General features: G+C 38.1%; 2 protein-coding genes across 16 annotated transcripts; both read left to right on the top strand.

Annotated features, from left to right (window-relative positions):
- Window positions 1-82,246: 82,246 nt before the first annotated feature.
- On the top strand, window positions 82,247-216,329 carry TRPC4 (transient receptor potential cation channel subfamily C member 4). The gene is made up of 11 exons (XM_059493776.1): window positions 82,247-82,427; window positions 131,269-131,673; window positions 151,791-152,309; window positions 180,819-181,155; window positions 192,909-193,048; window positions 200,682-200,995; window positions 202,708-202,903; window positions 204,542-204,736; window positions 212,806-212,847; window positions 214,614-214,703; window positions 214,993-216,329. The coding sequence occupies exons 2-11, from the start codon at window positions 131,296-131,298 to the stop codon at window positions 215,707-215,709; spliced, it is 2,928 nt and encodes a 975-aa protein (XP_059349759.1). The 5' UTR covers window positions 82,247-82,427; window positions 131,269-131,295; the 3' UTR covers window positions 215,710-216,329.
- Window positions 216,330-234,929: 18,600 nt separating this feature from the next.
- Window positions 234,930-265,769, top strand: POSTN (periostin). 15 transcript variants are annotated; one of them, XM_059493636.1, is made up of 24 exons: window positions 234,930-235,138; window positions 236,617-236,715; window positions 240,452-240,516; window positions 241,731-241,888; window positions 242,500-242,664; window positions 243,480-243,626; window positions 244,507-244,648; window positions 245,233-245,445; window positions 245,597-245,731; window positions 247,113-247,261; window positions 247,735-247,871; window positions 248,657-248,787; window positions 250,180-250,310; window positions 250,478-250,580; window positions 250,958-251,025; window positions 251,615-251,660; window positions 253,737-253,784; window positions 256,899-256,994; window positions 257,570-257,659; window positions 259,215-259,292; window positions 259,690-259,770; window positions 261,866-261,952; window positions 263,993-264,034; window positions 264,538-265,769. In XM_059493636.1, the coding sequence occupies exons 1-24, from the start codon at window positions 235,017-235,019 to the stop codon at window positions 264,576-264,578; spliced, it is 2,574 nt and encodes an 857-aa protein (XP_059349619.1). In that variant the 5' UTR covers window positions 234,930-235,016; the 3' UTR covers window positions 264,579-265,769. The 15 variants fall into 15 exon arrangements, with proteins under 15 accessions (XP_059349619.1, XP_059349622.1, XP_059349620.1 ...); XM_059493639.1 differs by lacking the exon at window positions 261,866-261,952 and adding an exon at window positions 262,269-262,288 and having other exon boundaries at window positions 264,538-264,567; XM_059493637.1 differs by lacking the exon at window positions 253,737-253,784.
- The last annotated feature ends 22,589 nt before the right edge of the window (window positions 265,770-288,358 follow it).

The following is a 288,358-nucleotide window of genomic DNA, read 5'->3' as shown; positions in this document are numbered from 1 at the left end:
AGGCTTATAATTACCAAGGTCTTGTTTCTTGCCCTTTGAAGATTCTAATAACATTTGCTAGTTTCCAGTCATCTGGAACCACGGCATATTCCCAAGACCATTGATAGATAACTGAGAGGTCCCAACAGCATCAGCCAGATCCTTCAGTATACTGGGATGAAATGTCATCATTTCCAAATTAAACCATTAAATGTTAGAAAACTATTCTAGTTGTGCTACCTAATCTGGCCTTGCTGAGGAAACTGGACAATTCTACTCTTATTCCAACCTCAAATGTTTATTCTATTAACTGTAGAATTATAAAGCTGCAGGGAATATAAGTACTACAGGTAATGCCATCCAACCCATCAGGATATACCTAAATAATTTCTGACAGAAATCCATCTAAAACAAAGTGATCTAGACTCTCCAACCTCATCAGAAAATCTAAACTTGTTCTGTGATATCTTTAGTACATCTTTTCCTTTGTATCACCCGCATATTTCTGGTAAAAGTTAAAACCTAAATATAAGTAATGCTTCACAGTCCTCCAACATTTTTTTAAGTAGGCAGCTATCATTAATGCAGTCCTTGTAGGCACTAAAGAGCATCTGAGCCTCTAAAGAGATGCTGAGCCTCTCTTAAAATAAGTCCATCCTATGTTCAAAATTGACACAAATTTCACTACCAAACTGCAATAACCAAATAAGTAGTTTTCATTTATAAGTAGTAACATTTTACTGCATATTTCTACAAGCCATCTCTAGTGAAGTAGTGGAATATTGAAAGAGATCCGTTGTACACATGGTGAGTATTTAAAACCAAACTTAGCAGAAATGGAATAATTTAAATATGCTCCAGTGTTAAGTAATGTTCATTATTGTAACACCAACTTTTTGGCATGTGCACTGACAGAAAAGTTCTTTTTTCTGAGAAGAACTTAGGACCCTTTGTCTCAATTTATTCTGTTTCCATTCAGATTACCTGATGAATCTTGATGATAACTCCAGCATCTAATTTGTATGAAGAATCATCCTTCAAAACATTAGGCTATGTAAAAATTTCAGAAAGTCTTTCCTTATGCCTATGGAAACAAAACACTCTATCCCAAGCATGTGGAAAACATTTCTATCATTCCTTTTCTATTCTGGCTTCTGCATTATGGTAGACCATTAAACAAGGATTTATGTGGGTTTTTCACACCAACTTTTAGAACTGTGAAGTTAAAGAAAGTCTTCCCTACCCTAGGAGTTGCCAGTGCCTAGCACAGGATGCTCAGTGAAGGGGTTGCTCACCCACTTTCAGTGAGGTATTGACAATTCATGCAAATGTTACCTGCAATTACTGCTTAGATCTGTGATTGAGTGTCCTGACTAGTGTCTTCACTAAAGTCTTGACTTTTGACTAGTGAAAGTTAAAAAACCAGTTTTTTCCTCCAAATGGAGTTCAAAACCCAAATACCCTTTCAAACCTTGATCTAAAATTGAAATAATTATTCTATGACTATTTGTTAATTGATGGGCAAGTTATTATGACAGATATTGTTTCCTATTGGTCAGATCATTAGCAGATATCCTAAAAAATTTGTTCTGAAAATCCTCTTAGAAATGTGGTGACCTTATATTTTTTTCTCCTCCTTCTATCCCAAAAGAGGTAGGAATATTGTATTTATACAAAAAATTGTGTACAAGGTCTATTTGTGATTCCTTTTGTAAAGAAATTTAATATTTCTCTCTCACTGCACCATTCCAACTATGTAAATAACCAGTCTACTGAATAGAGCATTTTGCACTACAAATAAAAATAAGCTTTCTTTCTTAAGAGATAACATGACAGTATCACTACAATTTCAGTACTGTTCTATACCAAAATGAATGTCTTTATTTTAAAGCAATATGGACACAATATAGTAAAAATAGATTTTCAGTAATATATATTAGCAATTTTTGGACTGTAAGGCATCACTAGATGATCTTCTGAGCTCCAGCTTCTTCAAAAAAATCTTTTTAATTACAAACTTTACATATAAGTGATGGTGCACTTCCGGTGAGAAAGATCCCCTAAATCACTGTTTTTATTTTTGGGATGTATAGTTATGATTACACTTTTGTGATTTAAAATTTTTGAAAAGGAAATTTCTTTCAAGTGGATGAAGTGATTTTTTTTTTTTATTTCTTTCCCAAAAGGAAGATGTTAAAATGAAAATTAGTCGTGATTTTGGTATGTTCAGTGTTAACCAGCTTGTCCTGTCAATGATAATAATCATTGATATATTCATTTGATGAGAGTTGTTTTCTTAATCCCTTCTCAGAGCTTTTCAAATGAGAACGCATGTACAAGAAAGTTACGTTTTTAAGGTCATGGTGCAAAACTACCCCAGTAGTGCCCCCATTGTTTTGTTCCCTTGCAAAATTGTAAAACATTCACTATATATACATATATATATATATATATATATATATATATATATATATATATATATATATATATATGCATGCATTGTAAAAAGTGTGTGAATTTACCTGGCAGATCTAGGGAGGGAAAACAAACCCTTGGCTTTGATGGAATTTTAATGTTCCCATTCCTCTTTTGGGCATGCCTGGTGCACATTAGAAACCACTTCTATGCAGCCCTTGAGATCAGAAAAGCTACAAAATGGGAAATCTCCAAAAGGTGACAAATAAGGAGCCGTTGAAATGGGCCAAAATCTCACACTTGATCCAGAAGACAACATCTGTCCATGCTATTTTGAGCCCTCCAATCCATTATTTTCCTGGAGAAATTATGACTAAGTATTTGCCAGATCCAGCTTCTAATTAACTTCCCAGCACTGTTGGCTTAGCACAGCCTTCACCTGTGGGATGTTATGAATTGAGTAGCCTGGATTTCATTTACGTCAACATTTGGCCTGACTCATTGTATCTGAAGAACTGAAGGAAGAGAATAAATGGGTACATTTTCAAATGCAAATTTACTCAGCACTCAGCTGCCCTCATGCTTTTAAAACACTTTGCCTAAAAATTCATTTAGTCATGGCATAAAAGCCCTTGCCCTGTTTTTGCTTTCCTTACTTTGGAAACTGCCCCTGCTGACACCTGTTTAGAGGTGTGTGGCATGAAATCTTTTATTACAATATGTCCTTAGCTGTTTCAGGAGCTATAAGGCATGAGCAACAGAAAATTATTTCCTACTGGAACTGCAATAGTACAAAATGAAACAAATCTACCTAAAATGTCCATTTATCATTCAGATAAATGGACTTTATATAGAAAACTTCCAATGGCATACTAAAAAAGATACAACTCAATCTCCTAGGTTATTTTTTCTGCTTCTTTTCTAAAATTATGCTTTCAAGACACCTTTCTTCATCTTTTTCATTAGAAAATTTAATAAGTTTTAGGGATATAATAAATAAATATTAAAAGGCATTTCAGTACAGAGTCTCATAAATTAAATAGAAATTTTTGCCATGAAATATGTCTCACCTTGTGGGGTACACACCTGAACCCAGTAGACTCAAGGTCCAAGGTTGGTTAAGGACCTCTTGAGAGGAGAAGAGGAAAAATGCGCAATCTGACCATATAACCCCAATTTGTAAATTAACCATTGTGCTTGCAGAGAGGTTTCAGTGATTAGAGGAATAAAGCAACAAAACTGTGGAAAGCACTGTGGTGCTGCTAGTGCAAGGTGATTGTGTATTAGAAGGGAGGGAGATCCTGAGGGTTGGCTATGCTCCAGTGCATAATATAATCTGATTTGCAAATTTCCACCATTTACTGATCATTATATTGCCTAAATAAGTTAATTTAACAGATAAATTGAATAGGTGTCCTAAGAACCTATGCTGCTGAATGATGGGAAATATGATCCTCAGGGAGAAGATGACTACAACATCTTGAGTTTTGTAAGCAAAGCTGTTTTTCTTCATTTGCTCCCTATCAGCCTTGTCCAACATTTACATTGTAAAATGTTCTGAATTGATGCATTTAATTCTGCACACACAGGGTAACAAGTATATTGGCCATAACAGCCCCAGGCAGTGCCACAGGCTAGGGGAAGAGGTGCTGGAAAGCTGCCCAGCAGAAAAGGACTCGGAGCCATGGGTCAACAGCAGCTGAACATGAGCCCACAGTGTGTCCAGGTGGCCAAGAAGACCAATGGCATCCTGGCCTGTGTCAGGAATTGTGTGGCCAGCAGGAGCAGGGCAGGGATTGTGCCCCTGCACTGAGCACTGGTGAAGCCACACCTCAAATCCTGCATTCAGGTTTGGGGCCCTCAGTACAAGAAGGACATTGAGGCAGTGGAGCATGTCCAGAGGAGGGCAACACAGATGAAGGGTCTTGAGCAGAGATCTTATGAGGAGTGGCTGGAGAAAAGGAATTGCAGAGGAGACCATATTGCTTTCTTCTGGAAAGGTTGTAGCCTTTCAGTGGGCGTTTGTTTCTTCTCCCAAGTATCAAGTAATAGGACAGAAACAGCCTACAGGGATGGTTCAGACTTTATCAGGAAAAGTTTCTTCATGGAGAGGGTTATCAAGCATTGGAAAAGGCTTCCCAGGGAAGTGGTAGAGTCACCATCCCTGAAGGTATTTAAGAGATGTGTAGATGTGGCACTGAGGGACACGGTTTAGTGGTGGACTAGTCAATGCTAGGTTAACAGCTGACTTTGATGATCCAGAAGGTCTTTTGCAACCTAAATTTTTTTGTGAGTCTAAGTATATGGAGATCCTTGCCTAACTTTTTTTTAGAACTATCTCAACGTCTAAGGATATGCCTGCTTATCCTGTCTTACAAAAATGGGGAGATCTAGGAGTCTGTGCAAAACAGGATTTTGTAATCTAGGGTAAACAGCTAAATTAAAATTCTCCTCTCATATATTTTTCTACATACCTTGTCTGTAAATTCCTTGAGGTGAATAGGATAATCCTGGTGTAAAAAGAGGAAAAGAGTACTTCTTTAGCTCTTGTAAAGAGCCCTTTTAGAAAATACTTTAAAAGTGTAGAGCTAATTGAGCTTTGAATGCTTAAATATTTTTATTGTGGAACAAATAGAGTCTTTGAAAAAGGCTTTTTAACTTTTGGTCTGTAATATTCAAAATGACGCTGTGGGAACTAGTTCTTTAAAAACCCCCAAAACAAAACAAAGGAAACTGAACTCTTCTTCTCCCCCAGAACCTTAGGGGTTCAAATTAAGTCAATCAAAATCAGGACCTTTTGTGGGCTGAGGGTAAATGCTGTTTTCCTCTGCAATCTCTGACCTCAAATAGGCCCTTTTCTTTTTAATCACATGCTTTACATGCTGTGAAGAATAAAATGCATTTAATTCTTTGACTCAGCCTTCCTTTATGCCTACGTGAAAGAGCTGCTGAAAACTGCAGGCGAAGTTATATAGAAAAGAATAAAGCAAAAAGTGGTTTCATGCACAGTCCCCTATTCCTAGGGTCCTTGTAAGTGTACACACAGCATGTGAGACTCTCCACAGTGATAAAATTGAAGGGTTTGAAAGAAATAAAGTTCTGGAATAATGAGGAGGGAAAAGAACCGCATTTTACTTGCTTAGGGTGGAAGGATAATTTTGCATGACTGTAGGGCTGCCTCTTCAGTGTCCATTACATCAGAATGGTTCACTTTGAAGGGACCTACAGCAATCATCTAGTCCAACTGCATAGTCTTTACACCAGAGCATTTGCATCATTTCCCTCTGACATTTGGGAAACTGGAACTCTTTTTTTGTGACATTTGGCAAAGCAGATTGCAGTGTATATGCCATCACTATTTAGGTTTTTCTCAGGGAACTTCTCTCCTGGCTCCTTTCTGTGTGTCTACCTGTGGCTAAATCTAAATTTTTCAGGGTTTTGGAAGAAAAACAATGACTTGTAGCCTCTGCTACTCTTCAGAACAAGATTGATTGGTTATATCTATAGTGGTAAAAGAAATATGCTCAGGAATCTGCAGCAAAGCACTTCATACAGACTTGATGAAATATTTTTGTCTCCAAAACAGGGTGTGTACATGAAGATAGACTACTGAGAACGGTGCTTGATGTATGGTAAGCTACTGGACTAGGAAATGCATTAAAGCCATTTCAAAGGCCATTTAAATAATTCTAATGTATAGACTAGTATTTCTAGCGCCCAGGAAAGTTCCTAGACACTGTTTAATTTACAAATAGAGGTGCAACCACAGAAGACCTGTGGATTACCTAACTGTGATAACCACCTATCTGCAACCTGTACCTTCCTCTTTTATCCTCAACTTTTTAAACATCAATCTTCGTCTTCTTGTTCTTCTACAAATGCTCAATGCTTTGACTCCTCTACTCCCTAATACTAATATTTTTTTCCCTGCAGTACTCTTTGTATAATTCAGTTTTTTCACTTTCTTGTCAGTCCATTCTTTTCAGACATATGCAACTGTTACTGTACTCCCACATATGTATGATGCTTTTCCTCACTTCTATCATATTTTTCCTCAGCCTACAAAGAAGAGGTGGTTCTTCTATTCTCACACTTTCAATACTTGTCTTTGACATTGCTGGCCATTTCTTTATCTCAGTGCTCAGCCTTTGAGGTGCATAATTGAGAAAATGAATGTGTTATAGAATTACTCAAGCTGCCTGCATCACAGAAAAAAAAAGGCTTCACAAGGAATGGAGAAAAATCTGATGGAAAACATCTTTCTGAAACAATGAAACAAGTCTCTTATGGAACACTATCACCTTTCTTCACTAAGGTAATGCCAGACATTTCTACAGCTCTGTAGAGTTCTGCCCACCACTCCAGGTAACGTGATTGTGGCTCTTTTCATGATGACAAAATTATCTCCCCAGTCTATTTTTCCTTCATTTTTACATTAAGATATCCACAGAACCATGAAATTATTTTGGGTTGTAAGGGAGCTTTAAGGATCACCTAGCCCAACGCCCTGCCATGGATACAGACATCTTCACTGGACCGGGTCGCACCAAAGCCCCACCCAATCTTACTTTTAACATTTTTAACACTTTTAACACTTTCAGACATGAGGCATGCACAGCATCTCCAGGCAACCTGTTTCTCTGCTGCACTATACTCACTGTAAAAATTTCTTCCTTGTGTTCAGTCTAAACCTGGCCTCTTCCACTTTAAAACCATTGCCCTTTGTCCTATCAATTGCAGGTCTGCTAAAAAGTTTGTTCCTACCTTTCTTACAGGCCCCCTTTGGGTACTGGAAGGCTGCAATGTGGTATCCCTGGAGGCTTCCAGGCTTAAAAACCCCAACTCTCCCAACTTTTCCTCATAGGAGAGGGTTTCAGCCTTCTGGATACTTTTGTGTCCCTCCTCTGGTCCCCCTCCAACAGGCCTTTCCCATGTCTCTCATGCACTGGGAAACCCATATGGGGATGTGTTGGAATTCTGGATGCTGAGAATTTTAGACTTTCTGTGCTGACAGACTCTAAGTCCCAGGAGAACACTGCATTCATACATACTCAGGTCACCAGAGCAGAGCAGAGGGGCAGAATCCCTTCCCCTGACCTGCTGCCCACTTTGGATGCCCAAGATATGATTGACCTCCTAGGCTCAAGCTCACATGGACACCTTTGTCCTCAGGTGGAACCTAATGGGACAGAACTGAACTTTGCACACAGAGGCATGTAATAAGCAGAGAGTAGGAGACACAGAACACCAGAGAGAGGAGATTTTCCAATGCCAATACCAATCAAGATTTCATCTGAGGGGGAACATTTTGTGATGTTTCAAGAATAATAAAGGTAGATCACAATCTGGCTTGTTAAACTAAAAATGAATGTGTGGCTTTTTTTTTTTTCACTCCCCTCTATGTGTTAATAATAATTCAATCTCCTCTGATTTATTGATTTATTTATTTTTCAATATAGCTAGTCTTTCTGTCAAGAAAAATAATGTAAAATTAAATTTAAAAGGTTTATTGTAATTATTGATTGAAGAACCAAATGATGGATTAATAAAACTCAGTGACTACATATTTTTTGCTTGCATTATTCTTGCTTTTTGTTTTTAATGTAGGATGAACCTGGGCTTCCTATAACTGAAACACATGAAAAATTTATAAGGTATGGAATACTTTAAAGGAAAAATAAAGGCAAATCAAATAGATGTTCATAATTTCATGATCCTTAAAAAAACCAAACAAGTATTACATATATATATATATATATATATATATATATATACACATATATATATGAAATCTGTACTACCTTAGCAAAATTATTTCAATTATTTATATTACAAGAGGAATTACTGGCCTTCCTACTGCCAATGCACCCAAATCTGGTCTTACATGATTGTCTTCTAGTATGAAATACTTTTCACTTAAGACACATGTCAAGGTGCGTGATAAGGCAAGTGAACAGTTGACAAATGACTTGGAAATATTTGTCATTTAGAAAAATAAATGTTTACATGAATAATTTTTAGTAAAAGCAATATATAATAACTTAATGATTAGCAACCCAGTAACCAAACATGATTATTTCACTTTATGATACACTCAGCCAACAAGACCTAAAGAGCAAGACCATTCCTACCTCTGGATAGAGTTACATGTTCAGACTGCCAAGCCATAATGTCAGTTTTCATTCAAAACTCATTTCACTTAGTTATAGGCATTACAGTAGAGAGAAAAGTAGGAAACTGGGCATATTCAGCAAAAGATCTTCAACTCTATTGTAGACATCTTGTTGAAGCAGTCTATCATACTCCAGTGTCAGGAAATCCCAGATGACCTTTGTCTAGATGCTTAACCAAACTGCCCAAAGCTAAATCCCACAAAAAGCTTAGTGAGCAAATAAGAATGGTGACACTATACAAGAAGATTCTTATTTATATGTAAGTAATTTAAAGTATGTATCTTTAATCAGCAGAAATGGAGGCATTCAAAACAGAGCCCTGACAATATCCTGAACTTTTATTTTACTTATTGTCTTTATTTTTTTATGTTTATCCATTCATCTATTCATTTATTTTAACTTAACAAAACCTAGAAAAATCTGCATGTTGATTCTCTTCTTGTTTATTCCTGATAACTTCCTGATTTTGATGTGATTTTGTGAACATTTACTTTAGTCTAAAAAGAGACTGCAAAATCTAAATGGCTCCTTGTATGAGCCATTAACTAGACATAAACACAAAATTCTATCTGATCATTACCAATTCTCAGGTAGTCCTCAGTCAATGACAACAAAGGAAACTGTTCCAAATTGTTTTCATATTACTCCCCAAGTCATACTCATTTCTACTAACAGCTGGCATGTTTTGTTTCAGGAGAAATAACGGACTCTGAACCACAGAGAAACTTGGGGTCGTCTGAGGTGCAGAATGTAGTAAGTTAGACAAAACCTCCTACCAGGCTGATTCCAGTCCCATATTGACAGCAGATGTCAGTATTCCTTAAGGACTATGTGTATAAGAAAGGAAAAAGTGTCTTGAGACTTTGAATGGGATTCTGGGTACTTGTGAACACTCCAAGTAATCTAAATTTGTGAGCAACAGATTTTGTTGTTTTCATCACCTTATTTTTAAAATGTCTTGAAGAAGGTGTTTGCCACTGAACCAAAAGAATTAGCAATTTAACTTGGTGGTCTCAATTCTGAGTGGTGCTGAACTCAAACCTCTAGTTGGGGCTGGAGGAAGAAGTTACTCTCATGCCTAAGCAGCATGAACACTCCCATCACAGAACAGTCAGTGGGGACACGGTCTTGAGGTATGGAGGAAATACCTAGGTCCTGATTTAAAAGTCAACCTGCTAATCTCAGAGTGAAATGAAAAATACTTTGTAAATTTTCAGAGTTGAATTTTTTAAATAGAGAATAAAAGTTGAATATAAAATTTTCAGATAATGTACTATTATTAAGTAACTTGCAAATGTATGTATGTAAGAAGAGATCTTTTCATCCAGATCATTTAATCCTTACACCATTTACTCAAACATACTGTTGAGCTATTTGGGACTACTCAGAAGAGTAGTTGCATATAAATCACTAAAATTCAGCATAAGGATTACAGAATCTTTCCTCATGTCATATAGCCTTGAGTGACAGGTTGGAAAAAGATCTCTCCTATACTAACCAAGGAGCTTGCACAATCCTTGAACTTATCAAAAGAAGACAAAGTTATATTAGATCAGCTTTGAAAGTGCCTAGCAGCTGTTAATGCTTTCTAACAGTAGGGAGTCAAGGATGACAAAACCTCTTGTGATATGTTCAAAGAACAGTTGCAGCATGAATGTCAGAAACACTGTGCACTTTTGCAAAATGTTGTTGTGTAATTAGCAGGGAAGCTGTAGTCAGAAGCAATGAAGACACGGTTACCACCTTGGAGGTCCGTGGCAGAGTGGGTGTCTACCTGCTGCCTATGGTGGGGACCCCACACTGGAACTTGTGGATGCCTGAAGGGGGCTGTGACCCCATGGGAAACTCTCTCTGGAGCAGGTTTGCCTGCAGGACTTGTGACTCCATGGGGAATCCAAGCTGGAGCAGTTCACAATAAACTGCAACCCATGGGAAGGACTCAAACTGCAGCAGTTCGTGGAGGAATGTTTCCCATGGAAAGGACCAGACCCTAGAGCAGGGGAATAGTGTGGAGAGTCTGCCTCTGGGGAGCAAGGAGGTGCAAAGACAGTATGTGATGAACTGACTGCAGTGCCCATTCCCTGTTCTGCTGAGCCATTGATGGGGAGGAGATAGAGAATTCAGGAGCAAAGTTAAGCCAAGGAAGAAAGGAAGGATGCTGGTTTGGTTTTATTTTTTTTTTTTTACGATTTAATGTTATTTCTTATTACCCTACTCTGATCTGATTGGCAAAAAATGAAACTTATTTCCCTGAGTCAATTTTGTTTTTCCTGTGAGTAATCTGTGAGTGATCTCTCCTTGCCCTTATCTTGACCCATGAGATTTCTTTTGTAATTTCTCTCTTCTGTGCAGATAAGGAGTAGTGATTCTGTGAATTTGGTGGGCACCTGCCGTCCACCACAGTCAACCCACCACATCAGATAAAAAAAGCATCCTAAAATCTTCTCTCCAAAATAATTACTTTGAAAGATAAAATGTAATATACTGGTGTGGTATGCAACAGAAGGGGAGAAATGATCACAGGTCTCATTTTACTGTGTTTCAAAGCTAAACATCTAAACATCTATTGGCTGAAATTCTAAAACTTGAGTTATTGTGTGTAAATGTGCAAAAGAATTCCAAAAAATTCAAACAAACAAAAATTGAGCAGAAATAGAAAAGAGTAATATGAGAGCACTGTTCAGTAAGCTCTGAAATTCAGGCTATCAAGGGCACTCAGCTGTGACACCCTAGCTTGGTGGCTATATCCTACCCTTAATACATAGACATGGTAAAAAATTATGTATTTTCTAATCCTAAAATAAAACCAATCTCTAAGTTTAGCCCTGATGAAACTCCACTGGCTGGTTCTCCTTATTAGCTACAAAGTTCACCATGTGAGTTCAGGTGATAGGAATATTAAGGATACACAAAATTAGATTTATTTTTTAAATGCAGCAAATTTTTTCCCCATGCCTGCAGTTACCTCACCTCCATGAGCTACACTCAGTTCTGCTTACAAACTGTGGCTAAGATCCTGCTTCTTTTGTCTGGAAGTAGGATTAAATGTCACAATATTTAAGGGCAGTTCTCTAGGCGCTTTTAAAGCAAGTGTTAGATAGGGGAATGGTTTTATAAACAACCCTGTTAGATGTTTATAGGATCAGAATGATTACCTCTACTATCACACTGAAAATGCACCCTCAGAGAGATTTTTCTTTATCCTATTTATACTTAGGTAAGCCCTCTGCAGGAGTTTCAAACAAACTTTAAAGTACTATGAGTCTGCACAGGGCAAAGAGGTGTTATAGCCCATACAATCTGCAGTGAAAGAATAAGCTTTTACATAATCTCTCTGAAATTTGGTATAGGTTAGGCACCATCCCACAAACCCCAGTTTCTGTTTGTATGGAGTGAAAATAAACAGTTTTCAGAGAGCAAAGAATTCTGAATAATTTGGGGTAGTAGAGAGTTTTTGATCAAGCAGCCCAACTCTAATTGTTAAATGCAAATAGACACCATGCCGTAGAGAATGTTGTCTTGCTGTTGAGCTATTCTCATTATGTTTCATGAAAAAAAAATAAAATACATAAAATTGTGGGACTTGTCCTAACTCAATAAGATTTCAGATTCCATGACAACAACATTAAAGGATATGCATAACAATTAAATGCTTAAACTACTTTAATGCAGCTTTTCAGTTCAGCAGCTCTCAATACTTGAACACTACATTAGAGGGAATGGGAAACCTGTACAAAATTTCAAATTCAGCAAGAACAAAGAACTGTCAATATCTGGAATTTGTTTCACTTGTTTTTACTGTTAATCTAACCTTGTTAATAGATTGATATTTACTTCTTCTCAGGTAGAGAGCAATAAGATCCCTCCTGCGCCTTCTTTTCTCCAGGCAAAACATTCCCCGCTCACTCAGCCACCCCTCACTGGGCTTGTGCTCTAGACCCTTCACCAGTTCCACTGCCCTCCTCTGGACATGCTCCAGCACCTCAGTGTCCTTCTCATAGTGAGGGGCACAAAACTGAACACAGGATTCAACATGTGGCCTCATCAGTGCCAAGTATGGGGACAATCCTGCCCTGGTCCTGCTGGCCACAGTGCTGATACAGGCCAGGATGGCATTGGCCCTCTTGGCCACCTGGACGCACTGCTGACTTATGTTCAGCTGCTGTTGAAGAGCACCCCCAGCTCCTTTTCCACTGGGCAGATTTCCAACCCCTCTGCCCCCAGCCTGTCGCCCTGCCTGGGGTTGTTGTGACCCAAGTGTGGGACCTGGCACTGGGCCTTGTTGTACCTCATACCATTGGCCTTAGCTCAGTGATGCAGATCTGTCAAGATCTCTTGCTAGAGCCTGCCTTCCAGTAGAACAATCTCCCAACCAATTTGGTGTCCTCTACAAAATAACTGAGGGTGAATTCCATCCCCCCATACAAATTATCAATAAAGTTGTTAAATTGAGCTGGCCCAATACTGAGCTCTGGGGTCGCCAGCTTCCAACTGGATGTGACTGCACTCACCACCACCCTCTGGGCCTGGCCTTCAGATTGGTTTTTTCCCAGTGAAGAGTGCACCTGCCCAAGCCACAGGCTGCCAGCTTCTCCAGGAGAGTGCTGTGTGAGATGATGTCAAAACCTTTACTGATGTCTAGGTAGACAACATCCACAGCCTGTCCCTCGTACACTAAGTGGATCATCCTGTCACAGAAAAAAATCAGATTGATCTGCCAAGACTTGCCTTTAACTCCTGTGCTGACTGGGCATGATCCCCTGGTTGTCCTGCACATGCCATGTGATGGCACTCAGGGTGATCTGCTCCATGACCTTTCCCTGGTACTGGGGTCAGGCTGACAGGCCTGCATTTCTCCCAGTCATCCTTCTGACCCTTTTTGTAGATGGGTGTTACATTTGCCAATTTCCTGTCAACTGGAGACATCCAATCAAAGCTAGATCAAAACATATTTGTTAATTGTCATTAATTTAAGTGATGATGATGATGATGATGATGATGATATATCTGAAAAAAGGGTGCTTGGGACATTCAAACACAGAGGAAAGGACAAAGAGACAATATAAGCTTCACCTAAGGACATTACAGGTACACATATTTAATAGAATATTTCATCTGTGTACACCCAAAAATTGCATACAAGTTCTTTGTTTTCTTAACCATTTTGACATAGTTTTCATATTCAGGGCAAACTGAAATCATGACACAAATGGGGTATAGTGAAAATACTATAAGAAATAGTTGTAGAGTATTGGCTTCTGTAACTTCACAGCTAGGTTCCTTTAATTAACTCCAGATATGAAAAGCTTTTCAACATTACAGTTTCACAAAATTATGAGATAGTTCTTGAGCATTCAAGGAAGATAAATTTAATTTCACACAATTTGCTAAGCTGAACATTTCTTTGTTTGTACACCTGACAAAAATATATATGCATCTTCCAGATGGATGTTCCAGGTTTGCAACTGCTGGTATTTGCTCTTCTGAGAGATACTGTCTGGACGAGAAACTAAAATTTCTCTGATACATATAAGTGTTGTGCCAATACTTCAAGACATAAGAGTGAAAGTGGTCTAGAAATACTTGTTTCGACAATATTTTCACTTATGCTTTTGTAAAAATACTTCAAAAGCAAGCGCACACAACTGACTATATTAAATATGCATGAAAACACATAAAAGTAACTACCATTACAGCTAAGGCCTGCCTACTGACTAGTTTACTTTTCTCTCTGTTCTGCCACCATCAATTTTTTTGGTGAGTGATTATTGCTATTTGCTACAGCACTGGAACATTTTATCACAGAAAGGGCTAAGACCCAGACTGTCTAAAGCAATAAGTACATAACTCATGCTGAGCTCTGACAGATCTAAGTGCTACCAAGGATTCAGGCCTGAGAAATTTTTCAGCATCTCTGAAAAATTTCCTTGTACAGCATGTATTTTCTTAATGGATCTGCTGAAGTATAAAAAAAGAAAAGTTAGATGGAAACCATTAAGGTGAACAAATTTCTCTTTATTTTAGCATATAGAACCAGAACAAAAGGAAACACGAAGTGTATATGAGTAAATTAACTCAGTATTTCCAAAATGCACTGTATCAAACCTGCTGATTAAGCAAATTGATTATGCATTTTCCTAGGATTTTATCATCATTCCTAGTGAATATATACTTCAGCAGAGGAAAATCAATATTTTGTCAGGGGGACTGTCAAATCCAAACATTCAGAAAAAGGTATTGATTACATGTTATGAAAATACTGACTGTTCTCTGAAGAAAACCATTCTGCTAGGAAGGCAATGCATATTTCTTTGGGCAGATTCCATCCGTTAACGTTTTCTATGTGGAATTTTACACACCGCTTTTCTTCTTGGGGCTAACCTTATACCAGCAAAAAAAGATTCTTAGACATCTAAGGTGGAGTGCAAAAACATTTCCATTTAAAGCCTGATCACACTGCAGGAGAAATTACATAAAAATGTATTAATTTTGAGTCAATACCAGCTATTAGCCACACAGAAATCAATATATCAAAATTAATGAGTCTTTGTACCATACCTGTCTTCCCTGATGTCATCATTTTTTGAAACAAGTGAAGTATTTCCCAGTACTTTGTTTTCCCATGTTCTGTGTTTCTTTGGTTATACCACATGCTGACTTTCATGAAGTACAGAAAGACCCAAGTCTATAAATCTGAGCACATCTTTATGAAGAAAGCTCATTAACAGCATTACAGAATCATAACAACTGTAAAAAGCATTTGCACTATTTTCCCCAGTTCTTCCTTCAAAGCTCTCAATCCTTCTTTCCACACGCTCACAAGTCTCCACTTACTGAGACAACGCAGAGAAAGGCTCACTGTGAGAGAGATCCTTATTTAACTGACCAAAAACCTTTTTCTTAAGGTTTCTATGAGGAATCTTCTCTTTTGAAAATTCTCATACCTCTGAGTTCCATATTATTATATCCAAGTATGCTGTTAATTGCGTGAGGGTTCTTAACAAAATCAATAAATGGAGAATCTGGAAGGAACAAACATCACTCAATAACAAAACAAAACCCATAAAAAACCAGCAAAATTATTCAGGAAGATATTTTGGAAATGTTATCAGTTAGCATTTTCCGGGTGGCCCCTGGGCATACCATAAGCCCCAAAAAATCAGTTTCTGTAAGAAAAATTCTATGGTAATTCTCAAGAAGATTTTAGCAAAAGACTTCTTCTCTGTAATGTCCACTCTATCACATAATAATTGTGTGTGTATTCAATTAGTGAAATTATTAGGGAGTGCTCAGCAGTGTGAGGCAGCTTCAGAAACCAGTTACTTTACCTTAAAATAAAATTTGCATTGAAAATAAAACAGGAAGTTTGACGTAAGTAATTTGTTCTCTTTTTATAAAGAGTTCCCTACTCCAGCATATCTTGAAGATGGTGATCATATTTTAAAGCTGCCCTTCAATAAATTGCTCTTTCCTTGAATCTCCATCAGTGCTTGCCCACCCCAGTTCCTGTTTTAAGTCACCATTTCACAGACATAAGAAAATGAAAAAAATCCTCCTTCTCTGCCCACCTGCTTCTACCAGAAGCTGTGAATGCCACCCACATTCCCTATTTCATGCTATAATTAGAACAAATATTTTAAATACAAATATTCTCTCCTTCTCCTCCTGAAGTCTTTGTTGCTCTCCTGTCACTCTCCTGTCATTCTTCTGCTTCACCTAGAAAGACTTTGATTACTGAAAATCAAGTTTTCTGCTTTTTTTATCTAGGGCTTTGATTTAGTCAGCACGAGAGATATTAAACTTCTTTGTTAGACATTCTTTCTTGCGGGTCTCTGCAGGGCCTATATTAAATTAATACAAAGCTTCCTGAAGATCCTTCGGCTCATTCTGAGCTTCACCTTCTCACTCTGTATTTGTACCTTTGTGAGCCCTGAAAAGCAGATATCCATATTATATCCAATTATTCCCTGTGAAGAAGACAATAGATACTGGGATGCATTTAAGTCTTACTGAAACATCCCTTCTTTATTGTCCCAGAAAGATCTCCATTCTGGAGCTGGTCCACGGATTGTTCATCATGTTTTTGCTGCTTTTAGATGGTACAGCAATGCTCTGGACACAGTAGAGGCTATCACTGAAGGCTGTTCCCTGTAGAGCCCTCCTCTGCTGGCAGACCCACACCAGCATTATTAGCCTAGGGTCAGAGCTACAGCTTCTCATGGGCATGCTCTTTGTTCTGCCCACCCTGTGCAGCAGAACCCAGTACTTCACGACAGGGACAGACTAAAGATGGCAGTAGCCTCTCTGGAGACAACCTGAAATAAGCTAAAATGCAGCAACAGAGCTACAAGAAATGAGCAGAGGGATAAGTTCAGATTTTTCCTGTCAGTCATCTGTTTGCTTGAAAACAAATTGCAATCCAACAGCAACATACCGTGCATCCACTGAGATGCTTGCTATGTCTTCCCACCCCCACTATGATGACTTTTCTACAGACTACACAAGTCCCACAAATCTGCCAGACTGTGAGCTAGCAATAAGATATTTTAGGACAGCTGGAACTGTTATTGTTAGGTGTGGTTTAGGCAAGAAAGGCTGCTTTTTATTCCCTTTATGCCTATAAATGGTTACAATCTTTTGTTTAATGTTTCTGAGACTTTCACACAGTTGAAATAGAATTATTGGGTATTCTGAGTTGGAAGAGACCCGCACCCGCACAGATCATTGAAGTACAACTCCTGGCCCTGCACAGGACAGCCCCAAAAATAACACCATGAGCTGAAGAGCACTCTTGAAAAATATCTCCAAAAAATCTCGAAAAATATACTCTGTCAGGCTTGATGAGGTATCTACTTCCCTGGGTAGCTTGTTCCAGTACCTGAACACACTTGTTAAGACCCACCCTCGCTAGCTTGCTTAAAGCTGCCTTTGCTGTCTCACTTATAACCTTCAGCATCAGCAACTATTAAGGAAAGAAGCATGTATTCCTCAGCCATTAAATATAGAAGACAAGTAAAACCTTCTGTGTTTTCATTAGTAAATTTGCAGGTGACACTAAGCTGGGAGTGTGTGTCGATCTTTTGGAGGGTAGGAGGGCTCTGCAGAGAGACCTGGAACTGTTGGTTGGATGGGCAGAGTCCTATAAGATGATGTTTAATAAATTCAAGTGCCAAGTCCTGCATTTTGGCCACAATAACCCTCTGCAACGTTATAGGCTGGGGATAGTGTGGCTGGACAGTGCCCAGGCAGAAAGAGACCTGGTGGTAGTGGCTGACAGCTGGATGAACATGAGCCAGCAGTGTACCCTGGGGGCCAAGAAGGCCAATGCCATCCTGGCCAGTATCAGGAATGGTGTGGCCAGCAGGACCAGGGAGGTCATTCTCCCACTGTACTCGGCACTGGTAAGGCCACAGCTCGAGTGCTGTGTCCAGTTCTGGCCCCTCAGTTTGGGAAGGACCTTGAGACACTGGAGCATGTCCAGAGGAGAGCAGTGAGGCTGGTGAGGGGCTTGGAACACAAGCCCTGTGAGGAATGACTGAGGGAGCTGGGTGGCTCAGCCTGGAGAAAAGGAGACTCAGAGATGACCTTATCACTCTCTACAACTCCCTGAAAGGTGGCTGTAGCCAGGAGGGGTTGGTCTCTTTCACCAGGCAGCAACTAACAGAACCAGAGGACACAGGCTTAAGCTGCACCAAGAGAAATATAGGAAATGTAGGAAAAAGTTTTTTATGGAAAGAACGATAAAATTTTGGAATTATCAGCCCAGGGAGATGGTGGAATCCCAGGATGTGTTTAAAAAAAGACTGGATGTGGCACTCAGTGCCATGGTTTAGTTGAGGTGTTAGGACATGGGTTGGACTCAATGATCTTGAAGATCTCTTCCAACCTAGTGATTCTGTGAAAAACCTACTACCATAATAGTGAAGACCAAGCAACCCAGCTGATAGGAAAGGGAAGCAGCAATTTTGAGAGTGGCTGGTTGCTGCCAGGGAGGCTCATCTGGATCTGCACAGAAGGGCAGAGGCCGATGGCTGTTCCCTGCCTGATTAAGAATGTGCCTGCCCAGCTTGAGTTTGATGAAGCATGTCAGGAGGCTGCTAAATGTGCCACAGCATGTCCCTTATTTATATGTATAGGGTCTGCATTCAGTATTGAGAATTTTAGGATAGCCAATGTTAAGAATAGATAAATAGATAAAAATACCTTGAGTGTCCATGTGTAGCAAAGGTATTCAGTGATACCTGACCCATAGTAAATCAAATAAATTTTCCACTGCTGCAGCAGACAGATACAGAAAAAGAAAATACGCACTAGGTTTCCTGATGCCTTCTATTTTGCTTTCAGTGATAAGTTCAGAGAAAAATTTGTCTCTAAAAGCATGTCCTGCTAGTGGGGTGTTCTTTACGCAAGAAAACCTCAAGAAGGCTGTTCAGAAGCACAGAACTAAATGCAATATTGTAATTCTGTTTGTGTAGCAGTGAACTGCCCAAAATTCCCAAGCAGGGCATTTGAGTAGGAGTACAGGAATAGTGATCAATCTTAAATTGAAGTGCCATAGTTACCTCAGTTCTTCAGTAAATCTCTGTTTATTTTACTGTTACTATCTGGAATAAAATCACGTTGCAAAGCTGCTAACCAGCATATAACATTGTAATAGAGGGAGTAGAAAATTTCAACAAAGTCATCATTAACAGTTTGAGGTTTCCGAGGAAACCTTGTCACAATAGGAAAGAAAGCTTGTTCAACAAGCTCCAGCTGATACATAAAGAAACAGCAGAATCATTAACTTAATGTCCAGGAAGATGAAATGGTCAGTGATCAGAATCAGTTTTGTAACATTTACATTCCAAAGGTGCGTGACTGGTCATGTCTGCCAGTTGTTCCTTGTGGTGGTACTCGGTTTCACCCAAAACCTTGTGAATTAAAACAAAGTACAGCACTGCAATAAATTTTTTTTATATTCAAAATATGGTTATATTTTGACTGCTGAGTGCATCTGTCTGGATGCCTATCTTAACAATAGGCTATGTCTAAAGGATTTTATTCTTTATTCATACTTATCTCCATAATGACATTTTCACATTTTGGAACATTAACATATATTTTAAAATTGCACTCTGTGGGCTTAGGCATTATCACATACCTCATCCAAAATTAGTCTAAGGCTGTACAAATAGTTTTTGCACTGCTGCAAAATAGCCCAAAAAGAGATAAATAGCTGACTCTACATGGTAATCAAGGATGTTCTGGACTAAAGGGATGTTTTAAGAGATCATAACTCTACTGCAGTTGAAGTAAAAGAAGTCTTTCCCTTTAGTTTCTCTTTACCACTCATGTGCCACAGAAATTATGTCACTAATTTCCAGTTTTAAAGTTCGGCTGAATGACAGGACATTCAAAGACCTACTCATTAGTTCTCCTGGTGATTTAAATAATCCTGACACATCAGAGTGCATATAAAATATGTTCTTTGGCTCATAGAACCCTGAAGACAAATAGCTATACAATTTCCTTATGCTGCCTTCATATTAGTTTTCAAAAAGACAAAACATTAAAATAAATAATGCTAGAGATATTTAAGCAGGAAACAGTATAGTTAGTAAATGCATTTGTTTTTCACCTTAGTGCATTCTTATGAGACACTGAAAGGATTTTAAAAACTTTGCTTTGAATAGGTGTCCCAATATAGCTGTCTGATAAAACCAGGATTTTGACAGGACCCCAAAATGCATCAACCCCCACAGATGCTTATAGAAGCCATTATTAATATTGTTCAACTGTTCAGATCAACAAAAATGGAGACAAAAAAGGTGTAAGTCAAGAGACAGCACATGCACTTACAAGAAATTGTTTTGAGAGCAAATTATTAAGTGGGTCTAATGAGGACCATGAATTTTTTTGGGACTGTGGTGCCCATCTTGTTCAGGCAGCTGTACTGTTTGACTGAACTAGGACCTCACTTGTGACAGATACGTGCTGTCATCTCTGGTTAGCAATGTGGCTCAGCAGCTGCATGGCTTAGGCACCTGTTCAAACATTGGAAGTATTCCTGGAGGTTTGAGCAAGCTTTAGTGATTAGGAAGAGGGTAGCAGTAGTCTGGGACAGAAACCCATTATTAAGGGGCAAATGGAAAATCTAGAATGGTTATCAAAGAAGTCTTTGTGTACTTCTGAAGAAATTAGTTTTCTTATCTATGTCCAGATAATTCATGGGAACAGATCCAAGTTCATAAAAAACATTGGTAAGACCTCCCATTAAACTCTTGTGATTTCTAAAAAATCCCAGTAAGAATGATCTCATCTCTTTTGGAATTTTGTATTGGTTTACATAGTTTTCTGATCTTTCTTTGTTTTTAAGCTAATATTGTATTTCTAATATAAATTATAATTTGAGCATTTTGTGTTTATATATAGATATATAAACATATAGGTTATATATATAATCCATTTTCTTTCATTTATAAATGAAAATCTGCCCCTTAAGCCACTAAGCTTCTGTACAAATACAAAAAACTACTTCCAGAAAACTCCTTTGTATCCTTAGTCATCAAGCTTTCTTCCATTATTCTTTCTTCTAGGGTGTCTCATCACTTGACATTTCAGACAGTATTGCTGCCCTAAGTCAAATACAAACATACAAATAATAAGAAGGATAGATTTTCCATTTTATGTTTTACTTGAGAAATAAATTATAAAATTTCATCTGTTAGATGAAGCAATGTGTGTATTTTAGATTTAAATTAAATTCCAATACCTCTGAAACAGTTTACAATTCAGATGGAGTCTTTTGGCTAAATACCCACATGTGGTAGGCTAGTTGGCTTGGTACATTTATTCCTGATTCTGTGTACCATACAACAATCCAGGGGTTAATCTGCCTTGTCAAGGAGCTGGACATACCTTTTTCTTTATGTGATAGATGGAATATACCCTAGCAACCTGCACTGTGGGTAAATTTATAGCCAGTGGCAGCAACAGCAGCCCTGTACTGTATCTTCCTTGACCTTACAAGCGTGGTGAGTGCAGGTTGGTTTGTGACTAAACAGTTTGTGATGTTGGTAGTGAAGGTCAACCTCTGCTTGTCAGAGAAACTTCACTGATTAAAGCACTATCCTTCATTAATTGCTTGACTCCTCCTGAGCTTTCTGGCAGCACACAACTCATGCAAGCAGCTTCCCCTAGGCCACCGTGTCCATTGGACCTGCAGGGGAAGATGCTGCATTTGCAGGCATGCAAATCTCTTGGGACCACAGATGGCTGTGACAGTGTGGCACTCCTTTGGCCAGACACACACTGCCATCCCTGCACCTTCTCTGTCAGTCTTAGCAAAGAAAAGTTCAGATCCATATAGATGTTTAGAAAAAAATAAGATTTCAATAAGCACAACATTTTGCAGCCTGGGCTGCACAGGCAAACTGCGGAAATTCACTCACGTATTGGAATTGGTCTGTCCCTTTTTTTTTTCCTTTCTAAGCATTATCCTTGCTGCCAAGGAAACCTGGTGCAGGAAAAGCAGTTTGGATAGCCTACACGTCTCCTGTTGCTAAGGAAACGCCTGATAATGTCTGTAGACCTCTGTGCAGAGCTCCTAAGTGCAGGTGTGCACTTGGAGGGCTGAGATCCACTTGGGCGAAGTGACTGTGGAGAAATCAGAATTGCTGTTTTTCATTTAGTTTGATATCATGAAGGTCCTAAGCATTTAGTGTCTGAGATTGATTTTGCAAAATCGTAGCACTGAGAGTAATCTCCTGCATTCTGTTAGCCCTGCTGCCTGCCTGTGCTCATGATCATTTGTGCGCAAAGCAAATAGCCAAGTAACTCCTGTACCTGCCATATCCAATTCCCTCACTCTCATGGTGCGCTCAGGTATTCTGAAGAAATACATATGAAGGAGTCATAAAGTTTGGAAATGCAAATGGTGACTCTTCAAAAGGTTTTTGCACATCTGCCTAGCTAGTATACAAAAGCTTCCTAAGAACAGTGAAAATTATATGTATTGTTAAACCACATGCTGGAAGGATATTAGAATAATTCTCAAGAGTCCCAGTGATATTTCAAATGCAGCTATTTTCAGCTGAGTTTATATATGCAAAATCACATAACTAATCTGATGGCATTTCCAGTCTCCCACAAGGACTGACACTTATCTGTTCATTATTTGACCTTCTTGGTCTTCTCATCAGATATGCATGGGTGCCTTTGTAAGGCCCCAGAAAACACACTAAATGAGACTCTTAAAAAGGGCTTGGGGTTGTTCATGTACTCTGAGTGAGATGCAAGGCAGAATTATTGACAAGATATTCTAAAGAGGTCAAAACAACAAGAAACTTTACTGGAAACTTCAAAAAATCGTACAACTTTGGCAAAAGTTTAAAACACATAAAATATTTCTCAAAGCATTAACTTTGCCTATTCAAATTAGCCTCCAAGGCTGTCCAATTTTAAGAAGGTCAAAACTTCTAGATGAGCGAATTAGAAGAGGAAAGAGAAAGAGAGAAAGACAGGAAAGAGACAGAAAAGAACAAGTCTTGTTCCAGCAGTGTTCAGTTGATAGAAATTCCAAGCTGAGGTAGGGTTAAGACATGCTCACTACATGTCCTGGGTTAAATACCTTTTGGCTTTCCGAGCCTTTCCCAGGTAGGACTTCAAGACATCTGGCCATTCTAGGGCTAGAATGGGATTCCAGAGGTGTAGAGCATTGCCTTCAGTATCCCAGGGTCTGATGGCCATGGCAGGGCTGGGATACCCCAAAGGCAAGGCCCCACCTGCCCCTTTCCCTCCGCCCCCACACACACACACCTGAAATGTTAAGAGACAGCAATCCACCCAGTCCCTGTTAGGATTCAGATATTTTACTATACTTGCATTTCTCTTACTCATCTCAGCTTACACTCCAAAGAAATTGTTCGCCTTGTAACTTAGTCAATGTTCTCATACCAAGAGAGTAAGTATTCAAAACTAATTGCTCAAATGAATTATTTATCAGAAATAAATTGAACAAGGAAGTCAAGCAATAATTTCCTGTGTGATATACTCAAAATATTATAGGTCAATCCAGTGTGTTTAGTAGACATATTGAGTGTAATAGGAATACAGATCCTTAAGCCATTCCCTTACATTATTTGCAATATATGAACACTGGCTGTATATATAGTGTCTTAGCCCCTCTCTCTGCCTCAGTCTTTGAGACCCTCAGTACAAATTCTCACAGGTACACAGGACACTGTGCTCTACGTCTTGTGGGTCTGGCCAAATAAAAAGCAGATGCATCAATTATTGACTCATATGGAGAGTTTTATGAGCTATGGGATGATATTGACAGGAAAATAGGAAGCAGTTGCAGGAAGTGAACTGAAAGACCAACTTTTACCTTTCTTATTATAAATGTAGTTAAGGTTGCAATAGTAGAATGTTGTTATTCTTTAGTACTTTTCCAGATAGCAAATTTCCATTTCCAATATTGCATCATGAATGATGAAAATAATTAATTTCATCTATATGTTTAACATCTCTCTGCCTGCCCAGTAAAAGTCTTGAGTTTCCATGACCTGCACACATGAACTAACCACAGGGCAGGATCTCACTCAATTTTCTGTTGTACCACCCTAAACTATAAACACACACTTACCACAGAGGCCAGGAAGACTCCTGGGAAAGCTGTTGTCGTCTCTACCTTCAAAAATCACTCGCTGACTCACTCTGAGTCTGATGCGGGAGACTTTTATTCAGTTAGTCTTTGATTTCTAATTAGTCAGCACTGTGAAATCATAGCAGTGCCACTCTTTCTAACCCCTGGTGACCTGAGAGGTCCCAAAAATGCAGTTTCCCACAGTTGTGAATTCATAAGTTTGGAATCTGGCTGGAATTTATAAACAATGAAAATTAAATACTCTTTTTGCTATGGTACAATGATTTCTAAGACATGGATAAATTTCCCTCTGTTTCTTTAATGGTTTATCCCAACATTTCTTATTTTCATGAATTAACAGAAATGGTGATTCTACTCATCTGCAAAAAATGATTTTTAGTTTTCACGCACACATCCAAAATAAAACTTCATTTCCAATATAAAACTAGGAGGTGTTGCTTCAACAGCTGGAGAGAAAAACAAAATATAACTCAGGAAAATTAAACCAGGTCTTTCAGAACTCCTCTGGTTAAATGTAAATTATAGTTATCTAAAATTATGATTAGTTATGCACAGTTTATGTTAGAACATGATTGGCAAGCAGTAAAAACAGGTCCTGTAATGGCAATGGGGAAGTGCTTTTCTCTGACAAAGCCAAACTAGCATTCTGAATGGGAAAGAACAAGATGTTACAGTGATTGAAATGGAAACAAAAATGAGAAAAATATTCGACTAGCTCATGGTTATTTTCTTCACATGATTTTCAATTCATTTAATATTTGAATTTTCAGGGACTTAAAAAGTATTTGCATTGAAGCACTGGTAAATGTGAAGCTGCTTTTATACAAAACTCAGTTTACTCATCTTGAAAAATGTCCTGAAAGTGTAGATGAAACACACATTAACAGAGTGAAAGCTCCTAAGAGAAGCACATATCTCAGAACCCAGTGATCAAGGATCCCTCTCTTAACAAAGAATAATCTTGTCACACAAATATGAGGTTATTTACATTTTCTTCAGTAAACATGTCCCACTGATACAGAAATAGTGCATATCCAGAAGATCAAATGTTTGCAGTTTACGGAATCTCAGAACGGATGAGGTTGGAAGGAGACTCTGGAGGTCACCTGGTCCAAATCACCTGCTCTAACAGGGGCTACTCAGCACAGGACCATGTCTAGATGGTTTCTAAATATCTCCAAGGGGGATATTCCAAAACATCTCTGGGTTAGCTGTGTCAGCATTTGATCAACCTCACAATAAAAAAGTAACAGACAGAGCTCTCTTACTTAAGTACGTTTTATAATAACTTCATGCAACAAGCAGGCTGGGGTCCATCTGAAGAGAAGCAGCTTGCAGAGAAAGACCTGGGGATACTTGCAGAAGCTTGAATCAAAATAGTTTTGTCTTTTTTTTCCTGCAAGGGCTTATTTTCACTGCAAACCAACAGAAAACCTAAGCGAGGCATATTTCAATCAGATTTTTTTCATTCTCAATTACTTTTTCATTTGGAAACCCTTAAATGTGTACAAAATCTGTGGGAAATGTTAGTTTAAATTTTTGATTCATTTTTATTTAGTTTTTATGTTGACAAGCTGTTGACAATATTGATAAGCTGTTTTATATCGGCTGTTGACAACTTTTGTCCACTCTTATGAAGCAGAGGGAAGTATGACTCTTGTGCTGAAACTGTAAGGATTGCAGCAGTCAGAGCAGGCAGTAGAAAAAACCAACTGGGAATTAGGTGATAAGAATGAAAAAGCTAAGAATACCAGCTTTGGTTATGTTTAGAAAAGTGCAGACATATCTTCCTGTCAAGCTTCCTGAAAGGTGTATCAGTGTTTGCACATGTAAGGTATAAGGTTTCTTACATCTCTTCAGGGACAATAATGATAAGAGGTACAGACTAAAAGAAAATACATTGTCTTGACTTTTATCTCCATTTATGTCTATTTCTTTAAACTTTTTGCTTTGAAATTTCATCCACTATGAGTGAGAGTTAGTCCTACAGTTAGTTCTACTTGTGAAATTTGCCTTATGTCAGCACTTCTGTTTGAGAACACATTTCAAAACTGCACCCAGCTGGTTTTACTTGGAGGATTTGACTTCCCTCCCACTGGCATATAACTACCAATTCAGATACAATGACTATGCAGCTACCCTATTTTCTGTACCACTATAAGTTGTCCTTAAGTAGCAATCCAAGCACCCTTGACAGAGGTCACAGTTTAGACACCTATTTTCAAGGGATCACAGTGCTGGGAAACTTCCTCTCTTTTTAGAAACCCTCAGCATTTCCTAAGTGCACTCCGTCTTTGCAAATGCACAGCTCTGAACAGTGAGGTGATGACAACCAAATTATGGCAATGTCTCCTGGAGAGGAGGATGTGATCAAAACTTATTTATTTCACTAACTCATGATTGTCTCTCTGTACTGGACTTTGCCTAGCTGCCAGACACCCATCCAGTAACTATATCCCTCTCCCTGCTCAATAGGATAGAGAGGAGAAAATAGGATAAAAAATCGGTTGAGATAAAGACAGAGAGATCACTTATTAATTATCATCATGGGCAAAACAGATTCAACTTGGGGGAGATTAATTTAATTTATTGCCAATTAAAACCAGTGTAGGATAATAAAATGCAAATACAAAACTCAAAATCTTCCACCTAATCCCCACTTTTTCCCAGGCTCAAATTCACTCCTTTGTTCCTTAACTCTTCTGCACACTGCAGACTGGCACAGTGGGATGTGGAAGGGGAGTTGTTGTCTCAGCATTTCCTCTCTGCTATTTTTTATTTCTTATATTTTTCCCCAACTGAAGTGTGAGATTCTTCCCACTTTACACAGTCCTTCACATATTGCTTTAGTGTATGTTCCCCATGGGTCACAGATCATGACAGAAAACCTGTTTCTTTGTGGGCTCCTCTCTATGTTCATGCATGCCCTCTTCATGGGGTGCACCATTTTTCAGAGCATATCCACCTGCTACAGCATGGAGTCCTCCATGGACTGGAGCGTGGAGATTAACTCCTCTAAAGGCTGTGGGATAATCTCTGCTCTGGGGCCTGAAGCACCTTGTCCTTGTCCTTGTCCTTGTCCTTCTCCTTGTCCTTCTCCTTGTCCTTCTCCTTCTCTGACCTTGGTACTTGCAGGGTTCTTTCTCTCATATTTTTCTCACTCCTCTCTAACAGCTGCTGTGCAGGGTTTTTACCCTTTCTGAAATATGCTCTTGCAGCAGTGCCACCAGCTGCACTGATGGGCTCAGCCGTGTCCTGTGGTGGCTCTGATGGAGTGGGCTGGCACTGGCTGTGACCGATGGGGCCCTGGTCTATTCTCACAGGGGCCACCCCTGCAGTACCCCAGCTAACAAAACCTTGCCACACAAGGCAAATTCCCCATGACAGCCTCTCTGCTATTACAGAGAGGTTCACTCTTCATGTCACCTCACTTAAGCCCTCCCTTCTCACCCCATTGTCACGTACATGGGAATGCACACAGAGTCAAAAAAATCCTACTGGAAGCTTCTGGACCACAGTGAAGCATATCTAGCACACATAGTAATTTTATTAATACCTTTGTGAAATTCTTTTAGATGGTTACATATAATTTCAGAAACTTGTCCAGCATCTTTTCATGAACTTCTTGCATCATCCATATTTTTGAAGTGTTCTCAGTTTCAGCGATGAAAAATTATAAACTTGATATGAGAATCTTGGCTGACAGAGGAGAATCAAAACCCATGCCTGTCACAATGTGAGAATTCTGCCTGTTTATCATCCACAGTTTGGATAAGGAGGCAGGTGATGGAAGATTGGCAAGTGACATTAAGTTATGAAATAAATAAAAAAACTTCAATTTGAAAGAGCCAGAACCAGAAGGAAGAGTTTGTTTTTTCCCTTACATATTATTTGTGGGACTCTAAGAGTAGCAGAGTGAAAACCCCAATGTTATTCTTGAAACAGAAAAGTCATGATGAATCCAGCTGCAGGGAAGGCTTTGATCTAGTTCACACCTTAGTGCATATGAGGAATTTTAACTCTAAGTTACAAACCTGCCAGAGCTCCAGCTCTGTTAGTTGCAGTGGCTATAAAGCTAGCTTTCTCCGTGATGCAGATTCTGTGATTATAATTTTCACATTCATCTTTATTCCAGAAAGCAGGTCAAGGCTATCCAAATTACCATAGTGATTCAAATTACAATCTAATCAAAGTCTATCTAAATTACAATAATGAGAAATATATTTCAACCAAGAATGATAGAAAATGTTCCCAAGAATATCAGTCTTATGGCAACAGGCTAGAGAAAAAAGGGAGTTTCTGTTGGTGTCCCATTGTGGAAGAGTTGTGCAAGCTCTGAATCAGAGTTCATGCAGAAAGGTTGCAAGGAAAACATCTGTGTCCCCAGTTCGTACTACTACTTCCCAAAAGACTCCTAGGATGTAACATAATTTTTTTGCAAGTTTTATAGTTTTTTAAAAATATTTGCATTGCAATATCAGTAATCTGTTAGGTAGGATAATCCATGAGATAAAAAGAAACAGAAGCATTGTTACAAAATAGGTGCTGTCTGGCATTTTGCCCTTTCTAAAATACAGTTTTCCAGAGACACCACCAGCTTGGCTGACAGGTTCAGCTGTGTCCTGAAGTGGGTCTTTTTAGGAGACATCTGCTCTTGGCCAAATTCATCAAGTGATGGATAACAAGAATGGAAATAGAAGATGGCCATATCAAGCTTCATTTCTTTTTAAACTTTTCTTCTTTCTAAAAACTTCCTGAATGCATTTGTGCGTTTAGGATTGTGAAAACTAAAAATGAAAGAGTTGCTTTAGGTACTTAAAATTCCAGCTTGTAGAACCTCAGTACTTTTTAAAGCCAAATGATAAAAGTAGGTTGACAAAATCCTAATTATTTTTCTTGTCTAGTTATGAATAAAACAAGATTTCAGATAATGACCTCACTCAAAATGTAAGATTTAGTTGAGTGGCTTTGTTTTGAAGTCTTTGTTTAAATTAATTTCTGAAACTTGTTTTTCTTATTTTAGTGTCAGATCATCTTTACACAAATCTTAGTAAGAAACTTTCCATGAAGAATAAACTAGTCAGAGAAATGACAAGCACATGCTTATACAGTCTGTCAGCATTTATGTTTGAAGTGAATAGATACAAGCAGTAAATATCACCTGTAAAATCATAGTTACAGAACTAAATAATGTTCTTAATTGGTGCAACTAGATCCTGAAAATATGTTTTTACAGGTTTTCCTTTCTATTTCTAATGCTAGATATCTGCCAAAATATGCCATGCTGAAAAATCAGCCTCCTCAATTTTCATCTGAAAATTCCAGTATTAGCCACAGTAATATTACTACTGAAATAGAAGTTTATGTAAAACATCTGTATTTATCTTTGTTTAGATTTTCTTCATCATCATCATCATCCCAATATAATTTCTCTAAATAGATTAAGAGAAAAAGCCTTTAGCAGTTTCTGCACTCACAGTGAGTAAAATGCTTTTGAAAATACAGCACAGTCAGTTGTAACACTGCTTTTCCTTTGGGGCTCTATTCTCACATTCCTGTTCTCCTCATTTTACATATATGGCATGACCTCATAAAGATTTTCACAGTTTCCTGATGTACTTTTTCATCATCTAAGACACTCTTTATAGTCTGGTTGAAACAATCCACATTTTGCAGCTTTTTTTGATGTGGTGAAGTTACCACATCATGTTAGAGGGAAATCAAGGCAGACGATGGCTGTTGGGAGGTCCTCTGCTCAGGAGAACAAGAAAAGGGATCAGGAACAAGTGACAGCAGGAGCTGATGAAATGGCAGCTGATGCTGTTAGGAGACACACAGAGTAGAAAGGAAGGATTATGGACATGATGTGGAGCATGGAAAAATATGCAGGTTTTACTTCAGGTAGTATAATATGAAAGGGTTTTGCATTACTGGGTTCACACCTTTGTGAGAAAAAGAAGATTTTCTTAATTGTTGCTGCTGCTTATGGAATAGGAAGACATCACCTCCCCTTTGCTTATCTCAGTACTTAAGGAGCTTGCTGGGCCAGAAGCACTGAACTATTTCTGTCCTATCTCGAGTGCTGTGATGTGAATGTTTCTGTAAGATAAGTCATCTGCAGCTATCAGTGGCAATACACTGCAGACAGCAAGCAGCCAAGACAAGACAGCAGCACCCAGTTAGCACAAATCCCTCCCACATCCTTGCTCAGTGCAAATGCAACCATGACATTTGTGCCACACCACTCCTGAAGCCCTGGATTACTACAGATGCCAAGGCAGCACTTAACTCTTAGGTGATTCACAAGTGGAGACCATGCCATCAGATATAAAGGATATGTGTACACAACAAATCAAACATAGTCAAAACAGATTCCAGTACTAAAAAATAGCAGTTAACTGCCTCTTAGAACTTGCTCCTCATCTGCTTAACTCTTGGCTATTTCCAGGTATTGTCTGAGAAACCTGAGAGAGCTTCATAGGAATGGGTCTTTGCTTCAATGCAGAACTCCAGTAATTTAGCTGGAATTCTGCATGACAATAAGGTACCAGCACTGCAGGTGCAGTGGGAGTGCTGGGACCAAGCTGAGAGTAAAAGTGAGAGATGAAAAGAGATTATAGAGAACTATTGCCAATGAGGATGTTTTTTTTTAATAAAGGCCCCACTAAAAGTACCTGTGAAAAAATGGTTCACGCAGGACTTTTTGTGTGGCCAAAATTCCAGTCAATATCTGTAACTTTGGTAATTTTTTTTTTTTTAAGGAAATACCAAGTCCAAAATCACATACAGGCTTTTAACTTGATCATAGGAAAATACTTTTTGGGCTTTTAAAGTTTTTTATTGCTCTGCAATAGACATGCACTATTGCAGAGAACTTGTCTTGAACTTTAATAAATTAGGAAGTAGAGGTTACATTTTATTAATGTACTCTGTTTTCCAATCATCTCTTCAATTAAACACTAATCTATGGGATGAAAAAAACGGTCTGGAGAAATAACAAATCTACTTTCAAATGTAGTTATAGTGCAAGCTTTCAGATTTTGCTGAAGAAAAAATACTTCCAATGTTAAATTATGGTGCTGATAAATTTAGTCATTTACAAGAGTGACTAAAAAAAAAAATCCAGGATACAGGTACACCTTAGGAAAGAAAAAGATTTTTCAAAGAGGACACTAGAGTTTAAATTACATTTTGAGCCTACACGCTGAGCTACATTTTGAAGTGATCATTAATTAAGGCTGATCAGAAGCTGATGGAATTAACTTCTTCCATTTAAATAAATTAGATTTAGTAAAAAAAGATCTCTTTCTACAGTCAAAACCCCCAAAATGGCTCAAGAAAGAGAAACATAAATATTCAATAGTAAAGATCAACACTGTGGTTACCGTTGGATCTAGAAATTCTGGTTTTTTAAGGTATAAATTCAAGTTTTTATTATTAGCAACGAGATAACTTGCATACAACAACATAACTATTATGCTGCTTGCAGCTGAAAGTGACTCCTGAGAACTTAAAGGAAAAATGTATACATATGATGCAGACCAGATGCTGTAGAAGGCAGTATCTCAAAAAAAGCCATAAAGGCAATAAAAGCCCAAGAGGATTGGAACAAAAGGCCTGCAAAGAAAATTACACAAGGCTAGGTACCCAAAAAAGGCCTAAAAAAAGAGCACTTTGGAAGTACTTTACTTTCTTCATGGACTGGTAAAGGTATTTCAGCACCTGTTGCCTGCTGGCTGTCCACTGCTAACAATTAATTAAATTTATATGAAATCATTTAGGTTTTTGAAGACCTCAGTTTCTTAAAAATGCAACCAAAAATTAAAACACCATTTCAACACTGACAAATACAGACAATCCACAAACACTCCACCCCCAATCCCTTCACTACAGCTGCAAATAAAATTCCTAACAATGATTTTGCCCTCTGGTATTGTTCAGTCCATGTTTTGCCCATTACCTTTCCCAATTATTATTCTTATAATCAATTCCAAAGAGTTCCCTATTGTGCAACACAAAGAACTGTGGTGGGTTGACCCTGGGAAGGGTTCATCAAGCTGCTCTGTCACTCCCCTTCCATCAAAAGGATGCAGGGGAAAAGAAGACCCAAAAACTCATGGGTCAAGATAGGGAAAGGGAGGTCACTCCGTAATTAACACCATGGGCAAAACAGACTCAGCTTGAAGAAATCAATTCAGTTGATTGCCAATCAAAAAAAACGGGATAATGAGAAACAAGAATAATTGTAAAATATCTTCCCTCCTCCTCTTGCTTTGTCCCAGTTCAACTTCATTCCCAATTCTTCTACCTTCTTCATGTGAGAAGCGCAGGGGGAGAGAGAACGGGGGTTGTGGTCAGTTTGTAACACTTCATGTCCCCTCTTCTTCTTCCCCTCATTTCATGGGAGACAATCCTATAAACTCATCCAGTGTGAGTCCTTCCCACAGGATGCCGTTCTTCATGAACTGCTCCAGCATGGGTCCCTTCCACAGGGTGCAATCCTTCAGGAACAGCTGCTCCAGCATGGACTCCCCCTCTCCACTGGTCAATAGGTCCTACCAGGTGTCTTCTCTAGTGCAAACTCTGACAAGCTGCAGTTTCCTAAAGGACAGATCTACATGCACTGGTAGGAGATCTTTTCCATGGACTGCAGAGGCGCAGCTGCCTCACCGTGGTTGTCACCACAGTCTGCAGGGGAGTCTCTGCACTGGTGCCTCCTTCTCCTTTGGTGGAGTTCTTTTATTCACGTTTTCTATCTCCTCTCTTCCAGAATTATTCATCCTTTCTTTAAATATGTTATCACATGCAAGGTTCTGCCAACACCGCTGACGGACTCGGCCTTGGCCAGCTGTGGGTCTGTCTTGGAGCCTCTGGTGCCTTCTCTCAGGAGCCACCCCTGCAGCACCTCCCACCAAAACCTTGCCACGTAGGTGCAACTCAGTCACAGCAGTGCTTGCTGCACATCTAAGGACAAGGCAAATCAAGGTAAGGAATAGCTTTAAAATATGCAACTTGTCTGGGGACCATTAGTAAGTTTACATATGAATTTAGAAAAAGGAGTCTCTTAGGAGTCCAAAAGTGAGGCTCTTTCCTCAAGTCCAATGCAAAGCACTTAATGCAGCTAGTTTTAAACAGAACATCATACATTTATTGTTGTCTGTTCAGTTTGTCTATGACACAGAGTTGAACTTGGTGACTCAGAACTTACTGTGAAATTTCTGTGCTTTTATATCTGCTGATGGCAATGGGCTAATGATAAAATCTGAGTTAAAAGCGTTATCAGCAGTATGCTTTCACTAGAAAACAAAAGGAGAGGATTTCATTCATATTCATCTTTCTAAAGAAGAAAGCTCTGCTTTGCACAGCTATACCAACATTTTAAAAATAAATTAAATATCTACCTACTGAAGACAAGATATTTCTAAAGATTTCTTCTTAATAGGCATTTTAATTAAATTTCAGCACCCACATCATATCAGTGCTCACAAGGGAGCCTGATGTTCAAAAGAAACAGGTTGCTGTCCATCATCCAGTCATCTTCACTGTTTAAATATGTGTGGAAACTCAAATGGTTCTTAACAAAAAGAATATGAAATTTCCAAATATATATTTGCATGTAGTACTGGAGAGGAAGAAATTTCTTCCATGATGCATTTGAGGTGTGAGGATGCTGTCTATTCCTTTTTCACTAATCCATCATTGATTATGTTGAAATTTATTTTTAATTATAAGTTTTCCTTTTGGATCATGAGCCATGCTCATGTCTTTCTCTAATTTTCTAAGGATGATCACATTCTCCAGAAGAGTATAAGTTTATGGTGTGCCCCTCTCCCATGACTCTGGCCTACTATTATTTTCAACATGAAAATTGCCTTGCTTTTCCTCAGAATAAAAATACACTGCATAAACTCAAATAATTTGGACACAAAGAAAATTACCAGGGTCCAAAGGACCTTCTCTGATGAAATATTTAATCTTACTACTTTTGATAGAAGCTAATTTTGCTGAAAATGTGAGTGAGTATAATTAGAAGACTTTGGAATAAAAAACATTTCAAACAGAAATGCTCATTTAAAAAAAAAAGGAAAAGAAATGAAAAGTGAGATGATGCACTGAACATTAAATATCATAGCATCATAGAATCGTCTAGTTGGAAAAACCTTTAAAAACCCCAAGTCCATCTGTTGATCCAGCACTTTCAAGTGACTATTCATTGAGCAAAACATTTGATTTTGTTTTTCTGTCTTCTTTTTTTTTTTTTTTCTAAAAAAGATAACTGGTATTTTATTTGCTTCATCAAATCCATCTTTAGGAAGTCCTGACATGATGAAGTGGGCCTTCAGTGCTAAACTCCTGATCTACAGAATTTCATTGCAAAGAACTTACAATTCTAAGGGCAGTTGAGAGAAAGAGGGAATTCTGTCTTATTCTAATTCATATTTACACTGTCTTGATTATATCCTAAAAAAAATAAATCTGGATTTAAAAAATATTGTCGATAACTATGGCATTAATTGTATGGTTATACACTTAGTCAAGGTAAAATAACGTAGCCTTCAGTTCACAGCATATGAGAATGTGACAAACTTTTCATTAAAAAAAGTTCATCTCAGACTGTTTATTCACTGGTCAGAAAAATCTATAAATAAATTGTTGTTCCATGCAACAAATCTGCACCTTGTGCTATCTTGTGTTTGAGGTATAGTTTATGTAGGCTGGAGCAAAAAATTACAATTAAAACTTTTATCCGTCTTGCAGAATATGTATTCCCACTTTGTAAAATCTTTTTTTTGCACAAAAGCTCACAAGGCTCATAAATCAGACCCTTTGAAACTGAGGATATGGAGTTAAGAAGCATTCAAGTTTAGAGTGTATTTAAGAGAGCTTGTAGCAACAAAGACAGACAAAGGACAGCAAAATAGACATAAGGCAGTCACTAGGCCCACATGCAATCTGGGAACTGGGACCATTTTCAGTCACTTATATCCTTGCTCTTCCTTGCTGGCACAACCACAGAGCAAAGCCGTGGGCACAAAGCCCCAAGCCCAGCACCAGCTTGGAGACAAATGGTCCCCAGGCTTGTACAACACTTATAAATAAATGCTACAGCTCTAGATAAGGAAGAATGAAGTAGAAGTCTGGTATAATGCTGATGTTTACCATGCAGGGGTCTGTCTTGGAAGTAATGTACTCACGTTGGCAGTAGAGAGAAGTCAGTCCTAGCAGGGCGTTATTAACCTCTTCCTCAAGCTGACATTTGAAATGGACCAGGTGAATCACCTCTAAGGAATGCCCATTTTTATCAAGTATGGGATATTGATGAGAGAATTGTCCCATGTGTAGATCTCTGCAACTAAAATACGAGAAATTAATCACAGTTATTACACATTATTGTATGTCATACTCACAGTATTATATAGGAATGATAAGTATTCTCTGAAGCCTAACAATCCAAGTTGGCATCTTACATATAACTATTAATATAAGACCTGTATTATATTAATAATATATTAATTAAACTATATATTATATTCATTACTATATATAATATAATCTATTATATTATATATGATATATGGTGTTGGTATGTTATAATAATATTATTATATTAATATATTATTTATACAATATAATATATACCTACTAATATATCTGCATCTCTATATACTTGATATAGAGATGAATACATCTCTATATCATCAGCACATCAGATACATAGAAGACTACCTCCTTAGTTTAACTTGCTGGAAAATACATTTAAGGGAGTCACTAGTTATCCAAAATTAGAGGCAAAGAACTTAGGTTATCTAATGAAAGAAGTAGGTCAACATGTTCCTTAAATTAAAAGGAGAAAATAAACCATAATGAGACCAGCCAAGTAGAATAAACCTGATTTTCCTTACAGTTTCCTAAATTATGGAAATTAAGGAGAGACCAGAGAATCACTGAAAAATTACAGCTCGCTCCAAGAGATATCAATTGTTGTCATTTCTCACATACGAGCATAACACTGTCTCCTTTTTGGGCTGCAAATTAAGGAAATTAATCTAGAAATATGAATTTTGAAAACATTAAAATAGTGGGATGAATAACTCTGTTTCTCCAGCTAAGAAAAGGAAAGTCTTCACAAAAGGCTCTTCATTACTTTTATCAGTCCAATTCTGCTTGCCTTTCTGATGGCAACAGAAGGTCACTTTCATGGCTTTCAAAGATTCACCAGTAATGACCCAGAACCAAACTAAGCATCACACCATTAGCAGTCATTCAACAGACAATGAGCAGGTGGAAGATGATTTAATGGTTCAGACTCAGGTCCTATAAAATGATCCTTAATTTCCTTGGAAGTGCCTGAAAATGGCCTGTAGAAGTGTTTGGAAAGAGATTAGGGAGGATAGAAACTTGCAAGATACCACCTTACTCACACATGAAGAGACTTTTGTAAAGGCGTTCCAAGAGTTGGGGAAGGTGGGCAGCCAAGTTTAGACCTAGAGTCGAAACAGAGGCTCAGAAATACGATGTACAGTTCCAGAATAAGACTAACTTTATTCTCCATCTGACTGAATCAACTTTAATAAATTTGCATTGAAATATTCTCAAGCATATTTAATTTACTCCTGTGGACATAGCTTTTGACTATCTGGGTGAGTCCCTCAATTCTCTTCATTCAGAAGTACTTCCTGTACCTCATTTTTTTTGGATGTCATTGTCTTACTCAGACACTGCAGAGATGTTGCCCCATATATAAGCCTTTACATAAAGGCAAACCTGGACATATACTTTGGATTAATATAGTGATCACTGAAATAAATTTATAAATTATTTCATAACCTATACATTATTATGTTAATAACTTGGAAAAAAATGTAGAAGTGGACAATTTAGAGTAATGCTGTCCTAACTTGTAAAATGTGAAACATCATATTGCATGTTTTCTTCAGAAAGGATTTTTCTGGATGAAAAGGGCCTGGAGAAATAATACTTTCTGTTACTCTGAACTCACTGCTTAAAAAAAGAAAGAGTAAAAATCTGATCTGAGGGGTAAAAGAGAGGACTTGTAATTTGCATACTCTTAGTCACTTGTTTCACATGAGCAATGACCTCTCTATATGATTTTCTTTACTATATGTCTCAGCTGTTGAAAAGCATCATTTCCTGCAGTACATTTCAAAGCCAACTATCTGTGTTGACTCCCTGTCTTCCTTCTGTGCTGATTATGGATTCTCAGGTACCCACCTTTTCAAGACAATTAGATTTTTCTCTTTTAAATCAGAATGTAATCCCTAAAAGATTTAAAACAAACAAACAAAAACTTTTCAGAAGATTTGCAGAAGAATAACAATTTACTATAGTAATAATAAAAAGGGTCATCAGGTAAAAGTAGCTGCTGTGTTCTGCAGTTTTGATGGTGTTATTGTAGAAGAAAAACCTGAGGTGTAATATTTATTCTGTATGCAATGCTTTTTTTGGGAAAGTATATTTCAAATTTATACATTGGAGAAAACAGCTTTTGCATGCTAGGCTTGACCAACACACCTCGACAGTGGAGGAATGTTCAGAGATGAGGCAAAAACCCCAATAAGCTCAGATAAAAAAGCACCATAAAGAAAGCTGAGCTTATCTCAACACCAGGGGAAATGAAGGGCAATGTTTTTAGATAAGACAGCTGCACTGTTGAATCATCAGGTTCCCTGAAATAATTAACAGACAATTATGTCTTCCTGAGCTACCCAGACCAGTGTGCCAGGGCTGGGAGGACAAACACATGCCTCAGCCCAACATAAAGTACAAAATCTGGTCACCTACTAGAACAGAATTGGAAGGCAGCTCATTCTGGCTTTAATCCATGCATGGATCCTTTCCTAGGGGCTGGGGATGCTCAGCATCCTGACAGTGAGCACACAGGGACCGGTAATGAGGAACAGGGCTGTTCTGTGATTCAACCAGTACACAATGCTGTATCATTCTTCTCTTATGCTTTCAGTACATTGCTGCAACACTCTGTTATATCAAAATCACAAGTACACCAAATGAGTAGATTTGATAATAAACACTGAAGCCTCCTCCTGGTCAGAGACTACTGAACCCTGACAGGGATAAATGTGGAAATGCTCCTCTCAAGGTACAATTAACATAGAAGTTCTATCTGCTGTTGAAGTGGGTCAAATGAAATTTCAAATAAAAGGGTCAAAATTGAAAACTTCAAGAAAGGAAGGGGTAAAAAATATACAGTACAGGCCTGGTTCCCAACCTAAATTTTAAGCCACAAAAAAGATCAAGCCTCTCCCTGAACTCTAGGAACATTCCCATGCTCCAATCTTTCATTGCTTAGCTGTAAACTGGCAATCAGGAGTGACTCCTGAACAGAGAGTCACTCCTAGAAATGTAGACTAATAATATGATCCTATTAAAATATCCCATGGCAAATTTGTCAATAATGCTATTATAGAGAGAAAAAAAGGATGAAAAACAATAAAACAAAAACAAAAACAAACAAAAACCAAAATAAAAATAACTAAAAATAGAAAAACAGATAGGGACTCAATTCATACTCACTTCTGCAAATCAATGTGATAACATGTACCCCAATAAAAAAAAAAGTTTGTTTTCAAAGTATAAAGAACATGCTTACAAGGACACTTTAGAGTGAATTGTTGGAGCAAATCGGTTACTGGGCAATTAGTTTCTAAGTTTCTTCACCTTCTTAGCTGTATATATTTTCTACATAGATTAAGGGTTTTTTTCTCTTAGGGGTGTCAGGTCTGGTTTTACAGTGATTTTTAATTAAGAACTTGTTAGTCACCATTTTCAATCACTTCCCTTTGTAAATGTGCAAAGCAAAAGCAAAAATGAACTTGAAGTTCTTTCATTCACAGTCTTGTACCCCAAAGCTGGTGTATGAAGCCAACTGAATTTATTGCATGTAGCACATCTCTTCCCACATTTCAGTGAGTGAGCAAGCCACAGTAGAAACAAGGTGACTCATTAGTGAAGGCAGCAAACTGAAGCACATTTTGATCAGATGAAATTAATGAGAGAGAAACCCATAAAATAAACCCAGAAGTAAAACTGTTCCAAACAGATAAAACACTAGATTTTCTGATTTTTGGTCATCATGACATATGTCTCAAAGTGAATACATAAAGCAGAAGACAACAGTTTACATTCCACACTACAGTATGTGGGGTGGGATTCAGGCACACAAATACGTGTCTACTGTCATTTAGGCACTGTAGGGAGAGCCTGGCAACTTCCACCTGAAACTGGAGAAAGTTGTAAGCTGCCTGTAAATTCCTGTCATTTTCAAGGTATCTTAAATCAAAGAGGACATCCAAACCAGCACCAAACGCCTACAAGACAAGTCAGGTTAGTCCTAACCTTCTTTGCTAAAGTACCTATGTTGGTGTGTTTCCCTGCCTGTACATGCACACAAATATGCAGCAAAGTGCCAGCTGAGTCCAGAACAAGGCTCTCTTTAGACTGCTGCACCACTCACACCTTCTGTAAGTCTGGACTTCTCCCATGGCAATTAATACACAAATGCTTTTTTAAAGTTGCATAGTAAACACTTTAGGGCAAGAATATTCTCTTTTTATACTTCATAGATGACCCGATGTTCTAAAGGGGCTGACAGGTTCTTCCAGAGAAGTGTCAAGCACCATCTGTTTTCACAGACAAGTTCCTAGTCACCACTTCCCTGTTGTTGAAATATTGTCAATCATTTGCTGAGGTCTAAGATTTTTAATAGCGCTGGAGTATTTAAAGATCTGCAATTTCTTCTCTGCCAGAAAGATTTTTTTTTCTTTTTTTCTTTCTTTTTTAAACAGATAACATTTCAGTAAGGAAAAAATTCACTCCTCATTACTGGACATGTCTCATTACTGCACATAACTCCTTACTCAACAAAGATCACATTCGGAATGTGTGAATGCAATGAATGTGTGCATCAAGTGGGAAGCATAAAGGGGCACTCGGCTCCTTGCCACAGGTGCTGCATTGTGTTGATAGCAGCAGGGAGATGGCAATGACTAATCAAGGATGTCAGCTCCCTTCTCCTCTCTGCTGGGAGTGAATTGGGCTCAGTCTCGCTGTTTTCCTCTGTCTCAGAGTGCTAGACAGTGTGCTTGGTATGATGAGAGAGAGGGATTTAAAAAACAAGGGAACTTTCTTTTGGGAAGCAGGACTGCACTTTCATAGAATAAGGAGAAAGAGAGTCAAGACTCTGCTTTTGGAGTATGAGGGCCTTTTCCTGAGGGGCAATCTCTGAATAAGCACATGCAGACTTATATGTAAACTAATATGTTCAGTTAAGAATTTCAAATGCATACTACCTTCCTTTTAATAAAAACCTTGACACACAGTCATACAATCAAATAAGCATACAATGATTATAAATATATATTGATTTTGTTTAGGAGGAATGATTTGTTCTTCTTAGAGAGAAGCACTGTACAATAATCGGCATTTCTCTAAGGGTTGCTTTCTATAAAAAGCTAATTAAAAAACCTTCATGTGGAATGAAGGTAACATTTTAACAGACACTGGTACTTTATTTCAGTACACTACTGCTTCAACAGAAAAGAACTGTGTAATGATTATATTTTTTTACAGGTTGTGAGGAATGTTGAAAAATTTGTTTTGTACTGCAGTTTTCCCTGCATCAACCATGTTGCATGGAGTCTATTTCAACTGTCTTTAGCCAGATAAGTGTTATTCACCCAGTTTAACCTAATTTCCTTGGATAGCTTGGAGCCAGATGGCCACCCACAAAAGACAGCTGAGCCAGCCTCAACTGTTCAGCATCTGTGGGATGAAATCTCTGGTCACACCTTGTGAGTAATAAACAAGGCATGAATGGCTGTTTTAGAAGATATGTTTAAATTTTATGTAGCTGAAGTTATGCTATGAGAGCCCCAGTCTGTGTCTCAATGTGACTCAGTTCTTTGCAGCACTCCAACTTCATAATTTCATTCATGTTTGTATTGGGTTTGCCTGACAAGATTTTGGTAGTGTGGGTTTTCACATGGGTGGCTTCAGAGAGAAGCTACCAGAAACTTCCTTCATACCCACAGAGAGAGTGGCAGAGGTGTCCAACACAGACTTGGAGACAATGGTGTTTACTTACTTAAGTGGAGATTGCAGAAAAGGGGTAATGATGCCCTCACAGTGTTGCTCAAACAGAGTACCTAAAAATAGACCAATTTGACCAGCATCAGTAAATACGGGAATGGCTGACACTTTGTTAATGAACAAATAGGAAAATGATTAATGCTTCAGGAAAACCCGTTAGATTTTTTCCAAGTAGTTTGCTCTGTTAATGATCCCAGTTTGGTTAATGAAGGTAATGGATGGTGGTGTAACAAACCATCACTTCTGTAATGATCATGACTAAGTATTGCTTGACATTTTGATTAAGAACTAAAATGATATGGTATGATATGAGACACCAAGATTGTATTAAAAATAGACATGGCATATTTCAAAACGAATGGAAATCAGCCAGTGCATTTCATAGAGACTACAAGGATCCACAGGAGTTGATTCTTAGCTTTATGAAACATAAAGCTCTTTCATAAGATTTATGAAACATTAGCTCTTCTGAACAACTTAGAATAAAGCCAAACAAAGCAAACTGATCAAGTATGCTGATGGCAGATATTTTTGAAAAATAGTAAATAAAAAGGAAAGGATAAGTTCCCAATAAAAAAATTGGATAGCTTCATCTGATGAGTGGAAGCAGACAACAAGCTTCTTTATTCCATCAGTGGCAGTATAATATCTGGAAAATAGGTGTCATTGAGAAAACAGTAGAACTTCTGCCTGTTGGCAATGGGGAGAACCATTGTCCCTTGAGAGGGTTCTGGAGAGATGCAGGGGCAACAGCTGAACCTCTTGCAGGATATCTGTAAGACCAATATACAGTACCAAGTAGGATTTTTGTGACTACACTTCCTTTGTACTGACAGGGCTATGACTGTCACCATATCCACATATACTGGTCACAATTTATGAGGTCTGTTTGACAATCTGGAAACTGAGAAACCAAAAGTCATGCCTTGTAATGGCACTCTGGAAGATGAAGCTATTTAGAATATAAAAAACTCTAGAGTAAGTGTGAAACTCTAGAAGAAGTGATAAAGACTTCCCTTAAGTACCTATACAGAGAGTAAAACATGGATAATGGGTACTTCAATCCAGTTGCCAAAGTTATAACTACATCCAACCCATACTGAAAATTAGAACGTGAACATTTTTAAAAGTGAAAGTCATCTAAAAATCTTGTGAAATGTTCCAGATGATATTATACACAGCCAGTGTTTCATTCTAGAAACTCTTAATTGAGCTTTTTAAGCAGCAGTGAATCAATAAAGTTGGACAATGGATGCAGGCACATTTATTCTCGAAAATATTTAAAAATCTTCTTACCATCCAACATTCAGACACTTACCCAAGGTCATATAGAACCTGTGAAGAGGAATCAGAAAATATCTTGTGATCTGCAGTATTCTCAATATACTCTTCCTTCTCACCATTTGGAGATCATTCTAATTCAGTGGTGTCTCTATTCCAAAACTTATGTATTTTGAAAATAAGCAACAGAAATACAAATGCAATTGCTAAAGGGTTGTAGAAGTTATTATTGAAAATTAATTCGCTACACCTAACTTCAAAACCTTTAGTTTGCATGCTTTATGGTTCCAATTTTTATTATAGACCTGCTAAGACATCCTGCCATGCAGACTATCCTATTTTACCAAGTACCTAAATTTTGTTGTGCAAACATTTCCCTGCCATAGCAACAGCCAACACCTCAGTCTCCAAAATGGTCCATGAATCCAGGCCCAGAGCTGCACTCTCTGTCTTTTACATACATCTTTTTTTAGCTGCATTCTTGGCACTATGTCTTTATTTTAAATATAAGGGATTGTCATTCCTTGAAGGACAGCATGCCTTCATGTATTATATTTGACTTGGACTCGCACCCAGGCATATGACAAACATAAAATAAAATTGCATGTAGAACTTAGAGTTTGAGATTTGGGCTAAACAGGAGGGTACTCAAGGTCCTTGTGGCATACCATGACATGCCCTATCAAACACATGGGCTTGGACAGATGGCTGGCACCACAGGAAACTGAGACAAGTGTGCAAAGACAATAAAATAAATGTAAATTGAGCTTTAATGCTTTGTTTCCGCAAATCCACCTACACTTCAGATGTTCAAAAAATAAGGCCTCATACACCCTAATTATCTATTTGCCCAGATACAATCATTCATTTCACAGGATCTTTTTGGTACTTTTTTAACCTCAGCTTTACTATTTTCATTTTTTTTTTAAATGAGCCATTTTTCCTAACTGAGCTTGAATGAAAACTTGAAAGAAAACTTAAGTAACCTGTTTTAGATGTTGAGAGTTTTTTGCTAACTTCCTAACAAGTAGTAGTTAAGAAAGAAAAGGCAGTGGTAAAAGAGAAGAGTGGGACAGAAACCTGTTTTTCAGGCATATATAAAATGCTCATCTGGTGTAGGTGGTAAAGGTGTAGGTGGCTGAAATCTGTTAGTTATGCAGTAACCCAGCAAGAAAAGGTTACTCAGGGTCTTTCTTCATGTGGTGCAAACATAATTGCTCAGCACTTTAAAACATTACCTCAAAGCATCCCAAATATTTGTGAGTGTGGGTGTTTCCTTCCCCATGAAAGTGGGTTCAAATCAGAAACATTCATCCACAGGCTTCCTGACAAAGGAGCTGGAGACATGAGAATCCATGTGTTAGCCAGACTGCCAAACAAATCAGGCTCATTAGGATGGGTCATATACAAAAAAAAAAAAAGTCCTTATTTTTTGCTATTCCAGACCCAATCGACTGAGCAATTTTTTATTGTGGTCAGGAGGGCTTTCATAATTTAGGGCATGTTTTTTGGAATTTCAATCTAGCACAACATAATCAAAGCCTACTGGCCTCATTTATTTTATCTTCAATCTAAGCCATTACATTGCAAAGCATTACAGAGATATAAAACTCTTTGGGATCTGGGGGCATTGTTTGAAGTGCAGGAGACTGATTATGAGCATCCCAGAGCAGAGTTCACGTCAGTCCATGTTGCTTGTCAGTGATGTTTCCTCTTAAGTTCTTAAGTGTATTAGTCAAAACAATGCTTTCAAATGTTCCAAAAATACTCAGTTCAACCAGGGGCTGAGACTTTGCATCCAGAGCCACCACCTTTGACATTCCATGAGCTGTGTTACCCAAAGAGTGAGCCAGCCCTGCATTTGCCCAAGAGCACCTCTTTATAACCACATCTCTGGGAGCACAGCATGCTATGTCAACTAGTAGCTATTTTGTCCTGTCACAGACATTTCTGTCTTGGCAAGAAGCACTGGGGAAGGAGATTGAATATTTCTATCATGGAAGATGGTTTTTTTGGGAGGTGATGGGTTTGGTATTGTCTTATTTTGCCAGATAAGAAATAGGATAACAGAAGTATCGTACAGTGTGTGTGCTTTTGCATCCACTCCTAAGGCACAGCTACTTGCAGGGCCCACATCCACAGTACGCTTTTAACAGCTGAGAGCAGCAGCACTGAAAGAATTAGGGAAAAAAGAAAGTTATTTTCTCTGGGAAACCAAGTTTGAAGCAGTTCCAGGATCCCTTGCACTTGGAGGCTCTGATGTTAGATGGGGCTGGGGCTTAGCCCCTCACTCAGATATGTTTTTTTCATGCCTCAGTATTTTCAGGCTGTCAGTCCTGGAATAATCTGTAGCTATGCCAGTGTCAAAACCCTGTCATTCTGTCAGACTATTATAGGTTTAGGAACATACTGACTCCACAGTTTTAAAGCAATTAATTTTCATTTCCAAAGCAAACATGCCAAATGGCTTCACACAGACTAGAAACACTGAAAACACAAAGTTTTTTGTAGGTAAGTTCATTAAGGATCCAGATAAAAATACTTCCAACCTGACATGGTAGAAAGTAAACATTTCAGGCTCAAAAGACTAGAATTTTCTGTCAAAACAGATTTATTCTTTTTTTTTCCTACTGTCTTGTCGGGAGTTTAGTTCAAGTATGGCTTAAAGAAAAAGGTTATGAAGTTATGCAATTGAGAGAAAAGTAAAAGGTAGTTGTGAAGTAGTTTTAAAAGCAGTTTTTAGCTTGATTACTATAAACAATTAGACTCAGGTATCATTGTATAAACAATAAAGTTTTCAGGTAGTTTTCTCATAACAAGTGTAACACTTTCTCTGGGAAAAGATGGCACTCTGAGAATAGATGTAGAATTTTTGAGAACTTTTCATATTACAGTGAGAACACTAGTTTTGTTTTGTGTGAACAATTATTGGTATTGTAAAACAAAAAGAGTAGTTAGAGTTTTTTTTTGTTAGCTTATTGTAAACTTAGATTTTAGAATATGCATGAAGTTAATTAACACTGTTATTTAAAGTGACTGATCAATCAATAAATCGGAGTTCGATGCATTAAAAGATAGTTGTTCTCCCCTCACTTCAACACTGTCTCTAACATTTTAAGTCATAAACATGGAATAAATTCGCAACTCTTTGTCAGCTAGGAGCATTTCTGCAGGGCAATCAGTTTCCTGGGATATCTGTTTCAGTGGACAACATATAACTTGTAAGTAGATATTTAGAATAAAATTTGAATAGCTGAGGCCATAAAGTTCTAGCAGTTTTTAAAATTCTTGTATTTTTGTCAGTTGCATCTGTTTCCCTTGAAATGTTGTGGGGGTTTTCTTGGTTTTGTTTTTGTTTTTTTTTCTGCTATGTCTGAGAAGTCTATGACATGCAGCCAACAGTATTTGTGGTTTAAATGTCTTCCTCAGGGTAACACATTATCCAAACTGGAATAATATGGAAGTCTATCACAGCAAAAGGATCACTAATAAGTATTCAACATCTGAACAACAGGGTTTATGCAAGATTTGTTACAGAACCAGACTTCAAAGCAGCCTCCCTGTGTGCCAAATCTCCTAATGAAAACAATTTTTCATGTTACTGTATACTGTACAAGATCTAAAGCCCTGAATGCACTTCCAGAAGATTAGAAGACAGTCAGCCATATCACGTGCTGTGTACAAAAATAGCAGTGCAAAATGATGAGCCCCTAACTCATAAGATACATGTGAATAGTTCTGACACAGCAGCAAGGATGACTTACTCTGGGTTTGTAACCTGACCTGTCTGCCACCCCAGTGAAGACAGAGGAATTGTTACTGAAACTTTTCGTCTGACATGGAATTTTACAGGATATTTTTAAAGCAAAGCAGCATTGATTTTGAAACTACACCCTTCAAACTGTGGCATTTGCAGAGACATTTCACAAGAGTCAACGGGCATAGTTAAGGCAGCAAGAGGACCTGAGAAGCAAAGCTGTCCAGCTGCCCCACCGCACTTCCACACTGGCATATTTAGATTCCATATTCTCATTGGATCTCTTCCCAATCTTTATGTTGTTACAGACCAGGTTTTAATTCCCAGATTATCTTAACAACTACAGCACACAGAGCAGATTTTTATTCCCAGATTATTTTAACCGTACTCTGAAAGTGCCATTTGCCTCTGTACAATCAACTGCTGCAAAGTAATGCAATCAAAACCTGGATTTTCTTTGTATTTTAAGCTGACAAAGGCTGTGCCTGGCAATGGTATCCTATCCACAGACTTACATTCCCCTGCGTCTCAGTGACCATTTTTATGTCAGCCCTTGAGATTTTTTATTTGGTCTGGAAATGGTATATCCAGCAGAGATTTATTAGCTATCATTTTTAACTAGCCCACCTGACACTCTGCCTAAATGATTAACTCAATTCCTTGTGAAAATATAAGTTTAGGAAGTGAACTCAGAAAAATGGAATCTCTAGATTTTTTAGGAGTCAAAAGTTTATACATTCATATCTTGGAACAGCCTCAAATTATCAAAGTAACCTTAAGCTGCTTTATTATTGAATATTGTTCTCATGTACAAAATAAGTCACTTCTTGAAAAAAAAAAAGGAATTTTTTTGTACTTGAGGGTGTAAAAGACATTTCCAAGGGGACAATAGATGTTACAAATTCAAACACTTGGACAAAAATGTCTAACAGGTATTTTGGATGATGGTGACCTCTTCCCTAAAACCTAGGCTCAACATCTGAAAGTTTTTCTTTTCCTGATTACTTTTTACATGCATTAGTACACTGATCTTATCACTGACTTTCACAAAAACAGGTCATGTTGACTGGAATATCAGGAAAAATGAAGATAAGTAATATAGAAAATACATTATTCTGATGTTTGCGTTGCCAGACTGGTACTCACTTGGGACTTCAATTATTTTTTAATTATTGCTAAACAGAAAGTGTAATTTTCTGGGTCTTGATATTGTATGCCCTTTAAGAAACATTGATTTCTAATTAAAATACCAGTTAACAAAAGAGTTTATAAATTCTGATTGTTTAAAACTGAGTCTAGGAGGACTTCCAAGTTTGAACTCTGCTGTTCCTCTTGCATTAGGTGACAGTTTAATTCTGCTTCAACATTTTTCAAGCCAATGAAGAGTGACCCTCTGGACAGGGTAATATTGCAGAGTGATGATCAAATTTGGAGGCAGGTTCTCAAGACTTTTCTTCATACTGGAACAGCTGGAGATGCAGCCCAAGGAGGCAAACCCTATGTATTCTGTCCATCAGTAGATATACACCAGCTGGCCATAATTTCAGTATCACTCAAGAAAACAGTGCTTTTTCCAGTGAAAAAATAAGAAACCTCAAACTTACACATCCAAATGCGATTTAAGATCTTTTCCATTGCATTTTCTAGCTGCATGTAAGTAATTTTCTAAAATAATATTCCATTTTGAAATATGAATTTGAAACTCTCTGACTATAAAAATTAAAAATTTATTCTTGCTAAAAATTTTACAAAATAAAACATATTTATGGATTAAATGACATTCGAATTTGAAGTTTGTTGCTAGATAATGTTCAAACCCTTTCCCCAAATTTTATGTTGTTTTAGTAAAGAGCATTATCTAGATTACAATGGAAAATATACTGGCATTAGAATTTCTCCACTGCCAGAAAACTTAAATAGAGAGAAAAGGAGAGGATTTTAAATTTCTGAAAATATTTTGTGCAGAGCTCTCCTGTAGTCTCTAGAAACAGCCTGGGTTGTAACTTCTAAGATATCTGTTTTAAATTGAAGAGAGTAAAACTTTGAAAAGCAACAAGTTTGAGAATGTTTAGGAATCATGGAAGCATTTATAATGGAATTTCAAATAAAATTATTTTTTAAATTGCATACCTGTGGAGTCAATAATCTCTTTAGGCTGCAATACAGTATTTTTGGTTTTGCTCAGATGGTTCTGGAAATCTATTTAACTAAAAAACCCTCAGAAACACAATACAATACAAACAAGGAAAGCAGAAGAAATGAGAATGTCAGAAACAAAATAACTATGATATTTCTACGTGTCTTGAAAAATAAAAACACCTCTTGAATGAACAATGCTACTACTTTCAAGGTGATAATTTCCTGGGGGCTAGATCAGTATAATTTAAATTTAAGAATGAAATGGGAGAGAACTGTATTTCTGGCTCATGGGAAATTATCAGTTGGCTTTATTTTTACCTTCTTTACACTAGAACAAGACCAAAGAAATCATTATGCCTTGTGAAACAAAATTCTGATGGAAAAAAGAAAAAAAAAAGTTGCCACTTATTGCTGATTGCGTTCCCTGCCCCCCCCCCCCTTTAAATTTTCCCACTTCAGATTAATTTTTTAAAAAACACTCTGCCAGCCTGAATCTTTCATACAGCTCAGCTCCCACCATCCAGAGATTCAGGGTGAATGCTGCCTTCTGCAAATTGCTCTAAGAAAAGGAAAATCTTTTGGTAAAAAGGATAGAAAGAAGGCAGAGAAAAGAAGATCAAAAGGGAAGGACAGTCAATAAATAGAAATTTCCAGCAACTCTTTCCAGAAGATTACACACTCTCTATTTTTGTTACTACACCTGGTGGAACAAGCCAAAGTTGTTCACCCATCTCACCCACTCTGGATATTTATGTGCTTGCTGTGCTCTGGTTTTTATTCTTTGAAATACAAGTGCTTCATGACAAAAATCAGGCTCACAAGCTTGTTGGTAGCACACAGCTCATTGTGTCCTCTGTGCACAATAACTGGGTCTGTAAAATCTTCCAGAAAAAGAGGCTTTTTGCTCTTTCATCTCTCAGCACTTCATGATGCCTTTTTTGCATCCTCTGTCTACTTCAAGGTATAAAGGCACACAAAACTGAGAGCCTTTGAGATCTCTGCCTATTCTTTAATCTCCAAGGAGTACTTTCTGCTGAATTCCATGGTGTGGAAACATCAACATTTCAGTCCAAGGCAGCCTGCTGTTTCTGTGCCATCTTCCCCTCACATGATCCACCCCAGTCCTCAGCTCCATGCTCTTCCAACACAATCATTGCCTGACCTGTGGCCCCAGTGAAGGAGAAGGCAGAAGTTGCTGCCTATAATTCTGATTTCTGAGGACAGTCCCCTCCTCCCCATCCCCTTCCTTCAACAGAAGAAACATCTGGGGATAGTGAAGTTGTGGGGACCTACTGCTACTGTCTCTTGCCACCACAGCCAGCACTGCCTCAGGGTTGTTCTTTCCAAGGCGGGTATTTGACAGTGAAGTTGCAACTCGGCAGTAGTGTTGCAACTCCTCCAGTAGTGATTATCTATCTGGGGTTTTCCCAGGAATTTTATCCTGCACTATAGAGAAATATAAGCCCAATATCAGAGCAGAGGACTTGAGAAGTGGAGATGAAGGATGTGTCAGGGGGTTATGGGAATGGGATGGTAGGAGATGGGGCCGTGGAGGCACTGGAGGCCTCATGGCTATAAACACCCTCAAGTGGTCACTTACAGAAACATAGGACTGGATTTCAAGTGAAGGGGGCTACACAGAGAACAAAGTAGTCACTAATAAACTCAGGTGAGACAGAGCTGCACACCAGGCAAGAAAGATCATGGTGTAAAAGTGTATTACCAAGCACACAAAAATGATCCTGTATGGATCCTAGAGTGAGGAAGAAGAAACTGTCAACATGGGCATCCCATTCTTCCCATCAAGGACTGTAGATGCTGAAAATTTCCTGCAACATCCTCACTGCCAACACTAGGATGAGACCAGCAAGTTTATGACACTGAGGAGCAGAGGAAGAGTGAGCAGAAAATCAGGAAAAGGCATAGAAAATAAGAAGTATCTTCACAATGATTTTAACTGAATTATTATAATTACTGGGCTCTTTCTGCATAAGATGTAATATTTTCCTATCTCCAAAAATTACTCTTGGATTAGCAACGATTCTTGAATTAGACTGTAATGAAATGTAATAATTTTTAAAATATTAACAATTAACTTTTAACTTAAGGTGTATTTCCTCTTCTCAAAAAAAAAAAAAAAAAAAAAAAGAAGCATAATTCTGGGTCCATATCACAATAAAGTGATAAAGTGACAAAGTGACAAAAGTCGCATCACAAAATATGCTGTCTTGGAAGGGAACCAGACATCCCAAGAGTCACACCATGTGCCTGAGGACATTGTCCAATGTTCCTTAAGTTCTGTCAGGCTTGGTGCTGTGACTACTTCCCTGGGGAGCCTGTTCCAGCATGTGGGTCTGCAAGATATCAAGATATGAGCAGTGGATTCAGCTCATTCCTGGATTTACATGCCTACCTGGATGGAGTGTAATTTCTTTTCATGGAGAAGAGTTTCAGAACCTATATTTTGAGGTTTTTTACTCTTAAAATGTCCAGGGTTTAAAGTTAACAGCAAGGTTATAACTTAAAATGCTGGTGTTTCTTGAGTACGTGTAGACTCAAATAAAAAGGTTAACTATATTAAAAGAATTAGATTTACAGGCTAAAATCCATTACCCACTAGAGTCATCATCTACTATAGCCATAGCAATTTTTAATGTCAGAAAAAAATGGAATTTCTTGTGTAAAAGTGATCATACTGCCCTAAGGAGCAAACAGTAGTAAACCAAGGAAAAAAACCTAATTTTTTTTCCTTGGTCACTATCAAAGGAGAAACAAAAATGGTAAATAATGTTAATGTGAGTCTGCAAGGGACATAGCACATCAGTGGATGTCAAAAGCGGTGTGCAGCATTTATTCTATTGATCTATGAGATAAGACACCACCAGAAATTAAGGACAACTGGTCCAGTTGCAAGTTAGTTACATTTGCTGATTCTCTGAGTCTTTGTGTTTTCAGTCTGGATTGCTGCAGGACCATTACTTTAGATGCCTTTTTGACACTGAAAATTCATGCTGCTGAAGTGATCAAGCGATCCTCACTATGCTCCCTCTTTTAAGGTGTTCTTCACAAGACTAATTTTCTTACCTCCATTCCTTTTTGGCTATTCTGCCTCTGATTAAATCTAAATCTTACAAGTGTAAAGGACAGACACATTTCCAATGAGAAAAAACAAGCCCAGTCTCAGAAGATATGATTTTCACGCCAGATTCAAACCCATACTCACACTCAGTTCTACGAGTTCCGTACTCATAAGCTCCTGTGAGTAATTGCAACTCTTCTCACAGAAAGGTAAAAACTAAATCAAGTCCTTGATTTTTAAGTAAATCTTACTTCAATAAAAGTAGGGGGAAGTTTAGGCATTTTGGGAACCTATTTGTCAGAATACATGTGAGGACATGTAAGCAAAGGCAATAATCTGTTCTGTTTCCTGTGTTGTTCCTTGAGCTGGAGGAGGAAAAGCTTTCAGAAAGCAAACATGAGGGGCTGCCCACTGGAAGATTGGTGCTGGAGGGAAAGCACCATCTTTTTTTCGCTGAGGAGAATGCTACAACTGGTATTTGTCAAAGTAAAATTCAACCTTTGGGCCTTTAAAATAAAAATTTAAAGAAGTTCATTCCATTTTGCTTAAACAGCTAATCTGTTTTTTCAGGTCTACCACTGATCATACTGTTTTCCCCACAGGATCACAGTTTGGCTAAGCTGATTAATGGCCATTAGCATACATGACTATTTCAAGGCCTATGATGGCTCTAACTTGGCATATTTTATAGGATATGGTCATCTTCCTTTCATTGCCTCATACCTCATCTTCACTAGACCTCTCCAGGAGCCAAATAAATTCACCATAATGTGAAAATGGATTTCTTTTTACTCTGAAAAGGATTTGTTTTCCTAAATATAATGGATTAGCTTTGCTAGAAATCTATTCTGTTGTCTAGATGAATTTTTTTGGAAGGAGATGAAAATCAAAGATTTAATGCATTTGAGCTGCTGCAGCCATCAGGAAGGATGGGTTTTTATGGTGAAAATGGATAACCCTTTTTTCCCCTTTTTCAGGATTAATACTATATAGAAAAGGGGCACTGTGAGGTGAAACAGAGCCAGTATCATATTGATAGAAATGTTTTTGCCTTTGATAAATATGGTAGGAAATCATGTAGCATTATCAACATTACCCTGTGAATGAAATTCACAGTACACCTTGCCTAACTTCAGACTTTGTAAATTGTAGAAAGCTGTGACAGGCACAAAGGCTTTCTGATTACAGTACATCTGTTCCAAAGAGGAGACAATATTTCATTAATTTTAGGAGTTTGGAATGGGCTTATTTTGGTTGGTTCTTTTTTTTGGCTTGGTTTCATGTTTTTTCTTTTTTTGTTGTCATTTGTTTTGTTTTGTTATGATTTTGTTTTTTCATTTACAACTCAAAGATGGGACTTTGCGCCAAAAAAATTTGTTTGTTTTTCTAACTGCATCAGTTAGTGTAATAAAAAAAAATTTCTTGTGTGAAAGATTTGGTAGATATAAATACTGAAGGTTACTGATACATGCATCAAAACTAAACTTATGCAACTCAATAAATGATCAATACATTGGCTGAGCTAAGCTGATATAGTACTTTTTACCATTTCTTACCTCTAATTTTATATATTTGGTGCTACATGGCATACAAAAAAGATAATTAATAACTGAATATGATATTATCATTTTACAGAAAATAATTGTTCCCATATTACTCATTTTCAGATATGAAGACAATCTGCCATATGTCTAAACTAGCATCTTTGATTTTACACTGTTTAAGAATAAACTGTATTCTGAATCAGTCTTTTTTAATCCTTCATGTATAATTGAAGATCAAAAAATCTGATAAATAATCTTCTGATGTTAAATTTATTCACAATGATAAATAAATGTTCTGCTTCTTCGTCTGTTCTGCCAGGAAGTGAGAAAATAAATCTGATCTAACCATGAATAATTTGAAGTATTTGCATGTTTGGAAAACTATTAAACTTGGAGAAATTGATTAATTTGCACAGTGAAAAGGAAATATTTATATTCCTTTTAGAAGCATGGATCATTTTTATTCCAGAACCTAGTTTGCCATTAGAATTAGCACTAAAATTTATTGTAAAGACTCATTTTGGGAGAAAAAGTATTTAGAAATTTACTGTATTGTGAAATGTGAGAAGTCATCAAGTTTTAACTAAACTTAAATATAACTGTGGCACTGAAATCAGATTGCATGATATTATGGATGCATGAAAGTGAGTTTGAGGGGTTAATATTTACATTTGGAAACAAAATAGTTACATGATGTAATTACAGTGTTAAAATACTGACTTCCTTCAAATGTCTATAAAGGAGAAGAAAGCACATGTGTTCAGAAGGTTTTTTAAACATTATTATGTCTAGTGTTGTCTAATTTAATTAAGGGCTTCATTCTGGTAACCTTCCTAAAGTTAATCACTTTATTAGAAGGGACTCTTCCAAGACCGAAACTTTCAGCCTGGCTGAAAGCATTAGTTTACATTTTGCAGAGCATTATGATCTAATTTTGTATTTGTCTGTATTGGTCTTAAACATTAAAACAATGCATTTTTCCATCCATATATTTGTTTTTGACACTTTGTACCCTATACTATATTTTACTCATCATTTCAATGCCTTGTATTAACATTTAAAATTAGAGTAGTGTATCTCTATGAAAAGAAAATTAAGTGCAAATGGAAATACAGATAAATCCAGCTAGAAGTTGAGTTCAAGCAAGCAAGAGATTGCAGATACTGGAGGTTTTTAAATCATGGCTGTGTAATAGAAGTGAGAACCTTTCCTAATTTGGATGTGCATGCTCTGATAACATCTCACATCTCAGTCTCCAAGTCAGAGACATCCCATTATTTACTGTACTCAGAGACCACAATTCCAGGGTGTGTTGCCTCATCCACCAGTCACTAAGTACAAGAGCAATCTATGTGACTAGCAGGAGATGCTCAATTTCCTTGTGGCAGAACTTAACGTTCTAACATAAAACCAGCTTTCAAGACAAATTCAGCATTGGATCTGGACAACACCAACTTCCCACAGACAGGAAAGCATATGAATCAATGAAATTCAGATTTAAGACTACTAAATTGAATTCAGAGCTATCATGCTATATACCTTAGTTCATAGTGCAGAATAGCATTATAGTAATAGTATATTGCACTGTGAGAACACAGCACACTGCCTGAAGAATAGATCTAGACAAATCTATAAATTTCTTTAAAGATCTGAAAAAACAGTCTAAAGAATGAAGAAAAGACTAGAAGTGTTTTGCCCACATCACAGCTTGTCTCTTACAAGCACCATTCCAGCCTACACAACAGCTGTTGAGCTTTTGCCCTTCTGAGATCTAAGTAAAACATTTCTCCTCATTTGTAGGAGAGTGGCTGCCCTTCTTTACCAGATGGTGGCAGAAAGAAGTGGAGATGCACAGAGACAGAGAGAGGAAGGCCCAAATTCGCCCCATTCCTGTTAACTATTAGTGGTAGTTGTACCTAGTATTGCACGCTTTTCATCCTCCAAGTGCTTCTTTCAACAGATTTTCTTCATTAAATCAACTTTCTTAGGAAGTTTACCAGACGATGAAATGAGACATCACTTTACTCTCAACACTGCACTCTCAGCCCCCTCCTCTGAGAGGAACTTCTCTCAAAGGCTTCTCCTTGAATCAGGTGGGCACCAACACTTGGGATTGCATCAGTTGTGCTGGGGAAGTGCATCACTGAATTTTCCTTGCCCTTCCTTCCCCATCTGCCAACAGATAGGCAGGCAACCAGGAAACTGAACTAAACTTAATGGGATATGGTTGGTTACCTTTTAAACTGGATTGACACTGAAAAAGATGAGCCTGTACGTCATGGAAAAATTATGACAGACTGTGTGACCTAACTTAATCTCTGTTTATGTTCAAGTGCATCTATGGGGAGCAGGTATCGGATTCATGGCAATGCCCATGGCAGGAAGAAATGATGTGGAGGACTCTATGATATCAGAGGGCTAATTAATTACTTTATTATACTATATTATTCCATACAATATTACACTACATCTAAACTGAATCAGCACAAGCACTCAACTCAACTGAGCAGAATCTTGTGACTGTCTGCTGACCGACAGTCTGCACACGGGCTTGGCCCTGATAGGCCAAGGAAGCAAAACACCAAAACTTTGGGTAAACAATCTCCATGTTGCATTCTACTTTTGCACAAGCACAGGCACAGCAAATGAGATAAGAACCGTTTTGATCATTCTCCACTCTGCTTTTCTCACTGCTTCTCAGGTTCAGAGAATGTGAATCCCACAAGTATGCTCTTACATGACATTTCCTTACAACATTTCCCTCCAACCTGTTTTGCTAGGACTTTCAGCTTTACTGACTGGCTAGGTCCAATGTGAGCCCTGTCAGTAAGATACTGCCCTGACTAAATCTTTGTTGTCCAAGGTTGCCAGGAAAAATTAGCTGAGACTGAGACAGTGTCAGCTGGTATGGGATGCCATCAAAGCAGGGAGCAGGCTGACTCCTGCCCTGGTAAGGTGGCCTATAGACAATGTGCAAACCCACACCCCAGCCCTGACTGCTTTAAGATGAACACACACACTGGAATTTCTTTAAGTGTTTCCTGTTCTAAGATTTCTGGTGATAAAACAGTGATTGAACAAAAGCTGTATCCATCAGGTTTGAGGTGACAGTTTAAAGATGGAAGGAAGTGTCGGAAGGAAGTGTCGGAAGGAAGTGTTGGAAGGAAGTGTTGGAAGGAAGTGTCGGAAGGAAGTGTCGGAAGGAAGTGTCGGAAGGAAGTGTCGGAAGGAAGTGTCGGAAGGAAGGAAGGAAGGAAGGAAGGAAGGAAGGAAGGAAGGAAGGAAGGAAGGAAGGAAGGAAGGAAGGAAGGAAGGAAGGAAGGAAGGAAGGAAGGAAGGAAGGAAGTGTCGGAAGGAAGGAAGTGTCGGAAGGAAGTGTCGGAAGGAAGTGTCGGAAGGAAGTGTCGGAAGGAAGGAAGGAAGGAAGGAAGGAAGGAAGGAAGGAAGGAAGGAAGGAAGGAAGGAAGGAAGGAAGGAAGGAAGGAAGGAAGGAAGGAAGGAAGGAAGGAAGGAAGGAAGGAAGGAAGGAAGTGTCGGAAGGAAGGAAGGAAGGAAGGAAGGAAGGAAGGAAGGAAGGAAGGAAGGAAGGAAGGAAGGAAGGAAGGAAGGAAGGAAGGAAGGAAGGAAGGAAGGAAGGAAGGAAGGAAGGAAGGAAGGAAGTGTCGGAAGGAAGGAAGGAAGTGTCGGAAGGAAGGAAGGAAGTGTCGGAAGGAAGTGTCGGAAGGAAGTGTCGGAAGGAAGTGTCGGAAGGAAGGAAGGAAGGAAGTGTCGGAAGGAAGTGTCGGAAGGAAGTGTCGGAAGGAAGGAAGGAAGTGTCGGAAGGAAGGAAGGAAGTGTCGGAAGGAAGGAAGGAAGGAAGGAAGGAAGGAAGGAAGGAAGGAAGGAAGGAAGGAAGGAAGGAAGGAAGGAAGGAAGGAAGGAAGGAAGGAAGGAAGGAAGGAAGGAAGGAAGGAAGGAAGGAAGGAAGGAAGGAAAGAAAACCATGCCCTGAACACCAATGAATCTCAGGGTAAAGACAAATATTTGGGATGCAGAATTCCACAACCACAGAGATTTGAGCACTTAGGACTCAGTTCATATCTACTTCTTTGTGGAAAACTTGGAGATAATTTTTTTTTTTTTTAATCTGGATGAGAAATGGGAATGTTTTTGAAGTCTTGAAAATTTTAATGGGCTGAGAAATACAACCGTCTGTGTTCAACAATTTGCCCAGCACACGGTCATTGGCATATGAGTATTGCCTTAGAAGATATCTTCCTGAAACCTTTTAAAGCCATTCCTTTAATTTTAAAGTTGTAAAACCCCTTGGTTTTATCTCCCAATTCAGATGTAAACAGTGCTTTTTAAATCAGAACCAGGCCAATTTGAAACATTTTGTTCTCATAGTCAGGATGGACTAAATTTAAAAGTGCTAGTGAGCCAACACCTGCTACAAATAAAAGAGAGGCTCAACTTCATGCTCCAAATTTATTTTTCACTGCATATGGGAGATGTGATAAACCTCCAATAGGCTGCTTGGCAGTTTTAAGGGGAAAACACAGATAAGCAACAATATTAGGAGAACACAGCATCATGATATGGAAAGAGTTATTCTTTCAATGGATTATTGCTGAAGGTCAATCTACATTTGCAAGCATTTTGAGAAGGAATTTCTTTCTACACAGCCTGATTAAACTGTAGACATAAAGAGCATAAATCTGCTTCAGAAGAAACTGAAAGTAGAGAAAGAAAAATCAAGAGGCTATAGCAATATGTTTGATTTAGAGATGTAGCTGATGAGATCAGACTTTTATTTGTACTTCTCAGAAACAGCAAGGGATAACGAATCATTACATTTTGTCTTCTGACGATGAAATGTACATTTACTTCTACTGTACATCCAGAATAAGATTTTAAAGCATTGTGTATGCTTTCCTGTTTTTCTCCTTGCATGAGTGAATATCTCCCTAAGAGGACTGACTCCTTGTGTCAGTGACAGGCAAAAAACCATATTTTGCATTAGATATAATTTGAAATGTCACTGTTAAATAAGTGATTTTTCCATACTCAATTATTTAAACTTTTCGGTATTTTTGGGTTTTATTGTTACATATTGTTGTATACAGGACTCCTACAGTGTGTCACAGTCCAAAAAAAAGACAGTCTGAATAACAAATCCAGCTGCATGCAATCACACTGCTTTATTATCTTTCCTAGATCCCTTCCCAAAATCTTCTCTGCCAATATGTCTGCCAAAATGAGGAAAAATAGTTAACAGGTTTTCTATAATGACTTTCATCATGCTGATGAGTTAATATTTATTCATTCTTTTATTCTCCAATACATTTGATCGATCTACCTGTGTTCAGGAAACCGTACTCCAGTCAACTTTAATACAGGCATGATGGCACAGACATCAGTGAAATCTCTGGAAGCATAGAAAAAGTCCTGGATACATGCCTACACTGCTAGTGTATGCTGAAATCAATAGTGAACATCATTATTGTTATTGTTTTGAGCACTAGTTCTATTGAGGTGGACATTGTTATGACAAAATGAAGCATAATTGTGTGTTTTGCTCCAATGTGAATATAATCTCTGAGTTATTCTTCAAGAGAGAGGCAATCAATTCCTTAGGCATCAGCAGAGAATCTAGTTTCGACCTCCGGGAATCACAATACTACTACGAGCATCACTGCTACTACTAAGAAGTACATGAAGATGTATTCTTGTAATCAAGAAAGGTAACAATGCAAATCCACCCCAAGGGCAGCAGGGTAGTGCTGTCAGACTGGAGGGAAATTATCAATAGAGCTTTTCATTCTGTTATAGTCTCCTGACAGCAGTTTCAGAAACCCCTGGAGTTGTCTCTGACAGAGAGGTTTCTGGATGGCATCTGTTAAAGCAGTATTGGAAATAAAATGCATTATTTGTTTTATTGCTATTCTAACAATGGCCTTGACAACATGCAAATTACACAGTTTGCAGACCTAAAAAAGCAAAGCAGATATAGATGTATCTGTCCTTTTTCTGTTTTCTTGTTGCTTATACTTTGCAGACATGTAGTTAATGATCCTGCGCCACCAATTTTAAATTATAAGGCTCCCTCTTTGTTGGGAGCTGTTCTTCATCATTATCACTCTCTTTTGTGGAGGTCAACAAATAAAACAGATATTTGGTTTATAACTGAAGTGCGGAAGTGATACTTAATGCACTAGAAACTTAGAGTATTCCCCATCAAATAGGGAAAGCCAGACAATGACACTCCTATTTCACATTCTAAGTCCAAGAGGGACTTTTTATCTTGGCTGTTGCTTTCCACCAATCATTTTCCACCAACAATTTTGCTATGGCCTGTTTTTTATAAGGTTTCTAAAATCAGGCTTAGACAAAGCTCCTCAGTTAGAGTATATTAACAGATCCCTTCTAATGGAATTTTACCGTGTTTTCAACTCAATTTAATCAGACACATTTTAGGTTCATATTTCACAGTGTTATTATAAATAGGCAAACATACTGGTTTCATAGGGTCATAAAAAAGCTCTCAGCATTGGCTCTTTGGCTGTAATTTTGGTTTATGGGAGTTGTTGCACAGTTTGAAAAGTTAAATATTATACTTTTCCTCCTGAATTCTAAATCTCATGGCTATCAATATGAAGAACTAATTCAAATGGAGAAATCACCTCTCAGCTACCTACAGAAATGTCTGCTTTGACATTCTACTTTGTAATGCTTGGATTTCATCTTAGATGGCAATGACATGCTATCTAAAAAATATTCTCATGCCTTCTAAAATGTATAATTAGAGCTGGATTACCATAGCTGCTATGTATTTGGGCTTCATCCACTGTATGGATAAAACATTCAAAAGTAGAAATTTTGTTTCAGCCGATATTGATGACAGCTGTTGTTCCCCCTCAGAACAACCGTTTATGTTTAATTGGAAAATCAAGTGATGAAAATACTTAAAAATTTGAAAACAGACTCTTTAATACAGAAAGAGTGTGACAGCTTTTACCTCAGCCTGATAGTAGAAGCAGTTCAAATGCTTTCTGTTATTGCCATCCTCCATATGACAGATTCCCTGGCTAGAATAGGTTTTTCTGTAATGCACTATTGCCTCCTGCTCCCGGGACTTCTATCTTTAGTGAATCATTGAAGGCTGAGTCTGCCTGGGGAACGCAACCAGAAGGAGAAAGTAGTGATAGCAGGAAATCACACTGTATCTTCTAGGACAGAAGCATTTCTAAATGGAAATATACATTTTCAGTGAGTTTATATGAGGTTCCTATATGAAGAATTCCAAATTTTTTTAATTGAAACTTTTCATGGAAGCGTGTCTGGTTTTAAGAAAAATAAACTTAATCAAATGTCAGTTTCCACTAGGAACATGGAGGGCTTGGTTGTTCAGGTTTGTTTTTCAACTACAAAATGTAGATGTAGAATTCAAGAAGAAAATATGACAGAATTGATTTGAAATTTGCTGAACTATGCAGAGTGCTTTTGCAGAGGCAGAACAAGTGTAAACCAATTTTTTTACACTTACCTGAATCCCCTTTCCATGGCAACTTATTTCCAGTACATTCTGCATCCTCAGCTGTGCTTCCACAAATCCTACAGGGCATGAAATCCCTTTAGCTCATTCACTATTTTAAGAGAGATAGGACCTTGCAGGTTTATATGGTCATAACTTTCAAGTAATTGGAATTTAAAAAAGCACCCAAGACTTATTTCAAAAGACCTGCAAGAGATGTTTCATATCCATATCAATGCTTTCTACTTTCCAAATAAAAAGCCAAAAAACAAACCAACCCTCCCAAAAAAACCCAAAAAACCACAAATAAGCCCCAACAAAAAAAATTACAAAATGGACTTTGAATCAATTTAATTTAAGGGAGGTATTTTTAAACTCAAACAGTATGATTTTCATTGGTTTTTTTCCATTGTTTTACTTTTTCATTGCTTTATATATTTAAGGAAACAATTAGGAACAAATTACCACACTGTTTTGTCATTAATTTGAAAATATCAGATCTCTAGTTTTAAGCCAATATTATGCAATTCACACTCATTCAAGTGATGAGTTCACAAAAAGTAATATTCTCCTGCTTTGCTAACTGCAGCTCTTACCACTGTTGCGTATTCCTCTGACTGTTAGAACACTGATTTTTCTATTAGTTAGTGGAATAAAAGCATTTTTACAGGATAGTGCAAAAGCAAGTAGTGTAGTCCTGAATCTACTTCAAGAAGATTTGTGTCAGTAAAAAAGTCTGTTAGCCTCTATGGTCTTTGTATCAGACTCTGCAGAAAGTATGGTATTGTAGATTTTTCTAGCACAAAAGTAATAGAAAAAAAAAAAGCTTATTTTAATAAAACTCTTGTACTCAACACCTTTGCAAATACATTATTTTTATTTCAGGATAGGATGGTAGTTGATTGTATCTGAATTTGAGGGGGTTAAAATACTTGTGACCATCAACACCTGGAACAGAATGAACCAAAACCTTCTCTAAAGGGTTGGACAAGACACTTCATGCAGAAGCTGAAAAAATGGATCAGGCTTTTGCTGGTTTAGATCTGACTCTGAGGAAATGATTAAGAATATGAAGACAGACAGCAATTCACATGAAAGAAGTTCCAGCAGAACTGTTTGCAATTGTAAACAAGGAGAAAGAAACCCCTAAACAGCAATTTTCCAAAAGTTCATGAAAATGTTGAGAGCTGAGATGGTGTTCCAAAGGACAAAATGGTTCAGGTGAGCAAGCAGATTTTGGAGGGAAGAATCATGTCAAAGGGGGGAGTTTCCTTGAACTCTTTATATTTGACATTTGATCAATCTATTGGTGCCAGGGAAGTCAAGACCCTTAACACCCAACCAGAGCCGTGTTGTGGGGACCCCACTGAACAGCCCAGTGAATCCCAGAGTGGCTTAATTAAATCTCTTCAGGGTCACACACCAGCAGCATCCCCACCCTTTGTTGATGTATTACCAGTTTTGTCAAGTTTGGTGTCAGTCTATTGAGAGAGTCCTAAGGCTGCACAGAAAAACCTGTTGTGAGAGAATCAAGGAAAAATGAAGTACCTAATGAAAAATACAAAGAATCCTATACAATTAAAAGGTGAACAAAATACATAAGACAGGCATAGGTCTCTTGGTAAGGAAGACAAACAAGAGACAGAAAGAGAAAAGAACAATAGGTAAGAAAGCAAGATACCTGAACAAAGCATGGATGGGTTGTAATTTTGTGTGACTTGGAAAAACAACCAGAAGACGTGAATATGTCTTTGAAGAGAAAATGATGATGGGTTATTCCATCTGTTGTGTTCCTTATGGTCAGGATAAGCTGTACCAACTTACTTCTCAGTAAATCTGATTTAGAATAAATATTATTAAAATTAGTAAAAAATCTTTCTGATTTGAGGCTAGCTAAAGCACTTAAGCAAACTGCATCACAAATTCAAATAAAACTGTGTTTTCAAGAACTAATTAAGCAAATATTTTGAAGGGCATCATCATAGTATATACTTAATTCTCTCTTAAATCTACGATGAATTGCATTGCCTCTTGCCGAGCTTCCTAGTCCTCCGTTTTTATTGCAATATATGTATTGAGCTTCAACATTGAACTTTTTCCCAGCTACAAAACAATGACCTAAATGTCAAATTACTTATGTGGATTCATGCTAATGTAATCAGCTAGATAACTGGCGTAGCTCCTGATAAGACATAACATGGGCAGGAAAAATAATTTCATTTTGACTTTGGGTTTGATACTAATCAAATGCAAAATATATACACTTCTCAGTGTTATTTATTCCATCTGCCTCCTAGTAGGTAAACATTCATCTTGGAGATCTGAGGAATATTTGTATTCCTTATTCACAGTATTCAGAATGAAATGAGAACCACACCTAATTTCATCATAAGAAATAAAATAACGATTTCAATGATTTAGGATTTGTTCTTTCGCTAGTCTTTTCCTCCCCTGCTGTTTTTGTCAACAGCAGAGGGGAACACCAGAGCATGGAAGAATCTGAAACTTCAACCTTTCACAGACCAAACAAAATCAAGACTGAATGACAGAGAAGTGCTGAGTGATTGTTTTGGATTTTTTAAATAATGACTCTTAGGAAAGAATTAGATTTCTAAGCCACTATTGCTGATATTGAGATATACTTTTATCACCAATTCAAATATACATTCCTGTCATTTGACTGCAAATTTAGAAACAGAATATTTAAACTTACCTACCACAGTCACCAAGATGAAGTCATAATAATTATTACCAGCCTGGTAAGAACTTCTCTCTCAGTAAGTGACAGAATATAACAAGGTGTGCTTTGTTGATCTCTGTTAAAGTGCATTGACTTGCCAATAGTTACTGAGAGACTTCAGGAGGTTTTTTTTTTCTTTTCTGTGTATAAGTTGAAATAGCAGTTTTAATAAGTTATTGAAACTCTTTTGTTCCTTTTCTCTGTGCTCATGCTGGGTGCTAACCATAACCTTCCAACGCAATTTAAATAATCCACAAAGTATGACACCTGCTGCTACCAGGGGAGGATATGTCAGGGAGGCGTTGTGGTTTCCACTGGAAACCTTACAAAGCTCTCTAGTTTTATATGGGAACATAAAATATTACCCTATGTTTTCCTTTGAGTGTAAAGAGCTTTATGAAGCAAAAACTCCCATAGTGAGCCTGAGGAGCAAAAGAAAAAAACTACATGAAGTTTAGGAAGCCATTTGATGCTTGTCATACAACTCTGGTAATGAGTATTGAAGTTTTCAAGACTTTGGATGTGAACCAGTTTCTGCCAGTTCACGTGTATTTTCCATTGGTATCATTAGTGTTGGAAAGAGGAGTGTGGAATTCCAGTTATTCCAGTATTTTAACACTGTATGTGTGGTCTGTCTTTTTTCACTTGGTCCTACTTTTCCTTCAGAAACTCAGATGAGCAAATTTGGAGAGGATTTTTGTCGCAAGTAAACTTAATTCATTGGCTTCTGTGTCTTCTGTCTCTAGCAAAGAACCCATTTTGTGAAAATTTGAATACCCTAATTTCTAACCATCATACGAATTCTCTTTTTCTTTGGGAAAGTGTAATACTAGTGCAATTTAGGAAAACTTTCAGATGGGGTGAATTAAGCCGCCTTTGCCTTCACCATTCTCTTGGATGAGGAGCACCATCAGTGGATCCTGGATCATTACAAATTTGTTTTGATGACCCATAATTACCTCAACAAGAAGAGGTTTAGGTTTTTCTACCGTGGCTGTGCAATCTATTTCATCTTGCAACAGGCAAGATGAACACAGCTCATAGAATACTCTATGAGCTCCACAGCTCACAGGATACTTTGGAATATCAGAGATAGGAAAAGGACCCTCACATCACGCAAATGTGAAGATAAATTCCTGCTGGTTTACGGAGTGAAAGCACCAATGTTTGAAAAACAAGCAGATGTAGGGCTCACTGTTGTAAAAACTCCCATCAGTGGAACTGTTCATAGCGGTGGGATGACAGACCTAATTGGATAATTGCACTCTTCATACCACAAATATCTTTGAGGTTCAGTTGAGTGAGATTCTTCTCGCCTTACTCAGTCGCATATTACTGTTATGTTCTGTTTAATGACTGTTTAGCTCCTGTTTTAATACAGACATTACTATTTTATTGGTAAGAAATGTTTTTTTTTCTCAGTGAATTTTTGTACAGAAGCAAGAATTTCATTAACATGTGAAAGCAGTATATATCTTATGAAAGATAAAACAGAGTATTTTGTTGCTTTGTTTTGCTTCCCTCCCCTCACCTTTGTAAATGAAGGATTTCTTATTCTTCAACTAATATTGTTATATTTAGTTCTGGAATTTTTTCACCAAATATAAAATAAAAGTAATTTCAAAAAAAAATCAACAGTGTTCAGTAATGTCTCTACTTTAAATAAACAGAGTGGTGATAAGCAAATGCTTCCAAATGGAACGATGGAAATCATGCTTAATAAATGAATGCATTCCTCAATTCATTATTTTAGTTTTTTTTTTTAGAGTAAAGGGGCAGAAGGCCAAAAAAACAGCTGCAGTCATAGACGTGTTAAGAAAATCTTTCATTTTTTTTCTTCAAAGAGAAATTAGCTTCTGCAGAGATCCTTGCCCATGGCAATAGCAAAACACGTAGACCCAATATTTTGAAAGATACAATGCATTTCCAGAAATCTTTAGCAAAACAGCCATGGAGATTCTTTGAATATGATCTTCATCAGCAGTCTTCAGGGATATAGTTCATTGCAGCACCCTGCCTGTACCAGAATGAAAAGCACCATGCTTCACCAGTCAGCAGACTAGAAACAGAGTTAACAGACTGGTGTAACTCATGCTTGGGTCAATGACAAAAGTGCATTCATTAAGAAACAACCTGATCCACAAAGGGCAGGCCAGTGCCACGAGGGCAGGCAGTGCCATGTGCCTGGTGTTGCACAAGGGACTGGGGAGAACACTGAACTCTGGGCATGAGTTACCTAGAGAGAAACCATGCTCACTGTGATGTCCCCTTCAGGTTTGGCTGATTGCCTTCAAAAATTTCATTCTAAATATGTATTGAGATGCTACTTCACACAGGCTTAAGTTTATGGATGATGACCCTTTGTATGTAAAAAGCTTTGAACAAGAGGATTCCTTTCTATTTCTTAAAAAACACCACTCAGATCTTACCTCAGCCCCTGCAGCTAAGACATGGAGGCAAAGGCCTCTTGTTACTGCTGTCAGTGCTCAAAATTTTCATCACTAAAAAATTTAGAAAAGCTGATTGTTAGAAGGAAATTGAACTCAACTCTGCAATTCTACAAAACTAGGAATTATTGCACATCAAAAAATGATTAGAAAATAAAAGAAATATTATTCCTGAGAGCAGCTCAGCTATAAAATTTAGAGTCTTTCTCTCAGTGCTGCTTACCATTTCATCCTCGAGCGAGCTGCCTGCCTGTGCATCTGAGAACTTGTTTCTATTTCATTAGAAATACCTTTCATCATTTAAGAAATATCTTTAAAATTTTCATCATTTAAGAAATACCTTTAAAATTTTCATTACTATGGTATGTAGTTCTGTTTAATAAAACATTGACCAGAAACTCTACAGTTTTTATCCAGTCTTGGTTTTGCAAGATATCACCAGTTCCTTCTTTTCTTTTTCTCTTTCTCAGTATGTTATTTACTGTAGTTTTCACTTTTCCCCTGAAACAGCCTTGGGGCTGATATTGTCTGCCAGACAGCCCTGTTGTGTTCTATACAATTTGCCTGGGGCTAGATGATGATCACTTATTCTTTCCAAGCTTCTGTCATAATGTTTTTTCTTTGTGCTGAGCTAAATAAATTATTAAGAGTGACTGGATTATGCTCTCTACCACATTTGAGTGAAAGGCCTCAGTTCCCTCTGCATAATACTATTAAATAATAGTATTTGTAGTTAGGAGATATTGCCTCAGCCTTCTCACTGTCCTCAGCAAGGCTCTAATTTAACCCAGTTGCTGACATGCTGACTGCTGCAACAGCTTTCCCAGTTCATTTATCCTCCTGTCTTTCATTGTATTTTTAAATTGGCATTACTCCACAAATGTACAGCTGATGAGACCAGAGACCAGACTCTGAAGGAGTGCACAGGGCTCCTGTGGTGGCTCTAGGACTCTCTTACAAGAGCTATAATGAATATGATAGGCAGCTTTATAAATAAATAAATTAATATATAAATTATTTAACACAATTATGTGTAAATACTTACAATCGCCACTTATAATGTACAAACATGACACACAAAGTCTGACCTGAATTACTTTAATCTTTAAATAATTAAAAAATAAATCAAAGATTATGGATGCATAAAATTTGAATATTAATCTACACAAAGTAGGATATAAAAAACCAGTTAATCATAGACCAAAATGTGCTTTAAAATGTTAGTAATTACTTTCATGTGGATAAAGATTACTTATGCAAAAATAGATCTATACGAATATCTTGCAGGGGATATTGTTGACTCCAACATTAAATAAATGAAGTTTACTGTTGGCTCTCTAAAGCCTTATAAAATCTATTTTCAGGAAAATGAGGCGTTTCCATGACTTTTTTTTTGAGCATATTTGTCAAGTGACTTAGTAGAATTTTGCCTTCAGGAAAAGAAAAAATCTATTAAGAAATAAACAACCAGTATATTTGTTCTGAATTTCAATAAATGAGCACTAAAATATACTCTGAATCAAGAAATTTCAGCACTAATCAAGTCCAAAAAAGAACAAGAGCAAATGATTGTAAAAAAATGAACATCAGTAAATATACACTGTAGAGCACATAAACATTGTTATTATAGCCAAACTATGCTCATTCACACCAAGAAAATTCATTTATTCATCTCATATTGCTGTAATAGATCAACATATAAATAGCTTTCTTACAATAGGCACTTCCCTGTGAAGAATACAGAATTAAATGTGCAAGTGAGAGGGTCAATAAACACTCACTGGCATTTGGTGTTGCTTGTTTCATATCTAACTAGAAGGGTCTGGAAAAAAGCCATAAACTGTGTGAACACTTGATGTTCAGTGTTCAAGCTCATTCCCTTACTTTCTTAATTTAGTATATTTTGCACCATGGTTATATGGCTTTAAAAACAATAGGAGGAAAAGACATAGCAGCTTTTACATAGCAGCTGTGAAGCTCTGGCTATTTCTGCACAGTCAAAAATTTTAGCCCTTTATTGCACTCCTGGGTCTCTCTCCACATATTTGACATATAACATTAGAGCTCTTTTATGTTGCAGTTTATTTTCTGCATGTTCCTCCCACAGCAAAACTCAGCATGGCAGGGCAGGCGTGGTGACACCTGTCCTGGCCCTCTCACCCCTCACTGCCACTGTCCCAGCATGGTCTGGGAGATTGCTCTGCAAACACCCACCCACGACTGCATGGCACAGCCCTGGGTATTCATTTTACACCTCTGGTTCTCACCATTAAAAATAGTACTGAGGCACAGTCCTCTGAACGTTTTTGATGCTTTGTATGGAAGATGGAGGGGGAGGATGACAAATAAGAAAAAAAAATCCAAAATCTCAGAACTAAAGCAAACCCCAAACAAGTAAAAAACACAATTACCATAGTTTAGGTTTGCCAGTATATGCACAGATTCTGTGATTGTGCCCTCTCTTTTAAAATGCAGATGCACTCTGTGTGTCTTTATTGACATGAGATGAAACCTTTCCAAACTCCATTGTAAAGACAAGGCTATTTGTGAGCAAGACCCTTACAAGTAGTTTGATGTCACCCATGTGCTCAAGCAGATTGGGTACTAGTCTGGGAAACACATTTTTTAGTGTCTGGGTCATTCTAAATCATGGGTTGGAGGTTCCCTAATGAAGATTAATGAGAAAAAGATAGAAAGTAGAAAAAAAAAAGAAGCATATCCATTTACTGCTTTTAACTGGAGTATTTCATATGAGACACCAAGACATTAGAGACAAGGCTGCAACTGAAACACTGTCTCATTATTATGTTGAGTCATTAATCACAGAAAGGAAGACTATCTGTTTTTTCTTCAGCTTCTGTCATTTTCCAAGATGGATCTCTATTTCATTAGCCACATGATTTTACAGGCAATAGACAGAAAATTGCCAATCATGTCCTGCTATCACAGAAGATTTATTTCTCATATGAATCTGGCAAGGTGCAGCAGATGGCAACTGAGGCCATTTCTTGCCAAGAAATAAAAAAAATTAAAAATCCATGGGCAATATAGAGTTAACTTCCTATGGGAAGCAATTCTGTATTCAGCTAACTTCCTCCAAACCTTCATGTGAGCTTCAGTAGCTTTGAAAAACATTTCTGAAAATATAACTGAAGAAATACTTCAAAGCAACATGTCAAACAAAGCAAAATTAATGAGAATTTTTGGAGCATACCTAGGAAGGTCAGCTGAGTTTGACTTCCAGAATTACTGGTTCTGCTTCTGCTGAAAAATTTCTTCATTTAAACAGCTTTTACATTTCTAGTACAATCCAGATAAATTGTGAGAGAGGATATGACTGCAAAGAAAAAAAATGAATAATTCCTTTTAAAAATTAATTCTCCATATAATGTTTAAATCGAGAATTAAAAATCCAGGGAAGTTCAGGCATGTCACATCATTTAGTGCTCCTAACAGGGTTATTAATAAAACATTTTGGGCTTCTAAAATAGTTCCTTTCTAGCATCTTTTGGTGGAAAAACAACTACAGTATGGCATACACTGCCCACAGTGCATGAGAGGGTTTTTTTTTAGAATTAGGAGAGGGAAATAGAGGGAAATTTGGATGAGTTCTATACATAGAAGATATTTTCTCTGCTAGGAAATAGGAGGGTGTAGCTAGGATGGTGGTCTGTGTGGGAGCCCCACGCTGAGCCGAGAGCTGTCTGGGAATGCTGGAGAGGGACCCAAGCAGCAGATCCCTGTGCCCATGCCTGCCCTGAGGCCCCCAAAGGGACAGGGACCTGCTGCCAGCTAGGCTGGGGGCTGTGGATGGAGAAACCTACCCTGCTGAGCTGGCACAGCCTCCGTGGGTATGTGCTGCCATACAGGAATCCTAAGGGATCCAGAAATTATTTCAGACCTATTCAGCTGTTTGACTGTCACTTCCTGGTGCTTGGATGATGACTGGCAATGTTTTAGCAAGGGGGCAGAGCTACAACTATCTCTGCCATTAAGCTGATGTAAAGTCTGTCTGAACATGAGATAAAAAGGAGGCAAAGGAGAAATCTCTTGAATATCTCAGGCTGCCTGCGTATCAACACAAGAGACATTTGTTACCCAAACCCCACCCTTATGAAGATACAAGCAATACTTGAACTGACTTATGTTAATGGAAGTGTATAGCTTGGTCAGATAACAATGAAGAGTATTTATCTGATGCCTTGTGAAGGCTGACCTAGAACAGAGGCTAGACAGACTTAAAGAATAAAGTAATAAAGTAGATATTTATTAGAAGGCCTCAATGGATACACTGTGTGCAGCACAAGAGCCCAGCCAGGGCCACACCCAAGATGGACACAAAATAGTCATAAAATGGACAATTAGTCACGAGGTCTCTTACATTTATAAGTTCTGGTCTATTAGCATATTGGTGTTAATTGTCCAGTTACAGCTTTAGGTTATGAAGTCCCATCCTTCTTGTTTTTATCTCTTCATTCTGCCATTGTTTATGCTCTTGGGCCTAAAATTTGGATCATTTGTTCTTGGTCCCCAGCTAGAGAAGGAATTGTTTTGTCTACCTACTCTGTGAAGACTGCCTATCCCCTAATATGAAGCTCAGAAGTACACATCAAAGAGGTACAGAATCTGAAAAATATAAAAGCTAAAACCTGAGGTATCGTTTCTCTCGGAGCTGTCACACACCTCCTGGCTCCAGCAGCCCTTACTCATGGCTGAAAAACAATAATGAAGCCAGTGATGTTTGCCACATCAGAATAATAATTAAGGACACTTTCTCATCATCAGTGTGGTCTTGTTTCCTGTCTATACCACAAATCAAAATCAGTGCTACCTGGCACCGGTGCTGTCCTGTCATGGGGCAGAGAAAGCGGGAAGAACAAGTGGGAGACGTATATGGCTGTGCTCCATGAAAAGCATTGCTACACCATTCCCCTCCCGTAGGATTTCTTCAGTAATCTAACCATATATTCTTTACTAAATCTGTCTATTTAAAGATAATGGTGTTGTGTTTTCCCTTTTACTCTATGCAAATTATTTCTTTATTAAGACTAATCATGCAGCAGGCTACGTTTTAAAGATTTACTTCCTCTGAACTAAATACATTAATTTCATGAGCCATCAGACCTTGGTATATTTTCCAGATAGAAACAAGACGTTAGAGCATCATTATAATTATATTTTAAAAATTACTTTCAAATTTAACATTTTAGATTGTTGATATTGCCTGTTTTGGCAACCATTGTTTAGGAGACAAAGCATGAAAAATGTACTTTATTCATGTGTGAAGTAAGAAAGCATAGGAGTGACAGATGAAATGGTCCTTAAATTATAAAGGGATTTGACATTAAAATTAAATGATGACAAATACAAATATTTTAGCAGAGAGAAAGGTCTCTGTAGACATAGAATTATTACATGGAAGAAAATGGTCTAACAGGCACAGAATCTCAGTGATTAGAAAATCTGATTTTTTTCAAGCAATCTCATTAGTTTTAAAAAACTATTCATAAATTTTAACATGTATAATAAACCTAAAAATTCTGTAAAATCTTGACAGCCACTTGCACAAATAATACAATTATACAGAGAAGTATTTCCACCCACAAAATTATCTAAGAGAGTGGGGAGAAAAAAGATTTCTAGCAAGTCACTAAATACTACATTTTGTATTTAGGCAAAGTCATTGGGTAGCAGTGGTGAAAAGTGCATAATCTCAGTGAAAATGCCAGCATTAGATTGTATTTTAAAATGAATATGTTGTCAACCAAACTCCTGAAAGCAATTATTGGTAAAGCTTTTGGATTTTCATATTCTTATTTTCCCATGTCTGTAAGTTCTTTTCCATTAAGTCCTACTGAGCAAAATTATTGTTAGATTTTATGAGTCAATATTGTCAAGAGTTGTGCTTGTTTACACAAATACACACTATTCTATTGCACAAATGATCCTAATATCACTAAATTCACTTATTTATTACCATTTTTTACACCAGAAACATGTATAACTTCAGTCGCATTGCTAATGACTTTTAAGCTCTACTTTATATTATCTGACCAGCTGTTCCAAATATTCTCTCCTCCAGAGAAACATCATGAGTAAAGTTGAATGACTATTAGAAATATATCCTCATTATCTGTCTTCTGATAAATAAAATGTTTCATCCTTCTCTGTGTTTATCTGCATGATCATTCCCCTTACCATAGTCATAGTCATACATTTTCAGAGATTTGGTGAATTTAGGAGAATGCAATGGAGTATTTGCAAAATCTAAATACTCAAGAGTGATCTGGAACTAACTGGAGCTAGTGCACAGAAACATTATGGAACTTATCTTGAACAAACAATTAATTTCAAAGAAATTAAATACCTATTTCAATATTTTTCAAAGAAATGAAATAGTTATTTCAATATTTTTCTCTCTCCCTCTGATGTCTGAGCACCAGTGATTGTAACCCTTAGAAAATGAAAGAAATTAGCTTATCGAGCAAACTTGAATTCAAGGATGCAGCTGAGATGATATAACTCAGTTTGTTTCATACACTCATGGACACAATGTTTGTAAATTCCTCCTTCCAAATTGCAATATTGCTTACTTATCCTTTCCCTGGAGGCCATGGCCAGTTGTGTCTCTGTGGGCTATGAGGATGAGCTTCTCTGCAGATGTTTACAGAGGGCAAAGTGCCGTGTTCAGTCTTGGTAGTGATTGAGGAGAAAATGGCTTTCCTACAGGGAGATGAGTCCCATCTGTGAGCAGCCTTTGCCTCAGCACTTTGTCTGCATCAGCTGCAGTGTGCCAATGTGTAAACACTGTAGTGTTTAACACCTGCTGATGTGGATCTCACTGGAGTTCTTAGAACCTGCACAGAAGGCACCCATTAAAGCAGGATCTAAGCAGCAAGTGCTGAATTATCCTGCGGCACAGAGGTTTTGGGGTCTGACTGTAATAGATCTCTACTTTCTTGATCCCGCATAGTGGTCCCACCACAGCGCTGATGGAAAGGAAATTCATCCTGTGTAGATCAATCACCCTGCCCACAGCAAGGGCAGCAGTGACCAGAGGCAGGGCACAGACAGAGCAAAGCTGTTTCCTCTCCCTCCCATGGAGCCAGTCATTAAGAGATAAGAGGCTAAAGCTTTCTCTCTCCCTGTTTTTACACACAAAATACGTACCTGCATAAAATGCCCAGAGAGATGACATGCACCACTACCATAAAATAAATCAAACAGCTTTATGGCTATATTATTGTGAGTGCAGTGCCAGAAAAAGATACTGAACCTACCTAAAGTCTTGACCAGTTTCCTTCGATAAAAAGTTCATACACACACACACACACAAATAGGATGTATGTTTTGTAAGAAGATTGCAGCTGACTGTTATTCATTGACTTAGAATTTACCCTGGAATTCTATAAAGCGTGTCAGAAAATAAATAAAAGAAAGGGAAGGGTAAATTTAATTCTTTGTGTGAGCCTCCCTCAAGCCTCACTGAAGCCTAAGAGGCTGGGCACCTTGCAGGTCTGTGCCATGACTGCAAATTGTCTCCACAGCACCATCCAGTGGCTTTTTCTTGGCTGGAAAACACCACAGAAAACCAGCGCCCCAAAACTCCACACCTCAGGGCTGAACGGTACGGCAACACAGCCATACCCTCAGCGTGCTTGCTCTTCCCTCTGCCCTGACCAGCTTCTGCCACTTCTCCTCAGCTAATAACTATGGACACAACACACTGGAATAACGGGGGAATAGAATGGTATCTGCTTATTTTAGGATAAATAGAGGCTCGGTCTCTCAGAATTAATCATTAAGCATGATAATGTTCTGGAAATCTATGCAACAAATTATGTTGCATTTCTGTCACACATAATCAAAAGTGAAGTAAGTTTCTGTCATAGTTTAACATCACTTAGAGTGATGCATTAAGCACTTTAAAATTCAGGAAGCCAATTTCATACTGTGCTGTCATCACACAGACAAAAGAAAAAAAAATCAGAAAGCTACCAGAGCCCTCTAAAATGGTAACAATAAAAACATGAGTCAATTCTCTTTATTTTTGCCTAGCTATATAAAAACAAAGAAGGTATGGCAACAGAAATTGTTGTCAACTGTTAAAGGAAAGCAACTTCAATCTTGAAACATCCTTTGATATCTTCTTGATACCCTTTGCCTCTCTCAATGTCATCAACACACCATAACAGATATACATAGCCATTATTCTTATTAGTGAGTCTCAATATGCATAGCAAGTCTTATTACAAGCAATCTTTTATATATATAAATAATCCACTTCCAACACTTTACATTAATGAAAACAGTTTTTAAAAAAGAGATCAACTATTTTTATCCAAAATGCAGAATCAGTGCAGCCTCCATTCTAAGCAAACCTCTTATGGTCACTGTTGTTCCTACTTACAGGGTCTTTAATGGTTTTACAGGCATTTATGATTTCTTCCTGGATCCTGAGTGCACAGTCATATTGGAGTGATAAAGAAAGAGGGTTGCCATATCATAAGGAAGAAAACTGAGTCTCAGGAACAGCACAAAAGAAGTATTTACAAGGCAGGAAGAGAAGTGATGACTCAAGCCTGACTATCTGCCATCCCCTACTTGCTCTAGAGCCTGTCTGCAAAATGAGTGAATTTTAAATGCTCTCAGGTTCTACACACTTTCAACACAACCCACCACCAAGCTGAACTGTTGTCATTCTGCCTTTTTATGAGCCAGATCATTAATATACTGTAAAAGCCACACAATTTAAAAAACTTCTCCCTTTCTGAGATGTTAAAAGCATTACTGATGTATTTGTCTGGTGGAGAGAGAAGACTAATTATGTTTTTTTGAAAGCTTGGGTAATTTGTGATTTGAATTTAAAACAGAGTTCCAAGTAGAGGTTAAGGAAAAAAATGTGTATGCTTTATCACAATGCTAGTTGGAAGAAAATATGGAAGCAATAAAACTACCAAAAAAGCACCTTCAGGATGGGTTTCCTGGTGTCTTTATAGGCTCTGTGAAGCTCCTGGACAGTGGAATATCCCTCCTGCTCTTTGGGTGGGTGCAGACCTACTGTTAGGCTGGGGTTACGCCTACTTAGACTTTTGGGGAACCCTAAGAAATCTAAATGATTGTCTATGAAAGGCAGTTGAATTCCTCATTTGAGGTCCATTGTTTTAAACCACAATGGACACAAGCCAAATTCCTGCACTGGAATGCACTGGTACCCTCCTGGCTTTTACAGAACTCTGTCCAAAGGGAAGAAATCACCCTTTTCAATGTCGAGGCCAGGACAGAATCTGTATTTGGTCTCTTAAGCTACATATGCTTCCGAAGTTGAATCATGCTGTTCAAATGGCATCTGAGAGTGCAAACAGATTGGCTGCATGTCTCTCTTAACAGCATGAAAACTCAGTTTCCCAAAATACCATTGATAAAAAGGGGTGCACTAAGTTTTGGAGAAAAAATATCTCATTTCAGACACTTAGAGAATCCTTAAGCAGGAAAAACCCCCACTCTTAGAAAAAGGTTCATATGTTTCAAGATATGGATTCCACAACTTTCTACAACTAGGAGATGTGAAATCTCCCAGTATTTAACACTTTTTATAGTTAGGAACATCCTACTTATTTGTAGTTTAGGTATTCCTTGCTAAAATGAAAAATTGATTACTACTTCTGCTTCTGATGAATATGTTAGCTGTCTCTTTAGTACTTCTCTTTTCCCAACTATAAACTATATGACATAACTTAAAGGTATCTTTTCTTAGGCAGAACAAGACCAGCTGAAATATTCCTGAAAGATCACATTACTCCATTATCCATGATGCTGACCTCTAGGCTCCCTGCAGGAGGTTCTTTTTTACACCTCTGTCAAACATGAGGTTTGAAGTTGATGCAAACTTCTGCTCGCCTAGAGCAAAACAAGTTTCTCACATGTTACACTCCTGGTAATACATTCTGAATGTCTACTAGCTTTCTTGCCAATACTGCTTCCATTAAAATCATCAGACTTTTCCTACCAGTCATCTAAGTGTGTCACCACCTTCTTTTTTTGAAGTGCTGTTCTCTGCTGTTCTCTATCCTGTTATTTCAAATTCAATTTTACCAGATTTAGAGGCCTTCATCTTGTCTTTCTCAGCTGTTTCACACCATTAAGAGAAAATAAAATCTAGGTATAAACTCTACCACTTAAAGATGTAAAACAACAGCTCCAAGAAATGTCTCCTTCTTGTGTGTGTTTGAGATGTTCAATATTCTCCACATTGATTTGAGGTAGACCAATCTTTTGAAACCTTGTTTTTGGTTCCCTTAGAGATGTTTGATGCATCTGCCTTCTCTTTAACAAATCATAAACACATTCTTGGTAATGCAATGTTGCCTTCCCCTTTTCCCAGCCTTTCTTTCTTGAACAGCTTGTACTGCTCTCTATCAACACTCCAATCCTTTGATTTATCCTACAAAGTCTCTGTCTTGCTGATTTAGTTATAGCTTTGTTTGTGTAGCAAGACATTTCGTTCTTTCTGTTTATTCCACATACTTAAAGATACCTAAAATCCCTGGCTAGCTTCCCTGGAACCCTGCCTCTTGTTTTGTTTTCTCTTGATTCAAATATGCCACTTGTTTCCAAGATTTCAGGTCCTTTACCAGGATACCACCCCCATAAAAGCAGGTAAAGGTTTCAGCTCTTTCAGAAAAATGAGAAGGAGATCATTCCTTAGGTTTACTTTCTACTCTTTTTCAACAAACTTTGCTGTCTTAAGGCTTTTGCTGTGTTATTCTAAGGATGAAGATTCAAACATCTGTGTGTCTATCATGCCAGTGTTGTTTATATGTGAGATTTGATCTCCTATTAGAGCCTAAAGGGATGTAGTGTGGATTCAGGTGGCTGTGTATAGGTGTCCAAAACCTGTAAAATTTCACAGAATATTTGGTCTAACATACAGAAACATACAGAAAACCTATAAGGCAATTTCCTTGGCAAGGCAATTCAAGGCAGGTCAAAAACTATCTGTTCACCTTTTGCAAGCATCTTGGACAGTCTTAGGAACCTCAAACAGCACAAGGCACCTCTGCTTTGGGGTTTGTCCTGTTCAGTAGAATGCTTAGACACGATGGAGCTCAACCAGAAGTCAAAATGCACATTCAAAGCTGAACTTTTCTCTACAATCCCATCATTGTGTTGAATAAATTTCCATTGGCTCTACAGGGAGCTTAGGACACTTAGAAATTCAAATGTGTACACCTAAATTTAGATGTCTCTAGTCTGGAGCCACATCCCACTCCAGCACAGGGTTTGATTCATTAGACCTTTCCTTCCTAAAACCCTGACACTGAAAGACTGTGCCAGAAAAACCCCAAAATGTAACAGCCGAGAATTCTGACAGAAACTAAGAGCTTACTGGGAAGCACAGATATGAAAATAATCATAGAGGACAAAAATTAAATTACTTTGAAAAACACCAAAAACTTCAGTAATGTTGTTCTACTATTCATTAAAAAATTGCAAAAGAAAGCAGTGAACCTTATTGCACCAAGTTCCACTCTCTGATGTAAGAAAAACAAGCTTAAATCATTCAAAAACTCTGGTTAGAAGAAAGGAGAAAGAGCTTGTAGCATGTCAGTAAAAATAACAGATGTGAATTCTGTGAAACTGACAAATGTAGGCAGATAAAAGAAGTTTAATTGCTTGCTTTCCACCAAAAATATGAATTGTTGAGATTTAAGTAGTAATAAAAAGGGAATCTACATAGAATTCTGCATATTTCCAATGTAAACTGCAATAATAAAATTAAATAGCAATTTAAGTGTCAATAAACCTAAGCCACTTTCTTCCCTGTATTAAAATACAAACCCCAAATATCTTCTTACCTGAATAACTCAAAAGTCTTGAGAATAAGTCAGACAAGAACTTGCTTGTCATGACCCGAAATTAAGGTTGAGAAAATATCAAACATTAATATTACATATTTTTTCTAGTCGTTCACTTGTGTTTGCTTCCATTTTTTAATTTTTTCCTTTTAATGAAAACAAACAAACAGAAACAAAACTCCACCCCAAAACAACAAGCCAACCAAAGACAAACACAAAAGAAATATACTTCAAGATTCTAGTCTAGCACAGAAAAACAAACTGAGTGAAAGAGTCCTACAGCTGTCAGTACTTGCTTGTTTAAAAGAAAGTGTTACTATTTACTCACATCCCTGAATCAATCATTTTCTCTTCTTCCTTTGCTCGCATGTCTCTCTCTTCAGTCACAACCCTTTTGCCCCACTAAACCTCCACAAGAATGATATCTCTGCCAATAAATGTTTCATAGAAAATGAAAGATTTTGACTGGGATTCCCCACCTTCTCTCACAGAATCCACAATCTTCTATCAGTCAATAAACAGAATATCTCTTTCTCAAGTCTCAGAAACTTGAGTTTTGTTCAATGGTATTTAAGTACATAGGCAATACACTGAGTTATGTGGAAGAAAAGACTTAATAGCATGGAATGCTTGGTGTGGGTTGGCAAGAACCATTTGCTGCTTGCAGAGTTCTGTCTGGGAGAACTGCAGGGTCTGTAATAATAGAATTAATGAAATTAACTTGTTACAGACTTCATGAATTAGATTAATACAGAGAAAAAAATTATAAGCCTTATTCTTAGTGTAGTCTCCAAAACAAACATAGAAAAAAATATAAACTGAAACAAGAGATACTTTTGTACTGCACGATTTTACATCATTTCTAACGAGCAATAAATTGGTAGAAGCATATTTAAAATTAAATGAGAATAATAAGTCTGAGAAAAATCCTTCTCCATTATTCCAATTTAATAAAAAATACAAATAATTGTTAATAAATTGAATACAATTATTTTGAATAATTAGTACAATTATTTGAATAATTAGTATAAGATTCTTTATTTCGCATATAATCTCCATCTTGGAGAAAATTTCATAATCTCTTAAATGTCCATGCTTGTAAGAAAAGCTTTTATTAGCACATAAAGAAAAGGAGCTGAGACATAAAAAAACCTTTTACCTGGTACCAAATGAGCAAATATGGTTAAAATTTCTGCATTGCTTTTTCCTTTCTTCTTTAAAGATAATGAGCCAAGTCAGCTTACCTGATTTTGGTAAACTTATACTGAATCACAGCTGCTGCTGTTGCTCTTACCTGTACTCACTGATATTAGAAATTGAAATCAATTATTATTTCCAAAATCCTCCAACTCTATCTTATTTTTCAAGCTGTCTTTAATCTTCTGTTTTTCTGTTAATGAAATAAAACCAAGAGATATGTCCTACTGATTTTTGCACAAACTGCAGAGAGAAGGGTAAATCCCAATCTGATTGGTTTTTTGGATATATAAAATTTGGCTGAATTGAAAATTATCAGCACCTGGGCATGTGTTAGTTGATGTTCTAAGGAGGATGTAACATGGGAGGTAGAAATGGAGAAGGTCCTAAGGGGAACTTATTTTGGCATGACACTATGAGCCAAATCATGCTTAAAGGAAGGCCAAATAATGCTTTTTATCACCCCTAAAACCTCAATACATGACACGGGTTTCACAGAATGTTTAATTTTCCCCCTTTACTTCTCTCTTGTGGCCACAGTAGTTACTGCTGAGCAACATTTGGCAGCTAGCTACATGTTGGGAATAAAACGTACTAGCATACACTCAAAATGTTGCAAGGATCTTGACTCTACTGTCCTGAAACAGAGGTAAAATTCTGTTTACTTAATTCTCATCTGAGGAATGCCACAGAGATTTCATCTGAACATTAGTTTAATAAGAAATTATAAGCTTGGGAAGACCCACGGGAGACTGCTAATGGGTTATGATACGTAAAATGCCAGAAAACGTAAAACACATTGATAGTGCCATGTTGCACTCACCCCTGCAGAGTAGAAATGTCACAATATGCATAAAAGGCACAGGAAATACTGTTAATTATGGAGGGTTTTGCTTGTGAAAAATTAAATATTACACTCCAAAAAGAAGTTGGCGTCTCATGATCTAATAAAGAAATTTATGGGGGAAAAAGCACTCTGCTCTGGGAAATGTCTCTGAAAGTAAACTGTGATTACACTTCCTATCTGTAGCAACACAGAGCAACACCAGTGCTGTTGGTAGCCTGCACGAGAGGTACAAATGTTCCAATAACATTTTGATGTGCTCACATTTCCAATTCCAATGAAATATGATGGAGCAGCCATTGCAGGCTCTCTGGTCCTCACGTGTGCCTCTATTTACCCAGCCCTCTCTCCTTGCCTTTGTGTGGATATGCATGTATGGGTCTACACAAACATTTGCATACATCCATGTATGCTTACTAGAATGACTGGCTCAGCTTTCCAAGCAGCTGCTTTTGGTATTTGATCTGTATTTGAGCTGACACGAGTTGATCTCACGTGTTCCACTGGTGTGTCTTAGATAGAGACCCGCAGAGACCTGTACTGCCTGTACTGCACACTGCCCGGTGGGATGAGGCTGCTTTCTGAGCAGGTCCCCAAAGGCACTATGCTTCTGCTGAAATCCCAGCAGTGCCTAACTTGGGGCACGTCTAAAATATATGTGCCAGTGGTTCACACAGCAGTCCAACACAGAGACTTGATGCTGCAAATGTGGAAGTCCCAGAGCAGAATCCATCTGGCATTTTCACTGCACAGCTTAATGCAGATTAATTGCATCACCTCTGCTACCCGTGGAGGTCTGGTGGTCTGGTGCTCGTTCTCACAGTGCGTGCTGTGGCTGGCATTTCCTTCACACTTGCTGTGGTGACATTTTCAGGCTTGCCTGCTTTGGCAAGCGCTTCACTCCTCGGTGTTCTCCAGGGAGGCAGGTGAAATCCAGCTCCCGTCCCGGCAGTGCAGGAAGCCAAGGGGCTCCTGGCGGCTGGGCTGCCTGCGCTGCACTGCACGCCCCGCTGAGACTCAGCCCTGCCCGGTGCTGCCCTGGGCTTATTTCACCCCGCTTCTGTCTCGGAGCCCCCAGGTGGAAGCTATTCATCCAAAGAGACAGGCAAAGCGCGAACCCGGTGGCATGCTGCCCGGCGGGAGCCAGCCTCCCGGGGGGCAGGAGTGAGCCAGAGTGGAAGGATGTTCGCCCGGGCACGGCACACTCTGCACATGGTGGCAGGCGGCCCCTGCGCGCATCGTGTCCAGACCCCAACGCGGGGCTGAGTCCTGACAGACCGCAAATAACAATAACTATTGTTGTTGTTTTGTATTATTATATTATCCCAAAACAAACAAACAAACAAACATGTCCAAAGACATGGATGTTCTGTTATGCATCTCTGTCTCTGCACGTTGTATCTTTTCCCTACTATTTCTAAGCTCACGCATTTAAGTTCAGTCACAAATTTTTATGGAAAGGAAAAGTCAAGCGAGGAGCTGGGGGTTGAGCAGCCTCATTCCCTCTGCTCCTCTATTACCAGTCTTGGCCGCGGCTCGGTCCCGTTAACGTCCAGGCCGGGCTGACCCAGGGGCACCCGGCGAGGTGGGGCGGCGCAGGGCAGGGACCACCGGCGGGAGGCTGCGCCGAGTGGCGGAACCAGGGCAGAGCCTTTGCTGCGCCTCGGGAAGGAGCGTCGGGCGAGCTACCTGGAGCGAACCTCTTAACCTCGGCTTCGGGCTCGGAGCGCGCCGGGCTCGGCCCCCGCGGAGGCGGACTCACAGAGCCCCGCCGCGGCTGCATGGAGCGGCTCAGGGCTTTCCCGGATGCGGAGCGATGTAACAGCGAACTTTCCGCGGAGTCGAGGCTGCTCCTTGCTGCGTCCGCCTCCGAGCGGTCCCGAGCGGTGCGCGTTCTCGGCTGGCCGGCGAGCCCCGCTCCAGCGCCCGGCGGACGCCTTCTCGCTCCTCCCCGTGCCCGGGCCGGCCTCCGGTGAGCCCGCGGAGCGCCCGGGGCGGCCTCGGCGTGCGCGGAGCCCCGCGGAGCCGGCGCGGTGCGCGGCGCGGCCGCAGGGGGGCGCGGGCACGGCGCGGGCAGAGCGCGGCGGGGGCGGCGGCCGGGCGGGCGGGCAGGCGGGCGGGGGGCGGCGGGACAGCGCCCGCCGAGGCGCAGCCTGCGGCCGGCTCGGGAGACGGCGCAGCGGCGAGGACGGAGCGACCCGGTGCGTGCCCGTCCGCGCTCCTTCCGCCGGTATCGGGGTGCCTTTCCCCCCTCCCCGCGCCGCGCAGCCCGCGCTCCGGAGGGGACCGCCGCGCCGGGAGGAGCTCTTACTTTCCGCAGCCGGCATGAGGCTTCCCGGGGGAATAAGGAGACGCCGCGCTAAGCAACCGGGGAAGAACCTGCCTCTCATCTGTTGCAGCGGAACCCGGCGGCAGGCGCGGTCCCCCCGGCCGGAGGTGATGGGCACCCGCTGACTCGTGGCGTGCGTCCGAGAGTGCCTGCATGTCTGGCAAATATGGAGAAAATAAAGTAAAAAATGTGGATAGTGCCTGAGACGGACGGCAGCCAGTGAAACAAAACAAACACGTTCTGAAGGGATTTAATTTGCAAACGGGATTGAAAAAGGTACAACTTCCATGGGAAAATGTGACCTGTTGGAACTGCTGTTGGAAGATGCCGGCTGTCAACGCAAGCACCTAAACCAAGTAAGTTCTCATCAACTTTGACCTGTCCTCTTTCTGAGCCTTTGATTACCTTTTTGACCCTCTGCAAAAAGAAGTGCCTATGAGTATCTAAGGTAACTTTTTGCGCCGACGCAAGAAGCCTAAAGCAAGATCGTGCACGCCCTTGGCCCTTGGTGATTGTCCAGAGGAGTATTAGGATCTCTTCTTCCTCTTGTATGTAATAAAGGTATTTTTCCCTGGCAGCCGCTGCCGTGGGGAGCGGCATCCTTCGGTCGCTGGGTGACACCTGCAGCACCGCGGAGCGCCAAGGGGCCGGAGGCAGCGGGCGGGGGCCGCTCCGCGGGGCAGGAGGAGGCTCCGCATCCGCACCGCGCTCCGCACCCGCCCCACGCTCCCCCCCGGCTGCTGCCGGCGCTGAGAGCAGCACCGGGCGGGAGTTCGCATGTCGCGCACACGGGTGGGTGCGGGAGCCGCGCCGCGGAGCGCCCCCGGTCCCAACGGCGGTGGCGGCCCAGCTGCGGTCCCCGTGGCGGCTCTGCCCGAGGGCAGCTCGCTCGCCGCCGCCGCGGTCCCCAGGAGCCCTCCAGGGAAAGCGGGGGTCCTGCCAGCCCCCAGGAGGGACCCGGAGGACGGCGAGGTGCAGGCGGCAGGAGCTGAGCAGGGTGAAGTGGGACATGGGGCGGCTCCTGGAGCAGAGGAAGGGACTGGTGGGTTCATCCCCTTGTGGGGTTTATACGGCAAGGGCCTGGCGCCTGAGGTGATGGGAGAGAAGCTGTGGTCCTCTTGGGAAGAAGCAGCTGATGCTCTGGAGGTTTAAATGCCGACAGAAATTCAGCACTCTACCGAGACACGCAGCTATAGTTGTGGCTACAGTTGTCAAAACCTACAGACTTGTTAATCTAATATTTCTCTGTTTTTACCAGAAAGTGTCATTTATGCACTTTTGTTTTACTGGACTTAGTTGCGTGACTTCCTGTTAGCATGGCAACGGAATTTTAGATTTCTCTACGCATGACTTGTGAGATGGCTCTTCCAACATTATAACACCTTTCAGGTGGAAGTAAATAAAAACACCTTCTCTGATGTGTTTTTGTTATAGAGCATGAGTGCTCCACAAAAGCAAAAAAAAAAAGAAAAAACCATAGGTAACCGAGATGCATGTTGGTTTCTTCTGAGAAATAGGTAGTTCTAGAGAAACAGTGCACGTTGAGATTTTCTTTGGAATGCAGAATAGACAGAGTGGGACATAGTTTAAGTTCTACACAACTAAATATAAGTATCACAGTACCTTTAAGTCCACTTTGCTTGAAATTTCAAATTTGATTGTATTGCAGTGACATGGAACATTTCAGTGTTTATGTTGCTTGCTTCAAAGCCCACACCTGGATAGCTTAGGAAGGCTTTCTATGCAAGCATACTGAATTTTCCATAAATTAACCTGATTCACTTAAGCAATAGTTTTGTGTACAGTTAGGGAACCCAGGCACCAGTAAGAACCCCACACCAGTAAGAGTGCTTTTGACCTGTTTTAGAATAGCAAAAATTCTGGAAGACCTGAATTTACTCCCCCTTTTTATACAAGACTCAGAAATAAGCTTTATCCTTCAATATCAAAATAGCTGAAGCCAAACATGGTTTTCCTTTGGTGTTGCCTTCTACACTGAAAGGACTTGGTCTTGTTTGCAGGAGGATGGCATTCTTTACTGTGGGGTTTTTATCTCTTTTTGCCTCTGTTATTCTGACTTAGGAACAGATGAGACTCTATTTGGAAACAGGAAAATAAAAATATGTCTGTCTTTTAAATTTAACTTCAGCCACTTACTCTGACTCTATGTATAGCAGTCATTGCTCTTAAAATAGCTCCAGAAAAAAATTCCATTTCTTCTTATCTCATGCTATTTAGAGGCAAATACTGCTAGCTGAAATTTAAGTGAAATTGAGGTCACTACAGACCTGGTATAATTTTGATTATCTTTTTGAGATAGCTTTGCTTATCTACTGAAAATGTTGGGTCCTAACCAATGCGGTTCTACTCTTGGTGACAGTGGGCGTGCAATTTTTCAGTGTGGAGAGACCACCAAGTATATATTGAAGGACACATGTAGAAAAAACAGTTAAGGGATTAGCTTCACCTTTTTGTGTATGTGTGTTTGTTGCCTGACTTAAATGACAAGGAAAAATGTGCATGACTGCTCCTCCAAAGACCTGAGACCTGTCTCCATATCAGTACACTGTTTAATCTGTCAGCTTTTTCTGGGATTTGATTCACTGGAGTAAGATGGCAAAACCAACAAGGAAAATCCTATGTGGCATCTGTGCTTGCCTCTGGTGGTGCTGGTAGTCAGTGTTAAAAGGGACTGAATTAATTTTGAAAATGATGACTAAGTCCCCTTAACTTACCTTACGGAAAGGCAGAATAGAAGCAGGAAGAAAAGACTGTTATAACCTGTTTAAAGAAAAAGCAGGTAAAAATAGATGGAGCATTGTTCTATTCAGACATTTAATGGCTTTATGAGTGTCAGATTTATCATTACTTTTTCTATTCAGTTTTAAGTTGTGTTGGGTTATGTTCTCGTTACTTTATCAAATATAATGTTCTTAATTACTGAAGGAAGGTTGAAGGTAAAACTTTGTGTGTAAATCAGTCTTCCATCACCATGTTTTGTGAAGAAACAAAATTCCAGAAACCATTTGGTTTAGAAGTCCTGAATCACTGAGAAGGATGAGCTTTATTACACTGACACTAGTTTAAGTAGTGTAGCATAGTGTCAGTGTAACACCAGCAACAATGGTGCCAGGATCCTCATGTCCACTCTGATTTGTTGCTGGAAAAAAAATTCTCCTGACTAAATACATATTAATGAATATCATTTTTTTAAGCGAATGCAGGGGAAGGCTGAGCAAATTAAATCTTTCTGTAATAGATGTGCATGCAGAAGTCCTTCAAAGGGGAATTACCTTTCAGTCAAATAGAATTTAAGAGTGTCAAAAGAGGAGCAACTAAAAATAAGACAATTTCTTTGCACAGTGAAGTTTTCAAAGGAATTAAAAGGGTTTTAGTGTGCCACAGAGACTAAAGTAACAAATAAATGACTTCACTATTATATCATGTTCTTCTTGGAGCTGTGGGCTATTTTGGTTTCATTTGAGGTTTTTCTTCTCACTTCAAATGTCTGTTTTGGTTTAACGGACATATTGACTGATGTGAGACAAAAACTAAGGAGAACCTTGGATAAAAGTTCCTTTTTTTTTACAGCTAAGATATTTTTCACTAAATATGGGCTGAAGTGATACAGGAGAACTTCCTTGAATTTGAGTGAATTGTACGTTTGTCTAAGATTATGAACCAGCCAATCTAATCTCTGAAGTCCATGACAGTTTCTGCAATTTCTTGGTCACTGAGTATGTGCTTGATATATTAATTTCAAAAGCTTCTGACATACTTGTGTCAGATGAACCATTGGAATGTTGTATTATCTGGTATATTTTGCAGTGGGTAGAAAGGGGAACAGTAAATGGAGAAAGACTTTTTACTGGGCTTTTCAGGGGAAGAGGTTATGGGATTCTTCTAGAGATGCTTTCCACAAATCATTGGAAACTTCTGAGGATCAATCAGCCTTTCCTCAGGAGGCAAAGGCCTCCATTCCACCACTGCTGCATGGACAGCCCCTGATCATGTGGTGGTGCCCTTAAGCTCTTCCAGTCCTAGCTCAGCATACGCTGGTTTTCTGTTATAAGCAAGATCTTTGCATTTGGTTTTGTTTTTTTGGAGCGGTTCTGATACCAGTGTTAAGGACCACAAGTACGTCCTTCCTTGGCCCAGTGAATCAGAAAGCTTATGGTACCCACATTCATACCCAAGACCCTAGTGGCAAGGGAAGTCCTGGGCTCCTCATGTCCTTAACACTGGTATCAGAAGGTGCCAGCCAGTCTGGCAAAGCACGGATCAGTTGGTTGAGAGCTGGCACCTAGGGAGATCTTGTAGCATGCAGGCTAACCTGTTGTGGCTACATTTGATAACCCCAAACTGACATGGAATACCTGTTTGCCAGCTGTCAGGGTGAACCTGGAGTGTCTCTCTCCCTTTCCTGGAAAGAGAAGGGCTGAAGCAGAGAGTAAACCATCCTCTGTATTTTGTCATCTCTTTTATAACAGAACAAGCGTCCTCCACAGGTGACTGTCTCTCTTTGTTAACCATGCAGCAAACGCCAAGACAAGGAACCTTCCTTCTAAAGATAGACTTGCTGAATCCCAACTGGTGCAGAGCAGGCTGTGATAGTGCTTCATAAAGGTTGAAAAAGCACAGAGGTCAGTAGATACAGGATAAATGGTTGCTATAATCAGACTAAAATGCGCATTTTTAAAAAACCCCAAAACCATGCATACACATGCACGTGCTCCAAGCTGCTTTACTAACTTATAAAATCTGTAAATAGCATGAACTCAAATCTTCTGGAAGTTTGCCAGCTGCCACCTCTGCAATCCAGTTTCCTTTCACAGAATTTTTCAAAACGTAGAGTCTTATGCAAACTCTCTATAATAACTACTTAAATTATAACTACTTAATAACTAAAATTTTTGACACTTTTCAGCTCTAGTGTCTCGTTGTCATGTCTGTCATAGAGCAGCAGCTGCTGCCAAAGAACCCAGAAGCTCTCTCAGTGGTGGTTAAGTAGTGGGGGTGATTGTTGACCCAGGTCGTAAAGCATGAATGGGGCATTAATGCAGCTCTGTATCCAGCCCAAAATGCGTGGTGAGAAGTTGGCCTGGCCTGAGAGCCTCACTCCTCCTTACATCTCACATCTCCTAGGGAGATGGAGGCATTCTGCCTGCAAGGACCTTCCTGCAGTTGACTCTCAATGAGATTAACTGAGAATTCAAATTCTTCTTCTAACCATCATTCTTCTTCTTCTAACCATCATTTAATTAAAGTACCCACTCACATCAGGGTACTAGGTTAGCAGTTCTAGTAGAATCAATGCTGTTCTATGTTTGTTAAATTAATGGATAAACTTTCACCAGTGATCCTTCTGTAGTGCCCTGAAGAATATCAAAGATTTGAAGATGAAATCTGTACTATTCCCTAGCACACAGATGCTTTTTACCTGATTAGCAGTTTGATGTCAAGCCAGTGAGTACTAGACTAAGAAGATAGAGTACCAAATTTACATTCAGTGAAAATGATATTTTCTTCTATATTTTTTTCCTCTAGAAATTCATATACTTTAAATTTATCTTTGCCAATAAGTATTGTGTTCTATGCATTGATTTGCTATTCTCATTTCCATTATAAAAAGTAAACCAGACCAATTTACTTCCTTTAAATAAGGGAATGAACAATATGATTATAGCAGAAGATGGAGGGTCATATTGTGTCTGATTTGAGGTTACCCATAGTGCATTTCTATATACTAATTTCAATCAAAAATATTTTAATAGCAAATTTTGAAAAGCTCTAAAAAGGGATTTTAGCAGTGAAGGCCTGTGAGTTTTTTTTCACCTGGCTCCCACAAATTTGACTGTAGTTGTGAACACCATCCACCTACATTGTTTGTATAGTCACTGGAGAGACAGAAGCCTCCCATAAGCAACTCATCCATCCAATTTATACCTGAGTGGAAAGAAATACGGTATTTATTGTTGCTGATTGTTGTTTGATTTCACACAGGTGAAGTAAGGCAAGATGAACCTTACCCTAGTGGTGTCAAAAACCCAAACAAACAAGCAAACAGTTTCAGAGGAGACATTAAATAGACACTGGTTTTCTTCTAAAGCATCTTAAGATCCTGTTGACTTTCCTGATATTGATGCTGACATAATAACAATAACAGATGTTTGCAACAAAATTTAAACATCCTGTTGTCTGTTGTCAAAAATTTTAGGAGTTTGTGGATGGGTTGAGTAGCTGAAATACAGCTTCTAGTTTTGCCAAGGGAAATGGGAGTGTCAGCTGGACTCTTGCAAAGGAGGAACACACAGTTCTGGGTGCTCACATCCTGCCTCCTCCAAGAGCAAGGTGACTTTTCCAGAGAGAACACATTGTATCTGTGGAGCAAGGGAAAGCAAGCACAGATTCTTTCTTCAGATGTTCTCAGCATTGCCAGCACCACAGTTTACCTTAGTCCACTGAATACAGAAATTATCTCTCAGTGATGAAATAGTTTTAACTGATGTTCATGTGGAAATGCTCATTATTATTAAACACTTCAAAAGCAATCCTTCTGCTGCACTTCAGCACTGATTACTGAATAGATCCTGCCTGTCTTCCACTGAAAAATAGGTGAAATATTTCATTTGTGTTTTGTTTATATTGACAACTTTTTTTTTTTTTTTTTAGGTTGGGAGAGGTACTGGCCATTCCTTTCTGATGATAATGATTTAAAGTTATGAGAGCTGCAGTCAGTCCCTTGGATTTGTTTATTCTGGCACAGTGAATTTGTTTTTCAAATGTGGTGTGTTCTGTAGTGCATTTATACCTGCAACACCACATAAGCTTTCCCTATAGTGGCTTTAACTAGCTAGCAGATACCCTGCAGCTGGAATTTTGGCCATGAATAAAACCAAATCCATGTTGCCTATGGAACAGTTGTCTAATTTGCCTTAAGCCTCTTAGCTACAAATCTGTCATTCCAAAGGCTGTAACTAACTGTTTGTCTTTGAATTTTTGTAGACACCGTAGCATCAGACCTCTGAGTCTGTATAGCCTTTAGAAAGAACTTGGTAACTTCACAGGGTGATTCATATGACATATCTTGAAGGAAATTAATTGCCCTCTGCAGGGAGTGCATTTCTTCCCATTTGTAATGAAGGAAAATTGGGATGACAAACCAGCCTTGGATGTCAGTGTTTTGGATTCCTGGCTTAGTGAATATGTGTCTCGGCTTTATTTTTTGCATGTTTTAAATTGGAGTACTTTATTGTGTCACATAATGATTAATCAAGTTTCCTAAGTCTAATATGAAGAATGTGTTGCACTAATTTTTTTAATCTGTTAAGGAACCTGGTACCTATGACACAGAGATCACATATTTCAACTTGATGATGTAGGCAGGTATTTGCACTAACTCCTAGTCTGTAACTACTCTTGTATTTTCTCACAGAAGGCATCATGCTTCCTACAGAGCAATTACAAAATAATATTTTGGTCTGTCCACTTACATAAAAATATTTTATTCATGGTTGTTTAACTTAGTGATAATAAATTTGAGCATATTTGTTTATGCACTGAGGCCAGTTTTACCAAATACTGATGTGATTTGAGATGATTACATTTATTTTGCTGCAGTGTCTTTATGTAGCACTAAACTTCCACATAACTCTTTCTGTTTTTCTTTTTTTTTTTGTATTAAAAATTTACTTTTTTTTTCAAAATACTTAAACCAAGCAGATTGAACAGGGGTTTGAAAGTCCCTTCTTTTCAGTATGATTTGCCCACAGAGGAGGGAAGCAGGGGATGCTCGGTGAGCTGGGTTGTATTTTGGTTCTTGGCCACTAGTCCATCCTCAGAGCTGCACTGACTGAACTAGCTTGACTGCACAAGCTGGATTTTATAAGGATGGGTTAGGATCAAAGAAGGATTTCTCATTCATCCCCACTGTGCGCTCATTTCCTAGAAACCACCCTCCTTTTGCTACTGCTTGTGCTGGCTTTAGGTCAAGTGGGGACTTTTTTCCATCTGAAGAATTCCTTTGGATTAAGTGCAGACAGGATTTAGCTTCAGAGGTTTTTATAGTTTAAAAGATTCTCCAGTGCCTAGGATCTGGATTTATGTCATCTATCTGTTCTGTCTTTTATTTTGTTAAAGAGGCATACTCTCACAGCAGGGTATTTCCTTGCTTAGCACCCTTAGTGGGGGGTTTCACCAGTGTTGCCTTAATTGATGTGCTCCTGTGCATTCATCCGTGTCTCTTATTAACTTCAGATTTCCAACTCACTTGCTCCGTACATTAAGTCCCAAAGCTGTAGGTGAGCTCTGGTTGAGACTGAAGAGGAATTAATTTGGCTATAATGGCACCAAGGTCTGCGGGAAAGAAGCAATCATCTGTTCCTGAGCAGAGGTTTGGGCCAGCAGTACCTGTGTGTGGGTCCGTCGGTCTGTCTGATGAGATATGTTCAAGGAACTCTTATTTTGGTTAGTCCTCAGAGCCTTTGAAGTTCTTCAGGGCACTGCTATTAACTCCCAAGAAGCAAGTAATTTAGGACATGGTGTCTTGCACTACCCAAACTCCACATGTCAGGATCCTTATTTTCAGAAAGAATCATTGCTGATTAGTGATTCTTCTCAGTGACAATCTACAACCAGGCTTTTGCTGAAACCAAGGTTTGCTGAATTTGGCACATTGCAAGGGCAAGAGTGGGACTTTGAGGAGGATAGAAATAAGTTGACGTTTCAAAACAAAAGGTAAGTGTTGCCATTTCAGAGCAATGGGAAATAAAGGACAATGAAGACCACGACTCTTGAGAGACATTAGCACACTCAAGTAGGTCAGCTCATGCTCATCTTCCCCATGATACTCCTGGTGACAGTTAGATAATAGACACCTTTAAGGGCTTGATTTTCTTTTGGAAACATGATGGGTTGGTTGACGTGTGTACTGGGGAAACATGTCACTTTACCCATCTTACTCCATTAGAGTTTTCTTACTGAATTGCCTACTTACTGTTATTTTAACACTCTTTACTTAAACCCATTGCTGAAAAACAAAGCCTACAGTAAAAATTAGCTAATCCAATCCGCCACCCATGATAGCAAAGTTTTATGGCCAGAGCATGATGGATTTAATTTTAAAAAATAAGATGCTTCCTTCTGATTTAACCTTAATTTAAGAAAGTATTCAAGTGGTGTTCTACTGAAAGCAGCTTCAGAAGGTGCTTCCTGTTAAGCATTGGCTTCATTCCTCTTCTCAGTATGGGACATTTTCACATTTTCCTTAATCCAGATTTAAGAGTACAATTTGAAAGTTCAGGTGAACATTTTATATACGACAACAAAGAAAAATATCAATGAAGCACTAACTAACATCTCTTTAGCGATTTCTCAGGTGTTAGAAATACATCAAATATGTTTGTACTTTGCGTGTTTGCTTTCTCCCTTGGAAGTATGACTTTGGTTTGGATGTTCAGCTCATTGTTCAAAATATCTCCCATTCCTTTGCCATAACTCCCTGAGAAAACTCCTTTTATGACATACTTTTGTTTTACAAGTAGCTGTCATTTAAGAAGGTCATTTTGTAGCCAAAGATGCCATGTTCAAAAACTCTCTCAGCCACTTTTGCATATTGTAAATGTTCCTAAAATCCCAAAAGATTTGTGCTTTTTCATTTATTTTTGCACTTATTTGTTGGACATAGCAACTATGTGTGCTCTTTGGTCTTAGGGAAATACTAAGATCACAAGTGAATTTAGGATGGTGGTAATGGTCAAAGTAATTTGAAATTGCACCACTAGTATGTGAAATTTTACAAAATACAAAATAAAACAATTGTGCCTTCTCATCAATCCTACATATGTAAAGATGATGTAATTTTAGAAAATTTGTCCCCTTAATTTCAAGAGAATTGTAGTGCTCTGGCATCTTCTTGTTTCTTCTCAATAATTTAGGAGTTTATGAAAAATACATTGTGTTTACTTTTCCACTCTAATGCAGTCAGTGCAATTACAAGTTGTGGAGAATCTAATCCAAAATCTTTTCATTGTTGAGTATTTTAGAAAAATATGTAGTCCTTAAACATTAATCTGTTTGTAATTGTTGCCATGGTTGCAGCCAGCATCTGTCCTGTGTAATATCAAATTTTCTCCATTCTGTGTCTAAATACCTTTTTCTGTTGCAGTTTAGAGACTCATATATATGGAATATTGATGGAGAGGGCAGTGAATCTTTGTTTTAAATATACTTCTGTACTTGACAAGGTCTAAAATCTCACTGTGTCTGATTATAAGAATTCCTGAATCTTTCCGTTGCTGGGAAATTGACTTTAAGAGTGAAAATCAACTAGGAAATGACACGTACAGTTTTTAAACCAAACTTCTTTTTTAATCTTTTGTAAAACATTCAGGAGCCATTCTGAACAGGATTTTATAGAATTGCCAAAAACCTATTTCTGTTTCAAGGCTAGAGCACATAAAATGAAAAAATATCAGTCTTGGATGTCTCTACAATAAGCAGAACTGTAGTGTGCAATTATATATTCATTATATTCAAGCTGTTATTCATACCTCCAGTGAATCCCATAGATTTCACTGAACATAAGGTAACACGGGTTTAACATTTTATCTACTTATGTCAACTGTGAAACCAGACTTTGTATTGTGATGGATTGTATTGTGATGGATGATTTCCAAGATTATGGATGCTCCAATTGTATTCTCTGCCAAAATATTCACATTTATGGATCTTTACAGTTTTGTATGTATATGCATATAGAGTTTTATACACACACATAAGAGAAGAACACATGTATATTTACATGTAGAGAAAATATTTATGTGCGCTGTGTAACTGACACACATGAAAAGTTAATATTTGCTTTGGTGACTGGAAGAGAAGAGCTACCCAGAGTTCAGGAATACAGCCTGATACAGCCTAATATAGCCTATTAAAGTGTCTGTGTTGAGAGGACACACAGAGTTATATCAGTATCTCGTTGCCTGGGAGTATTTATCTCTCTACACTTGTTCATAAGATTTAAAAACTGAGTCCAGCTCTTGGCCAAGTATGGCTTCTTTGCCACCCCAAACAGAGATGAGCTCTTAACTTAATGGCAGCCTACCAGGACATGGAAAGTTCAGAGGCAGTTACTTTTCTTGGGAATTTAGAGACTCCTAGGAAGTGGAGGCTTCTTAAAAGCCAGTGACTTCTGTCGGTGGAGATGACAGCTCTGACACTATGCAAACTTAGACACAGCTCCTATAAAGGAATTTTTTTCTCAAGTCTGGTAGCAAATACAGCTCAACTAGGACTAATCTATTATCTTTCATTTTGTTTATTATCGAGAAGGAATTTTTTTGGTACACTTTTATGAACAAGTTATAACTCATGCAATTAAAAGCACAGCAGTCTATTAATCAGATTAATGAAAGTCTAACAATAACATTTTAAACTGATCCTTATGTGAACTGCGCATGGCAGGGAAAGCATCTGAAATGAGGCAGAATACACTTGTGCTACATGGTTTCTAGACCTCCTTGGAAACCTGCTTTTGAGTGTGAAGACCAAAGTGTGCATAATATTAAAAAAAAAACCAAAACGTAGCCCAGAGAAGCTGTGTATGCCCAATCTTTGATATCCCTTCCAACCCAAATCTTTTTATGATTCTGTGAGGTGATCCCTCAGGATCCTGCTGGATGTTTCACAAGGAGTCAGTACAGTGGCAGAAGGCTGTGTTTTGTGATCTCCTCATCTGAGTGCAAGAACCATTGTGCGGATAGAGGAGGAGGATACCATCACAGTGAAAAAGGAGGTTTCAGGGTAAGCAGTGGATATCTTTTAACCCAAGGTAGAAAACGGCATCCTGGCCTGACAATTTTAGTTGCCCTGGGACATTCACCTGTATACAGTCCTTGTTGATTGATTCAGGAAAACAGTAACTTGAAATCCCTGAGGAACCTCTTTTGTTGATAAAACCAGGAAACACATAACCAAGATTCCATCTTTTTGTCTTAAACCTCTTGATCATCTCTGCACTCGCCTGTCTACAAAACACTGAGTAAGTTGTGCTCTTTTTTTGCCTGGACCTATGAAGCAGCTGCACAGGGTGGCTGAGTGTAAAAGTACTGGAGAGATCAAAGCCAGCCAATCTGTTAGACTTCTCTAGGTAACCATGTTTGAGTTAGTCACTAACTGGTCCAAAGAAATTACTTTTCGTTTCTAGGTCTCATGCATTTAAAAGAATATTTTAAAGTTTTCAGAACTGTCACACAGAAAAGTTAAATTTCTTCTGAGTCATTGATTATTGTTATCTGTCATCTGCAGATAATTTATCCAGTTCCTTTCAGTGCTAGCTGCTAACTTATGGAGTAGAACTGGAAAATTCCTTGATCAAACAAGGGTAAGTGCTAAGTACTACCAAGACAAAATTAATGAAATGTAAGGATTTGACTTGGACTGCCAGGTCAGAAATGAAGATGGCCAAAAGCTGCACACAAAATAGATTTCCAAGCTTAAGTGAAGCCAGTAGCAGCTGCTCTGAAGAGCATATAAAGTCCACACTGATGTTTGCTAAGGTCCATGAAGCAGCTCATGTCTTCATTGCTTGGGTGTTGGATTTTCACAGATAAGTTTTCATAGTTCTTGCCTTTAGCAGCCTGGTGCTTATCTCTTTGTTATTTTATAATCATATATTCAATTTTACTGATCATAATTATTTTCTGTGTTGTACAAAACCCCCTAAACTGTACCAGGTCTGTCCTAGTGGTGGATGATAGACAAACCTGAGGGAATTGGGGTTTCTTCTCCAGATGTCTAAGCCTCGAATGCCAGTACAAATAAACTGAATAATCTTCTTCAGGTAAATAACTTTATTCAAGTATACAAGAGACAGTAACAACCTCTGAAAGCCATTTATTAAGCAAAATATCCCAATTCATCATACCTTATTATCTCTGGACTACTGACAGTGGATCTGTTCCTAATTAGTGGGCTGAAGCTTCAAAAATTGTAGCAACTGAAACCCTCATCTTTCCCATTTTCCTCTCTCACCTTATGGGGTTTCAGTAGTGGTCCAAACCATGACTGCAATTTTGCTGTAATGCTAAAACCAAGGAGAGAACATATCCGTAATATCTATTTCAAGATAGATATGATTTTTTAATTTTAAAAATATTAGAAAAAGGAAAGATGTTGCGACAGGATTAAAGATATAAACTGGATTAGAGATGTAATCAGAAAGCGATAGTAATTAACACCTGTTTGAAAGAAGGTTTAACAGCTGTTTAATTACAAAAAATTAAGAAACTGTTCAAGTAAAACACACAGAGTAGGAGGAAGCATGCCAGGGAATAGAAGAGTACTGGAAAGATTTCTAAGAGGTTTTTTGAGTAGATAAAACTATGGTTTGCTGATGGAGAAAGGGATCACTACAAATAGAAGATTTTAGATTGAATAGTACAGTAAAGCTCTATCACAGTGATTCAAAAAGGTACAAAAATCACTTTATCTGTCATTTCCTAGTGCCAGTTAGTGAAAGAGGTACTAGTAATTTGAGAAACAGCAGTTTTTAGGCTATACAGTAAGTATAGCTATTGCACCTGTAGTGTAGCAGTACTGTTGTACTTATACACGTGTTAACTCTTCATTGCCTTCTGACCTATAGTATCAGGTACATTTAAACAGAAATCCTATAGTAATTAACTTATTTATAATTTCCTCAACCCCAGCCTACCTAGCTAAGTCAAAGTTTGCTTTGCCACTGACTTCAGCTGTGTTATTACTTAAACTACTGAACAGTTGTAATGCCTTTGATATTTTAGCAACAGTCAAGATTGAGGGACACTGTGAGCGGTGGGACAAACTGCCTAGCTAGGCTGTTGGCAGTAGAGGATGGAACATTTTACCATATACCATTTTGGAGACTTCACTAGAAAGAAATCAAAAGGGACATGATAACGTGCTTAAAATTTCCTGGGAAAGCACAGAGAAAACAAAGTATGATAATATCACTGGAGCCTTAAATAACACTATCTGAGTGACACCAGAAGTCAGCTATGTAGTATTGTGGATGTAATTGCTGAACTGTAGCAGCCCTGGCAGCTTTTGAGAATCAAATGACTCATGTATTTGGGTGGTATAAGATTCTTAAGGGTATTTAATTTTCTCTAGCTGTTGAATAAGAAGCGACACAGACCAAGAGCTACACGGTGTCTTGGCAGTCAAGTAGGAGAGACTCCAAACAAAGGAAGAGTTGGAACAGATCCCTGAAAATGAATATACTGTACTGGAACAAATACATGGAACTAGGCAATGAAAACAATCTTCTTTTTTTTTTTCTCCAAATAAAATCAATTGAAAGTGAAACACTACCATTTGAAGTGTCAAGTGATCTTGATAATTTGTGTATTTTTCTGTAAAAATTGTGTTGGTACTTCTTCTTGAAAAAGTGTTGATTTCCTGAGTATCAGATATGTAAATCCCATTACTTGTGCGAAGTAGCACAATGAACTTGTAAACTGTAGTGGATTACAATCTGGAGGATAATAACTTAAATGAAGAAAATAAGCTGTGTTGATGTTTTAGGAAATTTTTTCAACTCATTTGAATACAGCCACAGTCTTACTGCCTGCATCTGGATTTTTTAAAGCCCTGTAGCATGTGTTTAACAGTGGCAAAAAAGTGTATCTATAGACAGAAGTACAGCAACAGAGTACCTTCACTTGCTGTAGGACTCAGCAGGGCCTTTCTTTGCCAAAAAACAGTTTCTCTGTGTTTTTTGATCCTCTGTGGGTTTCTGTTTCACCAAGTCATGCAATCTTCTATGTAGCCCACAGAATATTTTAGCATCTTCACAATCTTTCAGCAATGAATTCCTCAAGTAGTTGCTTGAAGTCTCATCAGCTCTTACTTTTACTTGAACCTGACTCTTATTGCCTGTTTGATTGCTTCTGGATTTCATACCTGAAAAGCCAATGAACAAATAATCCATGTCTGTCCTTTTCTTGACACCAATAATAACACAGACCTGCATTACATCTTCCATCTGTTCTCCTTTCACAGAGTGAAGATTTGCACCTTATTTAGTCATTCTGCTTCTGGAAGGTCTTCTGGAGATTTAATCATTCTGCTGCTCTTGTCTGAAGGTTTTCCAGTACTACTGGCTCCTTTTTTTGAGATAAGGAGCCTAGAAGTGCACGTTCAATCCTGTATGCCACCCTGAAACTACAGACACACATTTGCATTAGTATGAGTGAAGCAAATTCTGTTTGACAGGAAATGGGCATGGTGATTAGAGAAAATTCATCTCAGCTTTTGGGAACCATGACTCCAAAGTGTTTGTCTTGTCCCTTTTTATAAAATAAGAGTTACAGAGTACTCTTTCTTTTCCTGAAGCCAACTTGGCAGAGGTAGCTGAGGCATGTAACTGGTTATAACTCATTTATGCATAGACAAGAAAGGAAGATTTATAAAATGTCTTGTGTTTTGTTTATGTCAGTCTATTTCAATGCTGGGAGCATAACTTCTGTTCTGCTAATTGAAATGAAGATCAAACAGTGCTGCAAAACCTGAATCATTACCTTGTAGAAATGCTGCTAATCAATCCTTTAGTTCCTGTACATGTGTTAAAATTCTGCTTATTACTCACTGTAGCATATGGATCTAATGGAAATTGTGGAAGAACTTTTGTTATTCACTTGGATTTTCACAGCCTCTGCCCAGCTGAACTTGTTGTTCTGAGTTTGTTAAAAATGTATCTCAGGCTGTGGAACTGTAGAATTTAAGAGAATAGGAATTTACTGAGTCACATAATACTGAAAATAAGAGTTGGGAGACTACTCACTGAGCCATGCAGAATCCACTGTTCTTTTCTGTCTTTCTCACTCTAATTACACATATCACAAAGTAAAAATCCCTCTTTTTCTTCAGACTTGAAGTTTATAATTTAAGTGTACATGTTTCTCTTCAAGACATCCACAGAAAATAAATCAAGAGATTCTTTAGCAAAAGGTTAACTATTCAGTTGTATTTCCAGTTTGTCTGTTGGGAAAAGGAGTCATCATTTAATTTCATTTTTCTAACATCTACCTGAAAATTTACTATTTATAATTATGTATTTATAATCAGGTTCCCCTGAGCTGGCAGTGACAGAAACATAACCCAGCCATGACTTGTACAGTTCTCATTTTCACCAGAGTAATATTTGAAAGCTCATGCCAAAGGGTGATGTAAATTCCTTAGCACTGAACGGTGTTATCTTTGTTATTGTATATGAGCAGCCAAAGTGGAGGCAAGCCTGAGTAGGCAGAAAGCCCATGGTCAATACATTTCCAGACTTTGAGGAACTATTAAATTTGAAGGTGTTTCACTGTACTATAGTGGATTTTTAATTACAAACAATACAAAAATAAGTTGATTCTGTCGTGCTTCTCTGTGACAGAGCATTAGAGATGATAATCTTGTAGTTCAGAATTGCCACAAAGTCTGTATCTCATGTCACTGTATAATCTGAACTGAGCACCACTTTGTGTTTCTCATTTTGTCTTGTTGCTGGGTTCTTTGCTCAGCAACTGCACTGAAAAGCTAATTCTGCTCTTGATATGTTTTTATATGGGATTGAAATGTTCACTTGATTCCAGCAGTGCTCAGCATCCTGATGTTACTGACACAGATCACACCCTCTGACAACTTTTCAAACCCTTGGGATGTCACACATTTGCATTACTCTTTCAGACAGAGAAGGACTCAGCCTGCATTGGCTCACTTGTGTCCTTACCCAGGCTGCAGTCCTTCATGTGCTACCCCAGCACGGGTCCTTTCCATGGGGTACAGTCCTACAGGAAAGGGCTGCTCCAGTGTGGGTCCCTCACAGGGTCACAAGTCCTGCCTGGAAACCTGCTCCAGTGTGGGCTCACCTCTTCATGGGACCACTCGTCCTGCCAGGAGCCTGCTCCAGTGCAGGCTTCCCCCAGGGTCACTGCCTCCTTTGTTCACATCCACCCACCGCCATGTGGGTCTTCTCCATGGACTGCAGGTGGGTCTCTTGCACCCTGATGGACCTCCCAGGGCTGTGGAGCAGCACAGCTGCTTCACCATGGTCTGCACCACTGGCTGCAGGGGCATCTCGGATCCAGCACCTGGAGCACCTTCTCCCACTCCTCTTCACTGACCTTGGTGTCTGCAGGGCCGTGCTTCTCACTCCTCTGTCCAGCTGCTGTGGTCATTCTTCCCCTTCCTAAATATATTCTCTCAGAGGTGCGGCCACTGTCACTGATGGGCTTGGCCCTGGACAGGAGTGGGTCCATTTGGGACTGGCTGGCCCTGGCTCTGTTGGGCATGGGGGAAGCTTCTCACAGCTTCTCACAGAAGCAACCCCAGAGGTTTCCCCTCACCCCCATGAATCTTGTCATGCAAACCCACTACAGCCCAAGGCTTAGCTCCCCTAAAATGATTATGCTACTTCAAAACCTGCATTTCTTACATTGCATCCTAATGTCTCTCCAATTAAAAGGTCTCAGTTCTGATTAATCAGTCTCTTCCTGTTCTTCTTGATGCCATTGTACCCACCTGCTGTGGTCCAAAGCAAATGTTGTTTACCCTGAAGAATCACATTTTCTAATGGCATAGTTATTATTAATAAAAGCACATTATAACAGAGGGATCAGTCAGTGATTAGTTACGTCTTACCTAGTTTTATGAACATGAATAAAGAAATATGCATTCAAAATTTTTAGTTATTCATTGGCGTAAAATTAAAAGTAAGCATTTTTTCATTTTGAGGCTGCTTGGGATGAGAAAATATTTACACATATATTTTGGATTATCATCATTATTATATAAGTTATTAGCTTGTGCATTAGAATCAAGAGTGAGTCATAAAGAAACAGGGAAAAAGAGAATTCCTATCAGCCAGACTAAACAGACCTCTCTGCTTCATTAGTACTGCTAGAAGTGTATCTAATGAAGGAACAAAGCACAGAGGCAGACATTGGAAATATATTCCCAAGCAAGGCATCTAGATATTGCAATTGCCAAGTATGGTCTGTTTGTAGTCATCATAAATGTCAATGCTATGACTGGAAGAGAAGAGGGAAGAAGAGGGCAGGGAAACCAGCAGGACTCAAACAGTGGCAGACCTCTATGCACTTGCATGGTGTACATAATAACTGCTGCCTTGGAAAAACTTCACATACTTTATAAAAGGACATAAAAACTGCAGATTAATATGGTAGGACTGCACATTTCATGTAGCTGGCAGTACCATGAAAAAATACCAAAAGGAAGAGTCATAACCCATGCTGAGTTAATGGTGGGACTCAATGATCTCATCTTCCATGAGTCTGTAATCTGGATTTTTTGTAGTGCTTTTGGTATGTGCTCAGAAAAGTTAAGAACTGAAAGACCATATATATAAAAAATACTGCCAGGAGTTACTTCCAAAGCAGAGACTGTAGCAGACTTACAGCAGTGAACTGTATAGTAAGCACTGTAGTATGTGGGTGGTGCTACTTCTGCCATTTATAGGCAATAAATACTATTCACTTTTGGTTAAGAAAGAATACTTAAAATTGCAAAATGGTTGTCATAGTGTAACCAAGAAGCCAACTTTTAGAAATTGTACTACATGGCTTGTTGTATATAGCTAAAGAATCTAATATTAGACAATTACTTTTTATGGGCAAAATTTCTAGATCTTTTAGCCCAAGGCATATTTAAATATGTGGGAAAAGGTTGCTTGCAATGAGAAAAAGTTTAAAAATTTACACAGCTTTATTTGAAAATAATCACATCTGTGCTGTTCAGACAGGTGATACTAAGTACCAGAACACACCTCCTAATTTTGCCTTAAAAAAAGGAATTATTTTTTAATTGAAATTATTTTCCTAAGGGAAGTGCTGGGTTATGAAATTGAAACCATCCAAGTAGTCTGGGAGAAGACATTAATTTTGTGTAGAGCTTCATTTCATTAACTATTGTTACAGAAGGCCAGCATTTTTCTTGCATGGAGTTACCTCCCAATATCTGTTTATCACTGCGTGTTTTCGCTTGAGATCCAAAATTGTTTCAAACATTTCATAAGAGCATCTGGTCTGTAATTTTGAAAATCTCTGTGGGTTTTTTGTTTAATTCATATAATGATAAAATCTCAGAATTTTTTGGTTTGGAAGGAACCCTAAAGATCATCTTGTTCCAACCCCACTGCCATGGGGCAGAACACTTTCCTATTAGTCCAGGTTGATCTAAGCCTGACCTTTAAGACGTCCAGGGTGGGGCATCCACAGCTTCTCTGAGCAACCTGTTCCAGTGCCTCAACCTCATTGTGAAGAATTTCTTCCTAATACCCAATCTAAACCTATGCTCCTGTAGTTTAAAGTCATTACTTCTTGTCCTGTGGCTTTCTGCCCATGTGAAAAATCACTCTCCAGCTTTTTTCTGAGCTCTCTTTAAGTACTGGAAGAGTGCAAAAAGGTCAATCCTAAGCCTCCTCTTCTCCAGGCTGAACAATCCCAACTCTCTCAGCCTGTCTTCATAGAAGAGAGCTCCACCCCTCTGATCACCTTGGTAGCCCTGCTCTGGACCTGCTCTAGCAGATCCTTGCCTTTCCTTTGCTGGGGACCCCAGAGCTGGATGCAGCACTCAGTGTAGGGTTTCAGGAGTGCAGAGTAAAGGTGCAAAAGTACCTCCCTCATCCTGCTGGTCACCCCTCTCTTGATAAATCCAGGATTATCCCAACATAGTTGAGCCATGTGTAAATACCATACAATGTATGCAGTGTTTAAAAGCAAAATACTGCCTTCTAAAGTGGGCACAGTGAGTGGTGTCATATTACCACAAACATTCATAGCTGAACAGAAGCTTCAAATTTCAATAAATAACAGTAGATATGATTTGTAGAGCTCACTTTTTTTTTTTTTTTTTTTTTTTTAGTAGGTAGCCCAAATATTTTTGATCCAGACCAGTATGTTTGTGTGCATTTTGGATGTATATAAGAGTAGGTCCAATGGCTTCATCCTAAAAGCTTTCTAATATGTGAAAGTTGACTTCCATTTGAGTTTTGAATCAGGTCAGTCTGCAGCTTCTTCATAAAGTTCAGCAAGGGCAATATTGGCATATTTTCCACCAGCTGGAATGAGAGCATCATCTCTTCTGTATGCAGCTCTTGTCCCAGGTAAAATCAGTTTCACAATCCTAATTCTGTGAGTCACTGGGCAACGTGACTCACCCAGTATCACCCAATGGTATCTGAGCTCCAGCGCGATGCTTTGCTCACCAGGTAACTGAACAGAAGTACAGCTATTCTGAAATCTTTTGTTCCCCTTCCTAAGAGTCTCTCCCAAGCATGTTATATAAGCATGTTCTCACCAGCACAGGAACAACTGTGGCTGTATATCAGTGTGAGTATCGTTCTGTGATGTGGAGTTGCTTGCAGGAGTTCTCTCATTCAGTTTCACAGTATCTGTGGCTTTTTGGCCCTTTGAATGGAGGTGAAGAGGTTATGAGCCATTCCTCTGGAAATAAAACATATTTTTCATTCCTAAACAGGTGCTTGGGAGTTAGTTTATGTATGCAGTGATCTCAAAGTCTCCTCTACTTTTAATAGTTCAGGATGAATGTCTCAAGGAGGAGGAAAAAAATAATGTTGTAATGCGATCTGTAAGTTCAACAATTCCACAAATTTTTATTTTTTTTGGAGAGGCCAAAGTTAGATTCACTGACTACGCTTTTATTTGCTTTTAATTGCACTCACTGCTTGCATTTCATATGAAATTAGCTTTTATTTATATTGGAAATTGCTTTTATATGGTGGCTTACAAAAATAAGCCACACATGCACAGGAAGTAATTCTCCACTGAATACTTTATACACTTAGCATTCAAGGATCTGAAAATGTAGTACATTTCTTGACATCTTATACATAATTTTGTACCTAAATTCTGGAATGTATTATTCAGTCTAACTGAGATCCTTGTGTAGGGCAGGGTGTGATGGTAGAAGTGAAACAGGAAGTTTTTAAGTGGATGTAGCCAACAAAATGTCCTGAAATAGTGGTCTCCTTGGGGGTTTTCTTCATGTAAAATGGTACAACTCTAGGCAAGACGGTAAGCCTTCCATAAGCCAAATACTTTCAATCTTTTATATGTCCTGTGCATTCACAACTTCACTTAGTAGGGCAAAACCTAGAGAGTACTGTTAAACCCCATTAAACCTCACTGAGATTTAAGTAAGTGCTGGAGTGCTTGCTGAATCAAAGACAGTCTTCTAGGTCTGTCTGTAGGACTGGTTTTGTGAAAATCCGTTTACTATTTATAGTCATATTGATGTCCCTTCTCTAAATTTAATTTATCACAGTTTCCATTTTAGACAAAAAAATCCTGGCCCTACTTATAGCAGCCACGTGCAAGCAAATGAAGAGATGGCAGAGAAGAACAAAGTAAGAGTGTTCATTTTCTGCGGTGTCCCCAGCAATGCTTCAGTTCCACTGTCCCTTGGCATTTCTCCCCAAAGTCTCATGAACACTGCCCCACAAGATTGCACTGAGGTAACTCACTCGGGCCAGAGGTCTCCTGCTTGTGTGTGAATCTCAGAAAGACAGCTGGAATCTGTGTGCCATTCTTACCTCAAGGATGCAGGCAATAGAAGGCTCTGGCTCTTTGTGCCATGCTCCTGTTCAAAACCTGTCCTTCACTTTGACAGACATAGTTTAGATAAAATAGGAAACACACAAACACTCTGGCGAACATTAGGCTTACTGGCCTGAAAAAGGATGTAGTTTTCTTTTTTCCCTTTTTGGGAGAAGTGGAGGAAGGAATGTTTCCCTGCTGGGAAGGGATTTCCTTTTGTTGCTTTCTCCAGCCAGTGCTTTTAGCAGCTGAGGGAATCATGCTTTGTAGGACAGTCTCCTAGGGTGCCATTTGGCTTTTATGGATGAAACTCTAGTTAGGGTAGGATCAAATGCTGTTGGCATAGCTGCATAATTACTTTTTGAGGAGTCCTAGGGAGGTCCATGGTTGAAGAGCTTTTCATGACTTGTTCAGTCTCTCACTGTTTCCCTGAATTGTGATCCAGATATCTGAAACCCTGCTCCTTCACTACAGATCATTTGCAGAATTTGTCTCTGGACAGTGCTGTGGCTGTTTGCTAAATTGTTGTGGGCACTGTGGTCATGGAAACTTGAAGAGATCCAAGCCTGACTGACTAGGATGAGTAAAAGCTTTTAGCATCTGAGTTGGTAGTTGGTAGTCTTCCATGTTCCTTTATCAGGAAAACAAAATGTGCTGCTCCATCATGCAAGGTGTTCCAGACTGAAATTGTCTCCCAAGCACATCTGCTCCACTCTGCAGCACACACAGCCATGAGAACCATTTTACCCTGTCCACCACAGTTGGTGTCTCCTCTCTGAGCCAACCAGGAATGGTTCCCAAGTTCATTCTGACACATCAGCACAGACATAATGAAAATTCATAAAATCATATTCCATCTAAAATCCCAGAGAGATGGATATTTATTCTAAGCACAGGTCTTAAATATGCAATTTTAAATTCTTCCATAACTGGTAAGTCTGGAGAATTCTGTTTTTATGTTCTCTTTCTAAAGCTGCTTTGGCACGGTCTGGACTACATAACCTTGTTTAGTGGTAGCTGTAGAATTGCTGCCTCTTGTAAGATGATGATGTGTTTCGCAAATTTCATCTAGTGTGGCTGGTGCAGTCTTGTAATAAAATATAATTTGATCTTTAAAGTTGGAGAAGCAGATCTTCCCAGGTAATAGTTACTTTCCTCTGTTGTTGCTGCTAGTATTAAATTGTTTTTCCTGTCACTGCATGCCCAAGTGTATCTGTAGATCTTAAATGCAACCAAATACAGCAAATAGCCTCATCAATATCTTGTAGGCTTTGAGGGTGAAGGGAGCCAAAAGGGCCATGATTCTTTGTGGAGATGTGATTTGGGAGATTCCACAGGGGTGAGGGAGGAAGAGCAGGACAGGGCCCTTTCATGGTGTAACAAGAAGCATGGGGTCTCAGAGCTGTTGATGGGCAGCTCTTGACAGATTTCCTTGTCCTCCCCTTCTCCACATAGCAAATCCATGGGCGATTCTTCGTCTGAATGATGACCAACGCTTTCAGTCAAGCAAAAGCTAATATTCCCTTTCACACTTGCACTAAGACAGGCAGCATAGACAGGACTTCAGTCCCACTTCCTGAACCATCAGCTGCCTTGGTGCCACAGTGCAAGTCAATAAAAATTCAGCCCCAGACTTCATCTGTAAAAGAGAGATAATCACTGAGTCAGGGAACAATTTCAGGTGAGGTTTGCTGTCAGTGATCTGCCTCTCTGGGGAGGGTGTGATGTCCCACTGGCTCTGCTGTAGCTGTGACAACAGTGCCATACACTTGGAGACAGACCTGAAATTAAGCATGTTTGTTGTTTCTATTTACAGCTGTTTTCTAAGATTTCTCACAGGAGCTGTGAAGTCCAGAATTGTACTTGCTAGAAAACAAAGTACTATAATTCTTTCATTATTTATCATGCTTTCATGAATAGTAACAGCAGACTGTAGAACCTTGCTGAATTTATATCTTGCAATGACTGTGCTTTGAAGTCATCGCTGTCACATTACTTCAGTGTGTATATGAGTGTCACTGCCATATATCACAAACTGGAAAGTAATTTCCTGTCAATCAAGAGATTAGGAATGAAATTAAAATGAGTGCTACAGGTTTTCCCTTTGAAGCATCTAGCTTTTTCTAATGTCACTTATTAGAGCAAAGTGTTTCCAATAAGTATTGTGCAATTAAAAATATTAGAATCATACCTTTATTTGAGCTGCAATATTGGAGCAAATTAGGAAAAAAATAAGGAAAATGTTGCAAGTTTTTTCAATATTTCTTGATTTGCTCTTCTCTCTTTGCTCTGTGTTTAATCATTGATATGTAATATAAAACTGTGTCATTCCTAATTAACTTTTACCTTTAGATAAGGTTTGACTTACCTTTAGATAAGGTAACATTCTTCGCAATAACTGTGAGAAGAACCTTCTGTCTTTTGCTGGCATGTTCTGTGAAAATACTTTTGAATTTACTGAGATTGTGTATTATTCCTGCTTTCATTTAGCTGATTTGCAATTCCCATCATCCTGCTGCCTCAGCTATACTTCAGGCAGTGAAAACCAAAGTACAACTGAGGTAAATTTTTACCAGGCAAACCAAAACCACACAACCAAATGAAAAGTAGTCTTCACACTCAGATGTCAGCAAAAACTGTGTGAAAACCTTGTTCTCAATTCAATATGCTTGGCAATTTGTGCTCTGCCTTCCTGCTGGTGGGGAATGTTTGGAGGCATTTGCACAATGCCCTTAATAACATAGTTTAACATTTGGTCAGCCCTGGAGTGTTCAGATAGTTGGACTAAATGATTGTTGGAGATCTCTTTCAACTGAAATACTCCTGTTCTGTTCTATTCTGTTCTGTTCTGTTCTACTCTTGACCTGTCCCAGTGGTTGTCTCTTTCCCTAAAAGATAAGGACACACAAAGATAGAGAAAATAATACATAAATCTTAGGGCTTACTACAGGTAAGTACTTACCTCAGTACACATATTTTTTTACCCACCTCTGTAGACAAGAAACAGGACACCAAGGAAAATCAGAACCTCATTTGTATTGTAGAGGTCAAGATACCCAAGGAAGACAAGTCATATAATGACTTGCATATATAGAGATATTGAGTGAGCAGAAATGCAGTTGAACACAAGCCATGTCTGGCCAAACCTGGACAGTATGGTCCCCAGTTCAGTCTTTGTTTCTATGTCTGGAGCCCAGGATGTGGGAGGAGGTTGCAAATGGTTTCACTCCAGCCTCTCAGCTTGTGTGAGTGGAACAGTCCAGCACTGGCTAAATTCTCTCAAAGCATGAGGGCATCCTCTGGCCTCAGTGGGTTGGAGGCTCTCCCTTCCCTTAAGAGGGTGCAGCATCACCTGTGAAAGCATTTTGCAATGAGCAGCACAGGATGGTTGGCAGACACTCACAGGCAGCAAAGGATGGTGGCAGACCTGCACAGTTAGGGCATAGCAAGAATCTGTAAACTCTTAAATAAGGGCTGAACAAACATTTCTTGTGCTATGGAGACCATTTAGTGATGCTGCTGTGGTGTCTTTTTACACAGATACCCAGTGTATCTGGGTTCTTGCTAATTCTGTCCTCTGTGTGAGGGTCTTTACATGAGTGAAACAGCTACTGAGGAAATGAATCAGTGTTGCATGATTTGGCTCTTGGTTTACTTCAGGCTTCAGTTAAACATGGGCATGTGGTATGTTAAAAAAAAAAATCTGGTTCCATTAAGGTGCAATGAACCTAGCCTGAGGGTGCTTTATGCAGATCATCTTAATCTTTTATAGCTGCCATTTGCATATTTCATATAAAGAACCCTGAATCTCCACGTGGCATTTCTCTGACTCTATCAAAAAAATATGAAGTTCTTCCTCGCAAGAGCTAGTGTGGAAATATGTGAGGGACAGGAATTTCTTTTAATGTAATTTGGTATCTATGGGAATTAATTACTAGGTCAGTGCTTTTAATGAAATCACATACACTGTATTTGTAACTTTCTTTTTTTGGCACCACTTTGTTTAATAGTCTTTATCTAGTGGGAGATGATTAGTACATTCATTAGCTGTTTGAATTGTTCCTGTGATGACAGATTTTTAATGTAGTTTGAGTTATGAGTTATTGACATAAAACATGTTAAGTATGGAAGTCTGCAAAGAAGAGATGGGCCAAGTAATACTCAGACTAACCAGCTATTTTGAATATTACTTATTTCAGGCTGGCTTTCTGGGCAGCTGGAGCAAAGTTGCCACTTCTGGCACAGTCTTTCCATATTATTAAATTTTCTTGCAAAATTACTTTGTGATAAATAATAGAAAAGATAAACAGAGTAGTGAGAGTCAAACTGAATGCAAATTGCTCTAAATTTGCATGAGATTTCAAAGAAACTAAATACCCAGGGCTCTGTGCCTCTGAGTAGAAGGTTTTCTGTACTGAGAGGAGGACACAAAGAAAGTACCCAGGCAGCAGTCTGTTCACATTAGCTTTATTTTCTTGAACATTTCCTTGGGTTGTTTCTGTGCTGGGTAAGATAGCAGAGATTAGCTAGTACAGTTTATCTGTTATACACTCCCTCATCTCTTAGAGAGGTTAAATTAAATAGCTCCTGCATCTCTGTCTGCAGCAATATTCTGTGCCTGGAGCCACACCAAGGTGGAACAAGTAGCTACATTGGGAAATGTAAGAACAAATTATCTAGTGAAACTTTAACTTTGAAATAATATGAAGAATTATAGAATCACAGAATATTCTGAGTTGGAAATGTCCCACTAGGATCATCAAATTCCGGATTCTGGCCCTGCACAGGACCATCCCCAAGAGTCCTGTGCCCTCATACACCCAAGAGCACTGTCCAAATGCTTCTTAACTCTGTCAGGCTGGTGCTGTGACCGCTTCCCTAGGCAGGCTGTTCCAGTGCCCAGCCACCCTCTGGGTGAAAAACCTTTTTCTAATATCCAACCTAAACCTCTCCTGACACATCTTCAGGCCAATCCCTTGAGTTCTGTCACCACAGAGAAGAAATCAGTGCCTGCCCCTCCTCTTCCCCTCATGAGGAAGCTGTAACTGCAGTGAGGTCTCTCCTCAATCTCCTCCAGGCTGAACAGACCAAGTGAGCTCAGCCACTCCTCATTCAGCTTCCCCTCAAGGGCCTTCACCATCTTCAAAGCCCAAGAAGGAAAAAGAGAGAAAAAAAATACCAAGAAAGAAGTTTATTTTTGTTGGCAGATTTGACAACACTGTGTCTCAGCTATAGTCTCTGCAAGCTGGAATTCTATTGATAATCACCCTTTATTTCCACAATTTCTTTTCAAGCTCAGCTGGATCCTGCTCCACACCATGAGAAGCTACATATTCATATCACAAGCTGGAGGTCATGTTTGAGTCAATAACAGCAAATAAATCCAGCAGCAAACATAGGTCTGACAAAAATACAGAGGAGAGAAGAAGATGTGTGTCCAAGCACTGTTCACATGACATCTAAATATACTACCTAGGCACTGGTAGGATCTCTGGGGAGGAGCTGCCCAGGCATGTGCTGGCATTCCCACCACCCAACATGAGGACAATAGGTGCTTCCTGACATTAATGAAGGACTGAATCCACTCTTAGCCTACCAACACAACTTCAGTGTCTTCATTCAGAAAGGCTACCGAGAGTGCTATTTATTTTAGATCATAATTGCTGATTTTCTCTTCTTTCATACAAAGGAAATCAGCAAAGCAGAGATTATTGCTTCAACTTTAATTAGATATTTCCACACGGTCGAGCTTTCAGGTTATTGTTTTCCCAGTAACTTGACCAACCTCTGCTGCTCTTCTGTTGAAGTAGAAGTGATACATAAGTACTGGAGCATTTGGAGATGATGTACAATGTGCAGTCAGTCAGTAAATACCACTGATTCATTAAAAAAGCCTCACAACAATCTCAACTAAAGGCAAGAGGTAAAGAATTTTGCCATCGTCCAGAGAGGGAAGAAAACATTTAATTAGAAGCCTTCAGTCATTCCACACATTCCACATTCTTGCTTAGCCTTGGAGAGATGTCTTTCAAATATTTTCCTCAAATACTTAGGTCATTTAGCTGGATGAGAGAAGTCATACTCATCAGTAAATACAGCATACTTTTAAAAGTGGTTTTGGCAACAGACAAGTGCTTTTGTTGGTATAGATTACATCATTGTGGGGGGATACTGGAATTATTTTGGAAGGTCCCCTGATGCATGAGACTTAGCCCACATCACATTCTTTATGAAGCATATTTTGTCCAGGGTGCAATATTCTGGAGGAAATTGGTGATGGTTCTGGTGCTTTCCTCCTAAACCACTATATTCTGCCTTCCTGGTAGTAAAGGTTTTCTTTCTCCATGCTTTCTCCAGCCTGCAGTGGATTGCATCCTTTTTCTGCTAGTTTTCTGCAGCTAGTTTTCCTGGGTGCTGGCATCTGAGCTTCTCAAGCTATTGTAGTGGATCACATGATTCCCCTTTCTGGAGGTCTGGATCACTCTCTGACCCCTTGCAGTCCTGAATTAGTGACATCTTTCCACATGAGCACATTTCCTTTGTCTCCGTCTGGTCTCATCCTTATTGTAGATCAATGATCTCAATCCACTACTGGCTATCTTGTAATTTAAACTAGCTGTTCAATAGAATTTCATCATAAAATCAATAGTGGTGTTGTCCTGCTTTAATAGAGTTAGATGCTTCTCACAATGAATTGGCTGTCTGTGGAAGAGCTTTCTGTGCTTAAAACCAAACAGGAAATATGCAGTGGACTAAGTACTAAGCAGCTGTTTTCACAGTTTATTGTCAAGGATACATGGCACGTGGTTGACCATGATCTTTTTTTGGATCCCCAAGGAAGAAGCTGTGATATATTAGAGGTGTTGAGGTTCTGTTACATGCTGCAAGGTTAGCTGTTTCTAAACATTTATTTTTGTAGTTTCCTATGTGTTCTTACTGTCTCTTTAAGGCAGTGGTGTGGGAATGAAATGTTTAGTGCTGAAGGATCAGATCCAAAAATAGAAAAGAAATAGTTCTGAACATAAGCAACAATCTGAAGTACAAAGCCTAATGATAAATATAATTGTTAAAAATAGGAAATGGTGGTAGAAGTACTAGTGAAGTATTTGTTTCTAGTAACAACTTCTTTCTTCTGTCTCTAGTAAGATAAGTGTCCTGGACAAACTGTATGAAATTATGTGAAATAAAGGTTGTAAATTAGAGTTTCCCTCTACCAGGTTTTGAAAGCTGTAGTGCACACTCGAATGAAGCAGAAAGTCTGGAGAATTTTGCTTTCTGGGTGCTCTCATGGCCAAATAATTAGCAAAAATAAGAGCAAAATTTGCAGAACCTGACATCTGGAATTTGTCCTTTCTAAGCCAGGCCAGCTGAAAGCCCTATTAATAAAAGTATGGGGCTTTAAAATCTAATTAATGATTTAAAAGTTCTGTGGTGGTGGAAAGTGTCTCTTCCTAAATAATGTTTAAGAATACTTGTGATGATGTTTCATCCCCTGTGCCCTCTTTCTGGAGAGGTCTTATGTGGGGCAGACGTTGATGTTTCAGTTTTCAAGGCAAAGGGTTGTGGAATGTTTTGAGTCTTGATTTAGGCCCCGGAACAAACCCTGTGGCTGCTTGGGAAGAATATTCTAAGCTGAGAAGCAAAACATTCCACGGTCCTTAACCAACTCAAAACACCGACATCTGACCCTCAGAGTGGCATGAATGAAAGATTTAAAATCCAAGAATTGTACCCTTTTAGTTCTGAGTTCTCCAACGTGCCTGACATTGTCATATGGTGATGCTGTAATTTTGAGTTACATGTTGTACCAAGGACATTATGTTCACCTAACAAGAAAGGGAAAAATAAGTTTCCAGAGTCATAACGTAAATGGCTACAGGGTTTTCAGTCAAAGTTGTTAATATAAATTCATTTTATAATAAATGAAGACAAAAAGAAAGTTTTCTTGAAGAAACTATATTACAGTCTCACAAAACTGATAAAATGTGTCAAACTTCAGAGTAACTACTTTAAAAGATGAAGTAAACAAAGACCTATTTTATTTAAGTTTTAAGTTACAAATAATTTATCAAATGTAAAAACTGGTTATGCCACACTTTTTATTTTACAAATATAATTGTTGAATTTGTTATAAAGGTTAATATTAATTCCATTGTGCAAGACAACTCTACATCTATAAATATGTGTACCACAGATCTACATTTCCATCTATCCAAACACCATTTAATACATGATTAAACTGTCTCCTGCTGCCTTTCATAACTCATGTGCCCCACATGGAAATAATTTGTAGGCTAAATCCATTTTCTGGATGACATACTAAAAGTCTTTCTAATTCATTTACACACGTTTAAATCCAAACAAATCAGCGTCAGCCTCCCTTGTAGCCCACAAGGTCTCTGGGAGGCATTAATCTTATCCTAAAGAAAGTATCTAAGATGTACGTATGAGAAATCTGTAGCAGCCAGCTTCTCTACACTAACTGTAAAGGAGGACTCCCCTTAGTTAATCAACTAAATTTAACTAAGACTACTGTGGACAACTAAATTTAGACAACTAAACTTAGGTGGGAGGAATTCCTCCACAACAGTTTACATGCCAGTTAGAAATGATGATCTCACTGTCGTGGGCAAGGATGAAGCTGACTGTTTGTCTTGGTGCAAGTGAAGACATAGTATCAGGACATGGGAAGCTTTCACAATTGTCCAATTTTATGTCTGTCTTGAAAAGCTACTGCCCTTGGTCACTTTAATATGTTTCTCATGCATTTCACTTTCAAACTTACTGATACTCATTGCTTACTTACTGATACTGTCATCTTTTCATGGTTAGATTTTTTTTTCTTTGCCTGTAGCTCTCTTTGCTTTTCCTTACATTTTCTGTTACATTCCAAAGGATCTTGTACAACAGCCACTATGGTTGCTTTGTGGTTCAGGTGTTATCTTCTAGATATTCCAACAAAATAAATTATATAAGTGAGGAGGTATGTTTTATTTGTTGGCTAGACCATGGTGGATGTTGTAATTCAGAACATCTTATTTCAGCAACTTTTTTTATTATTTATGAGCTTGGGGTGGAGGAGTTGGAACTATTTACCAGTTGACTGACAAAAGCTTAGAACTTTGCACTTGGCAACAGATTTGTTCAAGATAGAGAGTGATGGTGTTAAGGGTATGGTAATTATTTGCAGTACATTTACTTATTGCAACTTGACAGCCTTTTCCCTTTAACTTCATATTGAAAGTGTGATGAAATAGTCCTTGAAGCTTGATTATTCTGCAAAAGTCCAACTATTTTAAAAAGTCATAATAGGATTCACTTTGAAGGTTGTTTAAGCAGCAGGAAATATCTCAGACCCCTTTATCTGACATCTTTGTCTCTATTCTCCACCTGCATGTTGTAAAATATGCAAGTAGAACATCCAAGTGCTATGAATGTATTTTCAGAGGAAACATCCATGATGAAGATGGTTTTAGTCCAAATGATCCTTGCAATTTAGCATATTGCCATGTCTGCTGAAGCAAGGATTTGAGAACAAAGCTCTCTCTCATGTGAGGAGCTTTTTTTAGATTTCTTTTAGTAATAATCAGAAATAGTCTGAAAATACAATGTAGCTCTATTTAGGCGTTTTTGGGTGGTGTGTGGAGAACATTGTCTTAAGAAAAAGAATATACAAAACATTTTTATTCACACTCAGCATAGTGGTAACAGTTAAGCAGATTTGCTTCTAAAAAGGTCTTGTGGTAATTAATTAAGGAACTTTCACAATTTCCTAGATGGCAGAGGTGGTTCTGACTTGCAGATGAACATAAGCAATTGGAAATCCCTCAACTATTGTTCCTAGGAGTCTTCTCCATATATAAATAAATAATTTTGTTTCATCCTGTTAGATGAAGCAATATTTCACTATCAAGGTTGACTTGCAGGATTTCTGAAGAATAGTTAAAAAGCCCATAATATTCTACACTCGTTGGTCCATCATACATAACTGTTTCAAAATTAGAAAAGCAGCTGCAGAGGTTTATTTTCCATCAAGAAGGGTAAAAAAAAAAGAAGCAGCTGGAGACAAATTGCTCTTGACTTGTTGAGGTCAGTACAAAACATGGATAGAGTTTAAGACCTATAATTTTTAAAGTCTGTAGTATCATCCAAAATAGAATTACATTTCTTTTTTTAATTATCATATTCTGCTTACTTGATCTGTGCTATAGAATACATAGAAAAGATAAGTCTAAATTCTTTTTAATTCATTTTCAAAAATAACATTATGCACTGGTAGAACAACATTTTGCTATGGCAAATGATAATAAAAAAGTTGATAGGGTAAACATTACTTTGTAATTTTCAGTTCATATTCTCAATTTGTAGACCATATAATAAATTTGAGCATACTCTCATTACAATCCTCTGTTACGATTCTAAGTTTGTCTTTGGTGAAAGGCCTGCCAGAAAGTTTCTATTTTGTCTCTTGTGCCTTTATTTCTAGCCAGTCCTGAATGCAGAACTGAACACTGGCTCTTTCAGGCTCTAAGCACTAGATTTTGTCATCATACTCTTGTCCCTTCTCTCTGTTGTTGTCAGTTTTGAATTTCTTTTTCAATGGCAAAATTCAGAAAGAATACTGAAAACTATTATGTTTCAGAACAGCATTGGGATTAGAATATATGTCTGCAAACAATCTCAGAATGCTTTGCTCAAGATTTGACCAAGTTCTCTGAACACTGATCCATTCTATGAACATCAAGAATAACATGTCTTTCTAGTTTGAAAGCAATGATCCTAGGTAATTTTCGTAAAAAATGGATTATAATGTTTTTACTTTCAAGAGAAAGACTGAGTGTCTTACTTGAAGAACAATTTCCTCTAGATCTGTGAAGAAGTGTGAGGGGGTGGGTTGGGGGTCTTTTCACAAAGAAGTGGAGTTTAAATCATAGAATCATAGAACAGATTGGGTTGAGAGGGACTCAACACAGAGAGAACTTAAGTCATGCACCAAAGTTCATGCTATCATGTACGTAACTGAACCCTTCCCTTGATTACGTTAGGTGTATCTTAAAAAAAAAATTAACTTCATGTACCATCCACCAGGATGCTTGGAAATAACTGCAATTCTGTCAAATACCGGTGGGACAGGGGAGCTTTCTTAGGTGTTTAATGATCAGAGCAATTTATGTCAGCACAAAAGTTTCTAAACTGAGAACAAGAGATTGAATTATTGTAGATGCATCTACATTAGTCTAGTATCCTAACATCAAAGTACCCTTTTCAGTGATTTTTCCCTCCTGCTTTTCCCCATCCTATCAAGCTTTGTTTGGCACTGCAGAGAGGCCTGGAGCCTGTGGATTGGATTTCTCTACAGGATCCAAAGACAGATCATCGACTCCAGGTGTGTTCCTGCCACACTCCAGCTGCTAATGCTCAGCTTGCTGGACCAGGATAGAGCTCATCTGAGGTACATCACCTGAAGTGCAGGGTTCTCAGCAAGGAGCTCTGCTCCTAATGCTCTGTGATATTTGCTGAGGCAGATGCAGTCTTATCTATTCCTTTAGGAATGGCAGCATGAAAAAATAATGCTCAGGCTCCAGTGTGCTGTTGTGACCCACTCAGGTTTTCAACATGCTTTTGAGGAGCACAAAGCCAGTCTCAATAAGCAGACTATTGCCTTCCTTATGCCTTGGTTCTGTCACATGCAGATCTGTGTGGTAGCAGGTGGTTTTCTGAATATAGCTGTGACAGCAGGGCTCATGTCACACAGGCACAGGTACACCTGCTCCTGCTTCCTCTTTGGTGGTTGCTCTTGATCAGCCTTGCTTTGCACATTAAAAGCAATGTGGCAGAGATTAGCTATTTTAGCAGTCGCTCATCTGCTCTCATCAAATCAGACTGGACTTGTAGAAGTAGAGCTGGTCACCAGCCAATTCAATTCTTCACTTCTACCTTCTCACCTGACACAAACTGAAGCTTTGCAGATAGCCTACTAAGTGTTCTCAAGAAATCTGGCTTAATTTCCTTTATACTTCCTATTTTTGGTTTAGTCTGGTTTGGGTTTGGCGGGGCAGGATGTTTTTGGGGAAAGGAGGTTTGGTTTTTTGGGTTTTTTGGGTTTTTTGGAGGAGAGATGTGGATAAAATAAGTTGATTGAAGAACTTGAAGGAAAAGGTTAGGATAAAGACGTGCTTCAGGGATGAGACGTGATATTGAAGCCATCTGATGCTGTCACCCCTGAAAATGTGACAGCAAGAAGTTGTGACTGCAGTAGAAAGATTTGCCCGTTGTCCCATAGCAAAAGGCAAATATGCAGCCAGTTCACCCCAAATCTTTCTAGTTGATAGATGTCATAGATGAAAACAACTTAGATGAGTGGTTGTCAATAAGCAGGCTGTTAGCAAAATTTGCTTAAATAGGTCAGGGTTGAGTATAATTAGAAGTAATGGGGTGTGAGATAGCAAAGTGAAATACCAGCAAAATATCTGGAAAGCATTTTGAATCGTGAAGTGTGTTGGACTGTGAAACATTCTCTCCTAAGTGCTGAAATACATGCATATGTGTCCATCATTTATGTTCTGTGCTGTTTTGCCTTTCTAATGTGATATGTTAATCATGTATCTATGAAAATTATTGGGAAATCTTGGCAACCCTGATTTAACCCTAGAAATATATATCTCTAGTAGGGCAAGTAGTGAGCCAAATGCCATAGATTGGAAATAAGCAGATGGCAGCCCAGAAGGGCTCTGACGTTTGCTCAAATGTGGAGTAACAGGGTATCAAGCTGTGGGATGATAACACCTGGTTGCCTGTTAGCACTTTGTGTCAAGGCAAAACTTTGATTGTCCCAAAAATGGAGCAGTGCCTGCAACAGCCTCATCTGTGCCAAATGATGGCTGCTAATGCTTTATATCTTTATTTTCTCTTCAGATATTGATTTAATGGGAGACATTCTTGATTTTTCTATTAGTAGCAAAAACTGCATGGCAAACTCCACTCAGGCAATGAGGTGAAGCTGCACAGACATCTCCCATCCATTGCTGGATGTTGCCAGCAGCCTTGAATTCTCAGTTTTTTCTGACCCTCTGACACCATGGGAAGAAGAGATGTGCTCCTTTCTGTCTCTCTGTCCCTGTGCATGGTTTTTTTATTGACTGCACAGCCAGAGAGCAGTTTGACAGCAACCCCCTGGTACTGCAGCTGCCGTAAAGCAGATGGTCTGCATTCTCCCTTCCCCAGCAGACATCTAAATTCAGTGTGCTCCTGGGCTCCTCCCAGTGCGTAACCTGGCAGATGATAGCTGCCCTAGAGGCAGCCCTTTCCCTGCCTGTCATGGCTGTCACCTGACCCACACCACATCCGTAACCTCAGTGTATCATCTTGTGGCCCTACAGACAATATTTAGGCAACTGAATTCTGCTCACCATATGGGATTTGTATCCAGGCCCACACAGGGTATTCATGCAGGTGTCCATGAGTGTGCTGGGTGAGAAAACAGTCTGTGACCTCTTGGAGCTGCCTGGCATGTTGATCCCTAAGGCGAGTCATAGCACTTTGCAAGTGCTGCTACTTTTACTGACTAAAGCTGTGATAAAGTTGGGTAAAAGACATGTGTCTAGTGACATCTGATATGGCAGCCTTCTGGGATTCTACCTGTGGACAAAGGAGGATATTTTCTATTTGGTCAGTTCCCAAGGATGTCTCAGGCATGTAGGATATCTTAAAGGTCATTCTCTGTTTAGAAAACTAATCCCATCCTGGTTATCCACCGGCAACGGAGGGAGTTTGAAGACTTATCTCAAATGCCAATATCTACATTTAGACATTTAACGTAGGTGTCTTAACCCTGAACTGAATGCCACCCACAGTTTTACTCTCCCAAAAGAAGTAGTCTAAGGACATGAGATTGCCTAAAGGAAAAACTTGCCAAAAACTTGCCAGTAAATGATTGTCAAATATATACAGCACTTTGACACAGCTCTCATCCAAACAGTTGGTTGCTTTTCAGAAATAAATGGGAGTATACTTTTAGGGTCCACTGCCACTGGGTGTAATTCTCAATTCTATGTGATTTACCATATTCCAATGGACACATTCTGTTGCATGATCCACTGCCCATCTCTTGTTGTTTTTATGCTACAATTTCTTTTCTAGCCAGGTCCCATAAATTATTGAGCCACTGCTAAAAATGGTGGACATTTTTCACTCTTACTGGTATCTGTAAAATGCAGGCTCCAGATACTCTTGTTCAGTCAAACTGAGTAATTGTTTCTGAGTAGAAGAGTTTAATTAACAGCTGGTATTTCTACCTTGAAGTTGACCTTATGTTTTGAGACAATTAGCTTGATTAAGTTCTCACTGACATGCCACTGTGCAATGAGCTTTGGAACTACTCTATAAAGGCAATATCTAAATTATACTACCCTTGAATTAGTCCCATTTGTCTTAGTATTAAAGTAAATGAGTGTGATTAGTCTAGAAACAGTTTTACTTCTGGAAAACAAATAGCTTGTTTTACCATGAGAATTGTTACTGTGAACAATATTAAAACCTCAGTCAGCTTCTCCTTACACAACCAGCAGTAAGTGAGCACTCAAGCACATTATGTACCAATGGCAATTTAATTTTTCCCCTTGTTCTAAGCAGTGAGTGTAGAGTACTGAGGGACCCGTATTTCAGTAACATTCTATCCCTGATATCTGACAGTCTGAAGTTTTTGCTGCTGTAAGAAAAAAATAACTTTGAACATTTTGATTCTTAATCATTCCTAAAAGGACTCTTCTTTCTAGTTACAAAAATTAATTTTAAATTGAATTATTTTCAGTTGTTTGTCTGACTTTTCTCCTCAGACCACTGGTAAGAGAGTATCTAGTATCAACTCTTTTTATGATGGGTGGTATTATGTTAACAGTTCCTGATTATTTGTTAAGGGTTATTGCATGTCTGAAGCTGTAACTCCCAATGGAAAGAATGGCATAATTTTAGATTTCCTTGAATAGAAACTGCTGGTGTTTGTAGTGCCCAGAAGATCAGGGCACTGGCTCACTTCAGCAGTGAGCAGTGTCCAGCACAGCTGGCTGTGGGTGGCCTGGCAGGTAGTGTGAGCCCTGGGGAGCAGCATGGACTGCAGGAGGTCCCTGTGAGGACACAACTTCAGTGGCAGGGAAGCAATGGCTGGAGGGGATGTTGCTCTAAGAACATATGTTAAGCTGTTCTTTCAGAAATATGTTACTGTCAGGCCAGAATAACCTGTTGCTTATTTAGTTAATGCATCCCCTGTGCATGGAATTTCTAACAGAGTCATCGTTAGATTTCCAGCACTGTATTTGATTCCATGCATCTGCTAGCGTATCAACTATAAGTAGTTTTAGACTGAAAATTAGTATTTTAAACAGTGTATTTTGCAATGATACTCTAGCAGATGCATGGAGCCAATAAAATAATTACTTTCAAGCCAGAACATCAGCATTGGTTACTAGAAGTATATAGCCTTGTTACTAGCAGCTGGTTTTATCTTTGGATTATGCTCAACTTTGTATATACTCTCATCTTTGGAAGAAAAAACAGAATTGCAATGGAAGCTCCATCACTAGCACCTGAGTTTGAAAGGAATTCCTACACTCAGTGTGTAACTGCAGTGTCAGCATGCTGGGGATCACAGAGAGTGTAGGATACACCTGCACAATGAGGAATAATGTTCACAGCTTCCAAATATCTATTTGAGGTTCACCTTCTTTGTGTAGCTTGGGGTCAGTTTCATCTCTCAGACAACCAGTTTCAAGGAAAAGTAGGTAGGTATTACTTCCCTTGCCAGTTATAGTGAATTGTGCATATATACCCCTGGAATATCTGTGATCTTCTTTAATATCTGAGGACATTTAATGAGATTTCTAGTGGTTAGCAGTGGTTTGATAAGTTGTTATATAGCACAGCATCTGAAAGGGAACATGTGCCACAACTCATGGCGCACTCCCTTATGCGCCAGTATTTGCATTGTTACTTACAAAAGTATTAGAGTAAGAAATAAATTTCCTGCAAAGGGAAACCTTTCCAAAATAAATTTGTCTTATAATCTACAGTATTACAGGCATAGCTAGCATTATTGCTGTATCTGGCTTACAATAGTGACAGACACCTGCATATCAGGAGATTTCCTCATATTTCTAATCAAGGTAGGGTCTGTCTTCCTTTGTACATTTGTGTTCATTTGGTTTTGACCAAAAGCAATTTCTTATTTTCAGTTTTTTTCTTTTCAAAATGAACTTTCTGAACATCTTTGGTTCAGAGAATTCTTCAAATGCACATGCTCAGGCCTAGGTTCATACCCAGCTGTGTCAGTCAAAAGAAAGAAATGGAGATTTGACTGAATTGTTTGCAGCAGGATTTTCCATCTCTTTTTCTGCTAGCTCTAGAAAGAGACCAAGACAAATACATTCCAAGTTATGAAATTTAGTAGGCTGTCTAAATTTAGGTAAGTTGCATCGAGGTATAATTTAGGTATTAACCACATCCAGCACTACTGTATGTGGTTAATACCTAAAATGTTTACCTCTTATATTCACTAGTAAGAGACAGTTGTGGGTGTCATTCTCACTTGGGAAAAACAGTAAACAGTAAAAAACTTCTCTTTTTAGCCACCTGCTATTTGCTTTTGTTTTGCAAGGAAGGAAGGAAGGAAGGAAGGAAGTGTCGGAAGGAAGGAAGGAAGGAAGGAAGGAAGGAAGGAAGGAAGGAAGGAAGGAAGGAAGGAAGGAAGGAAGGAAGGAAGGAAGGAAGGAAGTGTCGGAAGGAAGGAAGTGTCGGAAGGAAGTGTTGGAAGGAAGGAAGTGTCGGAAGGAAGTGTCGGAAGGAAGTGTCGGAAGGAAGTGTCGGAAGGAAGTGTCGGAAGGAAGTGTCGGAAGGAAGGAAGGAAGGAAGGAAGGAAGGAAGGAAGGAAGGAAGGAAGGAAGGAAGGAAGGAAGGAAGGAAGGAAGGAAGGAAGTGTCGGAAGGAAGTGTCGGAAGGAAGTGTCGGAAGGAAGTGTCGGAAGGAAGTGTCGGAAGGAAGGAAGGAAGGAAGGAAGGAAGGAAGGAAGGAAGGAAGGAAGGAAGGAAGGAAGGAAGGAAGGAAGGAAGGAAGGAAGGAAGGAAGGAAGGAAGGAAGGAAGTGTCGGAAGGAAGTGTCGGAAGGAAGTGTCGGAAGGAAGTGTCGGAAGGAAGGAAGGAAGGAAGGAAGGAAGGAAGGAAGGAAGGAAGGAAGGAAGGAAGGAAGGAAGGAAGGAAGGAAGGAAGGAAGGAAGGAAGGAAGGAAGGAAGGAAGGAAGGAAGGAAGGAAGGAAGGAAGGAAGGAAGGAAGGAAGGAAGTGTCGGAAGGAAGTGTCGGAAGGAAGTGTCGGAAGGAAGTGTCGGAAGGAAGTGTCGGAAGGAAGGAAGGAAGGAAGGAAGGAAGGAAGGAAGGAAGGAAGGAAGGAAGGAAGGAAGGAAGGAAGGAAGGAAGGAAGGAAGGAAGGAAGGAAGGGAAGGAAATGCTCATATTTATATTCCACCTATTTTATAAAATAAAATGGTGGTGGGTATATTTAGAACAAATTCTCCAATACAAAGTTCATGATGTTCACAGGGAACATTTGACATTTTTTACTACAAGGGGTCATGGAGTCAAAGACTTACTGACTACTAACAAGCAGAGGCCTGTGTGATACATCTAAGTAGAGAAAACTGACTAAAGCTCAAGCTCTGGGGAGGAAGATGATTACTGGAAGAAGAGAAGTTCTTATATATATGCATCATTGCAGAATTAGGTACATGCATTATGAGCTTTCTTTTGCTTTGCCCTTGAGACCAGTTATTCCAGTATTGCGGGAAGCAGAGTACAAAAGGTTATTCTAATCTAGCTAAAAGTGCAAATTACATGGGTGTTTACAGAATAATTCTGAAAAATGAATTTTTTTCCTTTTACCAGATTTTTTTTTAACTGAAAACAGCTGAGGAAAAAAAGAGCATGAGTTATCAGCAGATTAAAGGTTGATGATTATGATGTAGTCTTGAACAAGGTGATTGTAGGTCTGGAACTTAATCAAGTAAAATATCCAAGCATGAGATGGAGAATTACTGAAATTATACAAAACAGAAAAGTCTGTCTTGGAGTAAAAAGTACACTTTGATCGCTCAAAAAAAGTGATGTGGCAAAGGAGTAGTGCAAACACAGGAGTCTGAAGGTTCAGTTCAGCTGACCACTTGGGGACATCTATTTCTAATTAATTGCCTGAGGCTACCAGGGTTTGGGATGTGACATAAGAGCTAGAGGGGACCTGTTCCTTTTCAGGAGAGCAACTGGGGACAGATATGGCATCCTGGGGTGTTTCAGGTGGCACCAACATGCAAGGAATAGGCTGGAGTTGTAAAGAGACATATTTATGCAGCCTGGCCAAATGAAGTCTGAAGTGGGATAGCTTTTTCTCCAACTATGCTGGAAGAAGGATAATCCTGTCAGCAGTCCTTAACAGCTGAACATTATTCAGGACTGAGGCAATTTTCCTGCTGGAGGAGTGAGTCTCTGTCCACCACCACTCGCAGAAGCAGTGGGTCAAGCAGGGGGATCCCAGCTACTTCTGACAAGGAGTCTGATCTTTTCAGAGTCAGATTGTTGGTGGAAGTTGCCTGTGTGAGAGGCTGGATTTGGTGGCTCAGGAAGCCTTTTCCAGTTGAGGTTTTTCAGGACCAGGTAGCCATGCTGATTTTCCCTCAACCTGCCTTATGTCAGAGTTTAGATGAGGTACTTGTAGTAATCCTTAAGTTTGTGAATCTCTCATAACATCTGAGCTTCTTGATAGTTAAAATATTGTTTCAAAGGGTTTCTGATAATCACCTGTCATTTTCCTGAAATATTAATGTTCCTTGCTGTTCTCTTCAGCTTTTATTTGGTTGTCTTGCCAAGGAGTTATTCCTACAATGAGAATCCAAGTTAGGCTTGGTTGTGTTTAGATGAACTTGTGCACTCTGGCTTAAGATGAAGAAACCATAACACAGGTGCTTCAAAATGAAGTTGTTTACTTGCTATTTCCAGACATAAATCTGGATGATTATTTTTTAAAGTAGATGAGTAAAAACCTTGGCTAAAAGAGTTCTGAATTAATCTTCTGCCAGTTGAAAATATTGACAAGGTGCATTTTTCACAGTGAAAGTTTTCTGTGTCAGTTATTTCCTATTTTCTTATCAGTCAAATGTATTTTTTTCTGTGAATAAGATGCTGAAATTATTATATCTGGGAGCAGATTCATTATTGAGGAGAAGAGACATTATATAATCCTTCAGAAAGTTCATAAGGAAGTGTTGAGGAGATAGGTTTGTTGTTCAGATTTTCAGGTGATCTATTTTTAAAGTTTTTGTGTTGTAATGCAGTGATGTACCTTCTTCTGACATTCTCCCACACAAGAATATACAAACTTCCTGAGGTTTAGCTATTACCAGTCTCACATAATTGCTGCTGGGTCACAGATCTATAGAGCATTGTAATAGACGTGTTTTTGTCAGCCAGGAAATCCAAATGACAGCTTTCTGGTGCCATCACTCCCTAGCAATGAGAGTTCTGTTATTGTTACTATTTATATTTTTCACTCTTGTTGTAATTTAGCCGGAGACTTTTAATCCTGAATTGTTATTTGGGCATATGTAGAAATGACGATTTGGCCATGCAGGCAAATTTCTGGAAGGAACTGTTATTCTGGATTTTAGAAGCCTTATGTAATACCTTGTCAAGTTATTCATTAGGGCATGTTCTGTGCTATACATTTAAAGGTCCTGAGTGACATGAAACTGTCATTTTACGACTTCTGGCAAATAGGGCTTGTCACTTTGAAGTCTTTATTGCTACAAGGGCAGGAAGGGGTTAGTCATCACATAAGTGTACAATGCCTTGAGGGAAAAAAATGCTATTATTTTTGTCAGGCTTTGGTCCAGATAGTAAACAAGTTTCACTGTTAGACAACTTAACCAACCAAATTATACATTTGACTGATTTCAATCAAATTCTTTCCTTAGGGTTTATTACCAATGGGTAATCATCTTCTTATAGACCTGTATAAATACATTTTGTATTGTCTAACTAACTGAATTGTGGAACATTAATTGCTATTGAGTTTAAATGTTTTGCTTTGATGTCAGTTTGATTTCAATTTAATTGAGCATTATAATTCTTTTTACTTGAGTTTTTGGGTTACTATGGTAGGTGAACTTAGATAATAAATTTTCCTGATTTTATTTTCATGCAGTCTTTTAGTAAAATTATTAAAATACACCAACTCAAGTGTCTCTAAGCAGTGTGAGGGCAGAACCACTAAGGATGTGGATGGAAAAAGACCAATAAATTCCAAAACTTGAACAGTTTTCCTTAACTAGCCTTTATTTATATTGGGGTTTTTTTTAAGTTCAGCCACTTTCAAGGCTCCCCACAAAATACACATACCACTCTGAGGGCAGCAGCCAGTACTAAAATGCTTATGTGAGGATATATGTATGAACACAAATCTCTGCAAAGCTGGCTCTCTATTGGTCCTAAATACTTGAAAAGTGTTTTAACTTATCCTCAGGCTGCCTTAGCTCGTATATCTGAAAATGGACCCACAGAGGAGTGTTTTTATTAGCAAGGCTTTACTAAAGTATTTGGGCAGTCTGCCCAAACTCTCCCTTTTCCGGCCAAAGTGCATGCTGCCTTGTACTTCATCACAGGAAGCATGGGAAGACGTGGTTCTGTGTGGAAACATACCCCGAAACTCAGAAAAGTCACTGCTACTTGTAGCATAATTCCCACAAGTAATGCTCCTGTCCTGTATTTCCCAACCTAATCTGCATCCTCGCTCCTCCTCAAGTGCACCTGCTCAGTCAGACCCTTTCTGCCCACCTCTTTTCTCAACAGATTGTGTACAGGTTTCTTCTCCCATCCTCTTCTCATTTGGAGAAAGACCACCCACCCTTTCCATGAGCAGGGACAGCCCACTCCCCATGTCCCCTGAGAAGTGTTGCCGTGCAGTGTGGCTGCTGCAGGATCACATCCACAGAGCACTGGGTCAGTGCTACTGTTGGAAATGCTGGAAGGCAGCCTTCTGTGTAGCCAGATGACACTGAAGTACTTTTATCTTGAAAACTGTTTTGGAGAGCTCCTTGAATTTACCCAGGAGGATAACACCAGCCGAGGAGACAGGAAGGTCAACTCAACTGGATGTTGCAGTCACTCATTAAGATCATTATCTGTGTTATTGCCTTTCCTGTCCTTCCCACCCTAAACTGGCTGCCTACTGCGTGTAGGCTGGACTCGCATCTTTCATGCTCCATCATTTCAAAGAACGAGTTCATGTCAGTCAGGGGCAAGCAGTTTTTCTCTCCTTTGCTCTGGTAGCAGGTTTAAACACGTCAGTATTTCCTTCTGGGCAAGAACAAATAGTTCAAGCTTCAAGGTCATTCCCACGGATCCCTGAGGACATTTGCATACTGCTAGCCATCAGCAAGAGGTAACCATGCATCTTGTATTTTTCTGAAGAGTACCTTTTTCCAGTTTTAATAAACTGGAAAGATGAACTAATTTAATATTGTCATCTAATGATACTTCTGTTACCTAATGATGCTCTTTTTTTTTTTTTCATGAGTGACCTATCAGATTTTTGCCCACAGGGTAAATGAAATTAAGCTCAGTTTAGGTATATTTGAAGAACCAAGTTCTTGAATATCTCTTATTTTAAAAATATTTGCAGATTTGCAATAATTTATGCTTGACCCCAAATCATCCTACCCCTCTAAGATCTGGTAACAATTTCTAATGTCTCTCAATGGTCTTTTATTTCTATTTTGATATTTCTCAAACTCCAGTCTGATAATAGTCTTGTAGACTTTGAAGGTCACTGTTATAAGAATCTATCATTCTCAACTAAGATTTGGTGTAACATCAGCCCTAGAAGGTAAAAGTTTCCTCCTATCTGGCATTAAGTAAACTTACAGACCATCTTTATGCTATATATGAAGCACCATGCTTTAACAGTCCCCCCCCCCCCAAACAATGCTATGAAATTGCATCCTGTCTTTTACAAAAAAACATGAAGGTACGTAATCTGTGTCACCTCATGAAAGGTTTACACATTCAGTGTCTCAGACTCAGACTTTCCTTGGTCTTGATCTCTTAAGATGTTGATATAAAATGCTGGTGGTGTTTAATCCACCATATAACCATTGTACCTTGGATGCTTAAAGTTGTTCTTTGCAGCTGATGACCTGCCTTTCTGACTGTGAAGCCAGAACAGCTGTAAGCAGATGACATGGCAACCTGCTTCCCATCATCCTCTTCAGATGTATACTAGGTCATGTTCTTTGCTTTACTGAAACTTTGATTATAGGGCATTTTAGACCAGAGCAAAACTGAGAGGTTTAGCTCTTTTCCAAATTAACAGCCTTATAGGGAACGTGCACCATACTGTTATTCAGTTTATGTCATGCATGTGTGAATCAGTGTTAAATTTTGAATTTCAAATTGCTACTTTTGCTATTGTCAGCTTTCAAATCTGAACTGTAGTTCTAACAATGAAAAATTACTTTCAGGTAAGGACCCTAAGTACTGTATTGGCAGCTATAACAGTAAAATAAACAGTGTAAAATAAACAGTGCTAGAAGGCAGGCACGATCAGTGAAACTCCATCACCTGCAGCCAGAGTTGTTCGAGCAGTCCCTGGAATCAATCCAACTGCTGGCTCAATACAATTCTATCTTCCTACACACTTTCCAGGCACAGTGTAGGAGTTAGCCTGGACCCCAAATTATCCCCAGAAGACAGTTCTCATTCAGCTGACCTGTTTTGGGGTGAAGTATGTTTAACAGTATGGACACAGCCTATCCAGTTGATCCCAGTGCTAGAGCATGTTAAAGTTGCTGTTCAGATATTTGGTTATAAGGCAGTATCTGGACTAATGCTGGGTTCAGAAATCAAAGGCTTATCTGCATTTCTTTTGTTCTTGTTGAAATGAAAAAGTCTGTTCTGGTGACTGACAGAGAAGGAACTTTATGCTTCATTTGGACTGGGATTTATCAGAGCTAGTCTTACTTTCCAAAATTCTCTTTGAACATCATTTTTACTGTGTGTCATATAGCGTTCTGTGTCAGATTAAAGCTGGTATGTCACAGATCTATTTTAGAAGGAAAAATGTCATACTTTCATGAAGCTAAAAAATGTCAGAAAGTTTCCTTTGCCATGAAAAGTGCATATAAAATAGTTTCAGAAGATCAGAGAAATCAGCATGTTATTCACTTGTCATAAATGTTCTGGTTCTGAGCAGGGTGATGCCATAGTTACATGTGAAGTTTCACTTTTGCTTTTTTATTAATGCAAATAGTCTGAAAAACAAACTCATGAGCAGAATCAGAAGTGTGCTTTGATTATATAGAAGAAGCTATATAGGATAATGCTATATTTATCTATCTATATATACTGTAATACTATAGTAAGTGTAACAGTGGTCAGTGTTGGAAATGAGTGTCTTTAGAAGGGTTGTGTCAGTGAGGATTTCAGAAGCTGCACATGTGGATACTAAGAAGCATATCTGTATCCCTCCCACTTCCCATCGCTGAAGGAAATGTGTCCTCACTGGGGTCTCTCTCTGTCTCTGGAAGGTTTGCAGTACGTCTGTGAGCAGTGATACAGGTGGCTTGTCACTGAGGCCCTTGGTGCCTGCTGGTGGCTCACTGATTTCCCTCTCACACCTGGTTTTGGGGTAGGGGGCAGCAAGCAAAGGAAGTGCAAGTCAGGGTCCTCTGGAAAAATAGGGAGGATATGATCATATATGTAAAGGAAGCAAATATGATTGAATAAATGCCAAGGAAATCTGATTGCAGTTTTTCTTGAGCTTTGAGGGGGAAATATCTGTGTGCCTGTGGTTAAAATATGCATGTATATGTACATATACACAATGATATGGCAACAGAAAAAAAATTCAATTATTTATTTAGGACTATCAAAATTAATAACATCAACTTTTCTAAGTACATATGCAATTATTAAATAATGATAGAGTAGAAATGGTAAAAGTTTGCAAAGAAGGTGGAATGTTACCATTCCTCCATGATAAACAACATATGAAAGAAACAGTCACATGTAATTTGAATTAGTAGTCTGTAGCAGGTGCAAACAAAACTGACTGTTATGAAAAAAATGTTTTCTCATAAGAATCACTATTCTGTCAAAGTATTATGATTTCCTTCTTTTTATCCATTTCTCCTGCTCAGGTGCTGCTGATATTTCCATTGCACAGTGGGAAGCACCATATAAAGTTATTTTGTCTTCATTTCTTCTCTGAAGTATTTTTATTATGTGTCAGGAATATGAACTCTGTAGAAACTATAATTACACTTTTTATAAGTTTGTATCATAACTTTTTTTCTTTCATTCTTCTCGCACTGGCCCTGTGTTTTTGACCTCCTGTTTCTTTAGACTTCTTCCTGCAGAGATGTTCAAATCAATTGGAAACTTTTGTAGTGCTGCTGGTTTGTTTCTAGGTCTTACAGCTCCATGTAAATGTCATATGCATGCATTTATATGTGACAGCACAGTAACATTTGTTACACATGTAGATAAAATGATAAACAGGGCTTTTTGGAAACACCCATGGAACCATTATCTTTGATGTTCGTATCACCCTCCAGGACCATCCTGTATCAGCAATCAATCTCTAGTTTCTAATTGCATGTAAACATAGACTTTTACTTAAAACTAAACCTTATTTATGGGTAATTATTTTCAAGAATTGGTTCAGGCAACAAGTAGAGATTAGTGGGGGACAGCTATTTAAAAGAATGAAAATGTGTGTTTAGTATCTAACTAAATTTAGATCTATTTCTCAAGAATCATGAAAAGGTAAACAAAAGAAGTTCCAACAAGTATTTTCCTTATGGCTTACAGTGAACAAACAAAAGATCTTCATCAGACCTAAAATAAAAACAAAGAAACAATAAACCCTGAAATCATTCTTATTAAATCATGATAGATCCCATCTGTAGGTGAGTGTTCTGTTATTCTAGAATAAACATTTCTCATGCCCAGTTTCATTGATACAAGTTAATTCATGGTTTTTCTCAAAATAAATATGGAGACAATGATCTTTTTATTCATGTCCTTTTAAGAGAGAGAAGCCTTTAGCACTAACCCCCCAGCTGCAGTCCCTCTGTTTTCTTCAAGGGTCTTGGGAACTCTGTATATATTAAAAAACTGGATAATGTGCGTACATTGTTGTGGGTTAACTTGACATCTGCCTGATACATATGAAATAGAGCCTGTGTTGAAACCTAAGTCTTTGTCAGGTGGCAGCTGGAGTCAGGCAGGACATCCTTCCACATCCAGCACCCAATCTACCTGAGTTTGGGAACAGGGGTGTGAAACTCAAAGTGTCCATGGCTATCCATGCAATATGGCAGTCCACCTTTCTTACAGATACCTCCTTGTGAACTATATTTATGTCTCTTAATTTGGATCTGAACATAAAAATTTTCACCTCCTTGAATTGAACTTGCAGTTTTGAAATGAAAGAATGAAAAGCAAAGAGATAAAATACAGTGCATTAAGAACATGATATCTGTTCCAGGGGTAAAGAACTGTGCAATGGATATGAGCTTTATTTTACTTAGATTGAGATTAACAGGACATAATCCACAGACTGGGCAACCTCTAGTAGTCCAGACTGTAGACTGATACCATTCTGTAGGGAGAACTGGGAAACATCTTGCAAAGGTTGGCAATTCCTCAGCCTCTGTATATGGATGTGGCAGAGAGTTGTCTCTCCCATATCTTCTTTACCTTTTCCTGCCTATGTCAAGCCATGCTGATCTGCTCTTGAAAACAAAGAGAACAACTTAGTAACAGCCTTTACACATTTCTCATTGCACTGCTTAAGAAAAGTGGGAGTGGATTAATTACTATATTCCTCACTATGTTAAGTGACTTTTTTTTTTGATGAATGAAAACCTCACAATAATAAAAATATGTATTATAGCTTGCTATAGAATCTCAACAGAGATTTTGTTCTAATGACTGAAAAAAGTGGAGGAAAAAGCAGTGAGTTAATACAGCTTGCATTATCAACTGAAAAAATTACACAAAGCTACAGTTCTTCCTCTAATAAGGTGTTCAACCTCCAGTTGAACAGCAGAGGGAAATATTTTTTGTGGACCTTGTTCTTTGAGGTCAATTTTTTTCTCTTCCCACTTTCGTCTTTCCCTTTTTTTTTCTTTTTTTTTTTTCCCCAGGTGGAAGATAGAACCAGGAAAAATAATTTTGTTATAATGAAATTTTTTTGCAAAGTCCTTGGATAAAGTATACAGAATAAAACCACAGGCACCATATGCTTTACTATATGTAAGCCTTTGGAGTTGTTTTATTGCTGCTATGTTTCAGTATTAATTCTAGTTTAGAACTGAGTAGTTCAGAATCAAATCTGTGGCTATTATCTACCAGTCCTTGGAAATTTATCTCCTATGGATTTTGGTTTTCCTTTTAGGTTCTGAGTTTTAATTTATAAGTTAGTGAGCTCTGGTTAGAAAAACATTTTATGTGAATGTTTTTCTAGTAGCATGTGAGATTGAATCAAAATCTTAGTAGGGAAGCTCATCACTGAACTGTGCCTGTCATAGAAAAGTCAGGGTATTTGAGCAGGACTAGATGTAAAGAGGTATAAGCTGTATTTAATTGTCCACACACAAACCTCAAGCAACACACAAGTTGTTGTAGGATGTCAGAGAAGATCTCTCCATTGGAATTGCCTTTTACCCAATTGGAGTTGATTTCAAAACAGTTTTTGAATTGCCTTTCCTTGAGGCCCGTAAATTCTACACTCTTTGTCAGTGACCCATTCTTTTCCCCAGGCTATGTTAATCTCTCCCTAGGTCTGAGACAGCACTTGGACAATAGTACCACCTTTATCTTATCTCAAGTCCCTGCAGTAGTGGTTTATCTTACAGTCCAAGTTCAAGTTACCCACAGAGGCATGTTTGAGAGGTAGAGGGAGGTTTTGGTGATCATTGGTGGTCGTAGATGCCATCTTTCCCATAACTTGGGGTGATCTTTGTTTGACCATTCATATGTGTATGAGCAGTTGCTTCTCTACACAGTTTGCTGCACTGGGAATTTTGTGTCTGGATGTACCCACCAGGATGTGCTAACCAGAACTCTCCTCTGTCAGACCTGGCATGGTCACCATCCTGTCACTCCCTTCTGTGCTCTTCCCATGGCAAAATCTTTCTGTGGACTTTACAGTGTTTGAGACAGGCGACTGTTTTTTAAGTCTTTGCAGAACTGAATGAAGAGATTAAGGATGAAGTGGACCAACACTTCTGGTGGTAACCTATGGTTGTACTGTATTTCTTGTTTGCCACAAATTTAAAAAAAGCAAATAAGCAAATGGTATTCTGACAGATATGCTTTTACTTGGTAAATTACAAGTAAGCAGTGTTTTGGCTTCCACTTTTGCTTACATGTTCTATTGATAAAAAATGTTTCAACATCACTTTCTAGTATGAGTTTTAAATATGTACATAGAGCAAATATTAATTTGGTGCACCATACCCCAAGCTCAATTACTGATTTTATCTTTATTTTCATGTTGCAGAGATAAAGTATTAGAATGGCATAAAATATGGCCCAGTTCTACTACAAAAGAAGCGTCAATGCTCCCTACAGAGATCGAATCCCTCTTCGCATTGTGCGGGCAGAATCCGAACTGTCTCATTCAGAGAAGGCCTACCTGAATGCCGTGGAGAAAGGAGATTACGCCAGTGTAAAGAAAGCCTTGGAGGAGGCAGAAATTTATTTCAAGATCAATATTAACTGCATTGATCCCCTGGGAAGAACTGCACTCCTAATTGCAATTGAAAATGAGAACCTTGAGCTCATTGAGCTGCTCTTAAGTTTTAACGTGTATGTGGGAGATGCTCTGTTGCATGCCATACGGAAGGAGGTTGTTGGAGCCGTGGAGCTGCTGTTGAATCACAAGAAACCCAGTGGAGAGAAGCAGGTATGTGCAGGGTTTTCTGAGATTATAATCTGGTCCAATGTAAAGGGAAGAATTGTGCAAAGGGGGTAAGAAAAAGAAAAACAAAACATCATCCTTGCACACAGTACTTAAAATCAGAAAATCAATTCCTTTGATGCTGAATGCATTGTATTCATCTATGTTTATGCATCATACAGTCAGAAATTGTTTTGAGTCAGAAGGACTGTCAAGTCTAGTTCCAACATCCTGCCAAGGGCAGAGATATCTTTCCTTAAACAAGGTTGCTCAAAGCTCCATCCAACCTGACCTTGAACACTTCCAGGGACAGGACATTCTGAACTTCTCCGGGTAGCCTTATCCTGTGTCTCACCATCCTAACTGTAAAAAATGTAAAATGTCTTCCTTCTGTCCATTCTAAACCTACCCTCTTTCAATTTAAAACTATTGCCTTTTTTCCTGTCACTACAGGCCTAGGTTAAAAGTTTCTCTTTGTCTTTGCCATAACTCCCCTCTATATAATCATAATATTATTCCTGCAGATATGGCTGGGAAATCTTTAATCATTCAAAGAATCAAATAATTCCAAAGAGAATTATTTGGAATAATTATTATTAATTATTAATATGTAGTCCCTTTGAAATAATTATGAAACTCCCATAGAAGTCAATGAATGTTTAAACCCATCCATGTAGAGGTCATCGTATCCCAACTCAGAAAGGCAAAACTGGTGGACACGACCCAGTTATCAAGACTTCAGTCCTGCCTCAAGTAGGCATCCATCCTATGAAGTACAACTAAAAAAGTGCAAACTTCTCTCCCTTTCTCCCTGTCTTTTCTCAAAGGAAAAAATCACTACATATAGTCTCATTCATGATCTGTTACCTACTCTGCTTTCCCTTGAACTGCTTTGAGACATCTCTGGGAAGTATCTAGCCTCTTGCAAATCTTTGTCATTTTAAGAAAATAGTGCAGGCAGGATAACATAGCCCATAAATTCTGATATTACTATGACTCTTCTAAGAAGAAAAACCTTAAAAGTAGTTACTCTATTGTACTCTATTTTCATCAATTTCAGGTTTCTTGTGTTATAGGTAGTCTATTAATGTATTTCAATGAAAAGTATCTTGAAATTATTACAGCCCTTTTACACATAATGCATATAATATACTTAAATTACAGTATAATATACTTGCCATGGATAGAATTGCAGATAATAGGCAAAAAGTATAATTTTTGCTGACAAAATAACATTAATTCTATGCTCCTTTGTTATAGAAAGAAAGAGATACTAGGTATTCCTGCAAATGTGTGTGCCTGCCTTTTCTTCTTCTAGTAAATGCAGAGCTCCTGTAAAATGACAACAGATTTATGTCAGAGAAAGGGAAGAAAACTATATTCACATGATGTTTGTCTCATTTCTTGATTCCTGAACTGATAGTGCAGATGAGGATACAGCGCATAGGAATTTCTCAGTGCCGTGTACTAGGAGCCTGAAGGATCAGTGCACAGCCCCATCCCAAATCAGTTAAAACCCCTGTGTCTCTGTTATGCAGCCTCTATAGTGGAGGTTGCCATTGGCAGGCTAGAGTTCATGCCATTTGATGGTAGCAGTCCTAAGGTGTGTCTCATCTCTGGTCTGGCTCCCTGGACTCCCCTTGGCAATGGAGAAAAATGGAGATCTCTGGAGAGCTCCTCCTGCTGTCTTTATCAGTTACTTGTTTTAAGACATCACAAATCACTTTGTGACCTTGGGAGTCTAGAAATTCACCTTACAAGAGCTGCCTAAATTTCAGGCTGTTCTTTAGACTTTCAGGGCTACATTTTTGTATGGGCCACAGCTGCTGTAATGAAAATACTTGAACATAAACAGTCAAACTTGTATTAGTGAGCATCATGCTATAGCAGACAAAAGCTAAGCTTACTTTTTGTGTAAATACTACCATGTTAAATTATTCACAAACTGCTTTGCTCCAGTCTAGAGGATCCTTTTCTGTGGTGAAGCTTAAGCATGTTGTTTCAGTGCCAGAGTCCACTGCTGGCTGGTGTGAAGAGTGCTGCTCCTGCTGCACTTTCTTGGTCTCCCTGGTTGGACTAGCTGGAGGTTGTACTGTAAAGTGTGAAGAATAATAATGAATCATTTGAACAGAGACATCTCCTTTTGTGTCAGTTTAAGTTTAGGTTTGCCCGTTGCCTCTACCAGCACTGATTGCAAGCCAGGGCTTATAAAAATGGCTTCTTAACTGATAGGTTGCTTACACATGTTGACTGTTGTATGTGCTGGGGATCCCAACAACAATTAAGCTTCTATGGGTGTCAGGTATGTAATAATACACTGATAATCACACTGGTTCATTTTTAGGAACATGGCATGCTGAAGAGAATGTAAATGCCAATGGCATTTTTGCAGTAATGCCACAATAAATTTAGTATAATAAAAAAGTACCTTTTGGCTGAAAAATCAGTCCAATGCAATAAAAACGTAAAATCTGAATACTCAGAATTATGTACTTCTATTATATATTTTTTCTTCCTTCAAGTTATTTTCCCCCTTCAAGTTTCTTTTGAAACTATTTCAAATTACAACTCTACTTTTTGATTACTGGTGTTTGTAAATATTTGATATATTGTTTAGACAATGATTCATTTTCAGACTCTGTGCTTTTAGTAACATGATATCTTTGGCTGTTTGGTTTTCCTTCTTTGAATAAGGGAATGTGTGGTCATGTGTGGTGAAATCCTGGCCCCTTGAAGTTAGTGGGAGTTTTGCCATCGATTCAGTGAGGTCAACCCTTTTTTGCTGGTTTTTTTTTTTTTTTTTTTGGTCCCTGATGAAAAGTTTTATTTCTACACAAGACAGTTAATAATAGAAAGAAAAACACCTTGCTAAATACTTCAAAGAACAAGAAACAGTTTCCCAAATATTTAATTAGTGAAAAAGTTATGAACATTGAATTTCTGGAAAAAAACCTGATATGATTCACAAGTAAATGAATTAGCTCTCACTATTTTTTCTTTGTATTCATGAGATAATATCCTATGTATGATGCATAGCTAATTTCAGCTTCAGTTCATACAATAATGTAGCTATATTTGTAAAACGAAATAATTTTAAGCATAGAATTCATTATATAATTCAAGTTCTCATTGTCAATGTCAGAAATCTAGAAGAAAATGTCCTCTTGTATCAACAGAAAGCTAAAATTCTTCAGGACTGCTGAAATGAATCTTTTAAAAGAACTGGTTATACTCCAAAATTTAATGCTTTAAACATTTTAAGTGTTGCAAAAGAAAAAGGGGAAAATGTAACAATGTGTTAATTCTGACCAGGAATCATTTCATTTAGTTAAAGTAATCTGGTTTTGCACTTTTGGAAAAGTTTTATAACCAACATCTCCAAATTAGGAGATGCCACTGATCTCTAATTTACACTTTCTCCTAAAAGAAACAACAACAAAAAAAAAAAAAAAAAAAAAAAAAAAAGAAAAACCAAACAAAAAACCCACCATAACAAAACAAACTCAAAATAACCCACTCCAATAACAAAAAACCCTAACAAAACCCCAATAAAACAAACAAACAAACCCCACCCCCCAAACCCACAAACTATAAAACAATGTTCAGATCTCGTTGAAGTTAGATCTAAACTCTGTAGTCTATTGATCATTCAGCAGCTGGCTCTGCCTAGTAGCTGTGTGTGATGGGCTCAGCATTTCCATGACCACGCAGGTTACAATGGTTTTAACCTAATTACCAATGTATGGATACATATGGTGCCACCTGGTGACTACAGATGAGGCATGTAGGTTTAACAGTTCTGAATTGTCTTTGGACTCCTCCTGCTTCTCAGTTTTTGAGAGAAGTTTTTGCGCTATACATTAATCCAACACAAGAAAGGGGTATTTTTGCCACTTGCATTATATTCATTATATTTCTATACTTTTTTAGCTGTACCAGCTGCTAGAGCACAAGTAAAAGAGAATAGCACAAATTAATGTGAATGAGTTGAGGAAACTTGTCCAAGTACTTTTAAATTACCATTCTTCAAAGCCATATGTCCTGAATTATCTGCCAAGTCACTTGTTGCTTACCCTGATGGATAGCTGAATGCCAAATTAAGAGGGGGGGGGAAAAAGTTGTTCTTTTAAATTTAGTATCGGCAGAAAACGTTTTTGTCTTGTTGAATTGCATGCAGCATCCACAGATGGGCTGGGGGCTAGGCAGCATAAAAAATTAATACCTTTATCTAAATCATAGTGTACTCTACTGCTTATGGAACTCAGGCATTGATCATTAGCTGGGGGGTTGACCATCTAAATATTTGTGTATATTCAGGGAAGACTGAAGCAGAGGTGCAGCTGCCTTCTAAGGATGCTGCAAATCACATAAGTGAAGCTGAAATCTCAGTTACTAGACTTGAATCCATGTGGCATTGTATTAGCTGACAGACTTGCTTTAGGGCTTGGAATCCTGACTGCAGTGCTTACAGCATTGTCTGACTAGCAGAAGAAAGCACATGACAGTGCTTTTATGCCTTCTGTTCACTATTGTATGTCAGTCTTGTGATACTTGAGGGTGTTTTTAATGGGTGGACACTCTAGGGATAGATGTGCAGATGTATGAACAAAATATTGAGCTAATGCCTGGCTGGCATTTGCAAATACAAGGGAATTGCTAGAGGAAGGAAAACTTTTGGAAAAGGGGGGATGTGATCACTGTGATATGTGCCTGGCTCACATGCAGAGAAAAGTAGAAATCACTGGCACAGTGCTGGAAGTAGGAAGCTGAAAATAAACTATATCCACATGCTGCAACACTCAGAGACCTTTTGCTCTCCCAGGACAAGCAGTAAAGTCACATCATAAGCTACTTTATGCAAAAGCCCTGCCTCTACTTACTGTGCCAAAGTCAAGCTAGAAAGCCCGGCTTCAGCTTGTCAATGTGTCAGCCTCTAAAAATGCAAGTGCATGGCATATACAACCTATTTTTGTTGGTTTTCATAGATTTTCCTGGCAATTTCTCAATGGCCCAAGAAAGGATGAGTTCAATCTATTGTCTAAATATTTGGGAAAAAAATATTTATTAAAAGAGACAAAAACCCAGACCTTTGAAACTTTAAGTATAGAGATGTTTCTGAAAGACTGAAAGATTCAGCATTTAGGTTACCTTTTTCTCTTTAGACAGACTGTGCCCAGCCCTTCCTCATCAGTATGGAGGGGCCTATAGTATTCTCTCTGGTCATGGTAGACTTTAGGTATGATATGTTCTAGCCTTTATCTGTAGGGAAAGAACTGAAAGGAAGGAGGTAAACCTTTTGTGGCAGAGGTAACCACAGCAAGCTGTGAGTTTGTGCTGTTGTAAAAAATGGCATCTGGAAGAGATGGGTGAGGTGAGAATTCATGTGCAAGAAGATGGCAAATCCTGAGATTTTTATGTGCTGTTCGGTGTGCTAGCAGCCATTGTAAACTCTTGGACAGGAGGAATTATCAGGTGATTGATTGGTAGGAAAGCTTGCTATTGTGGGACTTTTTGGGAGGTAGGGAGAGAAATGGCATTGTTTTACTGTCAAAGGCTAAAGTTATATTTCATCAATCTTGACTCATGTATCTGATTGATAATTATTTGGAGTGTGGGAAGGTAGAAAAGAAGAGGACAAGAATACAAGTTGTCTTCGCTTGAAGCTGCTGATGTAATTCTCGTCAGAAAAAAAAAAACAGTGACTGATCTTATGCCAAAATGTGTCTCAACATCTGATTTATTTTTTTTTTAATCAGTTGCTAAGTAGTTCTGGAGAGAATGAAAGACTGTAAGAGAACAGCCAGGATGAGGGAATGGTCCTATGTGAGGAAGTGTCAAGGATGTTGTACAGTATAGTTTCTAGGCCAGTGGAACAGACTCCTCTGTGGATGTTCAGGCACTCACCTAGGCTATCTGGGAAGGGATATGGACAACAAGGCTAGACAGCTTTGCAGGCAAAGTGCCTTCAGTCTGGCAGCATTCCCAGAAACAGAGAAAAAGTCTAAAAGGAAAAAGTCTGGAAGCAGCATGAAAGTAGCACAGAGCCTGAAGAGTCATTTTCCATTCCTGAAATCCTGGCAGCTTAGATGCTGCTCTTCTGACAGAGCTCCTATCAGGCCTGACAGAGCTCCTATCTCCCAGGAGATTCCCTACATGCGGCCACATCATCCACTCTGTTCTTTTATTGTCTCTCAGTATCTTTGGACTTCTTGAAATTACCCTTTGAGGAGTCCCAGTGTCCTGAGATGAGGCCAATGCTCTGCTTTGGAGCTGCACTTTTAACCCAGCTTCAGTCTCAGTCTCCCTTAATGTGTGCAGAGCATTTAGGCAGCTTTGGCCCATTGCTTTCTTTCCAAGTCTCAAGGAATATAATTTTCCCAGTCCTGCATTGCCACACAGCCCCGTGGTGTGTATGTGGAAAAGTTCCTATGTCAGGGTTGTACTTCCTCCTGGTGACAGTGGGCCCCCTTGGAGAAGACAAGGAATCTATACAGGCTGTAGGCCCAACATGACCACAATAGACTTTACATAAATGTTAAACCTGACTTTTTTTAAATTCTCCTTCAAATTTTCCCCTAGTAACTGAACTGGGAGTTGTATTGGTCAAGAGGAGACAGAGAGAAGGATTTTATGATCACTGCATGATGCCTGGTAGTTTGCTAATATTAACCTCTTTTTCCATTAACTTTGCAAAATACCAGTCACAATCTCTTGTGGGCTAGTCTTTGTTGAGATTCAAGCATCATTTTTGTTTTGAAAATGTCTCCCACAGAAGTTTATGAACTAAATGTCTTTTTCGAATGTTGTGATTAATGACAGTCTAGCTAGTAATGAGTATGGAGGAGGCGTTGCAGAGATTCTTTGTCGGGCTGAAAGTACACAGTCTTGAAGTGGAACGTGAGGGCAAAATGTTGTTTCTTTCCACTGCTAGCTGCCTGAGTGGGTAGCTGAGTATTTTTTTTCCCAGTGGTGTCTGATTAGTTAGAATTTTCTGACATATTGATAGACAGATGAATGGGAGAGGCTGTGTAGGGGATATTTCGTTTATGGATAAAACTGGTCAGTCTTTCATATAACCATTTGGGCACATGAAAACAGCATGTAGCACAGCTGCACAGTAAGGGTGGAGCTGACTAATTGCATATGAGATGGAGATGAGAATTTACAGAAGTTTTGTTCTTGGGTTTGAATAAGGTTGCTGGCTGTTTTCAAGTTCAAAAAAAGTTGCACATAAATGCCATTATGTCTTGGCAATAAACCCAAACTGTCTGTGTTTATATGTATCAGAGGTAAGGTGGGTGGATGAGTAGAAAAACCTGTGACAATTACTAAGGAAATACTCCAGAAGCTGGTATGCCTGTGCCATCCAACAGAGCTGCTAGCAATTTCAATATTGAGGTAGGCAATGTGTTCTACAATATGCACCCATCACCTTGTAACAAATTCTAAATCATCATATTCCATGGCAATACCAAAAGACAAATTACAAAATATGAGGAAACATGACAGTTTCTTGACCTGTACAAAATGATGAGCCAATTTTTATTGGCAACATAAAGAAAAATTCTGACTATCAGGATCCTTTTAGGTAGGTTCCTGGAAGGTAGTGTTATTGAGAATTACTTTTCCCAGCTATTAATCTATTCCTCTGGTTTAGCAGTTTGAAGAAATCTAAAGAATTTTGGTGATAACAAATACAGATTTCTTTTAAAGATGGCTCGTGAACCAAACTTCCACCTAAACTTGAAGTATTGCAGATTCAGAAATACTGAGTACTTTTCTGTCATTATTTGCTGACATTTTCATATTTCTTGTTTGAAGCTCATGCTAGAAATGAAAGTACTTTCCTACCATGAGGAGATGAGTGCAGATTATCAAAAATATTTGAAAGTCTAGAATAAATCAAACCCTTTAGAAAAAAAGAAACTCCATATCTTTAGAAAGGTAATTAAAAATAAGGTCTGCATAAAAGTCAGATTTTTATTCAAGAAGTCACATTTTCTGTGCTGATTTCTTTTTCCAACTTTTCATGTTTTTTGAGCCCCTCTTTACAGCACTCACCCAAACTTACAATCAGAATAGGGACAGAACGCAAATTAAAATAAAAGATGTCCAAAATTTCTGCCTTCTACAGACAGTGGTCCTGTACTGTCATCTTCACAAGCCTCCATGCCAGGCATCCTTTTCATCAAATCCACCTGCCTTCACTTCCTGAAAACTCATCAACTCCAAAGATTGCAGTTAAAATCTAAATATTTTAACAGTCTTTCAGTGCCTGCAAAAATGTTAACAATCAGCTTTGAGGCCAGTAGTATAAATTTGTTAAGAGTGAGATGTTCAACCAACACAACCTTTTTTGGTTGAGGTAGTCTTCTCTTCTAAGGCCTAGAAATCCCTATTGCCAACTATTTGTACATTTGGTGATGTAATTTAACTTAGGAAGTTGACAAATTTATAAGCATTAAAGGAGCAATATAAAAAAAAAAAATCCAGTATCTTTTCTGCTTAGAGCAGCCACTCAGGGAACAGTTAATATTTTGGCCCTTGATATTTTGGCCCCAGACTGAGATCTGTGCTCTGTATAAATATGTGCTATATAAAAACATGTGTATACAGAGACACGTGTGTAAGGGGTTGGAAATCAGCCCCCCATTCGGATGCCTGAAGCTGAAGGCAAGGCAGCAGTGGAGCTCAGTCTGTGCAGAGGTGTGTCCTCCCTGTCTCTGCCTGTGCTGCAAAGGAGGGACATCCTCCAGTAGGTCTCATGTCATGTCTGTGTAGGTCTCTCTCATTCTCTAGAGTGTCTCAAGCAGTAAAATGCTGTTTGAATCAGTCCATTTACTGCTTACATATCAGCCAGATAGGAGAGCTCCCAGTAAGGTCGGTGATGAGCAGGAGGATTTCCTGACCGAATACCAAGTGTCTGCTGTAAGCTAATGAAAAGACTTCTCTGGACTCCATTCACTACATCAACCAGAGGCCCAGCCCAGTAGCTCATAAGTAGTGGGTAAGTGAAGTATGGAGCATCCTAGAATATCTCTGAGACATGTGTTGTGGCCTTGCAGTTACGTCACAGAGCCTGTGGGCAACTGAGATGAGCCCTAGATTTTCCTGGGTATAATAGAAGCTTAAAAACAATTCAGATATAGAGCTACCATTAGGTGTTTAAATACAAAGATAAATACTCTCCTGTATATTCTTCTGCAACATATCCTTTTTCTGACAGTGCCCGGTGCAGAAACACAGGAAATATTTTAGGAACAGGATGACCTACTGTTAAAAAAGCTCAAGGCAGAGCAGTTTCTGATGGACAGAGGCCTCCAGGCAATCCAACACTGAACAATGGTCCACTGAAGAATATTTTCAAAGAGCCACCATTTTAGAGTTCTGTCTATGAGGAGCCACTATGCTCAAATGCAGTTACCTTGAACTTGCCTGTGGAGATACTTCTTAAATAATGCAAGAGTAGTATTTGACAGACTTTTTCAAAGTGAGCGTTAGTCTTTGGGAATCAGGAATGCAATCATACATAATAATCTATAAAACAAATGACTTTTCAAACCTTCAGCCATGGGAAAACACTAGGAAAATTTAGAAAGCTCACCTCTGTCAAGAACCTTGTTCATATATAGTCTTCCACGCCCCACCATTATCTTTCCTTGTGTCACAGGGCATCTCTTGTCAAATTTCTCTATAAGCAGTGAAACTTATGAAATCTAATTTTCATCCAATTATATACATCATGATGTAATTTCCTCTTTTTGATGTTATGAGCATTCATCAAAGCTTTTGCAGAGGCTGATACACTCATAATGTCCTGGTTTTGTATGAATTCTCTGGTGCCTAGTAACATAGCTGCATTTACACTTCATAACTTTCTTTAGATCTCAAACATCCATATCTTTTGGGAAACTTGCAGGAATTTAGTATTTCTAATATTTCTTCATGTCAACACCCAGCTGGAGCAATCCAACAAATTCAAAAGTCACAATGGACTGACAAAGCCCATTAATGTGATAACAGGGTCTGACTTGTCTTGGGAGACTACCAATTTAGCTTGTCAATTTACTGACTGTTTTCTGGATAGAGGATATGTTTGTCACATACTGCACTGACAGAAGTGTTTTAATTGTACTTGTGCCTGTACCAGGATCCATATCTTCCATATCTTCACCCCAGATTGGCAGGAGGCAAAATTAGTTCCCCTTTCAACTCAGCTACTAAAACACTACAGAGAGTTGGTAATAAAATATTATCTAAGTTTGCAGGCTTGTCAGAGTCTGTGAGGCCTTCTGGCAAGATAAAAAAAAAAAAAAAGAAACCTGAAATATCTACCCTCAAAGTGTATCTTTTCATATTTTGTACTGCTAAGATACAGCTGAATATTTGCAGAAAATGCAAAAGTCTACCATCATTTTACTTGCTACCAACTCATTTTATGACATTTACTGTAAGTACAAGCCCTCTGGCTGATAAGATTAAATTTCTCTTCCCTGATCCTTGCTCATTTAGACCTTTGCTTATTAAGTCTTTGCTTACTACCATGCCCTGAATTTAGCAAAAATATCCTTACATACAATCAAAAGAAAAAAAAACCCCTAACATTTCCATATCCTAAAGCACATTAAGAATACTCTTTATGCATGGATGCACCGTGTGTGTAAGATCTGAACAGATCAAGGTCCATGCAGTTGGTGAACTGAAGAGGAACACAATACTAAGAGAAGCCTAAGTTGAAACAAGGAGTATTAAGGGGTTTGAACCAATCCAGTCCCCTTGCCATCAGTTTCAAAGGTTTCCTTCTAGCAATGTGCCCTTAAGTACCTCTGACTAACTCTGCTGCCCCTGGTCTCTCACTTGAGGGCAGGTGTAGGGCACAATGTAATAATGCACATCTCTCCTGTGTCTTCTTTGACCTCTTTGCAGTGGGAATTCAAAAGGAATATTTTTATTTCTAGGAATCTTCTCTTGTTTACTTACAGGTTTCCAAAACCTCTTAAGCAGGAGGATTGTTCAATTGATTCTTGAATGCAAGGAGGATCTTAACATGTCTATTGTTAAGGAATTTAATCCAGCTGCCAGCTGAGAATATCATCAACCTATAATAAAATTCAGTTTTCTGTCTTTTCCCTCTCAAGTACATCTTTCATTCCCAGAACATCCTAGCATAGTTGTGGAGCCTCTGTATACTTCAGAAAAAATGTTCTGTTTTGCATCTGTGAAGTATGGGAAATTTACAGTATGGTTCAAAATGTAGAGCTACTGTTAAATAACTGACGACTGAAAAACATACTGGGAATATTGTAGTTGTGAAACAGCTTATTGTGAAGTTCCTCTGCATCCTCTTAAGATACAGGTTTCTTTGTCTCTGCCAAAATCTTTTGTATTCCTGTCTCTTACTTTTTTTTAAATAGAGAAAACATTTTTTGTGTCTCATGAATTTTCCTGTTCCTCACTTTGTTCTTTGTGAGCACAACCCTTTTAATTTTCTCAAATATTAAATTTACTTCCCAGCCATGAAGATAGCACAAATTACTTTGCAATGTTAAATAATTGCAATCAGCTGCAAATACATTTAGCTAATTCCCACCCTCTGAGACACTTGTAACTCCTGAACAGTTTGTTGATACCAAGGGAGGCCACCAATCTGTGACTGTCTTTTCTGCAAAAGCTCTTTTTCAGAAAATATCTTTATAATTCTATAGCCAGTGGGACAGTTTCTCTTGTGTCTAGATCTAGGAAGCTCAGGGATAAACAAAGGATTCTGCTTAGATTCTAAGAACTCCTTTGTTCTGACATTTCTCTGAAAACCTTACTGTCGAAGCAAGCCAATTTCTTTCCATCACTCTAGCTGACTATTGGAGCCATTCTGAGACAAGAAAAATGAACAGGGAAAAGCAAGAGCTTCTCCACATTTTAATAATCAAACCAGAGACACAGTTTCTCAGGAAATGGAATATCAGACCTAAGGTTCATTAAAATGATTTTGTCTTTATGAACCATTTTGTGCTTGGGAAAATTATTTATGCATCCATTTAATAAATTCAAATAGGAAGGCCCTCCTCCTAGATCTGCTTTGAACATTCAGGACATTTCAGTATTGACTTCACTCATCATGCAAACTCTGAGAGAGGTATATATGAGCTTTATCATGATGGACATAAATAATTCAAGTTCCCCTTTAATCCTTTCCATAATAGGATCTTTCTTCTTTCTCAGCTCTCATGGTTTTTCCAAACCATTTTATTTCTCTTCTATCACTGTCCCTTGAGTGAAAACAACTTTTTCTTGTCACTCCTCATTATGAGCAGTCAAGCAATGCTGAGAACTCCTACTAGAAACACTCCTTTACCTGTTTAAAAATTTTATGTGGGGAGAGCAAGTGTAAGTTCCATAGCTGAAAACAAATTCTAAATATCCTTGCAGTCTTCTATTGAGTGTCTACTTTTAAGCAATTTCCCACCCTTCCTCAAGCTACTGGCATTGACTGATGAAACAGCACATCCATTCACTCATAATGCTCACAGGAGAACATTAATTGGAAATGAGTAGTTTGATGTACAGGCAGTATTTTGGAACAGAGTTCTTTCAGAGATACAGGGAGGACAAATAAAAAACAACTTTAAAAAAAAAAGAGAGAAAAATAAAGCACTGAAGTTCTTTGACATCAGTTCCACCCAACAACTTCATGTCCAAACCTATCAAATCCAATATCTTTTCCTCTGCTTCTGTCTGGAAACTGATATCAATTAATTTTACAGCATTCCCTTTCCATTCCATATTCTCTTTTTTCAAATAAAAGAAATTTATAGTTTTTTACAGCAGGGACTGTCCTGAAGAAATTAGTCAAATATTCTGCTTGTAAGCACCTGGAAGAAAATATAGACATGAATAACAGTCTACCAAGATTTGTCAGGAACAAAGCTTGTCATAACAATATAATTATCATTCATCACCAGATAGCAAGTTCTGTATGTTGGGGAAAATCAGCACATATCATATAGCTCGAGATTTGTAAGATTTCATGAACTGTCAGTCAAAAGACAGTCTAAACCACACTCACAGGAGTTGTCCACAGTATTTGGTGAAACAGGACATATGGAGGGGTGAAATGAGCAGTTCTGCAGGGGTCTATCCCTATCAGTGCAATTTTTCATGACATTTTAGATGAAATAGAGGCCCTGTTAATTCTGTAGACAACTGACAATAGGGGGGGTCTCAAGGCTTTTGCAGGACACAATTAGCATTCAGGTTTTGGCAAGCAAGTCATTATTTCTGTGAAAAATAAAAGAGTTCAGTAAGAAAAAAAATGTAAGGTTCTAAGTGGAGCAGAAATAATCAACCAAGTATGTCTTGGAATTGAAAACAATTAAGATAACAGTTCTGCAGGGAATATTAAAACAAGACTAGCACAAAAAGACTGGACAATACCGTTTTACTGTTCAAAAGTCAGAATCACATCTGATGACGTCAGAATGAGCACAGGTCATAGAATTGTAGAATCACAGAATGGCCCGAGCTGGAAGGGACCTTAAAGGGTGGGAAGCTGGAAGGCACCGATCCCGTTTCAGCCCCCATAAGGAAAGTTTGAATGAAAACTTGGAAAAAAGAAACTAAGCAAATAAATTAAGTATTCTCTGTATTCACATTTCATAGAACAAGAATTCATGGGCTTAAACTGCACAAAGGTAGAGCGTATGAAGTATCAGAAACATTGTGAGGAAATGGTGTGACATATCCACCCACCACTGCAGAGCTTCAGAAACAGATTGGTCAAACTCTTTTCCTTAATGTGTTACATTAATGCTTTTTGTGCAATGTGGCTGTCATGGAGACTGGAAGTGATCAGTCCATGATGTGACACTTGTGACACACAAATTGGTTCAGATGTAATAAGATGAGCATGAGCAAGCATTAGAAAACTCACATCTTTGGGGTAGGTTAAGTGTAGCTGATAAAAAAAAAAAACACATCCAAGGTTTTGTAAACTCAGCTTGAGCCTGGAAAAAAAATAGATGAAAATAACTCAAACTTGTACATTTAACTGTTCAAAATTCACAGACTTGTAAAAAGGCAAGTACTGAAGCTTCCTTAAATATGACAGGGATTCTGTGTTACTACAGACATCCCTGTTCCAGTAATGTTCCAGCAAAGCTGAAAGTAAATTTTCAGCAAAATAAATGGACATGGTATTACATAAAACACTATTCTAAGTGGGAGGAAGAGATCCTTTGCTAACAGTGATTCATATTACCAAATGAGGGCATTTAGGCCTGAGCCTTGGCAATATATTAAGACATGTGGTGTACATTGAGAAGGGTTTACATAGAGGCAAGAATGTTGCCTTTCCCCTCTTATCAGGAGGAGACAGACTAAAAGCAAGCTCCTAAGGTAACACATTCGGCATTAACTGTTCATGCCCTCTTTTCACACATCCTGGAGAACTGGCCAAAATGATGAATGGAGTACTTCTGAAAAATACCTGTCTTGTATCCCAGCAGTGCAGGTTAGGAGGCACAAGCCCTGGCTAGCTGAGGGTCAGTACCAGCATAAGCACAGCAATCAAGTTTTGAGCTATTAGCACATGGCTTGGGTCTGAAGAAAATTAGATATATATATATATGCTGGCATGACATGGAATATAATATTTTCACATGAAAATATTGGGAACATTTTGTAAAACTAATAGTTAAAATTTTCATAATCACATAGTATGATCAAAATAATTTAATCTGGATAAAAGTGGGATTGAACCTTCTTGTTAGATCATAGGGAAATACTGGAATAAAGGAACTTTTTAAGATAGACAAGAAACAAAAATCTGTAATACTCTGGTAAAAAATGTCCACACAAAAGTATCTGATTTTTAATTATTATTTTTTGCTATACCTACCTGGCTTTAATTCACAACTGGAATTACATTAGACTCCAGAGAAAAGAAATCTGGAAGTCAAGCATTAAGCATCTTGACAATTTGCGGTAAAATGTGCGTATGAAAATGTTAAAGAACAGAATTTGTAATTAAATCTTATGAAAGTATCACATCCAGATATGCTGAATATGAAAGTATGTGTTATGAAAGTATGCATTCTTAAGAATTTACAATATTATTAAAATATTTGCATTTAGTCCTTAGACTGTTATTTAGTTATTAGTCAGCTTTCAGTACCTAAGACCCTCTTTTTTACTTGTTATGTGTCTATTTCCTACAAAAAAGAAAAAAACTAGACAAATAAAACTAGAATTTTAACCGATGAAAGATAACACTTAGCAGATTAAGAGTGTGGCAATTATCATTGGGCAATGTGATGAGTTCAAGGACAATGAAGAGGTAGAGCCCTTCTCAGGGAGGCCAGGGAAGTTGCCTCTGGAAGGCAGACAATGGCAGTGCACCAGATGGGTGTTGCATGGCTAGTGTCACACACACTGCTTGGAAATGATGCTGTCCCTGAGCTCAGCTTGGCCTCTTCCATCCACTTGCCTGCCTTACATCCTTGATGTACAACTGCACATCCAGCTGTACACTGCCCAGTGAGCACCCTGGGGTGGGAAAAAGCGCTTTGAGACAATCAGGAGCTGTCACTGCAGTCCTGCTGTTTGTGTGGCCTTGTGAGAATAGTTTCAACATGAGTCTCAGGACCCCTCTGGTGCTGTGGCAACTGATTTCAAGTTATCCTGACATGGTATCTCTAAGTTATTCAGTATATCTGGATGTGTATTGGTGACTTAGTCCATGGTAAAGGAGTTGCAGTAGGAGGAATTTTTGAACCCTTCCCAGGGTAACTGCTTCCATTTATTTAACCTGGATGTATTTCAGGTGATACAATAATGATACAATAATAGCAAACCAAAGAGAAGAATTCAACAAACCAGAATGTAAAGCATGGAACCATGTATGCATAGGGATAACTCATGTGCTGTGGGCTGTACAGAAATGTACAGTTAAGCATTTTCAAGATGTTTGACTGATGATGGCTATAGAGAATTAGTGTTAAAGCAGCTGAAACTTTGATGACACACTTTAATAATACTGATTTCTTTATATAACCTGGTACTGCATGACATATGTATTCATCTTATCTGTCATATATTCTCTTTTTGCCTTTGCTTTAGGTTTTTCCTCCAGTCATACTGTCATGATGGACATGACTCAGAAATTTATTCCCCTAACTGCCTAAAACCAAGTGGGATTTTCTTTCATTATCAAACACAAGACAAAATAATTGCAAATAAATAAACAAGGACAAGAGTCAGGGAACCTATCTGTTTGCCCAAGCCAATAGATTTCCATAGATTCTGAGCTCTTGCACCTAAACAGCAGGTAAATGGACTCTGTTGTTTTCAGTCTCTCTGTTGAGATATTGCAGTAATGAGAGCTATTATGAGAAATCTAGATGGAGAAAAAGATACACATAAGTTTATGTTTTTTGTTTTCCAACTGACTGTTATATTTTTCTGTTTCCTGGATGTCTCAGAGATCATCAACAATCAGTCTCTCCTTTGATTTCATGGGGACAGGAAAACATCTCAGTCCTAACTGACATTAACTTAACCTAGATTTCTCTTCCTGTCATAGCAAAAGAGCTTGTCTTCACACAGACCATACATGGAATATAAACACGTTGAAGAGGACCATTCCACTTGGTATCTAAAAGAATTGTTAGATATCCAAACCAGGCTGACTCATTCCCACTTACAGTGAGTGCAGGGAAAAGAAATGCTACAAAAAAATCTCATGCCCTTGAGCATTGAAGTGTTCAGACTTTGAACTATCCTTTATTTTCTGTTCAGGTTTTTGGGGGTTTTTTTTGTCTAATAATCACATAGACATTCATAACAAATATATATATGTTCGGCTCTGTAAATAGTGCTGAAGTAGAAATTCTTCACAAGGTGTAAGAAGGCAAAAATTGACTTCGCCAAGTTTAAGCAGCCTCAAACTTAGCATGCTATTCCAAAATGTATGATTAGTTACACTACTGCTGAGCCTTGAGAAGTCACAGTGACTGAAAAACCTAGTACCTTTCCATCCTCCAGGATTTAAGGAAGACTCAAATGTTTTCTGTGAGTATTCTGTCAAGGCTTCCAGTAGTGTGGCTAATATCAGTGTGTGCTGGTTATTTGGCTTGGTTCTCTTTAAAGGGAAATATTTTTGGTAGTTTGAAAGTAAAATTCATTGTAGGCCTGATAACTTAAGAGCAAGTACTCTGAATCAGCCATTAGATGTTGAAATTTTCTGAATGCCATGAGAGTGCTCATTACTTCAAAGATAAGTTCAAAGGATAAGTTCAGATGTGGGAATAATTTGCTTCAGATGAGGGAATAATTTGACTTTATTATTTCGATATTCTCTCTTTCATTTCAATTAGTACAAAATCTTAAAATTTTTGTAATTTTAAGGTAAAGGATCAAAGGTTAAAGTAATGATGTAATTAAAGTGGATGTTTTATCAGGATTTGCCATTTAAGTTTAAATGTTTCTGTAAGTTATGGCTGAAAAGATTTAATAAATGCTTCTATATTTGGGTAAATTCTGATGTGATGAATTCCAAAATGTGTGCATTGGCCGTGAATCTGAGTTAGCTTAAGATGAAAGGTTTTGATAAGCTATGAGAAAAAACAAGCAGCTTGAAAGGAAATGGACCCCATGTACAAGTCAGTTGCTGTAATGCCATGTCGTTTGAAGCTGTGTCTTAGTTTTTCAGAGCTTGCAGCTGATGATATGTTTAAGACAGCCCTCAGTTCTGGCAGGGCTTGAAGCAAATGTTACTTCAGTACTGTCAGAAAGTAAAAAACTAGCAACATGTGAAGTGACAGAGTTATACTCTGAGCAGTCAGTGAGTTTGAAGTTACAGCTTTCTGACCTTGAGTTTTCTCCCCTTGCAGCTCTCTTCTTCGCTCTCTGGTACCCTAAACCTGAGGCCAAGGAGGAATCTCACTGCTTGTAGCAGACACTGTCAGAACACAACACATGCCTCTCTGTAAACCTTTTTCAGCTCTGTGATCAACCCAAATCTCATCTCTACTAATGCAAAGTTTGAATCTCTACCACTGTTGTCATGTTGTTCTAGTCTCAAAATCACTGGGCAAACTACTAATTTAGAGAACATAGCCAGTGTGTTTGTGTGCACACAGTGCTCTCTTTTTTCCTATATAATATGACAAGACAAATCTAAGACTGCAATAATCTGTGAGAATTGTGGGAGGAAACAGGTCTCACTTCGCCCACTGACACCAAAGACAGGAGAGAAAACATACATGGATTTCAAGCCCAGTTCACACTGGACAGGAATAATGATGTGGTCGGGGCACCTGGGCATGCCCAGGTGGGCTCTGTGCAGTTTCCAGCCAGGAGGTGACAGATGTCCCAGAGGTACTCTGGAAGAGACCTGACAGAGCAGCATGGGCAGAGCCACAGTGTTCTCTGGGAAGTCATATGTCCATAGTTGCGGTTCTGGGGCTGAGACCAGGAGCAGCACACAGAGCTTTTGTTTTTTCTTGTATCCAAGTGTTCCCTCCATCCATATATACCTTCAGTATATTCTCAATTGGGTTCCTTACTTCATGAGTAATATGTAACCAGTGTTTCTCTACACATGCTATGCTGTTTGTACCTCAGAATAAAGCAAGCAGAAGTGAAGATGTACAGAAGCTGCTTGGCTCAGAACCACTGGTTGTAAGCGCCCACCTCTGAGGATAGCTGCACCCTCTGCATGGGATCATGAGGGTGGGTGTGCCAGCTCAGTCAGCCCACAGTCCTGTGCTAAAACAAACTCAGTGCCAGCCTGACTCGATGCCAAGCCATGTCTGAGTGCATGAGAGGATGAGAGGGGAGAAAAGGGATTTCTGCCTGTTGACTCCACATACTTTCTCAGAATCTGGCACGGCTACTTAAGGTCAGCAATATGCTATGGCTAGGCAGGTTTTGCTTCCCTAGGGATGTGTGATTACAATCCTGAATGCCAGATCTCCAGTCTTGACTTTTCACTCCCATTTTACCCTACCACTCCGCTTGTGCTTCTTCCACCTGGCAGTGAGGTCATGGTGCTGTTATGAGACTTGCATCAAAAATTTTTTCCTCCCTGCGATGGCCATCTGTTTCTCTAGCCTTCAGATAACTTTGAGTCAAATGTTTTACTTTTTTCTTCCTCCTGAAAGAACATCCCTCAGAGCACCTCGCCGCGGTGCTCTGTGGATTGTGTTTGTACTTGGTTATTGAGTGGGCAAAAGTCAGTCTGTAAGTGATGATGCTAGTATCATTTTTTTGATTGGCATTGGCTAATTACACTCACATTCTTAGTCACACTAATTGAACAAATTGTCTTGACCGGGGAAAGACTTTAGAATCTGGTAGTGCAAAATAAAGAGACAAGCTTAAAATTAAAAACCTTACAGTCTTCTGATAAAGATGACTGAAAAATCCAGAAATGCGTATCAGAAGAGGCTTTAAAAATGGTCTCTGGGAACCTTTTTTCTACTAACTCCCCTGTTTTCCTATAAACAGAACATGTTTCTTTGTGCAGGTGAATGTAGAACTGAGCTTAAGAAATTAAGCTCTTTGCAGCAAGTCTGTTTGTCTACACAGCCTTATTTTCAACAGAAAATTCTCTTTAAGAAAATGCGTATTTTCTTCTCATTTACTCATTTTCTTCTCATTTACTTGACCATTTTATTTTCTAACTCTAACTTGCCTGTGTCCTTGTCATTGCTTTCTTCAGAGATTCACAGTTATGCCCCCCATGCATTTTCTTCCCTATGAAACTGAGATAAACCTGAGAGAGAAGAAAAAGTTTCCATCTTGCTCACCTCAAGGGACTGGGGAGGAGCATTTGTGTCTAACTTGTCCTTGTTTATCTAATAATTTGCTCCAATAAATCATTGTCCATGGGTTGTTTATGTATAAGCAGGTTCTGTGAAGGATCACACCCTGTTTATAGCAATTCATTAACTGGAAAGATACTACCTTAGCTAATTGAATTGTTATATTTAAAGAATTTCCTTCAACTCTGGACATAAATAAAGATCCAGCAGTAAGTGTATTACCCGGTAAACCATTTCTAGCTTAATTTTCTACAACTCTTGTTCAATGAGGGGGCCTGTAAGAGTTTTTGCCTTCTTTCACAGGTGCCACCAGTGCTTCTGGACAAGCAGTTTTCAGAATTTACGCCAGATATCACACCTATTATTCTGGCTGCCCACACCAACAATTACGAAATCATAAAGCTCCTGGTGCAGAAGGGGGTGTCTGTGCCCAGGCCACACGAGGTGCGCTGTAACTGTGTGGAATGTGTCTCAAGCTCAGATGTGGACAGCCTCCGCCACTCTCGCTCCAGACTCAATATCTACAAGGCTCTGGCGAGCCCATCGTTGATTGCTTTGTCCAGTGAGGATCCTTTCCTTACCGCTTTTCAGCTGAGCTGGGAGCTGCAGGAACTGAGTAAAGTCGAAAATGAGTTTAAGTCAGAGTATGAGGAACTGTCACGGCAGTGCAAGCAATTTGCAAAAGATCTCCTGGATCAGACACGGAGTTCCAGGGAATTGGAAATTATTCTTAATTACAGAGATGATAATAGCTTGATAGAAGAACAAAGTGGTAATGATCTTGCAAGATTGAAACTGGCAATTAAGTACCGTCAAAAAGAGGTGAGTGTGCTGGAGAATATTTGAGTGTATTCAGTAGTAGAAATGTGATAGATAAGAGCCTGAAATACATCCTTTTAACTGAGACAAATTTTTGCTTATCTTTTTTTTGTTCTACTAGGTTTCTGTTCTTTTTATAGTTTTAATTAGATGAATTTGAATAGTTGTTATAGTTTGATAGTATCAGAATTCAAAATGTTCTCTTCTAGCACAAATTCTATGAAACTCTTTTTCTTTTACACCTGAATAGACATACTCTTCAGTAGTTGTGCTCTGAAGTGCTCTTCAGTAATAGAGTGAGAAATATATAAAGCATACTTTAAATTAACTTGGACTGTGTCTGAAAGAAAAAGTCAGCTGTGTTTAAACACACTCTAGAGGTACCTCGGTAGAGATGTTTCTTCAAAAAGTAGCTATTACAGATACTGAAGCTGAAGTTTCATAGCCATGCATGATTCCCAAAAATGTTGGCATTCAGATTCTCTTTTCATAAAAAATTCAAAATGGAAATACCTGGGTATTGGTGTCCATGGCAGTTAAAAGTTCATACATTTGCTTCACCAATGTGTACATTCAATTGGAATCAGAGGATGTCTGCATATATTTTTAAAAGTACTCTGGTTCTTTTGTATGTGCAAAAGCAAAAGAAGCAAGACACAAAAATAAGTTAGGAAGACAGTTCCCATGATATTTCCAAACCTTCACCTAATCCCTGCATGTCATCATATCAGATATGTCAGAATATGTTGTATTATCTTATTGGGAAGCAGTACATACCAAGTCAGCTGAGCTATGGAAGTTTATAGGCAAGACAAATGTATTCAGTATTTGTTCATATTCATTACAGAAAATGCTTAAAAAACTTCTGTGTCAAATCTTATCACTGCTAAATCTCTGTTCTGCAAAATATAATAGTAAATGTGTTGCTAAATATGTTAGAAACGTTTGAAGAAATAATAACCAAACATTTAATGATTCTTTTGTTCATTTGAAACATATTTTAGTAATCCTAAGAAGCTACTGTGAAGGTACTCTAACTTCATAAGTCTTCTAATAAGCATTTTTTCCCTCAGAAAATGTATTGCATAATTTTATGTTCTATAGCATAATGTTTCAGGCAACATATTCACTGCCTTCATAAATTATTTTCAGATTGTACTTTGCCAGATTTAACAACCATTATTTCTATTTCTTTAAATGCCAGTCCTGTCTTACAGTCATATAAGAAGCTGAAGCTTGGACTTCTGTTTTCATAAGGATTTATACATTGAAATAAAATTCTGACCTCTCATTGTTTGTTTAGGTTTTTTTTAACCATAACACAAAACTTGAATTTTTTTTCATTTGAGATAGAGACAGTGATAGGCATGTGTAGGGTGAAATGTTTTTTATAGTTGCATCTGATTGCATCTGATCAGGTTGCAAAAATACAGCTGATTACATAATTGATTCTTCATAGTAGAAAACATTAGGCCATACTGATTTAGTGAAACAATTCTAAATCAGTGGATCTGTTCTATTTTACATGTCGGAACTCAGTACAGTACTTGGAGCAGCAATTAACAACCAGCTACCCGAGATTTACACACATTTTTCATTTCTGGAAATATTTCCCACTATCTCTACCATTTGATTCTCACTGAAGTAAAATCAAGGTTTACTAAATGTGTTCCACAGTGTTTTCCATACTGGTTGCTGAAGCAAACAGTAGCCTCTGTAACTGTTCAGCTGTTTCATTTCTGGTTATTACTACAGTATTCTGGTAGGTGCAGCTCTTAGTTCAAGAAACTTACCTCAGGCATAACAATTGCTTGGATTCTATCTGTCCTGATCCATACAGATCATGATAAAAATACATCATCAGGTTCTTTCCATTTCTTATGTTAAGGATGTTACAGGAGGCACAGCCTCCGGCGGAATCCAGCAGCCTCCAGGGTCAGGGGATTCTTTCAGCTTGGGCACTGGAACCCAGCCAGGAGCTCTTGATAGTACAGTGTTTTAGGCAATATATTCACTGCTTTTATAAATTATTTTCAGATGGTGCCAGACTTAATGATGACTACTTCTGTTGCTTTAAATGCCTCTCATGCAACAAAACAGCAAAACAGATAAGAATGCATTGTCCTTTCCTTCTTATCTTACAACCCATCCCTAAAATCTCAGCCTTTATTCATGCTGTTACCAAAGAACATTCTAATGCCATACTGGGGCTGAGGTCAGAGCTCCACAAGTAAGCAATCAGGTCTGGTTGTCCAGAATGTCCAATCTCAGTCCAAAAATTGCAGCTAAAAGTGACAAAATAATGAGGCATGTGTCCTTTTACACCGTTATTATGGTTAAGTGGTCAGGAGTTAAGTATTACTTTTTTCCTTTAAAGTTGAAAATAATACCAAAAATTATTAGCAGAGATTCATTTTGGCATTTTAAACCAGCAAACATATTAGAACTAAGTTCTGTAAAGGGGTGTGGTAGTCTTTGGGTAACATACCTTGGTTTAATCTCAAGACACTGGATGGTGTAGAAGAGCAGATTTAGGGTACTTGTGGAAACAAACAAGTGGATGGTGAAGAATTTTCATTGTGTAAAGAAATGAAAATTGACAAATATGAGTAAAGAAAATTACCAAGCTCAGAGTTTTTGAGGACTTTCCAAAATGACATGATGCTTGAAATGTAGATTTAGAAATGCCTTGTAACGAACAGAAAAAGTCCCTTGAAATTCAGATGATTAGGCAGTGCTTTGTGTAGTGCTCTGCAAGCTCCTGGTGTAATCCTGTGTTTGTGGAAATTGAGAATGTACATTCATTTTTAGAGCTCTCCATGTTCTCCATTTTGCTGCTGAAGTGGGCCTTCCACAAACCAAGAACATTATGCTAATTGGATTTGAGATTCTCCACAGTGAAAGTTGCTCATCTCTGCATTTCCATTCCTTTCACACTTGCCATAATACTGTGATTCTCATTCATGTGCTGTCCAAAGGCATCTCAGTGATATTGATTCTCATTCCATGGAGTCAGGTCAGAGGTAACTTACAGTGTATTATCAACAAAGAAACTTCCCTGATAAAATCATCAGTCTTCTTTATTAATAACTAATGAGGTTGAAAGATTCATAGTCTCAAGTTTACCTTGCAGGATAATGTCTGGCAAGACTGTGGATAATATGTGTTCAGAGTTATGGGGCAGAACCAGGAGAGTATCTGCCGGAACATATGGGGTTTCGTAGCATAGCCCATGGGACAGAACATCCAAGGTGCCTTTTTTTTCTGTTCATTTTGCACCACTGGTGCCATTTCACTGTAAGAAAATAAGCTTGTGGTGCCTGTTTCTGACACCTACTGTTGCCTGGGCTACAAACAACAGCAAACAAAAAAAGTTCCCTGAAGTCACACTGCCACCCTGCACTGCGCACAGACATTTTGCTGTCCAATTACCTGTTTGATATTGTCTCAAGTAAGGGAGAGTTTGGTTTTATGAAGGTTGCCACAAGTTCATAGTGGTAGATTCTAAGCACACAATGAGCAGTAAGAAATAAGTTTCCCTGGTTTCTGAACCAAATGAACATGTTATCTGAATTAACTGCAGCTCCACATAAGGATGTAGAAGGCAAATCCCAAACCCTCTGTGTGGTACACAAGCAAATCTGAGTTCAAATTAATTGCAAATCTCTGGTGTAGCAATTCAATCAAGTAAAAGAGAATAGTAGCTCTCTTTATTGATTAGTAAAAAGTCATCTTTTCACTCATTGTAAAATGTGTGTTTTCTTGTTATATATATTCAGAGTTTTCAAAAGAGATACCAGAGCAAAAACCCAGTTTCTCTCACTATTCAGTTAACTTTGTTTTAGCTTTGGTTCTGTTTAGGTATTAAGCATATAGCTACAAAAATTTGAAAAAGTGCTTACTACAATGCTTACTAATTTTCCCTTACATGTGAAATAAAGGGGAGATTAATAGGCTGGAACAATATCAACTGCTTTCACTGTAATTTTAACCAGTGCGATTTAAATACTTATACTAGTCTTTTATATCTCTGTTTCATTTTTGCCTCATGCTAAATGTCCCATTTCTTTTAAGCTATGGCTGTATAAGCTGAAATACAGTAACAGGATGAGTTTATAATTATTGGTAGTATTGCCTAATTTTGCTTTGTTATTAGACATTCCCATATCAAAACAGAAGAAATAGGAAATTTTAAATATGTAACTGTTGAGCCTTTCTCTCTCACTTCTCGAATGAGCACTGGCTGGTTTGGTTTGGGTTCATTTTTTCCTTTTTGTTTATCTTTTCCATTTTAGGTTATGCTGATAATCTTTCTCTTCCTCGACAAATACACAATCTCTGGTAAATTTTTAAATAGGATATAAAGAGGTTAAATTCTGTCCATTTCAAATTAGCAGCCTGGAAAGATTTTAATAAGCTTTTTTTCTGCTTTTATCTTAAAAAACCTGAAGTAAATGTGTGGTTTATCTAGCTTCAATCCAGAGTTATGTGTCATGTTGAGACGTATCTAAAGAAGCCATAACTAAGTTTTCTGAAGTTTTTCTAATCCTGAATTAACTTTTTAAAAGGTTTGATTAAAAAAATTCTAAATTTTACTTTCTCTCCCAGTTTACTAGACATGCAGCTGCTTAACTACTAAAACTCTCCCAAATGTCTCTAGCTGGACCTCTAGATGCTCTCTATTCCAAGGGGAGGACCTGTTTTTTGTGAGTTGTGAGCAGCTGCAGAATGTGTACTAGCAAAGGGCAGAGTGAAAAAGGGAGTGGGTTCAACAATTTGATGTATTTAAAGAATTAACAAGTGTTCAGGCCTTATTAGAAAGAATTTCAGGGAAAATGTTTCAGGGAAATCAGCTTCAAACTAAATTAAGTACTAAATACAATAATATGATATTCAGATTTCCTGCATCAGTTCAATGTTTCTAGGAAAGTGATGCTGAAAGATAAAAAAAAAGTTGCTTGGTTTTGATAATAAAAACCGTCTGTTTGTTTCTGCTCAAAAGAGGACTTTTTAAAAAGGAATCACCAGTTCTTCCTAGTTTTCTATGCAAAATACAGCCTCAGTGAAATGAAAATGTTTCACAATATTGTCAAAAATTCAGTGAAATTTTCAATGAAAACATGCCTAGTCATTTCAAATCTGTTATTTCATGTCAGTGTCTAAACACTTCATTTCAATGAAATAAAGGATTTTGTTTGTCTGCAGTTACTTGTAAATCCACTTTGACTTTGGCATGTTTGCCAATTAAATTCTTATAGCTAATATCATCCATATCACATTATTACAGAAACCAGTGTAGGCATGACAGAAAGCAAGAATTACTGATTTTCTAAACTATTTGAAAATACTTTTAAACTACTGAAATGAAAAGCTGCTATGTTCTTAATAATGTTTTTAATGTTTAATTATAATGTATTGCTCATAAAAGTCTTTCAGACGCAAAAACATGAACTACTGACTCTAAGCAGGAATGACTTTGGAAAAACAATATCTTAAGGATTGTTCTGTATTTAAAATTGGCTCACACCTGAAATGTAAGCAGAAACACAGTGGCCATGTGTAGCAAGTCACTGTGTATATGAGTATTTGTCAAAAGGCTGCAAAGGTGCACTCAGAAGTCTCCATGTAAAAAATAACAAAACCTCACAAAAACCAGACTCTGATAATATTTGGACATTTTTGACACCAAAGGAAGACATGTTTAGTCTATGAATTGCATAACTGAGAGGAGTGATATATACACTTTTGGGTCCATGTCTCCAGAAGACCCATTTCTGCAGACTCTCAGCTATAGCACTCAAAAAATTTGACAAACATTTTTCCATGCTAGAGTCAGGTACTCTAAACTAGGTCATATGTTTGCTTTGTAAGTCGTGTAAAAGTCTCCATGTTTATAGATAAGAAGTCCACAGATTGTTAAATAGTATGAATTAGGTGAGTAGATTATCTGCTGCACATACAAAGCCTTCTTCTAGTTGGTTATAGAATCCTTTCAGTTGGAAAAAAACTTTAATACCAACAATTAAACCAGCACTGCTGAGTCCACCACTAAACTATGTCCCTCAGTGTCACATATACATGTCTTCTGAATACTTCCAGGGATAGTGACTCAACCATTTCCCTGAGCATCCCGTTCCAGTTCTTGACTAGCCTTTTGGTGAAGAAATTTTTTCCCAACATCCAATCTGAGCCTCGCCAGTGAAATTTGAGGTGATTCCCTCTCATTCTATCACTCATTACTTAGAATAAGAGACCGACCTCCACCTCACCACAACCTCCTACTCTGCAGGCTAAACAACCCCAGTCCCTCAGCCACCCCTCATGAGACTTATATTCCACACCCTTCTCCTTCTCCGTTTCCCCTCTCTGGACACCTTGCAGCACCTCAATGTCCTTCTTGTAGTGAGGGGCTCAAAACTGAACACAGGATTCGAGGCTTCATCAGTGCTGAGTACGGGGGAGTCAATCACAGCCCTGATCCTGCTGGCCACACTATTGCTGATACAGGCCAGAGCCTTCCTGGCCACCTGGGCACTCACATGGCTCGTGTTCAAATTGTTCAATTGCTGTTGAACAGCACCCCAAGGTCCTTTTCCACTGGGCAGTTTCCTACCACTCTGCCCCCAGCCTGTAGCACTGCCTGGGGTTGTCATGACACATGTGCAAGACCTAGCACTTGGCCTCGTTGAGCCACATGCCGTTGGCTTCAATCCATTGATCCAGCTTTTACAGATCCTGCAGAACCTTCCTATTCTCCAGGAGAACAACACTCCTTCTCAGCTTGGTGTCTTCTGCAAACTGACTAGGAGTGCAGTTAATACCCTCATCCAGATCATTGATAAACATACTAAACAGGCCTGGCCCCAACACTGAGCACTGGGGTCACCACTGGTGACCAGCTACCAACTGGATGTAATTCAATTCACCGCCATTCTCTGGGCCCAGTCATCCAAACAGTTTTTTAAGTATTCCCATCCAGGCCATAACCTTCCAGTTTCTCCTGCAGGAACACTGTGGGAAATGGTGTCAAAGGCTTTACTGAAATCCAGGTGGCCAATATCAACAGCCTTCCCTCATTCAGGTCACCTTGTTATAGAAGAAAGTCACACAGTCAAGCAGGACCAAATGAGATGTAGGTGTCCCTGTGGAAGATGTACTTACTGCTGCTAGGAAAAAATGTTCCTAAATCACAGGTCACATCTGCTTAATACATCATTTAGTAGTGGTGAAACAATTTTCCTAGAATATATAAAAAAAATTCCTTATAGAGTCAATAGACAGAGGTATGCACAGAGGTCGAGATCCTGTCTGTTCAAGATAACATGTCTAAGTTCATTCCAGAGACATCTCTCTCTGCTTCTGGCAGATAAGGATGGATAAGGAAACAGTGTGCTTCATTTAGAAGAATTACTTCACTAGGCATTGAAAATGTATAAGCAAGTTAGACAATTTACTGCATCAACTGCAATTTCTACCTTGTGGTAACAGAGACTTTGAATTCTGTAGGCACAGAGCCCACATAAGGGGAAATTAATTTCAGCAGTAAGTAATTAATGATGTCTCAGGAGTCCTCAATAACCTTTAAATGCTATATGCTACACACAGGTTGCAACCTTCTCATCACAGTTCTGGTTAAACTATTAATGAACTAAATTCAGCGACTTTTTATTTCAAACACTTGATGGAAGTAATTAACTTGAAGATGAAACTTTCTGTTCATGAAGTACAGTGGAAATCTCTCATTCCAATTGCTTTTCTGCATCTTCATTATAAGAAATGTTGCTAGGATATCTGCCTGAAACAGGAAAAAACAGTAGTGCAAACCCCTAAGCAGCAGTGCACAGCCCTTCCGTTGAGACTGGCAGCGGCAGAAGTTGGTTTGAAGGAGTCCCTGATGTTTCACCTTCAAGCTTCCCTACAAACCTGGTATAGATTGAGGACCATGGCACAAAGTGTGCTGTCCTTCTGTCCAAAAACTAACTAATCCATTCCTGTGCTAGGTTTAACTGGCTTAAAATAAGTTACTGAGGCACAATTGAACATTCTGACACTGAAGCTTCTACATGCTGTTGCAGTGGCATTTTTTCCATTGTCTGGCTCTCTCCATTGAGTGCTTATTGAACAATAAAACAAGACAGCCAAAGCAAACTTGTTTTAGGCCTGCCTGCTCATTCTTTCTATCTTCTCTTCGTTCCACCAGATGTCCACAGAGGAATTTTCCCTTCCTTCCTTACCCCTTCCTTCATTTAGTGTAAACCTTAGCTATCAAGATAAAATAGCAAAGGGTGTCTTCATCCATTGCCTCCATCAATATGTGCACCCATTGTCAAACAAAAGGTTTATGAGAAAAAAAAATGCTTCTTAGATGAACTCACTCTTGTGCCTCCAAAGAGATCTGGTCTATATATATTATTCAGCTGAGCAGAGAATATCAATTTCTAAACTTTTCAGCTCCAGGAACTAAAATAGAAAAGTTAGGAGAAATGCTCAATATGGCAGTGGTTTGACAAAGTGAAACTTGCATTTTGAAAGTTATATAGGGTTTAATTTTGAGTGCTGGCCTTTGAACTTCTAGGGTATTTTTCAAAGAGGAAGGAAAATGTTTACACAAAACTATCAACAAGTCCTCCTTGCAGAGATACTTGGCTTTCTTCTATAAATAATAGGATGATATTCTTCAGGGTTGGTTCTTGAGATTCTATTTAACAGAAATAAGATATTTTAAGAAAAGATTTCAAGAAATTGAAAACTCTTTTATTATGGAGAAAATAGTCTCACATGTCAGTGAGCACTTGCAAACTAGAAAGGACTTGATAAGGAAGGATTTTGCAGAATGTTTCAGAGAACAGTGAAAAGCCAGGTGAATACATATGAATAGGAGAAGAAAGAAATCCAAAGTTGAGCATCACCTGCTATGTTATTACGTTATTATATCAAATCATGGCATTTATTTTTTGAGTGTGTTTCATTCCTGAGTAGTATTGGATAAATGTGAGGGTCTTTAACATCTGTGGGAGAGAAAGACCAATGCAGATCTTCAGAAAGTAGAAATTACTGAAGGTCTACAGAGTACAACATGCCTATGCTCTCTTGGTCAAGTACAAGGTCTGGCTTGTTAGGTTTTTCAGGTGGATGGAGAGGACATGTTTTACTCTGCCTGCTGAGCATAAAAGACAATAATGTTTAATTATCAGGGTAATGCAGTTGTTTAAATTAGAGGTTATTCTAAATAGCTGACCTTAAGGGATTTATTAGCAGATCTGTTAAGGTTTACAAAAATACATGACTCCGTTACATGGCATTTGACATTAAGACAAGCTGAAAGTGTAACATCATGTAAAAATAGTTTGACACATTATTAATATAATTAGTTCGGGTGTTTGTTTCTGCATTCTTAACAGCACACAGAAAGAAACTAGAAGAAACCATTCCTGTAGTGTGTTTGTGCTGCGAGTTTCTGACTCATTCCACATAACCTCAGGTTTTTAACTACGGTATCTATGTCAGCAGCCCAGCCTGTTGCCTTCTGATACAAGGCAAGGCGACCTGGTTCTGAGGAAACAGCACAGCGACCCAAACTCTCCAGAGTCACTCAGGCCAAGAACACACGCAGGCACCAGTATGGTGGACGGTCCAAGGCCTTTATTGTCTCGTCTCGTCAGGTTTTATACTCGGGAAAGTTTTTCTCTATGTCAGGGGGTCTTACCTTACTGTAATTGGTTAATAAGGAGTAGAAAGTTACTAATGTTAGGGGGGACTACATTCTTGGGTGATCCCTTATCACTAGGCATTAGGAGGAGAGGAATCCTGCTGCTTTCCATGACATCGCGAGATTTTCCGAGCGCCTGACCCTATCTACTACATCTCCCCCCCCTTTTTCACAAATGAACGAAGTAGTCATATACATAGGTACTGAGATGAGGCATGAGGTTGCTGACAAAGAAAGGGATTTGGTAAACCTGGGTAGAAAACCTTGTGACTGGCAGTGTTCCCTGGTCAAATTCACAACATTTGTTGCCAGCCTATGAACAGGATGTTGGCCCGTTCTAGGCGGGTCTGAATGAATGAGACTAGCTTGTTCAGCAGGCATGGTCCGAAGGTAACAGCTAAAAGTAGCATTGCCAATGGACCTATTAGGGTAGAAATTAGGGTGGTTAGCCATGGCGATCGATTGAACCAGGACTCGAACCAACCCTGTTGGGCTTCCCTGTCCTTCTGTCTTTGAGCCAGTCTGTTTCGGAGTTCTGCCATGGAGTCTCTCACGACTCCCATGTGGTCTGCATAGAAGCAGCACTCCTCCTTCAAGGCGGCACACAGGCCCCCTTGCTGCATGAACAGGAGGTCTAGTCCTCACCTGTTCTGCAAGACTACGTCTGAGAGTGAGGAGACTGACTTCTCTAGAAAGGAGATGGATTTCTCGATCCTCTGCAGGTCCTCATCAATTGTTGTCTGCAGCTGTGACAGTCCTCGGTGCTGGGTCGCCAAGGCTGAGATTCCTGTGGCCGCTCTGGCTGCTCCTAGGCCCAGCAGCATTGCGATAGTTATACCTGTTACTATTTCTCTTTTGTGGAGCCGGCTGGGTTCCTCAAAAAGGTGATACACTTCTTCATCTGCATGGTACAAGACCCTAGGAACAATCAGAACTTGGACACAAAAGTCGTTAGAGTCATCGAATTTGGCAAGGAACACACAGGGACTCACTCCAGATCGCTGGCGAACCCACATCCCAGATGCGGATGGGACTGCCCACTTATTGTTTTTCCTGTTGGGTTTGACAACTTCGGAGCAGACGTTGCCTTTCCGCCTAGCTAGGGTTGCATTGCCAAAGCATCTGCCCTGGCCTGTGACTTGACTCAGGGTGATTCCTTTGCGGGGGGTGTCCCATCTACATTGGTTGGGTCCGTCTGCTGTGGAGTAACTGAAGGCAGTGTTTAAAGCGACTCCTTCATAAAAGGGAGGTTCGACAGCGTAACAAAGCCAACAGGATTCGGTTAGGTTAGGGTTAGTTTCGTTCAGGGATAGGAAGGTAGCTTCTAACATACGAAGGATTGGGTCTGAGTCTGACTCGGCTGAACGGCCTATCTGAAAGGCTTCCACATGGCCGGTCAGGATATCAGCGACCCTTGTGGGCAAGGCTTTGGGGTGGGTCGCGTTTCTCCCTTTCGGCACGCTTTTAATCACTTTGTTGGGTCCGACCGCTCGGGGTGCCGACTGTTGGAGCCTAATAATTCTCACGTTCACCTTTTCTTTTGACCCTTGAAGGACTACTGTCCATGTTCTGCCTGTTGCCCAGCTAGGGTGATGTGGCTGCAAGACTGTCATGTTGTAGTCTGCGCATTTTCAAAATTCGGGGATTTTATGGCGGTTTCGATAAAAGTTTCCGTGGAGGAAGAGGGGTGTTTTGCAACCGGTGGGTGCCCAGGTGAATTGTAAGAATTTGTCAAGCTCTTGTGGATCCCACCCAGGCCCTGATGGTCTGGCATCTGTGACAATGGTTTCGCAGCCCCAGTGCCCACAATGTCCCCACCCTGGGTGATTGCAGTAGCTTTTCCCAGGGTTTGGAGCTGGGCACCAGTAGGATAGGTACATGTGCGTGGAGTGTGGGGAATGGGGATCTACCTTTGGTTGTCCTGGAAACAGGTCGGTGATGCGGAACACGAAGGATGGGGCATTCGGCGTGGTTATTTCTATGAGCACCTTGTCACTACTAAGGTGTTGCATGACCCACCTGAATGGCCGATGGGGGTAGTGATCTGGGCTGGCTTGCCCTCTGGCAACGAGCCCCAACAGCAAAATCACACAGAAACATCGTTGATGGTTGGGTTCCACCCGTGCGGGTCTCTCGGGCACTGCCTGTCGGCTTGGTGGTCCCACATGCCCAGCACAGTCCCCTAAATCTCCCTTGGCGTGGTGGAGCAGCTGCTGATTGGCGCCTTGGCTGGGGGCAGTTTACTGCCAAGTGGCCTGCCTGGCCACACTTAAGGCACGCCATCACACTGGTTATTGCAGTGTGGACTGCTGCTTGGATGGGAGCAAGGTGTTCCTCCTTTGCCACGTGTCTGATCATGTCGGCTATGTTATCCCCAGGTGGCAGTGATCTTAAAATGTCCTTGGTGGCTGAGTTGCATTGCTGGCGTAGGCAGTCTGCCAGCACGGGACCCTTAGCCTCTGAGGGTAATGAGGAGGAATCTAATGCTGCCTGAAGCCTGTCCACAAACTGAGTGAAGCTCTCACTTTCGCTCTGTCTTATGGTGGACCACGGGGCAGGGTGAGCCACTACTTTGGAAGCAGAACAAATGGCCTCTCGGGCAGCTCGGGTGGTTGTCATAACTTCATGGGCCCTTAATCCCTCAGCCTGGGCCTGGGGGGTGATCATAGTGGGGTCTCTACCCATCAATCTCTGTATACTGGAGCTGTGTAGTGGATGGTCAGGTCCCGTTATCTGGGCTAGCTCCTTTGTGCATTGATTCTTCCACTCTTCTTTAAAAACAATCATTCCTGCCCCATCAAAAATCATTCTGCACGTCTGTTTGATGTCAAAGGGAAGCATGTCATCCCCCCCAAAAACGCCGTCAATAAGTGTGGTAATCATGGCAGAATTAATTCCCTTGTCTGCAATTGCTTTAATAATTGCCTGTAACTCTTGGATTCACTGGAGAATAGGTCCTTCTTTGGTTTTCGCCTGCCCCCCCCCCACACGGACAGGGAACACTAGCTTGGCTGAAGGGGTGTACTCAGCGCAGGCTATCTTTATTTTTCATCTGTAAGTGGGGTCCGGTCTTTCTCTGATGACCCCTTCACCCATGCGGGAGCGCTGTGACTAGAGACCTTATATGCTGCTGCTCTCCCTCTGTTAAGGCTAGTATCGGAATCGGAGCTCCCCAACTCCCTCTCGGACTCGTCCCGGCTCGAGTCTGAGTCGGAGTTGGAAGTGGAATGACCGAGCACTTCCGGGCTGCTCTGCCTTTTTCTCGGGCTCCGACACCGCCCCCTCCTGTGGGGGGCGGACCGTTCCCTCCCCCTGGGGTCTCCCCGCCTCCTGTGGGGGAGGTCCTTGCCTTATAAGGGCTTAATTTGAATAGAGCGCTCTGATTGGTCTCACCCTCCACCACGGGGACGGCTCCCCCTCCCCGCTCTCCCACGCATGCGATGTTAAGCAGGCTGACTCCATTTCCGCCCTTTGTCCCCTCTTCTCTTCCGCCCTGACCACGCGGCCGGCCGCCATCTTCGAGCCCATACGGCGGCGGAGAGATTTTATCAATTTGGGCGGTTTCTGACCCGGTTCCCGCCGCTTCCCGTGCCTCCTCCGCCAGCCCCCCCCAAAAACACTGCGCCCGTTGCTCTGCCTCCTGCGCTGGGTCATCAATTGGCGGGGGGGGGACGGGTAGAGGAGCCGCGGTTTTGTCGAGAGGCTCCAAGGGGGGGCTGGAATCTGGCGGGCTCCGCGGGGGGGTTGGGGGGTCTCCCGGGGGTTTTGGGCTCGGGCTCAGGGGGAGGTGGGACGCGCCTAGCCCCCGCACATCCCCGTCTTCAATCTGATCACTTTCCGGGGTGGTCTGGGTCGTAGCTCCCACCCCTAGCTGCGGAATGGCTATTAAACAGCTTCTGGCAGCTTTCCAGGTTTCTTGCTCTTGTCGAGCTTTTTGCAGAGCCCGGATGACTCTGCCCCACAATTTTAGGGCTTTCCCCGAGCCTGAACACATGGTATCCTCAGCCAGGGTTTTCGTAAAATTATCCCGCACCTCCGGGTGTAAAATATCCACGGGGCTCTCTATAGCCCCCAGCTTAATCAATCTCGGCAATGCGAGAGTCATATCTTTAAGCTTACATTCAATTCCCCATTGTGCATGCATTTCACTTACTACCTTTGCAATTGCTTCCATGATTCGAGGGCATCCCCTCTGCTGCACAAGGCCAGCTGTGCAGCCGCCGTCCTCTCTCCAGGCGAATCCCCGTTCCCCGGGCACTGGGTTTCAGCACCAGTTGTTGCCTTCTGATGCAAGGCAAGGCAACCTGGTTCTGAGGAAACAGCACGGCAACCCAAACTCTCCAGGGTCACTCGGGCCAAGAACACACGCAGGCGCCAGTATGGTGGACAGTCCAAGGCCTTTATTGTCCCGTCTCATCGGGTTTTATACTCAGGAAAGTTTTTCTCTACGTCAGGGGGTCTTACCTTACTGTAATTGGTTAATAAGGAGTTATTAAGTAACTAATGTTATATAAGGAGTTATATAACTAACTATATAACTATAACTCTCCTTATAACTAATGTTATAAGGAGTTATATAAGTAACTAATGTTAGGGGGGACTACATTCTTGGGTGATCCCTTATCACTAGGCGTTAGGGGGCGAGGAATCCTGCTGCTTTCCGTGACATCACGAGATTTTCCGAGCGCCTGACCCTATCTACTACACCAGCCTTGGGTTCCTTCATCATTGATGGGAAGAGACAGACATTTCCAGGCAACTCAGGCCATCTGAGAACAAAATAATTTTTGTCACTACCTGTCTTGCTTGCAATTATTTTAGAGGTGACAAAGGACAACTAGATGTGTTATACAAGCTAAAAAGAATGACATATAATTTCTGGAAGATAACTAACAGTGACTATTTTTTTAAGTCCTGATATTCTGTTTCTTTGAGACCCAAAAAAAGCCTTTAAGATGAAATGGTGAACCTGTTTACAGGAATCACTTCTAGTGCATTGTATGATCTAAGGGTCTGCCTGAGAAGTAAGCGTGATGCAAAGCTGCATTTCAGAGTTTTGTTATGAGGGAAAAATCCTCAATTTTACATAAAGATGCTGAAGATCAGATGGAAATTTTGCAAGAGAGAACTGTAAGAGCTATGACAGCCTGCAAGATTGCACTTGTGTTAAGACACTTCTTCATCATTATTTCCAAAGCTGAAACCTCTAGTGAATTTATTCAAAATCAGTCAAAATGCTGAAGTAAAGGATAAAGCTTTTATATACAGTGAAAAAATATTTTCTTTCAATGCATGTGGCCTTATTCTCAATAAAAATGTGTTGGTCAAATCACATTAAAAGTAAGTAGCATAATAACACTTAAATTAAGAGAAATAATTGTTTTCATAATAGATTAAGGTTATATCTTCCTAACCTGGCTATCAAAAAAAAAAAAAAAAAACCTTGTTCTGTACTAAACCTTGACAAAAGTAGCCTGGCAAGAGGAGCACTTTTTCTTTTCAGACTGATCTTTCCAGGCATGATCTGCAAATTACAGTGCACGAATGATGGTCAAACAAGACCTTATCAACACTTAAGGCTATGTTGGTTTGAGGTTGTCCTGCTTTTCTGGTGCAACTTTCAGCCAAAGCAAACATACCTGTTGTGTTTTCACCCCATCTGACAAGTAAGCACCACACAACTGCTTGCTCACTGTCCCCCAGTGGCATGGGGGTGAGAATCAGAAGAGTAAAATTAAGATAACTCGTGGGTTAAGATAAAGGCAGTTTAATAAATAAAGCAGAAGCCACTCGTGCATGCAAAGCTGGAGAAGGAGCTCGCTCCCCGCTGAGGTGACTTCTAGACTGAGTTTTCTGTGTTCTGATGGCAGCAGCTGAGGGGACATACACACTGTAGCCGGTGTGCTGGGAGGTCTCTGTCACTGAATGTACAGAGCATGACACATACTTGCCTTTCTTCTCCTGTGGTGTTAAGGAATCTAGCAACCTTAGTCTTTCTCATATGTGTTTGCCAGTATATAACCTGGCATCTCTGCTTAAAGCATAAAGAAAAACCCTAAATGTATTTTAAGGTTTCAGAAACAGTATTTTTGTTCTTATTAATATTGCAGCAGTACTCCAGGGATATTTAACTTCCCAAATAGCTCAATGAGTTTCAAGTAATCAAGCAATATGAATTTTCAAGTGACTGAGGAAGGAAAAGGGTGGATCACTATAAAATTATTTATTACATCAGAAGATAGAATGGCCAAGTGTTCAGTTTACAGATATTCTTTTCACAGAAAAACACCCACAAATTCTTATATTAGAAAAGAAAAAGTACTGAAATGAGCAACATACTGAAACAGTGAATTATTTAGCAAATTTATACTATTCTTCATAGACCAACTTTTCAACAGATATGCTTATTCACTTCAAAACATTTAGGTGAAGATTATTATCCTATAATTTTCAAAAAGAAAATTAAGGAAAAGAAGTTCCCTTCCTTACTGCTTTCCTTCCTTTACAAATGCAATCAATGTAAATTGACCCATTGTAACACTGCCAATATAAATATTCTGCCAATAAAAACATAAATATTATTCTCTTAGACTTGAGTCCTTTGGCTTCCATCCTCCCTCAGTTTTCATGGAAAAGCTGGGGTTTATAACAAGCTTAGCAAGCTCAGTACTTCAGAGAAAGAAAGACATTTCCCCCAAGCAGTAGTGATAATACATCTGCCATCAAGTCTTTTTTATTCTAAAGAGGAGGTGAGGTTTTACCATTGTGAACTGTCAAGGTTGAATTATGGGGTTTGTGTATCAGATCCCTAGTCGGAGTTTCTAAAATTCCCCAGATTAAAATTTGGTGTTGGATTATCTTTGAAGTTCTAGAATGAAGCAATAAAGGAGCTTGCAGTTAAGTCTTAGAGAATGCTGCAGCTGTTTCCCTGCCCAATTACAATATAATTTAGCTTACTATATAGCTTAGTTATGAAGTAGGGAGTTTTTTGGCTGCCATTCCTCTCAGCCTCTCACTGAAGCATTTGTATGCTGAAGAAATCACCTTTTTTTTTTTTTTTTTTTTTTTTTTTTTTTTTTTTTTTTTTGTGCTGACAGGGGCTGGATTTGGGAGAGCTATGGATTCTGTCAGGGTTGGTACTGATTGGCATAGAGTGGGCAGAAGTAAGTAATAAAGAGACACTGGAGTCTCACCACAACCTCAGCAAGTAGGTATTTTGGGTGTAAATTTAAAAGGGTTGTGTGGTACAGAAGATGTTTTGATCCTGACTACAGTGTTTGATGGTATTACTGAGAGATCTTTACAGATGCAGGCTGGATTTTGTGGAGAAAAAGATGACTGATGATAATATTAGCTCAAGATATTCCTATCTCAGAAGTGGCCTCCACAGAATGGCCTCTGTGGACCACAGCAGAAGTCTTCAACCCAGCTGATTTTGTTAAATCTTGTATGTAATATATAGGATCATAAGAGTACACATGTGATCTAAATTTAAATTGCATGTCACATAGGAGCTTCAGGGGTTTTTGTATGTTTACTTGGGCTTTTTCCTCTCTACTCACTTATGTGTTATTATACAATAAGTTTCTTTATTCTTAATTGTATTGTTTCACTGACTCAAATAAATTTCATTTTAAAGAATCACGCTTTCATGTATATGATCGGGAAACATCATAGAAGAGTGGAAAAAAAAAGAAAAATATTTCTTCAGAGTACTAGTATCTTTCACAAAGATTAAAGAGCATCTCTTTCTTAGAAATGTACCCTTTATGACTTGCTAAAGCAGAGGCCAGGGCATGTGACATACAGGCAGTGACAACAGCCTATGAAGTATATTTCTCTGGCAGTGAACAAATTGCCTTTGATTTGTCAAGGAAGAATGTAGCCTCAGACCTTCAGGGACTGAAAAAAACTTTGTTTATATACTTCCACATATACTTCTTCCACCTCTAGCTTTTAACAAATGGCCATTTTCTTCCAAACTTTAAAAGAAAATATATTCCTTTACCTGGTAGTACAAGCCAATGTATTAGGCCCTATCTCCACAAGAGAATGCTATGGAATCTGACCAAACAGAAACATCCCCTGAGTTATCTAGTTACTAGAAGCATGCAATGAGTTTTAGAAACACCAGTCTAACACAGAAATGTATAATGTAAAAATCAATAAAATATTGAGTGAGGAACTGGTCTTTGAAAGGTTGTCTGTAATGCTAAATGCAAGCAGACCATAGCCTGATGAGATGACTGAGTGATGCTAAGGGATTTGTATTCAGGCTTCAAAAAGTTGCAGATTTGCCTTACACAGACATGTCTGGAGAAATAAAAAATGGTGCCAGGCAGAAGATAATAGGTGGTGGGGATGAGTGGGGTCAAATGCTCAGTCTCAGACAGTGATTTTTTTTAGTGTAGATGATGCCTGAACATCCTTAAAAGTGATGCTTATGTAATTCTCAATTAAAATTGGCTCTTTATTGATTCATTCCTCACTCTGGTTCTTCACTGTTAAAGAAACCAGCAGTGTTCAGACATCTTTACAGCAACAGTGAGAGTAACTCCAGGTTTTTGAGATCCCAAACTCTAATGTTTTGCCACAAATTGCAGAGGTTCATAAGAGGAAAGAACTATCCAAGACTGTACTTATTTATCCAGGCTGGCAGATGCTGGATACACAGATTTTCATTAATGGCGGTAGTAGGCATCTTCCCATTACATGAAAGCGCAGTATTTCGTAGGTCTGTTCCCAAGAGAAGGTAATTTCCTTCAACCACAACCTATTGTTAGGTATAAAAGAGCTTTTGGAAAGCAAGACTTTAGAGCAAGCAATTATACTCCCCTGAAATACTTTCTAAAATTAATATTTTGTGTTTAAACTGCAGAAGCTGCACATGGCTGCACTTGACTGATAAAACTGATGTATCTGTTAGAGACTCACATGCATTTCTCCTGAAAATGGTTTCAGAATAATGCTCATTGAGCATGCTTGCCAAAGACCTTTTATTTCAGTTTAGTCTTTGTGAAGGAACTGGGTGATTAATCTGATTTCTCAGCTCTCAACATTCTTAGATAAAAACACAGCCAAGTTAAACAAGAGGAACCTAAAGATAAAGAGCATTAAAGTATTTGAAGAGAAAGAAAAGCAGATTAGGTGACTATACACATTCTGTTCCTAAGTATTTGTGAAACTGCAAAGCCAGATCTGCACATTAATAGAGAACTTGCAACAGAAAAATACTCTGTTTATTTCTCTATCTAGCTTGAATGCTTTTGAAGTCAGTCTGTGTTATTATTTTTTCCTTTCTCCCTCTAATTTTATATTCAGTCAGCCTTCAAATGAGTGTTATGCTTTCCAGGAACTGGATTCCCAGTGATTTTGGGGAACTTTGGCCCCTTCAGTTCCACGCAAACTTCACATCATAAAGAGTCACTTCTAAAGAAACTGGGAAACCTCAGAGTTCAACTCTCTTATCTCTTGGCTAGAACAGTATGAGCATGGAGTCAAGAAGAGTTATGCTTAATATCCATTTTTTCACATGAGGATGCATGATGGCACCTCATAAAGCTAAGCTAACAGAGTAAAATCTAAATTTGCCTGGTGCTAATGGGAGGTGATTACCACTATTTTTACAGAAAATATTTGATAGTGCAACAAAATATCACTGATCCAAGGTTTCTCTTCACAGAAACAGTCAAAGAGCCTGAAAATGAAGAAAAGAAGGCATTGAAATTTTTATGTTCAGGTTTCTTTCAAATAAGTCAATACCCTGCTCCAATCTGAAAGGACAGTCAGCAAAGGGAAGTGGAACTAAGAATGACTGCCTTTTTTTGACCTCTGCAACAAGCTGAGCAAATGAGGAATAGGGCAGTCTCCAGTGATGCCAATAGAAATTCTCACATGAGCAGGCAATTCCCAGAGGAAGACTCTAGCTGTTCTGGTTGTTTTCCTACTCATCCCTCACTCAAAGCTTTTCTTAGCTAATTTTTCTCCAATTAAACTCTCACTCTGTTCTGTGCTTTAGTTGCTTTCAACATATTTGCAGCTCCCTCATGAATTTTGAAAGGTTGGTTTCTTAATTTGCAACTTTTCCTTCCGGTGATACGGCAACTATGGATGTAGAGAAAGCGGTAGAATATTCTGGATGTGAGGGAACTCACTGGTCATTTAGTGGAACTGTAACTATCTTGGATCCTGACCCCTTCTGCCTGACCAGCTAAGGCTTGGAGCCCTTACCAGTACAGGACACAAAACCAACTTGAATGTAAGAAAAGTGGAGTCATAGAATGACTTGGACTGGAAACAAGCTTTGATTGCTAATTGCTCACTGGTCCAGAGGTGTGGGTTTTTTTTTTCTTTTTACATTCCCTGTGTTGGTATATGAAGTTTTTTAGAATACATATTGATTTTGGTCTTGTAGAATGAACTTGAACTTCTGAGTTTATAAACAAAATGTGTTTATTGTCTCAGTTTATTCAGTGTTAGAAAGAATACTGAGAGAATGATCAGCCACTATTTCTATTCTCTTGAGAAGTAGTGTGCTTTTTAGAAACTATTGGTACAGACAGGAAACTTGGTGTCAGAGGTGTATGAAGAGTGCCTTGGGAGTAATAGGATTGAAATGATAGAGACTTAATCAAATAAGTGCCCAGTCATATTTATCTTCTTGCTTACTGGTGTCCCTTGGCATTTTCTGCAAAGTTACTCCCTAGACCATGAATTCTAGCTTGCACTGTTGCACAGGGTTATTCTGTCTCAAATGTAAGACTTTACTAAGAAATATCAGTTTTATTATTTGCTTGCTATGCATGGAAATACACCAGCTAGGTGTGCAAGAACAGAGATTCAGTATAACAGAAGTTCAAGTTTTATTTTCTCTTCAGAAACTTACAATGTTTCTGTAATTGTTTTTCCCTACAAAAAATGTCGTGAATTATGGTGGTCCTAACACTTTCCCAGTGTGGGAGCTAGAAGTATTATATCAACATCATAATTTTGAAGTTTTAAGCTATTTTACACAATCATCCCAAAGCTCAATAACTGATTCATTTTCCTTTACCACTGGGAAGTCTAACAAAGCTATTCATGCACAGCTGGTTCCTAACAACTGCATTCTAGTTTTAGTTGCCATTGCCTTTTCTAAGCAATTAATCAGAATCACTGCAATTATAGATAAGTCTTGGCTTATTTAATAGATTTTTAATAGGTTTTTTTCCTGTACTGATTCATTTTACTGAGGAGTCATGAATCAAAGTAAGAGCTTCTGCTTGTGTTGATGTAGCAAATGAGAAATTTTAAATGCTCAAAGCTGCAATGTCATTAATCCTTTTAGAAAAAGCATTTCAGTTTTTACTTTTCTATTTTCCTTTTGTTTCCTTCCTCCTCATATTTGAAGTTACAAAATAGAAAAATTCAAATAAAAACCCCTGGAATTGTATTTTGTTCTTGGTAAGAGGAATGTAAACTCTGGATTTTATGATGAAGGCATCTGTGCTGTGAATTTTCTCTGCTACAGGGATCTGATGTGACTCAGGTTGCCCTGATCATATACAAGGTGCTGTCATCTGGTGCTCTGATCTCGAGTGTCCTGCTTTTGGCTGGGATAGAGTTAATGTTCCTCTTAGCAGCTGGTGCAGTGCTGTGTTTTGGGTTTAGTATGACCATAATGTTGATGACACTGATGTTCTGGTTGTTGCTGAGCATGCTCACCCTAAGCCAAGGACATCTCAGTGTCCTGTGCTCTGTCAGTGGCCAGGTGCACGAGAGGCTGGGAGGGAGCATGGCCAGGACAGGTGACCCAGACTGGCCAAAAAGACATTCCATACCTTAGGATGTCATGCCCAGCATATGAACTGGGGGAGGCTGCTTAGGTGGGGCCAATCTGTGCTCTGGGATGGGCTGGGCAGCACTCAGCTGTGGGTGGGCAACCACATTGTGCATCACCTGTCTCTCTTGGGTTTTATTCCTGTCTCTTTATCATTATTATTGTTATTGTTTTTCATATTAATTTTGTTCAACTGTTCTTATTTCAATCCATGTTTTTTACTTTTTTCCAATCTTCTCCGCCACCTCACTGAAAGGAATGGGGTGGTGAGTGAGCAGCTCTGTGGTATTTTGTTGCCAGCCGGGGGTTAAACCATGACGCAGAGTGAGCTCACTGGTCCTCTTAAGGACACAGCTGCAGATGGAACTGAGTAAAAGTTGACCAGTGGTTTGCATCCAGCAGGAATCATGGTTACTGAGATGGCCTGCTCCAGCTGACACAACATTTAGATGGGATGGACCTGAGAATAGGATTTGGTGCAGGAATCAGGGTTTCTGGCCTGAGGCAGAAAACTCTCAGTATAACTGTACCCAAAAGAATCCAAAACATGGTCCCTAGCTTTTGGAAAGGAAAATATAGAGCTGATCTTGTCAATAACATTAAAGCATTTAAATTGCAATTAAATGTTGTTTGTCTTAATGAAGCAGTCCTCACAGAGTAAGCACTGAAATTCTCAATTACAGCCTTTGGGGAAAGATATAGAAAAGAATATGCAGTGACATCTCTAAAGGGAGAAACAATATACCAAATTTAGGAGTCTTCTTAGGGAGGTTGGGACTTGAATCTGTCATTAGTGCCAATGCTTTTCACTACCAATAGATAGAAAATACTGACATGTGAATTTGAAGTTTAGCTAAATAGAAGAGTTAACTTTTCATTAAATATCTGTGAAAATTTGCAAAATATTAGAAGTAAAGTATTCTAGAAAAAGAAAAAGCAATTGAGCTTGAGTCTTGTCAAATGGGATCACAGTCATTGGGAAGTGTGTGTGACAAAGCAGCAGACCTCAGAGCAAACCTTTCCTACCAGTGTGCCTGTAATGGCCCTGCAACACAGCACAACAGAGAATCTGGCTATGGCTTCAAAAAAGTATTAATAAGAAAGTCTATGATAAATGTTTTCAGCTGTTTCTTCCTCAAAAAAAGTCATTAATGTCATTAATCTTTTAGAGAATGGTATCAGAGATAGTTCTTGGTGCTACAGCATAACTCCCTTGTATATGTCAGAAAGGAAACAAATTTTCTTTGACAGCTTTCATTTCTAGATGACAAATTACATCCTATTTTATATAACATACTCAACCACCTATTGATGTCAGAATGAGAATTGAATTTGGACCTCAGATTTTGTTAGACTGCTTTTATAAATGTAAAAATGAGCACCTTGTTACAAGTGGAAGTTTTTTATATCTTTTTGTATTTCATAATATAATGAAATAAATACTTGTAGGTAACATTGTGGTACAGTAAAGAGCTAACAACATAACCTGATGATACATTATTTATAAAATTATTATTTCTTTAAAGACCATATAGAGTTAATAGTATCAGTTGTGTTTTTTCTTCATTTCATTGACTGAAAGATGTATTCTAGAAAACACAGATTTAATGAGAAGTGAAAATTAAAATCTGTGTTATGTAAATGCTTGGATAACACTAGAATCAGGCTGTGTTATTATTTATAACAGATTATTTTTGTTGGTGCTGTGAATTTCTGTTTTTCAGTGGTCTCAGGGAAGAGCCAATTCCCAGCATGACAACTGAGAGTGTGAATACCAGAACATTTTCATATGGGCAGACTCTATGAAGGAACTAAAGATGTGAAATTGGGAATAATCATGTAGCAAAATCCCTTGTGTAATTACAAACTGATGGAAGCCATCATAATGTGAAAATATAAACTTGCTGATTGCTAATTATGTGGAAACAATATCAAAGTCAAATCATATAATACTGACAGTAAAAAAGATACTCAAGAATAGGAAAAGAATACCTCCAATCTCTCCAATTAAGGAAGAAAATTATACTGCAGTGAAAATATTTTGGCATAGGCAATGCAGAACTGGCAAATTAATGTCACAGAGTATTTTTATTTCTGCTAGTCACAAAATACTTGTGCAAAATAGCTTTTAATTTTTTTATCTCCAAGTTCATCAGGGGACTTCCATGTCTATTTAGCATTAATATGGGATCATCTTATATGTAATGCCATCCATTTATATGGGAATTGTTCTATGCTGGAGCATGTCTTTCTTCCATCCCCTTCTACTCGTCCTTTCTAATAGAAAAGTTTCTAATAGTTATAGTATAAATGTGAATTGACCGGAGAATTTTGTCATTAAGACCTTTTCCTTATTTTTTTAATGTAGCGAAGGGCTTTTCAGTGGATAAATTAAGAGTATAATAAGAATTTGGAATTGGTTATAAAATATATTCATCACAGATTAAATTGTTTGATCTATTTAACTGTTACCTGTGAGTAATGTCTCTGAGACAGGCTACATGGGCAGCATTTCTACTGTGAGTCCCAGGAAGGTTTCCCTGCCTGCAGTCCCCGTATGCTCTCAAGTATTTACGTATGAAGTGTGAAAACAGCGCCTTCCTCTCATTTCCCCTCGTCCTCCACAAGGACCAGAAGGGACAAACTCACCTTTCCTGTGCAGCTGAAGAACAAGACTGTAGGGATCACCACTGAGCACACTTCTCTTCCATCAGAGTATAACTTTTCCCTGTTAAAACCCTTCCTTCATTTTTTAGCTAAGGTAATAAATGTAGGTATAACTACTGACCATATTTCACAGCATATGAAGACAATCTCTTGACCACAAAAATGAAATCTGTGAGAATTAGTTTGGACATTTTTAATAATGTCATACAGTTCATTGATAAATTAAACTTTAAAATAAACTTCAGCAGGAGACTTAGGATAATTTTCCAAATATCCAAAAAATACTTTGGAATGGTTCATAGTTAATATTATATGGCAAATGAAGCTCAGAACGAAAAAGAAAAGTCTTCAGTGAAGAGCCAAATATTTCTGTTATTTCAGGACATTGCTAACCAACCTTGCCAATGTGTTGTTAAAACACACCAGCATGAATATTTAGACCATTCAGAAATGCATTGTATCATCTGTAGATAAACAAACTGTGTTGTGTTTTCTGTTATAAACCTTTGCCTGTGGCACTAGAACTGCTTCCAAATGCAATATGGCTCTTTACATGCAGACATAGTATTTTTTACGCTTGCTCCATACCATACCATTAGTTGTTTCTTATGTATTTTGTGTCAAGCAAGTAATTGAAAGCACATTACCAAGGCTGCTTCCTCTGACTCCAGCCATACTAAATGCATGGTCTGTGCAAGTTTTCTTCCGTATTTAGAGGAGCCAACCAGTGCTAGAATTCTCTTGTCATATTTTCAAGAAAAGTTATTGTGGATTTCTTATGAAATTATTACTTAAAAAATTGTCTCTTCAGTGTCTGGGATTTGAAAATTTTCTGCACTTACTAAAAAAATTCCTGTGCCTCAGAACACCATCCTTGACACATTGTACCTTAACCACACAGTCCCAACACCATAAAATCTAATATGGGTATTAGAAGACAAGGCATTTTTTTAAAACCTGCTCAGAAATGCTTTCTCGATTAACACTGACATTAAGTCTTAATATGCAATTAACACTTGCATATTAATCTGTTTAAAGATTAGAACTAAGCAATGCAGTGCCCACCCCACTGTGGAGCATTCTCCAGATGGTGCATTCATCAAGGATCTCCTCATGGCATGAGATAACTCTGCATCAGTTCTGGTCTGCCCAGTCCCAGGGCAGCCCAGTGTTTGGACATTGGAAAAACTCTTGCCTTTTACTTAATTTTCTCTACATTGCAAACAGGAAAATTAATTCCTTTTTAGATGTGCTTGGCAAGGAGTAGGTCCCCTACATCTGTCACCAGGCTTTGGTAGCCACTGGCAGCTGTTCCTTCACATAGCTCCCCAACACTGTGAGAGTGGCCAAGGGTGTTTAGAAAGGGGGCACAGGCAAGACTTAGGCACTGATTACTTCAAGTGAGGGGATTTGTAATTTCTTTCATAATATCTTCCCATTCTTTTGTAATGGAAAGACATTATGAAGAGGAGTAAGCAAACATGGACCTGGCACTCTATGGGGCAAAAAGAGAAAAATATTTCTTAAGGAATGACTCACATTTTTTCAGTAGTCAAGCAAAGCACCTATCTGTATCTACTCAAGCTAATTAAGTTTAAAAAATGTTTTAGGGAAAATAAACTTGGCAAAAGCATAACTTTGAAATCATCTGCCCTGACCACATACACTATTATTCTAGCCATTTGTGCCTTGAAAGAAACAACCTGAAACCTTGAGAATGCATTTTTCTAAAGGAGGAATACATTCTGTTGCTCTTCTTTAGGGCTATTTTCAAGATCCTTACAGTAGGAGTAAATTTTCTTATCTTTCACAACAGACAGAGGCAGCTTCACTGCTGGTGTCTGGTAGGCAAATTTGTCTCTACTAAAAACTCTGACATTTCATTAATGTACACCAAGTTTGAATATGGCTGAGGTAATGATTTCTGACAAGATCCAGACATATATATAGGAAAATGCATGCTGACTCTCATTTCATTCCAATCTAAAGAGCATTTTTTACTAGTAGTAATCCCAGTGATTTTACAAGCAGTTTGAGGAGTTACCTGTTTTTCATCCCCAAAGGAACTTGGTTCCTGTCATTATAAGTATTATCAAGATAATGTAAGATCCCAAAATAGGTGCATTTGATTCGAGTTCAAATCTGAAATTATTTAGTGAAAAAATACAATTTTGTAATAAGAGAAAAAAGTTTCTGCATAGCTTTACAAACTATTCAGCCAACGGTTTAATCCACTGTATATGTAATACACTCATACATGTGTGAATGTATTGGGTTTGTATGGCAAGATTTTGATAGTTGGGCTGCTTAAGTGAGATGCTGCCAGAAGACTCCTTCCTTTCTCCCATATTCAATGCCAGATATCCAAGATGGACACGCTTCTCGACAAAGTTGAGCTCATCACTGGTGATGGTAGTGCCTCTGGGATAGCAGATCTAAGGAGAGGAAAGAAGTTAGTGCACAGGAACAATTTCAGACCGGGTACGAGAGAGTGAGAATGTGTGAGCAACACAACTCTGCACCCAGGTCAATGGAGAACGAAGGGGAGGAGGTGTTCCAGGCAACTCCTCTGCAGCTGGTGAGGAAGATCATGGTATGGCAGGCTGTCCATGGAGGTCCATGGTGGAGCAGAGATCCACCTGCACCCCTGGGTAACTCCACACAGGAACATGTGGATGCATGAAAGGAGACTGTGACTCACTGGGAACCCTGCACTGGACCAAGCTCCTGGCAAGACCTGTGGTCCTGTGGAGAGTGGAGTCCAAGCTGGAGCAGGTTTGCTGGCAGGATTTATGATTCCATGGAGAACCCATGGAGCAGTCTGCTCCTGAGGAACTGCACCCCATGGAAGGGATCCAAGCTGCAGCAGCTCATGAAGAACTGCAGCCCATGGGAAGGAGTCATGTTGTAGAAAGTTGTGGAAAACTGTCTCACATGGGAGAAGCCCCACAGTGGAGTAGGGAAAGAGTGTGAGAAGTCCTCCCCCTGAGGAGAAAGGAGTGGCAGAGACAACGTGAGGAACTGACCACAGCCCCCATATCCATCTCCCTGCACCATGTAGGGGTAGAGACAGAGAATTCAGGAATGAAGATGAGCCTAGGAAAAAGGAAGGGGTGAGAGAAAGCTGGTTTTAATATTTGATTTTATTTCTGATTTTTCTACTTTGGTTTGATGGGTAATAAATTAATTGCCCCAAGTTGAGTCTATTTTGCCCATGATGTTACTTGGTAAATGATCTCTCCCTGTCCTTATCTTGACCTGCAAGCTTTTCCTTTTATCTTCTCTTTTCCCCCTCCCCCGCTGAGGAGTGGAGTGATAGGGCAGGTTTGCTGGGCTCCAGGCATCCAGCCAGCATCAAACCACCAGAGTAACAGGAGGAAAATGCTTATTTTCTTTCCTTTTTTTAATGCAGCTCTGTCCCTCTTTGATACAAATCTTGCTTCTATTCTATGCTTTTTATATCAACTCTTGTCTGCTGCTCCTCTGTCACCCTTATAAAAGAAAACAATGGGGAAGTAGGGACTAGTGATCAAAGAAAAGTATGACAAAAAACCTTGATATATACTTCTTTGAAAAGCTATCTGAAAAATACTAAATATTTGTTTTGGGGTGTTTTGGTGAAATTCAGTTTTGAGGATCATATTCCAAAAAATCATATAAAAACTCATAATGGTAACAGAAAGTATCGCACAGGATAGGAGTGTATCCTGACAAGGGTTAGTGACACACGGGGGAATGCTAGTGCTTAGTTCACATCGTGTAAACATTTTGTAATGCATCTGTAAGTTTTGTCAGTATTAAAGCATGTAAACCTGATTTTTAGAGAATTAGCAGGGAACATAATGAGAACAGTTTGTTCATGGCTGTGGAATTCAGTTTCATTGTTTGCAGACCTCAGTCGTGCTCCTTGGTTTCTACCTCATGTTCTGTGAATTCTCCACAAATGTTGCTGATTAAATAAGAAGTATCTGTGAGCTTGCTTTTCAGTTTCAAGTCAGGTTTTGAAGTCCATGTGTTTGGCTATCTGTTGTCTCCTTGTGTACTCAACCAATGCAGAAGTGAAGCTTTATTGGGAAAAGTAAATGTTTGTTTCTATGCGCTAACTATACTTTTGGCATTGAAGGAAAGGCAGGCTGACCCAGCCCTGTCTTACTGGTACAATCAGTATGAGTGAGATTGCACAATCAGTATGAGTGAGATTGCACAGGCTGTGGATTTATTTTAATGTTTTTAATCTCTATCTACTAAAGATACTTAGAATTAAAAATCTTCACAGAGATAGCAAGAAACTAACTCTCTTCCTTTCTTCTCTCTGTAGTTTGTTGCTCAGCCCAACTGCCAGCAGCTGCTCGCATCCCGCTGGTACGACGAGTTCCCCGGATGGCGGAGGCGACACTGGGCAGTGAAGATGTTGACATGTGTTGTGATAGGACTCCTTTTCCCAGTCTTCTCTGTGTGCTACCTGATAGCTCCCAAAAGCCCATTGGGGCTGTTCATCAGAAAGCCATTTATCAAATTTATCTGCCACACAGCATCGTACTTGACTTTTCTGTTCCTGCTGCTGCTTGCCTCTCAGCACATCGACAGGTCAGACCTCAGCATGCAGGGACCCCCTCCAACCATCGTCGAGTGGATGATTTTACCGTGGGTCCTGGGTAAATGTATTACTAAAGAAAATACAGTGAAAAGTATTTTGAGCACTGTGGTTTTGCCAGGCGTTCCTGAGGCAGGATACAGCAGAGTTCTGTCATGAATTATTAACCTACCAAAGCAGGCAGATGGTCCAGCTCCTCCAGTGTTTAGCAAGAGTAGTTGACAGTGTAGACAAGCAGTAGAGTTTGAAAATCCAGAGTGATAGATTACAGTGAGAAGAAACAAAAGATATTAAGGATTCCTTCCTATGATTATGCAGTGCCCTGAAATATATATTTTTTTTCTCTCAAGACCAGAAATTATCCTGGTTCTTGTGTCTATTTTTTTAATGTGCTAATCTACTTTTAAAAAGAATGCCTTTGCTACAAGAAATATTTTTCATGTTGGGAAATGAGGCATCATTTAATTTCTGTAGTGTTATTACTAACCTTAGTCACCTATAGTATGCTTCTTTCTAAATGACAGATGCACCTATTACAAATAGTGCTGATCAGCATTTTCAAGTGAGTATTTTCATTAAAATATGTGCACAGAATATTTTTTCAGTGCAAGAATTTGTCACTCAATTCAAACCAAATATCCTATGCCTGAAAGAATAGAAAAATTCTGTAGCATTTTTATAATAGAAAAAAAAACTTACCTCTCTATCCTTATAGTTTACAATGAAAAATTTTGGGCTGGGATTATTGAAAGCCTGCTTTGTGTGGGCCATGTCACCCTTAAAAGTGTTCCTTCCTGTGATCCTAGTATTATCCTAGGTGCTCCCTAACTTTGCTTGTCTACCCTGCTAGATGGTAATTTCTCTCGGTGTGCTGTGGTCTCTCCCCTTTTTCTTATTGTTAGAATCAACACAAGTTGGACCAGGTCAGGGCAAATATATTTGTCTAAAATAAAATTATAGAAGGAGGGACTCAGCAGTCTTGACTGCAAGAATTTAGGTTTGGTATATTCATTAAAATTGTCATCACATAGACAGGTACCTGCACAAAAATTTCTGAAACTTTTGGGGGATTTTGATACCATTACTTCTCCCAGAGCTTCTCATTAAGACACTGTGTATCTTTCATTTTTCCCAAACATGTGGGTTTCTTTAGAGCAATGTAACTGTCAAGGCTTTTGGCCCCATTGATCCTATATAATTTACTACACAGTGTTGAATTTGTAATACACTAGTTGGTTGTGATTGTTATTCTGGAGAACAACAATTCAGTGGCTTTTCCTCTGCATGTGCCTTGGAAGAGCCCTGTGGGAAGCACAAGACAGGTGTATCTGCTTTTCATTTATAAAAACAAGCATGCAGGACTGAAAAGCCTGTCTATGCTCATTGTCAGGCACCTGTCAGAAGGACCTGCCTTCCACAGGTGAACTGCTTTTTGGGATTTTCCCTATGATAGCCCAGCAGTGCTCACCACCAGCCTTCTCTGTGAGGTGTGTTTTCCTTGGCTGGGTAAATATTTTTAATATATTTTAAAAAAGCCAAAATCTAATATTATTGCAAAGAAATTATTAAATCTGGGAGGTTGTCTAGACTGATACTTCTTACAGACAAGTCAGACTAAGTTCTGTAAGCAAGATTCACATGTAAATATTAAAAGAAAAATTCCTCCAGTTAATTTTCCCTGTATTTTACCATCAAGAAATGAGAAACTAATATAAAACCTATTATCTTTATACATTGCCTCCTTAGAAATAAATGCTACAATGCTGAGGAGGAGCAGGAGGTTCTTCTGTGCTGTGCCATGCCCAGAGGAGATATTAGTACCTTTTCTCTCTGGCCTTCCAAAGTAGCAGGTGGTCAGGATCTACTCACAGTATCCTGAGAATAAAGCATAATAAGAAAAAATGCACAGCTGACACACAAACCTTAACATGCCAAAGTGGATTTTGTCATTAACGTGTCTTTTAATAGAGCTGAAAGAAAGAGGCACAATTTGAGAAGGGCAAGAGCTAGTTTCTGTAGTAAAGGCAATTCAAAAATTTTAGTGACCAGCTCCTCTCCAAAAAACACTCAGTGGGAAGAGGAAGAACCTCTAATGCCCTCAACCTCTGACATAGTTGTTTACTTAGGGAGATGTTTATGTAACTCAGCATCTCAAAGCACTTGTTTGAAGAAGTCATTAACCCGAGAATTATGGTGTTCAAGATAACTATCACTTCTAAAATCAACATTAATATTTTCAGCATAGACTCATATGGCTGGATTATGCCAGTGCTGAACAAACACTTCATCTGCAAGCAGTACAGATCAAGTCAAGAGAGCCACTTCCATAAACAAGAGCATGGATGAAGATCAATGTCTTGACACCACTGGTTAAATAGCTTGTAGTCTAGACTGTGCTGTTCAGAAAAGCCATGCCTTCCAAAATCTCTTGCATCCAAAATGATGCATTTTGCACACTGATCTCTAGTGTTTCCTAACTAGCAGTTTCCTGCTCCAGTTTTGCATTTTCTGTGTTCAGCTTTCAGGTTTTAGCTGCTGTAGTGCCTTAGCCCAGCCAAATAACGAGGCCTCAGATTCACCCATCATGATTTAAGGCAATTCATTTGGCACCTGATTTCCCCGTACCACTGAAGGAGACACACATCTCCACAGGAAGTTCCAGCTCACAGCATGTGATGAACATCTATTTCAGCTTTTTTGTTTGTATATTTAGGTCTTTTTCATGTTGTGTTTTTCTGTTTGGTTGCTTTTTGTTGAGGGGGTTGTTTTTGTTCATTTTGTTTTGATGGATTTTTGTTTGGTTGGTGTTTTCAGTGGTGGTGGTTGTTTTTCTAAAGGAATGAATCTCAGCCAAACCCTGCTATTTTCCTATTCACATACATAAAAACTGTAGTCTAGTCATCTTTTAATAAACTTAGTTTTTTTCTTAAGTTCCTATCAATAAGCTAAGGTTTGTTTCCAGGCTGCAATTTAGTTTGTTGTCTAATCTCTTCAAACCATAAAATTATGCAGTAACCTTAAAGAGTAAATGAAGCACTCTTCAGGGGAGACTATAGCTGAGGTACATACAGATACTTTAGCATTTTCTGGATGTAAACAAAAAAATTTATTATTTAAGTAAAAACTAGTGTGGCTCTAGGGTTATAGCTCTTCTCTGGAACCTGCAACATGAGTTGCAGGAAAGTACTTCCTTGGGAAAGGATATCCTGCAGCAGCAACTACATGTCAAAACTATTAATATTTTAAACAACAGAACTTTTTTGGTTTTGCTTAGTTCAAGTAGCTCTTGTAGTTTGCATTTTAACTCAATCTCTGTTAATATTCAGAGAGGAAGAAGAGCTCAATGTTGCAGGTTTGTTGTCAACATGAAATCCAGGACACAAGTATTTCATGCAACTTCAGAAGTTTCAAAACTGTCCATAGTAACCTGAGCTCTCTAGTGAGCAAATAGTAATTAGCATTTGCCAACTACTATGTAATAGAAGGCTAAATGTGCATAATTAGCACATAATTAAAAGTGTCACTAGAGTAGGAAGCTCAGAGGGAAAACTTGTGTTGGGCTACATTTCCATGGAGACTATCGACTTTACATTTTAAAAGTCTCTTGAGGAAACTTCTGCATTAATTTTGTCTTTTTCATGATTAGATGATTACACAAGTGGTGCTCCGGTATGTGGTGATTATCTGTGGAACAGTAAGTCAGTGTTACAAGGCTGTCATAACCTTAAGAAGCAGTTGTGGAAAAAATTCTCAGTAAGAAGAGTCAGAATCTCCTGTCCTTGCACTTAAACAAATAAGAAACAGGCTTTGGCTCATAAAGAAAATTAATTGTCATCTTATTACTGGCTGTTAGTTCACACTACAGAAACATAGGCCTATTTACTGTACTTGAGAATCCATCACCATTGAAAAATGAACAGGAAAATGAAGAATATCATCTTGGTAAAAAAAAACCAAGGAGGAACAGCTTTTTCTATCATCATATTCCCATCGAATTGCTGTGTCCTCTGAGCATGATAGCAGTGATTCAGAGGGGAAATCCAACAAGACCCTACTTCACCCTCAGTGTGCCTTGACTGCTGCTCATGTAAGGATGATGTTGATCCCTGTACATTTGTCATTGGTGTTCTTCTACACTAAACCATGGCCTCAAACCTAGCAGTAACTGTACTAAGTGTCCTCACAGTGGGCATTTGCTTCACTAGCAAATGCTATGAAATTCAGGGGAGAAAGGCATCAACTAGAAAAATTTAGAGTTCAGTAGTTGTGGTTAAAAGACTCCCTGCCAGTTTTTCAGGGTGACTGTAGCAAAGGAAATTTTTAGGGAATTTCTTTGGATGAGTTTTTTGCTCTTTTATGGTCATATTTAAATGCTCATTTTAATTGCATTGTTCAAAAGCCTGCCTGGAGCAGGAATACAGCCTTACTGTATCTCTTGAACAACATGTTCCCCATCCTTTCTGTCAGAATGGTTTATACTATTGGAGTACATGAATCTATAGAGAATGTGGATGTTTGGGAACTGTGCAAAATTGCAAACATTTGTGGTTAGCAAACTGCTGGTGGGATATATGGGAATGTACAGTCTTGTCAGTCCTTGGCACAATGTACATTCAAACTGATGGCACAGCAAGACACTTCAGAATAACTGATCACAGAGGGGGCAAGTACAGTGCGCATCATCTTCTAAATTAGGTCAAGAAAGTGTTGCGTAAAAAATTAAACATTTAGTATGAACTGACATGTTTGAGGGAGCAGATATAGAGAGTAATATGGTTGGCAAGATGAAACAGCACATAACCAGTAGTGACATATATAGCACAGAGCAGAAAAACAACCCCAGACAAAGCAGGAACACACCTTCTTTTTAAAGAAGGATAATGCACATAATGACCACAAAAGGCTATTAAGTCCAAACTACTGCTAAACACAGGCTAACTGAAAGACAGATCATATTGTTCAGGTTCCTGTACAGTCAGATCTTTAATTTCCCCAAGGATGAATATTTCACAGTCTCTCTCTCTCTCACAGTGCCTGTGTCTAACAACTGGTAGACTTTTTTCCTGATACTATTAGCAATATCCCATGCCACAACATGCAACCATCATTCATCCTTCCAATGTACGCCTCTAGAACAAGTCTGGCTCCAGCTCTTTGGAACCAGCAATTTCATCAGTGGATGAAAACAGCATTACAGAATCACAGAATATTCTGAGTTGGAAGGGACCCACAAGGACCGTCTCCTAAGTGAATGGCCCATACAGGGATCAAGCTTACAACCTTGGCAGTATTAGTACCATGCTCTAACTTTTTCTTTGGGAAGTACTTTTAAGGGTGCCTCTGGCCATGTCATTCCCGCTTTTTTACCTGATCTGACCCAGGACCCACTGCACAGTTGTTCCCCTCACAAATAGGTATTTACCCATGGGAAAGCCAGAGGTGTGTGTTTGATTTTGCCCATGTTCTCTTGAAATAGTTGTACTCTGTTAATTAATATGCCCCAGATATTCAAAATTCAGTGGAAGCCCCTGAATTATGCCAGAGTGCCTCTTGTTACCTTCATATACCTTCAGCAGAGATCAGTTCATCAGCCCAGGTGTAAAACAGAAGAGCTATATCAATCCTCCTCAATGCTCACTGAATTCCCTGGAAGGATTTTCCTTTGCTTCACTGAGCTTTATATCATTAGCTGCTTGTCTCACTTCTTGTATCTGTGAAAAACTCTACATCACATCACATAGTAGAGCAAAGTTGATTTTGTCAGCTAAATGGTTTCACAGCCCCGCAAAAATATGTTCTCCGAGAAACATGCTAAAAGGCAGTTGTTGATCTTGGCATGCAAAGATTGACCCCAAGGAACCTCTTGCTTCCCATCACTTAATGGTAAGGAACAAAAATAGCTCAGAGCAACCAACCTTTTGTGGGAAAGGTAAGGCCAAAGTTAGTAAGGGATCCACAAAACTTTTTGAGCCCAAACATAGTTCAGGATATTGCCTTTCATATCTCTCTGACAAATTTTGATGTTATTGTTCACAGTGAGAGTTTAACCACAATTATGATTATAAACCACAAAAGGCAGTGTTTTAGCGATGGCATAAATCTTTGTGAATTTCCACAGTTGCTGGAAATTTTTTTTTGCAGTTGCTCAAGTTTCAGTACAACATAGGAATTTAGACAGGCTGTGTCTAAGTTTTTTTCTTAGAACCTAAAACACCTCTGAATGGATTTCAGAGGGAAGTTATTTCTTTGTTGTTTGTTTCTTCTGCCTGAGACTGGGATGTGTTCCTTAAGAGTAAAATTACAGCTCTAGGTAGCTATAAAGGATCAAACAGAATAGAAGCAAAATGTTTTCTAAGCAGAAGTTGTCTGCCAGCACTAAAACATACTTTGTTTAACCCAAGGCTTCATCCAAAGGAACAGAATTTTTGTAACAGTATTGAGCTGCTGCCCTGCTCAAAGTTGCAAAATTTGCCATCAGTCTTAATTTATGAAAAGAAAAGCAAGTCCACTCTTTTGAAAAGATATTTCAGAATCTAATATCCAAAGATTTCAAGACTGGAAATAAAACTTCAAAATCAAAATCTATAGATAAAAGTTGAAAATAAAAGCAAATCTTATCAGTGTATATTTATTGATGTATCTGCACATTTATCATATGCAGTATGTGATATCTGTTACTAAATTCTTAAGGATTTTTTAAAAGTGCTATAAGAACTTTAATGAACGATGCTATTTTTCTAAGAACATTTTCAGTGCTTTTTGTTTTTCTAAGATGTATTTTCATTTTGTTTCTTTGAATAGAACTTAGGACATATGGGGTTTACTTCAGAAGAAACAAATTAATTTCTCAATAATGTTCAGATAATTTTGCTGCAAAAAAAATGTTTAACTCACAAATTAATTTCATTTCTCCAAATTTATTTTATCTGATCAATTTTAGTTCCTTTCTTGCTTCAGGAAAATTGGACTTAATTCAAATGGTTTCAGTTGATCAGTTTGCATGTATAACAATTCACAATGGTTTACAAAACCTCTCCATGGTGTCTGTCATTCCCAGGGCCCTTTGCGGTCTGTGGGATTCCTGCCCTGAACTTATCTATTTCATCCCATTAAAACTGTAAGAGTTTATAAAATTTTTCTCCGTCACCTTAGGCTGTTTCAAAATATCCATGCTGTTATTTCTCTTTTACTGCTCCAATATGTGGGTATAAACAATGCAGCAAGTATTTGAAAGTCTTACCCTCAACTTTTTAATTAAAATCCTTGATTAATGAGGTGGAAGAGATGCATGATGTTTATCATTTCCTTGCAAGTGGCAATAAATGATAACAGCATGGTATGGATAGGTGAGGATCTAAGAGGCAGGTGTTAAATCTGGGAAAGACACAGTTGGAGCAAAGAGACAAAATATAGCAAAGAATATCCAGCTAAAATAGTGAAATCTGCTCTGAGTGGAATTATTTCAGCTAAATGCAGGCATCTGGAAGTTAGACATCTGTTTTAATTAAGCCTGATCCTCCATGGCTTCCTTTTCAGCCAGTGGGAAGACTGACCCACCTGCAGATGACAGGATTATTGCCTTGGAGATTCCTGTTTCCTCCCAGGGAACTAAAAGAGGGCCTTGGGCAAGCAACTTGTCCCCAGCCTGACTGCCTAAAAGGCTCGTGTTTTAGATCTGCTCCCTGTCTTTTGCTGGTTTCTCTTAGCAGTTTTTCCCCAATACCTGTGTGCAGGCTGGCAGTGTCCTCTCTGTTTTGTCGAGATGTCAGCTTCCTTGCTGCTGAAAGTGTAGCTCTGACATGAGCTCTGTCAGTTTGCAGCAGTGTTTACTGCTTTGGAACATTAGTAATCAGGCAGTGCCTGGACTCTGTGTCTCTTTCCTACCTGTAGCAGTGCCTCTATTAGACAGTCTTGTCACTGCATATCTTCTCCTCTGTCATGTCAGGTCATGTTTGGGAATGCCCTAAAGCCTCCTTTCATAATAAAATCAGGTACTATCCAGCTATCCCTTAATCTTCCAAGTAGAAAAGTGTACAAGGTCACAGAAATAATTCTGCTCTGATCTCTGGATGTATTTTTCTAAAAAAAATACACCCAAGAAAAAAACCCCCTATAGATTTTCCAAGTCTTTTCCTGATTCTCCCAGTGAATGTAACAGAAGAAAATTGGCATGTTGTGTCAGAGCCTGTGGACATAAGGGTGGTCTGACTTCTTCCCCTCAGACACGTCTTTCTTGTAAAACAATACAATTCTGATCTACAAAAAATTTCAAGGCCTCTGGCTGCTGTAAATTAAACCTAAACAGCACGGCTGGGAATCCCTGAGGTTTGTTGTTCAGAACACTTTCATCATGTAAGCTCACCAGGCCTTACAGACATCTTCAGCCCTGCATAAAGGCTCTGGGATTTCAGAGAACACTTTTCTAGGACAGCCCTTGAGGCACACTTGGGAGGATTTAGAGAACTCTAGAGAGTCCAGTTCTTCCAGCATTCATTGCTCCAGATGAGCCCTGCTAAGAATCCCTAGCCATGGAGACCCGGTAGCTGCAAAGACTCTGATCACAGCTGTCATGGTGAGGTTGCCCTGCAATTGTGAATTTGGGAAATCAACCTTAGGACTTGGTACCAAGATTTGCTTTCAAAAATACATGTGTGGGCAGCTCTCCTGTGCATATGTGGGCTGTGTGTCTTTCACAAACATAGAATCCATCTGTCCATCAGCATAGCTTCAAGTTCTCTGGAGTCACGTAGCATCTCAGTAACTGTATTTATATATTGAGTTTGTACTTAGATGCTTTGGCTGGCAAGAAGAGCAAGCTATCACATCTCTCTTGCAGCCAGCAAAAATATGGGATTCACAGTTTTCCATTACTATTTGCTTAAAAAGAACATGCATCAGAATGAACATAAAAGTTGTCTTGAACCAAAAAAATAATTAGAACCACCATCTTTACAACATCAAAGTATACTCAGAACTTTCAGCCGCCAAATGACTTCCAAATTGCTGGTCGCTTGGATTAATTGTGCTTCTAATTCAAAATGATCAAATTTACAACAGCCATATATTCTCTTCCCTATTTTATAATAGGTCAGTATTTCTCTGTTAATGTCAACTTTAAAATTACATTTCATTTTCTGAAGCCCAGGAAGTGCTTGGAAAAACAGTCTGGCTTTTCACTCACAAAACAGATGAAGTGCAGCAGCATTAGTCAGCATTTCTTTTTCAATCTGTACATAATCCCATTATATTTTAGGCAGTGCCATCAAAGCATACAATGCTGAGCAACAGGCTTACAGAGAGCAGCCCCACTGCAGTCTGTGTCAGTTCATATCTTTGCCTGGTGGTGAACCATAGAATATCTTGGCAGAAGACTTCAATTAACCTAAAGCCTCTTGTTAAAGCATTCATCTTATTTTGCATCCCAACCTATTACTGCTGTCTTTTCAAAGTGTATTTTAAAGCCAATCCTTAACTCTGATAAGTCACAAAAAAGTTTATTTCATTCTATGAATGTGTGTATTGATTTCTGCAAAGCCTTTTTATTTCGGAATCTTCTGTCAATGCAGCTGTTTGCTTTATGAGCCATGGCAGTCTTGCCAATGTCAAGATCCTGCAACTTCTAAGAATTCCTTAAATGAAAAAGAGCAAGGCACTGTTCTGTGACACTGAGACTTAGGGGCCATATCTGTGTTACACAGACTTTGGCTTGGAGCCTGGGGCCAGGTCTTTTCCTGCTGTATGATTTTTATGTGCTATAAAGCAGGTGGAGCAGCAGTGATTCAGAGCAGTGTCTGTAATGTGGAGGGGATATAGCAGCACACAAAGCAGCTGCTTTTATGACCTGATGATGGTTTGGTCTTAACAAGTTATGCCCAAAAGGCAGTGGAAGAGCAAGCAGGGACATTTGCAAGTTCAGAGACTGTGTGGTGAAGGTTGGAGAGGACTGTGGAGAGAAGGGGGAGGCAGATCTGCTGTCACCATGTCAGTATTGCATGTCACGAGTGACCAGGTCTTTGAAGAGTAAGTGATTAAGTCATTTCAATGGCTGAAATGGGCAGGCACGTAGGAGCCTGCCCTGGTAGCCTTGTGAAAGTGTGTTGCCTTTGTGATGGCACTTGGGCAGCCAACAGCAGTGTAGCAGCACAGAGCAGTGTGCTCTTAGAGGATATTGACCCCTGCCGTGCAATCATGTTCAGCCGTTCTCCCGCTATTGGGCAGCACAATTGATTGCATCGTTAAAATAAGTGTTCACTTGGTAACAGTGCTGTATTTTCTGGGTTGGTTTTATCTGATACACTACAGATAGAGTTGCAGTCAGCCTGTCTAGGCTGCTGTAGGCAGTAAAATGGGCCTATTCTGCTTTCCTGTCTGCATGTTCCCATCGAGATCCTTCCTCAGAGTGTGTTACCCCAGGTCTGCAGAATGCTGAAATGGTGATGGTGGCATGGCTGAAAATTAATCCTGTGAAAATAAAAATTGCTGGTTCAATCAGGTGATTCAGGTACTCCTGAGGCTTGTGATTATTGGTGATGACACACAGAAAACAGATGGGACCATGTGTCTGAGGTTTGAGGGTGAAGTTAGTGAGGAAGGAGACTTTTCCTTCAGAAAGTAAGAAGGAGACAGAAACGCTACGCCAATACACTGGAAAATTAATTTGTAATAATTCAAAAACCTACATGGCTCAAACAAGAGTAGGCCAGAGATTACTTCATACAGATCATGCTTGAGAAAAATCACAAGTTTTCCATCCAGGCAGCCAGAAGACCCACTGCAACAAAATGTTATGGTTTAAGGAGAATTAAGCTCATAGTAAGGAAATGCAGAACTCTATAGGCCCCTGCACAAAATCTGTTTATCATTTTCTAAAACAGCAGGTGAAAAAAAGACATTTACTGTTACTCAACACATATATGTGAGAGATTGGTATTATTTCTGCCCCTCTAATGAGCACAAAGTAAGGAATTCCTGCAAGAAAATAATTAACTGTGAAAAATTAAAAGTTGCAATGGTATTGTTATCAAAAAAATCTCTTTAGATAATAACATGAAATGTGCATCTAAATGTACTATGTTGTCTTATAAACAAAATATACAGTAATGTGGAGTATCTTCTTCAGAGTGGTTTTAATATTTATAGCATTAAAAAGAGTCTCCACACAGTTGTCTCTGAAGCTGTTAAACCAAGTTCATGTTAGACAACTTGCAAGATTTTCCACTTGGATTGAATATTTGTGTTTCACTGTGTCTAGCACAACATGTGCTCTGCACACCTGGAAACAGTTTCAATTGCTTCATGTCCCAAAGGAAGGTGTCAACAAAAGACTTTCTTCTGGAGACACTACTCTCTCATATGGAAAAGGGAGACTTTAGCTCAGCATTGACAATAACAATAGAAATTCTCTTCCTTATTATGGGTTCCAAATAAAATAAATTGTGTTGGATTGACCTGCAGTCATAAATTTTCCAGTCTGAAATACATTGCATCAGTTGCCAAGGACTGAGTTGACACTGGTAGCTTATTTTAAGACTTTTTATACTTTTTAGGATACAATGAGAAAGTGATTGAAGAAAACCAAATAAATTGTCCTTGTAGAAGCAGATTTTTTTGTGGGGGTTTTGTGTGACAAATTAATTCTGGAAATAGCAAAAAGATGAAATTTTACCTATCTGTATGTGTAAATTAGAGCACTAATCCACCTGCCCTTTACACTAGATGTAAGGAAAATCAATCTATCATGAGTTAAGTGTCTAGAATAGTCACAGCCTTTTAAAACTTAATATTCATGCCTAATGAATTATGTTTTATTTTCAGGTTTTATCTGGGGTGAAATTAAACAGATGTGGGATGGTGGACTACAGGACTACATTCACGATTGGTGGAATCTCATGGATTTTGTAATGAACTCCTTGTACTTGGCAACAATCTCCTTGAAAATCGTTGCATTTTCAAAGGTAAACTGTAAAAAAAAAAATCAGCAACATTTCAAAGATAAATTAAATCAGGCTTCTTCAATCTTTTATCTGTGTTTGGAGGTCCTGAGGCTTAGCAATTCAAGAGATGTATGATGTGCTCTGTGAATCTTCTGCAGCAATGACAGGAAACTAGACAAGTATAAGAGCAAACAAAATATTGGGTTTTATGCTTTTTTCTCCTTGGCCTGTGCAATCTTTTCTTATTTTGCCCTGGGCTGTCATACTGTTAAATTCTTGAGAAATGAAAATTACCTGTAATATTTTATAATGCTATGTTAATCTTTGACTTTTTGAATGAGAAATTATTGCCCCTAAGACAATTTTACACAACTACTGCCAAAATATGTGGTCAAAATTGGTGGGGGGAACTAAAGAGCAAGATTTTAATTTTGTTTGAAAATTTATTATAAGTCATTTGAGGCTGTGTGTGTTCATTTTTATGTTCTTTTCATGGACTTGTTTTGAAAAGTCTTATATTTCCACTCTTTTAAGTGTCTTCCAGCAGAACAGCCCTTCTTTCCAAAGGCATAGAACATGATGTGAACATTTTGTCTGTATTCCACATGAATAAATATTATGACAGAAATTCCTCATAAAATGAGATATTTTGAGCCAAAAATGATCTATAGTGCAAGGAAACTACATATGAAAGGAAATATAAGGATTTTTTAGCATTTGTCATAGAGTTCTTACCACATCCAAGTAGAGATAAGCCCATTTTTACTGGCCACTGGGATCAGCATTGTACTTCAGCTTTTTCAAGTTCCCCACCGCCAGCAATAATTTATAGTTGCAATAGTACCACTCTGTGTGCATGGAAGGAGAGTCCCTCCTCTGCCGAGATGCTTCTGACTGGGACAAGGAGAGAGCCATCAAGTAGCCAGTGATGACTTCCTCTCCTCAAATAGCAGCTGTTCTTGCTGCAGCCCTGCCACAGGCATAGAGGAGCTTAGGAACTCTAATTTTTATCATCTTGTGTCTGCTCACAAAGTTCCGTGTGCCAGCCAGTCAGGAGCAGGGATGAACAAACTCCCCCGGTCATGTGTTGACACATCAGCCTTCTTTGACGAAAGGTTTCTGGCGTGCTGGATCTCTGGCTGCAAACCTTTGGAAGTCTTCTCACTCGAAGAAATTTGGAGCCTGAAAGAGGAAGGTGCTCCAAAGAGTGGTGAAGTGTCATTTAAAAGCTAATGAAATGCCTTTTTACACACAAAAATGCTTTATAATAAAATGACTAGAAAATAAATAGTCATTTCACTGTCCCTTGAAATAAAGCACACAGTTCATTTAAAATAGATGTTTCCAAAGCATTGGAGATGGTCAATTATTCACTTCAGAATAATATTGATTAGAAGACATTATAATCCTTTCATCTCCAAAATGGCTTCTGCTTACAGTAATCAGATTCCAAGGTGACAGTATCTGGGATAATGTGCATCCATTACTCTCCAAATTAGTGAGTACATTTTAATCATGGTGAATACAATGCTTACAAAAGCTGTGCTAGGCAACTGGAACACATGATAACACATGACAGTGAACAGAGGAATATAAGTGTTATTTAATACCCTGCCACATTCCTTCAAATGCCTACAATAGAGTTCTTTGCCACTATGCCAGATGACGTTGAGAGGATGCCAAATGTAACCAGTATATTTTAATGTAAAGCTTTCATTTTCTTTTCCTAAGCATTGTGAGTCAGGTTTTTCTAAGTTACAGCTCTTCTGTCTTTATTGAACCAAATATATAAGGTCAGTTCTTAGATTTATTCTATCTTCTATGGATCACTTCCAGCCATCCAAGAAAACATTTTAACCAACTCCCTTGAATGAAATTATGAGCGTCTCCTGTGTGATAAATATTCCCAGAGTAAAATACAGTGTTTATTGCCCATTTAAGGCTCTTACTGATGCAGTAGTTAAGTAGATGGATATTATCTAGAGTAGCTGATGGGGTAATGTAAAATTCACCAAAGCTTATAATTTCAGGATGAGAGACTGGTAAGATAACTCAAAGTAACTGGTTTCATTGCCAGTATTCAAATAAAATTATGACATCTTATAATTTTCAATGGCCTGTAGTTTATTGTCTCTGTATCAACATGTTAGGTCTTCCTAAATTATCCAGTGTATCCATTGAAAATGCTCTCTCCTCCATAAAAGTATCATAATCTATAGTACATTGTTATATTTTTTTAAAGTACAAGATGACAGATTTTAAGCAGCACATTTGTTTTTATGAAGGGTTTTTAGGTGCACTAAGAAAAAATGGTTCCTTTTATGTTTTTTGAATATAATGTATTTTGTTTTGGTATGTAAAGGTGAGTGCATGTGTGCAGAATCTTCTTGCTTTCTCTTAAATACTTGCTAAACTTGAGCATTGGACATAGTGCTGCTTGTTTCCAATTCTGCTAAAAATCACATACAATCTCATATTGCTGATAATGTGCCTCAGCCTCTGATGTGAAGATCTAGTAGGGAAACAAATTCCTATTCAGGGCAAGAACTCTGAAAAGTAGCTAAAGTACATTATTTATCTCAACATTAACTGGCTTAATGATCACTTTGTCAAGTCTACTGTTTTCAGGAGTAAATAAGATTGTATATCTCTCCTGCCCCCAGTTCTGCAGACGCTAACATATTGTTACATGTTTGCATTGTAAAATTGTTTTGATTGGTATTTTATCAGATTCACAGACTAAATGTCCATTTACACAGGCAGATTAACACCTCTCCACCCCTGAGAAATTATGGACCTTATTCCTCAGTGTAATTACCATTGTAAAGCTCTCTGCTAGGCCACCCTCCTGCCCCCTTCCTACTGCTGCTTGAAATTCCACATAATGAATGCAAAGATTGCCACATACATTTTTAAATAGGAAGAGTTCACATTTACATATGACTTTTCAGGAAAGTATTTGAAGTACTTTTCCTGAAATGGATATTATTTAAGTTGTCTCTTTGTGACCAGAAACAAGAGGGTCATCTTAGACTGAGGTCCAACAGCCCATTAAACGTTCAGGTAGCCTGATCTACATGTCTCCTTGATCTCTTGTGGTGCTTCCAAGAGATCGAGAGTTCATGCCTTTCGCTTTAATGGGAAAACAGTGATCATCCAGCAGGTTTCTTCTCACAAATGGTTCAGATATTGAATTTGCATTTTAGTTCCTTTGACTAAGGATCAGGGATTATTACCTTGTATTCCCTGGCTGACACTGCAAAAGCATCATATATTTACCTTGAACCTCTGCTGTTTATGTGCTGCTCAATTTGTTTTCTGCTCTTCTTAATTTTCCATTGATGTGCCATGTAAATTTCCTTCAACCACAGAGCCAATAATGGGTGTTATTTAATCAAATTAAGTGGTGGTTGGCTTTGCTGTATGTCAAAAGGTTGTGTTTGCATTTCCAGGGGGGTTAGAAATTCATCAGGGTCACCAAATAGAGGACTGCAGAGTATCAACACCATGATTTACAGCAAACTCAGTGTTGCAATATTTTCTCTTACCATTCTCCACTCCTTAGAACAAGATTAATTTATTTATCCTGTGTAGAACAGAAGAACTTCAACAAACATGAGTGAGAAAAAAATACTTCAATTCTATGTGGTTTGACTCTAAGATACATTTTTTTTTCTTTTTCACTGTCCCTGGTTTTAGTATACCTAGTCTTTTTGCTGCTCTTCTGTATTTTCCTTTTCACATGAAAGCTGCTTTGTTCTGTAGAGGTTTTTTTCAATATTTCTAGATTCCTTTTCAGCATCCTCTGCTCTGGTTAGTGTATTCAATAGGGGTTTGTTGTTAAGAGACCTCTTATACTCATTATTTTCTTTATATTGTTTGCTGTCTTCTTGCAGTTAGTGTACTTCACAGACAATTTCGAAACTTATCTCTCAGGCCTTCACCTTTCTCACTTTTTTCTGCCAAGTATTTACAGTCTTTTAAATTATGTTTCTTCAACACTGAAGTAACAGCCATCACTCTCCACTTACGATGGTGACACCTCTTGAATTCTATCCAAACATGCAGGAAGCACTTGGGCCCAGAAAAGGAAGAGTCAGTTACATTGAAACATCACAGCTGTGCCTTTGATTTCCCTTTTACAAATTAAAGGTCATTTGATCTTTTCTGAATGTTCGAACAAATCAGTTTTGTGTCTTTATTCAGGACGTCATAGACAAGGTCCCTTTTTCCTCACCTTTCTGCTTGACATAATTTCTTTTAGAAAATGTGACATTGGACACATCTTGCCAGACTAGAGCCATAAGACAGTCTATCCCCTTCCCCGACAATCAATGAGGAGAAAGAGAAACTTAAAGAGCAACTCACCTATGTGGGGTATTTGCTTTCCCACTACTCTAGAACTGCTCATTTCTCTTTGCTGACTGTAAGAGTAGATGGCAGAGTGCAGATATGGCTGTCCACACCTGACTTGTTAAACTTGATTCTTCTTGTCTTGGTATATCATGTGCTATACTTGTTCAGTGTCCTGTAGTTCCATGTGTTTCTCTGAAGGGTATTTTCTTCAATTTCTCCCAACTCTCTCACATCTGTAATTTCCCTGGAATCTGTCACTACTTGCCCTCACCTAAAATATGTCTGCAGTTTGATGCTTTTGATTCTCTAACAAAAACTCCATTTCTTCCCAGTTTCCTGAATGTTCTTCACGTTTCTCCATGACTGTATTTTACTTTATTGCCCCAAGACAGCTTGTGTACTTTTCCCTAATCTGAGTATCTACTGCACTGTCCAGTACCAACCTTTGCTTGTACAGACAATTATTCCTAGTTTTTTAAAAGGTGCAAGTTTTCAGCTGTGAGGGTTGTAACATGCCATGAGAATTTGCAGTAATGTGCTGTAAAATATTATTCTAAGAAAGCCATTATAGGAATCATGCTGAGGAATTTTCATATCTATCCTCAGACACACTGAAAATAATTTATTCTGCTTGTTATTCTTGTTTTATCTCTTAGGTGTTGTCCCCAGTAACTAAATTCTATTTTCTACTGCCTGTTTTTTATCACTGAACTTGAATCAATCAGAACTGGATTAGAGAGCCATAGTGAATGGGGTAGATGAGCATAATCATTAGGGAGGGGATAGTCTAATGAAGAGAATACTGATCTATGATTCCAGCATAGAAATTTAGGTCTAGATTTAATTCATTGCACTGTAGAGAAAAAATATCACAGGTGAACAAAATGTAAGGCTGAGTAATTCTTATTTCTTTAATGGGCTATTTTTCAGTTTTTCAGTTCTCATCCCCAAATCCAAAACCAAAGCTGCTATGGCTGCTTGTATATGAGTAAATGGCATTGTGCCAGGGATTGCTGTCAGGCACTGGGACAGTTTCACATGCAATACCAGTTGGTTAGAGAAACCCTGGTGTGGGGCCTTTGCCGACTGTTGGTGTCCAAAGCAATGTCCAGCGTTCCCCTTCACAGTTTGGATTGTAGAATCACAGAGTCATAGGATGAAATGGGTTGGAAAGGACCTTTAAAGGTCATGTAATCCAGTGCCTTTGCAATAAGCACAGACATCTTCAACTGGATCAGGCTGCTCAGAGCTTCATCCAGCCTGACCTTGAATGTTTCCAGGAATGGGTTATCTACCACTTCTCTGGGCAACCTGTTCCAGTGTTTCACCATCCTCATCATAAAAAAATTCTTCCTTATATCTAGTCCAAGTCTACCCTTTTTTAGTTTAAAGCCATTAGCTTATTCCTATTGCTACAGGCCCTAGTAAAACGTCTATCTCCATCTTTGCTATGATACCCTTTTAGATACTGGAAGGCCACAAGATCTCCCCAAAGTCACCTTTTCTCCAAACTGAACAGCCACAACTCTCTCAGCCTTTCCTCAGAAGAGAGGTGCTCCAGCTTTATGATAATTTTCACTGTATGCCTCTGGACCAACTCCAACAGTCCATGTCTTTCCTGCATGCGGGATGCTGCAGCTGGATACAGCACTCCGGGTGCCATCTCGCCAGAGTGGAGTAGAGGGACAGAAAACCCTCCCTTGGCCTTCTGGCCCCACTACTTGTATAGCTCAGGATATGGTTGGATTTCTGGGCTGTGAGCACTCATCTACCAGCACCTCAACTCCATCTCCTCCAAATCCTTTCACTCCCCAGACTGTCTTGATACTGGGAGCTGCCCTGACCCAGGTGCAGTGCCTTGCACTTGGTCTTGTTAAACCCCATGGTGTTCCCATGGGGCCACTTCTTGAGCTGGTCCTGGTCCCTCTGGATGACATCCTGTCCTCCAGGCATGCACTCATGGATGCACTCATCCAGCCAGTTCTTTATCCACTGAACAGCCCACCTATCAAATCCATCTCTCACCAATTTAGAGAGAATGTTATCACAAGGGACCATGTCAAAAGCCTTACACAAGTCCAGACAAATGACATCTGCAACCCTTCCCTTGTCCACTGATGTAGTCACTCCATCATGGAGCACCACTTGGTTGGTCAGGAAGGACTTCGCCTTGGTGAAATTGTGCTGGTGCTTTAAATTGTGTCCCTGTCCCCCATGTGCCTTAGCACAGCTTCTAGGAGGATCTGCTCCTTGCCCTTTCCAAGCACAGAGGAGAGGCTGATGGGTTGGCTGTTACCAAAGTTTAAATTTCTCCCTTTTTTAAAAATGGGTGCTATGTTTTCCTCTTTCCAGTCTGGGAACTTCACCTGACTGACAAAACTTTTCAAATATGATGGAGAGAGACTTGGAAACTACATCAGCCAGTTTCTGTAGGATTCTGGGATGCATCTGATCAGGTCGTACAGACTTAACATATGTTACTCAGGTGTTTCTGAACCACTCTGACAGTGATCAATTTCTTTGCAGGGTGAGTGTGGTGAAATGCTGTGATGCCTGTTTATGTTGTGTCATCTGGCCCCAGTGACACATGGAGTCCCTTTCCTTACTGCTCAGGGCATAACCAGCAGCTCTAGAATAGGTAAATACAGATAACACCATAGGCCCCCTTTGAAATCTGCTTTATATTGTATTATCCCCTTTTTAGAGGCTTCCTAGCATAGATTCTCTCATCTGATATGTTCTATAAAACAGATTAATGAGTTCAAATAAATAATAATGAGTCTGCTATAGTAGTTAATCCTCAATTCCTCAGTTCAAATATCTTTCATCTTCAAGAATATTTTTTTTTTTGGTAGAGCCTGAACAGAAGTCACAGTTTCAGGGGTCAGACTCTTTGATAATGAGACACATAAGCAGTTTGCCATGGTTCATTAATAAACATCTTTTTCATCATTGGTCCAATATTAGTGTTAATTGATATACTTACTTGGTGATTGAATGTTTTCTTCGTACTTGCCAGAGCTTTTGTGGGTTTCTATCCATCACTGTCAGCCCTGCACTTTCCTTCAAATAAATAATTTACCTGCTTGTACAGCTGGAAATTTCTATAATCCTAAAAAGCAAGGTGCTCAAAACTGTTCCTTTTGCAGTGTCAGAATTTTTAAACTGTGAAAATTTTTGCTACTGTGAAAATTTATTGTGATATCTGCAAATTAATTGAGCAGCTTATAAAGGAACTGACATGCTTGTTTATGCATCAAAATAGAGGAGTAATTTCTTCCCTTCTGCTTGTTTTCAGTACAGTGGGTTAGTTCCACGGGAGAGCTGGGACATGTGGCATCCAACCCTGGTGGCTGAGGCCCTGTTTGCAATTGCAAACATCTTCAGCTCCCTGCGCTTGATCTCATTATTCACTGCAAATTCTCACCTGGGACCTCTGCAGATATCTCTAGGAAGAATGTTGCTGGACATTTTGAAGTTTCTCTTCATATACTGCCTTGTGCTGCTCGCTTTTGCAAATGGATTGAACCAGCTGTACTTCTACTATGAGACAAATGAACCTGGCAACTGCAAAGGAATACGATGTGAAAAGCAGAATAATGCATTTTCAACGTAAGTAGCTATTTATTTCTATCCTACTCCTCTCCCCAAATATTTTAATGACTTAGATACTGTCTACAGAAAAGAACCTCTGTTTTCTGTTGGTATTGCAGTGGTGTCCTGACAAACACATCTAATATTACCCTAATAATAAAAAAAACTTAACATTTCATCACTCTAATAATGTTCACCTCATACCACAGTGAAGTCTGTACAATTCAAGATATCTCAAAAGATATGAGGTAAAATAGAGATAAGAGGAAGATAAATGAGATTAGAAGTTGCATAAAGTCACCAGTTCAGACCTTGCTCATCCAGGCAGCTGTCACTATGCATTTCTTCCATGTCTACTTGTGGATATTAAATAAGTCTGGTGTTCTAAAACCTGAAGATTCCTTCCAAATGTGATAGGCTATACAAAAAACATGCAGTCCCACATTCTACTGACTCTACTCCAAACAATCAAATTTCTAATTTCTATTATAAACGGTTTCTTTTTTTTTTTCTCTTGAAAATCAATTTTACTTCATTATAGTTTTTAGTTCATCTGCAGAACCAAAACACTGCCAAATGAACACTAATTCTCTTGTCTTTCACCTTTCAACCTACATCAAACTACTGCTATAAATATCTATTTAACTATTAACTTCTGTGTATTTAGGCTTTTTAAAAAAATATATTTATTACCAATGGCTTCCTTCTTAGAGAAAATAACTTTATAAAAATAGCAGCCTTTATATCATCTTAATCAAGTAATTTTCCTCAGGCACAGCCTATTTATGTTGTATATTAATAACACATGCAAGTCTAAACTTTATGTGATCTGAACAGAAAAGCACACAGAAATTTTTCAGATCTCAGCATTGAGGGAAGCAATATTCATCTGGGAAATAGTGAGGAGTACTGGTACTAGTGTCAGAAGGTATATGTCATGTCAAAATTTGATGCTTTATGTGCTCCATACTTTCAAGGAACAAGCTAACCAGGACAATTCTTATGACACTACAGCGTAGCTGAACACAGAACAAAAAGAGAAAATTTTCGATGTATCTAGCTGCAGAGGATTATTTTTTAAAGTTCATCATTGTGACTAGCTTCCTAGATGTTGTACAAACTTCTCTAAGGGAATATAATTTGCTTTAGGTATAAAAACACAAATTTCTTTTGAGAGCAGCAGGATTTTTTTGTGTGTGTTTCCCTTCTTTATAAAACAAAACATATGCTAATGATAATAATGCCTTTCTAATTATTCAACTATTTTTATCTCAGTTGCTCTCAACAAATCAGAATTGCATAATATGAGGATAAGGATACCATACTTCTTTCAACATCCTGGCGAGACACAATAATTACTTTGACAATCATACTTGAATTATTTTGGATCCTTATTTTAGCCCTTATAGTTAAAGCAAAGGGTCAAAGTACTTCAAAAGAGGGTGTCCAACCTGACATCTCTGAAACTATATTTATCTCTCTGTAATTTGAACAAAATAGACTTTTGCTTGCAAGCTTATTTATAGACTGTATTGTATATCTAGAGGCCCACATTTGAAAGACTAGGCCATTGTTTCACTAGTTAGATATTCCCTCTATGTTGGCTATATTGTGATAAATGTCATTCATCTCAGTCAAGTCAAGAACTCTTGTGTGCTTTGGGAGAAATTGAACAACCTACCAAATGTGTAGTTATTGTACAGCTATTCTTTCTGGGTTTTGTTTTTCAGGTTATTTGAAACGCTGCAGTCATTATTCTGGTCTATATTTGGACTCATCAATCTCTATGTGACCAACGTGAAAGCGAGGCATGAATTCACTGAATTTGTTGGGGCCACCATGTTTGGTACCTATAATGTAATATCTCTGGTTGTTCTACTCAACATGCTAATAGCCATGATGAATAACTCTTACCAACTCATTGCTGTAAGTTGTTTCTTATTTTTAGATAATTTCTAATATATACCCTCTCTCTGTTCCTACATTCAATTTTTCTGGCAGTAAAACACTTCACAGACAGGACATTGGGACAAATATTGCAATTTGCTCTGATTCTTTTGCACTGTTCTGGAAGGACAAGAAACCGGACCCAAGCTGGACTGGTTAAAGTGAAATTTCCCCACAACACCAAATGGGGAAGAGATGAGGAAGCCAGCTCGTGGGTTGAGGAGGGTGTCCTGATGCTTCTGGCAAGTGACATGGGCTACAGCCCTGCCCAAGCTGCACTGTGCAGGACTTCTTAGAAAAAGACTGCCCAGGATTGTTCTGTTGCTGCTTCATTTTTAATACATTATATTTATTAGCATTTGAAAGACTGCTATTTTATTTTTTTATCTGACATGGATATTCAGTTAACAGAAATGGGGTGCCCGTGTTCCAAGGACACTAGCTATTCAAACTAAAGGTCATGTCTTCTCATTCAACTTCCTTTGAGAAAGCAGGACTTTCTTAGTCCTGCTTCCTCCTTCAATGAAAACTGTCTTTGTCATTACCAGAGCAATTGGCATAGTTTTATATCTAAAGTGTCTATTAAGGAGTCTTAGAGAAAAAAAACACTGATTCATCATATCATAATTCAAATATGATCATGCAGAAAGCAAACAAAAGAAAGCTTCACAGTCTTAAGATTATAAATATGCCTTTTTTTCCAATCTGGAAATTACAAGTGTTTCCACAAAAGAAAAACTGACCACCTGTGTTTGTATAACTCTAGTTGTCAGAGTCTAGTGAACCAGATCACAGCATAGTACTACTCACCAAAACTTAGTGCTTACTTTTCTTCCTACAAGTTGTAAATTGTTGCTTTTGTTACTGTATGACCAGGACTATACCTGTAGCTGAGGTTCTTGGCTATCCAAATCTAACATTAGTGATCTAAACTTCTTGTTCAACTGCTAGGATTTAGACATCTTTCCATGGCCTTTAGCTTTCATTTTCCCAAAAATTTCAGGATTTTACAATGCTAGATAGGTTCCAAAAGAAATGAAATTTCAAATAGTTTAAAACCCACCCCCCCAACCTATTCCAAACATTGAATTCTGAAGTAGTAAGAAAAAGAAGATACTTGACTCAATAGTTTTAGTAGCCTCATGATTTGTTGGATAACCTATCTGTGAATTTTAGGGACTGGTAATTTCTAAGAAAATGCATGAGCCTTGCTGACCTGTTGCAGCAGCTGCAGAGCAGCATAATTAGACTGATCTATGCAGAATAATGGTGAGCTGCTATTACAACAAACTGCTTCTTCTAGAAATGTAGTATTTCTCTGCTTGTAATTACCTCTTCTGTTTTTTGAGAAACTTTCAATAATTTAACAGCTTGTAACAGGACAGAAGTGCTTATAAGTAGATACATACTTTACATATCGAACATCTTACTGAGGTAAAGTAGCTTAGCTTTACTTTGTGTTAAAGATGTACTGTCAAAAGATGGCAGTCTTTTAAAAAGACAGTTCATTAGGATTTCAAGGTTGTTCTAGCTTTAGTTTTTTCAGATTTTTAGGGGCTTATTTCACCTCCTTAATTACAGCAATATCTATGTCGATGATGTGTTTCTTGTGTGCAGGATCATGCAGACATTGAGTGGAAGTTTGCTCGAACAAAACTCTGGATGAGTTACTTTGAAGAAGGAGGAACTCTGCCCACTCCTTTTAATGTCATACCAAGCCCAAAGTCTTTGTGGTATCTGATCAAATGGTTATGGAGACACCTTTGCAAGAAAAAAATTAGAAGAAAGCCTGAAAGTTTTGGAACAATAGGGGTAAGTTGTGTGGTTTACTCTGCCTGTAGTCCTCCTCTTTGCTATATAGATGACTTTTTCTCAGCTTTACAGTGTGTCTGACCTGTCAAGTATTATGCATATGATTTAGACAATTATTCTAGCAGAGAATGTTAACTTTTTACATGCATGTCAATGTATTTGAAGAGAAAGTATCATCATATCCCTGTACAATAAATTATGAACCATGACTGTGCTTCATCTACAGATAGTTCAAGAAAGTTTAAGAGCAATAAAAAATACAACAGATCAAATGTGTACACTTGTCTGTCAGTGTCAGAATTGTTGGTTGCTAATCCCTAGCTCAAGTTTCACAGTTCAGGGATAATTGAATACCATGAACCAGAGATTCATGTATGAAGTATTCATCATGGGATATTCTCTGTCTCTCTGTCTCTCTACAGGGAATGAAATGAGTTTGCCATAAAATTATTACCAAAAGCTGTTCCCATTAAAAAAAAAAATTCAAAGGTGACAGCATTTATTTGGACTTGTTTTCTTGAATTTAAAGGTAGAGCTATTTCAGAATCCCATTCTGAAATCATACCATATTCTGATACTGCTGATTAGCAGTGACATTTCTAGGGGAAAAAAAAAAAGAGGGGAAAAGACACACAAGGCGACCAAGAATAGTTCTGCACCTGGATTCAGCAGATGCCTGTGTAATATCTCAGCTACTTACTTTCTCTGGTAGATGCAGTTGGTAAAGCAGATTTGAACTTTTCCCCCTTAACTTCATCTACTTGAGATACCTCAGTCAGTGATACACTTTTTCCATAATGTCAGTGCAAATATTCAGGCAACATCCTAACCCACCAACAGCTAATTCTCTCTAGTTATGTTTCTTCATTTCCCATGAGCAAGTCAGTAACTAGGCTGAATTTAGCCAGCTCCAGCATGAAGAATACTGTTTGAGATAAGATGTGGATAATGGCATTTTCTTTATACCATAGTGATTTGATGAATATCAATGTTTCAAGTCTGTCAGAACTCAGCCAAGCATTAAGAGGGAGACAAATGTGGGTAAGGGGGAAAAGAAAGGGGTATGGTCTTGTGCTATTGATTCTTATAAAAAAAATTCCATCCATTTCAAAGAAGTCAGGGGGCATGATACAATTATTTGATGGACTGTTTCTATATCAACCATTTCTTTTTATTTCTTCCCTATTTCTTGGTAAGTGAATAATAAGTTTTTCCTACCTATTCTGCTGTCATATCCTGAAATGCAGTTTAATCTCTAGAAGTACTTGGAGGAACAAGTTCACATGCATGTACAGATATATGGTAAAGAGGAAAAGTGACATATAAAACTAATTCACAATTACTATGCTGATAAATTGATTTCATCCTCTTTGTAGAAAGCTTCAAATAAGGCTTATTGCAATATACTGATATTGTTGGCCAGTATCTAAATTGTGAAAGCAAAACTGTTTCATTTTGATGTCATACTAGTACATATAGGAAAGAAACAGACAGGAAAAAAAACCAACAAACATGAGGGTGATATTGAATCAAACCAGTAATGGATGACAAGAAGCACACTGAAAAAAAATTTTAAGAAAGACTAACAATGATTCATATAGAAATTTTAAAGAGAACATTAACTAGCATGAATGGTGAATAATCTTAAGAGTAAAACATCTCTGTGTAATATAGGAAGTGAAAAAAGTAAATGCAGAGACCAACAGAAGGAGAAATTATGAGATGTTGTTAGAAAGAAAAAGTCAAGAGAGAGAGTGATGTACTTATGTGTGTGGGAGAGTGGGCAATGCTTCTAGGCATTTGTTAAACATTTGGTAGGGATGATTAGCTAGTGTAAACTGAGAGAATGATATTAAAATTAATGGTATGATGCCAGTGTATAGCAGAGGGTTGCTTAACACAATATTTCTGTTCAACTGAGACAGAGACAGAAAAACCTTATACAGCCCAGCTAAACTTTCAGGACAATATTTCTTGTCAGACCTTCCATCTGGGATAAGGAATTTTTTTTTTCTTACCCACTCAAACTGCAGATTTGGGAGTAAGCTCATTCCTGGACAAGTGGAATAATAAAGATACAGGGTGCTCCCAACTCTATGCTGAATGGCATGATGAGGAAGAGGATTCAGAAAGATCATGTCTACTTCCTGCACCTACCTCCTGCTAGGGTACATAAATACCACCTTCAAGAAACCCACATCTTAGATTTGGGAAAATTGCTACTGCAAAGGGTCAAAGGATAGGGAGTCTATGCACCAAGCTACTTGAGAATTTTTCCAAATATTTGGAAAAATATATTTCCAAAATACACATTTCCAAAGAATTTTCTTTTTGTTTTTTTTTTGTTTAAAATCCCCCAAAATCTCTAAACATCAGAGCTTTTAATTAATATATTTCAGTTTCAAATAAGCTTTTGTTGGGAAAGACTTTTCAGCTTCAGGATGAAATTTCTGTTTGAAGAAAGGAGCAGGTGCCATTTAAAACAAATATCTTGGACTGAGGAGACCCAGATTTACTTCTGTTCTCCAGTGGATATCTAATTATTTACCCCAAGCATAAAAGCTATGACAACAGAAATTTCCTTCTCAAGATCTTTAAGATACCGCAGGGGCTAAGGTGCACTCTTGTGAGAAGAGAAGGAACTGAACCAAGCTTCCTCATGATTTGAATGTGAACCACTAATTACTGATCTGTTTGGGATGGAGGACATCCATGAGGGAGAGATGTGGGACATTTTTAGTTGATTCCTGTATTTTTTTTTAATTATTTGAAAGTGGAATCCCTAAAGCGTGTGGGACAGTAGGGCCATATACATCACTGGTTTCCCCTGCAGAATAGATATTCTTAGTTGAATCTTAGATTCTTAGTTGAACTATTCTTAGCTGGAATTAGAGCTGAAACCCCTCTGAAGCAGAGAGCTTCCCAGCAGAGCCATCATGGCAACCACACTTCCAGCTCCCTGAAAAAAGTGAGTGCCTGTGGCTGACCAGGCAGATTCAGTCCACCATATGGGCATCTCATAAAACTACAAAGTTTTTCAGCTAATTCCTCAGCGTAACACAAGCCCCATTAGTTTTATGTAAATTTGGAACATTTTGCAATTTCCAGACCCAGTTAGTCACCCAAGCTCCAAAATGGAGTATGATATATGCATATGTACTCTGTGCTCTTATTTCCACATTGGATAGGTGCAAACCACCAGATAGGTGCTGTTAACTGGACATCCTCCAAGAGGTCAAATAATCCGTCAACAAATGCGCACACTACAGGGATCTCATCGTTTGTCCTGAGGGAGAGCACTTCTTTCTGGTTCTGACAAACTTCCCATACCCACAGCTCAGCCTTGATTTCCTAGAACTTTTTCAATTGTCCCAACAAGCTACAACACAAAGTAAATTTAGGACCTCTATGCCCTTTCAACCAAAAGTTAATTAAGAGTTTTCTTTGCCTCTTGTTCAGGGATCTCAGAGGACTTCAGCTCAGTTGTATCTGCTCTGTAATAACTTTGGCCTCTGAGCTACAGAGATCTATTCCTTTCACTGAGTCCTGCATTATAAATTCTGTCTCCTTCTCTACAACCAAGTTTGGAAGAGTAAAAAAATGCTATAATATGATTTTCTTATATTTGCTATATGGATGGATGGATGCCACATTGTCTGTAAGGCAGAGCTCAGATTTCAAAACATTCTGTTCTGAAATCTCTAAATGTTAACTTTCCTATTAGGAAGCACTAATCAGCAGTGACGTGCTATGGTGTTTTCCAGTAGAAAAAGCAATAATGTGCATCCAAAGAGTGAGTCAGTGCTAGATTATACAAAATAGATAATAGACAGAAAGGAGCTGGCAAGGATTATGCATGATCTCTGCAAAAAGTCCTCAATAACAAAAAGCCAGGAATCATGAACTAGGACTGAGTCAAGGATCAAATTAAATGTATCAAGAATCCACTGTAAAACTTATATATGTTTACAGTTGAGAGTTCAGTATATGCAGGCAGAATGTGTAAAGAAAGGGTTGAGGGTCAGGAGAGTTTACAGCTCACATTGTAGTGAAATAATTTATCTGGCCCATAGGAAGAAGAGAAATGCCACTAAAAATAAGCAGGACATGGTTGCTTGGGAGGATCATCTACATTGCTGTTTATAATATAACTATCATGGGCAAGAATACGGTCTGTGGCATTGTGAGGTGCCTCTGAAAAAAAGGCAATTAATTTGCTTTTCCTTGGATGTCAGTTCTGTGGTTCTTCTGTCCTTTGTTGCAGAGGGACAGCTGAAGCAGTGGGTGGTGAAGTCAGGGGGAGGTTTTTCAAGGGAGAGGCTTTTTCTCCAAAGCAGCACGGTGCCCAGCCATGCTGATGGCAGCTTCTCTAGCCACAGCTTCAGCCAAAGGAAGGCCAGGAAGGTACATGGGATTTACTGATATTTCAGCTCCACTGTGAATCCAACAGAGCTCCTCTACCACTCAGAGTTCAGCACATATTTTTTATTCTATCATTTTGACATATCCCAGGTATGCAGCATTTTCTTCAGCTATTATCAGGTATCTCCTACACTTAAAATTCTGAAATAAGTGCATGCTTGTGTGCTGCTTTTCACATATATCTGTATCATCTATATCTGTATCAGTTCTATTAATTTTGTTAACTTACCTTTGCAAAAGCCAGATTGGTAATATAATTCTATTAATTAGGCTGAGGTTTTCCTGATTGCACAAGGCTTATGGCTTATGGCTGATGCTGTTGGCCATCTGTATATCAGGAAAAAAAGATATATGGGAAAAGAAATCCTAGTCCCACCAGAACAAACAGTACTGTTTCCTCAAATTACATTCTACTTTACATCTGATCAGTCACCAAAAAGTGTTTCATCTATAATTTTAAGTATTTCAGAAGTGAAAATTGAGAGGATTGCCAGAGATAGCTTCAGTAATTTTTTTTTTGCATCTGATGTTTAGATAAACAGTTGCCTCTTTTCTAGCTATACAGAATTTTATGCCATTTTCTGAGCAACCTACACAATTTTATTATCATTTGTCACAGAAAATCTCCTTTTCCCTTCTCCTATTCTTTTTTCACCTAGTGGAAAATGATGCTATTTCTAAGTCAGTGTAAGCATTTTGTATTTTCTCTGTAATGTCTGTTATTGAAAGTTGAGCAAAGAAATAATGCCTTCCATCTGGTGTGGAAATCAATAATCTGGAGTGTTCCTTGTATAGCCAAGAATCATTTCATGGAGAATCTTCTCTGTCAACACAGATAAGTTCTAATCCTTTAAAGGTGATGCTTCTAGTCAAGATGAGGAATATATCCCACAGCTTCAGACAATATTTCCATTTTCTTTGTCACTTAGCAGTTTAAGGTCAAGTGCAGGCATTGGATTTGTATTCCTGCATTGTAAAATATATTTTAATGAAACACATCAAAATAAGTAACACAATTTTATTAAATTTTTGTCTGCTAAAGAGATCTTTTTTTCCAAACAGTGTAAATTGCTAGCAATGGCATAAACAGGAGGATCAGAATAATTAACACTACTAGTGGAGCTACTATTAAAGCTTCCTAAAGGATATTAGTGCCCCCTTTTGGAAAGTGACAACAGCATCCCCTTCAATTTCATTGTTGTATTCAACATGCATAATTATGTTTCCCAGCCTGTTACTATTTTTAGTAAAATTAAGCTTTCATCCTTTTGCCAGTCATAATTTTCAACTTCTTCATGCACACTGAACAATGGTTACTTGAAACAAATTTTGAACCATAAATTAGACTATAACTGAGTAGAGAAAAGCAGGCCAGCTGAGAACTAAATAAGTACAATATAAATGTTAATGACATTTTATTTCTAGTGAATAGACTGGTTTTCAGATGTGTTTAGGCAAAGATTCATTCTACTTTCAAAAGGAAGCAAAAGATGATTAGGAACTGGAGATGGAACCTAAACATTTAAATGAGAGATAGAGAAACGTTTGCTGATAATAAATTTGATAGGTTATGTGTAATTCCCTGTGGAGGAGGTTTGTAGATGTGCATGCAAACACACAATTAAATTAATTTTCTTTCAGCTTCTTGGTGGTATGGATTGAAAACAATTAAGTGCAGTAGAACTGTTCTGACACATTATTACATAAATTTTTTCACATAGTTATCCCAAATTGTACTTGTTGGCATTACATTAAGGGGGAAAACAACAGCCTCTGTTTCTGGGAGTTTCCAATTTGGCTGCAAAAAAAGGATAAATGGTATCTAGATAGCTTTTGTAACAGATACAGAATTGAACCTATGCATTTATTTCACATTTCACTGTAAAATACAGCAGAATAGACAGCAGCTGTAGGAAGTATTGTGCAAGAAAAGAATCAGCATTTTTTATTTAGGAGTTATTCACTTTACCTGAAGTGTGTTTCAATTACACCCTAAATTGTTTTTCCTTTCACCTGTGAGTCAGATCTGTTGTTGAGAGCTCTCTTAGCCATGGACTCCCTTAGTGCTCTCTCAGCAGAATGAAACATCTCCATCGTGTGGCCAACTGCAAGAAAGCTGAATTTATTTTTTTTTTTCCTAAAAACCGGCTAAGTTCGGGTGTTGTGAGGGTATGAGCCTTCCCACGGCTGCAGTGTCCCCTCTGGCCCTGGTGATGGACAAGCTCGCCCATCCCTCCATCCTTAATCACAAGGAATATCCATTTTCTCGTTTACAAGGCGTAGATGGAGAAACACAATCTGGAAAAATACTGAAGAAAGCATTTTCATGTACAAAGCCCTACCCCACAGAGGCTCTTCAGACTGGTTAGGAAATAATGATTTTTCCCCTTTCTATTAGTTTTTGCTAGCCCAGCCACGAAGCCACTGCATCTCTCAAATTAATTGCAAACAAGAAATCAACCCTGAAGTGTAAACTGACTCCAAGTACAGGGAGAAGGTTCATCATTTCTTTCAGTAAAAAAACCATAAAGATTAAATAACTTGCTGTGCCTGCCTTACTATGCAACTGAAGTCAATTTTAACAAGTCCCTTGGATGTCCTTTCCCCCTGCTTTAAGCTTCTGTCAAGTGTTCTGTTTTGTAGAGATACAATCAGTGGTCAGACACATTATTTCTTTGTCAGTTGCAGATATGAGAGTCTACATTAAAGCTGTGTTTCTTTCACCAGTTAGGAATAATTATTGTAGAGGATGGGGATATGTTACTCATTATGCAATTGAGGACAAAAGGAAGTCAAGGGAATAAATAAATCCGGCCTTTTTTCCTCGTCTTTTTCTGGGCAGCCCTTTGATATGGCAGTTTAATTTAATTCACCTGCTTGAAACCTGGGCGATTTTTTCATCTTACCACACTTCTTTTTGCTGCTCCTCTTCAGAGTTACTGTCCTTTTACCCTCCCTCCTTATCAACACCATACTGTGTTGAAAGCTGTTTCTTTCTTCCATACAGCTCTCTATCACTAAGTGGTTTTAACAGAGAACTGAGGGGGAGCTTTTCTCATTAACACAGTTTTATAGTGCAGGTTTTGATTAGCTTTACCTTAAATGAGACATTAGGAGCCATAGCAAGTGCCTTGCTTACACAATGACTTTACAATCCCACCATGTTGATGATTTTCCATGCAGAATTTCCCTTCTGTAACTCATGTCCATTGACTCCCATTCTTTCACTGTGTACCTCCAAGAAAAATCTAACTTGACTTGAGTCAAGCTTCTTTCAATTCAGTAAAATATGTTTCAGTCTGTACAAGTGAGTGACATGATCCATTGTTCCACTTCCTTCTCAGATCATTGGCCTTGGGACTCTGCAACCTGTGACCTGGCTGCCCCATCACATCCATGCTGATGCAGGAATAAAAGCATTTTGACAAAAATGTAGAAAATCAACTTTGCCTTCCCCACAGCAGCCTTCCCCTTTCTATAAAGCAAATTATAGGCTTTGTTGAAATACTGTCATTTTTCAACAGATTTTGAACCTCTTCTCTCAGCTTGCTAGATACTGTATAATGCACAGGCCTGCTGTTTTCTATGCTTAAATATTTTACTTCCCCACAGAGATTAATATCTTTTTATTCTTTTCTATTTTTCAGAGACGTGCAGCTGACAATTTGCGGAGACATCATCAATACCAGGTACAGGCCTATGTTTATTCTTTGGGCAATTGTTTTTCTGTGACTTCAGAATGTCTGCATGAGGAAAGAAAAATATGGAAGAGTTTCATGAGAAAGTGGAAAAGGAAAATAAATGGGAAAAACCATAAAAATCTGCACTTATTTCCTCTTCAACGAACAAGCTTAGTATTTTTGATGTTCAAACAAAAGAATTTCAGAATACAATTATCTTCTTTTTGGAGCTAAAGGATATTTTCTGGAGCAGTAACATGCTATCCAGGATTTTGCCCAGTCTAACATGGATTGCCTTTAAAAAAAGCAAACTCCTGCCTGCCAAGAATCATCAGGACCATATGTACAGTGAACTGACATGCTCCATCAGAACCTGCTCTTCATCTCTCCAGCTTTAATGCCGTATTAATAACTTCCTTAATAACCCCTCTGCCTAGATCCCCTGTATGTAAGCAATTATTTTTCATCCTTCTTTCTTCAGTTTCTACTTTTTTTAGATTATTATTTCACAATGAATAATTTTCATCTTTACTTTGAGTTTTTGTTGTGTAAAAGTTTAACAAGGTGTGAGCTGTAGGCTTGGTAGTTAATGAATCCCATATGGGAAATAACTAGGTAAGCTGTGACTTTTCCAACCTGAGGAAGAGGAAGCTGTGGGAAGTACAACAGGGATCTATAGAATCATGAGGAAGGTGAGCACAGAGCAGCAGTTTGCCTTTTATCTGTAAACTCAATACCACACATGTACTACACTGAATAAGTGAGGCTGTATAGAAGGCCTTTTGAGGGAAGTGATTTTTCTCCTCCAGCTCTCCGTTGTGGGACTGTATCCAGAGCAGCATGTCATGGCTGGGCCCCTACTACAAGAGAGATGCTGACAAACTGGAAGGGATCCAGCAAGGGGGCACCAATGGTTAGAGGACTGTCGTATAAGCAGCTCAGATTTCAGCCTGCAGTGAGGTAGGGGAAATATAACTCCTGCCTTAAATATCATAGTGGGTGGTTAGAGAGAAGGAGCCAGATTTTTCTTCGAGGTACAGTGCAAAAGACAAAATGGACACAAGCTGAAGGAAGGGTAATTCTGTATGGTAAGGAGAATTGTCTTCACAGTGAGGGTAGTAAAGAACTGGAAAATGTTGCTCAGGGAGGCTGCAGTATCTCCACCCATGGAGATATTCAGCACTTGACTGGGCATGGCCCTGAGATGACTCAGACAGCCTCCAGGTATCTATTTCAACCTAAATAATTTCTAGAATTCTTAGAAAACAACAATGGAAGCTACCAGACCGAAGGTTAAAAAAAAAAACCCAAAATAGAATCTTACTCCCTACTGTGGGAGAGGATTTTTGGGAGAGGATTTTTGAATGCTGAAAGTTTACATTAGTTCAAAATGCATAAGAAAGCCTGTCACAGCCAATTAAACCTAGAACTATAATTTTTGTTCAGAGAGTCACTGTGTCTCACAGCACAGGAGGCTTGAGAGAGAATAGCTGGAAATAAAGTTGTACAACCACACCAGACTTGCTCTCCTCATGAGGCATCGCTCGCTGCCAGGCTGGATGTTACTGGCAGGAAACATACCTTGGGTCAAACCCAATATATCCCTTCTCAGGATAATAAGCATTAGTATTTTCCATCAAATAGCAAAACAAATTTGCAAACAGGTTTGTATAGTTTTTGTCATGTTCCTAAAGCATGGAAAAGCCCAAGCAGAGCCTGAGTGTATATTTACTAACTAATACGAAGAAAGCTAATACAATGCTTTGCATTTTTAGGAAGTTATGAGAAATCTGGTTAAAAGATATGTTGCAGCAATGATAAGAGATGCCAAAACTGAGGAAGGATTGACAGAGGAAAATTTTAAGGTATGTGTTTATTTTTATCTTTATAGGTGTTTTAGTAACTTAGTAAGATATTTTAAAACTGTGAAGCATATTTCTTACACTCAGTTATTCAGGTAGCATATAACTTGCTTCCTAGAGCAAGATCTTCAGCCTTGAAGATGCCAGGTATCCCAACATTGAGAGAGTAAAGTTTATTACTGACCCAAACATAAGCCCTTTTTTCCCCCTTTTTTTTTTCTCTTTTTATTTCAAAAGAAAAGTCAAATTAGCTTTGATGTTCTGACATTTCATCTTTTTCCCTAACTTTTAGGAGTTAAAACAAGATATTTCCAGCTTTCGCTTTGAAGTCCTGGGTTTATTAAAAGGAAGCAAGCTGTCTAATTTGCAGACTGGGAAGATGAGCAAAGACACTGCCTCTCTGTCAGAAAATGAAGAAAATGGTGAGAGTGAAGGAAACAAGAAAGGGAAGAAGAAACCCTTCAGCCTTTTTGACATAACAACGATGATTCACACACGGTCAGCCAATATCGCCTCTGAAGGACATAGTGTAAGCAATGGCTCAGCAATGATGGTGTCAGAGTCCACTCAGGAGAAACAAAAGCGTGTGAATTTTGTAACAGACATAAAAAATTTCGGGTTGTTTCACAGACGATCAAAAACAAACTCTGTGGAGCAGAGTAAAAATAAAATATACACAGTTTCTGAAGAAGTTTCCCGCCAACAGGCAGAAGAACAATGTGAGAAAACTGATGAACTGGAAGAGGGAGAATTGATCATGAACTGTGAATTAAACTTCCGAAATCCTGGCAAAAAATGTGTGTTAGCTGAGTCACAAAATACCAGTGAGTCTTTGGATTCACACGAAGAGGGGAGTATTTGTCCTTCAGAAACAGAGAAAATGGAGTTACAGAGCTCAGAACCTGCCACTCCACAGGATCAGCTGGGCAAGGCTTTGGACATTAGCATTGACTCTGATGGGAAACAGGAAACAATTGTTCAGGGGGACTATGTGATAACAAGGTTGTGATGCTTACAGGAGGAAGCATTTACAAATATATATATTTTGCATAGTGCTTTTGGGGGGGAATGTTTTAAGAACTATATTAGCTAATGCAGAATTACACTTTATAGTACTCAAGTGTGGCACATAATCTTGTAACATAGTAGTCAAGAGAAAGAAAATATGAGGACCTTCTGTTTTGTAGCCTGCTTTAGCTTTCACGATTTGTTTTACATTTTTTAATAAATGGAAGCATCTTGTATTCTTGTACTGTTGCAATAACCCACAGAAACTTTTTAGCTATCTTTTTCAATTACAACAAATGGAATTTCTCTCATATGATAGTTGACTCCTATGATAAATATTTTTCTATGCAAATAAAAAGTAGCTTAAGAGACTTGTAAGCTTTTATTTAACTTTGTAGGTTCTTAAAAGATTCTGTGCACCATAATAATCATATGTGGCTCCTGCCAGCATAATTCATGTCAAGCTATTAGAATCATTTGTTTAAATTGCTAGAAACTTGTGTCAAAATCTATACAGAATCAGAAGATAAATTATATTCTTTTATTTATTGAAGGAATATGAATACCTGTAAATTATGAAAAATAGGTCTATTTGATTATTTAATTACAACTTTTCCCTCACAGCAAGAGGAGTGTGACTGTCCTGATTCCGTTGTTAGAAATGCATTTGCAAGTTTTGAAGACTGTAGAAATGTTTCTTAGAGGAAAAGAAATATCTGTGGCCTACTAAAAACTGATGATGGATTACTCCCCAAGAAGCTTTTATCACCACAGCTACTGCTTCTTCAACCATCTATTTTTCCTCATGTGGACAACCTATGCACTTTAATATTCAGCTGCTTATTAGCTTCTGCCTTTACAACACACTTGGATTTGATAAGGGAAAGATACTTCAGGAATAAAAATGCATACAGTGATTCCCCTGAGTACTTGAATAAATATGGCAATTTGTTGAGAAGTTTTAGAAGGCATGCCTTAAGGGAGTTTCTTTGGCAATTTTACAGTTTGGGGGAACCTGATTGGGTGTTTTATAATAGATACTAAATGTATAAAGAAAACCTAATCGTATTTTTCATAACTGATGAGTGACTCACTGTCTTAGTTAAAACCAGTATTTTTAAAATTAAACATTGTGGGGTTTTTTAATCATTGGCTGGTGTTCTACATTATTAAAAATGTCATTTTACAACTGGCATAACACTAACCACCCCTAGCTTTCAACACCATTCTTTCCCCCACAGAATATACTACAGAAGTGTTGTTATTTCATTCTTAACTTCCTCAGCCCTGCCATCGTTGATTCTGTAATTCATACTGGGATGTATTAGGGAACTTCCAGATGCATAGAGTGAATTTACATTTCTGATGGAATCTATCCCATGTAAGCCATGTCATTCTGGATCTAAATTGTCCTGGTACTGAATTGTGTCTTACAAATCCAGGCAAACCCCTCTCATCTCTATACTTCAAGGTGAGTTTTCCAGCTCTACCTTACACATGTGCTACTCTCTCTGATTTCACATACTGAAAGCTTCCTTCATCCACACCTGTTTGTGTCATGGCAGATACAGTTAAACCAAAATGGAAAATATGAGTCATAATTGGAAAATAGTTTGTATAGCTTTGCAGGAATGTGTTCAAATCATATTTGTTTGGTTAGTTTCCATCTTGGCCTCTTGACTGCTCTGTAGACCCTCTCTCCTTCACGTCTCTCTCCTTGTCCACCTTTAGATTGTAAGCTCCTTGGGGCAGAGCCTGCAGCTTTTCTGTCTGGAAAGCACCTGAATTATTACAAGTATAAAAAGAAATAAATAATAATAATAATGGTGGAATACCCTCATATCATTTGTATTAGGTTAACTTTTTAGAGGGTTCTTTTTTGTACTGTAACATTTTTGCCAAAGATGCCAAAAGGCAAATGTGTCACATCGTCACAAAATTTTCTACATGCCAGTTAACAGTCCTTCCCCACTACTGCATTCAATTTTTCATTCTTCATCATGGTTTGTAATGCCTTTGAGTCCTAAGCTTACTCCCTTTACACTAGCCAAATTCAAAACAGACAGTGCTTACTCAAAAGAGCTTTCAACACATTCCAGCCACATGGTTTCACTCCAGACCGAAAGCGCCTGAGCACGGTATTTGCATTGCAAACGTCACCATTATCAGAACAATTTAACTACAACAGGTCTAAGAGTTGTGCCTATTATTCTGGCATCATAAGAGCCTGTTTCAGCTGTGCCTAAAGTTCCCAACACAGTAAAGTGAAATATCAGCCCACACCATCACATCATGACCCCACTGTGCTGGGCATCAGTCTAAGCCAGGGATACATGACAGAGCAGCAGAGACAGTGCAGGTGGGCAGGATACTAAACCACAGGGACACAATTTATTGCATAGCAAGAGGCTATTGCTGCCTTCATTTTTTCTTACATCCAAATACTGAGACATCAGTCTAATAAATAAAGCATACTTAAAATCAACATTTGCTCTATTTTTATGTTATTCTTAGGCATTGAAGCTTGACAGTAATAAGGACCTGATGTAATTAGGATCTGATGGAACTTATAAGTAATTCCAAATAAACACCTCATTCTGTGACAACAGATGAGCCCAAAATATATCCAAAACTGAAATGGTGATGGACTTTTACTGCTTTGCAGGCAGCCAAAAAAAAACCACTTTCTCACTGGATGCCTCTGGGAGGACACCTGTGCCAAGAAAGATCAAGATATGCACAGAGCAAAGCTCGTAATGCCACAGCAGAGGCATCATTAAGCTTTGCAAAGCTGAGCATATTTTCTCCCCCAAAAGAAAGTAATAAATAAAAAGTTCTACCCTACCTGTCCCTTCCTGCAGCTTCCATTAGCATCAATATAGGAGGAATACAAATGGACCAGGATATGAACCCCTATAAAACACAGTTTTTTGAAGCAGAACTTAAAATCATTAAATGTTTCATGCAGCTAGAAAACTAAGTACAAAAGGGTTTAATACCAGTATTAGGTTGCTTAAAATGTTGAGAAAACATTTTTAAATTTTTTATCTTTTTATTTTTGTAAGGACAAAACCTGACTGCCCTTTATTCTTCAGCTTTTTTTTTTTTATTCCTCATTTCTTCAGCTCCTGGAGAAACAGAGCACAGACAGCCCAGCAGGACTCTTCCACTTTGGCATAGCTGGACAGGAGGCAGCTTGAATACATTCAAGACAGTGCTTCACATTGATTCACAGTCAGAGGCCAGGTGCTGTATGCTTACCTTCAAGACAAAATTGCAAAAGCTCCTTCTGACTCTGCATGCTTCTGTGGCCCTCAAGGGCACTGCAGAAGTGAGAACATCAGAGGATTCAAACTATGGGGTCCTGTGGACCAGCTGCAGGCCACAGCTATATTTGTATGTGGTACAATATTACCAGAGACCAAGCCTCTGCCAGGAGTAACCACAGCTCTGCAGCTGGTTTTAATCTCGTTTTCTTCGTTCATAGATTGAGACCATTACATTGAGTGGTATGAGCTAAACATATCACACAGCACTTTCTTTTTGATAGATCAGGATTTAATGAGAACTTCTATGGCTTTCTCAATACAAGTTGTTTTTGTAAATAAATAGTACCTAGTTCCAGAAGAATGCATATCTATAGTTATAGCTGTTGGGAGCTGTAAAAGGTGAAATTTCTGGTATTTGGGTACTCAAAATTCTTCAAAAGTGTATTTGATGCAAGAACTTCTTCCTTAATGGCATCCTTTGACTGATGCTTGAGGGGGAAAATTTTTTCTTACCTTCCTCACAGGAATAAAGCATAGAAAAAAGACACAAAGAAATTATTATATATTCTTCTTAAATTCTATATGTATATTGCAAGCTATAACACTCCAATTGCTGTCAAAACCTCAGATGAATATTTCATTATATTCTGAGAAGCAGCATGAAAGAGAAAAGAAGCAAATCATGTCAAAATATTGTGAAGAGGCAATGAACTTTTGAATACAGTTCAAAATATTTAGTATCAAGTATTCTTTCGGTAATATAGCAGTACAAGTTGGATAACAACATAATCCATCTTCATTTTAAAGTCTCTTAAGAGATACCAAAAGCTTTACTGAATAGGGTAACCTCACAAAAATAATAATACTGGTAAATAGCAATAGTAAATAATAGTGCTGGTGATGATAGTAGTAGTGAATGCAGTAGTGTTAGTAAATGTGCATGTAACAATAGCAATACTATATATTTATCCCTGTGAAGATGGAACTCCCTACTCAAAGTTTGCCTGTTTCCCGTATCAGGCAACCATTTGATAACACGAGTAAACTGTCCTTGGGCACATCTGTCTTCCAACATAGTCACTCTAATCTCTGTTGAGAAAATCTTACTTTGTGTTTAAACTCTTCCCCTAGCTTAAGTTTTAATTATGGACCCTACATTCACTGCAGCATGGGCAGATTAAAGATCCTTTGAGACAGTTTATGGCTAAGTAGTTGGATATACTCCAAAATAAATTGCTGCAGTTAAGGATGAATTTCAATCCTCCAGATATGAAAAGAAGTTGAACTCATTGAACTACATCAAACCAAGTTCAGTAACCACTGCTTTAATACTTGATAAGTTGCTTTGTTTGCAGAAGTGTAAAGAATGAAACAGAGGTCATTTCTCATTAATATCAAAAGAGCAAAACCAGCTGCAACTTCAACCATCATGACTTTAGAGCCGTAAGAGAACTACATCATACAATTTCATCACAGGTCCCTCCAACATGTCATTCTCTTCCTAAATTAATCATATTCTCTGCCGTTGCTAAATATAGCTATGAAATGTTTATACGTATGAATAGTTTCAACTGTTCATATTTGTACTTTTGGGTAGCTGCTATCTTTTAATTATATATTTTTCTGACTACTGATGAGTTTGCTTTGACTGTACTCATCCCCCCTCAGCCCTAGGTTTCTTTGTCTGTAGTCTAAACCACATGCTATTTTCATTTCAATTAAACTTTCTGCTCTCTTTAATTGACTGTGACATTCACAACTGAGTGCTGTGCAGCAGTAGGTGTTGCACTGCTCGTTACTGCTGTGGCCTTTTCATTCTGGCCTTTAGCTCTTTGTAACCTACTATTTTTCTACCATGGTACCACATTGGTACACTCAAGGGCCAATGAAACTTTCCATTTCAGACACTTAATATCAGGAAAATTGCCTTTGATAGAGATTCTTGCCACTTTTTTACATTTAAAAGGGAGCTCTATGACTAGAAACCTGTTTCCAATAGCTGATAGTTGAAATGAACACAAGTTCAGCATGGTGCTTCTTCAGAATCTTTTCTCTCACTTTTCTTCTTTGACAATGCAGTTGAGGATGTCCTTGTTCAAAAGGAAGTCTCGTGATGGCAGCATCCTCAGTGTTGCATTCTAAGAGTATGAGAGCCGTGCTTGCAGTGGAGACAGAGGAAATGTTCAAGATGTAAAACAGGTGTTTCCAGAAAGGCTGGTTCCAGTCTGAAGATTACTAAGAGAACTTACAAAATATTCCACGACATGGAGTCAAGAGTTAATTCATAAGAGCTGGCATACTTTTATTCAATGGAACTGAAAAAGCAGGAATAGCCCCATCTATACTTGCTTTCTATGCTCAGCCTTTAAATTCACAATAAAATTATTCCATAAATGTTTAAACAGGCAATAAAAGTCCATGGTTAGTGAGCAAGATAAAATAATGTTCTAGGAATCCATGTGTTTTAATTTAACAGGCTAGTAAAAAGATTTTTTTTTTCTCCTGTAATAGCAAATCTTTGAGGATTGAAATACTGTATTCCTGAACTCCAGTCCCCATTAAAAAAAAAAACCAAACCAAAACCCTCCAACCCCAAACAAAAAAAACCAAAAACACTGAGATTTTCCTGTTTTAGAGATTCATGAGGTTTTGTAGTTAATTAGTACCCTAAGAACATCTGAAAGCATTGAGCTAACCTTTCATAAATATAATGGACAGCACTGACTGCTCCTTAAATGTGGCCAAGTGAGAATGTCAGCTGCAAAACAACTCATTCTGGTTAATGACTTATGCTTTTAGCATACAAAATGGAGTTTACAAGACAGGTGATGCATCATTTTCTGAAAGTGTCAACTTGTCTCATATACAATAAGCATTCAAAGATATTCAGAAAAACTCAGAAAGTCCAACACAGATGCTCATTAGTGCAATAATTTTTATCCCTTTTTCTTCTCCATATCTTCCATATCTAATACTATGTTTTTACAGAGAATGTGTAACTCCACTAATAAAAATGTCTTACATTTTCTGCTACCTATTTCTAAAAGCAGAAAGTAAGACCAAATACTGAAATGTCACCTTTGACCTTATGTCCATAGGATTAAAAGATAGTTTTATTTGGATTAATTACGTGTGGTACTCAGATATAATATTTTTCAGCCATATCCAAAATGAATGCAGCTAGAAAAGCATGGAAATATTCTTTCACTATGACTAATTTAACAGAATCCACTTCTACATCAAGAAGAAGAAGTAGAGAAAAGAAAATTGAAAGAGATATATTTGTATAAATATGTTACATTTAGAGAAGCGAATATCCACATTATTAATTCCCTTCACTTTTATTAAGTACAATTCGAGGGACATTTTTTTTCACCTTTTTTTTTTTTTAATTATACAGTTGCTTCTGTGGGTGCTTTATAAGACACCCAGAATTTTATTTATTAATTATTAAGAATTTCATTAACTGAGAGATGTAAATCAGGAGAGATTATGAGAGACCTCATCTGAGGCTGGTTCTACTGATGTTATTTTTACATGACTGTAACTTCCCAAGATCTAAAACTCTCTATTTCCCTGGTGAATTTATTGTCCTTGAATTGTGCAGCTCTGATCTGAAATCAGATCCACATGGAAGAAGCATGAGGACTTCAGCCACAGAGAAATGTGCTCTGCTGATTTTAAGAGTCTATAATAATGATTTGTTTACCCAGTCATAGATATGATATAGAGTCCTTGACAGTCATGTCTAAACAATAGTAACAATAACACAAAAAATATAATAGGACATAAATATAAAATACATGTAAGAAAGTATTTCAATAGTTAAGGCTGTCTAAAACAGAACAAACGCTTTTAGAGTTTGTTCTGTTTTAGAACCCAAAACATTGGTCTGAACACCCAGAGTTTTAGGAAGTCGAACTCTAACCCAAATCTGGCTCATATTTCCCCAGAGAAATAAATACTGAGAAAGTTTATTCATTAAGGACCATGTATGGTGGGGAAAGAGCACTTCATTTTGGAAGCTACTTCTTTCCTTGCTTGTTTGTTTGTTTTCTATTTCTGCAGAACATGAATAACTTCTTAAAACTTAAATATTCCCACACACTCACACACTGGAGCTGATGAAGAGAGAACCAGATGTATGATACTGAGCCAAGATTTACCCAGAATGTTCAAGAGAAGTAAGTGATGAAAGACCAAATAAAAGCAATTATAAACCTGAAACAAGATGCTAATACTGCAAAAGAAAAATTCTTCACAATAAACCAGAAAAGAAACAATTTCCATGGGAAATCTATTTCCCACATAAAGACAGTGTTAAATGCAATTTAAAGTATTTGCATTGGTCACCTGGAATTTTATTATTGATCTTCTGTGACATTGTCACCACTGCCAAGGGAGCATAACACTATTGACTTACCTGCTGATTCTGTCAAAATTACAGAATCACAGGAGGAACGAGGTTGGAAAAGACCTTTGAGATCATCAGGTCCAACCTATGGCCTAACTTAACACCTCCTAATCAACTAAACCATGGCACTGAGTGCTACGTTCAGTCTTTTTTTAAGCACATCTAGGGATGGTGACTCCAGCACCTCCCTGGCAGACAATTCCATTGCCCAGTCACGTCTTCAGTGAAGAAATTTGGTGAGTATTGCTGAAAAAAGCCAAAACCAACCAAACCCCAACATAAAATAAAAAACCCCACTAGCAGGAGGATGACTAACCCTGCCTGCATGAGCTGCTGCTGCAAAAAAAAGATGTGCCATGCCGTCAAAGACATGCCACATGCTTCCTACCCACTCCAGATCACCAAAACCTCTAGAGCCACCTTGTAATCCCAGCTCTGATGGCCATTGAGGCCCCTCCCTACACCCCAAAACCAGCCAATTTGGCAAGGCTTTGCCTATTCTCCGGTGCTTCATGTCATCCCACGCCATTTTAATGTTTTCACTTTTGTGCAGGATTTTTTGCACACGTTTAATTTGTTCACTTTCTTTGCCTGATTTTTCCTTTAATTTGGTTTCTTCATTTGGGCACTTCAGTAAGTAAAATTTTAGCAAGTTTCAGTCATTTTCACTACTCATAATTTACTCTCTGTACACTTGATTGTGGTCAAGCCACTTCTAAATTTTATGCCATTTTTGCACTTTCATTTTAATTGATAATACTTCCTTTCCAGACCGTATCTGAAAGTTTCATCTCTGTGTTCAAAATTTCATTTCCATGCCTGAAAGGAAATTCTTCATTTCCTGAAAGCAATAGAAATCCCAATGAGAATAAATGCAGAAAGGTTTGGTTCATTTCCTCGCACTTCATATCAGTCCATTTTCTTTTCTTGCTTTCACTTAATTTCAGGTTGCTTTTTTTTTACAATTTCATTAATTCACATTTATCCCTGTCACTTTCTTTAGATTTTCCCCTGATATTAGGGATTTAAAATAAATTATTTTGGCAAATTTTGGTCTGTTTTAGTACCCCTCATTCATCTAAGTACAGTTGGTTGTAGTCAGTGCATTTCAAATTTTATGGATTTTTTTTCAATTTCATGTTTGATTGACCATGTCTCCTTTCTGGAGTGTTTGTACAACTTTGTCCTCTGATTTCAATAAGGCTCAATTGGGCAGGCTTCAGTTGATATTCCTGCACTTCACGTCAACCCATTGGCTTTCCTTATTTTCACTTTGTATCAGATTTTTTTTTTCTGGAGAATTTTTTTTCTCTTTAAGAATTTCATTGCATCAAATTCTTCTCCTGTCTTTTCATTTCGTTCCCTGATTTGGGGATTTCAGTGTAGTAAATTTTGGTAAGCTTTGGTTCTTTTTTCAATGCACCTCATTTCATCGTGCTTACAGCCACTCCATTTCCAAATTTTCTTTTTTTATTATACATCCCTTCCAGAGTGTTTGTGAGACTTGCTTCTCCATTTTCAAGATTTCATTTCCTTTCATGGAAGGAAGTTCTTAATTTCACGAAAGGAGAGGAACTCTTTGCATGGGAAAATAAATAAAGAAATGTTTGAGAACTAAATATGCACCATATCTTGATTGATATATTTACTGAAACACATGGACCTGTTTTCTTTTTCATTTCATAAGCTATACAGCTCCAGGGCAGCAGCTGAAAAGATCCCTCATGAGAACCTCTGTACTGAGAAATTAAAATGAATCAAAATCTTATGGAGCAGAAAAACCCTTAAGATACCTTGCTATTTATCCAAACAAATCCACTCTTGCCTTCAAATGCAAATAATTAAAAGAAAGACTAAAACTTTTATCAGGAGAATCAGATTTTTCTTATGGTATCAAACAATTTTTTTAGGCAAGTAATACTACGAAAATTTTTGACAGTTCTCTATGAATGTTCAAGAAGAAAAAAGGATGCGCAATATATGCCAGCCTTTACCTTGCTGAACAGGTACTTAAGGCCTGGGGTTTGTCTGCTGCCAAACTTTGGAGCCAGCTGGAAATAGCTGTGATTGGCAGAAGGCAGCCCCTGGCTGCTCTGGCTCTGCCCAGCCTGCAGGTCCATAATCAGATGTCCACTGTTATTTGATCACTTCTGCCCAAGGATGCTCTTTCTGAAGATGAAGGGCAGCAATGTGCTGTGTAGGAGCTTGGTTCTCCAACACCCACTTCTATTAAACCTCCACCTGAACTATTAGCTGTGGAGGGGAGTTCTGCAGACAGGTATTGGACGTTGGAAGTGCCATTCAGTGTGAATTTCCAAGAACCAGACCAAAGTCAGAAGCTATTGTTGGTGGAACCTTCAGCAATGAGGAGTTTCCTAAGCTCAGTAGGCACATGGCCCCCAAGTACACACGGCTTCAGATGCTGTGTTGTGCTGTCTGCCACATATCTTATGTCTATACCCACTTCAAGACTTCAGGGACTTTTTCCCTCCAGCTTGGATGTTATCAGCCAGGACTTCAAGGCAAGTCTGAGTAAGGCATCAACATGAATGCGCAGTTGCTCTGCAATGGCAAAAACCTCACATGTAGTCACAGCTCTCATTAAATATTATCAGTAAGTTTAAAAGTCTGCTATCAGCTTTAAATACAATATGGAGTGATTATAATTCATTCTGAGAGCCTCATTCTCAATTGTATGCCTTTTTTCTTTACTCTGGAAGTCTTACAGGCATCCCTAAAGTGCATGTAGGTTTATTTCCTTGCCACTTCAGTGATCTTTATTCTGCCAGAGGGAGCTATGTGAAACAGAAGGAGGACTTAAGTGCCTTTTAGCAATGCTGTGACAAAGGTCAAAGCATTTGGAAGCACTGCTAAAAATGACAGAGTAAAGCATTATGCTTTTCAATATTAAACTCCATGCCTACACCATCTGTTAGAAAGAAAGATCAGTCTTAATATCCCCAGGGCTGTTCTCCCACTTTTTGCTTGTTATGCTCTTTAACTCCAGGATTTAATTACAGACGGGAGAATTATCATACCTAAATTAAAGTCTGTTTGAGCAGAACATAGGAAGAAACTCTAAATTAGTCTAGACACACTAGTACTAAAAAAGAAACCTTGGAACTGATAATTACTCATGCTAGAATTATCTAGTATTGCTCAAGCTGGAACTGGGGATTATTATTCACTGTGAAGTAACATAAGACATAATATTGACCAAGTATTGCTGCATATATCTTCTGTGACATGTTCATATCAAGGAATGATTGTGTCAAACATAGATGTTTGGAAAAAAGCAACATGCCTCAATTCCAAGGGGCAGGGGTGTACATGATGCATATCACATGTTCTCTTTGATTGAGGTAATCCTTATATTTTTCAGGCTTTATCAAGATCATATAGCTCAATAGAAAGATTTTCCTCTAAAATGGAAAAAAAAAAAAAGGCAAAAACACCCAAAAATTCAGTCTAAGATAACCTCTCTCCAAATTAGACATTTTTTCTGTGCTGTGTTCTTGACAAACATTATACCACTTGGACAAAGGTTTGACCCCATATCAGGGCATTCTGTATTCCATAAGTTCTCTTTCAGTCTCTCAAGGTGAAACTTTGGCCATGCATATTGTAGTCCTAATCCTTACTTTGAAATAGATCACCTTTTCAGAGAAGTTCTAGGGACAGGCTTTCAAAATAATTTAAAGATGCACAGAGTTGTAGCTGGAATTCTCCCCATGTGTGAGAATGCATCCTCTAATTTGCTCAATAACTTTATGAAATTTGTTACTCAGTGATCTATAAATGGGATGTCTGTTGAAAGTTAGTGGAATATGTTAATTTTTATTTTGTCCCTTATCAGTTTTAACTAGACTCATAAACTGATTTCTCTTTGTATTAGTAGAGTCTAAAAACCTTATCTTTTCCACATCATAAACACTAAGCAATGTTAGCAGTCTGAGTTTTATGCAGACTGTAGGCACTGGTTATTTGCTTGGATAGCCTCAGGATCATTCAGACACATAATATTTTAATTTCCTGATATTGATGCTCTACAGCACTCAGGAGCTATGAAGTGAGAAAAATTGCAGTACAGGTATTTAAGGAGCTGGCTGCCATGTGTCTAATAGTTTATTAGATATCATTTCATTAAAAAGCAGCACATTTAGTGAAGTTGAAATTTATTTAATGATCTGACAAATTGGTACCATCTGTAGCATGTAATTTATCGGTATAGTTTGTACTGCAAAATGTATAGATACAACCAACCACTCAAACAATCTAGTATAAATTTTTATGCATGATTGAAAAGGAAAATCCATTCCTAAAAAAAGAAAAAAGGTCTCTTTTTTTCTCCTTTTGCAATAATTATCTTCAGGGAAGAATACAGCATCCAAAATTTATTGTACAGTATTTGGGCTTATACTTTATTATTTTGCATGATATGAGAAATCATAAAACTTATCTTTTTCCAGATACAGAATAACCAAACAGTAATTCTGTTCATCTGCATAAGAAATCCAGTCATTTTATACACAGATCTTTCCGTGAGCTTTAATTAACCTGATTTTTAATTTGCTACACCTCTGATCTTCCAATGACATGGATGCTTCTTTTATTCCATGTTTTTTACTTCTAAAGCCAGTGTTACAGTCTAGCTCCTATTAATTGATCTTTAATGTGGCCAGAGCTCATTTGGTAGTGAAATGCTTGCTTGTAATAAATGCTGCCTGCTAAACAAGTGAGCTGTGTTACTGAAAGATGCATCAGACAAGGTCAGAATTTAACTATTGCCCTTTTTCTCTCCGGTTTATGTGTTAATGCCAGATCACACCAATGAGCTGTGTCATTTAATTATAATTTATAGTGTTCTACAAACACCACAAAATAAGTAAGACTCACTCAAAGTCATGTCCTTACAACACGAAAAGTGACCACTCAAGTGATTACTCTTGGTTCTTCACAATACATTCATGCCTTAACTATAGAAGTGAGGCTGATTTCAAAAGACAGATCTGTAATCAATAAGTTTATATTGTGGAGCTATGGACTGTTCATTGTAATTGTGGTAAAAAAACCATATTCCCTTATTTTGATTCAGCTTCATTCTGAATACAATTACCCCTCCCCTCAGTCACTAAGATAAATAAGTTGTTTCAAAAGTCACTGGATTGTATTACTATGGTAACTCACTGAACCAGTGAAATAATAATTGTGTATCTGACATTACACTTAAGTGTTTGATTTCCTCTCCAAAATAAGATACTGATATCCTTAATCTTTTTCTCAAACCTGTGCCCTTGTCAAAGAGAAAATCAATTTTCTCTAACCTTGCAGAATTAGATCTACTGATTTGTCGAGGGAGATTATATTCTGCATTATTTTATTTAACTAATTTTGCCTTGCAAGTCATGATCTTTAAACTGAACATTTATAATAAAAACTAGGGTAGGTGTCACTTCTTATGAAAAGTCACATATTCCAGAAAGGACCTAAAACAAATCTAATGTGCAAAAGTGCAAAAAACTGCATACATAGTACAGACCAAATCTCACAGTGCATGCTTTGAAAATTTTGAAATGCAATAAATATGCTGACACGACTTGATCAATTGAAATCTAAATTTGAAAGTCATATCCATCTACTAGGGCAACACTCTTTAAGTGTGAATCTACATGAAATCTAGTTAAAAACAGGTTTGATTTTCTTCAACCTGGTTGGTATGTTCTGCTTTAGAAAGATGACACTCATATTTTCATGCTATCTTAGCCCTTCAGAAGACAACCTGCATATTTCAAAGTATCCACAGTGAAGACAGTCACATGTTTTTTGTCACAAAAACATTTAATTTTGACCTTGTCGCATTGCATATGAAAAATAAAATCTGGCCACATTTGAGGTCTTATTGTTTTATGTACAGTGCAGGGTCTCACTGGTATAGGACAATGCCTCAGCATCGAGTTCTTATTAGTACAGCTATTTATTTATTATATTAGGTGAACTCAAATTTTTTAAAACTTAAAATCATTAAATACTTCAATTCCTGGAAGAAGTATTTTGTTTCCTAGAACAGTTAACCTATCTTAAACTTCTCCAACTCAAAGAAACTACTTTTTCGTAGTGAATATTTACATGGAGAAGCCTTGATTTAGAACCCATCCTGTGGGGTTTTTCCCCCCATATTTACAATCCTGTATCCTAATCACACACTAAGAAGGTCCTAAAATTTGTGTCATGCACTATAGCTGTTTGTAGGAAAGAGATACCAGATAATTGCCCAGTCTCCAGACTGGATATATAGGAATATAGATGCCAGGAGGAAGGCAATATGTCTTGTCATGTCTAGATCTGGTTCTCTGACTTTCAACTCAGTTCTGTGCAGTAAACAAACTTGAATGTCAGACAAATAGAGAGCCTGATATTTTACACCATGTGGGAAAATCCCTCCCAGGATTACACCAGGGTCAAATCCTTCCCTGCTCAGTTTGAAGGGGAGCTGTGCCTTTCCAGTAGCTCTTGAAACTCAAGACTTCAAACTTTTTATAGTCATCTCTGTTTTATAGTAATCTCTGTAAATAGAATTTTATTAATTTTGAGGTTTTTTCAATTATTAAATTGAAAAAAATAACTTTTATATATTTTAATATTTATCATTATTTTATCAGAGATCAATCTTGCATTTGCTTTCTCATCCCTTCCATTTAAAAAATATCTGAACAAGAAGTAATTTTAGATTTTGTTAAAAACATTAATGATTCTGTTTCCCGAAATCTCTGAGAATCTGATAATTCTCAAAAAACTTCATATAGTTGCTTAGATCACTTCTCTCTTCCCACACTGAGCTGACACTACTACATTCTTCAATTGACAAAATCTCTATCTTGGTATGTCACGTGCACTTAAAAAAGAAAATCAATAATGAAAAATAATTTTTATGTCAAATCCATTGCCCTTCCATACATACATACAGAAGCTCAAACTGAGGAATTTAAGCTTTAAAGTTTCACTACACCTCAGTTTCTTATTTTCACATCTTCCAGAATGCTGTCTTTCTTGTGTTTAACCTTATAAAACCTGAAAGTATTTGTTTCTCTTCGAGCTGCTCCTAAGTAATTTTCTATTACTCTTAGAGGAAAGCAAATGTTGCTCTTTTATTATTGCAGTGTTATTGATCAAAGGCCTAATTTAAAAGATCTCTTTCATCATAAATGTTGGTATTTCCCATGTTTTTTGCACCTCATACCCACCATACCACCACATCCATAAATTCTTTCTTACACTTTTGATTCATGCCTTTGTATGTTCTAGGTTTCAAAGTTTGGCAGTTACAGGAAAGGCTCATGGCATTCAGGATTATACAGCCTGTAAACAGCAAGAAGCTTAGAATTTTGCCTTAACTTGACAGCAGCCATTACAAAATTCAAACCAGATGAAAAAGCCACCATTTCTGTAGTATACATATCCTGGGGATATGAGCACTACTTAGTGTTCATGACAATACAGACACTGCAATAAATGACCTTTTGATTAACTGGACATGTGATAAATTTTACCTGCACTAGAGTACTTTAAATGACCTTTGAAGTTTGTAAAAGCTTTCCAGCAGAATAAATAAGCATTTAATTGGGCCATTTAGGTTGCATATTACTGACAAGTTGCTGTCATTTCAACCTCACAAAAAAAAAAGAAATTGTTCATGAGGCATCTTCACTAACTAAATAAACTGGATGGCACTGGCAAACTCGCAGGCTTTTTCTTTGTTTGCTTGTCTGTGCTTTTTCCTTTAAGCAGTAAAGAACAGAGAGTGTTGACACAGTCTAGTTCATCGTCATACCATCTAATTCTGGGATAAGTTTAAAAAATTAGTGGTGCTCAACACAAACACCCTTGTAACTTCTATCTTGTCTTTGGGACCCTCTGGTACATTCTGCTGCTACCTGAATGACTTCTTAACTCCTATTGATTGGCTCCCCCAGCTCTTATATCGGTGTTGCACTGACACTTGCCACGGTGCTTTACAGCACAACTTGGATTTTATTGCAGGCTGCCCTGTCAGATGTGCTCATTCTCTAAGGAAGAAAACAATTGTTTGCCAATGCCAAGAGCATCACCTGCTGTTGGATGAGAAATCAACATTCCTTTTTCCTGGGAGTAAGGTTAATCCCTACTTAATTTTTCAGGGTAACTGAGCTGAATATGCAGATCAGGACTGAGGAATCAGACCATATAACTCACACTTTACTGCTACATTTTATAAAATTTTGCCATGTGGACATTGCAGTTTATGTGTTGGGATTTCTAGTGTCACTTTGACACAGAGAAAGCAGAATATTTTGGGTTTGGGTCTGTATATTTTTCTCAAATAGCATAAGAAGGATTAGTCCATACAACGAAAAACTTTTGAAAGACTGATTAGAAGCAATCCTTCCCAGGGTTTACAAATCACCATTAAATATAATTTCCTAAAGAAAACCAGATCCATAAATTGGTATACAAGATACTTTAAATCTGAGTTTAGAATAACATCTAGGAACATCACACTTTAAATTTAATCATTATGCATAAAAATGATAGAAATAAATTCATAATCAAGAAACTGGAGTATGTACATGATATTTTATAATTTAGGAATATTTCTTCTTCCATCAAAATTTGACTATAAAATAGCACCTTCTAAGAGATCAGGTTGATTTTACAGCTCCTGTTGACTTGCTTAAAACCAGATACTTACAGTTTTTGAGGACAGACGAAGATGAATCTTTCCTTAAAATATAGAAGGAATCAAAGTTAGTAGTTAGTAGTTAGTATCTACAGCTCTGAATCACCAGAATGACAACTTTGAGTCTTCCTTTCTTCATTTCTCCATTTCTTCTCTTCTAAATTCAGATGGCTATGAGCTATTTCTACACCTAGCAATGCTTTCTGTGATTTAATTCCCATGTATGTTTATATATACATGCTGTGTCACACACTCACTGGATGAAATAACACTCATGGGGAAAAAAGCAGGAAGCTATTTTGATAAACTCCTTTGTGCTGCTAAAATCTGGAAAGATAATGTATAGAATAAGTTTAGTTATTGAAAAAAACATGGAAATATAAGGAGAAAAAGTATTTGACAATGTGTGCCACATGAAATTTAAACTTTAAAGCAAAAACAATTTTGATTCAGGAGCAGAATTCTTTTTGTTAATTCCTGCAGGAAATGACCAGAGAGAACTAAGTCCAGAATTAATACTGGCTTCTTTTGAGCCATATTGCTATCATGTTGAGATTTCATTTTTATGGGTTGGGTACAAATTGCTAATAGACAGATGTTTCTGTTGCTTCAATTTGATGCAAAAGAAGTTATTCACAACCCTAAATACTTTAATACATGAATTTGTATCAAATAGTTAAACTAATCCTCTTTAGGAATAATAAAATTAATTGCTTCTCATACAATAAATTCATAATGTGAACAATTAACACAAGTTTCAGAAAATGACTTTACAGATTTCTCTCCACTAGAGGTCTCTAGAGAAATGCAATAAACTCTTCAGAATAGCAGATACCTTAGACTTCGCTTCTTGACAATATTTGCATGTCCTGGAAGATGAAAATCAACATGTGTTCTTTTTTTATTCCAGGTATTTATTTGGATATACTCTTTCTGTTTTAGGTAATAATTATTCCTATTACTGTGATAGTAATTCAAATCCATTCAGTGTTTTAATCAATTTTATGGTTAGATATTTAACATTTGTAATTAGATCTTCAACATCACATCACTTAGGAAATATAATAGCACAAAGCATTTAGCAGAAGGAAGGAAAAGAACTAAGGTGGCAGCTTGGTTTACCTCTGCATTTACTATTTTTGGCTAATGCTTGCCTCATTAAATATAGTATAATGATGTCACCAGGCTTGTTATTAAGTGTTGGACTATAGTCTACTGTACTCAATGCAGAGAACAAACGGGATTCTCTGAGATTTGAGGTAGGGTCACTAATCAGAAAACAGGAAAACCATGGAAAGAAAAATGGTTGCCCTCTCAGATTGCTCCATCATTAACTGTGGTGGATAGCTCTGTAAACAAGAGCTCAATGCATGCAGCAGCATTAATTGCTACTTTTTTTTGGTGGTACATTGTACGTGTGGAAGAGAAGTACGTGAGCTATGCTGAGATCTCAGAGATGAGGGATGGACTCCCGAGAAGACAGGTTACTGGCACAGTTCTAGGACTTTCTGAAGATTTCAAGTTAATTTTGCAGCATATCTTCTGATTTTTTTTCACCTTTAAATTGAGAACTGCAAAGACTACTCAGCTAATGCTAATTAGCAGCTTGAAATATCACAGTGAGGCACTTAAGAGGTGATATTTCTCAGAGTATTTCTTGCTATGAAGACAAGAAAGAAATTAAAAGCTCTGATAGGAATAAGAGCACAGCACTGATATTCTCCTAAGGCTTGTAATATGAAATCACAGAGTTGACCCATCACTTCCATCAGTGGATCTGTCAGTGAGGTTTCAGGCGTGGAGTTCGTACATCAAGAGCTGCTGACACTTCCATGAGCTATCTTGACTTTTTTTCAAGTTGGGTATATAGAGATCATGATAGAACAGAAGCCCACATAACATTTAACCAAATGTCTCTGCTCTTAATCTTAGAAACCATGGAGTGCTATGCAAACACATCTATATAAATGGCAGAATTTTTTCCTTGGCATGAAAATTTCAAACTCCTAGATTGCAGTCAACACACCAGTTGCCCCTGGAGCCTTAAGACTATCCCTTCATAGGAGACTGGAGCCTGTCACTTCTGCCTCAGTTTCCTCAGTTACAGCTCAGATTGGGATTTTCCATTTCCATTGCATTTTCCAAGAGGCTTTGAAGGACTGACTAATAAGTACAGAAAGGTACACATGCAAATGTTCAGATACTCTGTGATTTTGATATGATAAGTAATCATATATTACATAAAGCTCTGAATGAAAGCATTATGTAACAGTACTTGTTATCATTAGAATTAAATTGAATATTTAAATTAATACTGCATTTGATTGAGTGACTACTTCATAATCAGAATATGTGTTAATACAGCTTTTTTTTCTCAGGACAAAAATGCTATTTCAGGTTATTGGCAAGTGTATTTGTAACTTTCATCAGTTTCACTAGTTAAACAGCTCATAGCTGATAACTGTGAGGACATGGAAAACAAAGGAAAGCAATGCAGTTCTTATGGGAACAGACAACATCTTCCTCTGGGTTTGAATAAAACCACACGCAGTGATCATGACCTCTGGATGCCTCAGTCCTATAAATACTAAACCATAAGTCAAAGTCTAAACTTCTCAAACTCTCTCTGTTGTTGTGTCAGCAGAATAAAATGTTAAGCCTTCTGTAATAAGGAAAAAATTAATCAATTGGGGATTAAAAGAAATTATTTATATGGTTAATTAGGGTACTGATTTAGGTTACTGAAGCTGGCAGCAGAAGCTGTTTGCTGTTCTAAGGGGGGTGGTACAAAGTTTCAGGTTGATCCTCTGGTCCCCTCCCACCACCTTCTAGCATGTATATAAATTGTCAGCTCTCCAGACCCTTTGCCAGTTCCCTCTTCTAGACTTGCCAGAAGCAACAGAGGACTAAAGATGAAGATCTTTTTCTTATTCACCTTTTTGCCTTTTTTGTTGTCTGCTTTTGAACAAGCAGCTGCTTCTGCTCACTATGACAAGATTTTAACTCACAGTCGAATAAGGGCACGGGACCAGGGGTAAGTAACTGGCTTTTATTTCTAATTTAAAAGGAAGCTTGTTAATCTTTATTCTCCCCTTTCTTCTAGCATTATATTACATGTGATTTTTCACTATGAATTTTTACTGTCCTTCAAGTATTATTTTCTTTTAAAATTCATTTTACAAGAATTGTTCCTGAATAAAAAGCTTTACACAGAGTTTTAAAAGGAGACAGAATACTGTTAAACTGTATAAAATGGAAAGAAATCTAAAATCACCACTTCTCAATGTATAAAATGTGATTCAGAATCACCAAAATTAATTTCAGTTTGTAAGTATTGTAATGGGAGATCAGAAATTTTTTATGTGTTTTCAAATTTTTGCAGAGTTGATAGCTATCCACAGTATTTGCTCTCTTTATTCCATCCTGATGAAAACTGTTAACTCTATTTAAATATTTTCTAATGTGGGAATATATACTGGGAATCCTTTGTGAAACTTCTGTTCCCACTAGAGCAATGCAGCAAGCTGCTCAGCAGGGCTTCCAAAAGGCAACGCTTACAAGCCAGGCTGCTTGGAGACATGGAAATAATTTAAACAGCTGGTGTCAGGAAAACACATGTGCCTAAAGATATTTTCCTCTAGTCTTCTTAAGCAAAAAACATTCTGTGAATAAGAATTGTTTACCATCCTATCTTCTCACTGCTTGCTACACACACACGCTTTTCAAATTTTTTTAGCTTTTCAAATAAAGAAGCTCACTAGTTTCCCAGCGTTGTAAAATATATATTCTAACTTCGGAGGTGATGAATTTTTTTAATTGCAGAAGTATAAAAATAAGGGATGAAATGCCCTTGCTCCATGGAATTTGACCATAAGAAATTCATCTTTGTACACCACCATGCTAAGGAACACGTATTCCTCCTCTGAAGCCTGTGACTCCTTTTATTTACATGCCAATTTACCCTTTGGTCCCCAGTAATTCCCAGAATGTTTATTTAGGTGCCTGCGGTACTCAAAATGGTTGGTAATCAAAATAGCTGATTGATTTACAGAAGACAGGGCTTCCTTCTACATAAAGAACAAGGCACTTTTCTTCCCCATCTCCCCATGACCTGCAGCTGCACAGATGTGTAAAAGACAAAAACTTTAATGAAAAGAGCGTCATGGTGTTCAGTGGTCCCCGGTGTCTGGTAATTCACTTCACAGGGGGAAGGGAGAAATGGATATCGAGACTTGCCTGGGCACAGCTGGTGATCACTGCCCATCAGACACACAGGGTCAAACCAGAATGAAGGGGGAAGCTTGTGTCGCTGCAGGGAGGGTGGACTTGCCAAGGAATCCAGCTGGGCAGCCCCAAGAACTTGCACTGTGGCTACTTCAAAACACACCTGTCCTGGGAAATGAATCCAGATGTTAATTTGTTACTCGACAGGAAAACTATTTTCTACTATTTCATGTAAAATTTTTCATGTATGAAAACTTCTTTTTACAATGTTTCTCACCGCACCCATAGCCCAAATGTCTGTGCTCTTCAGCAAGTTATGGGAACAAAAAAGAAATACTTCAGCACTTGCAGAAACTGGTACCAGCAATCCATCTGTGGAAAGAAAGCGTAAGTATGCTCTGCTTCCAAACTGTTCTCTATTGACTGAGCTAATAAAACGTACGATTAGAAAACTCCTTTTCTCACGGACAAACTGTTTACAGTTTATGTCAGAATCTTTACTTTTCCTCCAGGTGGCATTGCAATACTGACTTCCCCTTTCCTTCTCTGGGCACACTGCAAGTCATCCAAAATACTTCACCTTTTCATTAAAGTCTGCCATACTGCTGACAACTTTGGCACTAAATTTTGTTCTACCGCAGACACATTGGGAAGAAAGGTATTTCCTGAAAATGGTTAGAGTTGAACCTGAATATTCTCACAGGCAGTTTTGGAAAGCAACCTACTTCTGTGGTTTTATTCCTAGATAGATGTCATGTCTTCCCATGAAAGAAAGTCTGCTCTCAGAATGAATCTGAGGGAATTCATTACTTTTCAAAGCTCCAGAAGCAATGATGGATAACTTCATGCATTAGGAAAAGTAGTTTGAAACAATAGGCAGTTTAGACTCATCGAACTGAAGTCACATGGAGACTTTGTTCTCCTCATGACCAGAATTTGGAGGAATGTTAGCTGTAAAATATTTCAGAAATCTTGTGCATGGCCTCAAGAAGTCTAATACCGCCAACCAGAGAAAGACTTTGAGCAGTGGGGCTGGGTGGGTTTGGTCGTGACAGTGTACACAAAATTATCACCTGCTCTTCCCCTTCCTTTTTAACGCCCCTACCATTGAACAAGCACTCACAGAGCAGGGCTAGATGAGAAAAAGAATCTGTGTGAGAATAAGTTCAGTCATAGAACTCCTGAGGGTTGTTTAGGGGGTTTTGTGGTTATAATAAAGCGTCTGTTGTAACTTAGTCTTAGCCATTTATGAGTTTTATACTCTGCATACTAAACCCAGAAACACAGACAAAACTAAGAGACTTCTCCAATAAGAATGCTAATCCAAAGGACAACAGCTCATCTCATGTCAGTATCTCCATGTTAAAAAGTCCTCCCTAACTTATGTCTATAAAATGTTGAAAGTTTTCATTATGTGCAATTCCCATTTACAATGGAAGTGTAACATACAAATTTCCTAAATCAGCATTTGTTGGAACAAAAGTCTTTCCACTGTTTCTCAGCAGTATTTTATCTTCATGCCAGCAAGAAGTAGAAACAGATGAGTCACAGAGCTGATTTGAATAAACTGAAAACTGGCTCCATTAGCCAAGAATAACAAGGATTAAGGTAGTGCTGTTCTGTCTTTTTCCTTTGGAATATACTCTTTTGGATGAGGTCAGGACAATGTTGTACATAAAAAAAACACAAAAAATCAACAAACAAACAAACCAAAACAAAACAAAAACAACAACAACAAAAAAACCCAACAAAGACAAAGAAACGAACCCCACCAAAACCTCAAGAATGCATCATTGGTTTCTTAGCTGAATAATTGATTTCTTCCTTCTTTTGGCCACAGGCTTATACTGAACTAGTAGGGATGCATATGAGGATAATTTCTGATCTGGTCTGAGGTGGCATTTCCCCTGTGTGCTCTGCCTACACACAGGTGATACTGAGGAACTGCGTCTTGCACCAAATTTTATCTGGTTCTGACTTTATTGAGGGATGATCCTCCATATAAACCTCTTTTCTCCCATCCATCTTTCTTACATTTTGAGCACAGCTAAAGAAGCTTCTAACTGCAGAAAACTGTAAGGGAATATGAATAATGTAAGTAGGAACTTGCTAACTGAAAAGAAGCCTGGGCTGTGCATAACAAGATACGTGGTAAAAAAGTCACTGATCTTGTAATGCTTGGCTGAAGAAGCATTTTCTTCTTACCTATGTTCTTCAGCCAATTTTCTGTCTTTCATTAATTGTATCATTGTTGGATGTAGTATGAGGATTATCTTGCCATGTCTTAATCTATGCTTATAACTCAGCTGCTTCTTTCCTTTTCCAAAAGCTAATTAATGCAATCTTTCATAGCTTTCCATGGGATGAGGGGGAAATATTTTCTATTCCAAGGGAGGAAAAAATATTTTCTCATGACAAAGCAGTTCACACAATTAGGAGAATATTTTAATTCCTATTTTGCTACATTATTTTAACAGATAATCAGATTATTATGTTTTTATTATTAGCTTCTGGCAAGGATGCAAGAAGGACTAAGAGTAAAAGGTTTATCATTAGATTAAAAATCTTTAGCCCATGCTATCCATGCATTCCCAAGACACAGTCTTTAATGAATTGCTCTACAGGAAGAGATGTACTAAAACAACTGTACAAATACTTTCAATATATGGCTTCTCAGTTGAAAATATGCACATGGCAGAAGGGTGAATATGTCATGTACATTTATGCCTATGAAGGAATGGACAAAAAATATTTTCCTAGTATGGAGAAATAAAAGACAGTGTTTAAAAAAGAAATAATTTTCACCACCTCTATCAGATTGCTGTCTTTTATGGAATGATATCCTCACTTTTCCAATCATGCTGTTCATTATAATTTTTCTTCCAGTCTATTTTAAAATCTCTTTAAGTAGTTTGGATGTTGAAGATATTAAGTCCAACTTTTCATTTGAGTAAGCTGTTCATTTTAATGTGGTTGTGATTAACTTTTTGTCAGCTTTAAATTATGAAACATGAGAAAAATGTATTCAGCTGTCATCAAAGATTCTGCAAATTGAAAATGAACTGTTGTGGTTAAAGGCCCAGTAAAAAGCTTCAAGGAATGAGTGTTCAGAACTTTTGAATTTCCAACATCAGCCACATCTATAAAAATCAATATATTGTGTAAAACAGTAATGTCATTATGGTGTACCATATGCTGTACAGTGTAAGATAATTTGAAAAATAACATCTGAAGTTTAATGTATTAAATTTCTTCCAAGGAGCCAAAATTACTTCAGTGATAACTTTAGTGAATTTGCATTTTCCTGTAAAAGAGGAGGATTTTTCAAACGGGTCAATGGTAGAACTCTTATTTCTGTTTAAAATTAAGAAGACACTATATCTTATAAGAAACAATGTTAAAATGAACATTATATTATAGGATCATCATTCAGTCCTCTTTTGCTGTTATGTGTAGCTTATGTGTACTTGAGAATTAGAGTATTGTTGTATAACATTTCCTGGCCCCTGGCAATGTTAAAGTCTCTGTGTGCTGTGATGACAAACTTTTTAAACCCTGGGTTTGGTTTCTTGTATTCTGGTTTTCATCCTTACTTACTACATTTACCTGTGAACTTTCCCTTGAGTCCATCCATCCATATCTTAGTGACTTCCTTCTCTGGAACCAGTTTTATGCCTGTTCTTAATTAGTTCTCTCCTTCATTCCTGAGCTTCTTCAAATTCTTCCTTGGAAAACAGGGTCTCTCTTATCCCACTTTTTATCTCCATACAATGCACAGGACCTTCTCTGAATTCCTATAACCAGTATGTAGGTGACCTCATATAATTCTGTCACTTTCATTTCTATTATGTTAATTTAAATTTGTCTTTTTCCTTCACAAACCTGTGACCAGGATTTTATTTTACTGATGTCAGTCATTCTTTAAATTCAAAAACGTTACATTCAGTAAAATATGACCAATTTGTAATCAATACAAAAAGGGCTGAATGACAAAAAAAGGCTGAAATGCTGGAGAGTATGTTCTAGCAATGAAAAATTGATAATAGAAATAAAATTAGACTTAGCTAAAATTAGTTTATTTCTCCTGTATATTATTTAATGGTGCTTTTGTCTGAATCCACAGAACTGTCCTATATGAGTGCTGTCCTGGCTATATGAAGATGGATGGTACAAGAGGATGTCCTGCAGGTATAAGCTTATTTTCTTATAGATAAGTTGGCATATGGAAAGAATTAAAATTACAGCAGAGTTTCAAGGGTGATAAGCATGAGAGATGATTGCCTCTTTTTAAGAAGTACAGCCTAAGAATGTACAGCTTCATTTGCATGCAGCAAGCACAATTAAAAATTACCTAGCCCTGAATTTGATCATAAAGTTTAGGTTGAAATTCCCAATTCCTTCCAGATTCTGGATTGGTGAGAATTGATAGTGTCTTCAGTTCCCAAAGCTGCCAAAGAAGAGCTTTAATTCCTATTCCCATCAAATCCAAGAGTAGTCTGAAGCATATCAATGTGGTCAGAAAGCCAGGACCCAGGGTGGAGCATATCTAAATTTTGTATTTTCCTTTTTCTGAAAAACTTGAATCTCATTTACCTAAAGAGTCTTATAGCCTTTATCAAAGAAAGAGTGAAAATGAAGACAGAAATTCTTCATCTCCCCTATTTACGCAATTCTGCTTTGTAGAAAAAAAAATAATTGTAGCAGAAAAGAGTAGTATGAGAAGGAATACATTTCATAGTTTTTGATCCCTGCAACTGAGATAATCCTATGTTCAATAATGCAGAGTTCAGTTTGTTCAGATAAACTAATCTCCCTTCAGATGCTGACATTAGGATCAGTCACGCATTAGAATCACCTGTTCTTTTCAATAACCATAAAAAGAGCCAGGAACTATTAGATTGTATGCAAATATCTCACTTCTAGATGCCTAAAATTGAGAGAGATGAATCCTGTTCTCATGTAGCCATGTTTTACCTGTGAGACTATGGCCATTCTTACTCTCTGGATAAATCAGTTTATGCATAAACTAGACACTGGAAGAAGAGTAAGAGGCCTCACAGAAAGAATTCTGGTCCATCATGACTGAGTGAAACCCACTCCATTGAAGTTTTTGTGGGATAGCCTCCCTCCTTCATGTTGAGTTGATACAAAATACAATAGAACTAAAGGAAACTTTACAATATTCAGTATTGTTTGATCTAATTTTTCATTAAGAAAATCACAAAAAGCAGCAGCAAGCAGATGTGCTTAGATGATTTTTGAATATTTTGACAATGAAATTTTTAACCTAAACATATTTTTTAATTCTGACTTTAACAGTTTCAGAACTATTATGCATCCAAAAGACAGAAAGAAAATTTGACTGAAGAGTTTACAGTGTTCTTTCCTCGTGTTTATTTCAGTTGCTCCAATTGATCATGTATATGGTACCCTTGGTATTGTGGGAGCTACCACCACACAGCGCTACTCTGACATGTCAAAGCTGAGACAAGAGATTGAGGGACGAGGATCTTTCACTTTCTTTGCACCAAGCAATGAAGCCTGGGACCAGTTAGATTCAGTAAGTGTGTGTGTGTCTGTGCGCACGTGCGTGAGTTAAACATTTTAGCTGAAGCAGCTAGTGTGGGACAATTAGATTGGAAACAATGTCAAGTTTTAGACATAGAAGGACATAATACAGGTAATAATGAAATAATCTACATGTTTAATGTACATTTCTGAAGCTAGAGAAGCTGGGTTTACTTTCAGGAGTACTAAGCAACTGTAATTGCTTCTTATTTAAGCACTTGCATGACACATATTAGTATTGTTAATTTATTTAACATAGTTTCCTAGGGAAACTCCTAGGAATTTCAGCAGCTGCATGATGTATGGCTGTACACTGTCAGAAATTCAGGTGTCCTTCTTTTAGTAATGATTTTAGTTGAATAAACATTGAATTAAAGATCCTTCAATTATTTGACTGTGATGAAGACTCATCTTCCATTTGTGAGCAAATCAGACTTAAAGATGATTTAAGTAGAGCCAGATTTATAGGCATCAAAGTCGTCTTCCCCAACAGATGCTGAGTATATGTTGAAAGCACATACTAAGGTAAAACAATACATACATCTTTCTGAATGGCAGGAGGTTTTGAAGCTTGTAATTAATTACATTCCTTTTCTTCTTCAGGAAACCCACAGGAATTTGGTTGACAATGTAAATATTGAACTGTATAATTCTCTCCACCACCACATGTTAAACAAGCGCATGTTGACAAAAGATCTTAAGAATGGCATGACCCTGGTGTCTATGTATAATGGCCAGAAATTGTTTATTAACCATTATCCCAATGGGGTAAGTCAATTCTCTTTTTTCCCCTTTATACATTTATTTATTTGATGCCTTTATTTCCTTATATAACTAAGAAAATATATTATCAAAAATTTACCATATACCAAGTCAGCTGCCACTGACAAAAATAAATATTCTCTTGAAGAATTTTTGTCTGCTCTGTAGACTAATCACTAAGATAGGATGAGTAAAGATTGTGATGTTTCAAAATCAAAGTGCCAAAGAAAATGAACTTTCTTCATATAAGACAAAGTCTTTTGTGTTCAAAATACATGATCATAATAAATTTGACAGAAAAATCTACTATTAATTTTTTTTTTATAAATAATATTAAAGCAGTTCTTTTATTTGAATTTGAGTCCATGGTAGGAGCATTGAAAGTCGTAGGAAACACACATCCATTATTTGCCTAGGCAAAAAAAAAAAAATTATAAATGCTAGAAACCTCCCAGTTAAGTCACTCATCTTTTTTGTCTTAAATGCAACAAAATATTTATTTGTCTACAGATGTTATTGCTAAAAAGAACCAGTACAATCAACATATTAGCCAGATAAGAAATCAGAATAATTGCAGTAAGAAATTAAACATGAATATGAAATCAATATCACCTGAATAAATCTGCTGCCATCTTTCCAGAAGCTTAGTCAAACTTTCAAATCTTAAAAGACTTTACTTCATATTTTGAAAAAAACCAATTGGAATTACAGCAGTGAATACACAATTTACAGTACCTACATTGCCAGTCTGTGAGAGTCAGGTTCCAAGACTGTGATCAAATTAGTGTTTAATCTTCTACTATTTGATTCTTCAAAAACAGGTTGTTACTGTTAACTGTGCCAGGATCATCCATGGCAACCAAATTGCTACCAATGGTGTTGTCCACGTCATTGATCGTGTCCTGACTTCTGTTGCAAATACCATTCAAGATTTCATTGAATTTGAGGATGAGCTTTCATCATTTAGAGTAAGTGGACAAAAATAAAAACTCTTCTGTTTATTTAAGGAGGGTTTTTTTAATTCCTTTTTTATTTGTCTACAATACCTGGAAGTAAGAGGTGTTAGCTCAGTAATAGGAAAAAGAAATTAATTAAATTAAGAGCTTCAGGTAGTATTGCAAACCTAGCTATTTAAAAAGGCAACATCAATAGGATGGAATGTGCCCTTGTACCTAAAAAGTGTCTTCTCTTCAAGCACTGAGAAAATGAAATGTGAGCATGAAGTTACAAAGTCTGGTGTTAGATAAATAAGAACAATTTTAAAATGGATAAATTAAAATGGTAAAGACACCAAATAAATTTCAGAACCCAACTCATAGAGTCAGTAGATACACATAAGAAGGATTTTTCTTGCATAGAGGAAGCATGATTAAAAATTGTCTAAGTTTCTAATTTTTCCATCTTCTGAAAAATGTGTCTGCACAGTGTAATGGGATTTCATGCTGCATATTTTAAAAAATATACCATTTCTTTGCAGATAACTGTTGTTCTTTTCCATCTTCCATTTCCTTAATAAATACAAAAAGGTATTTTAACTGGAGAGGCATAAAGGTGGAGAAGATCCTCTGAATCCCTCAAATCGAGTTCATGACAGTTACAGGCAACCACAATATTTAATATCTTTAAAAAAACTTAATATAAAAACCAATACTTTCTGGTTTTCAGTTTAAAAACATTCCTCTGTAGATTCTTTTTTTCATCTTTCTGTAACATTCATTATCTCTCTTTTTAAAACACTGATCTCAGTCTAGCATCCAAGTATCTGCAGGCATGAGGTAAAATTAGACATATAATGTATTTTGGTAATATTTCAAATAATCAGCATTAAAAAAAAAAATTATATTTTAGGCTCCTGCCATTACATCAGGTGTCATGGATATTCTTGGAAGACCTGGTCATTACACAATCTTTGCTCCTACTAATGAAGCTTTTGAGAAACTTCCAAGGGGAGTTTTAGAAAGAATCATGGGTGACAAGGTGGCCTCTGAAGGTATTTAAACTTTTTTGCAAATGAGAAATATGTATGAGTTGATCAGGAGGCAGAAAATGCATTATCCTTATAGCTCTGGAATGAAGCACCTCTGCTTTCATGTGTGTAGGAAGAGTTATTTCTTCTGTCTCTAATTTTTCCACCTGCCTAAGGATAGAAATTCATTGAAAACTTAATCTCCAAAACAGTTTAAAGGGAACTGTGAAAATATAAGCACATTGACTTTCTAATAGTTCAGCTGCATAGGTCTGATAGACATTCCTGTCCCTAGAAATCCAGGGCTATCTGAATATTAAATTCTCTCATACCTTTGCATAGCCTATGGAGTTTTGTACTCATAGGTCCTTTTGGACCATATCATATGCAGTGACAAGCAGATTGTAGCATAACCAATACATTTTTAATAATATAAGGGATGCCAAATAGTTTTAATCAAAAATGTGATTTAGAGACCTACAGTATCATTAAATTTAAATAAAGTATCTGTGAGTGAAATTAATTTAAAATCGTGTATGTAAATTATACGTATATGTATATGTGTCCAAACACCTACATCTGTTAAATTCCTGCTCTTTTCTCTGCAGCTCTTGTGAAGTTCCATATATTAAATACTCTCCAGTGCTCTGAAGCCATCACAGGGGGAGCTGTCTATGAAACCTTGGAAGGAAACACTGTTGAAGTTGGATGTGATGGTGAAAGTCTGACTGTGAATGGAGTGAAAATGGTGAAACGCAAAGATATTGTGAGAAGCAATGGCGTTATCCACCTCATTGATCAAGTGCTAATTCCTGATTCTGGTCAGTGGTGTGCATGGAAAACTGAAGATATTTTCAATAACCTTATCCAGATTCCCTCAGATATATAGTTCTGGATAAGCATGGAGAATCCAAAACAGGAATAGGAAGATATTGTGTGTTAAAATACCTTTTCTTAATTCTTTATTTGCAGCCAAACAAGTCATTGAGCTTGGGGGTGCTCAGCAGACTACATTTACAGACCTGGTGGCACAGCTAGGGCTGGCATCTTCTCTAAGGCCAGAAGGCCAATACACTCTCCTGGCACCTCTGAATGGTGCTTTCTCAGGTTAGTAGCCCTAAAAGATTGTCAAATTAAACAAGTATATATGTGACAGTTTTCCAAATAACCCCCAGTACTTGTTCTAAGTCTCACTGCAAGAATATCACAGAGAAATATAAAGACTTCATCCTTTCAGATTTCGACCTTGTAGAAATACAAAACAAGCCTAACCACCACACTGTACAGCTTGTTTTCACTCGTATCATTTGCTAGTGAAAATAGTAGCACTAACATAAGATAAAAAATATACACAGAAAGATTGTAGGAATGGAAAGATATTAATAAACTGCCAGTTTCCTTAGTCTTAAATTACTTCCATTAGATTCAAAACTTATTTATTCTCAGAAAATGTATGCAGTAGTTTCATTCCAGCCAACAGCTAAGTACCACACATCCACTTGATCACTCTCCTCTTTCCCCCACTCTGGGATGGGGAGGATAATCAGGGGGAAAAAATGTAATAAAACTTCATAGGCTTAGATAAGAACAATTTGATAACTTTAACAAAGTAAAATAATAACAATAATAATAATAGTTTTAAAGTATGATTAAAGCCTAAGGGAAACAGGTGATGCATGATACAGTTACCCTGACCTATGCTCAGCCATTGACTGACACCTCCCAGCCAGGTTCCCCCAGTTTATATACTGAGCACAACATTCTATGGCATGGAATATCCCTCTGGAAAGTTTGGGTCACCTGTCCTGGACGTGATCCTTCCAGCCTCTCGTGCACTGGCCACTCACAGAGCATGAGACACTGAGATGTCCTTGGCTCGAGGTGAGCACTGCTCAGCAACAACCAAAATGTCAGCATGTTATCAACATTACACTCATACTAAACCCAAAAGACAGCTCTGTTAAAATATACCTGCAGGGAGGAAATTTTACTCTATCCCAGTTAAGCTCAGGAAACACAAGAAAGTTATTATTTCTCAGTACATCAAAGCAGAGGGAAACTAATGTAAATATACTGTAAAACAGGTGTTTGTATATTTGCAGAGGTGACTGCATAGATATCTTGCCTTTTCTCAAAGAATTAGAGTGTAGTCTTACTACTAAGGAAGAAAATTTGGATAGATTTTACGTGCACATGTGGAAAGGACTAGTTCTAATACAAAATATAGCATTAATTCAGAAGATGGAGCAGGCCCACCTATAAATCATCAGACATATTAGTTATAGTAATTAATCATGGCTGTGTCAAAAGATCTTGACTGAATTTGAGGAATGGTCAAGACAACTTGTCTTCTATATACACAGACCTATCCATGCTTTAATTCAAGCATTTCAAAGAAAAATTCAGTATTTCCAGATTCTTTTAACTATATTTGAATAAAAATTCACTATATAAATTACTATACATTAATATCTAATTTGCTTTGTAGATGACACCTTAAGGCTGGATCAACGTCTTCTTAAAAGAATCCTGCAGAATCACATTATAAAAGTGAAAGTTGGGCTCAATGAACTGTACAATGGACAAGAGCTGGAAACAATTGGAGGAAAACTACTTAGAGTCTTCGTGTATCGCACAGTAAGTGAATGAGTCTTTCTAAAAATATGCATCCAACTATGAAAATGGAAGTTAATAAAAGGCAAAGCTGGAGGAAACCCCCAACATTTACCATTATGACTATCTAGCAAAAAATCTTTCAACTTTTAAGATAGCAAAAAATGAAAATCTGATCTTAATCTGAGCTTTGTTTGCACAGAGAACTCTTTGGGAAAATGCAATAAAATTTCAAAGTGAGTGTTTAATTAGTTACAAATATTTAAAGTTTGTTTTTAAAACTAATTAAGAACATTCTCAAGGGAAAAACACACACACACAAAAATGAAGTGTTAAAATATTTGCACCACGCTATTTTATTATAGATTTTGCAATTTCTGCTTACTCAAGCAATGCCAAATTTCCTGGCAAGACCACACAATTTGGCTGTAGGAAGTACATATGGTTGTTATTTTTAGCATTGTGTAAAGAGCTACATTTATTTCTCTTTCAATAAGGCTGTATGTATTGAAAATTCATGCATGGTCAGAGGAAGCAAAGAAGGAAGAAATGGTTTTATTCACATCTTCAGGCAGATCATCAGTCCAGCAGAAAAGACTTTGCATGAAATGCTGAGAAATGATAAGCGTTTTAGGTGAGTAGCAATACTGACAGAACTGAGATTTTCCTGCAGAGGGTATATAGAGCACAGCTGGTCTGAGAAAAAGTTTTGGACTGTGAGCATGTGAGTTGTTGGGGCTTTGAGAGCGGGGATGTCAGAGAAGGGTTTGTTAACTACACAAGTAAAATAAAAGGAAAGAAAAATGTGGGGGAAGAGAAATTTCTCCAGCTGTATGCTGAAAAGGCTTCCACACTCAGTGCTAGAATGCTTTTTATGGCACAAAGGGTTGTAAGACACTAGAATGAGAGGAGTAACAGGACAGAAGGAATTGAGTGATACATCCGGAGCTATAAATGCAATGGTCTCTGGAGTTTAAATTAATGAATGATACAATTCCATATGGGTGCAGCAGGATTGCATACCTTTACAGTACTTATTTCTGTCCCTTTCTGCAAGAATCTCAATACTCCTACAGCAAGAACAATCCTTTGCATCCTCCTTTTATCTGTTCAATCTGCAAGGGTTTGTATTCAACAAATCCTCCTCTGATCCCGGCTGCAGGTTTTTTTGGGTTTTTTTTCAAATAATTTTTCCTCTGTCTGCTACTCTTAAGACTGCTTTTTCCTTTCGTTTTTTTTTCTTTTTTTTTTTTTTTTTTCTCATTTTCCTCTTCCACTATCTTTATTTCTGGGAAATAGTGAAAGTGTTTGAAAATTGAAACAGTATTGGAAATAAAAATGGGAGAACTAAGTACCTGGACCCAATTATATTACATTTCAACAAAATGTATTTGTGGTTTGTCTGTTTGCTGTAAACAGCATTTTCCTCAGTCTGGTGAAAGCTGCAGATTTAGATGATGTTCTGTCACAGCCTGGACAGTGGACTCTGTTTGTCCCGACTAATGATGCCTTTAAAGGTTTGACTGATGATGACAAGGACATACTGATAAGTAAGTGACCAAAAAACCCCTGGAATTACGAACAAATTAAAATTTATTGGAAAGGAGACTAATGCACTTCTCACACAAAAGCTGTCTGCTGAAAAAGTTTACCTTTTGCATAGAGCATGTCATAGGAATCCGCTTAATTATTTCCTTCTTGGAGAAATGTCCTTCCTTCTTAGAGAAAATGTCTTTCTGGAAAATAACTCCAACCTGACATTTAAATTTAAATTTCACTCCTCAATATCTTATTCCATAGTGTAGCTTCCTTCCATTATTTTTGTCTTCAAATCAGAACTTGAGGTTGTCCAAGTCCAATACCATATTGGACTAATTCTGTAGTTAAAAAGACAATTTTATTTGCTCTTCTGCATTTCTAGGGGCTTAATGCACCATTTTTTTCTATCATTGTGACTCAGTTACTTAGTGCTTTCCTTGGCCCTCATAATTTTTTTATCTATAAGAAAGATACAAACCAAGGATTATTTTCACCAGTAACTGTAGTGGCATAGTTACAAAAGTAATCTGATAGTTTTTGCAAAAACCTTTGGAGTGGCCATTTTTAGGCCTTTTATGGAACTTAATGTTACCCATGAATGGCCCAGTGACAAAATATCAGTGCTAATTTTACTAGGAAGAGGAAGACAATTAATTGCATATCAGTAGTGAAGTAAATTGCAGTAGTGTCAGTGATCAGAGCAAAACATGGGGAAAAACTAGAAAATTTTCATTGAAAGAGACATCAGGAAAAGAATATAACCAGACAAGATTCCCATTGCAGTTTCACCAAGGCTGGAACTCCTAATAACAACTACTATCAGCATGTAATTCTAGTATTAATGGTCGATATTCCATGTAATGGCAAACAGATGTGTTTTAAAGTTTCTCTGCTTGGTACCCTGTCTCCTGGACATGTTATGGTTTTTCTGCATCCCATCCTATGACTCTCAACCGTCATAGACTCAGACAGCCCTATTAAGATATTGAGAAAATATTGCACTTTTTTTCCTTTTCATCCCACATAGGAATGGTAGACTTTGAAATACGGAAATCTTCCCTAAAATAGGATGGTTTCCCCTTGCCTGACTTCTCCAAGCTGCTTCTGTCCTCAATAAGAACAGACAAACTCAGCACTGCTAATTGCTCCATTGATCCCTTTTATGTTTTTTGTAGAAGACTTCTCATAGGATCTTTGTGATTATGTTCTGAGTACCTTTTTGTCATATAGTTGGGCTTTTTTTCCCTTGTCATAATTTTAACAAATTCAAATTGTATGTGTTCATGGTACTTTCATACATATTATGTTTAGTTCTAGCTCAAGTGTATGTGATTCCTTAGCACTTCCACAAAGAACAACCCTCTACCATTTAATTTTATTCCAACTTTTTTATTTTTACATAGGGGACAAAAATGCTCTCAGGAATATTCTTCTTTACCACTTGACACAAGGAGTTTTCATTGGAAGTGGCTTTGAACCTGGTGTAACAAATATTCTTAAAACCATCCAAGGAGGCAAACTCTACTTGAAAACAGTTAAGTTTAGAAAATCTCCCTCTGCTACAGCCTTGTAAGCGAGATTTGATATTCCATGTCTGTCCACATTATAGAATGGCATGCATTTCTACAAATGTTACAATAGGGTTTGGGGTTGTTTTCTAACGTCTCTGATAACTTGGGTTCTCTTTTGATCCTTTACCAGGTAAATGATACTCTTCTGGTTAATGAACTGAAATCAAGAGAATCTGATCTCATGGCAACAAATGGTGTCATTCATGTCATTGACAAACTCCTCTACCCAGCAGGTGAGTATTATTTCGTGAAATTTGTACCCACTCTTTTAAATCTGTTTACATGCTCAGTAACTGCAATAACTTTAAAAAAGTAATCAATTTAAAGATACAATTCTTATGAGGAATTTGAAACAGAAAATCTACCTCAATGCTCATTTTGTGGAAGAACCTTGGTTAAAACCTTAACAAGACTTTGAAATTTTATGAAAGTAAAGTATATGACAGACAAGACTAGCCAAAGACTACCTTTTCTGCTGATATGGAATCATTTATATCGAGTACAAGCTTGTGTGAGTGTTTGAGAATGACTGCATTTCCTGATCATTGTAAATCAAAGTAAAATGCACACAGTTGCATATTTCCTCTTATGTGCCTGCTTCTTTTGTCAGAACTGCCTGTTGGAAATGATCAACTGCTCACAATACTGAAGAAGTTGATTAAATACATTCAAATTAAGGTATTCTTTTAGTAATTATCCCTCTGTCTTTCTGGCAGGATCTATGAAACTGAGCACATTATAAGTCATAAATGATTCTCTTGTCCTTTCTTTCTTCAGCAGACAACACATCCAGTAGCTTCCAGTTACCCAAATATAATAATGAATGATATCCTGTACTCAACAGTTATGTTTTTCAATGTCAAATTATTGGAAAATATTTGCATTTGGATAACAACAGTGTGAATTGGCCCAAATCTGCTCTTTAGTTCACTTTATCACTCTTGAAAATAAATCACTTATTTGAAAAAAATACCTAGTGACAAAATTCTTATGCCATTAAAGCCAGCAGCATCAATAACCTGTGAAGAAAAGTAGGCATCCTTGTCTCTCTCAGCTACCCTCTTGAGATTGCATTCTCCGTCAACAATGAATGAGAGAACCTAGACAAATTTTCCTAGATTTTTACTAGGAAGAAAAAGTCAATGAAGCAGTGAATTGACCTTACTAGGTCAATGAAGCAATGAATCTTACCCACATTCACTAGGAAACTGTAAGGCAAATGCTACTTTTTTAAAATTTTAAATAAATTGCTTTTCTGTTTTTATAGTTTGTTCGTGACAGTACCTTCAAAGAGATTCCACTGACATTTTACAGTAAGTTCGTTTTAAATACTTCCAGATGAGTTGAATATTGCTTTTTAAATGGTGCCAATTCCAATTTGGAATTGTGCATCTCTTTTTCAATAAAGAAGAAAGCAATTTCTGGGAAAGTATGATGCGCCAATGAAGAAAAGGAAAGGAAAGACTCAAAGTAGAATGTTTCTGGCTGCTGTGCTACTGTATTATTCCGTTTCCAGATGTGTGACTGGAAAGTAACCCTGAAGTAAGCTGTTTAAACTCTTGGGGTAGACAAGATACATATGGAAAAGATTGTTTTTCAACTTTTAGCCAAGGTTCAGTGCTTGGTGCATAACAGAGTTGTATCTCTCTCTAAGATGTAGCATTGTACTGTACTCTCCAGGATGCAGCATTGTTTGTGTGCTGAGATACTTTTTTTTCCATAAATATTTCCAGAGGGACAGAGTGTACCTCTTGACCCTGTTTCCCATATGTGCAAATATGAGGCTTGAATGGGAGACAGTTGTTCAGAATATTATCTCTTTAGGGAGTATATGTAAAAAAAATACCCCTTTTAGCTCCCTCACAACCTTTCTCAGGATGTGCATTTAATTTCTTATTATAGAGTATGTTGAAACAAGCTGTTGGAAGACAAAGTTCCTACTCTAACCTTGTGAGGCAAGATGAATTTAGACAAATTATTAAATTCCGACTGAGTCCTACCCATATTTCCCAGTATAAAGTGAAACCATCCCATCAGACTTTTGAAACTTGGGAATGGACATTCTGAAGTTAAAACACCTTGGAACAAAAAATAGAGTAATTCACCTTGATGACAAGTTGAATATGAGTCAACAGTGCCCCAGCAGCCAAAGCAGCCAAGCCTGTCCTGGGTGCATCAGGCCCAGCATTGCCAGCCGGGCAAGGGAGGGGAATTGTCCCACTCTGCTCTGCACTGGGGCTGCCCCACCTCGAGTGCTGGGACAGTTCTGGGAGCCAGTTGTGGGCCTGGTGTCCAGAGGAGGGTGATGAAGATGGTGAAAGGTCTTGAGGTCAAGACTTTGAGGAGTTGATGAGGTCATTTGACTTGTTCATTTTGGATAAGAGAAGGTAGAGGGGTGACCTCGTTGCTGAACAGTGACCTAATCTCAACCCATGCCTTCCCCAAGAAGGGCAGTGGAGAGAGTGGGCTGGTCGGCTTTATGGTGACCAATGACAGGATACGAGGAAATGGAATGGAGCTGCCTTGGGAAATTTCAGATGGGATGTTAGGAAAAGGTTCTTTACCCAGAGGATGATCAGTCAAGGGAACACGACCCTCGGGAAAGTGGTCACAGCACCAAGCCTGACAGAGTTCAAAGAGCTTCTGGACAGCATCCTTGGTCATATGGCTTGGTCTTCCTTCTCCTTGGAGAAGAAGGACTTTATGATCCCTATGCATCTCTTCCAACTTGAGATATTCTATGATTCTACCTCCCAAGGCCAGTGAGAGTAGCACAGGAAGCAGTGCCTGAAAAAATTAAGCTAGAGAGGTCAGTGTGGACACCTAGAAAGCTGTAGCTGTAGATTCAGTTGAGTGAAAGACTGGGAAGGCTGGAACCCCTATAGTGTGGGCTTCTCCAGTGGATGGGTATGAATCAAATCACTATCAGTGAATACTTGAGTCTGTCCTGGGTGAACAACTTGATCTTCCAAGGGCAAGTGTTCTGTGATGCTCTACCTGTAGTTCTGAATGTTTCCTGATCAGCTCCCAAATGAAAAGGGCAATATTTAGGCATAAGGCATGTCAGGGAATTGTGCAAAAGTTTGTGTGGGTAATTGTATAAGCCCTCTCTGTTCTGTACCATACATCATCACGTGTAGCATGACCCATGGGTTTCATAAAAGGCAAATACCATATCACTAGATTCTGTCTGCAGGTGACCTGAGTTGATCACCATTTCATAACCAGGACCAAGATTCATACTCTAGATCCTTTTCTGTTGCTCTTCCACCCATTAATATCTATGATTTTATCCACATCCTCATGAGCAGACCAAATCTAACTGATGGTTGCCTCAAAGAAATTGTAAGAATGGAATGCACTGTATATTCCATTTTCTGTATTTTCAGAAATTAACATAATTGAAAGCAACGTCCAACCTATCATCACAAAGGAAGGTAAATGAGGCCTGTGGTATATATATTTCTGCATATGTTGATATACATATTCAGAATATACCTTGAATATATTTATTTAATGGAATGCATTTTATACCCAGCAACTCCAGGATGCTAAGTACTTTGCTGGAAAAGCAAAGATACAAATATTGCAATTAGAACTGACTGAAATATTTTGTATTAAAAGATTACCCATGGTTTTTCTCCCCAAATGAGTTTTCTCCTTTTTCTATGGGTATTTAAAAATATCTTTAATAATATTTTTTTAAACCATTTATTTTATCGTCTTTTTTTTTCAATTAAGACATTCCCTTTTTTCTAATTAAAACAGATATTTTAAAGTAGATACGTTTCTTACACTTTGAAGAAAAAAATTGGTTAATTTTGCTATAATTTTCAATCAGTTCTAACTACCAATATCTGTTGGATGCCTGAAAATATCTACCCAATTTTTAGCTTTTTTTTATTTCTCCATATAGAAGCATGACTTAAAGATTAGTGATGGGACTGAAGAGAAAAAAATATGGGGATGGGACTGCTAAAACCACTTGTGATTTATAACTTAAGTAAAGCTGATGAGATCCAGTTTCCCATTGAAATAAAAATGCTGAAAGGGAATTTGTTTTCTCTCAACTGAGAAAGGCAGTTAAAAAATGTCATGCAAAGAATTTTATCCAGACTGCTTAATCAGTGTTTCTGGGAGGATTTCCTTCCAGAAGAAGTGACAAATGCTTATTTTCTCAAGAGCATGTCTGTGCTTCATAACATTTAGGATTAGAGGCCATTTAACATATATACTGATCTTTGTTGCCTAGTCTCCATCATTAAATCAGATCCACAGTGCAATATAAATGGATAGATTACTTCATATGGTAATTCATCCAAGCTATTTAGAAATCTTGCTATGGTGAGGCTGAATCACTTTCTGAAAGTACCTCTGCTGCTCTGTTAAACCCAGAGTATATAGTTTAGGTGATTTACAGGATGTTTAGAAGTTGAAAATTACCTGAAATAAAATAGTCTTTTAAAGAAAAAAAAAAAGAAAAATTTAAATATTTTTGAAATATTTAATGAAATATTAAAAATCAGAGCACTTGTATAGTCAAATTTAGAACTAAATTTTAGTGACCAGATAGAGAAAAAATAAAAGTTAGTGAGTATTGAAGGGTTACTCCTTTCCATTTCCAGTACAGTATTTCTGCTTTGGGACACACTCTAGGAAAAGATCTCTGGCCAGTGCAGCCTTTCTGCTGACAATTGCTTCAGATCTAGACCAAATAAAACAAATTCTGTCACTTCTGATCTTTCTCAGTAACAACAGTGAGTGGCAGATGCCATCAGAACCACGTAAATCCACAACAGTCTGTAGATAAAAGCTGGCAAAGTTAAGTGCTAATTTTGTCCAGCAGTTCTATTAGATCATGATGCAGGGGCAATTTCCACTAAAAAATAATTACATCTCTCCCCACCAAGTTTAGAGGGGGATGTGTGCCTTTTCCCTCTCAGTGTTTTCTGCTTTTGTTGTTCTTCCATGTTTTGTACTTGGGCAGGTATGGGATCAAAAAGATTAAACAGATGTAGAGTTAAATCTGACTGATACTCAAATTTTAACAGATAAAATATTCAAAGGATCCAGGATTGATCCTAGACTAGGCAATATAGCTGGCTATGCCTTCACTTTCTGGTTTGCACACATCTGCTGTATCAATCACATTAAAAGGTACAGTTATTGAGAAAAGTAAAAATAAAGCATTTATAAATATTCATAAATACAACTTTTACATTATTTCATTTATATTCATCACTTTTATCCATGTCAACTGCTCTTTAATAAATTCTCAACATGCAAAAAATTCCTCCAGGTTTAAAAAAAGCAGGGAATGAGTCTTGTAAGGCAGTTACTTTAAAATATTTATAAATATTTTGCATTCAGACCTACTAAAAATAAAAGAAGTGAGGGCTCATTCAGCTGTTTATAACTCAGAATAAATTAATAGAGGTCTATAATAACAGGGAATCTTTATGATTCTATCATATAATTTCATCTGAATTATTTATTTCTAAATTTTAATTGATGCAATCATTTGCTATTGAAAAACAACCCAAAACATTTTTGGTTTTTATTATTGAAGGTTGCCTATATTGACTGTTTGCAACAATTAACAGGAGGCACACATCTTTAAAAGGTGTTGTTAAATCCTGATCAGTAATTATGGAAAAAATAATCAATGAAAAATCAACTTCTACAAAAATCCATATAAAAATATTTAAGGGATTTTTAAGGAAAGTAAAAAAGATGGATTATGCTAAGTTTCTGTCTCTGAATAAGGGGTAAAGAAAGTTTGTTTTAAAGCAACTTCTTAAGTAAAAGAAGTCCCACAACACTCATTAGAGAGTGCTAATTGATGCTATGTTCCTAATTTATCTAGTATCTTCTGCTTTAGCATGTCAGGCAGAGATACATTTGGATCAGTGTAATCAAAATTACCTCACCCATGATGATGATAGCCAGTAATACTGATAAATATCCTCACAGCCACTCCAGCTGATCTCAAAAGTTTGCTTTTTGCTTGTTTGGTTTTTTTAAGCTGCGTAACCACTGGCCAAGTCTTAAATACAAAGGGAAAAAAAGCCATGTAAAAAAACCTCAAAGCAAAAAATAAAAGAAACTCCAAAGCAACAAATAATAAAAATAACTAAAAAACTAAAAGCTTTGTAGATTGCATGCTGACCACTAGTGGAGCAATAGCTGTAAGATATCTGCAAAGATGTAGAGTAACCTTCTTACCAATATATATAGAAAAAGACTTCTTTTCCACTGCTGATGATCTGGTTTATTGCCTGGAACTTGTCAACAAATGTTAAAAATATCATATACACAAAATAAATAAAGAGTAAGTGTACGACAGGATCTTTGTTTAAGATCTTCTGTAAGAAAATACAAGACTGTAAATGTTGTCACAAATAATCTCTCAGATTTAAACTGCCCTCTATAACAATAATATGTTTTATCTAGGGTAAAGGGAGAAAATGCAAGCTTCATCTCACCCCCATGGAATACTACAAGTATTTTATGACTATTTGTAACTTGTTGTTTTTTTTCCTATGTCACAGACCCATCTATCACACAGCTCACTAAATTAATTGAAGGGGAACCTGAGTTCAAAATAGTCAGGGAAGGGGAGACAATAACTAAAGTGATTCATGGAGGTTGGTATGCTTTCAGCAACTCAATTTGCATTAGCATTCTCTATTCCCCTTCAGTTTATAATTTATCTAGGTAATTCATGTTAGACAGCTGTCCTGTTTTAACAAGGACTTTGTGAAGTGCTGCAATTTTATTGCATCATATACTTTAAAATTCTCATGCATTTCAAAATATTGAGGTTTTTTTTCCCCTACTTGTGTTCCATAGATTCAGTCAAGACAGTTTAGAAGTACTCTGCATGCTGACAAATATCTCAGTCAAGAATTGCTTGCTCATTGCTGTCCTGAAATCAAATATGTAGTATGTGATTCTGTAATTAAAAGGCGATTTTGTCAGAAATCTTGCCTTCTCTTTGCTAAGGGCATTGAGATGTTCACATGTAGGATGGTTTTAAAGGAAAAATCACTCAATCATCCTAAACTTTGAGTAGATTCAGTTCCTTATCTCTGAACATTTTTATTTTTCATAAAATATTCTATGGTATTTCCTGCCATGCTTCAGTCAGTTTCCACATCTCAAAAAGAACACTTGAAAGTTCATCACTTGATTAATGCCTTGAATTTAAAAATCCTTGTAGAACCAATTATTAAAACATACACCAAAATCATTGATGGACGACCTGTGGAAGTGACAGAGAAAAAAGTAACAGAAGAAAGAATTATTCAAGGTAAATTAAGCTGAGATATTAATTCTTAGTAAAGTCCACCTTTGCATACAAAAGTAACATATCTTAAGTTCTATCCTAGTGCCTAAACTGCATTTCCTTGACAGATGAGATTTCCCTAATACTTCCCACTGTCTCTTTAAAGCTGGCCACGTGTCCTACACACACATATACATAAATGGCAACAATATTTTAACAGCATGCAAAACTATGGAGATTTGCCTTCTATTTTTGTTTTTATTTTCATATTTTGGTAGGAGTCTATTTCTGCTAGCTTCTTGCTACCATTTCAGAATAAGACTGCTTTTATTGCATTTTTGTACTCTGCTTTGCTTTGGAAGGAAATCTTTTTCTTTTTTCTGGACTTCTGGACTATATACCTCCAGGAAGGTTTCACTTTACCAAACATAGATGTTTAATGTGTAGATGCCTACTTTTGCATGTCATCCCAGGCTCTCTTGACAGCCATTTCAGAAAAAAATCTCTATTTCTCTGTAAAGTGGGGACTTGACATGGCATCCACAAGTTAGACACTTGGATAAAGCTGATTTTAGATAAAATCAATATGCACCTGCATCCCTGGATTTTCTCACACAAAAGGTCCCAAATTCCTTGGCCAATTTCAATTGTATTTGACCTATTACAGAGCTATTTCTTTAAGCATCCCTGAAATTGATAAGTGAAGCAAGGCATATTTAAGCATAGGAGGTGATATATGGAGTTCTCTGTAGACAATTTTTGATCACCTTGTGTAAATATCAGTTTGAATGCTGCCATTAAAATTCTGTCTGCTAGAGAGCTTGTAAGAAAAGACACTGTTATAACAACATTTTGACTTAGCTGCAAGTCCTAATAATCAGTTTATTTAGAAAATATTGAGATTCAACCAAAGTAATTTGAGAAAGGCAGAAATAAAAAATCATGCTAAAGTTATTATCATACAACTTTTTACTACAATGAAAAGAACTGAATGACAGGCATTAGTGATTTATGAATAAACCTGGGACTATTTTCTGGCAAAAATTTGTAGGGGAGACAAATAAAATATAATTTTCTCAATTCTCAGATTCAAGTTTCACTAATATCCCACGTGAAATGGTAAATAGAATGTAAAATGCCAGAATTTTGGACCTGTATCTCATTTTCAATCTGTAGAAACTGATAAGGAATCTCAAATATTAAGTCTTAAAATTATTCATAGTAATAATAAAAGCAAAAATGTCTATTTGCAACAGTCAATTCAGACTAATAATGGACTGCAGAAATATCTATGATCTAACACAACAGAGTTTAAAATCATATCTAACTCTAAGAATGTAAGCAAGTAATTTTTCTAATTATGACCAATTTGCCTAATTACTTTCAGGACTAGTCCTAACTACTGTTTTTAATGCTCATTCAGTTTAATTTCAGAAATGGTAAAAAATAAAGTTACCACATAAGCAGACTACAGCATGTTAACTATGGAATCACCACAGGAATGAAATAGGAAAATATAATTTAAAGGACAACCCTGTTATATCTGATAAAAGCCACTATCTTATAAAATTTCTTCCAGGACCTGAAATAAAATATACCAGAATTACTGCAGGAGGTTCAGACAATGAAGAGAAGTTAAAGAAAATCCTTGAAGAAGGTTAGTATGCTTGTTTTATTTCATTTCTTTAACATACATATATCTATATGTAACTTAAGTAATTACTGAGGGGATATTCCTTGTTTAAAGAATTTATGTTCATTCTGCAAAATCTTACCCAGAGAATAACCCTCAGAACCCTTCAAATGTAAAATTCTGGTTTGAGTCCTTGATCTTCATATTTCAGTCAGCTCTAGAGCTGAAGCTGCCTGGGTCTAATATATAGCATGCTATATTTGTCATATAACATGGTGTTTCCGGTGTTTATGTGAAATTTGATAACATAACATGAATTTTTAAATTCAGAACAATGTTATGACATGATTATATTGCTCTTTTGGGATTGCCAAATGTTTTCTGTAAATCAACTTTTTTGCCATAACCTGTATCCTATCAGAGGTTACCAAAGTGACCAAATTTATTGAAGGTGATGGTCATTTACTGGAAGATGAAGAAATCAAAAGACTTCTCCAGGGAGGTAATTCAGAGAATTATAACTAACAATTTTGCAACAGGTTATGATAACTGAACCCCTCTCAGATATGTTGAAATTAACATTTTAAAGACTGATGTAATAGAAGTGGAATATTAATGGAAAAAAATAGTACACTATATTCTAGTGCCAGATATCTGTGAATTGGCAGTAAGAACCAAAGCTTGAGTAATCAATTTTTTCATGCCATTGATCACAGGAAAAAATAATATATTTTGGTTTTTTCAGTCTTTAAAAGGTTACTGAATTAAAACCCAGGGGAGCAATGAAGATTTATTCAATGTTATTTAGCAAATTTAAATCTGTGAAAAACACTATGAAATAGAACATATTGTAACTGGCCAAATTCACCTTACTTATCAGTTCTTCAGAAATGAATGTTCATTGCCCTCAAGTTAATAATTAAAGGCATGTTTAACATCTTCTTTAAATGCTTACAGGTGATGGATATCCAGACATTAACTTTAATTCTCTTCAAATACAGCATTCCAAGGAATGGTTATCTTTCCTTCTTGCTCTCTTCATTCTAACAGTTTTGGCAGTACATAACCAGTAGCTGTAGAAAATAGTGAAAGAACTTCTGCTTATGAAATTAATCTTTATCTATGAATTTGGAATGTTCTCTGCTTAACGTAGATTAGAGAAACTATCTATAATAGCAATGGGTAATAAAAAAAGAATTTAAGTGATACGGTTTTTGTAAATGTTAGTTTAATCCTGAGTCAGAAGCTCAAAAATATGGACAGATGCTTCTCTTGACATAAATTAAATTAATCCATTTAATTTTATGTTCACTTTTCAGTAAGTTACAAAGTTGTATTCCAGTAAAGTAACTTGCAGCCCCATTTAGTTCACTGAACTAAATCGCATTGTCTTTCAAAAGCACAATTGTGTGGATGTGACTTAAACTTCAGTCAAGTAAAAAATTTCCTGTTGGCTGAACAGCTGAACAGCTGACCACCAAACTTAAATATGCTAGTTGATAACACAGCTAGTCTTAGAGAAAAGCCAAGATATGACTATGACCCCCATTGACTGTAATTCTGTCTGTTTCAAACATCTGAATCTTTGTTTTACAGACCTAAGCCAGAATTCACCTATAATATTGGACAGAAACAGAAACTTCCAGAGGGCTTTTCATTTTGTCCTAACTATCCCAGCTATGTGAAAAGCTTTGCTCTCTGGAGATGTCTATTTCTGGATTGACTATTTAAAAGAAAAGCTGAAAATTAAAAAATTTCAGTTAGAAATTCCTGTATATACTGCACTATTGCTTTAAACCAGTCAACAGGAATCAGGATCAAATTTTATCTGTAAAATTCTGGTCAGACACCAGAATTGAACAATTGTAACTGTTCTTGTAATCACCTTCAGATACAGAGGTATGCAATTAGATAGATGTAATCTGTAGAGGTGCATCTTAGAGCAAATCGGTGTATGGAAAAGAGATAGTTTCTTTCTAGGAAATTTGAAGACAATATAATCTCTTGAATTCTTGCTATTTTCCTTGCTATTATATGTTAGTTTGCATAAGCATCCTGCTTTACAGAATGGACAAAGTAGGTAGATTTGTCTTTTTCTTTAATTTGATTTTCCTCTATCTTTTCCATGATTTATCCAGTCAGTTACCCTTGGCTGCCATGATAATACCTTACTGTACATTTAGTCAATAAAAGCAGACACATATGCTGCTTTAGGGTTGTTGGTGATAATGCTTTATGGCCCTCTTGTCTACATAAAATTATTCTTTACTGAAAATTTCCTAATCATTTGAATTTGAGTACTGACACAAAAATATGTATTATCGCTGTCTAAATAAAGGAATGATTTCATATGGGCTTTGATTCTGCTCATGAAACATCCAGAACTGCTTAAAATTAGTAGTCATTGCTGAAGCAGAACTTCAAACCAAGATTGCAATGAATGACTCATCACTAGAAGTAACATGCTTTATGGCATGAATAGCATGGTAGCCTGCAACACCTATGCCCAAAAATGACACTGTTTCCACTGAGGGCTCCTTGCACATGGAAAAATGCTATGCCAGATTTAACTCATTTGTTTTTGATGCTTACCATAGCTGGAACTGAGTACACCAAGGTTACTAAAGTAATTGAGGGAGAGCCACAGATTATCGAGAGAGAAATCAAGAAAGTTCATCTGGAAGGTTAGTTTGTCAAAAATTCAGTATCACTAAGACCTGCTTTGTCCAAAGTGATCATTCCAGGTGAGGTTTTACAGTATCTATTCATAAAAATGATTAGGTCTGAAGCCAGAATTTTAGCAAGAAGTGTTTTATAGTTGTTTTGGAAAAGAATTCATTAACTGATGTTGCAAAGAAAAATGTTGAGGCTTATCTTGTGGCTAAAAGTAACTAAAAGATTTGACAAGCATGGTAGACAAGAGGAAATGCCTAACCACTAAGCTTAGGTAAAACATTTGAAGGAACATGAGCCATAAAAAATTTGCTTTTCTTTAAGCAGCACATACAGAAGAAGACCACGTGAGTTGCTTTTAACTTGAGTTATTTCTTGTCAGTGCAAATGTGATCTGTTGCTGCCAGGGTTTCTCAGTGTTGCGAAGGAGTGAGTGGGGTGCAGAGAATATTACCTCTGGGGTTGAGTAAATATCTCACAGGGTCTTGGAATTTCTCTACCTTTGTCCTGTTGTTAAATGAGGGAAGCTCTTGATTTCAAAAACCGTAGTGGAATAAAAGTCGAAAAGGAGCCAAATAGAATTCACTCTGACTTTGTACCAGCAATTTGTTCTTTGACTTTAACAACCACTGTTTAATTATTTTCATTCAAAGTTAAGAAGTAATTTGCTTAGCGTTTCTTTTGTATTTATGTCTTTTTCTAATTCTAACAATGCAGAATATGTTCTTCTGTCAGCCTTTGAAATAAATACGTAGGAGAAAAATATGTCTTTTGGGCAATGAAATTAAATAATTGTGTTTCTGCCTTTTTAATGTTGAAGTCTGTGCCAAGTAATGAAGGTTTATACAAAGTGCTTGTACAGCTTCAGTGCTGAGTAGTACAAGGCATGCTGGGGAGTCTCCTATTGCCTGAAAATGACAGATGGGTGTGATCTTCAAATACAAGGTTTATCTGAAAGCATAATTGTACAGGCAGCCCCTAAGTATGGAAAGCATCCTTTTGATGAACCATATTCTGTCCTTGTCAGGGCAGTGCAGAACTTGGAATTTTCTGCCATGGTGATGCAGATACCCAGTGTTTAGTCTCAGCTGAAACGAGGCCAAGCCTTCATTTCAGGGCTATGCATTTATATACCCTGTACATCAGGATGGAAAGAGAATTGGCTGCAGCTTGTTAAGTGAATATACAAGTACTTCATGGTTGTAAAGAAGGAAAAATTACTGAAGTAACATTTCTGTGATGGTAACAGAAGAACTATTTCTTGCCTGTGACATGTTCTTCCTCCCAATGAGGAGACATCTGGTTAAAAAAAGTCTCAAGATTTGATAAGAAAAAGGAAAGCAAGTCCATAGTTTCACTGAAAAAGTGAAATAAAAAGGATATATCTAATGGGGGTGGTACCTATCCAATAGTTCTTGCTCTGCTCCACCTTTTAAAGCAGAAGCCTGAGAAAAGTAACCAAACCCTAAATGTGGAATCGTAGTGTGGACTCACAATGCAGTTATAAATCAAGGCCTAAACCCAGCTGGATATGTGGCCAATATCCACATTATCCTGTAATGGTTCCAAGCATTTAGCTTTTGAATAATTCCTGTAATGTCAATGCAACAGACCTGGGCATCCGCTCCCAAAAGCTGAGACTGAGTCCTGTGCTTAACCTGAGCTTGCACTTCACTGACGCAGTGTCACATGGTGTTTCATGAGTGAAGGGCATAGGCAAAGTGCCCTGGCACCTGCCTACACCTTGTAACCATCCGTAGAAGATCAGTGTGGAAAATTGATTAATTCATATGTTTAAAACGCAAAAATACTTTTAAAATGTTACTAAGATTTAATGCAGGACTGCACATGAGGGAAATGTGGGAATTGTATTGTAAGCATTCATATTTCAGGTGATCAAGCCAACATGCTTCTGGAACAAAATTCTTAATTTACTGAAAACTTTAAAGAAAAAACTTCAAAAATCAGCAATGAGTTTCCAATATTTCTAATGAGTTCTAATTCAAAGTCTCCAGCAAATAAATTCTGACTGCAATATTTCTGTTTTTTAGAAGCACCTGTACGGAAAGCGCAACCAACCAGGAGGGCACAAGGTAAAAAAAAACCATACATTTAAACATTATAACACATATCAAATATTATTTCTGTTGTCTTAAGAGTTGGGATGGGCGAAAAAAAGACTCTTAAAAACACAGATTTCAAAAGAAAAAGCTGTATGTTTAAAAATACCCCAACAAAATCTGGAGTTGCTAATTATTTTTCTGATATCTGAAAACAATCTAGATTGTTTGTTTTACTGAAAGAGTGTTTTAGATGAGATTAAAGCCATCAAAGTGAAGTCTTAGCAATGAGAAACTGACACTCTGAGATTCTCCACTGCAAGATTTATTACTCTCAGAATCTATCTTATTTTGATTAATGAAGAAGCTGAAAGATCAGTTTAATTTCAGAGCTGGCAGCACAAGGAGACATATTCAGCTCCAGGCTTCATCTTTCCTTTTCACATGTCTGTTTCAAAAGTAAATACAGTATAAAGTCTTACTATATTACATATAATTACAGGTAATAACTGAAGGGTTTTTTCCCTACTTTGCAGGAGGAGGAGCAAGAAGGAGGACAAGACTAGATCATTCCTAAAAGCTTGCCAAGACAGAATTCACAGAATTACAACTTAACAACATGGTCTTTGAGAGGAACTCTTTGGATTTTTTTTTATGAGAACATTAGAAAATGACGTTTTTTTGTGACATAACGTAAACTGAACCATGAATCCACAAAAAGATGTGAAGCTGCAGATGCTCACTGCCAGCACAGTGCTCACTAGGAGAAATCCATTGGAGGTGCTTTTACTGCTCTTGATAGTAAGCACTATCGAGGGTGGGATCCTGCAAACCCAAAAACTTCTGTTAGAACCAGGATTCTTTCTTCCACTGGTTAATAAGTGTTTGCAGGATTTGATTAAAAATGAGCAGGGAACAATACAGAGTGTATTTTTTTATTATTATTATTTCCACTAAATAAGGAGTATAAGTGAAATTAGATGATTTCTAGAAAAAAGAAAAATAATCACCTCAGGTGACTTTTATAGTAATCTAAGGAAATATGAGATGTTAACATAGCACTTTTGGTTCAGTAGTATTGTATGCTTTTATAAGTCAAAATTCATCATGTGTTTAAATTTGTAATACCAGTAATGTTACCTTTTCTAAGCAAACAAATATGCCTTATATTAAATGTATCATGGGTTTTTTTGTCCTACACTGCATATCCAAATACCTGCTAGTAACTTGGCTAATGGAAGCTCTTCAAAAAAGGAAAAAAGCAAACATTATGAGCTTCTTGCAATGTATTAGTGATCATGTTGACTTCTTTATTTATAAGAAATCACATTCCCATTAAAGGAATTCTATAACAATAAATATATTGAGATTCTTGAGTGTTTTCCCATTTTTCCCTAAATGTGTTTTTTGATTATTAAAGTGGATTATAAAAGTGATAAATAAAATGCATGCAAGCAGTTAACTCAGCATGGAAAAAAGTCTTCAAAAAATGAGGCCAGGTCTGAAAGCTTTTGTATCAAAACATGCTTTGCTAATGTCTGGTACTAATGTGGAGTTTTCTGTAAATTATGTCAATTTTATCACTCTAATTTTGTACTCATAGAAATTGTCTGCCTTTATCAAGAAAAGGTGAAAGACAATTATTCATGGAGTAGAAAAAACTTGTTCTAAGTTCCTTAATTTTGCTGACCAAAATATCAGAGTCATTGTCTAACATGTTTTTCTACTTCTGTTTTGAAACAAATACTCAATAAAGAATTTGGCTGAACTGTGTTTGCTTTCATTTGTAAATATTTTTAATAGCAAAGCAAATTCTAAATATTTTAAAGATTTTAAATTTAACTTGAAATTGCAAAATATGCTTTCACAGAAGCAAACTAATTCTTCCCCTTCTTACTTAGCACATGCTAATGGACTTAAACTGCACCATTCTCCTTAAACAATGGAACACTTTCCCTAATTCCACAGTGACATTCCCTAAACACTGCTCCTTGAACAGCACAACCATCTGAGAATGAGATTGATAAGTTGTGCAGCCTTCCTGGGCTGACATGTCACTAAGGTAACCTCAGTATCTACTATGATAGTGCTTTAATGGAAGGACAGCTTTTAACATGGCAAGGGCCAGATAGCTTTTAGGTCAACATCAGAGCTCTTAGGACTATGTAAAAGGTGAAGCTGTCACCTCTCCCTGGGACATTTGATTGTCATTAAATCACTGGGTTTAAACTTCTTCCTTCAATGCTGGGCTATCATGAGCTATCAGTCGAGTAAGATGTTAATTGACAGGGATTATTTTAGGGGAAGAATGTGTCTGTGTTCTCTGCTCAAAAAGATTAGGAGATAAGGAAGAAAATGGAATGGAAATGACAGATAAAGAAAGGACAGAAAAAAGGAAGAAAGTAAAAGGTAGCAAAAAATTGATTAAGACCTATCCTGTGGTAGGTCTTTACCTTTTCAGGATTTTACCTTTTGAATTAGGAATAAAAAGGATTTTGCCTTTTGAATTAGGAATAAATTTGTGAATTTGTGGCATACCATAACTTTAGTTTTCTGCTTTGATAACATTTTAAACATCTAGTATTCACTAAAATACATTTCATACTTCAGTCTTCAATATAATATATTAATAATAAGTAATATGTAATATAATAGTAATATATAATACAATGCAAGTCAATACAACAATATACTAAGGGCACTCCTCCATGAAAACTTGTTTTCCTGATAGATCATCCCACTCAGTCCTTCTCAGACCACAGTAGATATCTGCCCAGCTACAATGAACAGTGACATTTCTTTTAGTAGAGTGGCTTTTTCTAGCTATCTGAACAGGAATCTTTCCACAACCCAATGCAGAAAGAAAAACATCATGTCCTTTTTATTTGCTTTTCATATGCTTAGCTGTTTCTGTGTCAACACAGGCAGTCTTTTACCAATGAGCAAATTTGGAGAACTTACAACTTCTCCTGCCCTCCTACTTATTTCCCCTCACCTCAGAGCAATTTAAATTAATGTAATGTGATTTAACAGGGGATTAGCATATTACCAAGTTAGAATTCTCTTTAGCAATAGAGCACTCACTTTACTTTGTGTTTCTTTATAGTCTCTCAGGTATTAATAAACAGCAATGTCCAGGTGAGTTGGTGATGGAATTCTCAAAGCACTTCTGCTTCCTTTGATATCCTTTATGAAAACTGTCGGGAGTTTAGTTCAAGCATGGCTTAAAGAAAAAGGCGATGAAGGCATACAGTGAGAGAAAAGTAAAAGGTAGTTGCAAAGCAGTTCCAAAAGCAGTTCCCAGCCTGATTTCTATAAACAATTAGACTCTCTCAGGCATCACTTTATAAACAATAAGGTTCTCAGGCAGTCTTCCCATAACAAGCGAAACACCCTCTCTGGGAAAAAATGGCACCCTGGGAACAGATGTGGAAGTTTTGGGAACCTTTCATATCACAGTGGGAACACTGGTTTTGTTTTGTATAAACAATTAACGGTATTGTAAAACAAAAGGAGTGGTTAGAGTTTTCTCTGTTAGCCTATCATGAATGTGGATTTTGGAATATGCATGAAGTTCGTTAACACTGTTATTTAAAGTGCCTGATCGATCAATAAGTTGGAGTTCGATGCATTAAAGGATGGTCGTCTCCCCTTCACTTCAACAGAAAACTAATTCAGAAGAATTTTGAACTGTCAGTGTTTCCAAATCTTTCAGTTTTGCCAGCAGAAAGCGCACATAAATAATCTACAAGATCACAAAATATGAAAGATGATCTAAGTAAAACAAAATGAATAGTTTGATTCCTTTATAAAGACAATGGTATGAAATCTGAAAAAAAAATGAGAGGAAAGGTTTTTTTACCATTTCCATTTTGACAACTGAAAATGTGCTTATCAAGTGACCATCTCCAACGTAAATGTAGGATGCTCTTTTCATGTCATTTGTCTCTCAGAAGACCTGGAATAACAAAACTAAATTCAAGAATTCCACTTTTGTCCACAAAGTACTCTAATAAAATAGTGGGTAGGGACAGTTGTCCTTTGAGATCAGTTCTATTGTATTTAATTCTTTTACTGTCTAAAGTTCAGATCCAATACACACTAATCCCAGATGGAAGGTCTGAGTATGTGTACCAAAGCCTAAGCACAACTCAGATGGAGGAAGAGCTGATTCCTTTAAGTACTGAGCTCCAGAATTCTCAGTGACAGCATAAGATATGAAATTGGATCATGTGGGATTTTTTTAAGATTTATAGTGGCACAGAGCTTCATGTTCCATTAAAGGAAGATTTGCCTCCACTTCTCTTCTGCATAAACCCCATGTGCCAAGATTTCAAAGGTTCTTATTGTGTCCCCTTCCTCCAAAGGTATGGTTTTTATAGCATCTCAAGAAAATGCAAGCCTCTCAATACTGCCAAGGGTTGTTTTACAGTACATCATTAATCCTTTTTTAACGTATGGAAAAAATTATATTCAGTATATACATTTTTTTTTAACCAAGACTAATTAAAACATTCAGTGATAGACACAAAAGATTAGCCAGAGATTCTATATGGGGAGAATAATTCTGTGTGGTACAAGTAATTAGTAATTAGAATGACAATACCTCATTAGGAACCCAGCATGTTATTGACTGAGAAGTAGAAGCAGTTTCTATTCAGGAGACATTTCAGTCTCCTTTACAGCCGTACTAATTTATTCCTAATGTCATGGTAGATTAAAATTCTTCCTTCCTTGCTGTTTTAACTAGTGCCCTTTAAATACTACAGACATCAAGCTTTCTTTAATGGATATTTTCCTTGTTAAACAAAAGTAACCTCTATGATAGAATGTGCAAGTCAGAGGAATGGTATCAACACTTAAACTTTGGATCATAATGCTCGTCAGCCCTCATGTGTCAGGTTACATTCTTGCTTCACTTTCTGATCTGATGCATCTCCTGTCTGCTCTGATTTCTTGACTTTTGATTTTATCTTTCATCTATACTACTGAGTAAAAACATAACTAGAGATTTTGGATGTGTATTTAGATCCAGTGGCACATTCATTCACACTATCATCACTTTGTCCTCAGCATCTTTTACCACCTAGTCCGATGACTGATGCTGGTGCAGCCTTTGCACTTAAAGTTGGTAAACCTCATGAGGTTCTCACGTTTGAGGTTCACGTTTGTCCAGGTTCTCTGGTTGGCATCCCATCCTTCTGTTGTGTCACCTGCTCCACACAGTCATCTGAAAACTTGCTGAGGGAAATGCCACTAAGAAATAGAGGAGGTCATGGCATACTGGATGTCTAAGATAGGAGAAGCGCTGCTTTCTGCATGCCTGCTTTATATTACTTCATTTCAGGATGCCTCTTGCTGATACATTTAAGGGCTGTTTTAATCATGTCTGGGTTGGATCACAGGCATTTATACCTCTACAATTGCTAGTCCAATTGTATTTTAATGTTGTTCTTAGTGAAATACCTAACAGTTTTTCCAGCAGCCGTATTTTTCACACAGAACAGCTGTATTTCTAACCAGTGGAAGATGTGGCCTGAGTCAAGACCACATTGAAGCCGTGTGATGTGACTGTAGCACTAAACAGAATTAAAGCAACACATTTGTTAGTTGAGAAAAATCCATCACTGCAAAGAATACTGGCAAGAGACAGGGATGTTTTCAGGGGCACAGACAGAAGTGATTTGGGATATGATTTACAGAAGTTTACCCCAGTCTCTTCAGGTTGCTGACTATAGAGAAAATGACCTATTAAGGTTGTCAGTGTCCCTGCAATCCCCCAAAGCTCAGGTGCCTGCCTGTTGCTCTGTCACCATGGTCCACAGTAAATCCAGGTAGACAGATCCATCTGTCTACAGACACCTAGGTCCATTTGTCTGGAGGACCTAGTAGGACTTGTTTTCTGTCTTCTATGAAGACCACAATTACAAAGTGCCTGTATGGTGGTTGGAGATATAGATGGAGGGGTGAGGAGACTGCTGAGCCCTCTTGTTCCATCTCTAGAAAAAAATAAGCAGTTGAGACATAACTGGGAAAGTCTGTTCTTTCCAGGGAGGGAAGAAGGATAACTCATTTCTGGATCCCAGCTGGACAGAGACAGGAAATACAGTAAGTACAAGTTTTAAAGAGGAGTGCTGGCAGACAACTTTTTAAAATAAGTATATTGCTGCTGTTTTGGGCATTTTATTTTGAATTTTCATATGAAATTGGATAGGGATGAGGTTATCTTTGGAAAAGCTTATCCTATAATGCCAAGAATTAAGGAATATTACATATAACCAGTGCAAGACCCTTGCCTCCTGTACAAACCTGCAGAAGCTCCAGGAGCATTGCCAAGATAATGGATCTTCATGTGTGTAAAAAAACCCCCAACTCTTTTGGAACAATACCTGAATGTACACTCTCCTTCACCTCCAGTCCTCAGAAAGGACTCTAAAAAGCATGAGCCAGGGATATTTCATGCAACAATCCAAACAGAAGCAAGTCTGGAACAAAACAGTTGCATATCAAATGTGTATTTTTTATTTCTCCAGCTAGAGATCAGAGACATTACAGATGGAAAAGCCGTATTAGATCATGTTATCAGCCTACTTGCCAAGCCTGGGTTGTTTCCCACTATTGCAGTCCATAATGCTTTACCCAGATACGTGGTACCTTCCCACAGTCATTCTCTCATAATATCTTCAGAGCCACTTTCCTATATTTTATTTCCCTTTCTGGCTTACCTGCCATCAAATAAGGCAGACATACTCCATCAAGTAGTTCTTCAGCAGAAATGAAACTGTTTTAGCTATACCAAGTATGAACATCCCTGTTAATGTGACAATAATCCACTCACTCATATTTTCCTGAAACATCTGTACAATTGAAAAACTCTTTTGGTTTTGAATTAACTACTGACTTTGCCTTAGTTTGTGGATGATCTCATAGGTCTGTGACTTTTTTTCTTTTTTTGCCATCATATGATGCCATATAAGTTCAGGATGTGTGGTTCATGAAATCACAGAACCACATGTTTAAGGTTGGAAGGGACCTCTGGAGGTCATCTGGTCCAAACCGACTACTCCAGTGAGGCCAACTAGAGCTCTAAAAATTATTTAGAGACTCAGTCACATTTGTGAATGATTTCTTATGAACTAGAAATGCCTCTAAGTATTTCCCTCCTTGTCCCAAAATCAAATTATTTTTTCAACACCATGCAATGAAAAACTATTTTGTGTAATTGTTGATGCTCCTCATGAATCAAGACAAGTTATGCCAGTAGGAGTGTGACAGCAGATAATTATAAAATTCAGTATTCTTTTCAGTTTCATCATTGAAAATCCTACTGGTCTGAAAGTCTTCATCCACTGGCAGCCATGATACCAGGGCTGTGCCCATGAATCAGGAAACCATTTCAATTTATTTGGCTCTTGGCATGCAGGCCCCAAGTTCCAAAGTTCAGAAAGCCAGAATTATCTGGGAGCAGGAGCACAGATAACTGACATAACAAGAGAAAATCAGGCTGTATTAGCTGATCATAGACAGAAAATAAGCTATCTGTGCATCTTCAGTTTGTTCAATGGGAATCTTCAGAATGTGCTCATCTCATCTGTCCATATAAGCCATACACAGTACACAGCCACTGTTATTTTACCATGTCTATAGTTTTGCACATTTTTTAATTGGGTACTCAACTGGAAATGTCAAAATTTGCAGCCCAGCTATATAGTATGGTTTAAATTACCTTAGTACAACAACCAGTCACGCTGAACTGCCATGTGAAAAAAAGCTCCTCTAAATTTTATATAAGCAAGCAGAGTCAGATGCTACCTATGAGCCTGTGGCTTAGCAGTACTAAAGTAGCCAACCATGCCATTAATCATGGACTGTCCTCCTGCTCAAATGGTAGTTCAATTATAAATTCTGTTTTAATCATTAAATAAGTTTAATCATTAAAATGCCATACACTGACACTTCTAGCAATAAGATCCTAGACCAATTGCTAAACAACTCTTTTGGATAAGTTGTTTTCACCTTGTCCAAAATTCCACACTGCCATATAATCATATTGGAAGTTATGATCTAACTCTTTGTGGTTTCTGTGTGAATGTTATTAAAAATATTTTTGCAGTGAAAAATTACCACATAAGTAGTAATGAATGTTGAAGATAAAAACCAGACTTTTTTATGTCCGTTCCTGGACTCTCTTTTATTCATTCATGGGTGATGAGGCACTATTAGAAGCCAGTGTGGCTTCACTCTCTGCTCTGGTTACCATACCTTCCCCTCAGGGAAACCACAATGAGGAGGGAAAATCCTTGTATGACCCAGGCTCAGCTGAACATCAGGGTGACAGCAGGTCATGTACAAGCCCTGCACTTTAGAAGTACTCTCAGGTAACACAAGATCATCATGATCAAGTAAACAAACCTCTTCCCTAGTTAGATATACCTCTATGTTCATTTCTTGGTACTATTTAATGTGGTAAATTGACTTCTGCAATATAATTGTTTAGTTTTCCTTCTATGATACCACTATTTATTTTTATTCTCCTTGTCATTTCAACAATCTACAGGAAAATAAGAGATTTTTTTCGGGGCAATAGCTATAACTGCAACAATCTTTCATCTACACAAGCTTTTCATCAGGGCTGAAATTGAAGCATTCATTAATTGATCCAGTATCAGATGTAAAGGTCACATTGTATGATTAATTTGAGATAATGAGACGAAGTGGGGATCCATTCTGAATTAGGTGAAGTGCCTAGAAGAGGTGAGAGGTCTGTGGGGCCAAAGCTGAAGAAAAGGCCGCATGCCGAGACAGCAAGGAGACAGAGAAAGAAAAACAAATTACCGCAAAGTCGATCTGCCCCAGACCTAGGAATTCCTCTGATAAAGAAGAACTAGTGCTAAATGTCACGCGGAATGAATATGTATGAACTTATTGTGAAACTGTATGCATATGCATTTGAGAAGGAGATAAAAGGCGACCTGAGATCTTCAGAAGTACGAATGCCTTGTTGGGGGACTTGCGTCCGGCGCGTGTCGTAAATAAACATACCGGGCTTTACAACTTTTATAAAGTTGTGAGGTTTCTTCTTTTCTCCGCAAAACAATATGCAGAATATATTACTAGGACACAGATTTAAACAGCTGTTTCATCAGAGACAGTAGGTGGAGGTAATCTGGGAGGAGATATCACCCCTGCAGACAATAGTGGGAGTTCTGTCAATTTCAGTGGAGGTAAGATTATATCACAATATTTATCCTTTCTTTTGGTACTGTCTCTCCCCTTATAATTTATTAAATTACCTAAGGAGAAGGAGTTGTGATTCTGAATCTGAGTAAAACTTTTAAACACATGGTGCATGAGTACCTTGGTACATGAGACAGTCTTGCTTCCAGCACTTGCTAAGTGCAGCAAAGGGAGCTGTGGGTGAGTGGTCCTGAAGTATGAGTGATTTGGATGGACATCACTCTCCTCTTGGAAATTAAAGTAGGTGCTAAGCCTGTCATACGCTCTACAGCAATTAGATTGTGATTCTTGGTATCTCAGTATCCAGGGAAAGGAAAATGTGCAGTTATGACTATCATCTAGATGAAGCTGTAGATGTTAGTGGCCTTCAAATACCAATGTGCAGAGCGGAACACTTGGGCTATGGTCTAAGATGCTGTTAGTTAAAACCCAGCTTGATGAAAATTGCTCATATTCACGGGTTTTTTTCAAGGAAATAACTGACTGAAGCAGAAGTTTAACTGGGGAATCTGTTTTACTTATGTTGCATCTAAGAAAGAAGGAGTCTGATTTGGACAATGGCATTCTGGAGCTCTCTGAAGCAGGCTCACCTAAGTCACTCATAGAATTATTTTTCCACCTAACCCCATCATCCTTTTTGTCACATCAGATATCCATAGCAGTTTGGCAGCAAATAATTTCCAAGTTTTAAAAGTTATTTTTAACCTGTTTAAGTGAACACAAAATATTTACATCAGACAACACTTGGAAATTTACCAGTTTGTAAATACTAGATGCAACCTCTCCATGGAAGATCACTGTGCATTGTTCTGCCAGGCTGCAACACAGACTTCACATTACTTCTGACACTCTGGACAGACACAGATCAAAGAATTGCAGGGTTGAGAAAGGCTTGGATTCATGCATTTGGGTGGGTGTAAAGGAAGCTGACTGGGAACAGCATGGGTACAATCACTGTCTTCAGTGATGATGATGCTGGAGCAGATTCATTTCCTTATGCATGGATACCAGCTATCAGCAGTCAGAAAGCTACAGGCTCAGAAAACATTGGTGTTCACCCTTGATAAAAGAGCAAGGCTGTTCAAGCAATTATACAAAGCAACAAAGACCTCCCTGGTTAAACATTTCTCTCTATTACAGCTTTCAACATAATAGATGTTTGTGCTGGCACTTTTCACTTATATTAAGCCTTATTTCTGCCGATAAAATTAAGAAATGCTTTGCTATGGAGAACGTCATACACATGCCTGAACTGGGGAACCCATGAGAGCTTTCCAGACCTGGGGGCACATTTGGGGCAGTTACAGAAACCATCATCCCACCAGCTCAGGTTTTCCAACAGAAGAACGCCCGAGTACATGTGCACAAGGGCAGTGAGGCGCTGAATTTCATAAGCCAGTGTGGAGAAACAAGGAAACAAGTCTTTAAAAACAAAAATTGGAACCCACACAGTTAAAATTCTTCTCCACCCACAAAATCAGGAAAGGAAGGGTCTCAGGAGTAAGACACAGCTGAAGTTAGATAACCAGAGCCTGATCTCAAGTTAGGTGAATCCTATGAGTCCTCAGCAGAAGAGATGAATACATGATGTTCACTTGATTACTGGGATATTTCCGGGCACCATAAAGTAGTCAGCCCAACACTCAGTAGAGATCAAACAGATCATCTGCTACAGCCTTGACACACAGGAATGTTCCAACATAATAACAGAAAACTCTGGCATAATATTCACCCTAGCTTACATTTTTTATTTTTTGGTTAGGTTTGGTTTAGGTTTTTTGGGTTTTTTTTTTTTTTTGTGGGATGTTTTGTTTTGTTTTGTTTTCCCAGGGTAGATTTTTAATACTGCAACAAAAGCAAAGGAAGTAGCAACTATGACTTGACCCCATCCTTTATGGCAGGTTATATTATGGGATGTAAGTCCCATTGCTAAAGCTGCACCTACTTCCCCAACCTTCACTTGGGAAAGATTTACATTCCCTTTATCCAGCTCAATCTCAGTCTCAATATTTTTAGATTGCTCCTATCATTGTGGTTTTTGTCAGTAGTTAGTTGAGGCTCAATGCACAAGCAGTCTCAGCTGAAAATGCACTGATTGTGGTGTTGGCTGAAATGTCAATTCTTGGTGATTTGCAGATGGATTTGCACAACCATTCCCCAAAATGTTCTATTTCCACAAGCTGGTGGAAGTGCAGGTGCTGGTGCAGTCACCCTGGGCATTCTCTGCCTGCATACACAGACACCCTGGAACACAAGAAAGTTTCTGGCACTTTACTTCTGGCAAAAAGGCTTTCTGCCATGTGTAACTCTATGCAGGAGTGAAGCTCATGATAGTGAATTCAATCTCCTTTTCAGTAAGTACAAAAACACTTGAGTTATCCAGGGCATATTTCATGTTTCTAAATTGGGAATTTGCTTTGTTTCACTCAGCCTGAGTGAGTGCTCTTCACCCAAAAAAGGAAGAGTCATTGTAATGAACGTAAGCCTGATGCATAGCGTGCACAGTATTTGGCTATCTTCATTAAAGTCTTTTAAGGTATCCAGAGTTAGAATTAATCTTTGGTATTTAGACTTCATTGTCAAAACATTTAGGCAGTCTCAATTTTTAACTAGCTGTAAAAATGTAAAAACATTTGAGGGAGTGCTTATAATTTTCAATTAGATGAAGAAATATAGCCAACACATAATAAAATGTATACACATAATAATAAATAATAAAAAAGAAATATTATTTCTGCTATTTCTGATTAAGAGTATAACCTTCAGTGCAATAATAATGATAATGATGATGATGATGATAATGATAATAATATTAATAATAATAATAAATTTTCAAAGCCTCAAAAAATTCTTAGAGGTCACTGATACAACTACTTCATATACACATTACATGAGGAAAAAATGCGGCTATGTCTGGATTCTGCACTGTCTTATCTCATTAAAGAGGAAAAGTGTAAAAGAGACTGCCTGCCTTGTTATTTAAAGGAAGTGATGAACCATTCAAAATAAGTGAGGTCTTCATACTAAGAAAGCATATGCCACATATAAGGGAAAAGGACCTGTGTTTACACTCATCCAAGAAAGTTTCTATCATATTTATATAGAAAAAAATGTTATTTTTCTCCTTTTCTCAGATAATATCTTTCAAGTGGGACTTTTATGATGAAGTTGATCAGTTCTTCCTTTTTATAAAATATAAACAGTGTGAAAATTAATATTTTTTATAAAATCGCAAGATTAATAGTAATACTAGTAAGCAATAGCAATAATAATACTAATACTATTGCTATTACCAATAAAAACCTCCTAGCTCTTAGAAATCAAGGACTGACAGCTGGGATCTCTGGACCTTCCTGCAGCCATTGAAGTGTCTCATTTCCATACTTTCCCAAAACTGTCTATTTTCATCTTGTCCCTAGGATGTACAGAAAATAGTGTCCCTTCGGGTTCTTTTCCCTTGTCACTGCAGAAGACAGAAAATTCTACGGCAGGCAGAATCATTCATTATAAATGACTACACACAGTGTCTGGCAGTGGAATGGACAGTAAAATAGTCACTGAGAAGGCACCAACAGCCCTGTTGTTACATGTCACAAAAGGAATTTGAAAGCAATTACTTGGTTTCAAATTATTAGAATTTAACATTTTAGAATTATACATTATAAAACCCTGCATTGAACTGCACTGAAGTGTTCTCTGGAATTATTTATACATTGTCAGAGAACACAACAGGACTAGAAGGTTTCTGGTTAAGTATTTATCTGCCTAAAAGTTGGAATTCATGGAGCCATTATGAGCTGTATATTTGTTTTGGTGGGATTTTTTCTTAGATTTTTTTCAATATTAACATGAATTTACATGCATTTCAGTGCCTAAAAGTCAGTTATGCAGTTCCAGGAAAGAGATGAAAACATGTCAGTGACCTAAATATTCTTACTGCTTCAAGCTTTTCCTTCATTACTTCTTATTTAGGACTTTTACCTAAATCAGTCATTAAGTGTTCCTTATCACAGGAGATCAAAGAGACAGAACATGTCTTAACTATTTTAACAATAAAGGTGTTTGAATTGAAGCATGCAGTTTGCTTCTCCAGGCAGGCCTAAACCAGTGTAATTCTTCTGATATGAATTCAAACATTTCATTATTCTCAAAGAGAGTAGGTTTTGATTAAATATCAGGAGCTGGATGAAGCTCTGAGCTCTGTCCCTGTCCATGGCAGAGGGGTTATAACTAGATGACTTTTAAGGTCCTTTCCAAATCAGGCCATTCTATAATTCTATGATTCTATGATTATTCAGAGGAAAAAAACATGGGAGAAAGCCACAGGCACTAGGACTCATAAGTCATACATTCACAGAGCATTTTCCTTGCCTCTACACTTGTAACTTCTAGGGTAAGTGACATAAAACATCTGCACACATCTTTCTGGGGACTACATGCTTCTGATATGCAATGTGATGAGTACCTTCAGCTGCTCTTTAAACACCATCTGGGTCCTTAAAAAGCTCTCATTACTTCACATACTTTCATCATCATCTTTCAGCTTCTTGAAAAGACAAATCTGGCAGTTTTCAGCAGTTTTTGATTTCTTCTCTGTGTGTGTATTTGCTGGCTTAAAGATACAGGGCAAATATATTATGATAGATAATAACACTGCAATTTAATGCTTTGTTGAATTTGTTCTGCCTCTTCTGGGTCTCATGGCTCCCTAAGTCATGAAAATTGCTTACTGAGATGTTATTTTGAGGTTTTGTCCAATAATTGCATTTAAAAGCATTTTTCCTGTTTGTTGCCATGTGTTATTTCATGCCAATAAATCCTTCACTGTTTAGGATTTTCATTTTAACTCTTAACATTCTTATTAATAATTTTGTTTACCCCTTGGATTTCTATTCTTTTCTCAAAGACAATTCCCAATGTGGTTAAAAAACCACAATAGAACACATGTGCTGTAGATGAAGCTCTGAAGGTCTAAGTTAAATAACTGCAGAGCAGTATTTTTCTCCCATGATTTGGATAGTGACAAGTAACAGTGTGGTTAAATGAAATACAAAAATGTGAAAAATTACCTAAAAGAGCTGGCACTGTCATAGAGGGAAATAAAGAGATCAACACAAGTACAGATTACACTTAATCCTGAAAAAATAGGAAATGCAGTAAGAAAGTAATTTCAGAACACTGAAAGGGAAAACCGCCAACCAGCTTGATGCTTTCTGGAATCCCTTGCAACAGTGCTCTCCAGGCAAGTCAGACCAGTTGCTCACAAAATTAACTCCAGTGACAAGGAGCAAAGGTCTTTCTCTAGAGTGGAATGAAAAAAACAAAACAAAACAAAACAAAACAAAACAAAACTTGGAGAATTTAATAGTTTTTAATTGGTTGTATCTGATTAATACTAGGAGATAAAAGAAATTGACCTAACCTCACAATAAAAAGAGGATACCTTATTACCTTGAAGAATTTATTGGAGAAAGGAAGTTCAGAAACATTTAAAGTGTTTCTAAAAAGGGAGAAAACAGAAAACATGAGATTTCAGTCCTATTGGTTTCACAGCATTCAGTATGATCCTAGAAGAGGACTACAATCCTGGAAAGGTACTGGTGGAAGCACATGTAAATAACAAAGAAAACCTAACTGAGATAATGGTCAATTAGAACTCAGGTTAAAAATGTGTGGTTCTCTTCTAGGTAACAGACTTACTGGATACAAGAAAAGGGAAACATTAAAAAAAAAACATTTCCACAAGTCTCTCGCAAGTTATATAATGTTCTGAAAGCAATTTGCTGATGTTACACATATAGCTTAGAAAAACCTCTAAGACAGCGTGTTATGTAGAATTTTTTATTGACATGCCTTTGAAATAATCTGCATTCATTCAGTCTCAGACTTAGTGTTTTTCTTTTGCAATTAGGTATTATATGGGCAGCTTGTCGACCATGTGAAAATATGCTGATTGTGTCAAAGGCTGGTCTTAGCATGCACCCATTAGATCTTACACATCCTTTGTAAAGGCCAGCATTTATTCTAAAACTAAAGCTCTTCCAAAAGTTGTATTTATCCAAATGTCTATTAGTTTACAGACACAGGTTGTAAATTTCACAAAGTATAATATTTCTTACACATTTTCTGGCAGTTTTATTCTCAGCTGTGGAAAATCTAAATAGAGCACCTGACAGCAGTCAAGTATTTCCTCTTTTGGTGCCAATCCAAAATTCAGAAGTGAGGAAATAAAACTCAAGTCTTAAAAGTGCTGAAGAATTTTCAATTTAATTTTGCTACTGGAGAAAGAGAATGGGCACTTGATATTTGTCTGGCATTCTGGTCCAGACACTAATGGTGATGGGTATACTCTATCCTGTGAAGAGAAGTGTTCTTCCACTCAGAAAGGTCATCTGGACATTGCTGGTGGACATTTCTGCCAGCTAAACCTCAGGAGGTTTATTTTAGTTTTTTTCTAAGGATGTCACCTCGTTTGAGGTTAACTGAAGCTCTCGTGGATTTGTTTATACTAATTCTGGTAATTCCCTGAGAACCAGGGGAAGCTGGAGCAGTTCCCTTTGGTGGCCAGGGAGCCTGGTGTTATTTCAGTCATGCTCTCTGTACAGCCATTACTCAGTCCTTCAGCAATTCGGCATTGACACAGATGTGGTCAAGCAAAGCTGACGCAAATCGTTGCACAAACAGTATCATTGTTGCATTTAGCTGTAGCAGAAGATTTATAGCTTCACATAATCCCATAAATCACACGAAGAGCCTGGAGTTTCTCAGATTCAAGGAAGCGGTTTCAGCTGCAGCACTTGCAGAGCCAGAGGACCTGGTGAGTAAAACGGCAGGTGTGAACTTCAGCAGATCCCTCTCTCCTGCCCCGGGTGGGCAGCTGCCTTCTCCCATTTAACTGCGGAAACACCACAGGCAGGATTAGCAATGTCTTCCAGACTGAGGAGCCTGCTCACCCAGCACCCCCATGTCCAGCTTAAAACAAAGGTTGCATGGTATGTCTCTCAATGGGATAAACAGAAAATTAGTCTGAGGTCTCCTGGTCCAGACAGATCTCTTTTCCCCCTGTGGGGTCCAATGTCATAACTTCTCATCCCAGAGCCAGGACCCAGTCTTTCAGGCATCGCAGCACTGAGTACCACAGACATTTTTTTCAGTTTTGGGTACCTAAGTACTTTTCAAATCACTTGACAATTTCTCAGCTGAAGAGCAGCGAAATGTCTTAAAAGCCAATGTCCACCTTATGAACTAAAATTTAAGTGGTACACTCCCAGCTCAGGCTGTTGAAGAAAATGAAAGAAATAAAAGAGATAAATATGTAACCTGAATTTCTTCACTACTGGTTTGGATTCTGGTTCATGTGAGGCCCATGAGGCTAAATTTTCTTAACTGAAATTGTGGTGATTATTAAGAAAGCATAAACTGCAATAAAGATTAAAAAACTATTTTCAGAAATATTGGTTGCCTTCTAAAAACAAGAACCAAAATTCTCAGGTGATCTATTGCAATTCTCAGACCAACAATTCTGTCTCATTTATTCCATACTAGAGTGTGTTGAGATATAAAAAGCATCATGAGTCATTTGTCCTACTGCTGTTTAGGATTCTTCATGAACATTTTGATCTCTTATCTCCATGTGCTTGTAGTTTGAGCAGCTAATCTTTGCATCACTGATTTGATCTTAAGACTTCAAAGGTACAAAATTAATGAAGATAAAATGATGTTTAATGGAAGGGGGAAAATATATTCAGAAGAATAACAATATATATATGATATAAAAACTTTGTTATTTTACTTTTATTAATCATGTATATTAACCCATGTAAAGCTCACAGAATTATTTTGATTAAAAATGGAAGAAACATTTATCTTGGCATTTTTGGATCTTTCAGTTGGTGTTTTAAAATGAAATTTCAGAACAAAATTGATGAAATGGGATGAAATGTGAATGAATTACATCTAAAAATAATGAAATGTTTTCTCATCAGATGTCTCTTGATAAACCTTGACTTGCTATTTCAAGTTTTTCCTTTGGCAAAGAAAATAAGAAGATATGTGTTTTATATTGATTTATTCCTTAAAAAATTTCAACATAGATTGTTAGCCAGACATTAATCATTAGGATAGATGTAACTGCATTTTCGTAATATCTTTTGAGAATACACCCAATTACACAAACTTATAGAAATCTGAATGCTATAAAATTATATTATAATGACTTTTTTATCCAATAATTATTGGGAAAAAAATCAAGTTATGTTACTCTATGACACTAAGTACAGTTTTATGTACTATAGGCACTCAGTCACTCACCCACGAATTCATTGGTCTAATTGACACTTCACCTACAGAATGAACAAATCTCTGGATGCAAAGCCATGTAAATACACTTTAAGTACACTGACCTCAGCTCAGCATCAAATGTTTCATAGAGAGTTGTCAAAGACGATATTTCATTGTCATTTCACTAAAGGACACAATCCTTTCTCATTAGAAATTATCTACAAAAAATATTTAACTTATGATTCATAAAATCACATCACTGAATTTTACAGAAGGTTTTTAAATCAAAATTTATAATTCAACATTTATGTCTAGATTGAAAAATTCAAAGGCAAAAACTTTAAATATATCCTAACCTTTCATAAGGTAGTATTTTTACAAATATTATTACATTTCCTATGTACTACTAGCAAGGAAATAAATTCCTTTCCCATTTAAAGAGTGATAAAAATAGCATTTACCCTTTTCCAAATACCATCAAAAGAGAATGAACTAATGACAGTGTAATGAACAATATTTGTGTTACTGGCATTGCCTGCCAGCCTTTTCTGAAACATTAGTAATATAACTCAGAAGTCTCTATGCTGGCTCACACTGTACCTGTAACACTGAACTCCTGATCAACAACCATCTTTTTCATAAGTGTTCACTTGTGGAAAATGGTACTGGAACAGAAACTAGGCCCCTTTATCCTTTATCATTCCTACCTCCACTCTAAGTTCCTGCTAAGTATTGGAGGCTGCTAAACTGCACAGTAATTCTCTGCTTTACAAATCAACAAATATTCCCCAGCTTTTTGACATTCTGAGTTGATCAAAAGATGCCTCAGTCTTGGCAAAGTAATTGTCCCATAGCTGACTCTACTGTGATCCAGTAACAGTATCTAAACACCCAAACAGTATTCTAAACACCCAAAAGACCCAGCACATCTGAGTCAATGTGACACGTCACATCAAATTCCTTCCAAAATACTGCAGCTTTTACTTAACAATTGGCATCACCAGCAGGTCAGGGGAGGTGAACCTTCTCTCCTTGGAACAAGTGAGACAAATCTGAACAGGGTTCAGTGCTGGGCTCCTCAGTACAAAAGAGACATGGATATACTGGAGACAGTCCAGCAAAGAGCCAAGAAGATGATGAAGGGACTGAAACATCTTTTCTCTGAAGAAAGACTGAAAGAGTTGGGGCAGTTAAGCCTAGAGAAGACAATATTTCCTACTGTGAATGCAAGTTGTTCCTGTTTACTCTAGGTACCTTGCATTGACAAATTCAGAAAATAAAAACATACATTTGGAGAGAGCTCAGGTGTCTGGAGGTGTCACACCTGTGTGAGCTTACCAGGATTGCCAGACCACTGTAAACTGCTACACGACTTTATAGAATATAAAAATATTCATTCAGTATTTCCATCACACAAAGGCACTGCTAATCTTCAGCAGGTCTAGCAAAGCAGCAAGCTAGTGAAACAACAAGTTTTTCACATTTCGTTTCTTCCTTTTATCACCCTCAGTCATATTTAACAAGTTCACCAATTGGAAATCTGCTCCTTCAGCTGTGGTCTCTTTTACCTACACTATAGTAAGCTTCAGATGTTCTAATCATAACTCCATGTAAGAATGAGGTCAGAAGATTTTTCTGCTAACTTTTCACTCAGAAGAATCTTCAGACAGCCCATTGCAGAGAAGCAAGATCCGTGCTTTCCCAGAAATCAAATAAGTTCCATGCCATTTCTTTACACAGCTGTGCTCAGGGCTCCCATTCCTTGGAGTGCACCACTGAAAGCAAACTCTGAGAGGTAACAGCTTGTACCCAGCACATCACTGGTGTACACATTCAGCAAAGCCATGCAAACAGAGCACGATGGGGCTGGCTTTGGATATTAACAAGCCACCTCTTCCCTCCCTGTTATAACTTTCTCACAGTCTCAAACCATGACCTGTCACCATTTTCATTAAGCATGATTATACATCCTTAGCATACACTAATTCGCTCTTCCCTAGCCATTAATCAAAGAAATGCTATAAATTAGCCTGCAAAAGAAAATTAACTCCCAGGGGAAATTCCAAGTTGCACCAATGTAAATGTTACAGGGCTTCGGGAGGTTAAGGGAATTTTTGTGTGAAACTGAGAGAACTTGGCTTACTTATTCTGCTTTACAGCATGCTGATAACTTTCACACAGTAAGATACCCATTAAACCACCAGGCCAAATAGCTTCCTAGCCTGGAGACTGGCTAAAATCCAGGAAAAGGCTTATGCACTTAATATGACACTTAAATGGAATTTAGTTTCATAAATCCCAAGCTGTGATTGAGAAAAAGCCATTTCAATAGTCAGATCGCCTAAAGCTAAAAGTATGCAGGTTCTGTAAAAGAATTTGTTCTTTTACTTTGAAGATTGTAGGTATCTGGATTCATAGTCCCAGAAACACTTCAGAACTCAGTAAACTATAGACTCAGACAACTATCCTATCACTCATTTGAAATCCACATGTCCATCTGCTTAAGCTGACAGATATACCTGATCTGTTAGGTCTGATAATTATGAATGTGTTCTGGGTAAAAGATTTTAAGGTGGAATAGTGACATTTCTTTTTTTAAAAACTGTAGAAGGAGGCAAGGAAGACTGTGATGGTGGCAGCCATCTCTTACCTAGCAATTATCCTAACTGAGGAAAGACCTGGATTTCACCTCAGTCTGCAGAGGTTTATATCAGCAGCTTCTATCAGACTTTCTCTGCTAGAGTGAGGCAATTTGCACCTGTCCTTTTGAAGCTTTACCGTGTTAAAGTCCACAGGGTGATGGAAAGAGAGCAGGCAAAAGAAAATGCTTTGGTCCAGTCTGCGATTGTAACACTCCACTGGGCTAGGTCCTGTACACAGGTCCTTGCTGTTAAGTTCACTTAATACACATTTGACATATATTCAGCATAACTTCAAAAAAATAAGGGAGTTGTAAAGGGTTGTAGAAAATCTTCCCAACTGGATGCAGTGCTGATCTACACAGCTCCTCCCGATGCTTGCTCCTCAAGCCTTTGTTGCAAAATACTAAGTTTTCAAAAAAGAAGGAGGAGGGGGGAATAAATCATGAGTCATTACACATTACAGAATATTCTGTACCCTTGTGCTTAAGGCCTCTGTTTAGAAAAGTAAGCATGGGATGGTATATTTGTGTGATCTGCCCTGCAGTGGTGACCCCTGGAAGCACTGCAGTGCGAGGCCAGGGCTGCGCCTGCCAGAAAGCTGACAAGTGCTCTCTAAAGGCACTGAGCTTCAACTGAGACAGAGCACTTGCTTGGACTCAGTCCATTGTGTTAATTTATGAACTGAAAAGGGTCTGGGAATCCACTCCATAAATCCCAAGCTAGTACTAGAATATTCATATATGCAAGCTATACACATCACAAACTTCTAAAATTAAGTATATTAGACCCAGTTTCTTTCATACACAAAATTCAGATAGCATGCTGATTTCATTAATCCTATTTGGTTTCTCATACCCAGTCACAGGGATTTCCCTTTTACTGGTATTGAATTCAGTGGTACGAATATGTCCTTACTGCTTTCCGTTCTTTGGCAGCCTACCTGGCTCCACTGCCACTGAAGTGCTTAGATAGCCAAGAAGAAAAGCAGCACCTCTTCCAAGTACATTAAAACAGAGAGGGATGTTATCTTCCACCCTCCATACCATGCCCTCAAAAGCAGTTGCTATACTCATAGTAGGTAATTTTCCTGAGCTTTATGACCAACGTTGTAATTGAATTTTGTAAGGAAGAGAGATGCCAGGGCAAAGCATCCTCAATTTCCCTGCCAACATTTTGTCACCTTGCTTCTTTCACTATGGTATCCAGCCTCTAGAAGGTGTTGGGTCACCTCACAACACCCCAGAATATTATTAGTGTTACAAATTTTTCAAAGTTTTGATGATAAGATTTTTGATAAAATTTTCAGGCAACACATTCCACTTCCTTAGATGTATGTCAAAATTTCTTGTCTAATCTGATCTCTGAATTTTACAGTATTTAATAAATAATAAAATTAGATCATTTCATGTCACAAACAGCTGCCATTGCCTAACTGCAGCAACACTGCACCAGAATGGGAGATAAGCAGAACCCTGATAGAAAATTCAAATTGTTTTGGATGTTTATAGAGTGACTATCCCCTTCTGGACAGTACCTGGACATTTAGAGGTTTGACATTATTACTTGTATGACTGCATCCAAAAAAAAAGTCTATCTCTGCATACAGATGATTTTAGAATGAGAAAGATCTATTGATCTTTCATTATTATCTTTCATAATATTATAGGCCTCATGTAGCATAAAGATTACTCATATGAAACTGCATCTAATAAAAACAGCAGCAACAACAAGCAGTGACCTGGTAACTGTGTAGGATATATGCTGGAACAATATGGAACATTTTTAACGGGTCTTGTGGAATTTGATTCCAAAGTCAAAAACAGATGCAGAAAGAAATAAGGAAGCTCTGGAGATTGAATGGTGTCTTTGTTGATAAAAAAAAATATATATATGAAACATCAGTCTTAAATGTGGATATAGTTAAAGACAAATAAAGTACTAGAATATATAAAAGATAGAAAAATTAAATGAACACAATATTTCTTGCGCAAAGCAAAACCAGATGGCAGGCTATACTTGGGTTAAATTATGATTTATTTGTTTTCTGTTGGAAGACTTGCATTGCTTTGGGGGCAACATACCAGTGGGAAATCAGAGGGAGTCTATATTTTAAACTTATATCTAATAAAGAAAGGATAAGAAATTTTCAACTCAGTTTTAAGAAGAAAGGTGTTCCTCATAATATTATAGCAGAAATATTTCTAATTTAAAAAAGGAAAAAACAACCTATGAAAGATAGAATTATTGAAGACTTATGCTGTGTGTGTTTGAGGAACTACATTCCAGAAGAATATTCAAAAAGGATTATTAGAAGTAAATGAAGAATGATTTCACTGTGACTAGAGCAAGTGTGTGGAACCCACAGGCAGACAGCTTATACTAAGCAGAAACATGAAATAGCTCGTGGCCTTGGACACTGAATCAAAGTGTTATGATTTGATCAGTCTTACATGTAACAACACTGTGTTTGCTTCTCACACTCTATTTTAGAGGTATTTCAAACTATATCTGCTGGGATTAAAGAATGGCCTGTTGGTTGCACAGTTGTGGACATTTGGGCACAGGCCAGATGCAGTGTGGCAGTGTCAGATTCAGCAGATCTGCAGCAGTGTCCCACTGCAGCCCAGCTGGCCTGTCGGGCTGAACACCCCTCTGATCAGAGGCAGCTTGTGTTTACCCAGCCACAGCCTGGCACACCATGCAGATGCGTCCCAAGCTCCCAGAGATGCAGACAAGCGTGCCCAGGGATTTTGAGTGTGCCCAGACACCCACCTGCTGGTGGAGAGAGCTTAGCTGAAAAGCACTCTGGAAAATGGCACAACATGGTATCAAACAAGTTGGAGTGTCCAAAAATACTAGCAATCTTTGGAGTCTTTGGAGTGTATCAGAAGAGTTGGCTTGCTTGCCCTTCAGACAATGGTTAGGAGGCCGTCACTTCGAGACAGCCCTGGGGAGTTGCCTCCCTGCTCTCAGGCAAGGGATGCAGCTGGAGAAGAGGATCAAAAGCTTGGGGTCCTTGCTCTGTTCCTAGCTCCCATTTCATGCTCCATTCCAAACAGCTTAAAACATGATGTTACTTTCCGTAATGATAAAGACAACTGGCATTGTATTTGTATTGTCTTTGGAGTCATAGCCACTAAATAGCATCATTTTCTGGAGCTACTGTGATTTGTAGGTTAAAAAACATCTCCAAATTTTCATCTTTTCATCTTTGCCATGCACCACTATGTATGAGTGTGTTTTGGGAACGAGTAGCAGATGTTCACATACTACTGTGATCCTATTTAGCTTAATTTTAAAATATTTTAAGGTTTATGACCTCCTTTTTGCTGACTTTGGGCTTATTACCTGTCTTGCCTTTTATTTTTCTTGAAGAGTAGAGATGCTGTAACACTTTGGGAGACAGATGAGGAAGCAGGAAAACACATAGTAAAATAAAAAATGTTTGGCTCATGAACAATGCAGCAACAGAAGTTTGCACAGCACAGTTATGTCAGTGAAAATTTTATATAAAATAATAAAAATTGCTGTCCCAAAGTCCCAGTTTTGGTGTGATGTACTTTCAGCAAATCCTGATTAATGTAGATAATGCAGACACTGAGAAGACAAGATTATTAATGATAATGACAGGGGATTTTTAAATTGACTTTTATTTTAAAATTTACTGTAGCTTCAAATACTTCAAAGGCTTGCTTTTTCTCAACTGCATCTGTGAAACAATGCTGCCTTCCCCTCTTCTCGTACAGTCCTTGGTCTTTACTATTTTTTCTTACTGTAATCTACATGGTGAATTTTTTGCCTAGTTCTGCACTCAGAGCATGGAAACCCTTTTATGATTTCATTTGCAGAATGTACGTTGGACAAAGTTTCATAGTATCATGTGCAGCCTCCCATTAGTGACAAGGATTAACTGGATAAAGGCTTCTCCTGTAGCCTAGGCAATAGCATCAGGCTACTCTTGATTAGGAAGATACACCCTCCAGTTGAAATTGCTGGTTTACCATAGTTAAATAAAGCCATATGTCTAACTAATGCGAACAACATCCACCCCCAGACCTCTAATGACAGGACAAAACAGACATGAAGAGTATAATATATATAATTACATTGTGCTACCATATTTGCCATTGTGCTTTTCAGCCGCTGAAATAATTCTCCTCTTTCTCATGGTAGATGGTAAAGGAAAACCAACTCATGG

The sequence above is a fragment of the Ammospiza nelsoni genome, chromosome 2 (assembly GCF_027579445.1).
Source record: "Ammospiza nelsoni isolate bAmmNel1 chromosome 2, bAmmNel1.pri, whole genome shotgun sequence".
Lineage (NCBI taxonomy): Eukaryota > Metazoa > Chordata > Aves > Passeriformes > Passerellidae > Ammospiza > Ammospiza nelsoni.
Note: the sequence above shows the minus strand (reverse complement) of the source record. Positions and strands in the feature narration are given on the sequence as shown.

Excerpts from the sequence above, each read along its gene's own strand:
- TRPC4 (XM_059493776.1), top strand. The coding sequence starts at position 131,296 with ATGGCCCAGTTCTACTACAAAAGAAGCGTCAATGCTCCCTACAGAGAT. Across the intron at positions 204,737-212,805 it reads AAAGTTTTGGAACAATAGGG|AGACGTGCAGCTGACAATTT; the intron begins GTAAGTTGTGTG and ends TCTATTTTTCAG. Across the intron at positions 212,848-214,613 it reads GGAGACATCATCAATACCAG|GAAGTTATGAGAAATCTGGT; the intron begins GTACAGGCCTAT and ends TTGCATTTTTAG.
- POSTN (XM_059493636.1), top strand. The coding sequence starts at position 235,017 with ATGAAGATCTTTTTCTTATTCACCTTTTTGCCTTTTTTGTTGTCTGCT. Across the intron at positions 245,732-247,112 it reads TCTGAATGGTGCTTTCTCAG|ATGACACCTTAAGGCTGGAT; the intron begins GTTAGTAGCCCT and ends TTTGCTTTGTAG. Across the intron at positions 250,311-250,477 it reads GCAAACTCTACTTGAAAACA|GTAAATGATACTCTTCTGGT; the intron begins GTTAAGTTTAGA and ends ATCCTTTACCAG.